This window comes from Taudactylus pleione, unplaced genomic scaffold (assembly GCF_031769625.1).
Source record: "Taudactylus pleione unplaced genomic scaffold, aTauple2 ptg000016l, whole genome shotgun sequence".
Classification (NCBI taxonomy): domain Eukaryota; kingdom Metazoa; phylum Chordata; class Amphibia; order Anura; family Myobatrachidae; genus Taudactylus; species Taudactylus pleione.
The window spans coordinates 44,547,218-44,759,045 of NW_028284418.1; the positions used below are offsets into that span (position 1 = coordinate 44,547,218).

At 43.6% G+C, this 211,828-nt stretch overlaps 1 protein-coding gene and 1 pseudogene across 1 annotated transcript; one reads left to right on the top strand and one right to left on the bottom strand.

Annotated features, from left to right (window-relative positions):
• Positions 1 to 52,003: 52,003 nt before the first annotated feature.
• LOC148541994 (uncharacterized) lies at positions 52,004 to 193,857 on the top strand. Its single transcript, XM_088476742.1, has 19 exons — positions 52,004 to 52,042; positions 52,682 to 52,739; positions 102,446 to 102,925; positions 103,914 to 103,955; positions 104,208 to 104,282; positions 108,383 to 108,957; positions 111,222 to 111,360; positions 127,000 to 127,818; positions 130,138 to 130,316; positions 131,480 to 131,627; positions 136,181 to 136,251; positions 137,788 to 137,806; positions 140,595 to 140,665; positions 153,797 to 153,916; positions 154,064 to 154,240; positions 155,670 to 155,770; positions 173,830 to 173,980; positions 191,691 to 191,854; positions 192,160 to 193,857. Exons 1-19 carry the CDS (start codon positions 52,004 to 52,006, stop codon positions 192,392 to 192,394), a joined length of 3,663 nt encoding a protein of 1,220 aa, XP_088332868.1. The 3' UTR covers positions 192,395 to 193,857.
• On the bottom strand, positions 152,997 to 153,150 carry LOC148541995 (5.8S ribosomal RNA; annotated as a pseudogene).
• Positions 193,858 to 211,828: the final 17,971 nt, after the last annotated feature.

Consider the following 211,828-nt stretch of genomic DNA (forward strand, 5'->3'; position numbering starts at 1 on the left):
AATGAACGATGAACTACAAATTACAAACTACAAACGGGAGCGTGCTTGAACGATTTTTCATTCATCATTATAACTCAGAAACTGAACGATTTTTTGAATGATTGAACGATAACGATGTCGTTAACGACAAATCGTTCAAAAAATCGTTACGTGTGTATGCACCTTAAAGCTTTACTGAAAGAAAGAGACCTGCATCTTATCAGGCTAGAAAATGGGCCAGACCCAATTGCGTACAGGCCATACAGGGAACTTGGTAGATAACATATATATAAAACAATATAAAGTGAAAGGTATATATATAACAGGACGCACTACCCAAAGGTGTCAGCTGAATACCAATAAGAAGGATTGGGGCAAATCCCAAACGAAAATGTGAAAATAGTAAAAAATACAGCGACCGGCGTCACTAAAAAGTGCACAGTGCAATAAATATATAAAATAAAAACAATTTAATCAAAATTCATAAGGACATACTAACATAAATACATGTAATAGAACGCACAGAATAATATATATGACCTTATAGTTGAAAAATGTCAAGCTGATAGCTACAAGGTAAAGGACTAAAGATGATAATAATATATAATACTTGCTGAATTAAAACTGCATATCAATAAATCTCAACACCATAGTGTTGGAATAAAGTGCAAATGGACAATAGTATATATTGCACAGGCCCAATAATATATACTAAAAGCAATTAAACTGAGAATATGGTTCTAAAAACAGCAGTGAGTTAAAAGGTGCTTATCGTAATAGCTCAAAGGCAAGAGTGCAGCTTCACTCTGCACTCTTGCACTCTGTATATATATATATACAGTCAGGTGCATAAATATTGGGACATTGACAGAATTTTCATATTTTGGCCTCTATTCACCACCACAATGGCTTTGAAATGAAACAGACAAGACGTGCTTTAACTGCAGACTTTCAGATTTAATTTGAGGGTAATTACATCCAAATCAGGTGAACGGTGTAGGAATTACAACGGTTTCTATATGTGCCTCCCACTTTTTAAGGGGCCAAAAGTAATGGGACTATCAACTCAAAAGCTATTTCATGGACAGGTGTGGACTATTCCCTCATTATTTCATTATCAATTAAGCAGGAAAAAGGTCTGGAGTTGATTCTAGGTGTGACATTTGCATTTGGAATCAGTTGCTGTCGACTCTCAATATGAGATCCAAAGAGCTGTCACTATCAGTGAAGCAAGCCATCATTAGGCTGAAAAATCAAAACAAACCCATCAGAGAGATAGCAAAAACATTAGGTGTGGCCAAATCAACTGTTTGGAACATTCTTAAAAAGAAAGAACGCATCGGAGAGCTCAGCAACACCAAAAGACCCGGAAGACCACGGAAAACTACTGTGGTGGATGACAGAAAAATTATGTCCCTGGTGAAGAAAAACCCCTTCACAACAGTTTGCCAAATCAAGAACACTCTCCAGGAGGTAGGTGTATATGTGTTAAAGTCAACAATCAAGAGAAGACTTCACAAGAGTGAATATAGAGGGTTCACCACAAGGTGAGCTTCAAAAACAGGAAGACCAGATTAGAGTTTGCCAAACAACATCTAAAAAAGCCATTACAGTTCTGGAACAACATCCTATGGACGGATGAGACAAAGATCAACTTGTACCAGAGTGATGGGAAGAGAAGAGTATGGAGAAGGAAAGGAACTGTTCATGATCCAAAACATACCACCTCATCAGTGAAGCATGGTGGTGGCAGTGTCATGGTGTGGGCATGTATGGCTGCCAATGGAACTGGTTCCCTTGTATTTATTGATGATGTGACTGCTGACAAAAGCAGCAGAATGAATTCTGAAGTGTTTCGGGCAATATTATATGCTCATATTCAGTCAAATACTTCAGAACTCATTGGACGGCACTTCACAGTGCAGATGGACAATGACCCGAAGCATACTGCAAAAGTAACCAAAGAGTTTTTTAAGGCTAAAAAGTGGAATGTTATGCAATGGCCAAGTCAATCCCCTGACCTGAATCCGATTGAGCATGCATTTCACTTGATGAAGACAAAACTGAAGGGAAAATGCCCCAAGAACAAGCAGGAACTGAAGACATTTGCAGTAGAGGCCTGGCAGAGCATCACCAGGGATGAAACCCAACGTCTGGTGATGTCTATGCGTTCCAGACTTCAGGCTGTAATTGCCTGCAAAGGATTTGCAACAAAGTATTAAAAAGTGAAAGTTTGATTTAGGATTGTTTAGTTTGTCCCATTACTTTTGACCCCTTAAAAAGTGGGAGGCACATATAGAAACCGTTGTAATTCCTACACCGTTCACCTGATTTGGATGTAATTACCCTCAGATTAAATCTGAAAGTCTGCAGTTAAAGCACATCTTGTTTGTTTCATTTCAAAGCCATTGTGGTGGTGAATAGAGGCCAAAATATGAAATTCTGTCAATGTCCCAATGTTTATGCACCTGACTGTATATACATATATATATATACATATACCCCCTGCCATGTATACAGTATTGTGCAAAAGTTTTATGCACGTGTGGAAAAAATGCTGCAAAGTAAGAATGCTTTAAAAAATAGAAGTGCTAATAGTTTATTTTTATCAATTAACAAAATGCAAAGTGAATGAACAGAAGAGAAATCTAAATCAAATCAGTATTTGGTGTGCCCATCATTTTCCTTCAAAACAACATCAATTCTTCTAGGTACAATTGCACAACGTCAGGGATTTTGTAGGATTATAGTCAGGTGTATGATTAATCAATCATACCAAACAGGTGATAATGATCATCATTTTCATATGTAGGTTGAAACACAGTCATTAACTGAAACAGAAACAGCTATGTAGGAGACTTAAAACTGGGTGAGGAACAGCCAAACTCTGTTACAAAGGTGAGTTTGTGTGACGCCATGACAAGGGATGCCACAACAAAGGACAATGGCCCTGATTCAGAGCCGGACGCTCTGACCAGAGCGCTCGCTCTGAATCAGGGCCCACCTCCATAAATATGGAGCGTCCTCCTGGACGCTCGTATAGCTGTGGGTCACCACCCACAGCATATAAGAGCGTGCAGGATGATGGTCGCGATGGTCTTGACCATCGCGACCATCGCCAGTGCGAGCAGAAGCCTGCGGTTGAGTTTCTCAACCGCAAGGACAGGAGTGATTTTGGATCTATCAGAGCCAAAATCACTCCCACTGACATCACTAGTGATGTCAGTGGGGCCGGCTTCTGACGGTAGGCGTTCCCTTGGGAACGCCTCCGTCTGGCAGGCACGCCCCCGGCACGCCCACCAAAGGGGGCGTGCTGTCAATCAACATCGACAGCACGCCCACTTTGATCAGACACAACGAGCGAAGGAAAGTCCTTCGCTCGTCGCGTCTCGCGCATGCGCACGACGGAGCTCCCTCTGTCGTGCGCATGCGCAGTGCACACCATCGACCCACTTGCGAGCGGACAGCCGCTCACGAGTGGGTCTGAATCAGGCCCAATGTCACCAGGACCAGATAGAAGCTGAGTGCCAGCAGCATCCTAAGCATGTGCCAGGACATCACGATGAGGGGGCAGGGCTGTTAGGACTAGGAAGAAGCTGAGCACCCGGAGTGTCCTGAGGTCATACTGGGCAGCACTATGTCACCTGTCCAGGACAGGTGACATAGTCAAAGGTGTTGTTCCAGGTACCCTGCATGTGAAATACAGATGCCACCAGGACAACGACGGTGGCAATCACTAGGCCCAGTGCCCTGGGCTTTAGCATCGCTCAATATTTATGGACCTGCTTTCAACATTGAGCTGGGATAGAAGGCCACATTTCCAACAAGTCAGTTCATCAACTTTTTGTTCTGCTTGAATACCTTTATCAACTGTATGTGCTATTATTGTGAAGTGAAAATGTTGGGAGTAACAAAACTTCAGCTGTGAAGAAGCAAGTTACATAAGCTCACAGTACGAGACCGCCAAGTGATGAAGCATGGAAGCAATATTAGAACAGAAACTGTTCATTGAGAGATCATAGTAGGGTTTCCATGGCCAAGCAGCTACACACAAGCTTTAGATCACCATGCACAATGACAGATGTCACCTGAAATGGTGTAATGCACACCATTATTGGACTCTGGAGTAAATGTGTTCCCTGGAGTTGTTGACATGTAGTTAAATGGTTAAATGATACAAGCTGACTCTTAAATGCATGCATGACTCATTTGTCTGAATAAACATCACATGTCTGAGTGAAAGTTATTTACCAAACTTGAAGGTCAGGCTAATTAGCATGCAGGCACAAGACTTGTTTACTTGGCACTATAAAAGGGTATGCATGTGCCAAAGCCTGTCACTTTGTTACTGGAGCATCATAGTGCTGTATGGCTGTACAGTACTTTGATACCTTATTGACTGCTGTTTGTCTTCTATCAAGTGTATCCTGTTACATTTAATAAAACCTGCTCTGGTTCGCAACCAACATATGGTCTAACCTCCTTGTTCACATCTGTTATACACCTACCAACTTGTAAGCATCTTCCAATAGGTTATGGGCCCAGCACTACGGTTGTGGAGGACATGTTCAGTGGAATTACAAGTTCGAATTGAAGGTGAAAAAGTATTCTCCAAGCACAAGTATGAGCTTCATAAAACTGAAAAGCTCAGAAAACTACTCTACTTAGAAATTAACCATAGAAATGCAGTTAAAGTGTGAGAAGCTGTGGAAAGTCATGATTGATCCAGGAGACAAACCAAATCCCAAATAGGTGGATAGAGTCATTGGCTTAGCTGTAGAACAGCAAGTATATTCCATCATCCATGGGAAGGTGTCGCAAATGACGTGGGTAGCCCTGCAAACAGTTTCTAAGTCTTAGGAGGAGAATAAACATCCGACGCATTTTTTATGGATTAAACTAAATGAGTGTAAGGACATGAATGAATATATTGATATGATGTTGTCCATCACCCAACAATTGGTGTCCGTTGTAGTCAAGGTAGACAAAGAGGTCGCTACGCTATGACTGTGTTGCAGAATCTGACCCCAGACTTTTATTTTCTAGTAGCGGAATTGAAATCAAATACCACTGCATTAACAACTTATATCGTAAGGGCAAAGCTGCTACAATTCCAAGAACAGATATATGTAGACAATATTGCTGGAACATCTGCCTTATAACATCTGCCACTAAATGTAAAAAAAACAAAGTACAAATACTTTATATGCCACAAAGTAGGGCACAAGCCTTCAGACTGCAAACTAATATGTCACGAATCTGACAATCTCAGACACTCATTCATTGCTGAATTCAGGCCTATGCAGAAACATTCCATTTCAATTACCTGATGCACCTGAGCAGCTCAGCTGTGTGCTCACCTGGTCAGCTAGACCAACGGCTATTTACCATCTCCTATTTATTCACCACCTCCTATTTAAATCGGTTCCTGTGAGCCACCCATTGCATGAACAACGTGTTCCTTCCCAGGATAGTTCTAGGCTCCAGGCTTACTCTTGTATCCTGTGTTTGTGTCCTCTCTGACTCTATCTGCTACTACGTGGATTCTCACTATTTATCATCTGTCGCTGAGTATCATCACCTGCAGGTGCCGCAGCTTCCACGCTGCATACAGACCTGCTTTCCATCTGCCACTGTGTTCCATTACCTGTCAGCGCCACAGCTTTTAAGCTGTATACAGGCCTGCTTTCCATCTGCCGCTATGTTCCGTTACCTGTCAGTATCTCAGCTCCCATGCTGCAGACAGACCTGCTAAAACCACTTTGTCTCAGCCAGCAAGTATACTACCTTCCATCTGCTGCTATGTATAATCACCTATCAGCGACGCAGCTTCCATGATGCATACCAAGTTCTCAGTACAGAGCTGGCGAGTAAAGTCGTGGTCTTCATTTCATCATACAGCTGGGACAGTGCATGCAAATTACCTATTCTGTTTTACTCTGTGCTTGTCCAAGTTATTTGGGTTATACTATTATGCTGACCTTGTATTGGTTTCCCTGTGCTGTGTGTGCTATTGTCTTGGGCTGTTCAGAGAAGGGTGCTGGTTCCAGGGCTGCGGTTCAGTGTGCAGTATACGATCTGTCCAGTAAGCTGTATTACTTGTCCTGACTCTCAGTTCCGAATTCCTCACTGGTTCCAGTTCCAAGTCTTGCGTCAGAGCAGTACCAGAGTTATAGTTTCAGCAACTTGTAATCTGACTACATAAGACTCCAATCCTGGCTTGAGTTCTGAGTTCCTATCTACCAGTACTATATTGTTCCGAGTCCTGGAGTTCACCCTTGTTTCTGGAGTGTATCCCTGGTCTTGCTGGCCTTCACAGGTCACTAGATGAGGGGTCGCCCAGTGGACCTGGTCTGTTCACTCCAATTCCAGTTCAGTTTCCATGCATATCACAAATCTGTGGTTCCTACACCGTCACTAGTGTACTTCTGTTATACCCATGAGCAAGAGTTTAATTACTGCATTGACTAACATCTACCGAAAGTGAGTGACGCCCACAATTGGTTTTATACCTATTAACCTGGACATATCATTTCTACCCATCCTTATACAATTATGCCAGCCAGACCCCTCCCCTTATTTATATCATTGTACACTTGTTTGTTTGTTTCCCATATCCCAGCTCCCCTCCCCACATATCCTTGATACATTCCCCCCCTATATGTAACTAGAGTATAACAATCCCAGAGCACTGTGACTCGCAATAAAGGATTTTTATACACATTTATCATATTTCTTCATTTCGTTTTACAACCCACTACCACCATACCACTTCACATACCAAGCTCAGCCCTAAATCTAAATTTTGAAGAGTTACATTAAGCCTCCTTGTATCATCTGCACCTCCTTTCAGTTCAAGGGTCCCGAGTCGGATCTACAGAATACTCAGACTGTGACATAATAGATCAAAGTGGTGCGCAGAAAAAGAGTTATAACAAAAGCGACTCAGCTTTGAACATAGCAGACAGTGATAGGAGAGACTGCTGGTATATGTACTCAGGGGCACTAGGCATTTTATTTGCAATTAAAAATGGTTCAGCTCATTGAGTGAATGTGAACCCATTGCAGTCAGAGGAATCGGGGACAAAGGGCCTGATTCAGACCCGGACGCTAAGCCACGATCGCTTGCTATGGGCGATTGTCACCCATCTGAGCATGCATCGCAGTGCGCGTACACGAACCAGTAATTGTGATCAGGAATTGTGCACTCTTAACACAAAGACTGAGCACTACTTTGAGTGACACATAGTGCAGTTTGTGGGTGGTAACAGGGGAAAGTGCTTGTGAACGGGGGATTGGTGCTGTGAACGTAGGCGTGTCTGGAAGTCAAAATGGAGATTTATGGATGTTTATAATTATCATGGAAGCGTCACTGTACACGTCACTTGGTTGTATTTCAGCCTGCAGTGATCGCAGTGCTTGCGGAGGAGTAGGGTCTACCTCAAGCGCTGCGTGCAGCTCCGATGGCTCTCGATGGTTCAGATTACTCATCCACTTCCTGGAGATGACGTGTGCCAGTCAGAAAGGTGGGCATCTTTATACCAGCGTGTGCTCACTCTGCCATCGCTCTCTAAGACATAGAGGGCGTCCTTACTCCAGACAGTGCGATCGCAGAATTTGCATACCTGGCCCCTTTTGGATGCGAGCAATCGCAGCTTAGCGTCCGGGTCTGAATTGACCCCAAAGTCCTCACATCATATAAAATTGGGACAATTACAGTGAGCTTAAAAATCAAAGACAAAACTGTATAATATTTTAATTGTACCAGAACAGTGTTATGCAATGGCTGGTGACTTTAAGGGGTAAATTTCGAGTTTGGTCGAGTTAGCATTCTCTGGAGAGTTTAGGCATTTTTTCCCACTCTCAAATTTACTAATGTCAAACTCGGGAGAGAAATCTACTTTGCTACAGTAAAAAGTCTGGAGAGTTAGCAAACTCTCATTAATTCACCATCGGCCAATCGGGAAATTACCAAGATGAGAGTTTCAAAACTCTCATGAGAACGGACAAAACTCATGTACAAATTCGTGAAATGAATTCACCTGCCTGTGAGCTGCGAGATCTGCAGAGACATACACAGATCACTGTGATCCATGTATGCTTCTGCCTGTAAATAGCCCAAAAGAGTTAAATGTTGAAAAAAAAAAAGACGTAGGGTCCCCCCCAAAAAGTATAACCAGCCCCGGGCTGCTCAACGAGTCACGGTTCCTAAAAATATACACATATACCAATCACATATACCAATATTTCGCGAATGACAGGAGAGGCCGCTTTACATATAGTGGCCGCTCATTGGCTGGTTACACATGGGTCACAGCCAATGAGCGGCTGCTATATGTCTCCTGTCAGTCGCAAAGTATTGGTATATGTGACAACACATATACCAATACTTGTCCGGCATGGATCGGGTCACTCGTTTTTTTTTTGCCAAGTCCGGGGATTCTATGGAGTCTAGCGCAAGTACAGAGGTGAATATAGAATCTTTTTTTCAGGTACTGTACCCCCATTGGATTCTACTTGGAGAAGTGGACAGAACAGGCAGCAGGTAAGTATGTATGAATGAGGTAGGTGTATGTAATAAAGTTATACTTTCTACGGTGTGTGTGTTGTGGTTTTTTAACTATTTTTTTACAGCGCGGGTATGAGTGCCAGCCACCTGCTGGCACTTGTAGTTCCATAGTAAAAAACAATAGTTTTACACTATTTACAATACTATTACCCATGTACCCAACGCTCCAGGGGTGTGAGGAAGAGCCCCAGGCTTCAGACTAAGCCTGGGGTGCTCAGGAGAGGGTGGATCCTTTTATTGTTGGGGTGCGAATGCTTTGGCTGGGGAGACCCGGTGATAGGGTCCCCTGGCTGTGGCATTACACCCCAGCCGGATTTGAGTCCGATGCTGGTTTTAAATATAGGGGGACTCATACGCAATTTTTTCCCCCTTATTTTTAAAACCAGGAATGGCTCAGCAGTCAGGTGCTGGTTCCTAAAATACGGGAGGGACCCTATTCATTATTTTACAGGTAGACCACACAAGCAGCCTTCACATATCTCACTGATATGTGCAGGCTGCTTGTTCGGGAGAGTTTGGCAGAGAGAAGACACTGCAATCTCGAGTGGGTAATCTCTTTCTAAACTTTCTACATGGGGGAGAAATCTCGATCTGCTTCACCATCGGCCAGCTCGCTCTCAGCTAAACTCACTTCTTTGTAAATTTGCGAGTTTCAGAAGCATCAAATCACCCTTAGTTTCAGTGATGCAAATCGAGTTGAAGAAAATTACCCCTATGAAGGGATGGTAACAAGAATGACTATAAGCAATCCTGATCATCCAGAGTGTGACGTTTGCATCAAAGGTAAGCAAACCTGATACCCCTTCCTGAAATCAGCAGCTAGAGCTGAGGCAGCACTATCATTGGTGCACACAGATGTATGTGGTCCTATGGAACATGAATCGTTTAGTGGATTCAGGTATTTCATGACATAAATAGATGATTTTACAATGATGACCCATGGGGGGAGGGTTAGGATACTTACCAGCATGTGTCGGTATCCTAACCCTTTTGGGATACCGGTATCGGGGTTTTTACCGCCAGGATCATGAGTGCCGGCATCCTGTACCCAACCCGGTTACATATAATTACATGGTTAAACACGACAAGCTGTCTCTTAACTGTTTGCATGATTCATCTGACTGAATAACATCACATGTCTGAGTGAATGTTATTTGCCAAACTTAAAGGTCAGACTAATTAGTACTGTACTTTACTTGGCTCTATAAAAGGGTCTGTATATGATTTACTGTATTACTGTACAGTACTTAGCCCAGGAGAGATTGATACTTTATCGTCTTGATTGCTGTCTGTCTTCTATTAAGTGTTACATTCAATAAAACCTACTCTGGTTTGGAGCCAATGTGTGGACTAACCTCCTTGCTCACATCTGCTATTAACCTACCAACTTGTAGGCTTCTACCAATAGGAGTGATAAATTTGGCAGTCTAGGTTTGAAGGATTCCAGGAGGTATGGGGCTGTTTTTCAAAGTTTGGCTTGGGCTCGTTAGTTCCAATAAAAGCTTACTGTTATTACAGTATACTGTATATAATGACATTCTAGAGGATTTTGTATTTCTAACCTTGTGGTAACTGTTTGCATTAGGCCCTTTCCTGTTTCACAATGAAAGTCAGGTAAATCAAAAAATGGTTTGCCAAGTTTAGTGTGGAATACAGTAACTTGATGGACTGGTATAGAGCAAAGAAAGCTGTCCAGGGTAAGCACCAGTTCCTTCCTATCTCCAACTAAAGCTAGGTACACACAGATTCAGCCCAAAGTAGACCAATTCAGACCAACCAAAATTATTCTGATGTACAGTGTACACACTACCCAATAATAGTTTAGTTCTAAACAGTCCCTTTGATTCCAAATTGTTCCACCGATATTGTCTCCATACACTATACATTAGACATTGGCCGAGTTCCATACACACTGTATTTTTTGAACAATCCCAAAACGATTGTGAATGTCATAGCGTGTGCAGCACATGCTATATCAGGAGCCGATTCTATGCAATTTGAAGCGACTGCCAGGCCCTGGTGCAGCATAGAGTACACAATTATCGGGCCAATGACCCAATATCTGTCAGGTCGTCTCTGAGGTTGTAAAGTTTCTACCTAGCTATAGTATTTATAAAATCATAATGTAAATTATTCATTCCAAGATGGAACTTTTTTTTTTCTTTTTTCTGAAAACTCTTGGGTGTGAAAAGAAAGTTTGTCCCTCAGCACAGAACCAGATAGAAAATGAAACCAAAGTAGAAAAGAAAAAAACATAAAAAAGTATAATACATATCACAGATGGTTATGAGGAATATTTTCATTTATCTGCTCATCTGATTTTGGTGGTATACAAGCATTGTAGGATAGCCCTGCCTGCTGGATCTTTGTTAGGTGTGGTATATGATACTCAGTGGATCTTTTTGTAATCATCCAAAAGACAGAATAAAAAAACATGATTGAATCATAAAATTAATACATTTTATTAATTGAAAATAGTAATCAGAGTGATGTTACAAAAGTCCCATCACAAATATTGTAACATTTGAAAGAAATGCCATATGGCCGCACTCACAATTTTAAGCTTGGAACAAAGTAACTGAGAGGCAGTGCTGTAACTGAGTTTTATGCACCCTATGCTGGCCCTACCCCCTAAAACTGTGATGTCATGATACCTCACCCAAGGACACTCCGGGCAGCTCTATTGGCTGCAGGGTGTTTGCCCTGAGCATCCCTTGGACGCTCCGGGTGGCTCTGCAGTAAGAAAGATATATACTGCGCTCATCTTAAATGATGTACATACAATAATGTAGTATCATAAATCTTTACTAGGTAAATCAAGCTGAAACAATAAATGAATATGAATGCATACATAAAACATGGGTATAACAAATCTGTATAAAAAGGAAGAAATGTTGATCATATTGATCCAACAATAAATATATATATGGATGTAACACATCAACTGTATAGCTACTGTATATCAGAACTGTAGTGACCAATGGTGAAAGTCATGTATAAGTCCACAACTAGGGAACTGGTATTGGGAATATATGTCTCAATCACCTCCTGGTCCAGTTAGTGGTGTACTTCTATTTCCCAATGCGTTTCAGCCTTAAATCCTTCTTCTGGGAGTTTTGGGATCTGCAGTAGTGCTAGTGGCTGCAGAGTGCTGTTCCAGGCACCCAGTAAGCCACATTCAGGTGCCATCGAGCAGCGATGGTGCTGCCCACAAGGCCCTGCTCTCTGTGTGGTGACTCTGCTCTAATAGCTCTAGTTACATCCCTGGTGATAGGTATATTAAAACAAAGTTTCTGCACTGCAGCTTCAGAAATAAAACACTTTCCTGATCTAGCAATGTTTCTGGACTGTCCGGATAACCATAAAAACCACACTGCCATTCCACAACCACATCAAAAACCTTTAAAATAAATTGGACTGCCAAATGTGAGCTTGTTGCTGAATATATTGAAATCCACATAGTCACGCTTTAAAGTCTATTCGAAAGTCTTCCCAGAAGAGTGTAGGCTGTTATGACAGCAAAGGGTGGCCAATTTCATATTAATGCCCTTTGTTCTGGAATGAGGTGTTCAACAAGCATATGTGGGTGTGATGTTCGGTTGCCCACGTACGCTTGGCTATGTAGTATATTTGTAATTGTGACACAAGTTATGACGTATCTTTGAGTGTTTGGGATGTCAACATTCAGGATTTAATATGTTGATTAGGGATGTGCGCCTACCCTCGGGTTTTGGTTTTGGATCTGTATCTCTTTCCAACCTGGATTTGGTTTAGGCAAAACCGCCCTTGCGTGTTTTGGTTTTAGTTTTGGATCTATATTTCTTCTAAAAGATCATAAAAACAGGATGCAATCGGGAAAGCGGCTGCCTTAATACCGACAGCTGGCTTCCCGACTGTCATATCCGGCGAGGGTGAAATGCCGGGCGTCTAGATGTAGACACCTGACATTTTCCCAATGCCGGGAGACAGGCGCCCGGCATCCCGAACGAAGGGATGCCTGGCGCTGTGAGCGCACAGCCGCGGGGGGGAGGGTTAGGTTTAGGGCACCTGGGGGGGACTTAGGGTTAGGCACCCCCCCAGGAGGGTTAGGGTTAGGCTAGGGGGAGGGAGGGTTAGGGTTAGGCACCCCCGGGGGGGACTTATGGTTAGGCCCCCCCCAGGGGACTTAGGTTTAGGCAGCGGGGAAGGGGGGGTTAGGGTTAGGCACTTGGGGGGGAGGTTAGGTTAGGCACCCCTAAGGAGGGTTAGGGGGTTGGGTTAGGTTAGTTTATACTTACCTTATGGATAATCGGGATTTCCAGCACTGTCGGGCTTCCGCTGCCGGGAACTCTGGTACTGTCGGCCTGCTGATGCCGGGAATTGAGCCATGAGGCCGGCGGTATTTAATACCGATTTCCATAAAAACAGCTAAAATCACATAGTTTGGGCCTGTTTTTATTCCTACAGTATTATTAACCTCAATAACATTTATTTCCACTAGTTTCCAGTCAATTTTGAAAACCTCACAGCTCACAATATTGATTTCATCCAGTTTAGGCCAAAAGGTTGATCCAACTAGCTGGCTGAGCGACAGCAGTGGGCGGCACTAACATGTGGCAGTTCATCTTCCAACATGGCACTGCAGTGGTAGACAGGATGGCAGTTTAATAAACTATACAACCCCATAGGAAGTTTAAGATCAAGAATATTTTCATTAATCAAGAACTAGGTCAGAGGCCTGAGGAAGTTGGAATACGTGTATGGACTGAAGACAGGCAAAGGATGGAAAGATTGATTAGTTTTTAATTTATTTATTTTAATGTTTTGATTGTTAAAAAAAATTATGAGGGAATATCAATGTAGGATCATGTTCTTCAGTCCATGAAAGACATCTTTGATCTGGAGGTTTTTTAAACATCTAATAGAAAAATGTGGTGGCCTTGTTTGTGAAGGTGCTGCTAGTACACACTGTAAATAGACATTTACTTTGTGCTCAAGGAGGATGTTAGGGATAATGGGACAAAGACTTGCTGTTTACATCAGTTGGAAGTAGGATCAAGTTATTCAGTTCATGAAAGACATCTTTGATCTGGAGGAGGTTTGTTTTATACATCTAATAGAAATGCAGTGGCCTTGCTTGTGGAGGTGCTGCTAGTACACACTGTAAACAGACATTTACTTTGTGCAGAGGGAGGTTGTTATGGATAATGGGACCAAGACTTACTGTTTACATCAGAGGAAAGTAGGACAGTGGCGTCCCTCCCCCCTGTCACACCCGTTACGGGGCGGGATGCTGTGCGCGTGATGAAGCCACGTGCTGCCAAAAGGGGTGGGATCTCGTGGGAAGGGGTGTGGCCACACGGAAGGGGGTGTGGTCATGCAGAAGGGGGTGTGGCCTCACAGCCAAACCCCCATGGTCCTCCCTCAAAGTGTCAGAAGCTGGCTCCTCTTACTGAGGGGGAGTCTGCACCTTGGTGTCACCCCTCTGCGTATGACACCCGGGTGCGGCCTGCACCCCCCTTGTGACTGTCCTTGCTGTGAGTAATTTGGCATTTAATTTGTACCTTTAATTTGTGCATTCCAGCTACAGATAAAGCTGGCCAGGATGTAGTCACCATCCAGATGCAGACAATGCCAGCGGACAGAATCCCAGTACCGGAACCCCGACAGCAGTCAGAATCCTGGCTCCAGAATCCTAATTGCTACGAACCCGATAGTATTAGACACCTGAGGAAGGGTTAGGGTTAGGCTGTGAGAGGGCATGGTTAGGATTAGGCTGCCAGGGTTGGACAGTTAGGGTTAGGGGAAGAGTTAGAATACTTATCTACATGCATCAGGATTTCCACCATCAGGATTATGCTGCCGGGGTTCGGATCATCTGTATTATTAACACCGGGATCGCGTACCGAATCCTGCTGGCAATAGACGATAAGATTAAATTCAAAGTCAGACAGAACGACAGACAGAACAATTATCTAACGTTGCCATACACTGTCGGATAATTGGTCTGATGGTGAGTATATCCACTGTCAGACCTGAGCAGCCATTATCGCATCAGTCAGGCAGGCTGAGCGATAATTAGTGTTCAGTCGCGGTCATACACTGTACAATTATCAGCCGATAAAGGCACAACCAATGGCCACCTTAAGAGTGATATGTGTAACTTAGTGATTGTATGAACCACTTTAAAAGTTAAATCAACAGTGGGAGGCTGTTAATCAACAATCCGGCTCTGAGGCAGGACTGATCTCTGACCGCCTGATAAGGCGAGTCTTTATCACAGCAGGAAACACTTCAGGCAATACTGTATATTGGTTTATTTTATTAATGAAAGTGATAAGGTCATTTGCTTGTCACCACATATAGTTGTATAAACTCTGTCTGTCATGAGTCATAGACTGTGCTGGTAAATAACACGGACATCATTATTAGGGCATAGATGCATTATTATGTCAGATCTCTGCTTGTATCTGGCTTATGGGTGTATCAGGAAATGTATTTTGTTTCTACAATGGCAATGACACATTTTATTTTTATTCATTCAACATTTCTTTTGCAACAAAATCATAATACCAATATCAGTAACACTGTATAAAATGTGTGATTTCTGCAGACATTGATACTAATTAATCACTGAAATAATATAATATACTGTACTACTTCTAGCCATAGTGGAAGAACAATTAAGTAGCAATTGATTAATAACAGGAAAACACTCTTGCCTAGTGAGCTAATAAAAACTTAAGATATACAGAGCCACAATACTTTAGTCAGTGATATTGGCAGACAGCCTGATTGTTCCGTGAGAGTGAGTATAAATGTGGGAGGTTGCTAAAGGGTGTCCAAAGTCCACCATTCATTTTTATGCTGGCCATACACTGTGAGATCAAACTCTCCATCAGACAGACAGACCAGTTATCTGACATTGCCATACACAGTCAGGTAATTGGTCTGTCTGTCTTAAGGTGCCTATCCATTAGGCGAGCTGAAAGTCTGAACGTCTAGCGTTCAGACCTTCAGGTCGCGGAGGTGCGGTGCCCGCACTGAACCACGTTCACTGAACGTCATTCAGTGAAGGAGCCCGACCTCCTATCTCTGAACATGCCGAACCTGACGAGCATCGTCAGGTTGACAGTCATGTTCAGTAGACAGTCAGGGACGGCAAGGACCCAGCGTGCACGCGCATCGCTGGTCCTTGCCGACTATCCATTACCCGACTTTGTGAACAATGCGACCCAAACCTCCTGGATTTGGTCTGATTGCTCACAATGTTGGGTAATGGATAGGCCCCTTTATGGTGAGTATATCCACTGTCAGATCCAAGCACAAATTATCATATCTGTCGGGCACGCCTGACTGAGCGATAATTGCTGCTTGGTCGCGGCCATACACTGTGCAATTATCGGCTCGACCAGCCGAAAAACAGCTGATTTCGCTGCACAGTATAGAACTTGTGAATGATAGGACTCATATTATACTAACAGCTAGTCAGCAATATTATTAGAGTGATATTCAGTGACAGTGAGATCAGTTGAGATTGATCACCAAGGGACTGACATTTATATTATAAGAGCTATATAATTCTATATTCTTGCTGTCCATAAACAGGGGTTTAAACACCATTTACATTGCAACATCAATGATATCTTCCATACACGGGGTCTATTTACTAAGCCTTGGATGGAGATAAAGTGAACTGAGATAAAAGTCTCAACCAATCAGCTTCTAACTGTTATTTTTCAAACAGCCTGTGACACGGCAGTTAGGAGCTGATTGGCTGGTACTTTATCTCCATTCACTTTATCTCCATCCAAGGCTTAGTAAATAGACCCCATAGCTACATAGGCGTCATGGAGTATCTGAATATGAGATACATCTCTTGTATAGAAATTGCTAAATAATGACTAGGACTTAAGATTTTTGTTCAACTGATATTGTACTTAAATATATTGTAATGTCCTCAGGACCATACAATAATATTTGCTGCAATAAATAAATCTTTCAACACTAAAACATTTATAGATAGATAACTGACCATAAGAGATTATAGGGGCATATCTACTAATTATCCTGGTTGGCAAGAGGCCATCATGCCAATGGCCTACCAGGTAACTTCCCGGTGAGCCATATGGCCAATCCACCCCTGTTTGTTTTGCACACATATTAAACTATGTTTTTTTTAGAGATAAGGGGTCAGATTTATCATAAAACACATCATGAAATTGCTTGTCCCTCCAAATATTATGTATCATCTGGATGTAGCTATGGGAGACTGCAGCAGATATCTGGGATATATGCTCCAGTCCTCCATTTTTGATTACAAAAGCTGCCCCCATAGGTTTCTATGGGGGCTGCTACAATGCTGAATTTACCAAGCTCCAGAATGTGAAGCATTTCAGAGCTTGGCCCCTTTAGCTGATGCCATCTTCAGATGGAGTTAGCAGTTGTAGTCTATAGGCTACATATAGCAATATTTTCTGAGAGAGGGATCCATAGGAATGCGCAATAGAGAGGCCAGGTCCTGAACCTGAAAGCAAAGTGATGACATTAGTGAACTCTTTATATTTTTACACATTCAGTGCTATTTTTCTGCAGGAACAAGTAGAAACGCAATCGGTATGATTCACCGCCGGCCGCATTGGCCGGCAGTTCAAATCCCGGCAACGGCAGCCCGGCAGAGGAGGAAATCCTGATCGTCCTAAAGGTAAGTATAAACTAATCTAATTCTACCCCCTAACCCTAACCCTCCTTTAAGGTGCCTAACCCTAACCTATCCCCTCTGTGCCTAACCCTAATCCCCCCTGTAAGTGCCTAAACCTATCCCCCCATTCCCTGCCGCCTATACCTAAGTCCCTCGGGGAGTGCCTAACCCTGACCTCCCCCCGGGGGTGCCTAACCCTAACCCTCCCTCCCCCTAGCCTAACCCTAACCTCAACGGGGGGTGTCTAACCCTAAGTCCCCCCCGGGAGCCCCTAACCTAACCGTCCCCTTCCCCCGCGGCTGTCCGCGCCCGGCATCCCTTCGATTGGGATGCCGGGTGCCAGTCTCCCGGCGTTGGTAAAAATAACAGGTGCCTGTCATTTAACCCTTGCCAGGATTAAGTAGTTGGGAAGCCGGCTCTCGGCATTGCTACGGCTGGCTACCTGAACGTATGCTGTAGGAACTCAGGGCTCGATTCAGACCCGCTTGTTAGGCTGCGATCGCTCATAGCCAGATGATTGTTGCAAACTGCCCATGCGTATAAGCCACAGTGCACGAGCGCGAACCAGTCACTGCGATCGGTAGACGATTGCTCTCTGCATATTGCCAGAGCGCTAGTTTGAGTGACAGAACGGGATGTCTGTGGGTGGTGCCTGGGGTAAGTCTGTTTACGTGGGGTGTGCTTGCACTAGCACAGGCGTGGCTGAGCGTTTTTATACCAACTTAAGGGTGTGAATAATTAACATGTAGCATCACCATACGCGTCATACGAGAGAAATAAAGGCAGCAGTGATCGCAGTGCTTGCGGCAGCCAAGAGTCTACCTTAAGCACTGCGTGGTGGTTCAATGTCGCCCAATGGTACCAATGTTTTCATACACTTCCTGGAGATGTCGTCTGAAAGTGGGCGTCTTTACTCCTGGCTGCTGGACGTCTAACTTCGCGATCGCACGTTCAGACATAGGAGGTGTCCTCAAACCTTAGTGTGCGATCGCATCATTTGCACATTTTCTTTCCTTATGGCAGTGAAAGAGCGCAGCCTAACGAGCGGGTCTGAATGAGCTCCTCAGTTTCTGAACCTCTCATTAACTATGACGTAATGCCCAGGGCCAAAATGTATTTTCCATAAGATAAGTTTTATTTTAAAGGTTATTTTTTGAGTGCCTACTTTTCTAAATAGTATTATGTATATATATATATATATATATATATATAAATGATATATATGTAATTGTTTTTTCTATAGCTTCAACTACAGTAACTCCACCCACAGTTCCTGAGCTTATTTTTCCAGCAAAATAGCCCTGTACACATCACAGGGACACACAGGGAGACATATCTTGTTATTGTTGTGATATTACTTATGTATTTTTGCCTCAGCTTTATTTCATCAGAGGAATAACACATTGGGCTTGATTCAGAGATGCAATGCCGATGGGCTGCAGTGTTTGTGGTTGGTTAGACTTATGGTGCATACACATGGTCAGATTTTTCTTCAGATCTGAACGATAACGATTTAAAAAATCGTTCAATCGTTCATATCTGAAGAAAAATCTGACATATCTGACATGCCTGAACGATAAACGATGCGCGTTCCCAATGGTCAGATAATGATATCTGACATCTGATGTGTTTGCAGTCAGACTTGGACGATTCCATTCATTTTAATGCAGTCAAAAATCGTTCAATCGTTCAATTCGTTCAATCGTGTGTATGCTCCATTACAATACATGCTGCATGACTGGCCAGTGTGTGCCGATAGTACCTATGTTTACACTGTTGTACATCGTTGGATGGATATGAGAAAGCAGCAGTGGGCATCCCCATGCTCGACTATGTTTTGTAGTTAGCATATTTTGGGCCTGATTCAGCAAGGAACACAGTTGCTAATATATCGGTCAACTAATTCGCACTGCGTATGCATCACAGCGCACGCGTGGGAGCCGGATGCTGCAGTCAGAACTCTTTACAGAGTGATTGACAGGAAGTGCTGTTTGTGGGTGGTGACCGGGGGTGGTCAGGTGAATGCAGGCGTGCATTTCAATGCCGTTGCAGGGGCGTACATAAATTAGCCACTGCGATACCAGACGCCTCCTGAGGTCTCATTGCATGCGCTGAAGTCAGCAATTCCTGAGTGAGGTCTGACCTGCCTTAACTGTGCGTATGGGTCCGATGTTACCGATTGTTTTCGCTATGTTGCCCAAGTATACGGTTGTGAGTAAGGGGAGGTGGGCGTCCTTATGTCAGGCTGCAATCGCAATGCGAATGCAAACATTTACATATCACTGCTGATATTAGCAACGCAGTTGCGTGCTTATGCGCAGAATAGCAATCCTTACTGAATCAGGCCCTTTAGCAACAGCGATCCATGAAAGAATGCAGTTGCGATTACATTCGCCTAAATCTCTGAGTCAGGCCCACTGTTTGATACATCGGTTGACAACTACTATAAAGTTACAAAAAAACTTTTTCCCTTTTAGGTTGTCAGAATTCCGAAGAGCGGCATAAAGGTGTGTCTATTCCTAGTGTTTACAGTAAGAAATATATCATCCTTAAGAGAAACACATTTTATTATTAATGTATAATTTATTTGTGTATATTTGTATGTATGTTTGATTACTCGTGTTATATTTTAACAAAATAATTAAAAGTTATGTGTTAATACTTAAACATACCATATGATAAATGTGCCCCCAAAATGTTTTTTTTTTCTTTTTCTATCTCTTGCACACAGGATTTTTTTTTTTAACATTTCCTGTACAAATAGGCCCTGGGGAGCACCACCAACACTAGAATATCCATGTGTGGCATAATATGAATAAGGGGTACTACTGTGTGGCATAATGTGAATAAGGGGTGCTACTGTGTAACATAATGTGAATAAGGAGTACAACTGTGTGGCATAATGTGAATAAGGAGTACAACTATGTGGCATAATGTGAATAAGGAGTACTACTGTGTTGCATAATGTGAATAAGGGGTACTACTGTGTGGCATAATATGAATAAGGAGTACTACTGTGTAACATAATGTGAATAAGGAGTACTACTGTGTAACATAATGTGAATAAGGAGTACTACTGTGTGGCATAATATGAATAAGGAGTACTGCTGTGTGGCATAATGTGAATAATGGGTACTGCTGTGTGGTGTAACGTGTATGAGGGATACTAATGTGTGGCGTAACTTGAAAAGGCACTGTGTGGCCACGCCCCTTACTGGCAAAGCTGCGCACACTGTCCATATATCAAATTGGAACTGGGGGGCACCAATGCACTTTCTGGCACAGGGCACCAAAATGTCTAGTTACGGCTCTTAATGTATCCACAATCTATAATACAGTGTACACAATTATGTGTATGAAGCATTTTACTTGCCTACTGTATCTGACATGGCACAGTGTTATTTATAAAAAACAAAATATATTACTATGTAATATAAATATTTTAATGTCAAAAACAGCAAGGCAATGACTTAATGTAATATGAAATTGGGTTGTAAAGTTAAGTTATGTATTCAATTTTTTTTAAATACAAAAATCAAAGTGTGTGAGTTACACATTTGACCTTAAGTACTGTAAGTAGTTCTGACCTTGATAGTAATGTTTTGCGTAGATTTATTTACTATTGGATCCTTTCCACCATGTCCCAGCTATCTATTAACATGCAAATTCATTCAATTAGTCACCCGAAAAAACAAACACAACGACTTTTGTGTACTCATGATAAATGAAATTGCTTAAAACTTTCTAGCAGGAATTCAGTTTGATCTTGAAAACACTTTCACATCGGTGTTGTATGATATGTTGACATTCAGAATGTCGACATGGATGATTTGTCGACAAAGAAATTTCAACATGGTCATAATGTTGACATATTAATATTGTGCAGGTCAGCAGTCAAAATGTCGAAACAGCAATTTTCACTATTTTAGCCTAACCCTAACCCCAAATCTAACCCTAACCGTAAACCTAATCCTAACCTTGGGCCTGATTCATTACGGATCGCTATTACGAGTACGCATGCAGACGTCCGATTGTTGCGTACTGCCCATGTGTATGCATTGCATGAAGGCTCCACTGCGACGGCACTTAGATCGAAGAGACCACGCAGACCCATCGCAGAGTGATTGACAGGAAGTGTAGGTTTGGGGGTGGTGACGGGGCAGTGGTAGGAGGAGCGCAGGTGTGCCTGACCGTTTGAACGCCATTACAGGGGCATGCATAATTTAGCCATTGTGATGGCATACGCAGCTTGAGCTCCCACTGTGTGCGATGGGGTTAGCAAATTCTGAGTAAAGTCTGACCTTGTGTAATTGTGCTTGAGGCTCCGATGTTACTTGTTGGTACCAATGTTTTTGCAGACTTGCAAAGTATTATGAATGAGAGTAAGGGGAAGTGGGCGTCTTTATTGTTGTGCTACAACGGTATTGCGATTGCAAACATTAGCATATTTTCGCAGTGGGTCTGCGTGCGTAATCGCAGCTGCGGCCGCAATAGCGATCCGTAATGAATCAGGCCCCTTAAACCTAAAGTTAGCATTCTTCCCTTGAAGGCCTTTGTTATGTGTATGTTGCATTTCCTGAATTCAGATATCAATGACAATGTGCCACAGTACTTTGCTAGCGGTTTATGGAAAATTAATGTAATATAATGGAAAAAAATATAATTTGCATACATTAATGTCTGGGAAATGTATGAGTTATGCAATACATCCAACTTAAAGTATATTGTAGAGACTGGTTTCTTCTATATTTGTTTCCAAAATGTTTATTAGACAACTGTCATTGCAATGTGCTAATTACCCCACATGTTTCCACAGATATTAACCCTGGAAACATGACGTGTTATGGTACTTGAGGACAGGCGTTGAGAACCATTGCAATATACAGTTTATTAAGAATTTCCTATGCTTATGTGACTAGGGGCTCTATTTACTACAATCCAAATTTGTAATGCAGATTGTAGTGTGATATTACTGACTGAGGGCCTAATTCAGACCCGCTCGCGAGCGCTGAGCGCTCGCAAGCGGATCGATGGTGCCCTAATGCGCATGCGCACGACGGAGGGAGCTCCGTCGTGAGCATGCGCGAGACCCGCATAGCGACAGCCAAGCTGTCGCTATGGGTCTCGCACCAAAGGGGGCGTGCTGTCGATGGTGAGTGACAGCACGCCCCCTTTGGTGGGCGTGCCAGGGGCGTTGCTGCCCAAACGGAGGCGTTCCCATGGGAACACCTACCGTCTGGGTCCGGCCCCACTGACATCACTAGTGATGTCAGTGGGAGTGCTTTTGGCTCTGATAGAGCCAAAAGCACTCCGGGGCTTGCGGCAGCGAGACCCTACCGCAGGGTCTCGTCGCAAGCCCGATGGTCGCGATGGTCTTGACCATCGCGACCATCTTTTTGGCCGCTCGCATAAGCTGTGGGTGGTCACCCACAGCTATGCGAGTGGCCAGGAGGCCGCTCCATTTTTAGGTAGGAGGGCCGTGATTCAGAGCGAGCGCTCTGTTCAGAGCGTCCGGCTCTGAATCAGGCCCTCAAATTCGCATTGCGAATTCAGGCAATATCACAGGGATTTACTACAAATCCCTTGCAGGGACAGAGCTTGCGATAAAGCTCTGTCCCTGCGAATCCCCTCTGCACACTAGTCACAGTATTTTCGCAAAAGATACCGTGACAAAGTGCCCGCGCATGCGCCGACCGGCCGCCGCTGCTACCCCCCGGCGCAAAGCCCTGCCCCCGTCGTTAAGCCCCGACCCCTGCAACCCCCCCGGAACCCCCCCTCCCTTATGAGAACTTACCTGCAGTCATTGGTGCTCCGGCGATGTCTTCCATGCCTCCGGTCAACTGATATCCCATACTGCACTGGGACCCAATAACCTGATGACCGGGCCGCAGTGCACCATGGGAGACCAGCTGACCGGAGGGAGAACATCACCAGAGCCCCGAACACCGGTCCATGGAGTCAGGTAAGTAAATTTTTTTTTTACTCTTTTTTTTTTTAGCAGAGATCAGCTTGCGGTCTGTTTAGACCACACAGCTGATCACTGTGACCGGCTCCGGGCTCTGCTCTGCCTTTTAGAGCAGAGTAGGAGCCTGGTAACTGGGGAGACCCTGGATAACGCCACCTATTATCACAGGGCTTTCCCTGGTATTTTTTCACATTTTATTTTTAGTAACTCTGGTCGGATCACATTTCCCATTACAATTATGGGAAATGCGATCTGCTTACTAAAAATAAGTGATACTTAGGGGTTGGAGTAGAATTTTTACAAATTCTACTCCAATTGTCCTGTAATAACTATAGGTGATACTAAAATAATGTGAAATGGGTGTGAAAACACCCTTTTTCACTTTATTTTAGTAAAAATAATGTTAATAAATAGAGCCCTTAGGGAGATATGTACTAAGCTCTGGAAAGTGATATATTGGAGAGTGATAAACTACCAGCCACTCAGCTCTTAACTGTCATGTTACAGGCTGTGTTTTGAAAAATGACAGGAGCTGATTGGTTGGTAGTTTATCACTCTCCAATTTATCACTTTCCAGAGCTTAGTACATCTGCCATTCTGAAAAAATAAAGAAAAATGTTGTAATTTATGTAAAATATAAATATGTTAATTTCTAATGAAATTTTATTACCAAGTACAGTTTATAAACAATTATAATAACCAAAAACTTGATCTATAACCATCCCTGGCTACATGACTCACGGAGCTACTCAGGAGGGTGTTTTTCAGTTTATTATTGGCAAAAACCCCTTGGAAAATCTGGCAAGTGAGTCACTCATGTTCCCACAATATGGCCACAGACCATGGATTTCCAAACATCCTGGGAGCATGCCTACATCGAGGAGGCCATCTTCCCAAAAGGTCAGAGCTTGTGCAAGTGTGCGTGAGGCTGCGATTGTACTCAATGTTACCGATGTTTTTGCAGTCTTGCTAAGTAACAGTACATTATCATTTGCATCTATAGGGGCTCAGCTTGCATTACCTCCTGGAAACGGGCCATTTTGCTTCAGAGTCCATGGCCAAATATATCAACACGTCAAATCCAGGCTCGCAACTTCCAGCCAATTAGCAACGGGTTTGCGCCTCAAAAGCAACACCTCTTTTCTGTGCTTTCCACAAGAGCTGCCAGCAGCCGGTGATTGGTGGGAGGCTGGGAGACAGTGAGACAGAGTAACAGTACATTATCATCTCTAGTTAAAACCTATAATATTTTTAATTAAAATACTACCGACAGCATTTAATTTTTAATAACATCCATCGCAAATGAGGTTATCTGGAAACTGGGCCGCCATCAGGGGAGACTGCTGGGCCCATAGTCCCGGGCCCGGAGAGAGCGGGGCTCGGGTTGCTGAGAAGCCGCTCCTGATTGGCTGCCGGTCTGCGAGCTCTGATTGGCTCGCGACCAGCACCATATATCTGAAGTGCCGTCGGCATCGCTGTTTATTTCTCCATGGTTGCAGGTGCATACTGCAGGAGCAGAGACAGGCAGGAGCTTAGGTCCCGGAAAAAGAGGGTATTCCACTTGAAGCTCAACGACCCCTATAGGACGGGCCAGATGGTGAGGAGGGGACCACACTAGGTGTGTAACACTGAGGAGGGGGGCATCACACTTAGGGGGGTGGAGGGTAGAGGGGGAGAGGAGACAGTAATGTGATGAGGGGGTCCCTGCCTATTTTCTCTGTTCTGGGCCCCACAATTTCTGGTGGCAGCCCTGTCTGGAAATAATATTAACTAAAAATATTTCTAATCGCTAATTTAAATTTTCTTCTAATTGTTTATAAGGTCCAATTTGACCTTAAAAAAATGTCAATTACCTAAATTCTCATTGATAGGGGAAATAAATATCATTATTTTACACAAAAACCTTTATTAATGCTACCTGTACATATTCCAGCAACATTTTTTAAAGTGTTACAAATCTCGTATAGAGACTTTACCTAGGGGTGGGAACCAAGAATTAAGCATAATATATTGTACCATGAGTGCATTATAAATCCTTCAGTTTATGCTTATTGATATTTCAGTTATTTTTATCATATACATATACTGTAGCTGAGTGAACGCCTTTAAGGAAGAAAAAACAGTGGATCAATATTGAGGAATTTTATCTCCCTGTCCCACCTCATATCACTCCTTGGAGGCCTAAGATTCTTCAACTTCATTATTTAACAATTGAGGCCACACTCATATGTTTTTGAAAATGATAACACTTAAAACGAAAACTGGGTATTGTTCCGATCAGCATCGGAACAATATATTGTATGATATATTGTGTAGTGTGTACCCAGCTTAAGTTGATATCTTTCTTTTAGAGGGCTATTTACTAAGCCTTGGACAGAGATAAAATGCACAGAGATAAAGTACCAGCCAGTCAGTTCCTAACTGCCATGTTACAGGCTGTGTTTGAAAAATAACAGTTAGGAACTGGTTGGTTGGTACTTTATCTCCATGCAAGGCTTAGTAAATAGACCCCTTAACCTCCCTAACTCACAACCCAGAATTCCCACTGGCTCTTTCCCCTACAAATGTAGAAATAATTGTTGCTGAAGCATTTGCTGAATGCAGCTTAGACAGTCATTTCCATTATATGGAAATCCCTAAAATCCCCCTACGCTTTTGGTCCAAGATGAATAAATTCTAAATGATGATGGAGAACATACTGTAGCATCCTCAGTGGCTGATAGACACCAACAATTCACTGCCAACCTGTTCTGTTGGTTAGAATTTAAAGAATCAGTTTGTAATATTTGTTTAACAAATCCAGAATCTTAAAACACCTTTTTGATAGGTAACTCAACTTGCCAGTACAGATCAGCCCTCTACGCTGCAGAACCTAATTACTTCCTTTACCATACCTTAAACAATCCAGACTAGAGAAACTATATTGATCCACAATTTTGACTCCTACATAGATATTATGCACCTAGTCTGAAAGACTATTTACTTTACAGATGCATATAAAAGATACTATGTTGAGATGATTGATATATGAGGAAAATGCTGTCCTAAATTGTGATCTGAATATTCATTTGTTTGCTTTCTTCCTCCTCAGAATATTATAGATTAATAACTGTTAATCATCTGCTATTAATTCATATTTGGTTGGATTGTGCTTGTCTTACAGATATTGGGATATTTTTCCCTTGTATAAAATATATATACAAACTTCAAACTTCACCTTGGCTACAGCTGCATCAGAACCAATTACGGGTGGTTTCCCTTACATTTTGTATTGTGGTATTGGTACCTTGGATTATTAAATCTATTTACATAAATCTTGACCACTCTCTGATGTGCTGTTTGATATGATACCAGTGTTTGCTTTTTTATTACAACATTGTGACATGACAAAACATTAAAAGTTAAGTTTTACTATCCAAGGTAGATTCTTGTGCTCCAAAAAATAGAGTAAAGATCCCCTTTTCTATATGTTGTTCTTACTTTAATGGGTGCACCTCCATAAGGATAAAATATCCCTGATACTACTATCTGCATTTGCATTTTTATTAATTTAAAGTAATTCTACCTTTATCTGAATTTATTTGGCACCAGTGCTCAGAGTCTACTCCTTTTCCCTTCCCTAATATTACAAACATTGTTTGTACTATGTCTGTGTATTCTTTGATAACTCAATATGGATAATGATCATTTGATAGAAGAGCAGAAGCAGCAACCAAATACTAGCACTGCAGCTGCTGCCACCAGTCATCATGACAAATCTGATACTATTCCTTCAACGTCATCTAATAAAGTGCCAGTAGAACAAAATGTGTTCAGAAATGTCACAAATGCCCGAGGAGAGTCTGTGTGTCTGCGAGTGTTATGTGTAAGTCTGACCTTTCTAAACTCGTAGAGAAACCTCCTTCCTCCATTTCTGCACCCACTGCTAATGTGGGGATGAGCAGTACAAGTCAAGAAGTTGCTTACCTATACATTGAGGATGCTACAGTAGAAGTGCCACAGGATGAAGGGATATTTATGTAGCTGATGCAGGTGCTAATGAGGATGCTGATGATGAGGATATTCTTTGTATAAGTGAGGCACCAGTGGAAGCAGTTCTTGCTCATAATAAGAAAAAGGCCATTGTCATGCCTGGGCATCAGATGAATCCACCTCTTATGTATGGATTTATATTTACCCAAATTCGGAAAACAATTGTCTTGCCATCTATAGCGTTTGTAAAGCCACATTTCCATCTAGGAACCTTCTCCCTGGTGTACATTTGCAGCGACTGCATGAAAAGCTGCTGCTGCTGGGGGTGGATCTTCATCTCAGAAAAGGACCAAGAAGACTACTATTAGTAGTTTGAAAAAAATTGACTGTAAAACATTCCTTTGATAGAGGAAGCAAGTATGACAGCTGTCACTAAGTTGCACAGCAGATCACTGATGCCATGATGGATATACTAGTATTAGATAGTGAAAAAATAGAAATTGAGGATGATAGTGTGGAGGTAGTGCAACAGGAGGATGAGGGGGATATTTGTGCACTATCTGACACTAATGAGGATGTTGTTTGTGTAAATCAGCCACCAGCGGCAGCAGTTCTTATTCATGATAAAACTAAAGCCATTGTCATGCCTGGGCATAAGACCAGAAAAGCCACCTCTTGGGTGTGGAATTATTTTAACCCAATCCTGACAACATTTGTGAAGGTACCTGTACCATTTGTGAAGCCAACATTAATAGAGGTAGGGACGTTAACTTCCTCCCTGTTACGTCATTTACAGCAAATTCATGCAATTAATTTGACAAAATTATAATAATTTGTAAAATAATAACAAGCAGTCCAGTATTAGCTACCAGCAGTTTGGACCAGCACATGCAATCTCCACCACCAACACCCTCATCATCATCAACACCTTTATGAATGGAGGTAGTCCTTCCAAAATATTGTTTTGTTTGGGCCCAAACAAACCAATGACTTCAGCTACAGCTGCTGCTCTGTCGCTTACTTTAGCCAGCCAGCTCACTGCAGCCTTTGGCCTATATTAGTGAAAAGTAGTGAAGATAATATTGTGAGCTGAGAGGCTGTCAAAATTGACTAGAAAAGACTGGAAATGAATATTATTAAGGTTAATAATACTGTAGGAACAAAACTAAGCCAAAATTATGAGATTTTAGCTGGTTTTATAATTTAAAAAAAAAAGTTATACATATATATATATATATATATATATATATGTATAGCACTGGGAAAGGGGGTGCTGTGAGCTCCTCAGCCTGGTGCAAATCCGGATGGGGGCATGATTAGTGTGATTGCCTGTGGGGGGAAGCTGAGGAGAGGAGACTGCTGCTGCTGCATGTGCTGGGCTGCTTACATGTAAGAGAGAGGGGCGGCTGTGTTGGACCCGGGCCGCCCGCCGGGTCCCTCTAAACAAGCCCGGGCATTTAGTACATATATATAGATAATGTAAAGATCCAAACGCCCGGCACTCCTTCAATTATAGTTCCAAATGCTCTGGTGCCATCCGAGGTTGTGAGCACAGCCTATGTACAAATATCCAGTGTAGGAGGCACTCTAGAGACTTTTCATCACAGTAAGTTAAAACGGTCCTTTATTTCGTAAGGGAACTTACTGTGATGAAAAGTCTGGTTCCTCCTACCCTGGATATTTATATATTTATAGAGATATATAGAGGTATATTTATCAAAGTTCGATTTTGCATTTGATTTTATGTTTGATTTAATTCACCTGAAATCGAATCAAATCAAATGTAAATATCACTGTCAAAATCCCACATTTACAAAAATGTAATTTTGTAAGCCTTTTCTAAATCGAATTCGATGTGGATTGATTTTGACTAGTGATTTCTTGTTCGATTTTAGATGCCCTGTCCAAATCAAACACCAATACAGGTCCCCCGTATTTTCCAAAACCAGCACCTGACTCTTTCTAGCGGGGGTGTAGTGCCGCAGCCGGGGTAAATATAACCTAGAGATGTTGAAGAGCTGAAAGACCCAAAGCAGGCTATCCCTTGCTTTTACATCAATAATTTAATATAATAATATGGAAAAATTAATTCAATCTAGAATATCAGTACTAGTTCCATCACCTTAAGAAATATATAAATGCCAAGAAAGCCATATAATTTTAGCAGAGATAGACTTCATAGAATATGGAGCTTAAAAAGTTTCCAGTTCTAAATTGTGTTGAATTCTAGCAATGACTTTAGCTAAGGTTGGAATAGTTAGGGATTTCCATAATTGAGCCAATGAGGTTCTAGCTGCTAGGACAATTTGTTCTGATAGTGTTCTGATTTAGGGATGGATGGGGGACATCAATACAAGACAGCGAAAGCCAGGTCAAGGCTAATGACAACCTCAATTACTTTTGACAATAGATAAACTTCTACCCAAAATTTTGAGCATGTTGACCTCATTTTATGAAGTTTAACTGATGTAAGGTAGAGCTGATGGAGCAATTTAAAATGTATCTTAATATGATCTAATTCCCATTGCTGATTTATCAGCAGGAAAAATCTGCGTCTGCTGGTACCAAAAGTATATATCACCATGAGATGAACAAGTGTTCAATCTACTTAAAAACAGATTTGGTGGCAAAGAAAGAACTTTGGGAAGTTTAGACATTGCCCTCACCCAATGCACGATTTGAAAATACTAGAGTAGTGAGGGGGAATCCGTATTTTGACTGAAGATGGGAAAAGATTAATAAAACATTTCCCTGAAGAAGATCCTGAAGGATAGTCAAACCTTTTGATATCCAACTATTCAGATGCATGTGGGGTATTAGGTGACCTAGTGCCAGGTCCCGTGTGGTCAGGGGTAGTCTCTCAAACCCATCTGCAATGGCTATCCACTCTTCCGTGCTTGTAGGGAACTGTGAAAGAATAGAAAACAAAATTAATATATGACAGTATACAGCAAGCTGTCACCACCCAGTCAATCTTCTCCACCCTCAGATTTATCGGGTTATGCAAAATCTGGAATCGGTTGCTCAAGATCCCAAAAGCGTTTTCCACAATACGCCTTGCACGAATTAGGCAGTAATTAAACACCCGCTTCTCATGAGTCAAGGCCCTCTGTGAGAATGGCTACATGACATGCTTATGAAGGGCGAATGCCTCGTCAGCCACAAACATGTAAATTAGGCCATGTTTGGTAGCCTCTCTGGACAGCAAATGCAGGGTGTTAGTGGTGAGCCGGACGTAGAATGCCGTGTTCTTAAACGATCCACCATCGGAAGAACGGCTGTTCTTCCCCACATCTATGAAGAGGAACTCGTAGTTGGCATTCACCACCGCCATCAGAACAATACTGAAGTACACCTTGTAGTTGTAGTAGTAGGACCCACTGTTGGCCGGTGGGGTAATCCTAATATGTTTCCCATCGATAGCTCCCCAGCAGTTAGGGAACTGCCAATGGCTCTCAAACCCGTCTGCAATGGCTATCCACTCTTCCATGCTTGTAGGGAACTGTGAAAGAATAGAAAACAAAATTAATATATGACATTTGTTTTAATTTTTTCTGTTAACAGACTTCTGGCATCCCCAGCACGCCGGACCTTTTCGCAAGTGGGGATGAAAGTGTGAAGACAACAACCCCAACAGTGCCAGTTTCCAAAAAGCAACGCTGGACAACAAAAAATACCCAGGAGGAAGATGACCCACTATTATGAAAAGCCAGAGAAGCCTTTATTAAAGCCCCCTGATGAATATGACCACTTTGCTGCATATGTAATTGCAGCACTCAGAGCAATGGTCCAAGACCAATGAATCCATTTTGAGAGACTGACCTCAGAACTTATATTCAAAGCTTGGCAGTCTCTACTATCAGTGGACACTAGCATTCTAACCCCGCCAGCAGTTCCTGCCACCCCTACACTCACCACACTGCCAGCCACCTACTATTGTTCTCAACAGTACCCACCCTACCATCTTGATCCCTCCTCCCCCACCCACCTGCTCCTACCAACCTCCTCACCTTCCCACCTCCTCCTACCAACCTCATCACCCGCCCACCTCCTCTTACCAACCTCCTCACCCGCCCACCTCTTCCTACCAACCTCCTCCCCAAACCACCTGCCCCTACCAATCTCCTCCCCCACCCACATCCTCCTACCAACCTCCTCACCCGTCCACTTCCTCCTACCAACCTCCTACCCCATCCACCTCCTCCTACCAACCTCCTCCCCCACCCACCTCCTCCTGCCAATCTGAGGGTGCATAAGATTGACTGGGTAGTGATGACTTCCTGTGCAAGAAAGCCACCCAGCAAAGGTTATTGGGCACAGCTACAGTGGAAAACCTTGAAAATCCAGAAGAGGTTGCTCCGTTCCCCTCAATGGAGATCCCCACGGTCATGGAAACCGGGAGTGCTCTGGCCAAGAAGGTCAGAGACAAATATATGGCGTACTTTAACGGGGATGGTGCGGTGCCGTGGCAGGAGGAGTACATCTAAAAATTTGCATGGTAGGACTCAAAATTTATAACTGCTGACATTCCACATTGCTGGGTCTCTACTTACCAAAGATATCTCTCCGGATTCCCCCACATCCTCCTGCTGCAGGCTTCACTCCTCGGTCTCTGCCATCACCTGAACCGAAGGACGTAACGGATCCTGCTGCACCATGAATTTGTAGAGGTATTAATACCACAGCTTTGGATCTTGGTGTGCACCCAGTTTATGGAGGCATCATCGTGGTATGGCTTACTGAATTCTGCCAGCACAGTATACACTTGGTTTCTTTTCTGTTTGTTGCTGTACATTTTGGATTTTTGGGGCCAAAGACATTCATGCTGCCTGCCCAGCTCGAGAAAGCATGTGATAAATTCAGGCTCCCAATCCAGGGACATGCTTGAAAAAATAAAAATAAAAACATTTAAAATTAAATGGACTCATTCTGGTCACCCCCAATAGTGGAGGTGGCCATTGAACTGCATAATTAAAAAGGCCCCCAAATAACAGGAGCCTTAATGATGACATTTTATTAATAAAGTTTAAATGTTTACACAAGTGTATATTATTTTATACATATATAAATACCTATGTATATATAGTATGCATATACAAAACATTGGTGGCCAATGTGCATTGCTGGGCAAACAAAGGTGGGACAGAGGTGGGCATTGCTGGTTAAGCATAGGTGTGGCAGTGTGGACAGGCCCCTAAATAAATGCCAGTATGCGCATATAGTAAACATGGCCACTGCAGGGGAAAAATTGGTGGCCAGTGGGCATTGCTGGGCAGAAAAACAATATATATCTGCTGTTGTTTACGGCAAGAATCTTCACCTTCTGGCTGATGCTGCTGCTCTCCTCCACTCACTGTTTGCAGTGGGCGTTGGCAGGAAACTGTCAATCATATGACGCTGCTCGCATGTTCAGACGCACGATGCATCACATGCTGATATAAACGGCATACGAACACGACGGATAAGATGGACTGCACATCTGATCACACAATATGTTTTAACAGCTGCGGGAGTCCACATCGCATCATATCCTACCTAAAAAACCACACGATTTCCACACGTTTCATCGTACGCGCGTAGAAAATCGGGTAATCGGCCCGAAATCGCGTAGGTGTATGGCCAGCTTAGAAATTACGGAGAGTCTGTGTCTGTGCTACTAATGCATGGCTATAGCCATTACATGCAACCCAACATAGCTCTCTAATAATAAATAGTGACTTACTGTACCTTTCTACAACAGACAGTGTCATGGAAATAATTTCTAAAATAGTGTTTGCTTTAGGTGGTGGAAATATGAAGATCTATATGGGTAAATAGACTGATATGCTGGAAAGGTGCATGTAAAAAAAAGGGGGTGGGGCACAAACCAGTACCTTGATTATGGCACCGCGGATTTCTAATTAGGCTCTGCATAGTGGTGTTTCAGTGTCCAAAATGGTGTTATTTTCCGTTGTTTCTGGTGTTGTGTCACAATGTAGTTTGTATAATTGAATATGGTCTAAACGAGCTACAAGGAAATTACATGTAAAGCAGAAGAAAAAGGGAATTACCAGAAGATTTATGGTATCAAAAACACACACAAGAGAGATTTACGTTTCTTATCTATGGTATCTGGCAGAAGCATACTGTATCAATGTGTGGGTGTGGCAGTGAGAGTACATGGAGGAAAACATATTTATTTGCCGAATGAATCATGATAATTACAATGTAAACACTCACATTTACATGTATTAAAGGTTAACCAAACACTTTACAAATGCAGTAATCTTAAATGCAGTCTGGACTGTATCAAATACTTTAGTGTGCATTTACAATAATGTAGTCTGCTATTGAGAAGAATACTTATATGCCCATTATTTTTTTTTAGAAGTATATATTCCCCTTGACAGTATCTAATCAATTCCTATCTATCTGCCAACTTTACATCTATGGTGCTGGGCTTTAATCCCAACTGACATAACCTTGGATGGTAATTGTAGCTGTGTGCTCCAGCACGTGGCTCTGTATATGGAATCTGGTTATTTAGGATTTAGGGCATGATGCTGAGTTGTTCTTACAATGAGCAGAACATCAGCTGAAAAATGCATCCAACAGTGCAAAAATATTGTATACATCTATATGTAGAGCTCAAAAGATTTACAGCATACATTCCAGAGGAATGCAATGGTTTGGGCCCTCTGAAGGGCAGCAGAACACCACTGAAAGGACATGGTCAGTCATCTAATGGTGTGTGACCAGGAGCCAGAGTTAAGGAAGGACAGAATAACTGCCCTGTTCTCCTCACCTGGGCGATTATTCTTTCCTTCTGGCACAGTGCTAGTGGCCTGGGCATCATTTTGATCAGTGTGAGGCTTCAAGCCAACCCATTTGCATTCACTGCAAATATATGAGCAGTGCTGGGTGCAGACAGCTCACCTTTCACAAGCAGAGTAGTGTTAGACTGGTTGGGGCTGTAACCCAAAATTGGGGCTGCCACACCAGAATTAGGACCAATGGCAGACTGTTCCTCTCTCTCTTCTACCTGTTCTTGCAGTTTTACACAACCTGCCACTTGTCTGGATATTTGAAAGTTGGGGTCCTGTTTGGAAAAGGGTATAGGTACATGAAATATGGAAATAAGTGAATACTATTAAATGAAAAAGTTTCCACCATCAAGTAAACTGCCCCCATCACCTAGTAATATATTTCTCATAGTGTTAAATGACTAGCTCTCGCACGCATTATTAAATTAATAGTCCACAAACCCCCAGTTATAAAACATTAAAAGTCAGCCCTACAATCACCTTCTCCACTACACTCTGTAATCAACTGACTGACTGCCCTGCTGATTCTCCCCACCAAGTAATACCCTACCCTACCCTACCTTACCCCTGGTTCTCTTCACGGACGACAGTAACAAAATGTGTACAATTTGTAAAGAACAAATTAAATTAATTACAATGGAAAAGCAGAAAATCCAGTATATGGCACCATAAAGAAGGATATAATTACATATGATGCAACTGGACAAAACAGTCATTCATTCATTCTATACAAGGCCTGTCCAAATCACTCACAGGGGCAGGGCCGAAACTAGGATTTTTGTCACCCGGGGCAAGGCCACAATTTGGTGCCCCTCCCCCCCCAAAAAAAAAACAATATTCAACATAGAGGACAAAAAGGAGTGTGGTTTTGTGACACAGTAATGCCCCTTATAACACATTATACCACACATTAATGACCCTTATAACACATTATGCCACACAGTAATATCCATTATAACACATTATGCTACAGTAAAGTCCCTTACAACATATTATGCAACACAGTAATGCCCCTTATAACACATTATGCAACAGTAATGCCCCTTATACATTAAGCCACAGTAATGCCCCTTATACATTAAGCCACAGCAATGCCCTTATACATTATGCTACAGTAATGCCCCATGTACATTATGCCACAGTAAGGTCCCTTACACATTATGCCACAGTAAGGCCTCTTTTACATTAAGCCATCTCCCTTCTCTTACCTGCCAGGGCCGTGCGGTGGGTGAGCTCGGGGTGGTGCGGGACGGGACGGGGATTGTAATGTTGGGCTGCTCGTGAACCAATTGGAGCTCACGGACCTGCAGCCTCTGCTGATTAGCTGCCAGTCCGCGGGCACTGATTGGCTTGCGATCGGCACCACATTAGACTGATGTGTCTCTGTGCCTCTCAAGGCCGAGATGTGGCTTCAAACCTACAAGAGCAGCAACCTAGCCTCTTGGCTGCCTCTCCCCGGCACTCCCTCAAGTCCGGCACCCCCCCAAGTCCGGAACCCGGGTCACGTGCCTCCTTAGCCCTCCCTAGTTGCGGCCCTGACAGGGGAGGTAGCTTGGGTCTTTCCTCAAGTTTAGGGAAGTATTACTGTACATCATCCATGTCCAATACACGATTGTTTCACCCTTTTGAATGTTAAGATGCTGTCTGCTGGTAATTTGTGTATGGTCAGCACCAGTGGCCAATTATGATTAATCTTGATCTGAAAGTTCTCACCTACTATTGTATATGTTTGTTAATATGAGGATAAGAATACATGAAGATTATAATCAAAATAATATGTGCACCAACATTTGCAGATAGTTTAAATCCACAGGACCCCTGCTTTTTCAATAACTTCTATACTGTTACATAACCTATTTTAAGGAATAGTCACAGTATAAGTAACCCTTCTTTTTATTAACTTTCAACACTGGATATCCACACTGCTCCAACCATTCCAGGCAGTCTGCTCGACCATCGGTTTTGATAGTGACCCGGGGCTGCAACCTCGCTTGCAGCGCTAGGATCGTAAATGCAACAAGGAGGTGTCAGACACCTCCTGCTGCAATTGCAAAGCCACTTGTGTGAGGCTTTGCAATTCCATCCTCTGCTTAATCAGACCCATTGGGCAAAATTTGCTAAGCGGCAGGTTCTAAACCCCGGTGGGTTGGTGGCGGTTTGACGGTGGGTTCTAAACCCGGGGGGTTTGGTGGCGGTTTTGCAGCAGTTTCTAAATTACAGCCCTGTTATATTCTATTCCAAAATGTGTTTTGACTGTGGTTTTGGCCTTAGTAAATCTGCGGATAGCAAAACCACCGCCAAACTGCCACCAAACCGCCGGGGTTTAGAATCCGCCGCTTAGTAAATTTTGCCCATTGTCTTTTTAATAGGGGTGTGCACCGGCCACTTTTCGTGTTTTGTGTTTTGGTTTTGGATCTGGATCTTTCTTCGTGTTTTGGATCTGGATTGGTTTTGCCAAAACCACCCTTCCGTGTTTTGGGTTCTGGGTTTTGTGTTTTGGATCTGTATTTTTTTGAAAAAAAGCATAAAAACAGCTAAAATCACAGAATTTGTAGGTTTTTCTGCTCCTATGCTATTATTAACCTCAATAACCTTAATTTCCACTCATTTCCAGTCTATTCTGAACACCTCACACCTCACAATAGTGTTTTTATGTCCAAAAGGTTGCACCGAGGTAGCTGGATGACTATGCTAAGCGACACGAGTGGGCGGCACAAACACGTGACCCATCTAGGAGTGACACTGCAGTGGCAGACAGGATGGCAGTTAGAAAAACTAGGCCCCAAACTGTACATAATGCAAAGAAAAAAAGAGGTGCAAGATGGAATTGTCCTTGGGCCCTCCCACCCACCCTTATGTTGTATAAACAGGACATGCACACTTTAACAAATCAATCATTTCAGCGCCAGGGTCTGCCACACAACTGTGGCTGAAATGATTGGTTCGTTTGGGCCCCCACAAAACAAGCTGGCAATTAATGTGTCCCTGCACAAACTGGCTCTACGGAGGCAAGATGTCATCCTCATCCTCCTCATCCACCGATTCCTCACCCTCTTCAGTGTGTACATCCTCATCCTCACAAAGTATTAACTCGTCCCCACTTGAATCCACCACCACAGGTCCCTCTGTACCTTCTGGAGGCTGGTCTCCCTGGAAGAGCTGATAATTCATTTTGATGAACATCATCTTCTCCACATTCTGTGGAAGCAACCTCCTACGCCTTTCGCTGACAAGGTTCCCGGCTGCACTAAACACTCTTTCGGAGTACACACTGGAGGGGGGGCAACTCAGGTAAAATAGAGCCAGTTTGTACAGGGGCCTCCAAATTGCCTCTTTTTCCTGCCAGTACAGGTATGGACTGTCTGACATGCCTACTTGGATGCTGTCACCGATGTAATCCTCCACCATTCTGTCAATGGTGACAGTATCATATGCAGTGACAGTAGACATGTCAGAAATTGTTGCCAGGTCCTTCAGTCCGGACCAGATGTCCAAACTTGGTCCTGCCTGCCCTGCATCACCGCCAGCGGGTTGCTTAGGATACCTAAGTTTTTTCCTGGCAGCCCCAGTTGCGGGAGAAAATGAAGAAGGAGCCGTTGACGTGTCACGTTCCGCTTCAGCTGACAGTGTGTTCACCAGCAGGTCTTTGCACCTCTGCAGGCTTGTGTCGGCCGGAAAGAGAGACACCACATAGGCTTTAAACCTAGGATCGAGCACGGTGGCCAAAATGTAGTGGTCTGATTTCAACAGATTGACCACCCTGGAATCCTGGCAAAGCGAATGAAGGGCTTCATCCACAAGTCCCACATGCCGAGCGGAATCGCTCCGTCTTAGCTCCTCCTTCACTTTCTCCAGCTGCTTCTGCAAAAGCCTGATGAGGGGAATGACCTGACTCAAGCTGGCAGTGTCTGAACTGACTTCACGTGTGGCAAGTTCGAAGGGCTGAAGAACCTTGCACAACACGGAAATCATTCTCCACTGCGCTTGAGTCAGGTGCATACCCCCTCCTTTGCCTATGTCATAGGTGGATGTATAGGCTTGTATGGCCTTTTGCTGCTCCTCCATCCTCTGAAGCATATAGAGGGTTGAGTTCCACCGCGTCACAACCTCTTGCTTCAGGTGATGGCGGGGCAGGTTCAAGAGTGTTTGCTGGTGCTCCAGTCTTCGGCACGCAGTCGCTGAATGGCGAAAGTGGCCAGAAATTTTTCGGGCCACCCAAAGCGTCTCCTGCACGCCCCTGTCGCTTTTCAGAAAATTCTGCACCACCAAGTTTATTGTGTGAGCAAAACATGGGACGTGCTGGAATTTGCCCAGATGTAATGCCCGCACAATATTGGTGGCGTTGTCAGATATCACAAATCCCCAGGAGAGTCTAAGTGGGGTAAGCCACTGGGCGATGATTTCCCTCAGTTTCTCTAAGAGGTTGTTGGCGGTGTGCCTCTTACTGAAACCGGTGATACACAGCGTAGCCTGCCTTGTAACGAGCTGGCGTTTCTGAGATGCTGCTACTGGTGACGCTGCTGCTGTTGCTGCGTAAGGTGATACATCTACCCAGTGGGCTGTCACAGTCATATAGTCCTTAGTCTGCCCTGTTCCACTTGTCCACATGTCCGTGGTTAAGTGGACATTGTGTACAACGGCATTTTTCAGGACACTGAGGACACTTTTTCTGACGTTTCTGTACAGTCTCGGTATCGCCTGCCTAGTGAAGTGGAATCTAGACGGGATTTGGAACCGGGGACACACTACCTCCATCAATTGTCTAAATCCCACTGCACTAATGGCGGATACCGGACGCACGTCTAACACCAACATAGCAGTCAAGGCCTCAGTTATACGTTTTGCTTCAGGATGACTGCTGTCGTACTTCATCCTCCTCGCTAAGGACTGTTGGAGGGTCAATTGTTTAGTAAAAGTAGTGGTGTTCCTACTTCCTCTCTGGGATGATGAACGACTCCCAGCAGCAGCAGCAACAGCAGCAGCGGCAGCAGTAGGCGTAGCAATGCAGGATCCTCCGGAGGAATCCCGGATAGGAGAGTCAGTCATGCCAGTGATATGGCCTGCAGGACTACTTCCGATCCTGACTAAGGAGGAAATTGACGAGGAGGGAGTTGACGGTGTGGTTTGCAGGCGCTTGGATACAACAGGACAACGGGATTTAGGTGTCCCTGGACTGCTTACGGTCTGAGCCAAAGTTTCTGAACTTGACAGTAACTTTTTATGAACGCGCTGCAGGTGCCGTATAAGGGAGGATGTTCCTAGGTGGTTGACGTCCCTACCCCTACTTATTTCACCTTTACATATGGTACATATGGCAAGACAGTTGTTGTCCGGATTTGGATAGAAATATTGCCAGACCAAAGAGGTGGAATGTTTGGTCTTCTGCCCAGGCATGACCGTGATGGGCTTTTTCATCCCACGGACAACAACTGTCTCCCCCGGAGCCTGATTTAAACAAACCACATCACCATCAGAATCCTCCTCGCCAACTTCCTCCTCAGCGCCAGCTACACCAGTATCCTCATCCTGTTGTACTTCAACAGTGACATCTTCAATTTGCATATCAGCAAGTGGACTGTGGGTGCTCCTTTCAGCACTTGCAGGGGGCGTGCAAATGGTGGAAAGAGCCACCTCTTCCCGTCCAGTGCTGGGAAGGTCAGGCATCGCAACCACCACCACACTTGGACTCTCCTTGGGGATTTGTGATATCTTCTTAGAAAGCACAGTTCTTCGCTGTGCTTTTGCCAGCTTAACTCTTTTGATTTTTTTAGTGGGAGGAGTGCTTCCATCGTCATGTGAAGCTGAACCACTAGTCATGAACATACTAGGGATCGACCTTAGCCGTTCCTTGCCACTCCGTGTCGTAAATGGCATATTGGCAAGTTTACGTTTCTCTTCAGCTGATTTAAATGTCTTTTTCAAGGTCATTTTCCTGAACTTTGCCATTTGGGATTGTATGTGCCCTCTACTATGACATTGGGCATCGGCCTTGGCAGACGACGTTGATGGCATGTTATCGTCTATGTCATGACTAGTGGCAGCAGCTTCAGCACTAGGAGGAAGTGGTTCTTGATCTTTCTCTATTTTATTTTTATCGGAGAAAGTTTGGTCCTCCATTTATGTTATATCGATTTGATATATACGTGCGGCTAAACACAGAAAATAATTTTTTTTTTGGTTTGGACTGGAGTGTACTTTGTGGGTAACAGCACCCTTTAACGGTCAAGCCAGCCGGCCCTTTACTTATGACACAGGCGCACTCTTGGCACTACTTTGTTGATGCACGTGCGGCTACTGCGCACACAATTCACAAACACAGAAAATAATTTTTTTTTGGTTTGGACTGGAGTGTACTTTGGGGGTTACAGCACCCTTTAACGGTCAAGCCAGCCGGCCCTTTACTTATGACACAGGCGCACGCTTGGCACTACTTTGTTGATGCACGTGCGGCTACTGCGCACACAATTCACAAACACAGAAAATAATTTTTTTTTGGTTTGGACTGGAGTGTACTTTCGGGGGTTACAGCACCCTTTAACGGTCAAGCCAGCCGGCCCTTTACTTATGACACAGGCGCACGCTTGGCACTACTTTGTTGATGCACGTGCGGCTACTGCGCACACAATTCACAAACACAGAAAATAATTATTTTTTTGGTTTGGACTGGAGTGTACTTTCGGGGGTTACAGCACCCTTAACGGTCAAGCCAGCCGGCCCTTTACTTATGACACAGGCGCACGCTTGGCACTACTTTGTTGATGCACGTGCGGCTACTGCGCACACAATTCACAAACACAGAAAATAATTTTTTTTTAGGTTTGAACTGGAGTGTACTTTCGGGGGTTACAGCACCCTTAACGGTCAAGCCAGCCGGCCCTTTACTTATGACACAGGCGCACGCTTGGCACTACTTTGTTGATGCACGTGCGGCTACTGCGCACACAATTCACAAACACAGAAAATAATTTTTTTTTTGGTTTGGACTGGAGTGTACTTTCGGGGGTTACAGCACCCTTAACGGTCAAGCCAGCCGGCCCTTTACTTATGACACAGGCGCACGCTTGGCACTACTTTGTTGATGCACGTGCGGCTACTGCGCACACAATTCACAAACACAGAAAATAATTTTTTTTTAGGTTTGGACTGGAGTGTACTTTCGGGGGTTACAGCACCCTTAACGGTCAATCCAGCCGGCCCTTTACTTATGACACAGGCGCACGCTTGGCACTACTTTGTTGATGCACATGCGGCTACTGCGCACACAATTCACAAACACAGAAAATAATTTTTTTTTTGGTTTGGACTGGAGTGTACTTTCGGGGGTTACAGCACCCTTAACGGTCAAGCCAGCCGGCCCTTTACTTATGACACAGGCGCACGCTTGGCACTACTTTGTTGATGCACGTGCGGCTACTGCGCACACAATTCACAAACACAGAAAATAATTTTTTTTTTGGTTTGGACTGGAGTGTACTTTCGGGGGTTACAGCACCCTTAACGGTCAAGCCAGCCGGCCCTTTACTTATGACACAGGCGCACGCTTGGCACTACTTTGTTGATGCACGTGCGGCTACTGCGCACACAATTCACAAACACAGAAAATAATTTTTTTTTGGTTTGGACTGGAGTGTACTTTCGGGGGTTACAGCACCCTTTAACGGTCAAGCCAGCCGGCCCTTTACTTATGACACAGGCGCACGCTTGGCACTACTTTGTTGATGCACGTGCGGCTACTGCGCACACAATTCACAAACACAGAAAATAATTTTTTTTTAGGTTTGGACTGGAGTGTACTTTCGGGGGTTACAGCTCCCTTAACGGTCAAGCCAGCCGGCCCTTTACTTATGACACAGGCGCACGCTTGGCACTACTTTGTTGATGCACGTGCGGCTACTGCGCACACAATTCACAAACACAGAAAATAATTTTTTTTTTGGTTTGGACTGGAGTGTACTTTCGGGGGTTACAGCACCCTTAACGGTCAAGCCAGCCGGCCCTTTACTTATGACACAGGCGCACGCTTGGCACTACTTTGTTGATGCACGTGCGGCTACTGCGCACACAATTCACAAACACAGAAAATAATTTTTTTTTTGGTTTGGACTGGAGTGTACTTTCGGGGGTTACAGCACCCTTAACGGTCAAGCCAGCCGGCCCTTTACTTATGACACAGGCGCACGTTTGGCACTACTTTGTTGATGCACGTGCGGCTACTGCGCACACAATTCACAAACACAGAAAATAATTTTTTTTTGGTTTGGACTGGAGTGTACTTTCGGGGGTTACAGCACCCTTAACGGTCAAGCCAGCCGGCCCTTTACTTATGACACAGGCGCACGCTTGGCACTACTTTGTTGATGCACGTGCGGCTACTGCGCACACAATTCACAAACACAGAAAATAATTTTTTTTTTGGTTTGGACTGGAGTGTACTTTCGGGGGTTACAGCACCCTTAACGGTCAAGCCAGCCGGCCCTTTACTTATGACACAGGCGCACGCTTGGCACTACTTTGTTGATGCACGTGCGGCTACTGCGCACACAATTCACAAACACAGAAAATAATTTTTTTTTGGTTTGGACTGGAGTGTACTTTCGGGGGTTACAGCACCCTTTAACGGTCAAGCCAGCCGGCCCTTTACTTATGACACAGGCGCACGCTTGGCACTACTTTGTTGATGCACGTGCGGCTACTGCGCACACAATTCACAAACACAGAAAATATATTATTTTTTTAGCACTTGGGGGGAGCACCCCTGATGGACAGAGCACCCCCTGGACAACACTACAGCACCCCTTTAGGACTGGGACACTGCACAGGACTTTGGAGTGGACACAGCCCCTATGGAGAACTGACTGCACAACACAGTCCAGCCAGCCCCTATGGACTTTGAAGTAGTGGACACAGCCCCTATTAACAACAGCAGCACAGCACAACACAGCCAGCCCCTATGGACTTTGAAGTAGTGGACAACAGCAGCACTACACTACACTACACAGCACTAACTCCCACCCTCCCTCTTCACTGTCCACAGCCGAGTGAGAAAATGGCGCCGACGCGGGTACCTTATATAGGATCCAAAACCCGCGAGACTCGGAAGGCGGGATGATGACGTTTTGCCTCGATGTCAGATCCGAGTCAGGCGGGAAAAGTCGAGCCTGACTCGGATCGGACTCGGATCGGGGGGGCTCGGGGGGGTTCGGATTTCAGAAATCCGAACCCGCTCACCCCTACTTTTTAACTGCCCCATATACAACACGCGAGAGATCCAGTTTTTAATCCGAATTCCGAATAGTGAGAAGATTCAAGTCAAGACTCTGTTCTACTCAGAACCACAAAGTGATTTCGAACTGGGACTCTGTACCCCAAAGTTCTGCTTTGTTCGGTTTTCTGAAACACCAAAGCACTCATCTCTAATAGTAACTGCCAGATTTTTTCGAAGAGCAACTGTTAGTTACATTATTTACCCTTTCAGTCCAAGTACAGCTTTCCTCACAACCATTTTTTCCACCCCACCCCCCAAATGGACATACATTTCTCTGAGCATTCCATTACTCTGAGTAGTCCTTTTTGTGTATCAATATGTTTATCAAGTGGTGTAAGTTGTTAGGGATGTTTTTCCAGTTGCTATGCTGAAAACACCCATCTCATACTTTGCTCTGTTGCAGGAGAAAGTGAACACCATTAATTTAACTGCTATATTGTATGACACTCCCAAGGTACTTTTCTTTTATGGCCCTTTCAGTACAACTAATGACTTAGCTATTTCATATGAACGGAGGAATTCTGGGAGGCTAATTGTGAATCTTTAGCTGATTGGTTGCTTTTGGCAACTTCACCACTTCTTACAAAGTTTGATACATCTCCTCTAAGGGGTAAGTGTAATCAACCTGGTTTTGCCTTTTAAATTACTGCTACTTTCAAACATCAGGCAGTCTTGCACAGGACTCATCGATGCCTGCAGATAGCAGGCTTTTACATTTACCCCTAACTCTTCTACAGACCATGTGATGCATAAAATCACTCAAAGCCCCAGTCCTGTATTAGCTATACTGATTTACCTTTATTTTATTGTTAGTCACTTTAGCATTAGACCAGGGCCGGATTAAGGCTAGCGGGGGCCCCTACCAATTACATTTCCACGACCCCCCACAGCCACTTCTATGCCCCTTACCTAGGGAGAGAGAGGGAAAGAGTGGAAGAGAGGGGGGGGGGTAAGGGGGAAAGGGTAAAAGAGAGGAGAGAGAGACAAAAGGAGGGAGACAGAGAGGGAGACTGCGAGCACACACAGTCACACACACTACCAGCTGCTTGGCTTGCTTTGCTTAATGTTCCTGACAGGGGCAGGCATGTCACAGCATTAGGCCCCGAAAGTGTGGGGGCCCTTGGACGACCGCCCCATCCGCCCTGTCTATAATTCGGCTCTGCATTAGACCATTCCTTAGTATCTTTGCTGCCAAAGGTGATGGCAAGCTATGCAAGGTTTCAGATTCAGGGCCTGATTCAGCAAAAATAGCAACTGCGATTATGCAAGCAATCTGCCAATTGTTGCGTTCTGCACATGCATCGCAGTGCACAACTGCATGTGCACAAACACTCCACTGCAATCGGGACTGAGATCGCAGTGACTACACAGACCGACTAGTGCATGCAGGGGGTGTTTCTGAGTACCCAGAACCCCCCACACCCTGACATACTGGAGAGCAGGCACCATCTTCTTAAGCCCTGCCCCCTCACAGCAAAATGCTACAATTCGCGGGTCAATCGGGAGGAGGTGGAGCCAATATGACGTGATTCCATTAGATTCGCATTATTTGGCTCCACCCCCTCCTAGTTGACCAGTGAATCACGCCATTTTGTTGCTAGGGGAAGGGCCTAATGACATGGTGCAAGCCTGCTAGGTCCCATCCTCACCGCTAAAGAAGGCCACCGTGAGCCAATCACGGCTCGCGATATATTCGCCCTGCCACCTCGGCTGGCTCATATAAGCCAGTGCGAGGTAACGGTATGGCAGTCCGACAGCGGGGAGGCAGCAGAGAACAGCTGCCGAAGAAAGAAGATGCCGGGGAAGTCCTGGATGGGTGGCGTCCTACAGGTAAAGATGCTGTGGAAGTCCTGGGGGAGGCGTCAGTCATGTAAAAGAGCTTAAAGGCTGACGTCCCCCAGGTGAAGGTGCAGGAAAATAAACTATTAAAACAATCTGTGTTCTTGTTTTACTTTAATATTTCTTAGATACTATAGGTACCAGCAGGCCCTTAATCCCCCCCCCCCTTCGCTTACTGGTACTTGTGGTCTCCAAGTACCAGCATGCGGGGAAGGCTTGCCGGGACCTTTAGCCCTACTGCAAAAGACAATATTTTAACTTTCATATACATCACACTACACTATCAATCTGGCACCCACTGGCCAGGGGTGCCGGGGATAGCACCGGGCTATCAGTCCAGGCCTGGGGTGCCCTGAAGAGGGGGACCCCTTTATGGGGGTAATCCCCAACTCCCCAGGGATCCCCATCCTGGTCTGACTAGCAGTCAGGGGCGATGCTTCGGCTGAGGGACCCAGCGAAAGGGCTGCTCTGGATGTGGCATTATCCCCCCACTAGAAAGTCTGGTGCTGGTTCTAGATAATACAGGGGTTCCTACACATTTGTATTTTGGCAACCAGGACTGGTCCTGAAAAGCCTGGTGCTGGTTGTGCTCCATACGGGGGACCCCTGTGTTGTTTGTCCCCTGTATTTAGTACAACCAGTATTGGGTCTCCAGAGCCCGGGGCTGGTTGTTCCTTTGGGAGGAGGGGCAACATATTATATATATATATATATATATATATATATATATAAACTTTTATTCATTTTTTAAACAGATGCATGGCAGATCTCACTGATCCGTCCCTGCATCTGTGTCTTATTGATTTTTTCTTTCAGATGCAAGCCGCACGGATTGCACTGATCTGTGCGTGCATCTTTGAATTATTTATTTTACACAGATGCCTGCATCACAAATCTCACAGATCCGTATATGCAGTCAGTTATCTTTAGATCTTGCACAATAGTTCTTAAGTCAAAATGTGCCAATGAGCAAACAATTCTGTGAATTAGCAGCTCCACCATTTTGTGAGTGACAGCAATCTCACTCTGTGAGAGTTCTGAATCTGCAGTTAATCACAGGGTGTGATGGCATACCATATCTGTAATGCGCAAGGAACACATCCATTAAGATGTTAGCCTTAATTATCAGAATTTCATTGCTTTTTTAAGTTTGAGTGGCAGAAATGAAGTAGGTTTTGTGAAATTTCAGATCATATCTAAGCAGCCTTAATGGGACATGTGAAACCGTAAGGTTTTTTGTCTATGGAATATATATATATATATATACAGTATATATATATACAGTATATTGTATATGTGTGTGTGGAAACCCCCCTTGTAAAAATCCTGCGTTTGCCCCTGCAGACCCAGAGTGATTGATAGGATGTAACTTTTGAGGGTGGAGACGGGAGTGGTCAGCGAAAAGCAGGCGTGCCAGGGCATGTGAATGCCATTGCAGGGGCGTGCATAAATGAGCCATACGTGCACTGCAATGCCATACGCAGCCTGAGCTCTTACTGCATACCGGAAGGTTAGCAATTTCTGAGTAAGGCCAAGTGTGTGAGAGGTTCTGATTGTACTCGATGTTACTGATAGTTTCGCAGTCTTGCTAAGTATTACGGATGTGTATAAGGTAAAGTGGGCATCCTTATGTTGTGCTCCGACGGCATAGCAATCGCAGAGGCTTAGCATATCTTCGCAGTGAGCCTGGGGAGCTCATTCAGACCCACTAGCTAAGCTGCGTTTGTTTGCTGCCTTAAGGAAAGAAAATATGCAAATTATGCGATTGCACACTAAGGTATGAGGACGCCTCCTATGTCTGAACATGCGATCGCCGGGTGTAATAGACACCCAGCAGCCTGGATTAAAGACGCCCACTTTCAGACGTCATCTCCAGGAAGTGTATGAAAACATTGGTACCATCGGGCGAGATCAAACCACCACGCAGTGTTTAAGGTAGACTCTAGGCTACCGCAAGCACCGCGAACACCGCTGGCTTTATTTCTCTCGTATGTCGTGTATGCCGACGCTCCGTGTTAATTACTGTATTCACACTCTTAAGTTGGTGTAAAAACGCCCAGCCATGCCTGTGCTAGTGCAAACACACCCCGTTTACACAGACCTGCCCCAGTCACCACCCACAAATGCCCCATTCCGTCACTCAAACTAGCGTTGTGGCAATATGCAGAGAGCAATCGTCTTCCGATCGCAGTGACTTTTGCGCACGGGCACTGCGGCTTATACGCATGCGCAGTTTGCAACAATCGCCTGGCTGAGACCGAACGCAGCCTAGTGAATGGGTCTGAATCAGGCCCTGAGTGAGTAATCGCTATTGCAATCGCAGTTGCGATCCGTAATGAATCAGGCCCTCAGTTATCTTTCTATAATCTATTAAGTGTTTGTACCTTTTTTAAATTATATTTAAAAAAATCTGCAAAAGGGCAACAAAATTTTTTTGTCTTATTTATTTCTTTCATAGATGAAGAAAGTGTTACAAGAAATAAAGTGGAGATACTGTACAACATATTTCTTTTCTTTTTGTTTCCGTGTTTCTGTACATATGTGTTCCCGGATTAGGTACTTGCATTATAACTTTAGTCAATGTTTCAGGTATTCTCATCCCAAGCCCTGCCAAAAGAAGCCTTAGAGTCAATTGGTTTCGCACCCGCGATAAAGTTTCGCATGCAGACTTTCCACCGACATCGCGTGTTTTGGACGTGGAAACTTATCGTGTGCGCCCTCGCTATTCACCCTATTCAATTCCAAACCACGCGAAAACGGGACCCGGAGAATGTGAAACAGGAGGAAAGTGCTGTCAGAAGTGGGGAAATCAGCCTGTACCCCCAAAAAGATGCACTAACATTGGGGATCAATATATTGTAGATGAGTACTAATAGCCTTAATAAAGCTATTTTGGGTGCTTAAATTTTGCCAATTGCTTGCTATTAGCGTCTTTATAAAAGTGGTGAAGAATGGCATTAAGCAGAATTTTTGGTGAAAATAAGTAGTCCTGTCAAATTTGGGGTACTTGAAAATGGGTGCTAGCATGTTTTAAAGTGAATTTAAAAAAAATTAGAAAAACACACCTGCTACATGCACCTGCAATGAAAAAAACACCTGACCCATCCTTGCAGACCCCCAAAAAGTCTTATTCGCTAGTTTTTATGCTTGTCCCCCCACTTTTTACTTTTTCCGGGATTTTTTGACACAGTTGTCCTTACTGGGGCTGTCCCAAGGGCTCTGAGTGGTTTCCCTATCTTTGCACCCCAAAATAAAAATGTTGCAGTTCTTTTCTCCTGCTATTCAGAGGCGAATCTTTTTCACCTATTACATTGCATTGAGTTTCCGCGTACGCGAAAAGCGGCTGGAATGGAATACAGAGACAAGTTTTCTCCACGCGAAAAGCCGAGATCAGCAATACTTTTCCGCGGATCTCGGCTTTTCCCGTCTAATTGAATACAGGCCTTCGTTTTAAAGCAGAGTGTTAAATGCCATTTCTGTGCATGTGGTTAAATGTGAACAAAATATGTTACATTGCTGTAAGTGCTGTGCCTTATTAAATCAGTGTATAAGTTGTATGTACTTTTCAAAAGTAAGTGAGGGGGGGATAAGCAGGGTTGCTATTTGTTTTCCTTCTTTACCATAAATACAACTTTCCAAAAAGGGGGTGGCCATAGAGCTTACCGAGAGCTATTACATAGCATTGATTTGTCTCTTTTTATTGGTGTTGGAGGTTGTGCTGGTGGTTAAACACTGCTATCACATATTGGCCCTCATTCAGAGGCGGTCGCAAGAAGCGAGCGCTCGTTCTGAATGAGGGCGGCCGCTTGACTTTTCAAATGCGGCCTCCTGGTCGCTAGCTAAGCTGTGGGTTACCACCCACAGCTTTAGCGACCGACCAGGTTGACCATCGTGGCTTGCGACGAGACCCTAAGGTTGGGTCTCGGCAACCGCAAGCCCCAAGGAGCTTCCTGCTCTGATCGAGCAGGAAGCTCCCCACTGACATTACTGCTGATGTCAGTGCGGCCGCCCACAAAACGGCAGGCGTTCCTTAAGGAACGCCTCCGTTTGTGTAGCCACCCCCCCACCCACAAAACAGGGCGAGCTGTCAATCAACATCGACAGCCGCCCCTTTTGTAGCGAGCTCCGGAGCGAGATAATTTCTCTCTCGCTCCGGGGCTTGCGCACGAGCAGTGCGGCTGCTGCGCGTGCGCAGGGCCTAAACATCGACCCAGTTGTGAGCGCTCAGCGCTTGCGACCTGGTCTGAATGAGTTCCATTGTGCTAACCTGGGTGGATTAAAAATAAAAAATTACCTTGGAAAAAATTCTAAACGTGGCCATCCGCGGCAACCACTTAGGTAAGAGAGAGGGAGGACAGAGGGTAGGGGACAGGGGGGGCACTAGAACAATTTTATGTCCCCCCAACATAAAATTGCTCTGACGCTCCTGTGTGTGCGGATACCTGACCTGGTGCATGCGAAGGAATCAATTTCTTTCTTTGGCGGATGTGCAGTATGCTGAAATCAGCGAGAATCATGCGCATTGCGACTTGCATGCGATAGATTCAACCCCATTATCTTTAAAAGAAAAAGAAGATCTGAGTATTGTGGGCAGAATGTACTAACCTGCAAACACTGTAGTTTTCTGAGGTGTATCCGCATTTCCCTTATGTACAAAGCTCCGGAAAGTGAAACTTTCTGGCATTTGTACCTGCTTAATAGAAGCCTATAGGCTGTATTTCTTGCCCCATGACAGATCCAACAGGATCCTGCCCAGGGTCCCCCGCAGCTTGTGCATGCGCTGGCTGATAGTTGCACTTGTGCAGAAGGACCCCCGGTCATAAACCCAGAAGTTCTCATACCGCAAAGGTCAGCTGTTATCGGAAAAGCTGTCCTTTGCGGTTGTAAATATACGCCCTTACACATGCTGTAAGTGGCGGGATGTATCACATTCAAAATACAATGCTTGATATATCCCTCCCTATGTGAGCTAAAATATTTGAAAATAAGTAGGTTTACAGTTGCAAACGCACATCTGGTAGCAACAACAACAACAACAAAAACCTATTGTAATCACAAGAATAATATATTTGCTACAGGTAGTAATGCTGCCACGTTTTACTAGGAAATTACCAAATTTCAGAGAAAAAATAACACAATGTGTTTACAGCACACATAAGTCTAGCCAACCGTAACTGCAATGTCATTTGCTAAACACCAAGGTTTTTGGCATGTGCTAATCAGTGTAAACAAAATGGCTAGAGTGATATTGAGGGTTGAGGTTGAGAATCACTGTTTAATTTGATTATTAATACCAAGTAACTTTACACATCATATAAGGGATACAAGTACTTTGGGGGTCATTCAGACCCGCTCGTGAGCGTCAGGACGCTCGCAAGCGGGTCGATGTTCCCCACTGCGCATGCGCACGACGGAGGGAGCTCCATCGTGCGCATGCGCGAGACCCGGGGAGCGACGGGCTTTCCATCGCTCCGGGTCTCGCACCAAAGGGGGCGTGCTGTCGATGTTGATTGGTGGGCGTGCCGGGGGCGTGCCTGTCAGACGGAGGCGTTCCCATGGGAACGCCTACCGTCTGAAGCCGGCCCCACTGACATCACTAGTGATGTCAGTGGGAGTGATTTTGGCTCTGATAGAGCCAAAATCACTCCAGGGCTTGTGGCAGGGAGACCCTACCGCAGGGTCTCCATCGCAAGTCCGATGGTCGCGATGGTCAAGACCATCGCGACCATCTTTTTGGCCACTCGCATATGCTGTGGGTGGTCACCCACAGCTATACGAGCGGCCAGGAGGCCGCTCCATTTTCATGGAGGAGGGCCCTGATTCAGAGCGAGCGCCCTGGTCAGAGCGTTCAGCTCTGAATCAGGCCCTTTGTGCATACAAAATTGCTAAATTAATATACAGTATTTATAAAATAACAATGTAGTAAACGTAATTCTGAGCATCCTATTGTTTTTAAGAATTGTAACATTGCAATGTGTATTACACACTAGTACAGAAGAACAGTCAGTGTGATGGATACATGCTATAGGTGCGTACACACGTAACAATTTTTTTAACAATTTAACTATAACGACGTCGTTATTGTTCAATCGTTCAAAAAATCGTTCAGTTTCTGAGTTATAACGATGAACGATAATCGTTCATGTGCGTTCCCGTTTGTAGTTTGTAGTTCATCGTCCATTTCTGACTGACCAACTTAACGATTTTTATTAAGGAAAGGAGCATTTTTCGTTCATCGTTGAAAATATCGTTAAAAGAATCGTTCATTACACTTCAAAAAATAGTTCACTTTTTCAAAGCAAAAACTGAATGAAAATCATTAACGAAAATCGTTCACTAACAAAATCGTTACGTGTGTATGCAGCTTTACACAGAATGTCTGTACTGTATGTGAAACGTGTTCATTCTGTGAATACAGTAACTAGGAGTGTTAATTGGCTTACAGTATGTCTTAATTTTTAAGTTTGTTTCCTCAAGCCAGTAAAAAAGATATTTAGGGGAAAAGGTTAAACATTACATGCAGTTTCGTACAAATGGGGTTTACCTGCAATAAGGAAGTAAAATGAGAAAAAGAAAAGCTGCACATCTTTCGTAAGCTACAGTAGTTGTCAAGTGCAGTCGTAAACAACTTGACAGAGATGACAGACATGATGTAGCTCTGTTCTAACTCTGCAAATGTAAGTATCTATTTTAACAAATGCCTGTAGACTATTAAAGAACATGTTTAACCTTTTAGAAAATAAATAATATAACTCATAGATAGATAGATAGATAGATAGATAGATAGATAGATAGATAGATACTTAATGCAGATGTCTAGCGTGTACCGACTTTGTTAGCGATGCGTCCCGGAGGGGTGCCGGCATTGGCAAATGCATACTCACTTGCCGATGCCAGGAGCGACAGCATCGGCATGCAGGTCCGACGGGCAATGTCGCTGATGATGTGTGGGAGCACAGTGACATTGAGGGTACGTACTAGATTATGTGCCCGATATGTCGTCACATCCGGCCGGGTCGGACGACATATTGTCTAGGGTGTATCTGCATTATACGCAAGTTTCATTGCTCTGCCATAGTCACAAAATATGTATATACTGTAGTAAACTTGCGAGCAGAGTCCTCTTACCTCTCTGTCTGCTTGCTCTATTTAAATAATTGTCAACACTAATTATTAATAATTTTTAATGATAAAATATGAACATTTGATTAAAGGCATAATAGAAGAGGAAGATTACTATATTCATGGAGTATAAATTATATTGCATAGAATACAATATTTTTCTGCATTTTGTCTGCCATGGTAATTGATAATATCACCGACTGCAGCAGAATAATACACCCAGTGGCAATACTAACAGAAATTGTATTTTTTCTGTACTTTTCTAATTTTTAATATTTGACAATAACCCATTTAAATGACAGACTTTATGTTCGTGATAAATAAATGTACAGTAGTTTGCTATTTTGCTATTATACTGGAGTTTCTGATTTAAGCTTTAATTTGACCCACAGAGATAAAAAAATAAAAATTCAAAATCTGATGTTATGTTTAAAGAAAGTGTTATAATGTAGTATAATACTTTTAAATTTTACTTGTTTAAATATAGACAAATATGAATTCTACCAACGCAGAGACTTGTCTTGATTGTGGAGAAAGAGCTGTTGGTGAGTGTCTTTTCAGTATACTGTATGGTGACTTTAATAAATTCAAAAGCAAAAGGAAGGAAACAAGGTAAGTGCAAAGATAAAATTGTGAAAAGGAGAAAAAAGTTAAAGTGAGCTGACACATAACAGAAATAGGACAAAATACTAATAAAATTATTCCAAATGGAGTTTTTCAAGCATGTAAGGAAAAAGAAGAAGGCACAATATGGTGTAATATTGTCACAAATGTAAACAAATGTATTCTCTAATTACTGTAGGTCCACACTTGGCCAGCATATATAAACAAAGATACATATATAATATATAGCAAATATATAGCAGATGGCACATATAGCCAGTAACATTGGGGTAACCATAGGCTTGCGTACCAGAATCAAGATGTTTATAGGTGTTGTATGTGCACCGCTGATAATCCGGATTATATCAGATGGTGTCTAACAATCCAAAGCTTCTGGTCCACAGGTCCTTAGGTCCCCTTTGGTAGTGAAGATAGGGCCTGATTCAGACCCACTCGCGAGCGGCTGTCCGCTCGCAAGTGGGTCGATGGTGTGCACTGCGCATGCGCGCGACGGAGGGAGCTCCGTCGTGCGCATGCGCGAGACGCGACGAGCGAAGGACTTTCCTTCGCTCGTAGTGTCTGATCAAAGGGGGCGTGCTGTCGATGTTGACTGACAGCACGCCCCCTTTGGTGGCCGTGCCGGGGGCGTGCCTGCCAGACGTAGGCGTTCCCAAGGGAACGCCTACCGTCAGAAGCCGCCCCCACTGACATCACTAGTGATGTCAGTGGGAGTGATTTTGGCTCTGATAGAGCCAAAATCACTCCTGGCCTTGCGGTTGAGAAACTCAACCGCAGGCTTCTGCTTGCACTGGCGATGGTCGCGATGGTCAAGACCATCGCGACCATCATCCTGCACGCTCGTATAGGCTGTGGGTGGTGACCCACAGCTATACGAGTGTCCAGGAGGACGCTCCATAATTATGGAGGTGGGCACTGATTCAGAGCGAGCGCTCTGGTCAGAGCGTCCGGCTCTGAATCAGGGCCATAGTCTGCAGTTCTTAAAGCATTTCAGAAGGATGCAGACTGAAAAAAACATGTGGCTTTAAATACCCCTGGACTCAGGGCGTATTTATAATGGGTGCAGGGTGTGCGGTGAACACGGGCCCCTGGGTCCAGAGGGGGCCCGCACCGCACACTCTGCACTCATAAAACTTACCTCTCTGGAGTCCCACGTCGACTCCGGTGTCTGCGCCTGTAAAAACGGCTGGAAAATGGCCGCTGCGGCTATTTTCCCAGTGACCTGTGAATGCGCTATAGATTCTGGGCACACTCTAGTCCCCAGAGTCTATAAGTGCAGTGCTGGCCGCACATCGCTCAGTGCGCAGCCGGCCACCAGATGGAGAGGAGGGGGCCCGTTTCGCTGCAGCGATGTGTGTGTTTCAGCAGCCAATGACAGTCAGACAAACTCTCATTGGCTGCTGCGCCCACTACCAGAGCCGGGCTGGAGATCACTCATGAGCTCCGCCTTCTTGTTCCTGCAGTGGGTGATGGGAGAGATGTCATGACAGCTCTCCCATAGTACCGAGCAGGAGGAGCAGACAGCGGTGGGTGCGGCAGGAGCGGTAATTCAGGTAAGTCAGTGTTTTCTGTTTTGTGTGTGTATGTCTGTGTGTGTTATGTTTTGGGCACTACTGGCACCGTATCACTACTGGGGGAACTGAATGGGCAGGACCACTACAGGGGCAGTGCCGTAACTAGACTTTTTGGTGCCCTGTGCCAGAAAGAGCATTGGCGCCCCCCTCATTTTTCAAAGGAACATAATGCACCCAAAAAAGGGCCATGGCCTCATGGGGAAGGGCCAGGGAAGATATAGGAGAGGCCAGGAGATGCTGGGGATGAAATAAGAGGAAGCTACAAGCAAGAATGATAATAAACAGAAATTTGACAGGCCCAAACAGCGCCCCCTGACCTGTGGTGCCCTGTGCAATGGCACCTGCCGCACTACCCTAGCTACTGCCCTGTACAGGGCCACTGCATAGGGGGGAATCACTACTGGGGACCTGTATAAGGGGCACTACTGCGGACCTGCATAAGGTTGACCACTAGTGGGAGCACTGTATAAGGGGCACTACTGGGGGCCTGCATAAGGGGGACCACTGCATAGGGGGCACTGCATAGGGGCACTGTATAGAAGGCACTGCATTAAGGTGCATATGGAGAGAAATGTTCCGAGAGTGACGAGAGAGGGGGGGTGTCATGTTGACAGACCCCATTTTTCAGTAATTTAAAACAAAGCGAATGGGGGAAGGGAGGACTTGTCGCACAGGCAAAGATAATTATATGGTAATTTAATTAACGGTATAACAATACCTATATGTACATGTATCTGTACATGTTCAGATATACCACTGATCTCACCCAATTGTGCTGCAAATGATGCAGATCAAGTAAAGGAGGAGTGGCGGTGCTCGCTAGAGTCATATAATAGTCAGATAGAGAAGAAACAGAAAAAGGAACTCTGCTATGCGAGCACTCTTATACTTTATTGTCAAAGACAGGACACAGAGGTGTGTCCTTAAAAATTTACCTTTATTACAAATGTCTAAAAAAAACATATGAAATGTCCAATAAATAACCAAAGAAGAATATACACATACACAATACAATGTACATAAGACAATACACATAATATTAAATACAATTAAGATAGATCACACCCTGAGACTGGCGAAATATTAAGCAATATATAATATGGTTATAATATGGTTAGATTCTAGTGAATATACATATAATCTTGTAGCAGTAGTACCTATAAATGCTTCTTTCAAAATAAGGGTTGGGTATGAGAGTATTTAGAAAAGTCCAGGCATAGGGTTGTCTCTCCTCATTCTACTGCTCCTCACCTATGCTATGAGCTATCTATGAGGAGTGAGAGATTACCGGAGGACAAATTGCCTGTGGAAACAACAGACTAACAGGGACGTTGCTCATATTTCATTTCTGCTTTCGAGTGTCATACATAAAGCAGCGGACACACAATGAGAGAATTACTTTGATGAGATAGCCCGCAGTTAATAGAAATTTCAGAAAAGACAGACAGTGTGGACAAGATGTCACATTAATTCAAATGGTTGACACTTATAATAAACGTATAATAATATTGGTCATAACCACCTATCGCACAGATGACAAATTATTCATATATTTCTGAGAAGACCTTCCCTATTAGCTGTATACTTAATCCACAGACCTACTGAATATTTAAAATATCATAGACAAAAAGATGGATAGTGATAAAGAAAGCAATTGTGATGTAGATAATTCAAACATGGAAATCACAGGTGCTGTATTTTGGTACTCACAATGTGTGACATTCAATTGATTACCACTGTTGATTTCAAAGGAAAAAATACTGACATCTGAAATTTTAAACGTATAACATTGGATAAGGGTATCCCATTAGACGTCTACAATCTATACTCCTTCATATGATGGCAAATACAGTAAATATATACATTAAAATCGCTATGAGTCGTCTATGTCAACAGGAGGTAGTCTTAATTGGATAATTGGATATAGATATCCTATTAGGCGTATAATGCCTGCACTCTTTTGTGTAACAGCAGACACAGTAAATAAATACATTCATATCACTATATATTGTCTATAATAATAGGAGATATTTCTCCAAGATCATATACTTGACAAGTAAAATTATAACAGGAGTATCCAAAATGATAGATATGGCTACCACATATTTTTTTACATGTCATATGTAACATAACCCCCTTTGATGTGAAGGGGTAATATTAGTAGGTGTGTATGAGTTCAGTAATGTCCATGGTAGGATTAAATACGGCTTATGAAAATAACAGATGCCATTGGCAATACAATACTCTATGAACCAGATAATATACCCGTTCGCGATCCACTAACTCTAATAGTTGTGCCCATGCAGTTCTGCCTCCTACTCACACTCCACACAAATTGGAAATAAGTGAGAGGAGCAACATAAAAGAAATACAATGAAGCGTACTGGTGTCCCTGGGAACAGAGATGCAAACAGTCACCAACTGTAAGAATATCTATCTAGACGATATAAGCTGCAATGCGCTTGATGCGCGGGCTCAAGAGTAGTGGAGTAGCTGAATAAATAAATAAATCCCACTGGGTTCAAACTTACTAGGAGGATGCCGCGTGCTGCGCAGCCACGAGCATCCGTCTCTCCCAACGCGCGTTTCACCGGTAGCTTGGTCACGGGGGTCATAGCATAGGTGAGGAGCAGTAGAATGAGGAGAGACAACCCTATACCTGGACTTTTCTAAATACTTTCATACCCACTACTTATTTTGAAAGAAGCATTTATAGGTACTACTGCTACAAGATTATATGTATATTCACTAGAATCTAACCATATTATATATTGCTTAATATTTCGCCAGTCTCAGGGTGTGATCTATCTTAATTGTATTTAATATTATGTGTATTGTCTTATGTACCTTGTATTGTGTATGTGTATATTCTTCTTTGGTTATTTATTGGACATTTCATATGTTTTTTTAGACATTTGTAATAAAGGTTAATTTTTAAGGACACACCTCTGTGTCCTTTTGACAATAAAGTATAAGAGTGCTCGCATAGCAGAGTTCCTTTTTCTGTTTCTTCTCTATCTGCCCATTTTTCAGTAACCACGCCCCTTGTGGCATGTGACCATGCACATTTTTTGGTGCACACATATAGGGGGAAGCTCCATTTTTCAAAGTGCCCTGGGCTCCATATAGTTACGCCACTGCTTTAGAGACACCAAAATATACTAGTACCCATTTACAAGTACCCAAATTTAACTACAGTACTTATTTTTCTAAAAAAAACATTGCTTTATATAATTTTTCCACACTTCTGCAAATATGCATATGGCTCAATATAAGATCACTAAATACTTTTATTAGGGCTATTAATACTCTTCTATATTGATTCTGTTATGGGTTGGATGGTTAATCAGGTAAGAGTTGTAAGAGGACTGCTGCCAGTTGACTAGTTGGGGCTAAGTATAGAATATGAGATGCCGCCTGTGGGCAGTAGGAGCAGCCTTGAGGGCTGGTTGTGGCCTTTATCGTCGTGGCCAAGGGACTGGTGATGTGAAGCAGCCTTGAGGGCTGGTTGTGGCCTTTATCGTCGTGGCCAAGGGACTAGTGATGTGAAGCAGCCTTGAGGGCTGGTTGTGGCCTTTATAGTCGTGGCCAAGGGACTGGTGATGCGAAGCAGCCTTGGGGCTGTTGGAGCAGGCTTTGTGGCTGCTACCAGTGCCGCCGGGATGACACTGGCGACGGTGTGCTTAATAGCGCACCTGGAACGCAGAGCTGCTACCAGTCTGCCGGGATGACGCTGGCGACGGTGTGCTAGGCTGCGCACCTGGAACGCAGAGTTGCTACCAGCGCCGCAGGGATGACGCTGGCGACGGTGTGTTAGGTTGCGCACCTGGAACGCAGAGCTGTTACCAGCGCCGCCGGGATGACACTGGCGACGGCGTGCTGGATTGCGCACCTGGAACGCAGAGCTGCTACCAGCGCCGCCGAGATGACACTGGCGACGGTGTGCTAAGTTGTGCACCTGGAACGCAGAGCTGCTACCAGTCTGCTGGGATGATGCTGGCGACGGTGTGCTAGGCTGCGCACCTGGAATGCAGAGTTGCTATCAGCGCCTAAGGGATGACGCTGGCGACGGTGTGCTAGGTTGCGCACCTGGAACGCAGAGCTGTTACCAGCACCGCCGGGATGACGCTGGCGACGGCGTGCTGGATTGCGCACCTGGAACGCAGAGCTGCTACCAGCGCCGCCGAGATGACACTGGCGACGGTGTGCTAAGTTGTGTACCTGGAACGCAGAGCTGCTACCAGTCTGCCGGGATGACGCTGGCGACGGTGTGCTAGGCTGCGCACCTGGAACGCAGAGTTGCTACCAGCACCGCAGGGATGACGCTGGCGATGGTGTGCTAGGTTGCGCACCTGGAACGCAGAGCTGTTACCAGCGCCACCGGGATGACACTGGCGACGGTGTGCTGGATTGCGCACCTGGAATGCAGAGCTGCTACCAGCGCTGCCGAGATGACACTGGCGACGGTGTGCTAAGTTGTGCACCTGGAACGCAGAGCTGTTACCAGCGCCGCCGGGATGACACTGGCGACATTGTGCTGGATTGTGCACCTGGAACGCAGAGCTGCTACCAGCGCCGCCGGGTGACACTGGTGACAGGGTGCTAGGTTGCGCACCTGGAACGCAGAGTAACTACCAGTGCCGCCGGGATGACACTGGCGATGGTGTGCTGAATTGCGCACCTGGAAGGCTAAACTGCGACTGGTGCTGCTGAGCTGACAATTCACCGGATGATGACAGATGCTTCTGGGGTAGGAAGCGCTCCGTGCTGCCCAGATGGTACAAGCAGTACGTATGGACGAGTTGCAGGTGGAGCCGCCTGGATGGAATAAACGGCTCACATGAAACACAGCTAGACTGACACAGGTACTCTCGACTGACATGCAGGAGACAGGAACCGGAAGTACGAACAAACTACTATCACCGGCATGGATTGCAGGGCTGGGTGGAATTTTACAGAGACAGAATCCAATCCAAGCAACTTTCCTTAATGACAGATTACTGTGCCCCTGGGCTGTGTCCAGAGAGGAGAATCAATTAGTGGACCTGACACTGCACAGGGGCAGCAATTAGTGCAGTGCCTCAGTAGCAACAAAGGCTGGAGGTCCAAGCAATAGGATCTGCTAACTGCAGATCCTAACAGATTCCCAGGGTCAGTTAGGCTTTTTATGGGGTACAGACTGATTTTCCCAAAAATATGCTGTCCTTTTCACAACTTTCGCTATTCACTACATTCGCCTATCCGCGTTTTTGCCTGTGTTGGAATTGAATAGGGTGAAAAGCGGGGACAAGCATGGAGAAAACAATGCGTCCAAACAGGCGAATGAGGGGAAACATTGCGCTTTTTGCCGACCTCGGCTTTTTCGCAGCTATTTGAAATTCGTCCCAAAGTATGTGTGTGGGGAGGAGGGGGTAAAGGCACACATGAAAACACACATAAAAAACAAACTTACCCCTAACTTATGGAGAGAAACACCTGCTGTTCACTGTTACTTTGTACTTTGCAACAGTATTACGTTGCAGATCAGTCAAGATGCAGCAAGTACTTAATGAATAACCACTGAATGCAGTGACCAAGTAACTACGTCCAGCAGAAAGATGCACTACAGTAAAAGTGCCCGAACCAGGCAGTACTAGGAATGGGGGCTGCACTGTTCAATCTAACTATGGACCTGATTCAGAGTTGTACACTATGCTGATGTTTTCGCAGTTGAGCGATTATTGGCTGCCCGCGCATGCATCTGAGTGGCACGGCGTATGTGTGAGGGTACATTACTGTAGTCGCTTACATCGAGCATTTTCTCGCAGTGTGATTGACAGTCAGGGAGTGTTTAGTGGAGGTAACGGGGAGTGTCGGCTAAAAACGCAGGGGTATTTTGACCGTTTTGGGTGCATGTCACATCCTGCGTCTGTGACCCCATACGTAAGAAATAAGGTTCCGGCATCTCAGTACCTCTAGCCATACCTTGCGACCATAAAGTTACTCAGGACTGCGAACATCTAATATGCATTCTTAATGCATCATTTGCATATTTGTACACAGCGGACGAGTTAGGGATCACAGTTGGGGTGGTAATAGCATATGACTGAATCAGGCCCAATTTGGCCTACGCACCCTGCTCTATGTAGTGAAAACCTGCAGTACATCTTGTTAAACTCTGTACCTCCATACTCAGCAGCTTTAAACCAGCACTGCTCTGCCAGATCCATTACAATCTTTTGGATCACTGATAAAGAATAACACTGGGCTATGCACTGTTTCACCTAATTAACAAACGAACTTGTCTGTAAGGCAAAAGCAGAACCAATGCTGTGTTCAGAGGAATGGTGACGAACAGAAAGGGTTTTCAACAGATTCCTGTTTTAAGATTTCTAGACTGACTGGTTCATATTTCAGGTATCATACTTCTGCTCTCTCCTCAGGCCATCTGTACTAAAGCTTAAAGGAATGCCAGTCACAATGACTAGTTTATTATAGGACTTATAATGCTACTGCCTTACAGTAGACAGACATACTTTTTCCAGCAGCAACTACAAATGTTATTCCATTACCTTATGTATCACTTGTTCCAACCATATGAAAGTTCATTTATGCAAGGCTATCTTTACGTTCATATCACTGTATGTCCTTGTGTGTGTCATATGACAGTGCTTTGTAAATAAAACAAAATGTATTAAATGAAACTTACATTATTGAATAATTGCCTTTAGTAAAGCTAATGTCTCTGTGTTATGTTAATATCTTACATGTGTATGCAAAACTCAAATACTGCATATGAGCTCTTATACTATCTAGCAAATATAAAAGACTTATGGTAAGTGTATCCAGTTACAGTTTATTTGATGGTTTTGAAACCCGCCACCAGGGCCGTCAAGAGCAGTGACGGGTCCAGGTACTGGGGAGTAGGAGAGGCCAAATTGAAGAGGTGTTTTTAAAAGTACAATGCGCTGGGAAGGGGGGCAAATTTGTCCACCTTGGCCAGGGGGCAGTTCCAAGGGGTAGATGGGGATCAGTGTGATTACCCACTCCCTATAAAACTTGCAGAGAGAGGATTGGACCCTCTGCAGCCCAGCACACAACAGCCTGTTGCTTTGCTCTCGAGAGATTGCTGCTGCTGAGCAGCCATCTTCTCTCTCTCCCTGCCGATGTGCTACTGACCCGGGCCTGTCCTGCCAGCCTGGGCAAGTAGGACCTCTCCCCTCCCCTCTTGGAGCCTCTGCCAGCCACACATTGCAGTAGATTTACAGCTCACAGCTGGATGTATTATCCAGCAGGTTGAAATATCCAATATTAAATCGCGTTCGATATTTCGGTTTCAAAATCTCTAAATTGCATAAGGTTTCGGGGAAATTGCCATTATTGTTTAAAATAATTACCTCACTTTCATTAACAAGGTATGCTACTTAGCATTGGTCCTGATCCTCTGGGGTAGGCCCAGCAGCTGCAGACATCCAGCCCTATTATTATCCTTTATTTTTAAGGTGCCACAAAGTTTCTGCAAAAAAACGGCATACTGGGTGTTACCTAGCGAAACGCATTAGTTGTGGAGCCTCCTACTCTGTGGGGAACTATTGGAATACCCATCTTTGCATTGTGGATATTGTGACCTGAACCAGACTCCTGGACTCCTGGACATCTTTTGCCATCCCACTTGGAAGTGGATAACAGTTGGACTACAAGTACCTAAGCCTCCAGGGATCAATTCTCATACATCACTCCAAGGGACCTACCAAAGCGAGATTAATGTTCCACTTATTTACAAGGAGGACCCTCAATATTGTGAGTTGTTACGAGACTGTATATTCCCAATGGGCATAACATCAAGTCATTACCATCTGTTGTCCACCATTAAGGAGTCATATAGGAACAGGACATTTCCAGTGTTCATCCCGGTATATCACACAAAATTACCCGTCACAGAGCTAAGGTGCTCAATGTCATATGATTGCTATATTGGTTTATATGTTCAGATTGTGTTAAGTCAAAATTTGTATTTTAATTGCAATCAATTTCAATTCATTTAATAAATTGTATATATATATATTGTGATAGGATCACTGGTAAAGTGGTCTGTGGCAGGTACATTTGTCCCAGATTCCTGTCGTATGTGTTTTAAACCCCCAGGAGAAAGTCGGCAGTGTAGCAGGCTTGAGTCTCGGCTTTTTGAAAAGCCGGTTTGGGACCTGGGGGTTGTGGGTGAGAGGAGAGGGAGGGCTCCACCCACGGCCACTCCAGGTTTTGGATCTTGCAGCCTGGTAACAGGCTTGTTAATGTTTCCACCTGAGAGTGGCCAATATAAGCCTAGTTTGGATAAGGATGAGTGTCTGACCTGGGAGAGCAGGCAGGGAGTTTGCTCAGAGACACTTGAAAACCTATTTGTAAGTGCTGTGCTGTGCCTATGTTGCTGGCGAGGGCATTAGGCCCTGCCAGGTTCTTGTAGTGAGGGAAGTCACTTGTGAAGTTAGTGCCCTGACAGGGCTAGGATTTATGTTTGTTTTCTTTATGTTATTTCTGACGTTGTACAATAAAGACTGGTGCCGACCAGCTTGTACTCGAATCCAGTCTGGCGTACTGTTTCCCAGCTGCTGTGTGTGAAAGGAAGGAGTCCTCTACCCAGGAGAGGGACCCCCTAACCTGACTGTGTCACAATTTGGTGGAGAATGCGTGCACCCACACACACTGAAGTTGCAGCGAGAGGAAAACTTTCCGTTTAAAAATTAAAGGGACAGACACCCAATTTGTGAGTGTGGAAATAATGCTGTGTCCTTGGAGTCCCATAGAGGAGGCGTCAGCCCATGCTCAGAGAGGCAAGGTTCAGCTTCCAACCTACACCCCAGGACAAAATTGAGGACATTATTAAAGCCTTGCTCCAAGCTACAGCAGCTCAGCAGGAATCTACCAGAGCTCAGCAGGAATCTACCAGGGCTCTGCAGGAATCCACCAGGGTGCAACTGTTGGCCTTGGAGACAGCCCAGGGGCAACAACAGGTTGCCATCGAGGAAACCCGCCAGGCCTTAGCAGAAAACAGCCAGGCCATAAAAGAGGTGGTAGAGCACCTGATCGCCCGGCCCAGAGATGGTAATACTGGTCCTCCCACCACCACTCACTCCGTACGAGCCAGTCACTTCCTCCAAAAGATGACTTCGGGCAATGATGTGGAGGCCTATCTCACCGCATTTGAAAGAACGGCCGAAAGGGAGAGTTGGCCCAAGGAGCAGTGGGCAAGTCTGGTGGCACCTTTTTTGTCTGGGGAGCCACAAAAGGCCTATTTCGACTTATGCCTGGCTGATGCCAAGGACTATAAAAAACTAAAACAGGAGATCCTAACTCGCTTGGGAGTCACCACCTTTGTTCGTGCCCAACGGGTCCACCGCTGGGAGTTCCATATGGACAAGCCTCCACGTTCACAGATGCATGACCTTGTCCATCTTTCCTCAAAATGGCTACAGCCTGAGACGCTGACGGGACCACAGATCGTGGAAAGGGTCATGATGGACCGGTACCTGCGATCGTTACCTGCGACTCTGCGCAAGTGGGTGAGCCATGCAGACCCTAAGTCCGCGGACCAGTTGGTCGAGCTGGTGGAGAGGTACATGGCGGCTGAGGAGCTGATGAGTATGCCCCACCAAGCCCCGATGGCGCACCGGCGAACTCCCACAGACACTGGTAAGACTGTTCCAGGGGAGAAGGGTGCTGGGTGGTGGAATGTACCTAAGACTGAGGGTGTAGAACCTGGAGACAGGCCTGCCAGGCCAGGAAGGTTCTTGCCCCGTAAACGACTAGACATTAATATGACTCAGTGTTTCCGATGTGGTGGCTTCGGCCATGTTGCCACTAATTGTTCACTTACAACTGAACCTATGCAATGTGATACTGCTCATGTCTACCGCAGGGGGTCTTTCTTTGCACAGACAGCCTGTACAGCTGACCGGCAGGCTGAGACTGATAAGCATATGTGTGTACTCACTGTAGATGGCAACCGAGTAGAGGCACTGTTAGACTCTGGTAGCTTGGTGACACTGATGAAAGCTAAGCTGGTGAACCCCTTGAGGCATAAAGGGAAAACTGTTGGTGTGACCTGCATACATGGGGATACTCGATATTATGTTACTGCCGAGGTGAACATCGAGACACCATGTGGCTCTGCCATAGTTTCTGTGGGTTTGGTGCATGGTCTGATGTACGATGCAATATTGGGGAGAGACTTTGCTCACTTCTGGAAGTTGTGGGAAAGCCATTTTGTTCCAGAAGTGAACAACCCCGATCCATTTGAGAAGGTTGTCGATGTAGTGGAGGAGGGAGTTTCTTCTGAGTCAGAGTTATTCCCTTTTTCTACTATGATTGGCGAACTAGAGAATGCAGAGTGTGACGGTGGCCCGCCAACTGATGTGCCTCCCATTGAGGTGGGAAGTGTTGTTGGGCCAGTTGATCATCTGCCTCATTTGGAGGTCAGAAGAGAGGTCTTTGCCGTGGAGCAGTTGAATGACCCTACTTTGGTAAAAGCCAGGGAGAATGTAAAAGTAGTTGATGGTAAACCCGTAGACCCTGATAGTCCTTTGTCCTATCCCCACATGGCAATGTGTCAGGATTTGTTATATCAGGTGACTAAGAAGGGGGAAGATATTGTGGAACAACTAATAGTTCCCAAAGCCTACAGAAGAACAGTGTTGGATCTGGCCCATGGTCATATAACGGCAGGCCATCTAGGGGTAGAGAAAACCACTGAGCGAATAATGCAGAGGTTTTTCTGGCCCGGGCTTCATAAAGAGGTATCTGACTTTTGCGCATCCTGCCCTGAGTGTCAGTATCATGCTCCCAGGCCACATTTTAAGGGTCCACTAGTTCCATTGCCTATTATAGAGGTGCCGTTTGAAAGAATAGCGATGGATTTGGTTGGACCCTTAATGAAGTCTGCCAGGGGACACCAGTATATTCTGGTCATAATGGATTACGCTACCAGGTACCCGGAAGCGATCCCGTTGCGCAATACGTCAACCAAGACCATAGCCAGAGAGCTAGTTCATGTCTTTAGCAGGCTGGGTATACCCAAGGAGATACTAACTGACCAGGGTACACCGTTCCGTTTATGTCAAAAGTAATGAAAGAGTTATGCTGCCTGTTCAAAATTGAACAGCTAAGAACTTCGGTTTATCACCCCCAAACCGATGGGCTGGTCGAGAGGTTTAACAAGACGTTAAAACACATGCTCAGGAAAGTGGTCGACAAGGATGGTAGGAATTGGGATTACTTATTGCCGTATTTATTGTTGGCCATAAGAGAGGTTCCCCAGTCCTCCACCGGGTTTTCACCCTTCGACTTGTTGTATGGGAGACACCCAAGGGGGTTACTAGACATTGCCAAAGAGACATGGGAGGGGCAGTCTAGTCCTTACAAAACGGTGATTGAGCATGTTTCTCAAATGCAGGAGAGAATTGCTGCGGTAGTGCCGATTGTGAGAGAGCACCTGGAACAGGCTCAACAGGCACAGCAGAGGGTATACAACCGCAATGCTCGGTTACGCAGCTTTGCTCCTGGGGACAGAGTGTTAGTGTTGATTCCCACTGTGGAAAATAAACTTTTGGCTAAATGGCAAGGGCCCTTTGAAATCTTAGAAAGAGTGGGACAGGTCAATTACAAAGTTTACCAGCCGGGGAAAAGAAAGCTGGAACAGATATACCATATAAATCTGTTAAAGCCCTGGAAAGATAGAACGGTACTGTCGGCCGTCCGAGCCCCTCCAGTAAATCAAGGGCCCTTAGTTCCCGAAGTGACAGTGGCAAAAACCCTGTCGGCAATTCAACAACAAGAGGTCAAGGAGTTTCTGATCAGAAATAGGGTGCTGTTCTCTGACGTACCTGGGAAAACCTCGGTCATTACACACGACATAATCACTGACCAGGGGTTAAAGTTAATCTAAAGCCCTATAGGTTACCAGAAGCACAAGGAGAATCGCTGTCGAAAGAAATTAAAAATATGCTAGAGTTAGGGGTTATTGAAGAATCACATAGTGAATGGTCAAGTCCCATTGTGTTGATTCCAAAGCCCGACGGGAGTGTGCGTTTCTGCAATGACTTCCGAAAGTTGATCAGTGTTTCAAAATTCGATGCCTACCCGATGCCAAGAGTGGACGAACTGATTGAGAGACTAGGGACGGCAAGGTATTTAACCACTCTTGACCTAACCAAAGGGTATTGGCAAGTATCGTTAACCGAGAGCGCCAAACAAAAGACAGCTTTTTCAGCGCCAGAGGGCTTGTTTCAGTACAAGATGTTGCCCTTCGGGCTACATGGGGCACCTGCTACCTTCCAAAGAATGATGGACAGGATTCTAAGGCCCCATAGACGGTATGTGGCTGCTTATCTGGATGACGTGGTCATTCATAGTCCTGATTGGCAGTCTCACTTACCCAGGGTACAAGCAGTGTTGGACTCCATCTATAAGGCAGGTTTGACAGCCAACCCAAAAAAGTGTTGTCTAGGCATGGAGGAAGTAAAATATCTGGGATACACCATTGACAGAGGCCTGATAAAGCCTCAGCTCAATAAGGTTGATGCCATACAAAACTGGCCACGGCCTCTGAATAAGAAGCAGGTGAGAGCCTTCTTGGGAATTACGGGGTACTACAGGAGGTTTATACCCAACTTTGCCACCATGGCAGTCCCACTGACTGACCTGACGAAAAGCAAACAAAAAGTCATGGTAGAATGGAGTCCTGAGGCAGAGAAAGCTTTTCAGGAGTTGAAAGTAGCATTGTGTTCCCAACCAGTCCTGATGACTCCTAATTTTGACAGGGAATTCATAGTACAAACCGATGCATCAGAAGTAGGTATAGGAGCGGTCCTGTCCCAGAACAAGGAGGGTGAGGAACACCCTATTTTCTATCTAAGCAGAAAGTTGAATATACATGAGGGAAACTATTCCACAGTGGAGAAGGAGGCGTTGGCCATAAAGTGGGCGTTAGAGGCTCTCAGGCACTACTTGGTTAGAAGAAAGATCAAATTGATCACTGACCATGCCCCTTTGAAGTGGATGTCCGAAAATAAGGACAGTAATGCGAGAATTACGAGATGGTTCTTGGTGTTACAAACTTTTAAATTTTCAGTGGAACACAGGCCAGGAAGGCAGCTGGCCAATGCAGACGCGTTGTCACGCTTTCATTGTTTGGGGGCTTCAGTTGTTCCGCCCCACAGGTCGAAACAAAGGGAGGGGGATATGTGATAGGATCACTGGTAAAGTGGTCTGTGGCAGGTACATTTGTCCCAGATTCCTGTCGTATGTGTTTTAAACCCCCAGGAGAAAGTCTACATTGTAGCAGGCTTGAGTCTCTGATTTTTGAAAAGCCGGTTTGGGACCTGGGGGTTGTGGGTGAGAGGAGAGGGAGGGCTCCACCCACGGCCACTCCAGGTTTTGGATCTTGCAGCCTGGTAACAGGCTTGTTAGGGTTTCCACCTGAGAGTGGCCAATATAAGCCTAGTTTGGATAAGGCTGAGTGTCTCACCTGGGAGAGCAGGCAGGGAGTTTGCTCAGAGACACTTGAAAACCTATTTGTAAGTGCTGTGCTGTGCCTATGTTGCTGGCGAGGGCATTAGGCCCTGCCAGGTTCTTGTAGTGAGGGAAGTCACTTGTGAAGTTAGTGCCCCGACAGGGCTAGGATTTATGTTTGTTTCCTTTATGTTATTTCTGACGTTGTACAATAAAGACTGGCGCCGACCAGCTTGTACTCGAATCCAGTCTGGCGTACTGTTTCCCAGCTGCTGTGTGTGAAAAGAAGGAGTCCTCTACCCAGGAGAGGGACCCCCTAACTTGACTGTGTCACAATTTATATATATATAAATATATATATATATATATATATATATATATATATGTCACACTTTATCTGGTTGTGATTTTACCCTCGCAAATAGCGCTGTATACTTTTTATACTGATTTGACAAAATGCTGGAACTTCCAGGATTAGGTGGCAGATAGGGAGGAAGAGATTTGCAGTCATCATGTCTACAATGACAGTCATAATACCAGAATTGTTAAAATATTGACATTCAACATGTTGACATCTGCAAAATGTTAACACACTTAAAATGTTGACATATGACAAGTCTACTTTATCAAAATGTTAACAATAGAAATGTTAAGGTTAGGGTTGGTGTTAGGGTTAGAATGTAGACATTTTGAACATGTTGATAATTTTTTAGTGTTGTCATGTTCCAAGTCGATATGGTGCATGTCAACATTATGAAAGTGTCAACATGTACTCTGTCAACATGGAGTTGCTGTTGATATCATCTAGTTTAGAGAATGAGTGTGAACATTTACACCATTGACAAACATATTGAATCCCGGTAAGAGACCCAAGTGAAGACTGAGCGAGAGAGGTCAGTGGAGGATATGTAAATATGAATATCATCAGCATACAGGTGGTATTGGAGGCTGAAGAAGATGATGATGAGTTTTCCAAGGGAGTTGGTTTAAAGGGAGAAGAGAAGGGTCTCAAGGACACAACCTTGTAATTTGGGTAATTTGTATCACACCACCCAGACCTCCGTGTCTGCTCTCCATACTTAGTATAGTGCATTACTTTTTACATGATTTGGAGATATTTCTCATTCAAACTCTATATCAAATAGACATAGTAAGACAGCCATCTGATACTTGTGTAACTTACACACGTTTTTGATTCTCATTTATTTATTTATATATCTTGTGCAGCAGTGATCTAGCAGACGCACTTATGGATATGGTGTCTTATTGCAGAAGTAAATACTAAAATAACAATAGATACCATATGTGATAGATGACTGTCTTTTCCATCCAATTCGTCTTTGTGTAGCAGAGTGGACCTCAAAAGAGGATGGGATGGATTAGGACACCAAAGGTGTAGTTAGGTAACAGAAGTTGCAGTTAGCAACTATTGTTACCACTGGCCAGTGGGCACCAGGGAAATAAAATACAGAATAGTGCTCCCGAATGTGTTAAAATAAAGATCAGTGCCCCTGTATACAGTATGTCAAAATAAAGATAACTATCCCATGTTGTTTCTATTTAATAATAGTGCCCCCATATATAGTTTAGCAACAATTAGTGCATCTGTATTATGTTTAATTATTAATTATTAACACAATACAGATTAACTAATTGTTGTTAAACTAAACTACGTTTTAATGTTAAATAATAGTGCCCCCTTAGTTTAAGTAATAATATATTTGTCACTAGTATGTCTTATAATATATTTGGGGCCCTAATACCTACAATCTTCTTCTTTTCTTGATCGCCATAATTGATATGGAGAAAAACAATAACCCAATGCAAAATTAGTAAATATCCAGTAAACTGGGTTACTTAAAAGAAAACAAGAGACAGCTTGACTTCCGCACTGGGTTAGTATTCAAATAGTATAATTAAAGTTAGGACCATATGAGTGATGCTAATAGGGTCATGATGTGACATTTTTGCACCAGTTAGCTGGGAACAAGCCTTGAGTGAAACATGTGTCAGAAGGGGGTCACACAGTCCCACTCTGTGCACAGAATGGGACTATAGAGCTCGGGAGAACTAATAGACTGCATGCTGCCCTGACATAATACTAACTACTGTACACATACAGGTAACACATCTGCGCTCTCACATCACTGTTCACTGCATTGCACAGAAAGAGGCAGCAGAAGTAGCACAGCTGCTACACCCTATCTATTCTGACTCTATAACCAGGCTGTAAGTGTAAGGCCCCTACGATAATTCCCCTGTTTATCTGTACTGAACCAGTACTTGCACCAAGAGACTTTGTCAGACAGTGTAAACTCAACTAGTAAGGCATGTATGAAGAATCCAGATGAGGGTTTATTTCAAGCTGATATTCTTGTAATTATGCATAACATAGTAGGTGAAAAGATGATAGTTTACCAGAGCTCAACAGGAGCAACTGCAAGCTAAAATGGCAGACACACACACTAAGCTACAGACAGGAAGAAATGAGGGCTAATGACATCAGATCCTAGCTACAGAAAACCAGGAAGGACAAATTTAACAAGATGCAAAGCCTTGCAATGGTAACATGACAATAACTAACAGCATATGAAACATATGTATATATCGTGGGACATGACACTCCCCGTCTGAAATATTTAGATTTCACAATAAATAAAACATATAATAATGTCCTTAGATGAAGTCCAGAATTAGTCTTGGGACCTGTAATCTATAACAGAAAGGAATGTTAGATCAAGTTCCAAGTAATAACCCATCTTCGGATTGGGGAAGTCGCAACTTGCAAACACTTCCACCAACCCACAGTTTAATCCAAATATTAAAGTGTCGATGGTATATCTTAGCTGGAAGTTTGTGGTAGAATACTCTAATGTTGAGCTGAATCTGGTAGCCAAGTCCTTCTTTATGTGATATCTTCTTTTGGAAGAAGAAGCACTAGATCAGTGATTGGATGGAGGAAAACTCGGTCACTTTGGCCTCCACCTTATGATCCTTTCCATCATCACTAGGAGTAACCTTGGTGATAAGACCCATTGGCCATTCATTGTGATGGGCCTCCTTATCCTTCAAAAGAACAAGGTCACCGATCTGGAGGTTGGGTTTTGACATCTGCCATTTGTGACGACTTTGAAGCATATGTCTTCCAGCGATGCCAGAACACATTAGACAGGTATTGAACCTGTTTCCACTGATGCCTGTAAATGTCACTGTGGTCTAAGATTTCAGGAGGAATAGAAGTAGCTCCAATCTTCTGGGTAAGAATAGTGGCTGGAGTAAGAAAGGTTGGAGAATCAGGGTCTGAGGATACCAGGACAAGTGTTCTTGCATTGATTATGGCAAATACCACTGCAAGGAAGGAAACTAAAACTTCATGGGTGAGAGATAACTTGTGGTCCAGCAACATCTTGCATGGATGGTGGCTGGTGCTACAAACCCCATAGGATCATAGATACTGTTTATGACAGATAGAATTCCTTGTTTGGTGAAAGGTTTGACATAAGCTGATACTTGGAATGTAAATATGTCCTGTTTGATGTCCCAGAGTAACCCTAGGCTGCGTTGTATGGAACATCAGAACCAAGATTAAGATCCTTCAAGTTGGTGGCATGATCATCAGAGGGAAATGCTTCCATTACCCTTTGGCTGTTGGAGATAATCTTGTGGAGCCTGAGGTTCGCTACAGAAAGCATTTCTTGTGTTCTGGTGAGAAGATCAATTGCCTCTTCACTTGTGGGTAAGGATTTTAGTCCATCATCAACGTAGAAGTTCTTTTCAACAAAATGATAAGCGTTAGATCCATAGTCCTTCTCACTTTCCTTGGCTGTTCTCCTGAGTCCATAGATTGCTATCGCAGGAGAGGGGCTGTTGCCAAATACATGCACCTTCATCCGATAATCTATGACTTCATTGTTGACATTGTTGTCCTTGTGCCATAAGAACCTCAGGTAGTTCCTGTCATTGCTTACATACACTTGAGACTCCTGGGAAGAGTCAGGCTTACTAGGTAGTATGAACTGAGGTGGATTTAGGAATGGGCCTTTTCATGAAATATCACTAGCATGAAATAATAGTAAATAGAATTTATTCAAGAACAAAAACTGTATGGCAAAGTTCCACATTAAGGGCTTCATTCAGAGGTGGCTGTGCGGTCTACGACCGCCTCAATGTTTGTCCAGTGCGCATGCGCACGAGGGAGCCGGTTACGACCGACAGCACCGGTCATAGCGGGTCTCTTTCCAAAGGGGGCAAGCTGTCGATGTTGATTGACAGCGCGTCCCATTTGGAAGGCGGGCCAGGGGGGTGGCAGCCCAAATGGAGGCGTTCCCATGGGAATGCCTGCCGTTTGGGGGAGGCCCCACTGACATCACTAGTGATGTCAGTGGAGAGCTTCCGGCTCTGACAGAGCCAGAAGCTCTCCGGGGCTTACGACAAGTGAGACCCTACCCTAGGGTCTCGTCGTAAAGCCCCAATGGTCGCGATGGTCTATGACCATCGCAACCATCACCCTAGCGGTCGTTAGAGCTGTGGGTGTAAACCCACAGCCTAACGACCGAAACAGAGGTGGCCGGTCAGGATGCAAGCGGCCGCCCAGTTTCTGAGCGACCACTTGCATCCTCCGACCGCCTCTGAATGAGGGCCTAAATCTCAATAGCACAAAGTTCATGACATGCACTAACAGGTGCAGGAGTATGCCCCTGTGAGAATCAAGGTTCGAAGTACACACTGAACTGGTGTGGGTTTAAACCCTGAGTCCGACACGAGGCTAGGGCTTCAGGATAGAATGGAGGTCAATAACGGGGTTGAGCCCTGTATCGTGACAGAGGTCTGGAACAGTGTTGAGCCCTGAGATGTAACAAGATCCAGAACGAGGTTACGCCCTGAGACGTAATGAAGATCCAGAACAGGGTTGAGACCTGAGACGTGATGAGTGTCCAGAACAGGGTTCAGCCCTGAGACGTGATGAGGGTCCGGAATTTGGTTGAGCCTTGAGACGTGATGAGGGTCTGGAACAGGGTTGAGCCCTACAATTTGATGAAGGTCCGGAGCAGGGTTGAGCCCTGAGGTGTAATGAAGGTCTGGAGCAGGGTTGAGCCCTGTGGCATGATGATAGTCCAGAGCAGGGTTGAGCCCTGTGGCAGGATGAAGGTCCAGAGCATGGTTGAGCCCTGCAGCGTAATGAAAGTCCGGAGCAGGGTTGAGCCGCAGCGTAATGAAGGTCCGAAGTAGGGTTGAGCCCTGTGGCAAAATGAAGGTCTGGAGCAGGGTTGAGCCCTGCGGTAGGATGAAGGTTCAGAGCAGGGTTGAGCCCTGCGATGTGATGGGGTTCTGATGAAGATAGACTGTAACGGTGCAGTTGACAACTGTAGAAGAAGTAACCCCAGTGTCTGTATGAGTCAATAATAACAAGTAAACCAAATAGTGTAACGTAGAATGGAAAAGCAATAATAGAGCAGGATAACAACGAAAAGACAAGGGCAATGCTGAGCTCTGTAGGGCAGCTTATAACCTTTATCAGAACTTGAACCGGAACACGAGCAGGAATGTAGCGAGGTCCACAGTATACACCAGGCACAGCGGGGATCTGGCAGGAGTCCAAGGAAGACCTGAAAGTAATGTTGCACAGACAATGAGGCATAGTTAGTAACAGGCTTTATACTAGAGGTCTGTGATCCATAGGCAGTTCAGAACATGTGACCCAAATAGAATCAGGTTTGGAGTAATAAGCAATCAAGGAATCCAACAACCTGATGACACCTAAGAAACAGATGAGCACTTTAACTCTCTGCACACTGCATGTGATGAACGCCAGCAACCAGGATAGATCCTCCAACAACCATAATGGAACTTCGGCAAGTGTAATTTATCTTTATGTACTGAAATAGTCAAAGTCCTCACAGTAGCGATTTTCTTCCCTGACTATGAAGCAATGGAACATTTGCTGGATGTCAGCTACTACTGCAACAGGTTCATGTCGAAAACTAATTAGCACTCCTATGAGGCTATTGTTTAGGTTTGGCCCAGTAAGGAGCAGGTTGTTGAGGGAGACAGCTTCATACTGAGCGCTGGATTAAAAAAAATCTCTAATTTGGTTGGGTTTCCATGGGTGATACACTCCAAAGGATGAAAGGTACCAGAAATCTTCTTCTTCCTTTACTGGTGGTGCAGGTTCTGCGTGATCTCTGTCAAATATGTATGGCATGAAATCCACAAAATGTTTTTCCATCTCTGGTTTCTTCTTTAGGGTTCGTTTTAAAGAAGAAAATCTAGCAACTGCTTGCTGTAGATAGTTTGGTAGTTTCACTTTTGGAGAGCGAAAGGGTAAAGGTGCTACCCAGCTGTTGGAATCATCCTGGGTGAAATTATTGTTGTCCTCACTCATTGAATTGAACAGTCGATCCAAGACTTTCATCCCAAGACAGGACCATGTTCATGTTATCTTGATGGTCCTGCTGCAATTTACTGCTGTGTAGCTTTTATTTCACCCAGTAATGATGTGGGCATGGCTAAAAATGAGTGCTGTGATCATTAGGCAAGATGTTTGTCTTAAATGAGGATATTCTGGTAGGCTTCTTCATCTTGTCTATACAGACATTGCCTATGATGACCCAGCCTAGATCAAGACGTTGGGCAAACGGATCATGATTTGGTCCATTGATCTGCTGGCATACTTTATGTATCCTGAGGATGTCTCTGCCAAGCAGAAGTAAGATCTCTGCATTTTTGTAAAGGGCTGGTATTTCATTGGATATAGGCCTTAGGTGAGTCTGATGAAGAGCGGCCTCTGGTGTAGGAATCTCCTCTTTGTTGGATGGTATCTGGTTACACTCAACAAGTGTGGGTAAGGGTATCTCAAGATTGTCCTTGATAGAAGCTACAACCAGTCCACTGGCTCTTCTTCCAGAGACCTCTGTAATTTCACTACAGGTACCCAAGGTGTAAGGGTAAGCATCTCTCTTTAAGTTAAACAGATCAAAGAGTTCTGGTCTTGCGAGTGATCAGTTGCTCTGGTCGTCCAAGATGGTGTACACCTTTAGTATCCTTTCTGGCTGTCCCTTGGGGTATACAGTACATTGACTAGACATATCTTTGCACAAGACTTGTCACAAAGATCTTCCCCATAGACTTTAGTGCATGAAGAAGATATAATAGTAGGACTTGCTTTTTGATCTGCATTCTCCCCGCCATGCCTTGGTGCAGAAGGAAAATGTGCAGGTGGTGTAGGATTGGATTGAGATGGGTGAAGTGCCTGCACGTGGTCCTCACAGCCGCACTCTATGCACTTAATAGTGGTTTTACAGTCCATAGCAAAATGTTCAGTAGAGGCACAACATCTGAAACATACCCCACATTTGCTTAGAAGTTTCCTGCGTTCCAGGAGAGGTTTCTTTCTGAAACCAATGCATTTCTTGAGGGGATGAGGCTTCTTATGAATGGGACACAGGTGATTGGAGTTTTCAATCCTTACACCTTGGCTGCTCTTGTCAGGAGCTGATGTTGGAGTGTGAAGGATTTCAGTCTTTTTTACTGACACTGGACCTCTGGTTCTTGTAGTTAGAGCATGGACTGTCATACTTGGGACTAGGAGAACCAGGATGACTTGACTCACTGTAGGAGAAGCTTGGGTCATTCATAGATTCTGCAATGTTCCTGACAAACTCACAGAAATAGGAAAAGGCAGGAAAGGAGACTAGGTTTTCCCTTTTGTATCTTGAACCAAGTGTAGTCCACTTTTCTTGAATACCGTATGGCAGCTTGGAAACTATTGGGTTTACCCCATGAGCTGTGTCCAGGTTACTGAGGCCAGGTAAGTGAGTATCCCTTTAGGCCAGCTGGAGCTCAAAGAGTAGGTCACTGAGCTCTTGGAATTTCTCATTGTCCTTGCCAGATATTTTTGGAAAATCTCGCAGCCATTTGAACAGAGCATTCTCTATGGCTTCAGGACTTCCAAAGCTTTGTTCTAACCTTTCCCAAGCAGCAGTAAGGCTTGCCATAGGATTATCAATATGAACAGATCTGAGTCTCTTGACACATTCTGTAGACTGTGGGATGAGCCATGTGATCAGCAGATTTAGTTCTTCAGCAGCAGTAATGCCAAGATCACTAATTGCTGTTCTGAAGGCACATTTCCAACCTCTGTAGTTCTCAGGCTGGTCGTCAAACCTAGTGAGGCCGGTCTTAGTAAGTTCACGGTGAACCATGTATCTTGCAAAGCCTGACATGTCTGTTTTCTCTGACTTTGGACAAGGAATTGCTGGCTGAGTAGAGCTGTTCATATTATTTGTGGTGTTCTCGGTAAGAGACATAGGGAGGTATGGGGCTGCATAGGCATTCAGCCTAAGCGCTGGTTTAAAGTCCATAGGTCTCACTGCATGTGGGATTGTGTGGTTGCCAGGGACCTGGTGACTTATTGACATATTGGTTTTCGACCAGGTGTTTGTATATTGGGCTTGTTGAGGTGTTGGGCCTTGGTGCACTGTGGTGTGTGAAAATGGGTCAGGATGACGAAGAGGTTGTGCATTGTACTGACCTTGGATGTGGTGTGTTGCATAGGGATCTGAGTCCTTTTGCTCTGGAAAAATGTCTGCACTGTTAGGAATGTCTGCAGCAACCAGGGGTTGACTGCTTTGGCTTAGGACGTAGTCTCTTGTGCGCTCAAGAGAATCCTCCACATCCACTTCACTTTGATGCTGTCCCTTTCACATCCACTGGCAGCTTGTTCAAAAACCTTTAACCGTACCATTGCTGTGGCGTGATCACATTGTTTCTCTAAAGCTTCTATTTCCTCTGCTCTAGCTTCCATTTCTGCATTTTCGCACGCTGTGCTGGCTTCCATTTCTGCCATTTTGCACGCTGCTCTGGCTTCCAATTCTGCCTTTTCGCGAGCTGCTCTGGCTTCCAATTCAGCCTTTTTTTGTGCAAAGTCGGCTTGTATTTTGGTAATCTCTACATCTGCACGCACCTTTATAAGTTGCTCGCTGAGCATGGAATATTTGAACATCGAGACTTAGATGATCATTTTGAATACCTGGTAGACACAGTGATGATGTTTGCAATAATTGTGCGATGCTTGCCGCTGTCCTGGATTTAACTTCACGTAATAAACTGTCTCGATCCAAATTAAGATCATTAAAGCTTTGCAATTCTTCTAAAGAATCCTGAGTATTGAGTTTCCTTAAATGCTTACATATTCCTGGCTTTTCAGTGTATACAGCTCATATACTGAACAAGCTGTCCTAGGGCTCCCTCTAGTGATGACACATCAGAAACAGGTTGAGAGAGGGTGGACATATGATTTAGCAACTTTTGCCATAAGTTAAGGACATCGGAAGAAAGTTCATGCTTCCTACCTTCAAGATTCTCTTTAACCTTCCACATAGGCTTAGCAGGCCATTTAGACTGCAGGTTGGGATCCAGTACTTCTCCTTGTTCTGATTGCAGATCCAGTTCATCTTGAACAGGCTATGCAGTGTTCCCTTCAGCCATGATATCACACAGGTAGAATGGATTTGAATAATACTGGAGTGAGGCCCTGATTCAGAGCCGGATGCTCTGACAGAGTGCTCGCTCTGAATCAAGGCCGTCCCTCTTAGTTTTTAGAGTGGCCTCCTGGCCACTCATATAGCTGTGGGTGACCAGTTATAGTGAGCAGCCAAAAAGATGGTCGCGATGGTCAAGACCATCACGACCATCGGGCTTGCGACGAGACCCTTGTGGTAGTGTCTCGTTGCCACAAGCCCTGGAGTGCTTTCGGCTCTATCAGAGCCAAGAGCACTCCCACTGACATCACTTGTGACATCAGTGGGGCCGACCCCAGATGGTAGGCGTTCCCATGGGAACACCTCCATCTGGGCAGCCACGCCCCCAGCACGCCCACCAAAGGGGGCCTGCTGTCACTCACCATCAACAGCATGCCCCCTTTGTAGCGAGACCCATAGCGACGGCTATCCGGGTCTCACACATGCGCATGACGGAGCCGGCTCCCTCGTGCGCATGCGCACTGGGCCAACATCGACCCACTTGCGAGCACTCAGCGCTTGCGAGCGTGTCTGAATTAGTCCCTGAGTTTATAGCTTGCTAGAAGAATCTATGCTGTAGTGTGTAGCTGCGCACACTGATGATTTCTTCTTACACTGTATGCAAGCTTGTTATTGTCTTTGTATCTGCAGAAGCTGGAAATGGCTTACTGGTGTATATAACAGATTTTATCAACCATCTTTTCACTATTCTGACTCAATAACCAGGCTGTAAGTGTAAGGCCCCTGAGATAATTCCTATGCGTTTATCTGTATTGAACCACTACTTACACCAAGAGACTTTTTCAGACAGTGTCAACTCAACTAAGGCATGTATGAAGAATCCAGATGAGGGTTTATTTCAAGCTGATATTCTTGTAATTATGCATAACATAGCAGGTGAAAAGATGATAGTTTACCAGAGCTCAACAGGAGCAACTGCAAGCTAAAATGGTAGACACACACACTGAGCTATAGATAGGAAGAAATGAGGGCTGATGACATCAGATCCTAGCTACAGAAAATCAGGAAGGACAAATTTAACAAGATGCAAAGCCTTGCAATGGTAACATGACAATAACTAACAGCATATGAAACATATATATATATCGTGGGACCTGACACTATCCCTCTGTGTATACACTCAGTACAACAATCTACTGTATCATACAAAATGGTTCAATATACAGTATATGTACTAGTTAAGTGTCATGCACGCTGTTTAAGTGAGATAAGATTATCATGCTGTATGGAAACTGAAACACATCTGTAATTCATGATATAATTATCATCAATTATGTAATTCTTGATAGAGGATCATATGTGTTAGTATTTTTTGTATAACTACTGATGTGAGTTTGCTGTCTAGGTACAATCTATGTTGCATATGCCTGTATGTTGCTAAATCCTAACTCATAATTAAGGATGAAGCATATACCAATGTCTGGACAATTATTGTAGATCATATAGATCCTAAGTGATATTGGGTCAGATTGGTATTTATCCAGAGGTGATAATCAGGTTTTCTGTGATAGGATTTAGAAGTGCTGTTTCTTGACTCCAAAAATTGTGCAAGTACACCACCTAGTGACCATATTAGCATTACTCATATAATATGCAATTTAGCATGTTAATTCTCTTTTTCATATTGTCACAAACCGCTGCACTGCTAATGTTGTGCAAAGCGAACACCGGACCAGCATTCACTGAAACTCCGCCTACCTCCTGTCCATCATTCTGGGGTTGGCCTGGATTGGCTCCTATGTCCATTTCCTTCTGCTGTGAACACTGCTCCAATGCCGGTGATAGCGTTTCACGTGTTTCCGGTTCTGGCATTGTCTCCTGTATCCAGTCGAGTATTCAGTCCTCCTGCTTATCTTGTATACCTGCCGTTTGTGTCATCTGGGCGGCATGGTTTGCTGACTATCTACCTGCCATTTGAGTCATCCAGGCAACATGAGCCGCACTCCAGCAGCCCGAAGGCCTCTCCACATCCTACAGGCTCATAGGCTTCAGCCACTGTAATCTTATCAGCTGTTTAAGCTGCTACACGGTCACATCAAGCCAAGGCAAAAGCAGCCCTCAAGGCGGTTGCGGGACTATACCCTACTAAGTCATAGCAGAGGTTTAACATTATCATCGGCCACACACATACATTTTCAGGGTATTAATGTGATCCTCTATCATGGAGCCCGGTCAGAATCCAGCTCAGATTCTGGCTGTCCAGATCCAGGTACTGACACAAAAGGTGCAGGAACTTTTCCTCAGAGTTGAGGAGACTCGTGGTGCTTCTACCACCACTGTAGTGGAACCAAAATTAAATCTGCCTGATGGGTTCTCCGGAAACCGTAAGGATTTTTTAAATTTTAGAGATAGCTGTAAGCTCTACTTTAGACTCCGGCCCAGGTCCTCGGGTTCTGAAACCCAACAAGTAGGGATAATAATCTCTTTATTATAGGGCGATCCACAAACCTGGGTCTTTGATATTCCCTCAACCAGTCTGGCCTTACAGACAGTCGAGTCCTTTTTTGCTGCATAAGGATTGCTCTACGATGACCCAGATAAAGCAGTCACGGCGAAGGCAAGTCTTAAGTCACTGAAGCATAAGAACAGAGCTGTAGAAGACTATTGTATGGAGTTCCGTAAATGGGCTGTTGACGCAGGCTGGAACGATCTGCCCTTGCGAAGACAGTTTTGTTGGGGTTTATCGGACAAAATCAAGGATATCCTGGTCCAGTATCCTGCTACGAGTTCCCTGGACGACCTCATGAACTTGGAAATTCATGTTAACCGACGGCTCCGGGAACACCAAGTAGAAAAGAAGTTGCCTACTCAACTCCCTCGATCTCCATTATGGATGGCTCCATCTGAGTCTGAGGAACCTATGCAGCTGGGAGCGTGAGGAGATGCTCATTGGGTTTATGTCTTTACTGCAGTGGTAGAAGTCATGTTGCCCAGCTTTGTCCTCTAAAGTCTGGAAAAGGCAAGGTCTAGGTGAACTAGCAGAGGGACATCTAGGCCTTGCATCCATCTCCCCAGAAAATTCTGTCCTTATAACCGCAGTTATTCATCTATCCAACACGCAAGTCTCCATTCTTGCATTTGTCTATAGTGGTGCAGTGGATAATTTCATGGACATGTCCTTCTTCAAATCTTTGTGTCTAACCCCGCTGCAATTATCCACTCCTGTGTCGGCGATTGGACTGGACGGTACCAGTCTTTCTGAGGCCCCAGTGCTCTTCCGGACTCCTCCTTTGCAGATGTCGATTGGTGTCCTACATCAAGATGAATTGTCATTTCTTCTCCTGCAGTGTCCTTTGGCCCCAGTGGTTTTGGGATTACCCTGGCTGAAGAATCATAATCCCATGACCCAGTGGCAGACTGGTGAAATTCAAGAATGAGGTTCATCTTGTTTCTCTCATTGTCTGCCCTGACATGTTCATCTAGCTGCTGCTGTCGCCTCATCTGTTCCGGCTCCATATCATGACCTAGCCGAGGTTTTCTCTAAGAAAAACACTGGTGTCCTGCAGCCTCACTGCACCTTTCGACTGTGCTATCGATTTGTTACCCCATGCTAGGCTTCCCAAGGGAAGATTATATGCTCTGTCCATTCCGGAGGAAAAAGCCATGCAGGACTACATTCAGGAGGCTCTGGATAAAGGGTTTATTCTTCTGTCCAAATCCTTAGTGGGAGCAGGATTCTTCTTTGTCCAGAAGAAGGACGGATCCCTCCGAACCTGCATTGACTTCCTTGGACTGAATAAAATCACAGTCAAGAATGCATATCCCTTGCCGCTCATCTCTGTGCTCTTTGACCAACTGCGGGAGGCATCCATCTTCTCAAAGATTGATCTCAGAGGTGCATATAACCTCATTCGCATCAAAGAAGGGGATGAGTGGAAGATGGCCTTTAACACCCATTCAGGACATTTCTAATACCTAGTTATGTGTTTGGCAGTTCCAAAGCTCCAGCCATGTTTCAAGATGTTAAAGGATTTCTTGGGAGTCTTTGCAGTGGTTTATTTAGATTACATCCTCATATATTCTAAGGGGTAAATTTGCTATGAATCGGGATTGACCTGATTTGCAAAGTGATTCATCTCGGTATAAATCGCTGGAACTTGGATGATTTTTTTCACTTTTTTTTTTCAAATTTACCAACAGGCGATTGAGGCTAAACGAGTTTGCTGATGGTGATCTAGGCCGAGATTCTTGCGTGATTTGTAAGCAAGCTTGAGTGATTTCTCTCTGCAGAATTCTCCCTAGCGTGCAGCCTGCACATATCAGTGAGATTATTATTACATTTTATTTATAGGGCACCACAAGAGGTCCGCAGCACCGTACATACAGTAAAGGGTACACAGAACATTACAATACAGTAACCAACTTATAAATAGAGCACAAGTAACAATTAGTAACACAATTCTCAATACACAATACAGCTGGTAAGGTGAAGTGCTAGAGAAGAAGGCTGTGAGACAGTGGAGAGGAGGACCCTGCTCCTAGGAGCTTACAATCTAGGAGAGAGGGGAGATGGACAGATGACATGAGGCATGAGTGTGTAGAGGGGGATCTGAGTGCAGGAAGTAGGTGAGGTAGAGATAGCTGAGGCAGGAAGGACAGAGACTTGGTCACGGTTATGTGGTGCAAGGGTATGCTTTGATGAACAGGTGGGTTTTCAGTGCACGTTTGAAGCTCTGCAAGGTCGGGTAGAGCCTAATCGAGTGAGGGGGCTCATTCCAGTGAAGGGGGGCTGCACGAGCAAAATCTTGGATACGTGCATGATGAAGTAACCAGGGTGGAGGAGAGGTAACAGTCATTGGCAGACCAGAGTGAGCGAGAGGGAGTATGTAAGGAGATGAGGTTGGAGATGTAGGGAGCAGTAGAGTTAGAGAGGGCCTTGTATGTGAAGGTGAGGAGTTTGAAGAGGATTCTGTAGGGGAATGGGAGCCAGTGCAGGTTTTGGCAGAGGCGAGCAGCAGAAGTGGAACAGCGGGAGAGGAAGATAAGTCTAGCTGCCGCATTGAGAACAGACTGGAGGGGAGCAAGATGGCAGCGTGGGAGGCCAGTAAGGAGAAGGTTGCAGTAGTCAAGCCGAGAAATGATTAGTGAATGAATAATCAGTTTGGTAGCATTCTGGGAGAGGAAAGGCCTAATACGAGCGATGTTGCATAGCTGGAGCCGAAAGGATTGAGCCAGAGATTGAATGTGGGTTGTGAAGGAGAGGGTGGAGTCAAGGGTGAGATACGTGTAATCTGCTTGTATTCAATTTGGAGTGAAAAGGCGTTTTCAGGGAAACGTTTTCGCCGATGACGATATTTTCCCCTATTACATTTATCCCCATAATCAATATAATTGAGGTTAACCTTGTGGTTACAGCAGTAGATACAATGTTGCGGTTCCCATAGACTTCAATGGAGATTTCTCCCCATTGAAGTCTATGGGGAGACATGCTGACCGCACACAGCCAATCAGTGAGCTGCTCCAACGGAGATGCCCGCTGATTGGCTGGCAGCTCCTTCAATGATGGAGCACACTTGTGCCCCAGTCATTCATGCGGAATAAAGCTATGTGGAAACACATAGCTTTGCTCAGTCCGGCTTGCATTCGGTAGCACCCATTTTTTTGTTTTAACCCCCTGGATGCCTTCTTGGAGAAGAGGACGTGAACTACATAAAGGAGAGGTGAGTATGGATTTTTTTTATAGGTACCCCTATGGATTACTATGGATACTAGGTGAGTACGTGTAAGAGTGAGTGTGATAGTGAGTGTGCATGTTTGTTATAATAAAATGTTACTTTCACGGTGTATGTTGTGTTTTTTTGTATTGCTTTGGCTGTGGAACTACAAGTGCCAGCAGGCCCGTAATGCCCTGCATGCTGGTATTTGTGGTTCTCCAAATACCAGCATACGGGGGCGGCTTGCTGGTACATATAGTTCTACAACTAAAGACAATATTTAACCATTTATTTTACACTATACACTAACACTATCAACCCGGCACCCAACACCCCAGGGTGCCGGGGATAGCCCCGGGCTATCAGCCTATTCCAAGGGTGCCCTGGAGAGGGGTACCCCTTTATTGGAGGGTCCCCAACTCCCCAGGTATCCCTGGCCTGGACTGACTAGCAGTCAGGGCTGATGCAGTGGCTGGGGTGCCCAGTGAAAGTGCACCTCTGACTGTGGCATTAGTCCCCCACTAGAAAGGGTCTGGAGCTGGTTTTAAAAATAGGGGTAACCTCACACCAATTTTTTATCCCTATAATTAAAACCAGCTTTGTCCCTGCTGCCTGGTGCTGGTTCTTAAATTACAGTGGAAACCTACACATTTTTTTCCCTGTAATTTTAAGAACCAGGACTGACTGGCAAGTCCGGGGCTGGTTAATATTTTGGGGGGGAACTTCACATCATTTTTTAAAGAAAATTAACCCTATTTTAACTATTTACAGAAATAAACATACACAAATTACAATGATTTGTGTATGTTTCTGACCATCTGGCAGCTCAGGGGGTTGAGAGATTGAAAAGTGATTTTGACAGAGAGTTTGCTCCTATCTCACCCGAGCTTGTCACCCCGAATCTTGGTAAATTTGAGAGATTAATAGTAGGCAGGGAAGATTCCGCACAGAACCATAGCTAGAATTATTATGACCAACCATCTATATCCATAAATAATTTATACATCCAAATATATGTTGGTGGTGCTCCCACAGCCTAAGTTTAACAGATTGATTAACAAAAGAAAAAGTAAGGCTATTCTTGGGGCACACTTATGTATGAATTCTTAAAAATGAAGTAAAATATAACTTTTAATAATTATGATAAAATACATATCAGGTACATATAAGATCATCGGCGAAAATATTGAAGACAATTTCTGCAAAGTACCCCACACATACAATTATGGGTAACAATAAATGTGCTTGAGTATAAAATAGTGCAACAGATACCATAGATATTGGTATATAGGCTACACAGTGTGCAGTCCTATGATCCCCATTAAACAGTTACAATACACTTTCAACTCTCTCCTTTGCCCACCCCCTCCTTGTCTTCACTCTTGGCCTTTGACTACACCACTCACTTCACAACTAAGATTGAAACAATATATCAGGACATCACACCCTACCAAACACTTAGCACCCCATCCCTTTTTTACCCACCCTGCCTCTCCCTCCTCCTCCCATCCACTTTACCAACATTGACTTCTTTCTCTTTCTTTTTGAGAGATGTACTGTATGTTTTAGGTAAAAAGTACTTCCGATTTGGCCCGTTGGTATTTTCATTCGAGGTTGCTATCTCACCTGAGTTTTACGAGTGAGATGAGAGAAATCTCTTTCTAACTCGCCCGACTTTTGCCTTTAGTTAATTTGCAAGCAGGAAAAAAAATTACTAAAATCACCCGAGATAGTCATCTCGACCTATCTCGATTCTTAGTAAATTTACCCCTAAGTCCGTGGAAGAACATCGGAGACATGTCAGGCAGATCTTGCAAAGATTACTGGATAACAACCTGTATGCCAAACTAGAGAAGTGCAAGTTTGATGTTAAGGCGGTGTTATTCTTGGGCTACAGTACTTCTATGCAAGGATTCTCTATGGATCCTTGCATGGTGAAGGCCATCCTGGACTGGGAGCAACCCACTACGTTGAAGGCCATTCAACGGTTTCTAGGTTTTGCAAATTATTATCACAGGTTCATCAAGTCCTTTTCCGCCATAGTCTCCGCCATCATGGAGCTTACCAAAAAAGGAGCTGAGGTCACGAATTGGTCACCTTTGGGCCATTCAAGCCTTTGACACTTTGAATGTGGTTTTTCTGTCTGCTCCTGTCCTCCGACATCCAAATCAAGAGCTCCCATTTATCATTGAGGTCAACGCATCTGAGATTGGAGTGGGCGCTATCCTTTCTGAGAACGATTTCAAGGATGGTAAGCTACACCCATATGCTTTCTTCTCCAGGAAATTCGGTTCGGCGGAGAAGTATGATGTTTGTAACCGAGAGCTATTGGCTATTAAGTGGGGCTTTGAGGAATGGAGGCATTGGTTAGAGGGAGCTAACCATGTAGTGACAGTTCTCACTGATCACAAAAATCTGGCCTACATCAAGACAGCGAAAAAGGTTGAACACAAGGCAGGCATGATGGGCCCTTTTCTTTGCCCACTTTAATTATGTGATTTTGTTTCAACCTGGTCCAAGAATATTAAAGTTGATGCCCTGTATCAAACCTTCTCCATCAGTCAACCTCCCAGGGCTTTGGACGAAACCATCATTCCAGCTTTCTAGGATCCATTCTGCGGTCACCCTGGTAGATTCCCTCAGTGCTTGTCAAACCCTCTTGGTAAGCCACCAGGTGTGCTTTTTGTCCCTGAGAGACTTCATAAAGCTGTTTTGAAGAGCTTTCATTCCTCTAAGGCAGGGGGTCATCCTGTCATTTCTAGAATTTTTTAACTATCTCGATCTGTGTGGTTGCAGTCCATGTCTAGAGACACTCGTGAGTTCGTCCTGGCCTGTGATGTATGTTCCAGAAATAAGACCCTCAGGACTACTCTGCAAGGTCTGTTGTGTCCTCTTCTAATGCCCTCTAAACCATGGACCCATATTGCAATGGACTTTTTCGTTGACCTTCCTGTGTCTTCTCATTGTATGGTCATTTGGACCATCGTAGACCGTTTTTCCAAAATGGTGCATTGCATTCCTCTTATCAAATTACCATCTGCCAAGGAGTTGTCTGCACTCTTCTTACAGCATGTCTTTAGGCTCCATGGGCTACCGGTAGATATCATCTCAGATCGGGGGACACAATTTTTTGCTCGGTGTTGGAGATGCATTTGTGCTGATCTGGGCATCAATGTCAGCCTGTCATCAGGGTACCACCCACAGTCCAAAGGGAGCAGGCCAATCAGTCCCTGGAACAGTACCTCCACTGTTTCATCTCAAAGTGCCAAGACAACTGGGCTTCACTGTTGCCCTTTGCAGAACTTGCTTATAACAACTCCTGCCATTCTGCTTCCTCCGTCTCTCCCTTCTGCTGCAACTCTGGGACACATCCTAGGAGCAATTCTTTTGAGCCCTCAACAATCAGAACTCCTTCTTCTCCATCTGTTTCTAGGCTATGGTCAGTTTGGAGGAAGGTGCATCAGTCTCTCCTTCAGGGATCTGGTCGGACCAAAGTGTGGGCATTGGAGGCCCTGTAATTTCAAAATTGGAGTCTTGGTCTGGCTGTCAAATAAAAACATTAATCTACGCCAGAGGTCACAACAGTTGGGGCCCAAGTTCATTAGCCAATTTCATATTATTGCCCAAGTGAATCCTGTGGCCTTTCGACTAATATTACCGAGGACCCTTAAGATTAATAATACCTTTCATTGCTCCCTCCTGAAGCCGGTGTTTCTTTCCTCCAAGTTTTCTCTTAGACGTTCGTTCAGACCTCCTCCGGTGCTCGTCCAAGGGCGCCAGGAGTTTGTCGTGCAGAAAAGCCTAGACTCCAGAGTTTCCTGTGGATGCCTTCAGTTTCTGGTCTTGTCAAGTGGGGGGTACTGTCACAAGCCGCCACACTGCTAATGTTGTGCAAAGCGAATGCCGGGCCAGCATTCGCTGAAACTCCGCCTACCTCCTGTCCATCATTCTGGGGTCGGCCTGGATTGACTCCTGCGTCCATGTCCTTCTGCTGTGAACACTGCTCCGATGCCGATGATAGCGTTTCACGTGTTTCTGGTTCTGGCATTGTCTCCTGTATCCAGTCGAGTATCCAGTCCTCCTGCTTATCTTGTATACCTGCCATTTGTATCGTCTGGGCGGCACGGTTCGCTGACTATCTACCTGCTATTTGTGTCATCCAGGCAGCATGGGCCGCACTCCAGTGTCCTCAGTACGCAAGCCAGCGTACTCACACCTGTCTCAACCCAGCGACACAGGCCGCACTCCAGCATCCTCAGTACTCAAACCAGTGTACTCATGCTTGTGTCAACCCGGCAGCACAGGCCGCACTCCAGCGTGCTCAGTACGCAAGTCAGTGTACTCATGCTTGTGTCAACCCGGCGGCACAGGCCATACTCCAGTGTCCTCTGTACACTAACCAGTGTACTGTGCTAATGTCAACCCAGTGGCATTGGCCATACTCCAACATCCTCAGTACACAAACCAGTATACTCGCACTTATGTCAACTCGGCAGCACAGGTTGCACCTCAGCACCGGCGGCTTGTGTCAACTCGGTGGCACAAGTCGCAATCCAGTATCCTTTATATGCAGGCCAGCATACTTCCTGCAGTCTTCTGTTACAGCAGCCAGCCAAGTCACTTCCAGCCCTCAAGGCGGCTACCGGCCCAAAGGCAGCATCTTATCTTCAAGCTCACAGGCCACAGCCAGCCAAGGCACTTCTAGCCCTCAAGGCTGCTGCACGGCCCGAGGCCTCACCACATCCTACAGGCTTACAGGCTTCAGCCACTCTAATCTTATCAGCTGTTTAAGCTGCTACCTGGCCGCATTTAACCAAGGTAATACCAGCCCTCAAGGCGGTTGCAGCACTGTACCCTACTAAGTCATACCAGAGGCTTAACACTTATGATGCAATTTTATATTTTTGCTTAAGAAATATATTTTATATTTCACATAATGTATATGTGTATGACCATTATTCCTTTAAAAAAGTGTCAATTATCCAACCCGATACATATTGAGGAACACAAGGCAGCACAGGCGGTGTAATGGTTAGCATTAGGGGTGAGCGGGTTCGGATTTCTGAAATCCGAACCCCCCCGAGCCCCCCCGATCCGAGTCCGATCCGAGTCAGGCTCGACTTTTCCCGCCTGACTCGGATCTGAAATCGAGGCAAAACGTCATCTTCCCGCCTTCCGAGTCTCGCGGGTTTTGGATCCTATATAAGGTACACACGTCGGCGCCATTTTCTCACTCGGCTGTGGACAGTGAAGAGGGAGGGTGGGAGTTAGGGCTGTGTAGTGTAGTGTAGTGTAGTGCTGCTGTTGTCCACTACTTCAAAGTCCATAGGGGCTGGCTGTGTTGTGCTGTGCTGCTGTTGTTAATAGGGGCTGTGTCCACTACTTCAAAGTCCATAGGGGCTGGCTGGACTGTGTTGTGCAGTCAGTTCTCCATAGGGGCTGTGTCCACTCCAAAGTCCTGTGCAGTGTCCCAGTCCTAAAGGAGTGCTGTAGTGTTGTCCAGGGGGTGCTCTGTCCATCAGGGGTGCTCCCCCCAAGTGCTAAAAAAATAATATATTTTCTGTGTTTGTGAATTGTGTGCGCAGTAGCCGCACGTGCATCAACAAAGTAGTGCCAAGCGTGCGCCTGTGTCATAAGTAAAGGGCCGGCTGGCTTGACCGTTAAGGGTGCTGTAACCCCCGAAAGTACACTCCAGTCCAAACCAAAAAAAAATTATTTTCTGTGTTTGTGAATTGTGTGCGCAGTAGCCGCACGTGCATCAACAAAGTAGTGCCAAGCGTGCGCCTGTGTCATAAGTAAAGGGCCGGCTGGCTTGACCGTTAAGGGTGCTGTAACCCCCGAAAGTACACTCCAGTCCAAACCAAAAAAAAAATTATTTTCTGTGTTTGTGAATTGTGTGCGCAGTAGCCGCACGTGCATCAACAAAGTAGTGCCAAGCGTGCGCCTGTGTCATAAGTAAAGGGCCGGCTGGCTTGACCGTTAAGGGTGCTGTAACCCCCGAAAGTACACTCCAGTCCAAACCAAAAAAAATATTATTTTCTGTGTTTGTGAATTGTGTGCGCAGTAGTCGCACGTGCATCAACAAAGTAGTGCCAAGCGTGCGCCTGTGTCATAAGTAAAGGGCCGGCTGGCTTGACCGTTAAAGGGTGCTGTAACCCCCAAAGTACACTCCAGTCCAAACCAAAAAAAAAATTATTTTCTGTGTTTGTGAATTGTGTGCGCAGTAGCCGCACGTGCATCAACAAAGTAGTGCCAAGCGTGCGCCTGTGTCATAAGTAAAGGGCCGGCTGGCTTGACCGTTAAGGGTGCTGTAACCCCCGAAAGTACACTCCAGTCCAAACCAAAAAAAAAATTATTTTCTGTGTTTGTGAATTGTGTGCGCAGTAGCCGCACGTGCATCAACAAAGTAGTGCCAAGCGTGCGCCTGTGTCATAAGTAAAGGGCCGGCTGGCTTGACCGTTAAGGGTGCTGTAACCCCCGAAAGTACACTCCAGTCCAAACCAAAAAAAATATTATTTTCTGTGTTTGTGAATTGTGTGCGCAGTAGTCGCACGTGCATCAACAAAGTAGTGCCAAGCGTGCGCCTGTGTCATAAGTAAAGGGCCGGCTGGCTTGACCGTTAAAGGGTGCTGTAACCCCCAAAGTACACTCCAGTCCAAACCAAAAAAAAAATTATTTTCTGTGTTTGTGAATTGTGTGCGCAGTAGCCGCACGTGCATCAACAAAGTAGTGCCAAGCGTGCGCCTGTGTCATAAGTAAAGGGCCGGCTGGCTTGACCGTTAAGGGTGCTGTAACCCCCGAAAGTACACTCCAGTCCAAACCAAAAAAAAAATTATTTTCTGTGTTTGTGAATTGTGTGCGCAGTAGCCGCACGTGCATCAACAAAGTAGTGCCAAGCGTGCGCCTGTGTCATAAGTAAAGGGCCGGCTGGCTTGACCGTTAAAGGGTGCTGTAACCCCCGAAAGTACACTCCAGTCCTAACCAAAAAAAAATTATTTTCTGTGTTTGTGAATTGTGTGCGCAGTAGCCGCACGTGCATCAACAAAGTAGTGCCAAGAGTGCGCCTGTGTCATAAGTAAAGGGCCGGCTGGCTTGACCGTTAAGGGTGCTGTAACCCCCGAAAGTACACTCCAGTCCAAACCAAAAAAAAAATTATTTTCTGTGTTTGTGAATTGTGTGCGCAGTAGCCGCACGTGCATCAACAAAGTAGTGCCAAGCGTGCGCCTGTGTCATAAGTAAAGGGCCGGCTGGCTTGACCGTTAAGGGTGCTGTAACCCCCGAAAGTACACTCCAGTCCAAACCTAAAAAAAAATTATTTTCTGTGTTTGTGAATTGTGTGCGCAGTAGCCGCACGTGCATCAACAAAGTAGTGCCAAGCGTGCGCCTGTGTCATAAGTAAAGGGCCGGCTGGCTTGACCGTTAAAGGGTGCTGTAACCCCCGAAAGTACACTCCAGTCCAAACCAAAAAAAAATTATTTTCTGTGTTTGTGAATTGTGTGCGCAGTAGCCGCACGTGCATCAACAAAGTAGTGCCAAGAGTGCGCCTGTGTCATAAGTAAAGGGCCGGCTGGCTTGACCGTTAAAGGGTGCTGTAACCCCCGAAAGTACACTCCAGTCCAAAGCCAAACCAAAAAAAAATTATTTTCTGTGTTTGTGAATTGTGTGCGCAGTAGCCGCACGTGCATCAACAAAGTAGTGCCAAGAGTGCGCCTGTGTCATAAGTAAAGGGCCGGCTGGCTTGACCGTTAAAGGGTGCTGTAACCCACAAAGTACACTCCAGTCCGAACCAAAAAAAAATTTATTTTCTGTGTTTAGCCGCACGTATATATCAAATCGATATAACATAAATGGAGGACCAAACTTTCTCCGATAAAAATAAAATAGAGAAAGATCAAGAACCACTTCCTCCTAGTGCTGAAGCTGCTGCCACTAGTCATGACATAGACGATAACATGCCATCAACGTCGTCTGCCAAGGCCGATGCCCAATGTCATAGTAGAGGGCACATACAATCCCAAATGGCAAAGTTCAGGAAAATGACCTTGAAAAAGACATTTAAATCAGCTGAAGAGAAACGTAAACTTGCCAATATGCCATTTACGACACGGAGTGGCAAGGAACGGCTAAGGTCGATCCCTAGTATGTTCATGACTAGTGGTTCAGCTTCACATGACGATGGAAGCCCTCCTCCCACTAAAAAAATCAAAAGAGTTAAGCTGGCAAAAGCACAGCGAAGAACTGTGCTTTCTAAGAAGATATCACAAATCCCCAAAGAGAGTCCAAGTGTGGTGGTGGTTGCGATGCCTGACCTTCCCAGCACTGGACGGGAAGAGGTGGCTCTTTCCACCATTTGCACGCCCCCTGCAAGTGCTGAAAGGAGCACCCACAGTCCACTTGCTGATATGCAAATTGAAGATGTCACTGTTGAAGTACAACAGGATGAGGATACTGGTGTAGCTGGCGCTGAGGAGGAAGTTGGCGAGGAGGATTCTGATGGTGATGTGGTTTGTTTAAATCAGGCTCCGGGGGAGACAGTTGTTGTCCGTGGGATGAAAAAGCCCATCACGGTCATGCCTGGGCAGAAGACCAAACATTCCACCTCTTTGGTCTGGCAATATTTCTATCCAAATCCGGACAACAACTGTCTTGCCATATGTACCATATGTAAAGGTGAAATAAGTAGGGGTAGGGACGTCAACCACCTAGGAACATCCTCCCTTATACGGCACCTGCAGCGCGTTCATAAAAAGTTACTGTCAAGTTCAGAAACTTTGGCTCAGACCGTAAGCAGTCCAGGGACACCTAAATCCCGTTGTCCTGTTGTATCCAAGCGCCTGCAAACCACACCGTCAACTCCCTCCTCGTCAATTTCCTCCTTAGTCAGGATCGGAAGTAGTCCTGCAGGCCATATCACTGGCATGACTGACTCTCCTATCCGGGATTCCTCCGGAGGATCCTGCATTGCTACGCCTACTGCTGCCGCTGCTGCTGTTGCTGCTGCTGCTGGGAGTCGTTCATCATCCCAGAGAGGAAGTAGGAACACCACTACTTTTACTAAACAATTGACCCTCCAACAGTCCTTAGCGAGGAGGATGAAGTACGACAGCAGTCATCCTGAAGCAAAACGTATAACTGAGGCCTTGACTGCTATGTTGGTGTTAGACGTGCGTCCGGTATCCGCCATTAGTGCAGTGGGATTTAGACAATTGATGGAGGTAGTGTGTCCCCGGTTCCAAATCCCGTCTAGATTCCACTTCACTAGGCAGGCGATACCGAGACTGTACAGAAACGTCAGAAAAAGTGTCCTCAGTGTCCTGAAAAATGCCGTTGTACACAATGTCCACTTAACCACGGACATGTGGACAAGTGGAACAGGGCAGACTAAGGACTATATGACTGTGACAGCCCACTGGGTAGATGTATCACCTTACGCAGCAACAGCAGCAGCGTCACCAGTAGCAGCATCTCAGAAACGCCAGCTCGTTACAAGGCAGGCTACGCTGTGTATCACCGGTTTCAGTAAGAGGCACACCGCCGACAACCTCTTAGAGAAACTGAGGGAAATCATCGCCCAGTGGCTTACCCCACTTAGACTCTCCTGGGGATTTGTGATATCTGACAACGCCACCAATATTGTGCGGGCATTACATCTGGGCAAATTCCAGCACGTCCCATGTTTTGCTCACACAATAAACTTGGTGGTGCAGAATTTTCTGAAAAGCGACAGGGGCGTGCAGGAGACGCTTTGGGTGGCCCGAAAAATTTCTGGCCACTTTCGCCATTCAGCGACTGCGTGCCGAAGACTGGAGCGCCAGCAAACACTCTTGAACCTGCCCCGCCATCACCTGAAGCAAGAGGTTGTGACGCGGTGGAACTCAACCCTCTATATGCTTCAGAGGATGGAGGAGCAGCAAAAGGCCATACAAGCCTATACATCCACCTATGACATAGGCAAAGGAGGGGGTATGCACCTGACTCAAGCGCAGTGGAGAATGATTTCCGTGTTGTGCAAGGTTCTTCAGCCCTTCGAACTTGCCACACGTGAAGTCAGTTCAGACACTGCCAGCTTGAGTCAGGTCATTCCCCTCATCAGGCTTTTGCAGAAGCAGCTGGAGAAAGTGAAGGAGGAGCTAAGACGGAGCGATTCCGCTCGGCATGTGGGACTTGTGGATGAAGCCCTTCATTCGCTTTGCCAGGATTCCAGGGTGGTCAATCTGTTGAAATCAGACCACTACATTTTGGCCACCGTGCTCGATCCTAGGTTTAAAGCCTATGTGGTGTCTCTCTTTCCGGCCGACACAAGCCTGCAGAGGTGCAAAGACCTGCTGGTGAACACACTGTCAGCTGAAGCGGAACGTGACACGTCAACGGCTCCTTCTTCATTTTCTCCCGCAACTGGGGCTGCCAGGAAAAAACTTAGGTATCCTAAGCAACCCGCTGGCGGTGATGCAGGGCAGGCAGGACCAAGTTTGGACATCTGGTCCGGACTGAAGGACCTGGCAACAATTTCTGACATGTCTACTGTCACTGCATATGATACTGTCACCATTGACAGAATGGTGGAGGATTACATCGGTGACAGCATCCAAGTAGGCATGTCAGACAGTCCATACCTGTACTGGCAGGAAAAAGAGGCAATTTGGAGGCCCCTGTACAAACTGGCTCTATTTTACCTGAGTTGCCCCCCCTCCAGTGTGTACTCCGAAAGAGTGTTTAGTGCAGCCGGGAACCTTGTCAGCGAAAGGCGTAGGAGGTTGCTTCCACAGAATGTGGAGAAGATGATGTTCATCAAAATGAATTATCAGCTCTTCCAGGGAGACCAGCCTCCAGAAGGTACAGAGGGACCTGTGGTGGTGGATTCAAGTGGGGACGAGTTAATACTTTGTGAGGATGAGGATGTACACACTGAAGAGGGTGAGGAATCGGTGGATGAGGAGGATGAGGATGACATCTTGCCTCCGTAGAGCCAGTTTGTGCAGGGACACATTAATTGCCAGCTTGTTTTGTGGGGGCCCAAACGAACCAATCATTTCAGCCACAGTTGTGTGGCAGACCCTGGCGCTGAAATGATTGATTTGTTAAAGTGTGCATGTCCTGTTTATACAACATAAGGGTGGGTGGGAGGGCCCAAGGACAATTCCATCTTGCACCTCTTTTTTTCTTTGCATTATGTACAGTTTGGGGCCTAGTTTTTCTAACTGCCATCCTGCCTGCCACTGCAGTGTCACTCCTAGATGGGTCACGTGTTTGTGCCGCCCACTCGTGTCGCTTAGCATAGTCATCCAGCTACCTCGGTGCAACCTTTTGGACATAAAAACACTATTGTGAGGTGTGAGGTGTTCAGAATAGACTGGAAATGAGTGGAAATTAAGGTTATTGAGGTTAATAATAGCATAGGAGCAGAAAAACCTACAAATTCTGTGATTTTAGCTGTTTTTATGCTTTTTTTCAAAAAAATACAGATCCAAAACACAAAACCCAGAACCCAAAACACGGAAGGGTGGTTTTGGCAAAACCAATCCAGATCCAAAACACGAAGAAAGATCCAGATCCAAAACCAAAACACAAAACACGAAAAGTGGCCGGTGCACACCCCTAGTTAGCATTACTGCCTCACATCACTGAGTTTGTGGGTTCAATTCCCACTATGGCCCTAACTGTGTGACATTTGTATATTCTCAGTGTGCTTGCGTGGGTTTCCACCGTTGTCCTCCCATACTCCAAAAATATACTGGTAGGTTAATTGACCCCCAGCAAATTTAACCCTACTGTGTATGTGTGAGTGCATGTGGTAGGAAATCCAAATTGTAAGCTTCACTGGGGCAGGGACTAATGTGAAGGGCTAGATATTCTCTGTAAGCGCTGCAGAATATGTGTGCGCTATATAAATAACTGGTAATAAATAAACAAGACAAACACACTCTGATCATGATATACATATTTAATGGTGATGAATCACTATAACAAGGCCATAATGTTTATCCTCCCGGATCGACTCACTTCTTTCCTCCGTGGTCTCTCTCCTGCTATGACCAAGTGGTTTCCCTATACAATGTCTCTCTTACTTCTGCTCTCAACTCTGTTGCTCCAGCGGTCAGTACTCACCCTGGCAGAACCAAACCTCAACCTTGGTAATCCAAATGCACCAGATATCTGCAAAAGTGGTCACGTACCGCAGACCGTCAGTGGAGGAAATCACGCTCCAATGCCGACTTCCTCCATTTCAAATTTATGCTTCCAACCTACAGTACTTCTTTCCCTTTCTAAACTGCATTATTTCAAGACCCTTATCTCTTCCCAGTTCTCCAATCCCAGTCGTCCCTTCCACACTTTCAACTCTCTCCTTTGCCCACCCCCTCCTTGTCTTCACTCTTGGCCTTTGACTACGCCACTCACTTCACAACTAAGATTGAAACAATATATCAGAACATCACACCCTACCAAACCCTTAGCACCCCATCCCTTTTTTACCCACCCTGCCTCTCCCTCCTCCTCCCATCCACTTTACCAACATTGACTTCTTTCTCCCCAGTATCTGGAAATTAACTCAAGGCCCTAATCTTACTAACCCTTCATCCACCTCCCCCCTTGACCTTAACCCATGTCACCTCCTTCACTCCCTCTCTCCTGCTGCCTTTTCCCATCTTGCCAATATCTCTCTCTCATCAAGCACTGTCCACTCCGCATTTAAGCATGCCCTTGTGCCCCCCATTCTTAAAAAATGCAACCTTGTTCCTGACACACTCGCTAGCTACCACCCCTTCTAACTCCTCCCCTTTGCCTCCAAACTCCTTGAGCATATTGTCTACAACCACCTCACTGCCTTTCTTTTCTCTCACTCCCTCCTTAACCCATTTCAGTCTGGCTTTCATCTTCTCCACTCCACTGAAACTGCCCTGACCTAAGTCCCCCCCAGGAACGCCTCACCTAACCTAACCCTCCCCCCACAGCTGTCCACTATCGCCACCTGGGTTACCTTCATTTGGTATGCTGGGCATCGGTCTTGCAGCATAGGGCTAATGATAGGCATCGGGATTTCAATGCCTATCATTAGTACCTTGCCGGGATATGACAGTCGGGAAGCCGGCGGTTGGCATTTCGACCGTCAGCTTCCTGGCTACATACTCTCCCCTGACCTTTCCCCCCCTCACTCGTCTCTCCAACTGTCCCTCTGCTATTTCGTTTTGGATGTTCCAGTGTTTTCTTGAACTTATCATGTCCAAGACTGCAATGATAATATTCCTATCCTCTTGAATATCCTCCATTCCCACAATTTCTTTATCTATTAACACCACCATCATCTCCTCTAGCCTGTAAGTTCGCTGTTGTGAGCCATTCTTAACTCTGCCCTCTCCTTCAAAGCACACATCCAGCACCTCTCACAGTCTTGCCGTTCCCAACTCAAAAATATTGTCAAGATTAGAGCCTTTCTCACCCTGGAGGAAACTAAGACCCTCATCCACTCATCTCTTGGACTACAACCACCTCCTCTTAACTGGCCTCCTTGACTCACACCTGTCTCTGCTACAATCTGCATTTAATGCAGCTGTTTGGCTCATCTTCCTCTGTAAACACACTACATATTCCTCCCCTCTCCTACAAACCCTTCACTGGCTCCCCTTCCCTTCAGAACTCATTTCAAACTTCTCGCACTAACTTACAAAGCCCTCACCCAATCCTCTCCTATTTACATTGCAGACCTCATATCCCTTCACACTACCACTCGCCCACTTTGCTCCACTCATAAATGCTGCCTCTCCTCCCAGATGATTATTTCCTCTAGCATTCGTCTCCTAATTTTTGCCTGTGCTGCTCCTCACCTCTGGAACTCTCTCCATCTTCCAATCAGACTCTCCACCTCACTACAACATTTCAAGTGGGTCTCAAGACCCACTTCTTCATCAAAGCCTTCCAGCTCTCATCCTAATTCAAGACCCCATGATCCTTGCTTACTATCTCTCCACTCTGTCACCCCATGTCTGTCTGTCCCCTCCTTTAGACTGTAAGCTCTCATCAGCAGGGCCCTTTTCCCTCATAAGCTTTTCCTTCTCTTGCTTCTACTACTCTATCTTCCCCACTGTCTACAATGGAACCCAATCTTTGGGTTTTGCCATATTGCTGCCTATGTGAGTTTTATTACTGCTGATGCAACAATGTTTATAAACAATGTCCATGTTCTGCATGTTCTGTAGTGTATGTCACTCTTGTTCCTGTATTTTTTGTTCATACTGTTTCTGTACTTTGTAAGGCATTACGGACCCCTTATAAATAATGATGATGATAATAATAATAATAATAATCCTTGTGATAATATTAAAGTAACAAAACTAGCCAGCGTATTTGTTGTCAGATATAGAAATGATAATATTATAATAATAGATTAAATACTAAGGGGTCAATCAAATTGATTGCGAAGGGTGCGATTTGCCAATGCCACAACTTTAAAACGACAGCAACGGCACCGCACCTCACGATGCCTGCTCCAAGCCTGAATTTGCATAATTTTGCTCGGAGCCTTATTGGGCTGCAAGTACTTTTATACAAATTTGGGCTGCTGTAAAGTGCGGCTAGTGCCATGATGACTTGTACCCACAAGATCATTGTGGCTAATTGGATTGAGCCCTAAATGGGTACTTAAACTATAAAATCCCTTTTTCATTAAGGGGTCTGTTTACTAAGCAGTGTCAGCTACTAACTGTCATTTTTCAAACACAGCCTGTGAGATGACAGTTGGGAGCTAATTGGCTGGCACCTTATCACTTTTCACTCTGTCTCCTAACACTGCTTAGTAAATAGACCCCCTAGTCTCTAATTTTTCACCCAATTGAAATACTTTTTGTTTGTTTGTTTAAATGTATCCTACCTATTTTAATATACAAAATAAAATTTAAATTTTAGCTTATAATTCATCACAATTACGACCGTGCCCCATAAAGAGTCTTCTGTCTCTTTTTTCACACATGCTTCTTAAAAGGCAGCCAGCCAGTCAAAAGTGGTCTCTCACTGGCTGACCATCTGTTATGAAAGTCCATTTCTGATTAGTAGCACTGTTTTTGTTGTTTGAACAGTACAATATAATTAAAGTGAAAATTATAATTGCGTTTTCAGTTTTTTTTACTGTAAATTCCATATTATTTGTTTCACATAATAGGACATAATTGACCCATATTTAAACTTACATTATATTTGACTATTATTATAGTATTGATAATCACTGTGTGTAGGTTGGTTTCAACTGCTGCTGTTTTATATATCTATTATCTATAGTACTTATAAATTAGAATGTCGGTTTGTTTGTCTGATTGTGATAAATTCCGCAACCACTGAACCTATTGTGATGTGGTTTTCACCATTGTGTAGGTAATTTTCACTGGGCAGGTTTTAGGCTAAGGATCATCACGATCAGTCATCAGGGGGCTGTGGACAGGGCTCCACGGAAAGGGGTCTCCTGCACTGTTCCATTCACGTCTAAATTATTTTCAGCCCTATTCTCCGAAGAGGAACTTTTGCTGTGAGCAGTGAGAGGTGTACAGAGCCTGCAGTAAAGAGGGCAGCTGCCCAGGCCCAGCAACAGGGGGGACTAACGGTGCACCCGTACTGGGCCCCCGGGTCCAGAGGGGCCCCAAGGACCGGATGGGCACAAAAACGGGGTCGCACACTCATTGTTGAAGCCAGCGGGCTCAATCCCTTATAGCTTGGCCCGGGCAGCACTAGGCTCTTCCCGGTGGTTCAGCTGCAGCCCGGGCCTGCTGACTGCTGTGTTGTTTGACCTTATGAGCAATGCGGCGGCGTGACGTCATAGGTCACGTTGCCGCACATCTCTGCCCGTCAGGCATGCTGCATTTTGGAGGGGATAGGGGATGTTAGAGGCACAGGGAGAGTGGAAAGGAAAGCAGGATGGGTGCTGGGGAAGGGGGCTGGGGACAGAGAAAGGAGCTGGTTGCATAAGGAGGTGCTGGGGGCAGAGGGTGACAAGCTGGGGGCAGAGGAAGGTGATGGAGGCTGGGGACAGAGGAAGGGGCTGGGGGCAGAAGAAGGTGCTGGGGGCAGAATATGACACAGGCTGGGGGCAGAGGAAGGTGATGGGAGCTGGGGGCAGAAGGTCACACAGGCTGGGGGTAGAGGAAGGTGATGGGAGCTGGGGGCAGAAGGTCACACAGGCTGGGGGCAGAGGAAGGTGATGGGGGCTGGGGATGGAAGAAGGTGGAGGGTATCTGGGCTAAGGACTGAGAATGGCTGGCTGCTGACACCATTCCTCCTACCCCTGAGGTATCCACAGCACTGTCATAAGGAAGACCTTGCAAGAGACGGCAGACAAGAACTACAGCCTGTATAGTTAGTAACAGAGAGACAGTGTGGTACTGTAAGTCATACTGTATTTTTACTTTATGTAAAGACTGGTATATCTTTCAGTTAACATTCTCATGCTTCACATATCACACATGCAGGGGAGGGATGTGCGGGATCGGGGTGATGGTGAGAAGATGGGGCCCCAAGAGACATCAGTGTACTGGGCCCCGAGATTTCTGTTGCTGGCCCTGCAGCTGCCACCTGAGGTGACTTGTTACAAAGGTGCTGGTGTACCTGCTGTTCAGGGACCCGTTATATGTGCTGATCGGTGGAGCACCCTGTCATCTCAGGAGGTTGCAGCACTGTCCTCAGTGACATGAATAATGAGCAGTCACTGGTATCCAAGTGGCAGAGATCACCAGAGTGCAGCTCACTAAGGGCTCTATTTACTACAATCCGCATATTGAATGCGGATTGTAGTGTGATATTACCGAGTGAATTCGCATTGCGAATTCAGGCAATATCACAGGGATTTACTATAAATACCTTGCAGGGACAGAGCTTGTGATAAAGCTCTGTCCCTGCGGATCCCATCCGCACTCTAGTCGCTGTATTTTCGGAAAAAATACTGCGACTAAGAGCCCGCGCATGCGCCGACCCACCGTCGCTGCTACCCCCCACCGACGCTAAGCTTAGTAAAAATAATGTTAATAAATAGATCCCTAAGGGAGGGAGCCGTCTGTCTAGTGAGAGACAGATTACCGACTTCCACCAGAGCAGAGCCAGGTACTGCAGCTAGTGATATGATAAATTGGTCGATTTAAGACTTCCGTTGCAGTACTATGACCTATAACCATTCATGATTACCTTTTGAATTACTAAACATTTTGTTTATAACAGTTGAGTATTACCAGTTGTTAGCTATTACAACTAGTTTATAATTATATCAGACTGTAGCGGTCATTTTAAAAAACATTCTATCTTTATATTGTACTTTTTGATCCAATCTGATATTCTTTCTAAATACATGTTACTATCTATCATACTAGATTGTTATTGTAAGCAAATGTCCTCTTCACTCACATAACATTATTTAAATGAGAGAAGTAAAGTGATCACCTACTAATCTCAAACTGTTATAAGAGACAATAAATGGTTACAAAAATAACTACACATGAGGGCTACATCACACAAGCAAATGTCCTTTCCTTGTGCTAGTAAGTACAGAATTCTGCTGGGTTCATTGTGTTACCAGTCCTATGATGGGAATATATTTATAGATGCACAAAAACACAAAACTGGCTGTTGCCACAAAAAACAGTTTTTTTGAGTGTTGGTCTAACCAGGGGTGGCCAACCAGTCATATGCGAAGAGCCAACAAATATAGGTAGTCAAGTTAAAGACCCGATATCATGCACACACCAAAGGCCCTTATGCAATGCCCCCTGTAGTAGTGCCCATTATGCAGTGCCCCCTGTAATTGTGCCCCTTATGCAGTGCCCTCAGTATTTACCTGGCTTCACGCCGGGCACCGCTCCTGCTGTCACTCCCACTGCCGCTGACTGTTGAATGTAACTGGATCCAGCAGACGCGCAGGCTCCTCACATAGTAGGTGAACCACGCACTGCATTACTGGGAACACTGGTCTCTGAAGTCATCAGAGGCTTCTTTAGCCACTGATTGCTTCAGAGGCCAGCGTTCACAGTTGCAGTGGCGTAGCAATGACTCCCAAGCTACTGCGGGGTCTGCGGGGGCCATTGTTACGAGCCGCAGCACAACAAAGAGCTGCATGTGACTTTAAACTTTTGTTATTATGAGAGGTGAAATTGCAAACTACATACAGTACAATGGAATGAAGTAAGAGCTGTACCTGGAGGGAGGGTGGGGTTTGTGTGGGGAGAATTAGTAGTGAATTTGTATGTAGAATATGTATATATCATGTGAAAATTAGGAAATGAATTGTACAATGGGGTGTAAGGTATCACTAGTATGTGATGTGCATATGAGGTTGGTAGGTGATAAAAAGGATTGTGATAGCAATGGGCAGGAGTATAAGCGAAAGTGGAACAGATGGGAAATATGTATGCAGAGGAGTTACAAAAATAGTTAGGAAGTGGATGGAGGAATAAATGTAACTGGATAACAATAACAAGCTAAGTACTGTACATTTCTTTTACTAGTTATACTTGGAGGAGAACTAGAAAATGTGTAGAGAACACCACACTTCTTTAAATTGAGAGCATAGATAAATCCCAACTGTAGATGTGTGAAAAAGTTGCAGGCCAATAATCTTCCAAAGGATATAAGGAAAAAAATGTCCCCCACCAGCTGACACTTTAATATAATATTTGCTTATATTGCTGATAAATTCAGATTACTTCTAAAATTATTATTATTACAGTTAAAGGTTGAGTCGCACATATCCAAAATGCTTGGGACCAGAAATATTTTGGATATCGGATTTTTCTGTGTTTTGGAATATTTTCATACCATAATGAGATATCTTGGGAATGGGACCCAAATCTAAACACAGAATGCTTTTTTGTTTCATATACTGTACACCTTATATGCACAGCCTGAATATAATTGTATACAATATGTTTATTAATTTTGTGCATCAAACAAAGTGTGTTTACATTGAACCATCAAAAAGTAAAGTTGTCACTATCTCAGTCACGCTCAAAATATTCCATATTTTGGAATATTTGGATATGGGAGACTCAACCTATCTCTATATAGCACGCACAGATTCCACAGTGCTTTACAGAGAATATTTGGCCATTCACAATCGTCCCTGTCCCAATGGCGCTTACAGTCTATGTTCCCTACCATATACACTATGGTTAATTTTTTGTAAGTAGCCAATCAACCTACCAGAATATTTTTGGAGTGTGGGAGGAAACCGGAGCACCCGAAGGAAACCCACACAAGCACAGGGAGAATATACAAACTCTACACATAGAGTGCCATGTTAGGAATTGAACCCATGACCTCCCTCATTGCTGTGAGGTAGTGATGCTAGCCATTACACCATCTTTCATTTATATCACAGTGGTACATAAAAAAATAATGTATTTTTATTTTTCCACAGCTGGTTTAATATTCCATGAACTATTCTGCTACGATGTCTATGTAGTCTCAGCACCAGCCCCACAAAATACAAAGCAAAGGCAGATTGATGAATACATGACTGAAAGCATTGTGAACCAACTTGAGCAACATGGATTTAAGTGTTACCATGGCTCCAGAGACATTTCTGGTGGAGAATTTGTCATGCAGAGCTTAAGTAAGCCAATCACCATTATGCCAACAACCGTTGTGCCAGTCTACAGGGATAAGAATTTCGAAGCATATCGGAACTTTCTTCTAAGACCGGATTATTTGAATAGAATTGTGTTTCTCTCCTTCGATTTAACAAAAATTGAACCTCCTGCTGTTGCAAAAAACAGTTTTTCAATTTCAGTCAATGATAAGTACCTATTACCGAAGCTGATCCATACAATTGAAGAAAAGAGCAAACAGAATCCGCTACATCTCAGGAAAAGAAAATTTGAAATGGGGAATGACCCTGGTAAGTATCAAGATTCTAAACACACATTTCAGAGGATTTTAATTGTGTATGAGCATAATAATGAGTCAATGATCTCTGTGGTCACCTACTGCCTCTGTCAGTAATTAGTTCCTAAGCTCTGTAGCACACATTAATTCACATATTTATGCAAGACTAGGCTTACACATAGTTTATTTTATTTTTTATTTATTAACAGTTATTTATATAGCACACACATTTTCCGCAGCGCTTTACAGAGAGAATATTTGGCCATTCACATCAGTCCCTACTCAGACCATACTCCAGTGCATTACCATATTAGCAAGGACAGAATTGCAAAGCTGATTGTGAGCAACTTTGCAATTTTGTCCTCTCTTGAATCAGGTCCAAAAATTACAAGGGCTAATCTCAAACCATAATTTAGTAATAACATGGACATAGACAGACATTTGTTATGGATAAATATTGGTGAGCTGTTTTGAGAATGTGCATTTGTTTATGGATTAGAAGAGTCCACCTCTTTGCCTTTTTGAGAATAGAACAAGGAGGGGAGCGCATCAACCCAGCGAGTCATGCCACTAATGGCAAATGTTATGTACATTGATTAATTATCTGTATAGTTATTGTAATGATAACATGTTGAGCACTATATTTTTGTCAAATTGTATTAGTAAATAGAATGGGTCTACTATCTGAGATCACAAGTACACTGTTTTCAATTGAACTTGTTTCAATAAAAAGCGCATTTCCCTTATTTTAGTGACATTCTAAATTGACCAAGAAAGCATATTTCCCACAATCAAAGCTCATACTGAACATATTCTTAGGAGACATAATTTCTTGTTCTGTAATTGTCAATAAAAATATAAAATTATTTATATTTCATTGAAAAGTATTTATTATATAAAATGTGTTTTTTCCATGAAGTGTACTTTAAGTATTTATTTACTATATTTATATTGCCTGTAGGAAAAAAAATGACTTAATTAACTTGTGTGCTTTGTTTCAGAATCTACCATATCTTCAACTGCATCTACTTTTGATCGAAACAGTAAGTGCATTCAATAAAATACTATTGTTTCTTTAGGGGAGATGTATCAGCCTTGGAGAGAGATACAGTGGAGATAGATAACGTACCAACCAATCAGCTTCTGTCATATTACCGGCTGTACTAAAAAATGACAGAACCTGATTGGTTGGTAATTTATCTCTCTTCACGTTATCGCTCTCTACGGCTTGATACGTATTCCCCTTTATCTCAAATCTATGCAAGTAACTGATTTCATTAATCTTTATTTTGCAGATCCATTCAGGAGATCAAATACATCGAGGATATCCTTTAGAATCAAGCCACCATTTTTATCAATTTTCTCTGAAGGTACTTTTGTCCTTCCTATTTAATGCCAGTAACTTGACGGTCATTGGCACCTGGGGCTAGCAGTGTCCAAGCTCTCAACAAAGGCACTCCAGAGTTTGCACTTAAAGTTAGTGCCGCTTTATATTTTCACCTCCAACTCACCGATTACAAAGCTGCTGCTTCGTAAATATAGACTACCATCTTCTGCCCACCATTTTAAAACAACACTACCAATCAACAAGTGGTTAAAAACAGATATTACAAAAAGAAACATTCCAAAGACATTAATGCAGTGTTTTCTAGTTTCAGAATAGGTTTACAATTATCATCACCTAGACCTGGCATAGAGGAGGAGCAGGAGGCCTCTAACTAGAAAATAAGAAACAACTGTATACTGTACAAGCTATTCCACATTTATATATATATATATATATATATATATATATATATTGTGCAGTGAGGAGAGCCAATTAAAAAAAAAAAAATGTTGCACCCTTTTTCTGTTGTTGTAATTTGCCGTCAAGTCTATGTCGACCAAATGGGTAGCTGCCATGAGCAAATGTCAATCTTCCGTCAAGTGGGTCAGTGTTGATAGTTGTATCAAGCCATCTCGCTGCTGGCCTTCCCTTTTTTTTTTGGTGACCTTCAACTTTTCCGAGCATAACGTCTTTCTCTAGGGATCCTGTTCTTCGCATGATGTGTCCAAAGTAGGAAAGGCGCAGTCTTGTCATTTGTGCTTCTAGGGAGAGTTTAGTTTTTATCTTGTCTAATACAGATTGATTTGTTTTTTGGGTGGTCCATGTTAGATATGCCATCCGAAACCCTCACTGTAAGGAGCTCATCAAAAAAGGAGCAAACAATGAACAATTTTCTCCTGTAACAAACTATGGCCCTCATTCAGAGCCGTACGCTCTGAGCAGAGCGCACGCTCTGAATGAGGGCCGGGCTCCATTTTCATGGAGCGTCCTCCTGGACGCTCGTATAGCTGTGGGTCACCACCCACAGGCTATACGAGCGTGCATTTTGATGGCCGCGATGGTCGTGACCATCGCGACCATCGAAATTGCGAGCCGGAGCCTGCGGTTGAGGTTTTCAACCGCAAGCTCCGGAGTGATTTTGGCTCTATCAGAGCCAAAATCACTCCCACTGACATCACTAGTGATGTCAGTGGGCCGGCTTCTGACGGGAGGCGTTCCCGTGGGAACGCCCCCGTCAGGGAGGCACGCCCCCGGCACGCCCACCAAAGGGGGCGTGCTGTCAATCAACATTGACAGCACGCCCCCTTTGATCGGACACAACGAGCGAAGGAAAGTCCTTCGCTCGTCGTGTCTGGCGCATGCGCACGACGGAGCTCCCTCCGTCGTGCGCATGCTCAGTGCAGACCATCGACCCACTTGCGAGCGGACAGCCGCTCGCGAGTGGGTCTGAATCAGGCCCTATATTACAAAGCAAGGCATTTAAGTTCTTTTGCATGCAGGGAAAATACTGGCTGCTTTTGCATGTAACAAACAAACACTGGGCAGCAAGGGTGTAATTGCCATAGGTGCTGGGGGTGCAGCTTCTATGGTTCTATGGGGCCCAGAGCTGAGGGAGGCCCATCTACCCTGTCAAAGTTACATGTGTTATATACATTTTGCACAAATGGATGGTACATAGGGGCCATTATAAACCTTTGCCATGGGGCCTAGTTATGCCGCTTCGTATTTACACTGACATTTTAAATTAAGCAGAGACACACCTCTTCCCGACTATATCCGCCCCACATGCAGTACAACGTGGTTTGGCCAATCTGCTCATAACCCTGCCTAAGCCCCTGTATTGTTAAAGGGATTGTATCATCAAAATGTGGCTGGATATTATTGGGGTGATTCAGTGGGGTCTATTTACTAAGCCTTGGATGGAGATTAAGTGAACGGATATAAGGTACCTGCCAATCAGCTCCCAAATGTTACAGGCTGGGTTTGAAAAATGACAGTTAGGAGCTGGTTGGCTGGCACTTTATCTCCATCTAAGGCTTAGTAAATAGACCCCTGAGTCACTGCAGTTGCGGGCAACTTTATACTAATATGAATATCCCTTCAACAAATTTGGTGGATCGTGCATGTGCAAGCGGAAACCAGTGCCGCCCACTGATCTGCAAAGGCTGCTGCAGCCGTCTTCATTACCAGCCCAATGCTAGGTGCAAGATATCTGTCAGAAACAGGCGTCCCATGTCTGTACTCATCATGACCCACATCAATGACACTCCCACAAGTCAGGGTGGTTATGTGTGATCGCTTTGCCACCTCCCAGTTACCACTCCAATACGTCCTATTTAACAGATCTTTAATTTCGACCAAGTTGCGTTTGACTCAGAATAGGACAGACATATGCAAAAATGCATGAAGTCACGTGTCCGCGAAAACAGAACCATGCAACTCAGAATCAGACCCTTTCATGTCAATTAAAGTATAAGTGAATATTGCAGTTGTTAAATAATAGTAATTATTAGTTATAATGAATCTTATTTTTAAATATAGATACACCGGAGAATCATTATATACTGTACTAGCAGTTATCTCCAGGTGTTGCCTACTTTGCTTTTTCTCTCCCCCCTTCCCCCTATTTCCTTCTCACTCATGCTTCCCCTCTCTCCTAATATTTCTTTATCCTCTCTGTCTCCCCCTTCCTCCCCTCCCACCTCTCTTATTATAATACTAGCCCTGACGATACCTTTCCACATCCAGGTCAGGGTCTGTCTGACAAATCATTTACAGAAAAGTTTACATACAGTTTTCCAAGGTTTTTTTTAATGTTCCACAAAGTTCTGTGTCGGGCATGTGCTGTGCACCTTAGGTCCAATGTGCATGCGCTCTCTTAGGTTATGAAGTCAGAGAAATATTGTAAATACTGTCCACATAAGGAAGGGCTTATCTGTGCAACCAGATCTTTTCTCAGCGGGGCCACACAAGTAGGGAGCAGCAAGAGTGATCTTCCAGTGATAACACACTTGAAGGGAACCCTTTCCCTTAAACTGGGATACACATTTTCCCCAGTCCCAAAAGCCAGTGGAACACAAAAAAAACTACCAGCACTTTTCAGTGAGAGTCCGGAAGCCTCTTATAGTGTTTCTAACATCTCCCCCGTAGAGACACCAGTCCAGCGGCTTAGAATGTAAGGAAAGCCCTGGTTTATACACCAGGGCCCAAAATATCTCCCAGAGGTCCTCTCTCGGGGTCCTATGTATCTGTAGTTTCTGCCCAATTTTATGAAATATGTACTAATTCCACAATGCAGGAGATGTCACAGAACTCCCAGGCAAAGTGCTTAGTAGCACTGCAGATCGTAGTCCCCACTGTTATCAATAGGGACTATGATCTGACCCCTGCAGCATGTAACAAACTCCAAAAAGCTAAACTTTTCGGAGTTTTGTCCAGGTAGTTTACACCATCTCCAGGTTATGTAAACTGCTTTAAGCCTATAGGGGCTTACGAGCAGGAGAGAGATCTTTCAATCTCTCTCCCGCAGCTTCCAGCCAGTGGCAGGTGCTGACACCTTGTACATGTGCAGTGTCAGCTTCCATTGGAGGGGTCTTTCACAGGAGACTTCAACAATATGCTGGGAATATAATTTGCAGGGACACCGGTAATCTTAACTGCTGTCCCTGTGAGTTCCCTTTTGTACATTAAAAATAAAAATATCCGCCGCGATATGAAACCTTAATAATCGGGACAGCTCCACACTTATTTATACATAGGACTCTTGGTCTCTCTGTTATTATGAAAATCAGTCAGGTTGCATAGCACTGTGGCCAGTTTAGGATTTTGGGAAGAGTGAAACGCTACCTGTTTCTTTTATTTATTTATATATTTACACTGTATCTAACATACAGTAGGAACTGTTTTCTCTCATTGCAAGCAAAAATATTAGACTGGTAGCTCTAAGATGGTGCAGCGTTCAAATCTCTTTCCTTGCAGAATTGGAATGGCTGGCCATGGCAAGGGAAGCCCTGAAAACACGCTCTCTTTAGTCCTTACAGTAATCTTGCTCTGCAAAATGGAATGTATTGCAAAGTGAGTTAAAAAAGTTTAAAGAGATCATTACAAATGTATTACAAATAGTTTTTTTTCCCATTTCTACAGATGCCTCTGCCTCGCATGAAAGTAAATTAACATTGTCTTGTGACCTTCTCAGTCGTTGCCATAGCTGCAATCAAACAATTAGACACAGAGCAGCAAACAACTTGGCAAAATTAATCCAAAAAGACATAATGCACTTCATTGAGAATGACGATTTACGCTGCTTTGAAAATCAAATTAGATACTTGGTGGAAAAACAGAATTCTGTAAACTTTGAAAAATTATATTTCTGGATAACAGCTGCTATATTCTTTAGAATATACAAATACAGTGACTTGAATTTGAAGATGTACATGAAGAACGTAACTGTAACAAAGAGTAAAACCAGATACAAATCCTATGAGCAACTTTGTCTAGGATCCTACCGCAATTGTACAGTTTCTCTGCATGCTAAAATAAAGACATGGCCAAGTAAACTGGATACTAATTCTACCTATATCAAGAAATTTGAAGAGAGCATTTCAATGATAGATCCTAAATCATCTGATAAAATAACACCACCACAAGCTCTGATCAAGAATATAACCAACCTACCTTGGGACATAAGGCATATCTTTATAGTTGCCATTGCCGAAAAGGTATGTTGCAGATTTACTATAAAAGTCAACTATCTTTCTTTCAGATAAATATTTAAAACATATATATGCACTCACCAGTCTTGAAAGTAATGTACATTTATTAAGGCATCAAAACAAGCATATATAATATTCAATAAGACTGCTAAGTGCAATACCTATTTGATATCCTCTCACTTCTCCCTATTCTTTAAAACAGCATCAATTCTTCTAGGTACATTTGCCCAAAGTCAGGTATATTGTAGGATTGTAGTCAGGTGTATGATTAACCAATCATACCAAACAGGTGAAAATGATCATCATTTTCATATGGAGGTTGAAACATATCATCATTAACTGAAACAGAAACAGCTGTGTAGGAAGCTTAAAACTGGGTGAGGAACAGCCAAACTCTGCTACAAAGGTGAAGTTATGGAAGACCGTTTCATGTCACAGGTCATACACCATGTCGAGACTGAGCACACCAACAAGACACATAGGTACTGCAGTTATACTGCATCAGCAAGATCTCTCCCATGCAAAGATTTCAAAGCAGACTTGGATTTCAAGCTCTTTTGTAGAAGCACAAATAAATGAGCAAAGTTGAGGACTGTAGACACAGTGGTTTGGAAAGGAAACTTAGTACATCAGATGAAAGACACATCATGCTTACTTCCCTTCGAAATCGGATGATGTCCACTAGTGCCATCATAAATAAAGCACAGGGAAAGACACGTAACGTGGCTGGAGTTCCCCTAAGTGGAAACTGTTTTTCTCATGGACAACTTTATATGGCCCTTTTGCATGTCACGTCAAAACTAAATCTTTTCGTGTTGACGTCAGGAGGAAAAACGACTAATGTTGTCTACAAGGAAAGACCTCGGCTAAAAAAATGACTATTGCCGTAAATTAAAAATTGCTCCCATGGGAAGCCATGGTGGGTTGCTCCAGATAACTTAATCAGCTTTAGGGTGCCTTCCTAGAATAATTCATACACAGCTCCAAAGTCCTTAGATAAAGAACAAGGCGGCACACCAAGTAACAATATAGAAAAAAGTGATTGTATTCCAAGCATAATGGTGATTACACGGACATCATTGACGTTTCAAAGTCTCTTGACTTTTTCTTCAGGATGTATCCCATAAAGCATATCAATGTTTAGTTATGTTTGATATGCTTTACATCCTGAAGAAAAATAGACATTGAAACATCGATGATGTCTTTGTAATCACCATTATGCTTTGAAAATAATCACTTTTTTCTATATTGCTACTTGGAATGCCGCCTTGTTCTTTATCTAAGGACTTTGGCGCTGTATATTATATATATATATACACACACATATATATATATATATATATATATATACACACATACTCAGTATATACAGAAAATTAATAATTAAATGTATATACATCATATACTTGCCAACTCTCCCTGAAATAGTAGCAGTCTCATTGACTCTCTGGAGAGTAACAATCTCTCAGATTGCACCTTATCCCTACTATATAGCCGTTATATATGTAAAAAAAAACAGATCTGTATATTTAAAAGGGATCCTTGGTTTTAAGGCACAATGACCGCTACGGCTACATGCAATATGTGAAAAGTATCAGTGCGTTTTCATCAACATGTAGATCTTACTAACTGCTTTGGGGCTCATTTACATTTGGATGTAAAGCAATTTTATGACCCGCCTCTCTAATGTAGCAGTACACTTAAATATTACATTTAAATATTGTGACAGTATGATTAGATATATCTGAACCCAATAAGAAGTACCAAAAAGTTCATAAACATGCTCACGTGCATACATATTATGACTCAATTAAACTCTTAAAAGCAAAATAATATAATGTCAAAATATAGCCAAAAACTTTCCAATAGCTTCATGGCTACTACAGTGGAATGTATTGTACTTCTACTTTCAGAACCCATTATACATCTAATATAATTATTATATATAGAGCATCTCCCTAATTTGAACAATCCCCAAAAAATCTGCAATGGTTGCACAAAGAGCCGGCACATATAGCCGATAAATCTTCCCCTTAATCCCATTAACTAAATATTGTGCTCTTACAAAATGAAGCTTCATTTACCTTCAGTAATTGCCCTTACCCTACTGAAATTGCAGATATATATTTTATGATAATATAAAAAACATATAATGCAAAACCATTCCATTTTTATAAGTTTTTTGAATACATATTTAAAGATATTTAAAAAAAAACATGTATCTGATTTCGTTCAGGTTTTATATTAATTTCCATTTTATTTTTTTCCAGTTATTTCAGAAGAAGTATACAGCATCAAATGTGTCTTTTTTCTTGCACATCTGTGCTAGAGTTGGGAATAAGCACACTGAAGTTTTTCTTGATGTGTTTGAAAGAATAACAGAGTATATACTGGAAAACTACACAGAAGGTAATTATTCTTTGATTGCTCCCATGCTGTAGATCTGGGGTGGTAACAGCTATGTAAAACATACAGCATTTATGCAGCTCACCAAGAACCTACCATGCTGGGTCCTGATGCACACACCAATCTGGTAGTCCTGAGTTCATCTTGCATCATGTTATGGCTACTCACAACATAATTGAAAAGCACCGTTACATCACCATATCGATTCAAGGCAATGATCTGTGCCTGCATGTAATATAGCAAGGAGCTAGGTGGTCAATGACTGTGATGTCACGTGGTTTTTGTAGATCTGGATGTCCAGGGAGGGGCTTTAAAAGAATTTCCCAAGGGTATCTTGAGATCCTGATGGTGAGTTAATGTAGGATTAATTATAGTCCCATCTGTGTCGCCCCTGTCTGTCTGCCCTTCCCCTTTAGAATGCAAGCTCTCACGAGCAGGGCCCTCGTCCCTCATGTGCTTCTCCTCCCCCTACTTATAGTATCATTTACTCCTAACTCCCCACAACGGCACCTAACACCTGGTTGCTCATGTCCTGCTGCTTGTGTTATGCAGCTATGTTTATAAACCTTGTCCTTGTCCTGCATTGTTTTATATTACTATTAACTATTTTTCTTGTGTGCTCATTTATGTACTGTGTAAGGCACTGCGGAACCTTTGTGGTGCCATATAAATAAAGGATAATAATAATAATAATAATAATAATAATAATATAATAAGTATATCAAATACATTTATTTAATAAATGTTAAATAAGAATAACCGCTTCACACTACCCTGTAATGGACTGATAAAGCATGATAGAAGACATAGGAATTCAATTTCTGATGAATTTCATTGTTTTCAGGGAGGGGGTACGTTCTGCGCTAATTCAGAGCTTGTGACCAGACGGCTTCAGCCCGACTCTCGATCACAGATTGGGGTTTTGTTCCCCACTGGGTCTTGGGGTATCAGGGATTCACGATTACCGTCAGTGACTGTCTGTCATTGACTCCACCCACTTCGCAGAGGGCGGGTATATAGCTGCCACCACCAAACTCCCACCATCTTGGAACCGCTTCTTACGTACTCAGACTACTACCTCCGGCACCTGGAGCCGCTTCTGCTGCGTATGCGTCGACTAGCTGCGGCCACACCTCTTGATTGGTGTTGGCTGTTTCCACCTAATCCCTCGCAATGGACCAGGTTCTGCACGGTAGCTAGCAGAGGGCTTGAGTTTTGGAGATACTTGGCTCAATCCAGAATGACAGGAATAGTGTTCTACGCAATTCTGTTGGTCACAGGATGCAGATGCAGTCGTAAGGCAAAGCTGTTAATTGCTCACAGTCTTGAAAAAGACTCTTCCCTCAGTAGTCTTGATCTTCAAAAGATATTCAAGGATGTACACATGCAGGGCTCACATACACTCTTTTTAATCATTCCTACACACATCACAGGGGGGCAATCTGCCTTGTGTTCCCTTCAACCAATCATGCCTTCTCACAAAATATATTTAACCACATCTTATCTTACATTTCAAAAGAAGTTACCCAATCTCATCCTTTCTAATCTACCACCTAAAAGCAGTTGCTTCCTAACACACTGATTTAGCATACAGTATAACTGTCTCCTAAAATGTAGATATACCATTTCACAGATCATTGTAAATGCATACTTACCGACATTCCTGGGCAGCTTAAGGGGACCTGCTGCTATCCTCTTCAGGGGGCGGGACCAGACGATAGACTGCATTAGGCCCCACCTCCTTTACAGGAAACCGCTGCGATTCGCGGGTCCGTGAGGAGGGGCGGGGCTAAATAACACATTTTGCGCCCCTTCCCTACGGACCCGAAAATTCCAGGTAAAATCTCCCCATCCTGCCCACTTCACTAGGAAGTGTGCAGGATGCGTGAGATATGCCTACTCTTCTGGGGGGTTACCCAAAAAATCGTGAGCCTCCCGCGATTCCCAGGAGAGTAAGCATGTATGGGTGAATGAAAATCATTCTTCCAAATACAAGTATCAATGAGTTTGCCATTCCCAGCCTTAACACCTACAGCTTTCAGAAAGTGCCACAAAATAGGAGAGTCTGAAAAACAACAACTGTCTTCTCTACATGCCTGCTGGGACATTTTACACCAAGGCACAAATGGACAATCCTTACTTTGCACTTCAAAGAAAAGGCTTGTCCAGTTTACCATATCACTTCCTAAGTGAGGATGTCTAAATAGCAATTTGTCAACCTTTTAAAACAAAATAACTTACATCTTCCTCATAAATGCATAGTCTGTACATTCAAACAAGTCATAGACTATTAAGTATACTCTGCTATATACACCAGTGCATTGCAGATCAGATGCAGTGCTCTACCGCAATATATATGTACATAAATACAGTTTATTATAAACCATGTGCAGTGTGTGTGCTTTTATACTGTGTCCACGCTGGGACTTTAACTCTCTCAGTGCTGGTGATACTGGAAGCTGCTCAAATATGGTCCCACAGCACGGGAGTTAACCATTTTAGTGTCGCAGCGAATATTTTACCCACGTGTGGCTGGTCTAAGGCCACAGAGCTGTTAGCAGCAGTGCTCTGATCACTGATTACCAAGATGCCCATATACATGAATGTCACTTGGACATTTTGGGTGGGAGTGGAGGCATCAATCCAACTGGTGGTAACTAATAAAGGGAGAGGTCAGTGGATTCGGCCTGTCCCCTCTGCTGCAGAGTCCCTATACTCCATCCATTAGAGATGGAGGTGCACTGACATAACAGCAACCTCCGACCCAATGCGCTACTATGCATGCATCCCTTGTTTACTCTTCTACTTCCTCCGTGAGACGGTCTACAGACATATAAAAAGATTGCATATACCGCTGTGTCACCACTGCTTGGCAGCACATACATTCCACTGCCACCACTGAGTGTATACAGTACAGGAGTCTGCTCCACATAACGCACAACACCTCTCTTAACCCATTTCTGGCTGGACCGGTTACATTTTTATTCTTGCATTTGTTTACCTGCTGCATTAACCCTATGTTAACTTATATCCTGTATTCTACCTGGTTAATAAACCAATCCCTGGCTAAGCTATTTATCATGTATACTGACCTTCATCACACACTGCTTACACCTATATTGACATCTGACAATAGATCCTCTCTATGACTACAGGAGGAGCAAAAGGGCAAACAGAAGTATGTGTGGGGTGGGGAGGGTGACTGCTCCCCCTGCGAAAAATTAGTGTATTTCTGGTCCCAGCCAGTGCGCTCACTGTCTATTTTTTTTCTTGCATACTTGTACCTGATCCCAAATCTGTGCACTGGTCAGGGAGTGTCTCTGATTGGCTGTGCTGAGAGTTGCCTATACTATTGTGAGAGTTTCTGATTGGCTATGCTGTGCACCACCATAAGAAGGAGTTCAGAGGAGACCGGACTGGTTTTCACCATCAGTGTGCCACAGATAGTGTGAGTCAGAGGCTGATGAATCTAGGTTAACACACACACACGTGGTCCCCCCTTTAGGTATACTTTCTGTGCAGACATCTATACCTAAAAAATGCTTGTATACAGATGCAAATACAATAGGAGTAGTTACAAACCTATACTATAGTACAACACATACATTTGATTTCTAGATCAAACTGCCCCCCTCACAGCCCCCTTTACACTGCCCCCAATCATAGCTATGACTGTCCCCCCTTACAGCCCATACTGCTCCCTCTCACAATGCCTCAATTTACATCTAACTGATCCCCCCCACACCACTCATACTGCCCCCCCTCGAGATCACACTGCTGAAACACTCCTAACTCCCCATCCCCTGCTCTCCTTATATCTCCATCACAGTAACCTGCACACTTTGGTGCTGTCTCCTCTCCTGCCGGCATCCTCGCATTGGACCGCTGGCCTCCACCGTCTGCACCGTGTTGGACTGACCACTGCACCAACTGGAAAGTGAAGATGACAGCTGGTGCCCATGCTTGACCCTCCTCCTGGTCCTGTGACTCAGTCAGTCCTGTCTGCAGTACTTGTTGGTAGTGGCTCCCCTACGTCCCAACAGCTAGCGTGGTCAATGTTAGACACTGAGCCTGTGCTGGCTATAATGCAGATGAGGCACTGGGACCCCCCTTGCCCTGAGAGAATAGGGGGCAGGACACATCTGGGCCGGCACAACGGGAACTTGCCTGATGTCCTGGCAGCGGCCCAATCTGCCCCTGTCCCTTTTTGTCCCTCTGAAAATGGCTGGGTGCAGGGGAGGTCAGGTGGTCTTAAGCGGGCTGGAGATAAAAAGTCCTGTGGGCTGCACCACATAAAAGAAGATTTTTTTTGTATAGACGGCTCAGTGGCGCCCTCCAGGGACCGGCGCTCTAGGCAACTGCCTAATGGTAGCGCCGGCCATGGATGTTTGATTAGTAAGTGTAGCAAGGCATATGGTGCCCAAAAACATCACAGGTACCCATATTACATCAATAGATACATAAATTAAGCAGAGTACAGAGTTTCATACTGATATTGATATTATATATATATATATATATACACATACCCACATACATATATATGTCATTTGATCAGGGTAGGAGCTCCCTCTCCTGGGATAGATGGACACCTCCAAACACACAGCAGCCAGGAAACAGCACACTGGTCCAGGGTTTTCGTGCAAGCTAGCCTCAGTTAGTTTTGTTGTGCAGTAAATCAGAAAACATAAAAATAAATCCTAGCCTGCTGGGCACTAACTAAACAAAATATTCCTTCTCTCAAAGAGCCTACTGCCCACAAAACAATCATAGGCATATTCACAGAACTTACAAGTAGTACATTACATGTCTCTGAACAAGCCTGTCTGCTCTCCCAAGGTATGAGAAACTCAGCCAAACTCTGACACAACCTTTATTAGCCTCTCACAGCTGCAGGCACTAATTAGCCTGCTCTCAGACTGAAGTCCTCAACACTTGAAACGGTCTTGTAGATGGAGCTCTCCCTTCTCTCACACATCCAAACCCCTAGGACCCATTATCCGGCTTTTACTCAAAGCCCAAACTGTAATCAAGCAGACAGACATTTCTTGGGGGTTTAGAACACATAGGTCAGAAAAGGTGGACAAATATATATGCTATTTAGTACTTTACCAGTGCTTCTATCCAGGGCCGGCGCTAGGCTGTGCTGCGCCCAGCGCCGTCCTATGTTGCCGCCCCTTCCCTCCTCCGCTCCCTCCCCGTGAGCTTAAATATGACCTATAGTGCTGGGAGGGAGGTGGGCATTTCATGCGCCCTCCGGAAACAGTAGCGCTCCGGGCGACGGACCTGCTTGCCCGTGCCTGGAGCCGCTACTGCTTCTATCACATATCCCCCCCTTTGTTTCAACCTGTGGGGCGGATCAACTGCAGCCCCCAAACAAAATATATATACGAGACAAAGTGTCTGTATTGGCCATTTGGCTTCCTGGCCTGTGCTCTACAGAAAATTAAAGTTTTGCAGTGCCAAGAACCATTGCTCTCCATATTTTTAGACATCCATTTTAAAGGGGCATGATCAACGATCAACCTGAACTTCCTTCCCAGCAAGTACATTTAACTTTCTGCTCAAGTAAATAAAAGGTTGTTCTTCACCTTCTTTATTCTGGGACAGGACCGCTCCTATCCCTACTTCTGATGCATCAGTTTTCACAACAAATTCCCTGTTAAAGTCAGGTGTCAACAAAACTGGTTGGGTACACAATGCTACCTTTAACTCCTGAAAAGCCTTTTCTGCTTCTGGACTCCATTTGACCATATCTTTCTGTTTGCCTTTGGAAAGGTCTGTCAGTGAGACTGTAATGGTGGCAAAATTGGGTATAAATCTCCTATAATACCCTGTGATTCCTAGGAATGCTCTCACCTGCTTCTTGTTTAGGGGTCGTGGCCAATTTTGTATTGCATCAATTTTATTAAGTTGGGGCTTTATTAAACCTCTGCCAATGGAGTATCCAAGATACTTTACTTTTCCATCCCTAGACAACATTTTTGGGGGGTTGGCTGTCAATCCTGCTTTACAGATGGAGTCCAACACTACTTGTACTCTGGGTAAGTGAGACTGCCAATCAGGACTATAGATGATTACATCATTGAGATAAGCAGCAGCAGCATACTGTCTATGGGGCCTTAGAATTGTATCCATCATCCTTTGAAAGGTAGCAGGTGCCCTATGTAATACAAATGGCAACATCTTGTATTGGAACAACCCTTCTGGTGCAGAAAAAGTTGTCTTTTCTTTGGCATTCTCAGTTAACGGCACTTGTTAATACCCTTTGGTTAAGTCTAGAGTGGTTAAATACCTTGCTGTTCCTAATTTTTCAAAAAGTTCATCCATCCTAGGCATTGGATAGGCATCGAACTTTGACACATTATTCAACTTACGGAAAACATTGCAGAAGCGCAAACTCCTGTCAGGCTTTGGAATAAGCACAATGGGATGTGTCCACTCACTATGTGATTCTTCAATTATACTAACTCCAACATTTTTTACATTTCTTTGAACACTGATTCCCATTGGGTTTCTGGTAATCAATAAGGCTTTAAGTTACCCTTGGGTCAGTGATTATGTCATGTTTAATTACTGTGGTTTTACCCAGTATGTCTGAAAACAAAACCCTATTTCTTATAAAAAAATTCATTAGCCGTCTGCTGTTGAACAGTTGATAGGGTTTTAGCTATTGTTACTTCGGGAACCAAAGGTCCTGGGTTTACTGAAGGGGCTGGGATGGCTGACATAGCTGCTCTATCCTTCCAAGGTTTTATAAGATTTACATGGTAGATCTGTTCTGGCTCTCTTTTCCCAAGCTGGTAAACTTTATAGTTAACCTCTCCCACTTTTTCTAGGATTTCAAAGGCTGCTTGCCATTTAGCTAAAAGTTTACTGTGGGAACCAAAACAAACACTCTGTCCCAAGAGAAAGGACGTGTAACTGGGCATTGCGAACGTACACCCACTGCTATGCCTTTTGGGCCTGTTCCAAGTGCTCTCTCACCATTGGCACCACTGCAGCAGTTCTTTCCTGCATTTGAGAAACATGTGCAATAACAGTTTTATATGGACCAGATTGCCCCTCCCATGTCTCTTTGGCAATGTCCAGTAATCCCCTTGGGTGTATCCTGTACAACAAAGCAAAGGTGAAAACCCTGTGGAGGATTGGGGAACCTCTCTTATGGTCTGCAATAAAGAAGGAAATAAATAATCCCAATCTCTTCCATCTTTATCCACCACTTTATTTAACATGTTTTTTTAAAGTTTTGTTAAACGTCTCCACTAACCCATCAGTCTGGGGGTGATACACAGAGGTTCTTAACTGTTATTTTAAACAGGTCGCCTAACTCTTTCATGACTTTTTACATAAATGGGGTACCCTGTTCAGTAAGGATTTCTTTAGGTATTCCCAACCTGCTAAAGACATGGATTAATTATCTAGCTTTGGTCTTTGTTGATGTATTGCGCAATGGTTCACTTCCAGGTACCTGGTAGCAGAATCAATTATCACCAAAATATATTGATGGCCCCGGGCAGATTTTATTAGAGATCCAATCAAATTCAGAGCTATTCTTTCAAACAGAACCTCAATAATGGGTAGTGGGATAAGTGGACTTTTAAAACGTGGCTTTGGAGCATGATACTGACATTCAGAGCAGGATGCACAAAAATCAAATACCTCTTTATGGACCCCTGTTATAAAAACCTCTGTAAAATGTGCTCAGTGTTTTTTTCTACCCCTAGGTGACCTGCAGTTATGTGACCATGAGCCAGGTCTGACACCATTCTTCTATATGCCTTGGGAACTACCAATTGTTCCACAATTTCTTCCGCTTTCTAAGTCACTTGATACAAAAAATCCTGGTGTACTGCGATGTGAGGATAGGTTAGATAGATGGATTTAGAACCCCAATGTCAAAAATGATAAATATACATATTTGTACAAGTCTGGGGAGTACTGCCAAGGACAAGGTTAGTCTAAAAGAAAAAAAGAGAAATCGGAAAAGAAATGTCCTTTTTGCTGGTGCACTAACAAGAAAATTGTTAAAAATTAACTTTTATTAATTAATATTAAGAAATTGTTATATTCTCTCCAGTGAAATATTATTAAATATAAAAGAAGCGTCTTTGTGTGCTTATTGTGTGATATTTTGTCTGATTCTCGCACCCGCGCGTGCAAATGGCAAACTAAGGATAGGTATTAGTATATTGGAAGTCTGATCTATCATGAGCAGGTCACAATGTGTGTAGGTCCAAAATAGCAAGTCAGTAATGCATTTAATTGGGACCAATTATATGTGGAGTAGTGCTAATGTAATATCCCTATCAATTATGGGGTAATATTCTGCACTATCCACTACATACCAAAACTGCCACGACATGCACATGAATTGTGGTAGTAGTGTGTCCGTATACCTAGGTAGCCAACTGAGACTAAAATAAACGTGAGATGTCAGGTTGGTAAATTAAAGCATTGATTCACTTGTTCTCACAGAAACCCTAATAGGTTAGGAGAGTGAAATCATATGCTGCTAGGTTATCCCGCATAACTCTCTAACTATGATGTTGGAGCGATCATCCAATGTTCATTTAGCTGCCAATACACATGCAGACAAGTCTGACAGCAGGGGTTGTGTGTGTATTGAATCAGTTCAGTTCAGTGAATAATTGAATATAACGCCATGAAGTGTGTGGATATTGCATCAGCCCAATAATAAATAATTAAATCTGGTAATAATGAGCTATGTAGGTATTATATCAGCTCAAGCAGTATAAATTATAAGAGCATCACATTAACTCTACTGCTGTAAAAATCGATGTTCGTATTTAAAGGTATCTGGGCAAAAAGCCATATCCTTAATAATACAATGTTGCAAAGTCACACCAACTCATTATGATGTTAACAGCACGTGTCGTTGTGCAAAAATAATAACATAATCTTTGCTGTTCATTGAACTTCAGGTGAACACTGAACTGAAGTTAGCAGTAAAAGTTTGTAATGATAAGAGCCTTACGTCAGCTCAATTAGTAGTGTGGTTCAATCACACAGCATGGGTTATCCGAGCCTTACATCAGCTCCTTAATATTAATAGGGTTGAATCCAAAAGCTTAAATTATATAGATATTACTTTAGCTCTGATAGTATATAATGTATGAGCATTACAATAGCTCTATAGGAATAAGTGTCTCAGATGCACTGCACATATAATGAGTAAGTTGTGAGAGCATTACATTAGCTCTGCTGCTAAGAGAACCAGTGTTCATGGTCAGAGGTATCTGGGCAGGGAGCCAGATCTTTAGAAATACAGTGTTGCAATATCACAGCAACTCGTTATGAAGTTAGCAGCACGTATAACTGTGTGAAAGCCATAACAATCTTTTGCTGTTCATTCAGCTCTAGATGGACACTGACTTGAATTTAGCAATAAAGGTTAGCACTAGAAAGAGCCCTAAGTCAGCACACTTAGTAGTATGGTTCAGTCACACAGCGTGGATTATCTGAGCCTTACATTAGCTCACTAATAACAATAAGGTTAAATCCAATAGCATAATTTATATAAATATTATTTTAACTCTAATAGTGTGCAGTATATGAGGATTACATCAGCTCAATAGAAATAGGTGTCTCAGATGTACGTTTCACATCTGAGAGTTTTCTCAAGGCCTTGAGAAAAGTCTCATGTGAAACGTACGTCGGTGGCAGCAGTGATTATCCTGCTGCAATGAGCAGATATATCACTGCTTAAATGTCTGAAATGCTGTGATGTGAAAATATTTTAATAATCACCCATTATATGCGCTGTGTATCTGAAACACCTATTTCTATTGAGCAGATGTAATGCTCATATACTGCACACTATCAGAGTTAAAATAATATTTATATAAATTATGCTATTGGATTTAACCTTATTGTTATTAGTGAGCTAATGTAAGGCTCAGATAATCCATGCTGTGTGACTGAACCATACTACTAAGTGAGCTGACTTAAGACTCTTTCTAGTACTAACCTTTATTGCTAAATTCAAGTCAGTGTCCATCTAGAGCTGAATGAACAGCAAAAGATTATGTTATGGCTTTCACACAGTTATACGTGCTGCTAACTTCATAACGAGTTGCTGTGATATTGCAACACTGTATTTCTAAGGATCTGGCTCCCTGCCCAGATACCTCTGAACACGAGCACTGGTTCTCTTAGCAGCAGAGCTAATGTAATGCTCTCACAACTTACTCGTTATATGTGCAGTGCATCTGAGACACTTAGGGGCCCATTTATTAATGATCACATTTTGCAATGCGATCAGGGCATGCAGAACCGCCCCTGATCGCATTGCAAAATGCGATCCTATCTGCCGGATGTATTATCCGGGACATGCAGGGAGAAGGGCTCCGAAAAGAGCCTTTCCTTGCGATGTCTCCAGAGGGCAGTTCTGCGCTAGCGCAGTCCCGCGGACTGCACATGAGCGGTGCCCATTGCCGGCAGAGGGATCTGGCAGATCCCTCCGCCGGCTGATATGCGGTAAGTCCCCATAGACTACAGCGGCTAACGCTATCTTTAGATAGTGTTAGCTGCTGGGGCCAATATCTGGAATGCTTCGCATTCCCGATATTGATACATTTTGCAGCATCGCATCCCCCATAGAAACCTATGGGGGAAGCAGCTGCCGGCGGCAATGGAGGGATCGCAGCAGGTATCGGAGATAGCTGCTGCGGTCCCTCCTTCATACATCCGGGGGATAATTAGTATTTGAGGTAAACCCCCAAAAACAGGTGTTTTGGGGGAATTTACCTCAAATTCACTTTGATAAATGGGCCCCATATTCCTATAGAGCTATTGTAATGCTCATACATTATATACTATCAGAGCTAAAGTAATATCTATATAATTTAAGCTATTGGATTCAACCCTATTAATATTAAGGAGCTGATGTAAGGCTCGGATAACCCATGCTGTGTGATTGAACTACACTACTAATTGAGCTGACGTAAGGCTCTTATCATTACAAACTTTTACTGCTAACTTCAGTTCAGTGTTCACCTGAAGTTCAATGAACAGCAAAGATTATGTTATTATTTTTGCACAACTACACGTGCTGTTAACATAATATCGAGTTGCTGTGACATTGCAACATTGTATTTTTAAGGATATGGCTTTTTGCCCAGATACCTTTAAATACGAACATCGATTTTTACAGCAGTAGAGTTAATGTGATGCTTTTATAATTTATACTGCTTGAGCTGATGTAATACCTACATAGCTCATTATTACCAGATTTAATTATTTATTATTGGGCTGATGCAATATCCACACACTTCATGGTGTTATTTTCAATTATTCACTTTCACTGAACTGATTCAATACACACACAACCCCTGCTGTCAGATTTGTCTGCATGGGTATTGGCAGCTAAATGAACATCGAATGATCGCTCCAACATCATAGTTAGAGAGTTATGCGGGGATAACCTAGCAGCATATGATTTCACCCTCCTAACCTATTAGGGTTTCTGTGAGAACAAGTGAATTAATGCTTTCATTTACCAACCTGACATCTCACGTTTATTTTAGTCTCAGTTGGCTACCTAGGTATACGGACACACTACTACCACAATTCATGTGCATGTCCTGGCAGTTTTGGTATGCAGTGGATAGTGCAGAATATTACCCCATAATTGATAGGGATATTACATTAGCACTATTCCACATATAATTGGTCCCAATTAAATGCATTACTGACTTGCTATTTTGGACCTACACACATTGTGACCTGCTCATGATAGATCAGATTTCCAATATATTAATACCTATCCTTAGTTTGCCATTTGCACGCGCGGGTGCGAGAATCAGACAAAATATCACACAATAAGCACACAAAGATGCTTCTTTAATATTTAATAATATTTCACTGGAGAGAATATAACAATTTCTTAATATTAATTAATAAAAGTTAATTTTTAACAATTTTTCTTGTTAGTGCACCCGCAAAAAGGACATTTCTGTTCTCTATCTCTTTTTTCTGATGTGAGGATAGGAAAATGGACTATCAGAGTCTACGAGTTTACCATCAATTACTTTTGCATTCTCCCTAGCTTTTACCAGAGTAGAATCATTTAACTGCTTTATGGCAAATATCTCTTTTCCTACTTCAAGATCAGGCAGACAATCAACTGGTTCAATAACATTTCTTATTTCAGTGGAGGGTACATCATTTGGTGCCCCACTACTGCTCTCAGCATTTTCTGGTTCCCCAATCACGCTAGAAAAAGGGAACATTTCAGACTCTGAAGACACTCCCAGTGCTACTGTATCAGTACCTTCTCAAATGGTTCTGGGTTATTTGCTTCTGTAACAAATTGGCTTTCCCACTACTTCCAGAAGTGGGCAATGTCTCTCCCCAATATTGCATTATACATTAAGCCAGGAACCAAATCCAGAGAGACTACAGTGGAACCACAATGCGTTTCTATGTTCATTTCCGCAGTAACATAATCCAGAGTATCCCCATGTACTGTATGCAAGGGGTTCATCAGTTCGGCTTTCATAAGAGTAACCAGGCTACCAGAATTTAACAGAGCCTCTACCAGATTGCCTTCTATAGTGACTATACACATTTGCTTATCTATCTCAGCCTGTCGGTCGGCAGTGTAGGCTGGCTGAGCAAAGAAAGACATTCTGTGGTTGACATAAGCAGTATCACATCGCATAGGTTCAGAGGTAAGTGAACAATTAGCAGCAACCTGGCCCAACCACTACATCAAAAACATTGTATCATATTATTATCTGGTCTTTTATGGGGTAGGAACCTTCCTGGCCCCGATGGCTTACTTCCAGATTTCAAACCCACAGGCTTAGGTTCATTCCACCACCCAGCACCCTTCTCCCCTGGAACAGTTTTACCGGTGGTCACGGGAGATTGCCATTGTGAAGCTATAGCCTGGTGGGGTTCACTTAATAGTTCCTCAGCTGCCACATTCCTCTCCACCATTTCAACCATTTGGTTTGCTGTTTTAGGGACCGCATGGCTCACCCATTTGCACAGAGTTGTAGTAAAGACCATAGGTACTGATCCATAATGAACCTTTCTACGATCTGTGGTCTGGTTAGAGATTCTGGCTGTAGCCATTTTGTGGGAAGAAGAATGAGGTCATACATTTGAGAGCGTGGAGACTTTTTGGTTTGGCATTACCAGCGGTGGACTCATTGGGCGCGAACAAACACTGTGACTCCCAATCGAGTTAGGATTTCCTGTTTTAATTTATCAGTCTTTGGCATCAGTCAAGCACAAGTCAAAATATGCTTTTTGCAGTTCTCCAGGCAGGAAGGGTGCCACAAGATTTGCCCACTGATCTTTAGGCTGATTCTCTCAGCTGTTGTTTCAAATGTAGTAAGATACGCTTCAAAATCATCAATCTGGGTCATCTTTTGCAGGAAGTGACTGGCACATATGGAGCGAGTGTTAGTTGAAACATCAATGGAAGCATCTCCAAAACGGGCTACTAGCTGCTGTTCCACCTCTCTTAAAGCCTGGCAGTTTTCCTCTATAGCCACTTGTTGAATTTCCTGCTGAGCCCTGATTAATTCTTGCTGAATTTTTTTAATTACCTGCTGAACTCTGGTAGCTTCCTGCTGATCTAATGTAGCCTGGAGCTAGGACTTAACAGTGTCCTCCATGTTCTCTTTGGGTGTAGGCTTGAAGCAGAATCTGGCTTCCTTAAGCATCTGCCAACGCCACCACCGTGGATTTCACAGAATACGAGTTGATGTCCAAAACAACAGATTAGTTTCTGTCACTTTAAACTTCAAATGTAAAACTTTTCTTATTGCTGCAATTTCAGTGTGTTGCCCGCATTCTCCACCACTTGTAATATGATCAGGGTAGGAGGTCCCTCTCCTGGGGTAGATGGACACCTCCAAACACACAGCAGCCAGGAAAGAGCACACTGGTCCAGGGTTTTTGTGCAAGCTAGCCTCAGCTAGTTTGTATTGTGCAGTAAATCAGAAAACATAAAAATAAATCCAGGCCCATCTGGGTACTAACTAAGCAAAAGATTCCCTCTCTCAAATTGGTAGGGCCCTCACCACAAACATAGGCATATGTACAGTACTTACAAGTAGTACATCAAAATATCTCTAAACAAGCCTGACTGACTGCCTGTTCTCCCCAGGTATGAGACACTGAGCCAAACCCTGATACAGCCTTTATTAGCCTCTCACAGATGCAGGCACTAATTAGCCTGCTCTCAGGCTGAAGGCCTCAACACCTGAAATGGCTTAGTGGATGGAGCACTCCCTTCCTTCTCACATCCACACCCTCAGGACCCATTATCCGGCTGTCACTCAAAGCCCAAACTGTAATCAAGCAGACAGGCATGTCTTGGGAGTTTAGAACACATAGGTCAGAAATCGTGGGCAAATATATATGCAATTTAGCACTTTACCAGCGCTTCTATCACAATATATAAATATACCCATATATATATATATATATATATATACACACACACACACATGCACACACATACAGGGCTATTTTTCTTGACAAATAGGTTCAGGAACATTGGATGGAGTTACTGAGGGTGCAGCTATAGAAAAAAATATATATATATTACATATACTTATATGTAGCATATATATATATATATATATATATATACACACACACACACATATATAACTTAGAAAAAAAATATATGTGTATCATAATAAAACTTATCTTATGGAACACATATATATATATATATATATATATATATATATATATTTAATTGTTTTTCTATTAAAAGCTGGTCTTGCCTTTAAAATAATTGCTGCTTTAAAAATATGGGAAGACTCACAGGAATTCCCACAGCAGCAGCAGCTCGCAACCTATTACATAAGTACCATCATATCATTTACTGTGTTAATTATTGTGTTGGGATTGGGGAACACCTGCAACTCTGCTGTGGTGAGCAAAACCAGAGGCAACAGAACAGTGACAGAGTCCACACTAAAGATCCCTAATCACACTTGGGTATTACATCTGCACAAACTGGTAATGATAATAAAACTGTAGCGTTCAGGGTGATTTTACATTTTGTAATCATATGTAGCATCATTTCTATGCTAGCAATATTAGGTCTTAACTTGGTGGTTGATAGGGTCTTATATCAATTCAAGTTCAATTTAAAAGGTGCCCACACACATAGCGATCTGCACACGATCCCACGATGTGTGCGATTTCCCCTGAACTCTCCTCCGGCAGCTCCCCGGCAGTCCTACACACGATTTGGAGTAAAAAAATGTCCACTCTGACTTAAGATCTATCGTGCATCCAGTGCATTGTGTCCCAGATTGGCAAATCTGCCGTACAGCACAGCAGATCTGAAGATGCGATGTACGAGGAGCGGGGACACATATTGGCATTGTGGTCATGAGTGGACACTCACGATTTGGCCATATTTTACACGATTTATCGACACGATTCGTCGAAATTGGCCAAATCAGGTAAAATATTGTTATGTGTGTGGGCAGCTTTAGTGATATTGTGCTAAACCATAATATTATGTGTTGCTGTGTATTATTTATCTTTTTTTTTCATCAAATGTACATTCTGGTTTTTTATTTGAGTATATGAATTCTAATATTTGGCTGTAATAAATACATTTATTTGTCATTATATAAGATGCATTGATGGCCTCTTTGAAACTTCTTGAAACCGGTTGGATGTTGCGAAGGAACAGAAGAAAATATGATAAACTGAACATCATTCTCAAGAACTCCTTTAGCAAACTTGTCTATCATCCTGTAGGCAAAGTGAGATATTGGGTCACTCCACTGTTATTTTTTGAAGATTTTAATTCAAACATTGTTTCCCAATTGGGTGACAATTTTTTTGAAGTGAATGAAGACCTGGTAGATACGTGCATCCGAGAGCACCTACTTCATAACCACCCGGATATAACACTTTGTGGCCAAATAGAAACAACAGCTCCACATTCTGTGATCTTTGAAGCCAAAACACCACAGGGAGATGCGCAAGTGTATGTGTTTAAACAAACAACTTTAAATGATGTTTTGCAAACAAACTCTACAGATGATCCTTATGAAAGCTTCCAGAGAATGTCAATGATGGTAAAAACATGTCAAAGACATGACAATATTGTAGCATTGAGGAACGAGCCTACAAGAGGTGTCTTGCCATATTACGTAGTTGAAAATGATACACCTCTGTTACTCTTCTTGCATGCAAAGGAAAATCAGCTCACCTTCCTGCAAATGATTGAAATGCTCATTGGTATCACTAAAGCAGTTCATCACTGCCACAGCAAGAACATTATACTTTGTGACATCACACCAGCTAGCTTTATAATTGTCCCCAAAGACAATGGAACTTTCCAAATTAAGTTGGCCAGTTTCATGCATGCAAAATGCCCAGTATATGAAGAATCCAACAATGCAGCACTGGGATATGTTGAAGAGTTAAATCATCCTAGTTTCCAAGGTAAAATAATGATGTAACAGTTAATGATAAAACTGTGATCCCAAACACCTTATAGTAGTAGTTACCATGGAGGGGTTCCCTTCAATGTAGCATTTCTCATGTGGTGCCATTGCACCCACCTTTGTGCCTGGTACACATTTTGGATGGTACACATTTCTACAGATATTTTTGTTTGATCATTTGCATTTTCTGTACTATTACTGCTATTAGCATAATGTGCAAATAGGCGAAGCCATGTAAAATATACACAAATTAAATTGAACTTTTATGTATCTTCTTTAATGATGTGATCATTTTTAAACTCAAACTCAGGACCTGATTAATCAGAGGACACAGGGACACAGATTTCAGATGTTCGGGAATCTGCACATGCGCTGGACCCGTACTGTGTATGTGCAGTACAGATCTGCAATGTTGCTCGCACTTCAGTATCAGATTGTCAGTGATTGACAGTCTGCTGCCATTTCGGGTGGGGAGGAGGTGGCAACTGCGGTCTCCGTTTCTCAAAACAAGGCCAGGACCTCCATCAGCTGACAGAGATTTCCTGGCATCTTTTTAGCACCTGTGGCGGCTGGCTTGCGTGACCCCATGGTCACATAGATGTTTCGACCATATTAGAGCTATCACAGCTGCTACCATGTCAGCTGTTTCGATAGCTAGTATGTCCTCTGCTGAATCAGGACCTAAGAGCAGTAATGAAACATTCAGACATTTAATTTCAAGAACGTATGGAGTTTGTTATATTGCATAAATTAGTTTACTTTAAAAAAAAAAATGTATAAACAAAAGTCACCCTTATAGGTACATTACACATACAGCAGTACTCAACAAGTACATTAATGAGTGGCCACATTCCAATTTGTCTCTGAAAACCAAAGTTGGATCCCAAACAGTTGGGTCACTCCTTAGTGTTCTTTATTGAAATTATAATCTTGTGCTCCTAAAATTACACCACATAGAAATTGGTGATTAATAGGAGCAGTGGGCTGGCCGTAACTAGAAGATAGTGTACTGTGTAAAGCTCTGTCCTGGCATCCATTATACATACCTCACAAAATCGTAGTTCGGCATCTCTGGAGTGTGGTCACATCGCAGAGGGGCATGGGCATATCGCAGAGGGGTATGGGCACATCGCAGAGGGTGTACCTTATCACTGAAGGGGTTTGGCCACATGCCCCTTATCTCTAGTGCTGGTCTCCTTCCTCAAAACTTTTGCTAGTGCTCCACAGTAAGAAGTCTGTTTAATTCATTCACGGCTGCTCTACTATGCCTAGTGGCAGTGGATGTAGATATCCTGCCAACTGCCTGGCGATTGTGACCATGCAGTCCCAGTCATGTCAGTGGTCCAGATCTCTGAAATAGGGGCAGTTTTGGAGGTATGATTGTATATTACATCTTTAAGTGTTAAATAAAATATTTCAGTATAAATCAGTTTGCAGAGGGATCTTAATTGTTTTAGCACTGCACATGCTCTGGAGCTGAGCGTAGGCAGCGATGGGCAATGCTGAGCCATGTAAAACTCAGTTCCACCTTTCTTCAGCTTGCAGCTGAAGGGGCATAACTAGGTGGTCATGGACAGTGCCAGAGCAGGGTGATTTTCCCCCTTGTGCCATCCCCGTCCCCAAACATGTGACATCATAACGTCACACTAAGAGGCCCAAGAATCAGGAGCATATTTAGGACACTCAGAGCCGCACTATAGACTGCAGGGTATATGCTAAGAGCATCCTTTGGATACTCCGGTGGCTCTGCAACAGCTCTACTGGCTGCAGGATGTAGTTCGAAGCCCAATGCAGGTGCCATGGGGCAGAAACAGTGCCACTCCCAGGTCCATATGCCTTGGGCGGTGGCACCGCTCACACACCCCTAGTTACGACCCTGGTAATGGGACTTTCTCATATAGACAATATTTCAGGTGAGTGTATTGACGGAATTACAGGTTATGCTGACTTTACATGTAATTACACCTATTTTCAGACAGACTTTTTGCACCAGGGTTAGTGGACCAAGCTAAGTGCAGTGGCATAAACCGCTTTGATTCCCATACAGCAACATGCACCTTGCAAAATAGACTCTAAATACTATAATACATTCCGCACAAATTTTAGCTAGCAGAAACACACCTACTGTACATAATACAGATACTGTGCCTTTTACAATTTGACAATTTGTCGAGGAATAATTTGTTCATTTGAAAGTATTACTTATTGGATTTTGCTTGTCAGGAACCATCATTATAAAATTAACATTACAAATCAATGTACCATTTATATCAGTATCCAAATCACTGTATAACTATTGATTTCTCTCCTATATAAGGTGACAATAAAGAGGATGTTGCAGCTTACTTTAGCGCTCCTGAAACTCTCACCAACAAAATCTTTTCCAAGTATTCGGAGGCATGGATGCTAGCTGCAACCTTTTATTCAGTACTGCTGTATGGCAGACGCCCATTCCAAGAGCTGGCTCATTTCAATGTGTTTGATTTTGTGAAGGAGGTACAGTTTTTAAGTCAAATAATTAATATATATTATCAGAACAGTGTGAAAAATGTCCACGTCTATGTACTAACGTATAGGTTTTTAGAAATGTAGTTGTTGACCCTAGCAATTAATTATCTTCTAGAAGGTTCTAGATAAATAAGTAGAATCTGATTGGTTGCTAGGGGCAACATCTCCACTTCTAAAAATCCGCACTGTAGTAAAAATATACCCCAAAATGTCTTTGATATCGACATGCAAGTTGTGGTTTGCCAGCTGTCAAGTTCTGTAGAAGAACGCTTCATTTAAGAGATTTAAGTTGATGTTCTCATGCAGAGGCAAGCAACAGAGAGCAGCTATTAAGTGAACTAATGTTGAGACGCTGACAACAGCTTTATACAGAACAATGAAGTCATCCAATACTGTACTGGGTGGTTGAGTGAGCCCGATTCCGAGGTGGACGCTATACCGATGTTTCAGGAACTTTTTTTGTATTGCACATGCGTATGAGTTGCACTGCGCATGCGCCAAGTTTGATTACAGACGACGGTCCCAGGCTGTGTTTGAAAAATGACAGTTGGGAGCTGATTGGCTGGCACCTTATCACTTTCTTATCACTTTTCACTCTGTCTCCTAACACTGCTTAGCAAATAGACCCCTCAGACTTGTATGCAAACCCGAAGGAGGGAAAACTGCGCATGCACATGTGCAGAAGAGGTCCTGCGAGACCCCTGGCAGTGTCCCTTAAGCTGCAGCATGATTGACATGCTGCAGCCATTTGGGGGTGGGAGCGGCAATGCTGATTGTTTTAAACAATGGGAGCGTGACGCAGAGGTTATTACCTGGCCGTGGGTGAGCAGTACCGGTGGTCATTCTTAGGCTTACTCAGATGCCAAATGGATGTGACCGATAGTCGCGATGGTGATACGATGCTGCGTCTTCAGATGCAGCACTCGGATCTGCAGGTGGGTAGAAGGCGTCTTATGTCCTCAGACACCTCCAGATGCAATAACATATTTTCACATTGCTACTGCATCCAAAGACACAGCGGTGATACTTATGGCGTACAACTGAGGCCCTGTGTGCTTCTAGATGTAATTCTCAGCACAGTAAGGGTGGAGTATTCTGCCTGCCAATGTTCTGCTCTAATAAAGTTTGTATTTGGTCTTTTATTGTGACAGATAAAGGAAAACCACACTGCTAGCATTCCAAGTACGCTCCCACCTGATCTATGGAAAATCTTACAGACTAATTTGGATTTCGCAGTGGAAAATCGCATGCTGACTGACACATTACTACATCAACTGGAGACATACAAGAATAATTTGGGTGCGTAAAATATTTTATACGTGGTTGATTGAAGATTACAAAACACTTTAGAATACAGTTCTGTTACAGTACATACACTTGAGCAAAATATTTATCCACTTAACTGGTTAATATTTTTTCTAAAAATCGCTCAGAAATTGTCATTTATGTTTGAACATCTACTTATCCAACACAATTTCAAACACATAACATCAATATAGATTTTAAATATTGTTAATAGAAATATTGGACCATCAATGGTCGCGACTTTACATTTCCCCATCGGCTGCTCCTCTGAGCACCCGCCCAGTATTCACTAGGGGGCTGAGGGCTGGTTCATTTACAATTCTCCGGCAGTTGCCTATCTCTGCAACCGTTGGTTGGGAGGTACTGCCAGGCTGCCCAATCAGCAGTGAACAGCAGATCAGCAGACACTGATGCAGAGGGGCTGGGAGATTAACTTCTTGCAGCCGCCCAGTTGACGTTTCTGACTGCTCGCATTGTTTGTGACCATGTCAGGTAACAACAGCCTGGAGTGGTCACAAACAATGCAACCACCCCAGTCAAGTGGCTAAAGGGGAAGCAGGCCTTCAGAGATTTCAAATGACCATACAGATTTGTCTATTTTCATTATCCTTGAAATTAGACAAATCATTAACACAGATCTTTATCTACACAGCAGATATGTTGCATCTAATGGCAATGAAAAGAAACAAATCTGCCTGGACAATAGAACATGTGAATGTGGATTTCCCGCTAACAAAAAATCTAGAAAATTATGATCTAAGGAGGTCTTTTTACTAAGCAGTGTTAGGAGACAGAGTGAAAAGTGATAAGGTGCCAGCCAATCAGCTCCTAACTGCCTCTCACAGGCTGTGTTTGAAAAATGATAGTTGGGAGCTGATTGGCTGGCACCTTATCACTTTTCACTCTGTCTCCTAACACTGCTTAGTAAATAGACCCCATAGTCCCTAAATGTCCAGAATACTTGTGACCCACAATATACAAGCATATTAAACAATCCCAATTATCCACCATTTCACATTGTTCCTGCTTGTCCACCATATTATTTAGCCTTCACCTAACCAGCATTTTATATACAGTAGCTACAATTTTCTAGCATACTATAGTAAATGAGTCCAAAATCCATCATTACTCACTACCTCCTAGTTCTGGAGCTGCCACTCAAGTCAGTGAGATCAGACTCACATAGTTAGCACAGAAAGCAACCGATGCAATTATTAAATAAATTACACAAGATTAGAATGAGTTATATAGATATATTTTTCACTCATACAATTTCTGAAAAAATTAAATTGACAATAAAACTATAGTCCACATAAGCTTTATTTCACAGAGATTCATTTAGTTATAAGGGTCCTACTGTGATGCATGGGGCTAGAGATCCCTAGGGGTAAATTTACTAAGAATCGTGTTTTGGCGAGATTGCATTTTGGTGCGTGTTTTGCCTGTTTTTCTGACTTGCAAATTTACTAATGACATATTCGGGTTAACAAGCACAAAAAGAACAGGCAAACACGTGCAAATACAAAAATAAAACAAAATACACCATTGAACCAACTCGCAAATACTTTCCATAGGATACAATAGAACTTGCGAATTTACCAAGAAACGTGTTTTCAAATTCCCATGTAATAATTGTCAAACTCACGCAAAAACACACTTTTCAAATAGACTATCTCCTAAGCTGCATGTTTGCAGAAGCACTGCACAGATCAGTGAGATCCATGCAGTGCTTCTGTGTGCGTTAGTGTAAAAAAAGTCATAAAAATAGAAAGGAAAAAAAAAGAAAGGTGTAGGGTCCCCTCCTAAACATAGCCAGCACCCGGCTTTTTGAGCTGTTGCAAGTTAAGAAAATAAGGGGTAAAAACTACGTGGGGATCCCCCATATTTCCTTCAACCAGCACCAGGCTCTTGAGCAGGTCCTGGTTGTAAAAATACATGGGGAAAAGATGTAGGAATCCCCTGTATTTTACAAAACCAGCACCAGGCTCTTTCTAGCAGGGGTATAATGCTGCAGCCAGGGGACACATTTTACAGGGACCCCTGGCAAAAGCATTCTCACCTCACACTAGTCAGCCCAGGCTGGGGATCCCCGACAGAGGTGGGAACCCCCAAATAAAGGTATCCTGCCTCTCCTGGTTACCACAGGCATGGGCTGAAGTCAGCGATATCCCCCACATCCCTGGGTGCTGGATGCAGGGATGATAGTGTTCATTTATTGCATAAAAGTAATATTGTCTTTTATAGGGGAACTAAAGATCCCAGCAAGCCTCCCCCACATGACAGAACTTGTGGAACTACACACCATTATTCCCTGTATTTCCAGCTCAAAAATCCTGGTGTTGGTTATGTTTAATGGTGGGGCACGTAATTTTTATTCTTTTTAAGACTTTTTTAAACTAATACACACAGAAGCACTGCATGGATCTTACTGATCTGTGCAGGTTTTATGTTCTTGCGTGTTTTGTCTTGCCAATGTTTTTGAACAAAACTTGCACAAAAAACACAAATGCATACACCATCGGAGAACACGATTGAGTGAAACACTATTCTTGGTAAATTTTCGGGCTTGCTCTGGACAAACCCCCTAGGATCCAGCTTTCCCTATGTGTCTAATCATCACCTGAATGTTGTGTCCCTCTATTACAGAAAATGTTTCAAGTAACCCTAAATGGCACAACAAGTACCCACACACATACTGTACACCTCTGTCAGACACCCCAAAGCAGGCCCTCCCTCCCAGCTCTCTTCTCTCCCCAGACGGACTGATTTATTTTTTTAATCAGAGATGGAGACAGCATTGTCTTCATAACTACACAGCCCGTGATTGGAGCCCCACCCCTTCATGTCATATTCCTGAGATTTACGGGTCTATAGGGAGAGGCGGTGCCAATATGATCAGATGTGATTCTGTGAGAATTGCACCATTTTTGCATTGCCTCTCTACATTTCCACAGGGAGCAATGTATCAAGCCTTATCTAGAGCGGAGAAGTGGACAAGTTGGGAAGTTGTCTATAGCAACCAGTAAGCTTCTAATTATCATTTTATGAAATGTGTTAGGTGTGAAAAGTCACATTTTGGCGAAAAACGCTCACAGACGCAAACTTTTCGCACATAAGTGCATATCGCGCTATCCAATTCCTGAAGTGTTCACATGTGCGAAAACTCCATAGACAGAAAACGGCTAAAAGTTTTCACCATCTCAGAGCAGGTGAAAAATTGTGCAAAATCTGTATTTTTGTCAAAAAATGTGGGGACTCAGGGCCTGATTCTGACCCGCTCGCGAGCGCTGAGCGCTCATAAGCGTGGCGATGTTGGGCCAGTGCGCATGTGCACGACGGACCCGGCTCCGTTGTGCGCATGCGCGAGACCCGGATAGCAACGGGCAAGCCGTCGCTATGGGTCTCGCTACAAAGGGGGCGTGCTGTCGATGGTGAGTGACAGCACGCCCCCTTTGGTGGGCGTGCCAGGGGCATGGCTGGCCAGACGGAGGCGTTCCCATGGGAACGCCTACCGTCTGGGGCCTGCCCCACTGACATCACAAGTGATGTCAGTGGGAGAGCTTTCGGCTCTGATAGAGCCAAAAGCACTCCAGGGCTTGCGGCAGATGAGACCCTACCACAAGGGTCTCGTCGCAAGCGTGATGGTCGCGTTTATCTTGACCATCGCGACCATCTTTTTGGCTGCTCGCTATAGCTGTGGGTGGTCACCCACAGCTATGCGAGTGGCCAGGAGGCCGCTCTAAAATCAGGAAGGACAGCCCTGATTCAGAGCGAGCACTCTGTCAGAGCGTCCGGCTTTGAATCAGGGCCTCAGTTCAGAACCCTTTGGACACTTCCCCTAATGACTAATTAGGAAAAAAAATATATTTAACTTAATTTCCCCTAATAAGGACATGTAATTTTTGGGGAGAAAATGTAAAACGTGTTGGAAAATGGGTTTAAAAGTACTGGGTCAGGTATTTTGGGGGGCTGTATAGATGGGACAGGTGATTTAAACATTGCAGGTGGCTGCAGCAGGTGTGTTTAAAATTTTTTAAAAGTGCCCTTTAAAGACACAAAAATATACCAGCACCTGCGTCTTTGTACACAGTTGCTTGGATTTGCAAAAGCTGCCAGTCAATACATATCCCGGCGGCTGTAACATCTGCATATTCTCCCACAGTTGCTGCGTACAAAGAGGCAGCTGTCACGGCAATATTGTATAGCACTGAGGGTACATCTCTAAATCAGGCCTTCAGTCCTTTCATAACTTTTAGGTTGGATCTTGTCCCATTTAGAACAAGAATTGATAAAAAATGAAGTAATAAAGGGGCTAGAAAATCCCTAACGAAAGCCCCAGGCCTAGATGGTTATACAAATGATTTGCCATACGCACAGGGATTTTCTCTTTTGGAAACACAGCTCAAAAAATGTATTACGCAGCACAAACACCAGCTCCCACCCACCCTCTTAGCAGAAATTAACATTCTTAAGATTAAACTAAAATGTCATAATATACTTTGTTGAGATGTACAAAGATTAATTTGTTTAACTTTTTGTGCTTATAGGAACAAGGGAGAATTCATTGTATACAGTAAGAACAATGTATTGTTACATAAATCCAGAAGATATACTGAGGGTACAGTATTCATTTTGATTTACCCTATTGTGTCATTTCTGCATTATAGAGCCAGTTTATAAATGTGAACGCATAGGACATTACCGTATCACGATGATGGGAAATGTGGTGGTGCAAATATGAAAATATAAAATAACGAGTATAAGTACTTAAATACTATTGATTAAAATATACAATTGTAACATATGCAATAAAGACTTCCTTAATGCCAAATTACTCTCGTGACTTACATAAGACATATATGAGGTTAAAGCAGGCGGTATTTTAGAAGAAATTTGGGACTTAATTAAGAGGGTTGTCAGAACGGAATGGGTATGAAATACAGGCTGTCAGGATGCTACTGGTCAGAATACTGACAGCGGCATCCCGACAGTCAGAATCCCAACACCCATAAGGAGTGAAGGTAAGTGGAACCCTAACCCCTATCCTAACCATCCCTGGTGCCTAAACTTAACCCCCCCCCCCTATAGTGCCTAAACCCAACCTCCCCCTCCCCGCACCCTAATCCTAACCGTCCCTCCCTCCCCGGTGCCTAACGCTAACCCTCCTCCCTAATGCCTAACCCTGTTACCTAACCCTAACCGCCCCCTAACACCCCGTTACTCACCTATGTGATGCTGGCGGTCGGGATACTGGTGCTGGGATCCCGACCTGTCAGAAATTCGGTGCCGATATTAAGACCATCGGGATCCCTCACGCCGGGATGCCGACTACATCACATCAGAACTGATAGTGGACAAGTATAAAAATATATGTTGCAAAGGTGTATAATTACAGCTTCATTAATGACACTTAGGAGTTCTATTTACAAACTGCATTTTAGTGCTTTTATTTGCCGGATTTAAAGGGGCAATGGGCCTGATTCAGAGTTGTACGCTATGAGCATCGCTGCTGTGATTCTAAGTTATGCTAATGCCGACTCAGGAGCGGTCTGAGGACAAAAGACGATGCTGATGGCATCACAGATCAGAGTGCTGCATCGGAATACGCAGCATCAGACCATAGGTCGCAGCATTGCCAATCTGAGTGAGCCTAAGGGCCAATAGTAGTAAATACAAAATATGCCTGGTTATGTAATTAACCATTATTGCCCTTTTAAATCCAGGCACATGGGTGTTGAAAAGTGCAGCTTAGTAAATTTACTCCTTAAACTCAGTTATACTCATTGTACTATTATTGTTATTTTTAAATATATTAAAGTGTAAATATTTAATTTTAACATAGTAGTCATTCACTTCATAATGTTACTTGTAATATTATTACTACTTATTTAATTGCCATAATTTTCATTGGACAGTAAGAATGAATTACTTCTAATGTACAATACCCATGAATCATCAAAGCATTTTCTGTACCCCAAACCAAAATATGGGCTTCCATCCATAATTATTAATTAATTAATGTATTTATTTATTTGCTTGTTCTTTTTTTAACATTTTATTTTAATCTCATTTAATCTCATTTTTATTATTATAACAGTTAAGATAGTACGCTGTATTTTTATCCTTTAGTAACCTAATATTTTATCATTTACAGGGGTATGTGGCTGATAATGGTATGTACTTTTATTTTGTCTTTAATCAGTAAACTTTTCGTTGCAAATTAAAATTATGCATATTAGTTAACATAGAGTAAACACGAGCAGATAGGTTTGAAATGTTTGACCGTTTATAGGATTTTTGCTGAAACTGTAGTTGCAACTTATGGCAAGTTTGCATGTACAAATAAGCATTATATTACTGCTTAAGGATTTCCTATTTAAAATTATAGTGTTGAGAAAATAAAACAGATCAGGTCTGAAGCTGAGGGGTATATTTTCTGATTTAAAATCGATTGAAATCAATAAAAAAATCGACTGTGTAATGCACTGCCAAAATCTCTCATTTACTAACATTTAATTTTGAAATCGATTATAAAATTGAGGGCCTAATTCAGACCCGCTCGCGAGCGTAGGACGCTCGCAAGCGGGTCGATGGTGTCCTAATGCGCATGCGCACGACGAAGGGAGCTCCGTTGTGCGCATGCACGAGACCCGCATAGCGACAGCCAAGCTGTCGCTATGGGTCTCGCACCAAAGGGGGCGTGCTGTCGATGGTGACTAACAGCACGCCCCCTTTGGTGGGTGTTCCAGGGGCGTTGCTGCCAGACGGAGGCGTTCCCATGGGAACGCCTACCGTCTGGGTCCTGCCCCACTGACATCACTAGTGATGTCAGTGGGAGTGATTTTGGCTCTGATAGAGCCAAAATCACTCCTGGGCTTGCGGCCACGAGACCCTACCGCAGGGTCTCGTCGCAAGCCAGATGGTCGCGATGGTCTTGACCATCGCGACCATCATCATGGACGCTCGCTATAGCTGTGGGTGGTAACCCACAGCTATGCGAGCATCCAAGAGGCCACTCCAAGTTGAGGTAGGAGGGCCCTGATTCAGAGCGAGCGCTCTGGTCAGAGCGTCCGGCTCTGAATCAGGCCCTGAATGCGATGTGAGTTTCAGTTGACTGGTGTAAATACATTCGGTTTTGAACTTTGAATACATAAAAAAGAAGCATATCACTATGACCTGTGCATGCTTCTTAGGCTTAAAAGAGCCTAATAAGTTTTAAAAAATGGTGTGGGGTCTCTCCCTAATTCTATAACCAGCCCTGGACTTTTTATCCTTGTCTGGCCATAGAAACTCAAGGGAAAAACCGGTGTGCAAGGCAGTGGCGTAACTACGATCTTTGGCACCCAGGGCAAGATGAAAAATGGTGCCCAAGCTGCTGACAGTTGCTGGCTGGGCGGTAGAGGCGTAGCATCGGGGTGGGGACGTGGGTGCCTGATGACTCTGCACCTGCTGTGGCACAGAGAATTCTGAAGATTGCCAGTGCCACGGATCTTAGGCAGAGGCTCTGATACTGGGGATTGGAGGCTTAGAGCCCTGACCTGGTCAGTGGCACTCCCCTCTGCCAAGCCTGTTACAGCACCCAGGGCATGTGCCCCGCTTGACCCCCCACATTATGCCACTGGTGTGGGGTTTCTCTTATTTTCCATAAACAAGCACCAGGCTGAACTAGCTGGGGTGATAATGCCACAGCAGCAGAACACACAGTGCTCTCAGCCAATCAGCGCTCTCAGGTACAAAAGAGTTACAAGAGAGACTGTGCACCAGGTAAGGACTGCTTAGGGAGCCAATGTTGCGACTGATGGTGGAGAAATCGGATCCACTAGCACTGTTGAGCATTGCTCAGTCCATCGCTTGGAAGCACACAAGAGGGATGCTCAAGCTGATATTTGTATATTTTTGTGCATGAACTATGTGCACCTCTCAATCAGGCCCTATGACCAGCTGAGTTGGTGACACTATAATAAGGCAGGGCCAAAACTAGAATTTGTCACCCATGGCAAGGGTAATTCGGCACCCGCCCCCACCATAACTATAGGCTCTCTGCAGCAGCCTGTGTCTCTCTCCCTATATCTCTGCAGTAGCCTGTGTCTCTCCCCCTTATATTTCTGTAGAAGCCTATGTCTCTCCCCCCTATATCTCTGCAGAAACCTGTGTCTCTCCCCCCTATATCTCTGCAGAAGCCTGTGTCTCTCCCACCTATATCTCTGCAGAAGTCTGTGTCTCTCCTCCCTATATCTCTGCAGCAGCAGCAGCCTGCGTGTGTTACCCCTCCCCCACCACCACTTATCCAACAGTGTAAACAGGCATGTTAAAAAAAAAATTACACTGCCTCCCAGTGAAAAACAGACTAGTTATAATGTATTGCCATTGGGTATTGGAGTAATAAAGTGTTAATATTTAATATCTGGCAGCCATAAACTGCTTAAGTATGCTGGAGCTTGTAGAACTACAAGACTCAGAAAATCCATGGCTGCCAGAGCATGCTGGCACTACAAACACAAGCATGTTCCGGCACTCATGACCCACCAGGACTTGTAGGGTATCTGCAAAAAGAAAAAAACCTGTTAAAAGACTCACTATGAAACAATAAGTTATTTGAAAAATATTAACAGTCCCCAAGAAACCCTTGATTACCAATTTTCAAATTAATTCTCACCTAAATCCTCTTTCGCTTTTCCAAAAATTTTTTTTTTTTGTGGGTAAGGATACAGAATTTTTTTTTATTTTATTTTTTTTCTTCTATAATCTTGTAAAATGGAAGATAACATGTAAATCTTGTGTGTGGGTGACTTTAATTTGTCTGGTATATGTCTATTTAAAAAAGAGAAGGTGATGTAAATGTTGGCAACTATAGTTACTATAATAGATTTATCATTGTATTATATACAGCACTACATGCATGAAGCCATAGATAGCGATCATCCCTAAACTACTACTTTTAACTGTTTTTCTTTTTCACAGGAAACTTTATACTGAAGACAAATGAACCATTAGAAGAAACTTATGCTGATATTTCACCATTGGGAAAACAGGTATTTTTGTAATTTTTTGCTTGAAATGATGTGTATGCAGGTATTGATATTGCAAAGTTATGTAGGCACACACCAGCTGGTGATTTAAACTATGAACAGCCAAGTTATTTAACCAGTGGTGTTGGTTTATTGATAGACAAAAAGGTGCATCTGTACTCACTGTTACATGTACACTGGAAATGGAGCAGAGCTAGACCGGAGGAGAATTCTATACAGCTCACTAGCACATACAGCAGTGTATGCTGCAAAGGGCTAGTGGTGCAGGGATCTGGAACAGCATTATATGAAGGTATTAACCAGGTCTCTCATAGGAGCTAAGTAGGAGACTCCGGTCTCTCAAAATGTCACTCTACACAGTAAAGACAAGATGGCCCATGCACATGGCTTGGTGGCCATCTTGGGACAGGGTGTGAAGCCTCGCTGGATGGACAGGCAGCCTGGAGTCTGCACAGTAACTCACTCCTCCTTCAACATTTTCCTCATATATACAGATGTGTCCTCTTGCGCTTTTGAGGCAAATCGCATCACTCATGGCGCAAGTCGCATACCCGCGAGTGGGTACGTGCACTGCGTTCGCACCCGTGACTCCATAGGATTGGTTGGAGCGAACGCAGCATGCGGCATGGAGTAGCGTAGCGCTCGCGGCTGCTCAAATGGCGTGATGCATGCACACATTTGTAGCGTGATCGCCAAAGATGCAAGATGGCGACAGCACTCGGCAATAAATACATTCAAAGAAGGGTCAGAGACCAATTCATTTTATACATATTATATATATATAAAATACATACAATTGAGCAGCGCCACAGTCTCATGTAGTTCCAATCAAATAAATTCTGGTTGTTCCAGCAAGTAATGGGATGTTGTGCCGCTCCTCCTTATATGTGTCAACCACAGGCACAGGTTATTATAAAAGAAAGAGAAGAGAGACGAGGGCGCACAGTTGAGTATAATGGGAAAAGATTTTTACTAAAACAGTGTAGCTCACTTACATCACAAAAAACAGCAAACAGCGTAGTATTTCACAGCAGCACCGGGCAATGGGTGGGTATTGGTACCTCCGGAAATAACAATCTTCTCCCAACTCCATGATATAGCCAAATCCATTTTTCAAACACCGGACTTTGTCTTGGGTGCAGGTACAACCAGCAGCTCACATCACTACATGCACATTATTTAGGCCACGCCCAACATGTTTCATCATCACAGGACTTTGTCAGGGGGTGTGGTACAACCATCAAAATCAGAGCTTTTATAGTCCCAATCTCATTTGCATACAGTATGTGCTCAAACAAGGCTAGCATAAAGGAATGTAAGTGTCAGGGTTCAGCCTAGGATCGGCTGACTCTCACCTCTGCGCCGGCCTCCCCTGACTTCTCATTCGGTCAGACGTCTGGTGCAGTGATGGGGAGGTGCTGAGCATTCTGCCTTAGCTGCTTGCAGACTTCCATGGTCGGCTGTGTGTGTCAGGGATCGGAGTTCCCAGCATGGGCGCCGCCATAACAGTTCCTATCATGTGACAGCCTCCCAATCAATGGTAGCATGAGCTCGGTCAGCTGATGCTGTGCTCCAATCATCTGCTACCCCTGGGTATATATCCGGCCCCAGGACTCCAGGAAGTGGCCTGATCAACAATTGTCACTCCCAGTGTGCTAGTAGAGTCTTGTTCCAGGTTCTCTTGGTTCTCTCATACATTTCCAGAGTCTCCAGCGTTCCCTTTGAGCAACAGTGCTATTACATCCCTGCCTGTGTATTATTACCAGTGTCTCTCGGGGCAGCAGTGCTAATTACATCTTTGCCTGAGTGCTTTACTTCCAGTGTTTACAAGCTACAAGGTTTTCCTCATAGTTGCCTACCTTTGCTGTCTCTTCCCAGGGAAAAGCCCTGGGAGGAGAGGCAGCTGGTGTGGTGATGGGGTGGGGCCTGAGGAATTGTGTCATTAAGCCCCACCCCCATGTAAAATGCCTGCGATTGGCTTAAATTTAAATAGGGGCCCCGCCCCCTGTGTTTACAAGCTACAAGTTTTTCCTGTGTGTCTCAAAGCTGCACCACTGTGCATGCTGTTCCTGTGATCACAAGTTTATCCTGTGTATCGCACAGCGGCACCACTGTGCATGCTGATCCTGTGTTTACAAGCTACAAGGTTTTCCTGTGTGTCTCAAAGCTGCACCACTGTGCATGCTGTTCCTGTGGTTACAAACTACAAAGTTTCTCCTGTGTGCCTCTAAGTCATGCCACTCAGGGTCTTCCTCAAGTGCCACCCCGTGGTGCAAAAGTGCATCCACACGTCACTACCTGTGATTTCTCAAGTATATCTCAAGTGCCAACTCTAGTGTACCTCTCTGGTGTTAATTCTAGTGCGTATCTCTCTAGTGCCAATTCTAGTGTACTTCAAATGCCAATTCCAAGCACCTCACAAGTATCATCTCCTGGTGTATCTCCCTGTGTAATAGTGCCTTTGTAAGGCACTTCCCTTGGGCCACTGATATTGGAGTCTCTATTCCCACAGGGCTTGGATACCTGGTCAAAGGACTGCGACCTGCCTGCAGGGTGCAGGTAAGCCCATATCCCACTTGGAGGGGTCACTGGTGAACACCTCACTGCAGGTTAGACTCTGCACCTTTGACCAGGTCTCGTCAACTTCCAAGACCTGTGGATGAGGAGCTCTGATATCCAGGCCTCTCCCCCCTGACTTCTTTCCTAACTCAAGGCCACCACATTCAGTACGATTTACCGCCGGCCGAATGGCCGCAGTTCAAATCCCGGCAGCGGCATCCCGACAGAGGAGGAAATCCCGATCGTCCTAAAGGTAAGTATAAACTAACCTAATTCTACCCCCTAACCCTAACCTTCCTTTAGGGTGCCTAACCCTAACCTCCCTCCCTGTGCCTAACCCTAATCCCCCCTCTAATGCCTAAACCTAACCCCCCCTCCCCCGCTGCCTAAACCTAAGTCCCCCAGGGGGGTGCCTAACCCTACTCTCCCCCCGGGAGTGCCTAACCCTAACCCCCACTTCCCCTACCCTGACCCTAACCTCCCGGGGGGGGTGCCTAACCCCAAGTCCCCTCGGGGAGCCCTAAACTTAACCCTCCCACCACGCGGCTGTCTGCGCTCAGCATCCCTTCGATCGGAATGCTGGGCGCCGGTCTCCCGGCATCGGTAAAATGACAGGCATCTAGATTTAGACACCTGTCATTTAACCCTCGCCGGGACTAAGCAGTCGGGAAGCCGACGGTTGGCATTGAGTCCGCCGGCTTCCTGAACATATACCAAGGCCACCAACGGCAAATCTGACAGTAAGTCTTCTCACCAATTCCTGTAACAATGTCTCCTCATATCATGTAACAGGTTTATTCATTACATAAAATTCACAATAAAACAAATTTAATTCAAATATAAAACTGACTGGAAATATAGTTCATAAAGCTCCAACTATTATCTACCGATCATAAACGTTTCATAAATATATATACATAATTTTTTTTTAATCACATTAAAAACAATTCATTAATAATTATAACTGCTCACATGACGGGTTTTGACTTCAGTCCTAAGCACCATACCGGGATCGTTGATCCAACTACAGTGCCGTGTCCGACCCGACAGCCCACCCACCATTTAAGCAGCGGATAACATCTCGTTAGAACAATTAGTGCGACAATTCCCATATATATGACCTTACTACTTTAATTTACTTTAAAAACAAAACAATTTCATAATTCTCATTTAAACCTAACGGAACTAATGTGTTTAGGGTATATATCCAGAAAGTCTTCCTTTGGACTAATTTCTTAGAAAGATCCCCACCTCTTTCATCAAGGGATATATGTTCTATAGCTTTAAAGGAGAAGTGATTTAGGTCTGATCTACAACATGCTGAAAAGTGCCGGGGTACACTATGATTTTTTACATTATTTAAAGTATTTCTTGTATGTTCCAGTACCAATAATTTAAGTTGACGTTTTGTTTTTCCTACATAACGTTTTCCACATTTACACTCCAATAGGTAAATTACAGACATGGTTTGACAAGTAATAAAACTCCTTATCTCCCAGCATATTTTGTTTGTTGTATCCCAAAATCTAGTTCTTTCCTTACTGGAATATTTACAGATTTTAGACTTGTTGCATGGAAAAAAAACCTTTGCTTCTATTAACCAGCTGGTTTCTTTATTCAATAGAAAATAACTAGGAGCCAACATATTTTTCAAGGTTTTCGCTCTTTTGAAAACTATTTTGGGATTGTTTGGGAGTATATATATTTTAAAATTGGGTCTAATAACAAGACATCCCAATGTTTTTCCAATACTTTTTTTTATCTCTTTACTTTTTGTGCAGAAGGTGGTAACAAAAGGGACCATTTGACTACTATTCTCCTCCACAACATGTTCTTTATATGTTAACAAGTCAGATCTCTGTAAACTTTTGGCTTTGTTCCTACGCTTTAGAATTAACCCCATTGGATAGTTTCTCTCTAGGAAGCGTTTACTGTAAATATCAGCCTGTTCCTCAAATTTTTAATCAGCCTGACAATTCCTTCTTACACTTAGAAACTGGGAATAGGGTAAATTCGTAACACATTTTTTCAGATGCAGCTATTAAAGTTGATATAGCTACTACTATCCACTTTTTTATGTGGGTATAAGATTCAATTTTATTTTCCTTTATCCAGTTGCTAGTATCTAGTATGAGATCTAGGAACTCAGGGCCTAATTCAGACCCGCTCGCGAGCGTAGGACGCTCGCAAGCGGGTCGATGGTGCCCTAATGCGCATGCGCACGACGGAGGGAGCTCCGTCGTGCGCATGCGCGAGACCCGCATAGCGACAGCCAAGCTGTCGCTCTGGGTCTCGCACCAAAGGGGGCGTGCTGTCGGTGGTGACTGACAGCACGCCCCCTTTGGTGGGCGTGCCAGGGGCATGGCTTCCAGTCGGAGGCGTTCCCATGGGAACGCCTACCGTCTGGGTCCGGCCCCACTGGCATCACTAGTGATGTCAGTGGGAGTGATTTTGGCTCTGATAGAGCCAAAATCACTTCAGGGCTTGCGACCACGAGACCCTACCGCAGGGTCTCGTCGCAAGCCCGATGGTCGCGATGGTCTGGACCATCGTGACCATCATCATGGACGCTCGCATAAGCTGTGGGTGGTAACCCACAGCTATGCGAGCGTCCAAGAGGCCGCTCCATTTTTAGGTAGGAGGGCCCTGATTCAGAGCGAGCGCTCTGGTCAGAGCGTCCGGCTCTGAATCAGGCCCTCAATTTTAGCTTTTTGAAAATTAGATGTAAACTTTAGGTTTAACGTATTACAGTTAATTTAAGTCATGAATTCATTAAACTTCTCCTGTCCTCCTTCCCAAATAATGAGGATGTCATCTATGTAACGTTTCAAATTTTTTATATGTTTAGCATATATATTGTCATTCTGGATTATTTTCAATTCCCATACCCCCAAACACAAATTTGCTAAACTTGGTGCATACAGCGTATCCATCGCCGTCCCACACCACTGGTTACAAAATTGTCCATAAAATTGAAAATAATTATTCTTTAAAAATTAAAATATAATTGATACAGATTAAAATAAACTCTTAAATCTTGATTCAAGGTGTCATCATTATCCAAATAATATTTACCGCCTCCAACCATATTTCATGAGAAATACTCACATATAATGCTTCCACATCGATAGTGCACCAATACAAATCATCACTCCATTCAAAGGTTTCTAAAAGTTGCAAAACATGAGTAGAATCTTTAATAAATGACTCCAAGGATACTATGTATTTCTTTAAGCACATGTCCGCAATCTTAGAGATATTCGAAGTCACAGAATTTAACCCCGAGACAATAGGACGTCCTGGGGGCTTCTCCAAACGTTTGTGGATTTTTGGCAAACTATAAAAAATAGCCACACTTGGGTATAAAATTAACATATAAGTATATTCGTCTTTACTGATGCAATTCTTTTGTAAACCTTTGCTCGGGAGTTCTTTTACTTCCTCTACTATATGGGTACTTTGGGCCTGATTCAGAGCTGAACGCTCTGATCAGAGCGCTCACTCTGAATCAGGGCCCTCCTCCCTGAAAATAGAGCGGCCTCTTGGACGCTCGCATAGCTGTGAGACCCGGAGCGATGGAGAGCCCGTCGCTTGCCGGGTCTCGCGCATGCGCACGATGGAGCTCCTTCCGTCATGTGCATGCGCAGTGGGGGAACATCGACCCGCTTGCGAGCGTACTGCCGCTCACGAGCGGGTCTGAATGGCCTCCTTTGATCACTATCCAGTTTCTCATACGTCATAACATCATCCAAAAGTCGATATACCTCATCCAAATAATCTTTTCTATTTTGTATCACAACTCCACCGCCTTTGTCTGCCATCTTTATAATTATTTCTTTATTCTTTTCAAGTCTTCTGATGGCATATCTCTCTCCTCTATCTAAATTATCTCTCTTAGTATCATTCTTCTCACATAGAGCGTCAAAATCCTTCTGTATTCAATTTGAAAAGGCATCTATAAAACTCCCCCTCAATTCGACGGGGTAGTAGGAGGATTTTGCCTTTACACCAGTGCGGTTGTTTTCCTTATTTGGTGATGTATTATCTTGTTTAATACCATTTTTTACAAAGTGTCTTTTAAGGGTTAATAATGTGATGAACCTATTGGAATCTATAAGTAGTTCCAACCCATTGGGACATTTATTGGGAGAGAATGACAAACCTTTTATTAATAACTTAATCTCATTTGTACTCAATTGGTGATCCGAGAAATTAAAAAGTCCAGTTATTCCTGATGGTATTTTTCCTTATTTTGTTTTCCCTTTCCTCTACCTCTTTTTCCTCTCCTCTTATTCCCGGTTTTCTTTTCACACCTAAGTTCGGACTGTGTGTCCAAACTCCCTCTCTTTGTTTCTTCCTGTCTCTCCAATCCAAAGCTTTCTGAAAATCCCCCTGTTTCTCTATATTGTTTGGTGTTGTTAAAATCTAAAACTATTTGTTACAAGAATATCTCTGTTTTTCACAGTCCTAATTTTAAATTTCCTAAGGGGTACTTTATGCCAGGACTTTTCTTTGGTCTCAAATCTACCTCTTTCAGCAAATCCCTGTTCGGTATTAACCTTATTATAGGTACTTTCAACCTCTCTCTGTTTTCTTCTATTAATAGGCCAGTTCCGTACGTTACCATTTTTATAGTCCATCAATCTCTTTGGAATTTAATTACCTTAATTGAAATAACCTCATCCTCAAGTTTCTTGATTTTATTCTCACTCTGAAGTTTGAGTTCTTTAAATTCATTCAGTTCTTTAAACGGATCTAGTTTTTCAAATGTCGCTAATTCAGTCTAACTCTCCTAATTCCAATTTTCGTTCTCTTATAATCAATTTCATTAGCTCCAATGAACAGCTGTCTAGAGTTTGATATCATGCATCAAGAAATTCCTTTCTTTCATTTACAAAGGTAGGATTCTTAGAAATCCTCAAACCTCTCGGAAATCTATTTGCATCTACATAGTTCTCTAGTGTTGTTATTTCCCAACTTAATTTTATTCCCTTTATATGTAATTTTTCCAATTGCAGGCATAAAGAATCAAGGTCATGATCAATTGAAACCACATTATCTTTTCTATGTAGCCTTACAACCATATATTCATTGAAACGTTTATGACATTCCTCAAACCTCCTAATCCTATCTATCATCATTTCTGTTACTCATTTTGCCACAAATAATCGTCTTAACAATCAGTATGAATTACAAAAGTTATATACTACTTTTAAAATAAAACGTCAACTTAAATTACAAGTACTGGAACATACAAGAAATATTTTAAATAATGTAATAAAATCAGTGTATCAGACCTAAATCACTTCTCCTTTAAAGCTATAGAACATACTGTATATCCCTTGATGAAAGAGGTGGGGATCTTTCTAAGAAATTAGCCCAAAGGGAGACTTCCTGGATATATACCCTAAGCACATTAGTTCCATTAGGTTTAAACGAGAATTATGACATTGTTCCGTTTTTAAAGTAAATTATAGTATTAAGGTCATATATATGGGAATTATTGCACTAATTGTTCTAACGAGATGTTATCCGCTGCTTAAATGGTGGGTGGGCTGTCGGTCCGGACACGACACTGTAGTTGGATCAACGATCCCGGTGTGGTGCTTAGGACTGAAGCCAAAATCCATCATGTGAGCAGTTATAATTATTAATGAATTGTTTTTAACTTTATTAAAAATAAATATTATGTATATGTATTTATGAAACATTTATGATCGGTAGATAATGAGTTGGAGTTTTATGAACAAGGGCCTGATTCAGAGCCGGACGCTCTGACCAGAGCGCTCGCACTGAATCGGGGCCCTCCTCCATGAAAATGGAGCGGCCTCCTGGCCGCTCGCATAGCTGTGGGTGACCACCCACAGCATATGCGAGCGGCCAAAAAGATGGTCACGATGGTCTTGACCATCGTGACCATCGGACTTGCGACAGAGACCCTGCGGTAGGGTCTCGCTGCCGCAAGCCCAGGAGTGACTTTGGCTCTATCAGAGCCAAAATCACTCCCACTGACATCACTAGTGATGTCAGTGGGGCGGCTTCAGACGGTAGGCGTTCCCATGGGAATGCCTCCATCTGGCAGGCACGCCCCCGGCACGCCCACCAAAGGGGGCGTGCTGTCAATCAACATCAACAGCACACCCCCTTTGGTGCGAGACCCAGAGCGATGGGAAGCCCGTCGCTCGCCGGGTCTCTCGCATGCGCACGACGGAGCTCCCTCCGTCGTGCGCATGCGCAGTGGGGAACATCGACCCGCTTGCGAGTGTAGTGCCGCTCGCGAGTGGGTCTGAATGACCCCCTATGTTTCCAGTCAGTTTTATAGTTGAAGTAAATTTGTGTTATTGTGAATTTAATGTAACGAATAAACCTGTTACATGATATGAGGAGACATTGTTACAGGAATTGGTGAGAAGACTTACATTCCTTTATGCTAGCCTTGTTTGAGCACATACTGTATGCAAATGAGATTGGGACTATAAATGCTCTGATTTTGATGGTTGTACCACACTCCCTGACAAAGTCCTGTGATGACGAAACATGTTGGGCGTGGCCTAAAGAACATGCATGTAGTAACGTGAGTTGCCAGTTGTACCTGCACCCAAGACAAAGTCTGGTGTTTGAAAAAAGGATTTGGCTATATTGTGTGGTTTGGAGGAGATTGTTATTTCCGGAGGTACCAATACCCACCCGTTGCCCGGTGCTGCTGTTAAATACTACGCTGTTTGCTGTTTTTTGTGATGTAAGTGAGCTACACTTTTAGTAAAAATCTTTTGTCATTATACTCAACTGTGCGCCCTCGTCTCTCTTCTCTGTAATATATATATATATATATATATATATACACACAGAAAAGTATGATACACCACTCTGTGGGCCTGATTCACTATGGATCACAATTGCGATCATGGCTGCGATTATGCATGCAAACTGGCTGCGATGATATGCTAATCCATTGCGATCGCTATGCCATCGCAGCACTACATAGACATGCCCACCTTACCTTACACACATACATAATGTATAGCAAGACTGTGAAACATCGGGTACAATTGAAGCCTTATCACACTTGCACAAGCTCTGACCTTACCCAGAAATTGCTAACTTCATCGCACGTTGTGAGTACTCAAGCTGCCTATGACATCGCAGTGGATAATTATGCTCGCCCCTGTAACAGCATTCGAACCGGCCAACCCCCATCACCTCCCACAAATGGCACTTCTTGTCAATCACTCTGCGATGGGTCTGCATAGTCACTGCGATCGCAGTCCCGATCATAGTGGACAGTTCGCGCATGCGCACTGCAATGCATACTCATGCGCAGAAGGCAACAATCTGCCAATTGCATGCGCAGTTGCGTTCGGTAGTGAATCAGGCCCTGTGTTATAAAATAAGTGAGTGAATTACACAGCTCACCACACCAGACAAATATAAAAGTTCTTACACTGCAGTTCACTTTTATAGAAGGACCGCTGCGTCCCTTCTGTACTAAAAGTCCTGGACCCCTCAGGACATGTAGGTTATAGAGAAAAAAAAACAGATGGGGGCGCTCCATAGTTCATAAAAGTATGTTTATTTAAACATGGCATTAAAACATACTTGCCTACCCTCCCAATTCGGCCGGGAGCCTCCCGAAAATCGGGTGCCGCTCCCTTCCCCCCGGAAAGGCAGGCTGGCCCCATAGACCCCTCTGCCTTGCAGCAGGGGGGAAGAGCAGCATGCCGGGACTAACACGGATTGCAGAAGCCGAGTGCAACGCTGGATGTTACAGAGCTGCATCACTAGGCCACGTACTAATGAGTTTCATCAAAAGTGTTTGTCAGAGGTGACATATGTGGCTAGTGGTAAGATAATGAGCAGCCAAGTGGCATGCGGAATAGGCGGGTATACACATGTAAAAAAATACGCCCCCATCAGCGCCGATCAGCATTGGAAAATCATGTAAGTAACATAATTGTCATACATAAAATAATCTGAACAAAATATATAAAATATATAAGAAACAAGAGGGTAAATTTACTAAAGTGTGAGTTTTTAGAAGTGCAGATGTTGCCCATAGCAACCAATCAGATTATAGCTATTATCTTGTAGAAGGCGCTAGTTAACTGTTAAGTAGAATGTACAGAGACAAATGGTAAGCATGTTCATATATATATATAACATACAAACAAACAATCAGTGCGCTAATCACTCAATCAACAATGAAACAGGTGACTCACAGTCCTTCCATCCACTTGATAAATGGATTTGTAAGAAATGACATCTGTATCCTTAGGACACCAGAAACATGCACAGGCAGTGAACCAAACAGCCGGCGTCTTCCCTTTCTATGCACCCAGATCCATATTGGGTGGTAATTAACTGGAATATGAAACAAAGAAAAAGGGGCACCACATGGTGCATTAAACGTAAAAACTTTTATTCCAAATAGCCGACACACAGCTCTTCAATCAGAATGCGTACTATAAGAAGCGGTCAAATACCACCGCAAGTATAAACAGTGGAAATGAAGTAATAAGCCAGGGTATCACCTGAACGTCTCTGGGATCTCCATTGGCCACTCGATCAATCTCAGGTAAGGACGCCAAACCACGCGTCCTTACCTGAGATTGATCGAGTGGCCGACGGAGATCCCAGAGACGTTCAGGTGATACCCTGGCTTATTACTTCATTTCCACTGTTTATACTTGCGGTGGTATTTGACCGCTTCTTATAGTACGCATTCTGATTGAAGAGCTGTGTGTCGGCTATTTGGAATAAAAGTTTTTACGTTTAATGCACCATGTGGTGCCCCTTCTTCTTTGTTTCATATTCCAATATATACGTATATATATTTATATTAAGAGGGTTGTACTAATTGAGCACTCTTAGGGCCACACTGACCAATGTGAAGATTCACCAGAGTTAGACACCCCTAATTAGGATGAAAAATAAGTCCTTGAAATCTAAATAAGCAATCTTATTGTCAGGACTTCAGATATTCTACTGCCAAAAACACATAAAAAAGCTGTTCAACCTTCTGAAAAAATGTCTATATACTAAGAATAATGTGTTTTCCAGTGCTGAATAGATAGAGATATATAAATGGGCTTCAGTCTGTTTCTTATTTTAAAACATGTAAGTTCTTTTGTAAAATCCTGCAGCCACTTTTAAAGTGGTAACCACCTTAAAACAAAAAGCAAGAAGTGAGGATAAAAAATATGCAAATTTACTAACAAACAGTCTTGATCCACACAAGAAAAAAACAAATATATAATTTCTTATAAAAACTGTCCCAATCTTGTTCGGAGAGAGAAAGCAGCTTGGAGTGCAACAATATTAACCAGTCTCAATCCTCATTAGGAAACAAATGTAACAATATTTTCTCTCCTAAAAACGTCAAAGTCACATCCAGAGAAAAAAAAAGGCAATTTTGTATGCAGCAGTAATAATCTCACAGTCGGTGTTGTTTAGTCGATGGGATGTTAAAAAATATTGCATACACCTCCACCTATGTTGCAGCAATGTACACAGCGATATCAGTGGATAATGAGATGTAAGTTTGATCACCGGACCTTTGGAATCTGGGGATCCGGGCAGCAAAGAGAATGCCGGTTGATGTTGAAATCCAGGGTCTCTCGACGGTCAGCAGCCCCTAACCTTTCCCCTCCTGTCCACTTGTCCGACACTGATCTGTAATAAGGATCAAGGACCCACACTTGAATGAATAATGAATGCTATGTCTATCTGTGTTTGTCAACGCGTTTCTACCCGATTGGGTCTTTGTCAAAGTACCTAGCGACCTTCAGACAGGAGTAGTCCCGGGAGGAACCCGAGGCCGCTAGTTGCGTTCGAAGTGTCAATGATCAATGTGTCCTGCAATTCCCACTAATTCTCGCAGCTAGTTGCGTTCTTCATCGACGCACAAGCTGAGTGAGTCGGTGCCTTGACAAAGACCCAATCAAGTAGATACGCGATGGAAGACACAGGTGGAAGTGGCCTTCATTATTTATTCCAGCATGGGTCCTTGATCCTTATTACAAATCAGTGTCAGACAAGCAGACAGGAGGGGTACGGTTAAAGGCTGTTGACCGATGTTTAAATCCCTAGTTTGGAGTACTGTTAAGTAGTTAATTTACTGGACACCATGGGGTATATTTACTAAAGTGTTAGTTCTTAGAAGTGGAGATGTTGCCTATAGCAACCAATCAGATTCTAGCTATTATCTTCTGGAAGGTGCTAGTTAAATGTCAAGTAGAATCTGATTGGTTGCTATGGGCAACATCTCCACTTCTAAAAACTCTCACGATAATAAATATACCCCCATGTGTGTTCTTGAACCAATATTTAGAACTAAAAAATGAGCAATGGTAAATACATTGGTACTACCGATGTTTTTTCAGTGTCCCTATTCGCTAGTGTCTAGGGAAGGGGCAATATGATCCTATTCTTATAATCATGTATTTTTGGCTCCGCTTCCTCACCATATACATAACATATGTTGTAAAACTCCCCCCACCCCTGCAAATTCCACATTTGCCCATGACACCAAATCTAAATGGAAAAAAAAATGACTGGATGTTGTTTTACAATGGACAGATCATAGACTCTGCACCTGTGAGAATGAGTCTGAATACAAGAAGAAAACTATTGCAATTAAACCATGACAACATCCTGAAAGTAGAAGAAATAATAACTGATTGCTACAAAACAACATTGGTAAGTTATTCAGTAGTTTTAAAATAACCTGATGTAATATACAGTTCATTTAATATTTTTGAGCCTTAAATTGCTTAAGTTAACTATTTTAAGTAGCAACTTTTGTTTAATTACTAATGTATTACTGTTCTTCATTATTTTATACAGATATCGAATATGTTTGATGGACACATTTATACTTTGAATGGGATTGCTCCAGACATAGAAAAAGACAAATTATTTTCCTACATGGACCAGATGGCGCGTGCTCTGCAAAATCTACACCAACACAACATTGTGCACTGTGACATGAGATGTAGCTCCATGTATGTCAATCCAGGAAAGGTAACTGCAATTTGTCACTTTATCACACTAAAGGCCCGATTTAGATGTCAACGCAGGGGGGGTTGGTGCTGCGCTTATGGGAGCAGAGACATTATGGTAATGCTGAAAGTAATAAGACGCCCTCCTCCGGCTTCTCTGATCCGCTGTCTGCACCTGAAGATGCAGCATAGGATCACCATTGGCAATATCTGGGCACGCATCCGACATCTGAGCAACCAATACTACCCAGATATACGCAATGTTTATAGCTAGTCCATGATTGATATTATGTATGTCTGTTATTTGTGAGTCCATTTATATTAAAAGTTAAGTTTTTGATATTTATTTCAAGAGTGCCGCAGACAAAAGAGTTGTTTCTCCTTCCTGTTGCGAACCCATAGTTTGCAGAGAATGTAGACCGCAAATAAGTTGCGGAGGGTAGTGAATCTGCACGGTTGCTGGTTTCAGCACGCCTTTAAAACGCCTGCATTTTAGCTGCTCCTCCCAGTTGCTGCCCCCAAATGGTTGCAGCTTGAAAGTCAGGCTGCGGCTTCCCCCACACTGTGACCATAACCGCAGTAGCATGAGTTAAAGAAATAATTATAGTCCTTGGCAGTGATGTCAATATTGTTCATCCAGCACACCAGGAATTTTAAAGGAAGATCGTTCAGCGATACTGGTATCGCTGATGATCGTTCTGTGTGTACTCAGCATTAGAATTTCAAATTGATCTCTCAAAATGTCTGAAAATATTGTGTAATATTGAAATTTGATTAAATAGAATACAGCAGAGTATTAGAAAATACTGTAAATGCCAATCACTTATTTTGAAAGTTACTGGCTGGGAAAAGATTGAAGGAAACATTCATTGATAGAAAGGGTAGCTTCTGATTGGGTGTGAGTGGCTCAAACCAAGGAGATGGCATCTTCCCCTCCACAGGATGCCCACATCTCCCACTTCACCTTCAGTCTTCTCTCGATAGATCATTGTCAAATGCAGCAATTGGCATTTATTAGCGAGTGTACAATTCAGTTAGAAATTAATTTTTCAGCAAGGTTCTTTGGTAACCACATGCACTAATACTGTGCAGGAAAACTTACAATTCATAGTGGTGCAAGCAAAAATTTATTTTCCTACCACAATTATCCGCTTTGTGGGCATTTGCCCATTAATTGAATATGCCCCTAAATATTGATTTTATACTAACAAATGATTGCACTGTCCCATGTGACGACTACTTTTAATACTTTTGACCTTTACGGTCACAGGAAGTTTGTTTTATGTTTAGTTTGTCGGGGTTTTTTTTGTTATTTTGCTTGGACAGGTCCACATTTCTTCCATTGCAGATTTTTTGGAAAAAAAAACCCATATATGTCATATTTGTTGGATATTTGCTAAAATTGTAACAATAAAATTATCCTGTGCTTCTTTTGTCTGTGTATATTTCAGGGCACTTTGAAACTTGGACATTTTGGAAGAGCTGTTTCCTTGGAAGGTAGACAGACATTCCCAGATGTTATCAAAATGATGCCCGCTGATGCAGAGAGATGGTACAGTATTTATTTATAGTGCTAATGGTGCATACACACGGTCAGATCAGAAAACGATAACGATATCGTGGTTTGAACAATATCGATCATCTAGCACACCACCAACCCCCAAACGACTATAATGACCTGCGATCAACAATCGCGGTTCCCTATAGTAACCTGGTCGATATCACCAGGTTGGACTGCATGCAGGGACGATGGTCGTTATTGTTCTGCCCCTCACTATATGTCTGACAATTTGGAGCAGACAGCATAACCAATACTCTATCTTCCAATAATCCAGTCAGATGTGGTCTAAAAACGGAATTTATTATTCAATAGAGGAACTTGTATGAATGTACACAGGTAAGTGCGTATAAGCGAGTGTGGTAAAACTGTAACTGTAAACAATAAAAGACAATTATAATATGCACATGGAAATGCAAGGCTAACATATACATAACATTGAATATGCAAACAGCACAAAGTTATACAGTATGCAAAGTATAGGCTGCAGTGTGACATAGTACAGCTAACATACATAACTGGCTAAGCAGATCTATGATGGCACAGTTGAAGCTTAGAAACTCACCATCGGATGCTATACCAGGTTGAGCATATGAGGTGATATCTGCCTGGGACCATGTGAGAATGGGAAATGGCTGCTTACAGCTCCTTTAGCCCAGAATGCATTGCTAGACTGCTAAGGCATCTTAGGAAGGACAAAATAGATCAGATTTAAGATGCTACTGTCCTGACCACTAGGTGGGGCTGCTAATATGAATTAGTGTAACAGAAGTGAGATGGATTAACAAACCCTATGCTGAAGGCATGACACTCTCCGTCTGGTATCGCTGATACCACAAATTTAAACTCTAAGTAGGTAACAGTAAGAACAGTTCAGACACTGGTCTGAGAAACAATTTAGTCTCTCCTTGATTACAGATCTTGACTTCGACCTTACGAACTTTCCCATCCTTGCTTGGGAATGTCTTGGTGACAAGACTTAAAGGCCACTCGTTACATTGTGACTGACAATCTCTGACAAGCACAATGTCACCAGGTTTTAGGTCGAGCTTGGCAACTTGCCACTTAGTCCTTGACTGCAGTGTAGAGATATATTGTCTTTTCCATCTGTCCCAAAAGGTGTTTGCTAGACTTTGAACTTGTCTCCATTGTCGTTTGAATAAGTCCTTGTTACTGAACTCTCTGGAAGGAGCATAGATACTCCCGGTCTTCTGAGTAAGAAGAGTAGCAGGAGTAAGCAGAAGCAGATCTTCTGGGTCATTAGAAACTGAAGTCAAAGGTCTGGCATTCACGATAGCTGAGACTTCAGCCAAGAAAGTTGTTAAACCCTCGTGAGTAAGTCTTGCAGCACCTACTTGTAGGAATATGGAATCAAGGATTCTCCGTATTATGCCAATCATCCTTTCACAAGTACCTCCCATATGAGAAGAATAAGGTGGGTTGAAAGTCCATGTACAACTTTGCATACTGAGGTATCTCTCAACACCTTTGGTGTTGATGTTCAAGCAAATTTGTAGTTCTTTGGCTGCTCCAACGAAGTTAGTACCTCTGTCAGAGCGGATGTGTTTTACCGGGGCACGGATAGCAATGAAGCGTCTAAGGGCATTGATGAAACTCGAAGTGTCCATCGATTCTATAACCTCAATGTGATCAGCTCTGATGCCCATACAGGTGAAAACAACTGCCCAGTGCTTGCTGTTTGCACTTGCTCCTCTAGTGTGTCGTGTGACGACAGTCCAGGGGCCAAATACGTCAAGACCAACGTTAGAAAAAGGAGGGTCTGTACTAAGTCTGTCTGCTGGAAGATTAGCCATCTTCTGAGTTTGCGACAGGTAATACATTTGAAGATTGTGTTACTTACACACCTTTTCGCTCCAATAATCCAGAACCCAGCATAATCGTAGAGCTCCTTCAGTAAACAATTGTCCCTGGTGTCTGACTTCATTGTGATAGTGCTGCACAATCAAAGAAGTAACGTGGTGACTTCCAGGCATGATTAACGGATTTTTCTGATTTGATGTTAAATTTGCTTCTTGAAGACGACCTCCTACTCTCAATAAATCATTTTCATCGAGAAATGGGTCTAGCCTTTTTAAGACGCTGTCTCTGTGAATAGGATTTTTATTGCTAATGCAGTCGATCTCTCTTGCATAGGTTTGGTGCTGCACAACACGGATAATGAGGCTCTTGGATTGTTGTGTTTCTTCTGCTGTATAAATATTTTGACAGTGATGCCAACATTTACATTCAGTCACTCTTAGAGATGTGGCACATTTAAATGAACGGGCTATATGAGTTAGGCAGGTAATTGCTCTCAGAAGTGATTTCCAAGTAGAGAATCTTTGGAATCTGTGTGGCTCAAGTTGACAATGTGAGATCATGGTATGGATCGTAGTCACTTGTGCACGGATTTCCACATCTGTATCTGCATCTACTAGCTCAAACGTGTCACCTACAGGATTGTTCCCATCTGTTTCGCACAAGAACTCCGGTCCTCTGAGCCATGCAGTGTCTTTAAGAAGACTGACTGAGACGGCTCTTGTAGCATGATCTGCAGTATTGTGAGCAGTAGACACATAGTGCCACTGTTTTGGATTGGTGGACCTCCTGATCCATAGCATGCAGTTGCTACATAAACATGGAATCGCCTTGTATCATTGCAGATGTTTCCTAACACTACTTTACTGTCTGTGTAGAATTCTGCTCCCGAGAGTTCAATTGGTGGCAACTCAGATGAAATGAGCTCAGCTAATTCTACAGCTAGCACTGCAGCACAAAGTTCTAGCCTGGGTATGGTATGCTCTGGAAGTGGTGCTAACTTTGCTTTGTCCATGACAAACCCAATATGACACTGACCTCTAATATCCACAGTTTTAAGATATGCAACAGCGGCAATTGCTTGGATTGAAGCATCAGAAAATACACATAGTCTTTGGTTTTGTACTTCTGTAGAAGGCACAGGAGCATATGAACGTGTAATATAAAGGTTGGTTAAGGTGGACAGAGAACTTTTCCACTCCTCCCACAAATCTCTTTTCTGGGGAGACAGTGGCGCGTCCCAGTCGGATGACTCGCAGGTTAGGTCTCTGAGCAAGGCTTTACCTTGGATAGTGACCGGAGCAGCAAATCCTAAGGGGTCATACAAGCTGTTTATAACAGACAAGACACCTCTGCGGGTGTAGGGTCTTTCCTCACTGTTCACTTGGAAGGTAAAGGAGTCGGATTTTAAGTCCCATAAGAGTCCAAGGCTATGTTGAGCTGGTGGAGAATCAGTTCCTAAATCTAAATCCCTTAAGTCACTGGTATGATCTTGAGAAGGGAAGGCTTCCATCACTCTTTTGCTGTGGGAAGCTATTTTGTGAAGCCTGAGATTAGAGCAGGCAAGCATTTCCTGTTCTCTTGAGGAGGCTGATTGCTGTCTCATCCATTGGCATAGATTTTAAACAGTCATCTACATAGAAATCTTTTTCTACAAGTTGTCGAACATCAGAACCATACTCTAGCTCGCCCTCTTGAGCTGAACGTCTGAGTCCGTAGATGGCAACTGCAGGGGAAGGGCTGTTACCAAAGATGTGTAGCCTCATGCGGTAGTCTGCATTATCTTTAGAGAGGTCGTTGTCTCTGAACCAAAGGAATCTTAGGAAATTTCTGTCACTTTCCCTCATGAGGAAGCAATGAAACATATGTTGAATGTCAGCTGTGAAGGCAATAGAGTCCTTCCGGAAACATATGAGTACTGCAAGGAGTTTGTTGTTAAGGTCTGGTCCTGTCAGGAGAACATCATTTAAGGAGATCCTTCGAACTTGGCACTGGAATCAAACATGACTCTGATCTGACCTGGTTTCTTTGGGTAGTATACTCCAAACATTGGTAAGTACCAGCATTCGTCTGTGTCTTTAAGAATGGGAGCTATCTCAGCATGACCATTCTCAAATATTTTGTCCATGAAAGAGAAGAAATGATTTTTAATTTCTGGTTTCCTGTGAAAGTTGCGTTTTAGTGAAGAGAAGAGTTTAAGTATTTGTTCTCTGTTGTTAGGTAGGCGCCGTCTGTGTGTTTTAAAGGGTAGAGGTGCAACCCAGCTGCTGGCATCATCTTTGACTAGTCCCTTTTTCATTATTTTCAGGAATAGATTGTTCTCTATGGATATTGCCACTTGGTCACCCCTTTTTGTTCTTTGAAAGACTGTGCACCTCAAATGTTCTTGGTAGCTGCCACAGATGTGGTTGTCACTAGGAGAGTCTATGACAGTGCAGTGTGGTAGCTCCTTTATGAGGAAGTGGTTGTGACATGGTTGAAATAGAGAAGGGTGCCCATTTTCTAAAGTACAGGTAAGCATGCTGTTGACTCTAGCTGGTTTATGCACATTTCCAAGAAATACTTCTCCTATTATGACCCATCCTAGGTCTAATCTTTGAGCATAAGGAGCATTGTGTGGACGTTAATCTGACTTCTGGCTTTGTGAACTCGTAAGATATCTCTCCCAATGAGTAGAATTATCTGGGCTTGTGGGTCCAGTTCTGGTATCAGATGTGCTATACGTTTCAAATGTGCATAATGGATAGCTGCGTCTGGTGTAGGGATTTCAGACCTATTATCAGGGATCTCATTGCATTCAGTGATAGTGGGTAAGGGAAGGCATGTCTTTCTGTCTATGGACTCGACTTGGTAGCCGATTGCTCTCCTCCCCATTGTCTCAAAACTCCCTGCACAAGTCCTTAGGGAGTATGGAGTGCTGGGTGCTTTGATGTTAAAGGTCTCAAAGAAGGTTGATATGGCTAGAGACTTGTTACTTTGATCATCTAAAATTGCATAAAGTTGGACAGCTTTCTCTGGTTGGGCGTTGGGGTAGACTCTGACTAAACAGATTTTGGAGCAAGATCTGCCACTAATAGTGTCTTTGCAGACTTCAGTTCATTGTGAAGTTATCTCTGGTATGAATGCAGTAGTGTCTCTTTGCTCCACACTGAGCTCCCCGCCATGCTCTGTGTTACCATAATTGTGTTGTAAAGTAAATGGGGAAGGTCCAGGGTGTAGAGCTGTATTGTGTTCTGTGCTGTGACATTCTATGCAATTAGCACTAACCTTACAATCCTTGGCAAGGTGGGTTGTAGAAGAGCAGCACTTGTAGCAGATGCCGTTTTCTCTTAGGAATGCTTTGCAGTTCTCCAGGGACTTTTCTCTGAAGGCTCTGCATTTCAGGAGAGTGTGGTTTGTTATGCAGAGGACACTGCTTGGCAGGATCTTTATCTCTATTCTCTTGGTGAGTAGAATGCGTAGCCTGTGGGAGGAATCTGTATAATGCACATTAGGCTTGTGAACTGCGACTGACATTTTGCGGGGGTTAGGTAAAATAGGGGTTGAGCTCGTCAGGGTAAAGGCAAAACTAGGATCATTCCTGGTCTTAGCTTGTTAGTGCATGAAACAGAGAAAAACAGAGAATGGTGGAAATGGCACGTTGTGCCGCTGCTTATATTTGGAACCATTGCCCCTGCACATTGTAAGTTAGCTTTTGCACTATAGGGTTAATGCCTCTGGCTGTGTCGAGGAAGGCAAATCCTGGTAAGTCTCCCTCACACTTGGCTACTTGAAGCTCCATTAGTAGGTCACTTAATTCTCTCAGTCTCTGATAGCTTTTGTTAGGTAACCTAGGGAAATCATCAATTCTTTTGAATAGTGCATTTTCTATTATCTCTGGTGAGCCATAGCACTCATTTATTCTATCCCAGATCATTTTAAGGCCATTCTCAGGATGGTTAAGATTGATCACTCTTAACCTTCTAGCATCTGCAGCGGATTAATGTCCAAGCCATTTAATTAAAAGGTTTATCTCTTCTCTATGTGAAAGGCCTAACCCTCTGATGACATTTTGGAAATAGGATTGCCAGGCTCTGAAGCTCTCAGGGCGATCATTGAACTTTGAGAGTCCTTTTGTGACCAGCTCATGGTGAGCAAGAAACTTGGCAAAGTCTAATGTGTCTAGGAGATGCTGTTTGTGCATTAACATGGTGGGTAAATGGTGCATGGTCATACCTGTTAGGATTGTATGGTTCCTGTTGGCTTGTGTCATACCACTTTTGTGTATGGGTAGTTGTGCCTTTGCTGTAGTTGGCAGATTCAGACACCTGGTGTGGGGGAGAGATGTCCCTCATGGGTTCCCTGTGTCTAGAATTGTCTTGTTTGCAAGTTTGCAGTTCACTGTTCACGCTGCATATTGTGTTTGGCTTATTTCACTGACGAAGTCCGAATGCATGCTTTGTACTGAATGAGGTTTGCTACCCATTTTGGATGCTTGATTGACATATTCTGATGTGCGTTGCAATGAATTCTGCGATCTAAGCTCTGCGTCAAGCACATTGATCCTCCTTATATCAGGGAGTTCTACAGATTCTAAGAACTCTGCTTCAGCTATGGCAGCTGCTGCTTCCTTCTCTGCAGTGAGCTTCTCACTAATTGCTTCTATGTGGTTTTTCTCCATATCTCTTTCTGCATCCAGATGTGATCTTTCCATATCTCTGTCTGCATCCAGACGTGATCTTTCTGCTTCCAGACTTGATCTTTCTGCTTCCAGACCTGATCTTTCTGCTTCCAGACGTGATCTCTCTATTCCTTTCTCTGCTTCTAAATGTGATTTCTCTATTCCTTTCTTTGCTTCTAAATGTGATTTTTCTATTTTCAATTGCATCTCTTGTTCAGCAAAGGTGGCCTGCACTTTTGCAGCTTCCACTTTTCCACGTGCCATTATGGCTGCATTGCTGACAGATAAAGATTTGGAGGAACAAGAGACTTGGGGCCTGATTGAGAGCTGAACGCTCTGACCAGAGCGCTCGCTCTGAATCAGGGCCCTCCTACCTGAAAATGGAGCGGCCTCCTGGCCGCTCACATAGCTGTGGGTGACCACCCACAGCATATGTGAGCGGCCAAAAAGATGGTTGCGATGGTCTTTGACTATCGCGACCATCGGGCTTGTGACGAGACCCTGCGGTAGGGTCTCGCTGCCGCAAGCCCAGGAGTGATTTTGGCTCTATCAGAGCCAAAATCACTCCCACTGACATCACTAGTGATGTCAGTGGGGCCGGCTTCAGACGGTAGGCGTTCCCATGGGAATGCCTCCGTCTGGCAGCCATGCCCCCAGCACGCCCACCAAAGGGGGCGTGCTGTCAATCAACATCGACAGCATGCCCCCTTTGGTGCGAGACCCAGTGCGACGGAGAGCCCGTCGCTATCCGGGTCTCGCGCATGCGCACGACGGAGCTCCCTCCGTCATGCGCATGCGCAGTGGGGCAACATCGACCCGCTTGCGAGCATCCTTTGCTCGCGAGCGGGTCTGAATGACCCCCTTGGTACCTTGTTTTGTATGAAGATGTCGTTTTCTGTGACATGATGATGGAATGGAAATGCTTGACTGTGTAGAGGCTGCTGTATGGCAATGTGCAGGTAACTGAGCTGACACTGTAGCAGGTCTCTGAGTAGTCAGGGTCTTGGGACTGTTGTTAGGCTGTTTGACTGTGCAGAGACTGTTGTCTTGCCATATGCAGATGGCTGTACTGACAATGTGAAATTCCTGTGTAGTCAATGGCGGTACTCCTATTGCTGAGCTGTCACGGTTAGACTGTATATAAACTCTTGTGCTGTCATATGCAGATAGCTCTGGCTGGCAGTGTAACAGATCTGTGGGTCAGTATGTGTCCCACTTGCTGACAAACAATGCTGCTGACGAAGTCAGATATATGCATCACACACTGACAGCCCAATGTTTTACTGGTCTGCCCCTCACTATGTGTCTGACAAATTTGGAGCAGACAGCATAACCAATACTCTATCTTTCAATAATCCAGTCAGATGTGGTCTGAAGAACGGTATTTATTATTCAATAGAGGAACTTGTATGAACTATGAATATACACAGGTACATGCGATTGAACGAGTGTGAGGTAAAACTATAAATGTAAACAAAAAAAAGCAATTACAACATGCACATGGAAATGCAAGGCAAACATATACATAACATTGAATATGCAAACAGCATGAAGTTATACAGTATGCAAAGTATAGGCTGCAGTGTGACATAGTACAGCTGTCACGGCTAGGGTATTTCAGCATTGCGCTAGGCGGGTGTTACCTGTGAGGTCATTGTGGCGCGGGCTGTCTGGTGGCGGAGCTGGTGTCTGGCGGGGGGCTTTGGCTGCGCGCGTTGTTGTGCGGGCCTGTTGTCACTCTGCGCTGGTGAGGCCTGGCGGCGTCTCCGTTCCGTTTGGCATGGGCGCCGCCATCTTGCCTTCTGGCCATGTGATGCAGCTGGCCAATCCTGGTGATTCACATGTTCCCTCCGGCCAGTAACAGCACGGCATGGGGTATTTAGGAAGGGTCAGTGCCTTCCTTCTTTGCCAGTGCAACGTGCATCTCAGCCTAGCTGAGAGGGAGTTCTCTGTGCTTATCCTGTTCCTGTGAACTCGCTGTCTGCCAGTCTGCCTGTCAGCTCATAGCTTCCACTGGACTACCCTGCTTCCTCCACCACCCTTGCCCATACCTGAGTGCCTGAGCCTGCTGACATCCTGCTCATTGCCTTAGTTCACCTGCAAACCTGGCTATTATTTTCCTGCATCACTACCTGCATACCTGGTGGATTTTTCCAGTCTCACTACCTGCACACCTGGACAGTTCTAATTGTTTCTACTTGGACATTAACCCATTACTCCCACCACAGAACTTTAGTGCACGTTTATATATACCTTGATTTTTATTTACTGCCATACTTTATGTCTTCTCAAGCACTTATTAAAAAACCTAGTTTTATTTTTAAACCCGCTTCTGTGATCGCTCCTGCTACCACCCTGGGTCCACAAACAACCCAGAACATAACAGTTTGCACTGGCCCCATGGAGCCGGCCACGGATCAGGAGTCAGGAGTGGATTTATTCCGGTGCATTTCTGGTCGTTTAGAAAATCTGGAAAACATGCAGCATCAGATGGATCAATTTTTGCAAGAGATGTCTAAGCGACAGGATAGTTTAGAAACTTCCTTTTCTACCCCTGGAGTACCAGCAACCACATCCGCATCAGCGTCTGGGAATACAGGAGGCAGATCATCTCCCCGCTTACATCTTCCTTTACCAAGTAAATTTGACGGCAACCCTAAACTCTGCCGAGGATTCCTAAATCAGTGTGACATACATTTTACCCTGCAGCCTGACAACTTTCTAACTGCAAAAACTAAAGTGGCTTATATAGTCTTTCTGTTATCCGGCCAGGCCTTGGAATGGGCTTCACCACTCTGGGAGCACTCAGATCCGCTGCTGGAAAATTACGCAGGCTTTGTGTCATCCTTCAGGAGGATTTTCGATGAACCTGGGCGTACTGTATCAGCATCATCAAACATCATGACACTGAGACAAGGGGTCCGTCCTGTCAGTCAATATGGCGTGCAATTTAAAATTTTAGCATCAGAGTTAAAATGGAATGAGGAAGCCCGCACCTCGGCCTTCTGGCATGGGTTGTCGGACCGACTAAAGGATGATCTAGTCACTCGAGAGCTTCCTACTAATCTGAATGACATGATTTCGTTGTGTATCAAAGTTGACCTACGCTTCAGGGAACGTCAGGCTGGAAAACACAGAACTGACCGGCAAAGGTTATTTGCTCTCTCCATTTCTACCCGTCCCATTCCTTCTCCTACTGAAGAGGAGCCTATGCAGGTGAATCATACACACCTCTCCAAAGAAGAACGTCAGAGAAGAATTCAAAAGAACATCTGTCTGTACTGCGGAGAGTCAGGTCACCTGCTGATCTCCTGTCCCCGTAAACCGGGAAATGCCCAAATCCTAACTGACCCGGGAGACATCAAGTTAGGAGTTATGTGCCTGTCTCCAAAAATTAAAGACTTCACGATTACCCTAGCTTTCTATATTAAACCAAAACCTGACTTTGCTACTGCTCTACTTGACTCGGGAGCAGCCGGGAATTTCATAGCGTCTAGTTTCATAGATAAATTTCAGACTCCTTGTTTGTCTCTCAACCATGCCATCTCTCTGACCTCTATAGACGGACGCCCTCTAACTAACGGGATAGTCACCAAGGAGACTCAACCAGTATTGGTCCGAATTGGGGCACTTCATTCTGAGTCAGTAAAATTCCTGGTGATATCAGAGGCCTCTCAAGAAATTGTTCTTGGTCTACCCTGGTTGCGTCAACATAATCCAAGGATAGATTGGAGTTCTATGCAGATTCTGTCATGGGGTATGGACTGTCAGAAATCCTGTCTTCCTAAAATTCGACCTGTAAGAAAGACAGTTCCATTAGTTTCTTCTGCCATTCCCAAGGAATATCAGATGTTCGCTGATGTGTTCTCTGAGCAGCAAGCAAATATCTTACCTCCTCATAGGGAATGGGACTGTCCAATTGATTTGATATCTGATAAGATACCACCTCATGGTCGTACCTATCCGCTGTCCTTGCCTGAGACTCAAGCCATGACCGAGTATATCTGGGACAACCTGGCAAAGGGGTTCATTCGCCCCTCTACTTCACCTGCCGGAGCTGGATTTTTCTTCGTTGGCAAGAAGGATGGTGGTTTAAGACCATGTATCGATTATCGAGGCCTTAATGACTTTACTGTAAAGAATCGATACCCTCTTCCCCTGATTACTGAGTTGTTTGATAGGGTCAAGGGCTCTGTCATTTTTTCTAAATTAGATCTGAGAGGGTCTTACAATCTTATCCGTATTCGAGCTGGCGATGAATGGAAGACCGCTTTTAATACCAGAGATTGACATTTCGAATATTTAGTAATGCCTTTTGGATTGTGCAACGTCCCTGCTGTCTTTCAAAGTTTCGTTAATGAGATTTTCCGGGATCTGTTATATGTTTCAGTTGTTGTCTATTTGGACGATATACTGATTTCTTCATCGTTTGTAGCTAAACATCATGAACATGTTAAAGAAGTTTTGACCCGTTTGAGAGAGAACCACCTTTACTGCAAGCTGGAGAAGTGTGTCTTTGGAGGGCCCAGTGTACCTTTCCTCGGCTATGTTATTTCTGGCTCCAATTTGGAAATGGACCCCAAGAAGGTACAAGCAATTCTGGATTGGCCCCGACCTCAGACACTGAAGGCCATCCAGAGATTGTTGGGCTTCACCAATTATTATAGGCGTTTCATTCAGGGATTCTCTACACTGCTGGCTCCCATTACAGCCTTGACCCGCAGAGGTGCTAATCCTGCCCAATGGTCACCAGAGGCAGAGTCTGCCTTTCATCTCCTAAAACAGGCCTTTATCTCAGCACCAGTTCTTCGACAACCAGATCTGGACAGGCCTTTTTTGTTGGAAGTAGACGCATTATCTGAAGCTGTGGGAGCAGTCCTGTCTCAACGTTATGAGGACAATCGAGTCCATCCTTGTGGGTTCTTTTCTAAAAAATTCTATCAATCAACATCGACAGCACGCCCCCTTTGGTGCGAGACCCGGAGTGATGGTGAGCCCGTCGCTCACCGGGTCTCGCGCATGCGCACGACGGAGCTCCCTCCGTTGTGCGCATGCGCAGTGGGGAACATCGACCCGCTTGCGCGCGTCCTGCCGCTCGCGAGCAGGTCTGAATGACCCCCTTAGTCAGATGATTAACATTTGTGAAGTTGAGGGTAATTATTGTCTGACTGCACATATGTTCTCCATTTGCGACACAAAGGAGTCAATTCAATTAGCTGTGAGTGGGGAAATGCCAGCAATAGCACATCAACTTATCCTTTCTCACAGATTTTTTTATTCCAGCCCAATGGGGCTACCAACAAAAAATCGGAGAATTCCATATAAAAAGTGCTGCAGCTAATTTAATCTACTCCATAAAGGCAGAGTCACACTGGAAACATAAAGTGGCCCTGGAAAAAAATTCTGAAAGTGGCACCATGTAGTTGGGACCAAATCAACTGTAGGTGGGGCCAATGCAAACATAGACAGGGTTAGCAAAATGTTAACCCTAGCCAAACTACAACATAGAGTATACTCTTGTACAAAGGATCTTAGAAACTGCCATACAATACATAGAGCATTTCAGTGACCAAAATACAATACAGAGGCCATCCCTGTGACTGAAATCAACAAAGTCCATGAATACACGGCAGAATGGTAACTGGCAAACAAATGAGTTCCTTACAGATACTGTGGTTCAAATGCATAGAACTGGAAATGGAGCCTGATACTCAGCATTATCACTGGCTATCAAACACCCAGAATATAGAAACCAGTCACCTACCACTAGTGTCTTACTAGATGGACCAGTTACTTGGGGCACTTGATATAAGTGGAGCACTTGCTGAGATACAGACCCTTTGGAGAATGCAGAGTTCTTGTTGAGAAACAGACACTTTGGAGAATGCAAAGCTGTTGCTGAGAAACAGGCACTTTGGAGAATTAAATAGGCACTAAGTGTAAATTAAGCACTTGCTGAGAAACAGAAACTTAGTGTAAACAGAGCACTTGCTGAGAACACAGGAACAGAGCTGGAATCAACTAAAGCTCGGAAACAGGGAACTATCCTCAAGCGAAGGAAGAGAGTTGTTCTGGCACTGAACTAGATTCCAGAGCTTGTTTAAATAGAGTGCTTCCAGTGACTTGGATAAACAGATTATGTGAGCGCTGATTCTGGGATCCACTTGGACTGGAAAAAATCACATGACAGAATTCCATATGGCCGCATCCATGCAGCTGGACTGATTGTTTACAATGAAGATGCAGTGCTCAGGAAAGCGACAGGCGGCCAGTGACCACCACACAAACTTAGAGCATCCCAGTGACCCCCATATGAAATATAGAGCTTTCTAGTTACCCCATATAATAGATACAGCTTCCAAGTGACTGCCATATACTACAGAGAGCATATCAGTAACCAACATACAATATATAGAGAATCCCACTGACTACCATACATCATAGAGTATTATAGAGAGTATATTAGTACCACCATTCAATACAGAGAGCATATCAGTGACCACCATCCAATAACACATAACATAACTATGTTTACCTAAATACTGTACATATGTAGATAAAACAAAGGAAAGATGGCCCTGCTTGCTAGAGCTTACAATTTGGGGTGTTATTGGAGAAAGTTGTAGTAACTAGCATAATAATTTAAATGAAGCTAAATTATTTTTTATTTGAATTTCAAGTCAAGAATCTTGCATTCAGAGAATGCTTGGTGAAGAATAAATATGATTATGTATAAAATTAAATACATCAAAATAGCATATTAAAATTACAAACAATTATTTAATTATTTAATCAGCTAATGTATCTGTCAAACAGTGTTTCCCAGCTACAGTCCTCAACCTTAACAGTGCATGTTTTTTCAGGTTTCCTCACAGAATTACAAGTGAAGTAATTAGTACCACCTGTGGATCTTTAAAAATTTGTCAGTCAGTAATTAATGCACCTGTACTGAAGCATGGGTATGGAAAATATGCACTGGTAGGGTTCTCTGAGGACTGGAGTTGGGAAACAATGGTATAACACACAGGTTCCCAAACTTGGTCCTCAGGACCCCAAACAGCACATGTTTTCCAGGTCTCCTCACAGAATCACTAGTGTAATAATTAGATCCACCTGTGGATCTTTAAAAATGTGTCAGTGAGTAATGACTACACCTGTGCACCTGCTGGGTGACCTGGAAAATATGAACTGTGTGGGGTCCTGAGGACTGAGTTTGAGAACCACTGGTATAACACATCAAAATAGAAGATTTTCTTTTTTTAAATCAGCCTATGAAGAAGCTGTGAAATAAATCAAGTATAAATAGAAAGTACAAATAAATAAATAAAATAAATAAATAATGAATATATAATCAGGCATGTGAAAGAGCAAAACTAAAAATACACTTTAACCCTGCGCCTTTATCAAAACTTCAGCAGCTTGTAACCTCTAATAAGGCACACCCGTACCTCTTAAGGTGCATACACAAACGACGATTTTTTGAACGATTATCGTTACCGATATCGTTTATCGTTTAATCGTTGAAAAAATCGTACACTTTCTAAGTTAAAACAATGAACGACTATCGTTCATGCGCGTTCACATTTGTAGTTTGTAGTTCAGTCAGACTGACCAACTCAACGATTTTCATTAAGGGAATATGCAAAAATCGTTTGTAGTTCAAAAAAATCGTTCATTACATTTAGTAAATAAATGATTTTAGTAAACAATTTTCATTCATTTTTCCCTTGAAAAAATGAACGAAAATCGTTTACTAAAATCGTTCATTTACAAAATCGTTGTGTTTGTATGCAGCTTAAGACATAACATACATTTTATACATGTAAGTGGTAAGTAAGTGGTAACCAGCGCTAAGTTATAATCAATCAATAATTGTAAAAGTTTATAAAAGCCGAATCACTGTAGTATTGCAGATCGGCACTCCTATGTGTCACTGTTCTTCCTCCCGAGCAACCAGATCAACACTCACATTCAAATTCTGGCCCGTATGTACATAAAGGTATCTTTTAGCCTGTATATCACAACAGCGAACAGCTTTGGAAAGGCACTTACATTTAAAGGAAAAGAGAAAAAAAAGAAAACCATTAGCCATCCATGCAGCAAGTAAAAATCTATCAGTATATAAGATTTAAAAATTTAGAATTTATATAAACCACTTGGACTTGGGGGCAAATGTATCAAAGCTTAATGTGAGATAAAATTGTGAAATATATATCACCAACCAATCAGCTCCAAACTATCATTTCTTAAACACAGCCTACAAAATGTAAGTTAGAAGTTGATTGGTTGGTGATATATATCTCACAATTTTATCTCACATCAAGCTATGATAAATATGCCCCTTAATGTTGATTTTGAGTCCAAGTGGTCTTTTTTTTTCAATTTTTCTTTTCCCTTTTTTTCCTCTTCCCTCCCCCCAAATATGTGCTTTTTTATGCCGCAGATTTACGAGGAATGACTATATATTATCAGTTTTATACACTATAAAATATATGGTTGTATATGAAGTACATATTTTTATTGTCGATTTTTTTAGTACATTAAGTAGTATTTTAACATATTTTATTCTGTTATTGATAATTTATCACATACTGTATGTGTATTTATGTAATTAATTAATTCTCCGATCATCAGGCAAATATATATATAAGTATATAGGAGCTTGAGAGTATCAACAAATGCATTTATTAGGCTAAAGACTATGTAGCCGACTTTTAAGGACTTCTATTGGCAAAAAAGGATCACGGGACCAGTCGACGTAGAATGAAAAACCTGGTCCCATCAATAGTGTGGAAGATCTTGAAAAAGGAGAGAGGACACTCCGAGACACATAGAAGCCACACTATCACACATCCAGGAGGAAGATACCTGCCCGAGGGGATCTGCTTTCACAGCCGCCCTGGTCATCCGTAGTCTGCAGCACGGAGAGCAATTGCTCCCAAACACTGGAAAATGGACAAAAACTGTTGTTTGAACAAATTGTTTATATCAAACATTTAACAGACTTGTGTGACGGCCATTTTCATCTGTTCTCTGGCATTTAGGAGCAATTTGCTGATCATCATTTACTCCCATATATACGTTACCAGATTTTCATTCCAACCAGCCAACTAGTTGGATGGTTGGATGAAAGTTGGTCTAGTGTGTGGCCAGCTTAAGGCAGTGGTTCTCAAACTCGGTCCTCAGGATCCCACACAGGTCACGTTTTCCAGGTCACCCAGTAGGTGCACAGGTGTACTCATTACTCACTGACACATTTTAAAAGATCCACAGGTGGAGCTAATTTCACTTGTGATTCTGTCAGGAGACCTGTAAAACATGCACCGTTTGAGAACCTGTGTTCTAAGGGGAAAGTAAAAGAAACCTTGATGTGTATGCGTGACAGAAGTTAAATGTAAGTGCCTTTCCAAAGGAAAGAATATTCAAGTTGCTGTTCACTTTTGTGATCTACACTACAGGCTAAAAGATACCTTTATGAACATACGGGCTAGAATTTGAATGTGAGTGTTGATCTGGTTGCTCCGGAGGAGAACAGTGACATATAGGAGTGCCGATATGCAATACTAAAGTGATCCGGCTTTTATAAACTTTAACAATTATTAATTGATTATAAATTAGCGCTGGAACTCGCTTACATGTACAAAATGTATGTGAAAGTATTCTGCAACGTGTAGCAGATATGAAATTTCATTGTCTCTCAGTGACACTGTGTCCCCCTTTAATTTTATTTGCTAACAAGTCTCTCAGTGTCTGTTCCCTCTTAATTTAATTGCTACCAAATTAACTGTTTCTCTTTGTCTGTACAGTATCTTGAACCCCTTTCCCCAATGTGGGAAATAAATGTGTTGGCTATTACTTAACTGGTTGATTTTTTTTCAGTGTACTCACAGCATTGCAGACTTAGGGCCTGATTCAGAGCCGGACGCTCTGAACGAGCGCCCGCTCTGAGTCCGGGCGATTTTTTTTTTGGAGCGTCCTCCTGGATGCTCGCATAGCTGTGGGTTACCACCCACAGCTTATGCGAGCGTCCATGATGATGGTCGCGACCATCGGGCTTGCGACGAGACCCTGCGGTAGGGTCTCGGCGACCGCAAGCCCTGGAGTGATTTTGGCTCTATCAGAGCCAAAATCACTCCCACTGACATCACTAGTGATGTCAGTGGGGCCGGACCCAGACGGTAGGCGTTCCCATGAGAACGCCTCCGTCTGGCAGCCACGCCCCCAGCATGCCCACCAAAGTGGGCATGCTGTCACTCAACATCGACAGCACGCCCCCTTTGGTGCGAGACCCGGAGCGACAGCCTGGCGCACTAGGGCACCATCGACCCGCTTGCAAGCTTCACATTACCACTGCCTGCTGTCACCAGTCCATTGCTTCAGCATTTGCAGCTCAGTAACTGACTGCTGGCATGGGCACAGGCCCTGATTCAGAGCTGTTCGCTCTGACAGAGCGCTCGCTCTGAATCAGGGCCGGTCTTTTTTTTTTTTTTTAGAACTGCCTATAGCGAGTGGCCAGAAAGATGGTCACGATGGTCTTGACCATCGGACTTGCGACGAGATCCTTGTGGTAGGGTCTCGTTGCCGCAAGCCCCAGAGAGATTTCGGCTCTAACAGAGCCAGAATCTCTCCACTGACATCACTTGTGATGTCAGTGGGGCCGGCCCCAAACAGTCGACGTTCACATGGGAACACCTCCGTTTGGGCAGCCATTCCCCCCCGGCCCGCCCACCAAAGGGGGCATGCTGTCACGCAACATCAACAGCATGCCCCCTTTGGTGCGAGACCCGGAGCGACGCATTGCCCGTCGCTATCCGGGTCTCGCACATGCGCTCGACGGAGCCGACTCCATCGTGCGCATGTGCTCTGGGCCACCATCGACCCGGTTGCGAGCGCTCAGCGCTTGCGACTAGGTCTGAATCAAGCCCACAATTCACTGCTACACCGGAAACAGTCACATTGTCAGTGGCTGCAGATCACGTTGATGATCTAATTGGCCAGCAGCAGACAGCCCCATAAGAGAGGGGACCCAGGGCATAAACTTCCCTTTAATGCTAATGGCAGCATGATTTGAGCTATTCCGTGTATATGATGCTTGATGAGGCACCAGATAAAGGCCTTTCCCCACTTCTCCACCACATGAGAAATCAGTCTCCGGTGCCATCCCCATGCCAAAGCCTACCTGCTGCCCCTGACATACTGCAGGTCATCTGTTACTCCTGTTTCCAAATTCTCCCTGTAAAGTCACCAATGTGGGGATGGCTATTGACTTTTGATGGTTTAGGCATTGATGGCAGATATTCAATGCTTCTCCACCATCGATGGCTGAGTAGATGGTGATGGTTTTTATTTATTTTCCTGTTTTAAGCACAGGGGAATGACACTTAACTCAATACAGCCCCCTTCTGTGATTGGCCCACTGGTTAGCCTCACCACCAATCAGTCCTGCCCACTTCCCTAATTGACTCGTCGTGCACAGTAGAAATGCCCGTCGATGAGTGAATCCACATCATCATCAGGTTAAAATCCTCTGTTTATAAAAGGAAATGTTAAAGTACTCAATGTGTTTTATGCACAGGTCTGCACCAGAAGTGAGAGCCAATGGGATATATTCACCGGCATCTGACATTTTCAACTTGGCAGCAGTATTTTGGGAATTTATAATCACACAAGAAAAAGCATTTTACCAAATTGATCAACTGAGGCAATTTCGAGGCTGCAGGCATATGGTAATACCCAATAAATCAGACTACTTATGATATTCTTTTGAATACTGTACACCATTACAACAGCAAACTACTGTTACAGTTCCTTGTTCATTAGCATAACCTCTTTCAGCATGGTCATGAGTCTCAAAGCATTAAAATCAGCCATAGGCAGCCCAGTCCATTATGTCTACGGAATCCATTTAATTAATATTTGACTTTTTTCTGTTCATTTTTTTATTTGATGCAAATTAAATACATTATTTTTATTAATATGATGTAGTAGTTAAGTTATTAGTTAGTAGCATGCAGTGGTTTTTCAGACAACAAAGGATCATTTAAGCTCATCTAAATTTACAGGAACCCAGTGCCACCAGCAAAAATCTTGACACATTTGACAATTTGTCCTGTTGTTATCTTTTGAACTCCAGTAATCTAAATCTGATCCAAGGCATTTACCTACTGATTCCTTCTGTTCCATGTACAAGTAAAGGACATTTCATCTTGCCTTTCAATTTTAATCTTCATTTTACTTTAACCTATTCCCTGTGTTAACATAGTCTGTATTGATCCTATATTATTTTATGATATTTTGATATAGTACAATATATTGTACAGAGGGCCTGATTCAGAGCCGATAGTAAGCGGCCGCTCGTTCGCTCTGAGCGATGTTCGCACAACTGCGCATGCGTATGGTTCGCAATGCGCATGCGCAAACCAGTCATTGCGGTCGGAAATCGTGCGCTCGTAAAATAACGAGGGGCTGCTAATTTGATTGACAGAATGTACCGTTTGTGGGTGGTAACAGGGGAAGGTGCTTGAGAACGAGGAAGTGGAGATCCGAACGCAGACGTGCCTAACGGACAAAAGGGCGTTTAATGGGAGTGCATAATTAGTAAAGGAGCGTCATCGACCACGTCACTTGGTTGTCTTTTAGCCTGAACTGCTCACAGTGATAGCGGGAAGTAAATCGTACCACAAGCACAGCGAGCAGTTCAGATGCCTCCCCATCTCGATGTTCCCCATTTATCTAATAAATAACGGAGATGACGTGTGATGCAAACGGCAAAGGGGCGTCTTTACAAAATAGCGAGCGCATTTTTCGGACGCTCGCTCAGACATAGAGGCGTCAATACACCACAAAGTGCGAGCACTCAATTTAAATATCCGGCCCCTTTTTAAGAACGCAAATAGCGTCCGGGTCTGAATCAGGCCCAGAGAGCCTACAGTACTGTACATATACCATATATTACTTATTTTATTTACAGTTATATTTTTTAATATTTCAGTTGAAATCATTTTTCAATGTTGTCCTAATTTATGCCACAGTTCTATCATACATTATGGGGTCTATTTACTAAGCAGTGTTAGGAGAAGTGAAAACTGAAGAGTGAAAAGTGATAAGGTGCCAGCCAATCAGCTCCCAACTGTAACTTTTCAAACACAGCCTGTGGAATGGCAGTTAGGAGCTGATTGGCTGGCACCTTATCACTTTTCACTCTTCACTTTTCACTTCTCCTAACACTGCTTAGTAAATAGACCCCTATATTGCATAAAACAGTTCTTGTTTACATTAATCATCTGCTATTGAGGGGTTGGGCATGGGATACTGGCTTTTAGGATCCTGACGCCAGCATCCCGACTGGGTTAGAATACCGACACCTGCCGGTAAGTACCCTAACCCTATCTCTAAACCTGACCCTCCCTCCCCACAGCCTAAACCTAATTCTCCCCCCCCACAGCCTAACCTTCCCCCTAGTGCCTAACCCTAACCCTCCCCCTAACCCCAATACTAACCGTTGGGATGCCAGCGGTCTGGATGCTGGTGCCTGGGTTCTGACTGGTGTTGGGTTTCTGGTGCCAGCATTCTGAGTATCGGCATCCCGACCGCCGATGCCAACTACATCCCCTCAGAGGCCTCTGCTGCTGGCTCAATTAGGCTTTCAGTGTAGCTGAATTGACAGGTCAAATGGTATTCCATTGGGAATGCATCGGCCCCTGCACACATGCTCAGGAGAACAGAGAGGGGGCCCCTCAAGTGGAGAACAGATGTACATTTTCACCCTTTACCACCCTAGATAGGTGTTTTGCTATAGAGCTTGGCGACTGATAGATAGGCTTCTGAAACTTCTAGTTTAAGGGTCATGTCTGGGAAGTTTTTGATTCAATGGGCAGAGCACAGCAGTGGGACTGCTGCAGATTAAAATGAACACCTGTTTGCGGAGCACATGTGTTATGCTCTGGAACGGAGCACATACAAATAGGGGCAATACAGAGTTGTAGTCATATGACTCATATTAAATCAATTGCATCTACACACTTACAATTGAAGATGTGTAACCAGGGAATATTGAGCATGGAGCTGGTGGAGTTTATGCTCCAGGTGCCGATGGAGGGTGGAAGTCTATGTCCACACTGTCTGAGCAGACCACACAGAGGGGGTCATTCAGACCCGGTCGTTAGCGCCAATGCGCTCGGACCGGGTCGATGGCCCCCCACAGAGCATGCGCACGACAGCGCCGTCGTGCGCATGCGTGAGACCCACTACGACCGACAGCGGCAGTCGTAGCGGGTCTTGATCCAAAGGGGGCGAGCTGTCGATGTTGATTGACAGCTCGCCCCGTTTGGAAGGCAGGCCGGGGGGGGTGGCAGCCCAAACGGGGGCGTTCCCATGGGAACGCCTACCGTTTGGGGGCGGCCCCACTGACATCACTAGTGATGTCAGTGGAGAGCTTCCGGCTCAGACGGGGCTTACGACAAGGGAGACCCTACCCTAGGGTCTCGTCGTAAGCCCCGATGGTCGCGATGGTCTTGACCATCGCGACCATCACCTTTGGCGGTCGTAAGGCTGTGGGTGTTAACCCACAGCCTTACCACCGCAAAGGAGGACGTCTTGAAAATTCAAGATGTCCTCCCCTCATTCAGACCGACCGCACGCTCTGTGCGACTGGCTCTGAATGAGGTCCAGTGTGTGTCACTCAAAAGTCATGCTATTTGAACCACAGTGATTCCAGCTGGTGGAGCATAGTAGAAATACTCTGACGCCACCCATCGGGATCACAATGGCACATGTCACATGACTTTTGGATTCACCCAGACCGCTACTGCCTGCAGGTGCCTGTTTCTACAGCTTTTCACCAGCCGGGAGGAGACTATTTCTTCTTCCCCTGCTGTGGCATCCCTGCTGCCAGTGGGAGGTTGTCATGGTGAGGGCTCGGCTAGGACCCCAGCTGCTGCTCCCTGTCCTCTCTCCCTCTGTGTGTGAAGGGTCACCGGTTCCTTTTCTCTGTCACAGAGTCACCATCACTCTCTGCTGTTACTTGTTACTAGGTGACGTGAGACTGAGACCCCTGTCCTACTACCGCTCTCTACTGCTCCCAAGTACAACTACTACTACTGTGCTCCTTATCTGTCCAGTGTCCCAGTGGCGTTACCAGGTCTGGTGACACTTGGTGCGCACTCCATCTCCCCCTAGCGCCTACCAAAAAGGGGCGTGTCCTTACTGGAAATCCCTCTGGGGGCTAGAGCCTGCATTGTCAGCTCCTCCTCTGTGACAGAAGGCGAGTGCTGCTGGAGAATGTCACACTGCGGCACCCGGCTATTGTCCGAGGCTGACACCCATTGCGGCCGCACCTCCGTAGTGAGGCCACTGCAGTGTCCTGCTCTGCTACCAACTGCCTCTTCACTCACTGCCTGCAGCCCCTTCCAAGTTCCATTGTGTCTCTAGGGTATGCAGTCGGGAAACCGGTGGACCTAATCCCGACAGCCGGCTTCCCGACTGTCATATCCCGGCGAGGGTTAAATGACCGGCGTCTACATCTAGACGCCTGTCATTTTACCGATGCCGGGAGACCGGCGCCTGCCATCCCGATCACGGACAGCCGCGGGGGGGGAGGGTTAGGTTTAGGGCTCCTGGGGGGTACTTAGGGTTAGGCACCCCCCCGGGGGACTTTAGGTGGCGGGGAAGGGGGGGTTAGGTTTAGGCACTTAGAGGGGGAATTAGAGTTAGGCACTGGGGTGAAGGTTAGGATTAGGCACCCCTAAGGGAGGGTTAGGGGGGGATAGGTTAGTGAATACTTACATGGGGACGATCAGGATTTTCATCCTGTTCGGGCTGCCGCTGTCGGGATTTGAACCGCCGGCCAGGGGTCCAGCGGTAAATCATACTGATTCCGTCTCTAGTCCCTATGCTATGCTTCTTATATGTCCTGCTCTGCTGGTCCCAGCAGCCCCCTCCTCACTGCCTGCTCTATGCAATGTTCTGTAGCCCACTCCTCAGTGTCTTCTCTATGCAATGTTCTGTAGCCCCCACTTCACTATGCACTATGCACTGTTCTGCTTTCGTCTCTGAGCCCTCTCCTCAGTGCCTGCTCTATTCAATGTTCTGCAGGCAGAGGCGTAACTAGGATTTTGGCACCCAGGGCAAATTGAAAAACAGTGCCCCCCCCACCCCAAGAAAAAAAAATCTAGAAAAGCATGATAGAAATCTTATATAGATATATAAACTGGTTAATTGTTATAAAACCCAGATCGACACCAAATACATTGAAAAAGCCAGATCCATGTACAGTACTGTACTTTAATACAATGCCCCCAATTCACATTATGCCACACAGTGCCCAAATTCACATGCCACGTAAAATTGCCCCTATACACCTTTCACCACACAAAAAGTCCTCCCTATTTACATTTCACCACACAAAAATGTCACATATTCTATGCCACATAGTAGTAGTACTCCTTATAAACAATATGCCCCACAGTAGCAGTGCTCCTTATAAACAATATGCCACACAGTAGAGCCCCCTATAGCTAGCTATGCCAACTTTGTGACCTGGGCCTAATGCCCAGGGTCACTTATAGGAGCATGGGCATAATGCCCGCCTATCAGAGCCACCTAAGGCCTGATTACCCCCCCATGACAACCCAACAATCTGGTGGTCTAAGGAAGGGTTAATAAGGCCAGCTACCTAAACACTTGGAGAGACTGCAGTGGTGGAACTTCATTAGATCTATTACTTCCCACCACTGCAGCACTCTCCACCAGTCCTCAACTTCTTTCTTCTGCTGCCTCTTTATTTTTGCATCCAGTCAGACATCTTTTTGCTTGAGCATGACGTCTTCTGGCCTCTTCCACGGCTTCCGGAGCTTTTCTGGGAATGTCCTCTTCATCCTCCATACGCCGGGGAACTGTCTCCTTCCACCGCTCAGCGCCATCTGACATCAGACACCACAAGCTATCCCTGATTGGCTGCCGGTCCGCAAGCTGCTATTGGCTCGCGGGCAGTGCCAAATTCAAATGGCTGCTGGGCTGCGAGCTTAAATCAGCTCGCAACCCGGCACCATGTTTCACCCAAAGCTGCTTCTTGGTTGATGCTTCGAGCAGACACCTGCTCCTAGCGCTGGCTGCCACTATCTGCCGCCACTGGGTTCTGATCCCAGTGCTGGCATCTTTACTGTCATGGCCTCTCTGCCACCCACCATGGTGCCCAGAGCATGTGCCCTGCCCTAGAAACGCCTCTGTCTGCAGGACCCTCCTAACTCACTATATGCTCTATGCAATATTCTGCTTTCATCTCTGAGCCCTCTCCTCAGTGACTGCTCTATAAAATGTTCTGCTTTAATCTCTGAGCCCTCTCCTCAGTGCCTGCTCTATAAAATGTTCTGCAGCCCCTTCTCAGTGCCTTCTCTTTACAATGTTCTGCAGCCCCCTCTTCACTCACTGTATGCTCTATGCAATGTTCTGCTTTCATCTCTGAGCCCTCTCCTCAGTGCCTTCTCTATACAATGTTCTGCAGGACCCTCCTCACTCAGTACCTGCTCTATGCAATGTGCTGCAGTCCCTCTCTCTGTGTCCCTAGTCCCTATGCTGTGCTCCTTATCTGTCGTGGTCTGGTGGTCCCTGTGTAATGTACAGCCTATTGCTATAGAGACAGTATGCAGCACAAACATGCAAGACAATTTCCTGATCTCACCTCTGTGCTCATGTACCATGCTCCTCTCCCCACCCAATGCTCTCTTGCTGGGTGCCACCCAGGGAACACTGGGCGCCTGGAAACCTGGAAGTTCCCATGATGTAAACAGGACCTGGGTCGGATGACCGAGGCTACCCGTTTACACTGCAGGGTTGCTCAGGTCGTTCCCATGTTAAATCCTGCAAGCTACCCGGGTTGGATTGCCAAGTCACTTGACCCAGGAATCCAACCCTTGCCCCTTTTTACACCCAGCAGCAACCTGGGTTAACCCTGCAATAACTCAATAACAATAATTCAGCCACAAAAAATCCTTATTGATATAGAACCCTTAATATGCTATTTTTCTATAAGTATTTATCACAGCTGCGTTTTTTTTAAGAGATCACACATAGGGCCTGATTCAGACCCACTCGCGAGCGGCTGTCTGCTCGCAAGTGGGTCAATGTTATGGACTGAGCATGCGCACGACGGAGGGAGCTCCGTCGTGAGCATGCGCCAGACGCGACGAGCGAAGGAAAGTCCTTCGCTCGTTGTGTCCGATCAAAGGGGGCGTGTTGTCAATGTTGATTGACAGCACGCCCCCTTTGGTGGGCGTGCCGGGGGCGTGCCTCCCTGACGGGGGCGTTCCCACGGGAACGCCTCCCGTCAGAAGCCGGCCCACTGACATCACTAGTGATGTCAGTGGGAGTGATTTTGGCTCTGATAGAGCCAAAATCACTCCGGAGCTTGTGGTTGAAAACCTCAACCGCAGGCTCCGGCTCGCAATTTCGATGGTCGCGATGGTCACGACCATCGCGGCCATCACAATGCACGCTCGTATAGCCTGTGGGTGGTGACCCACAGCTATACGAGCGTCCAGGAGGACGCTCCATTTTCATGGGGCCCGGCCCTCATTCAGAGCGTGCGCTCTGCTCAGAGCGTACGGCTCTGAATGAGGGCCATAGTTCTCTGTATTTTGGGAAACCTGACTGCTTGTTGGGATATAAAACTGCTGCGGAAAGACATAACATTGTATCTCCTTTGACTCAAATGCCTAAAGACTGTGGGCCTGATTCAGAGCCGGACGCTCTTGAAGAGCGCTCGCTCTGAATCAGGGCGTTTTTTTTTTTTTTTTGGTTGCGGCCTCCTGGCCGCTTGCTAAGCTGTGAGTGACCACCCACAGCCTTTGCGAGCGGCCTGGTGATGGCCATCGGGGCTTGCGACGAGACCCTTGTGGTAGGGTCTCGTCCGTCGCAAGCCCCAGAGAGCTTCCTGCTCTAACAGGGCAGGAAGCTCTCCACTGACATCACTGGTGATGTCAGTGGTGCCTCCCACAAACGGCAGGTGTTCCTCCGTTTGTGTAGCCACCCCCCCTCCCCGCCTACAAAACGGGGCGAGCTGTCGATCAATATCAACAGCCGCCCCTTTTGTAATAAGTCCCGGAGCAAGAGAATTTCTCTCTCGCTCCGGGGCTTGCACATGCGCGCACCGCGTGCCGCACGTGGGCAGTACCCCAACATCGACCTGCTTGCGAGCACTATGCGCTCGCGAGTGGGTCTGAATCAGGCCATGTGCTTTAAATTGAATACGGAGAATGGTGCAGATAAAATCAGCAGAGAAATCCCATACTGTCAAAATAAGCTGTTCTATATATATATATATATATATATATATATATTGCTACTTGAATAACAGCAACAGTGAAATAAAGTCACAAATTGAATTTGTTGTTACTAAGTGTGATCTCTTAAAAAAATACAGCTGTTATAAATACTTATAGAAAAATAACATATTAAGGGTTCTCTATCAATAAGGATTTTTGTGGTTGAAATACTCAGGTATGAAGGTATAATATAAAACAGAAAACAATTTCAGGAGTAATCTTTCTGATTTGTTTTTATTAATGGTGAATTTATACTTGTTTGAAATATTTTGGCTAAGTAATGTTTGCTAAATAGCTGGTATCATTCTTTCATTTAAGAAAGTAATTAATATATGTCTTTTTTTCTATATATATATTATAAACACTATGTGTCAGAGCTTTCTATTATTTTCTTTTTTGTCGGCTCTCTACATCCCTGCCCAGAACAAGAATATTTATCGCACTCCTGCTGACCCTTTCTTCTCACAGTGGGCCGTATTCAATTAGATGAAGAAAAGCTGCTTTCGCCCATTTTTTTGCGATAATTTCGCCTGAAAATGTATCTCCGTATTGAATTCCAGTCCGTTTTTGCCTATGCGAAAGTCAATGCACTGAAATAGGTAAAACTTTTTCTCCACGGAATGACAGGAGAAAAAAGTGCAAAATCTATATTTTGGGGTGCAGATGTTGGGAAACCACCCAGAACCATTGGTACACCACCCCAAAGGACAATTCACCCAAAAAAAGGAAACAAAATTTCCGGAACACCTCAAAAAAATGCCTTGGAAATTTGGGGCAAAAATGGAAAAAGTGGGGGGGACAACTTCAAAAACTAGCAAAATAAACTTCTGGGGTGCTCTAAGAAGGGGCCAAGTGTTTTGGGGATTGCAGGTGCTTGTATGACAGAGGAATTTCACTTTTTCTAAAACTTCACTTTAGAGACATAAAAATATGCTAGAACCCATTTTTAAGCACCCCAAATTTGATGGGACTACTTATTTTCTCCAAAAAACACTGCTTTATGCCATTCTTCCCACTTTTACCTAGACGCTACGAGCAAACAATTACCACCACTTAAGTACCCTAACTAGTTCAATTAGGGCTAATACTAAACTACCATAATGCTTTCCGAAGTCAAACCGTCTTTTTCTGGGGTACAGAGTGATTCCCCCGGTTCATCCTGCACTTTTCGCCAGGTTCACATTCGCAGGGTCCCATTTCGCCTGTTTGGTATTTGAATGCGAAGTAAATCGGAAACGCGCACAAAAAGTTTTTGCCTCCAGAACAAAGGCAGTGAGTGTCTGCTAAGTCCTTACAAGCCTTACAGGTCTATTTATTGTGTTACTGCTTTTCCATCTTCTAAAGATTTTATAGACATTTGGATGCTAACAGAAACTGGACTTTTCTTCTGCTTTTAACCACTATAGGTCATCTCTTATACAGTCATGTAGGGGACCACAATGGATTTGATTGTTGCACCTCTATATGCAAATACATTAATTGTATAGTGCATAGGTTCCCAAACACGGTCCTCAAGGCTCCCCAACAGTTCAGGATTTAGAGATATCCATAGCTGAGCACAGGTGACTTACTTAGTACCTCAGTCAATTTAATTTAACCACCTGTATTTAACCAAGGATATCTCTACAACCTGCACTGTTGGGAAGCCTTGAGGACTGCTTTTGGGAACCTCTGGTATAGTGTATAAAGAAATTAATTTAGTCTTGTCAACTTTTATGTATATGTAAATCAGGGATGGGGAACCTCAGGCCCGGGGGTCGTATAAGGCCCCCGGAAACATTTGGTATGGCCCCCGGAGCTTTTTTCTGCTAGCCTCATTTGACTAGGAGGGTGCAGCAGCAGTGCTGCCTGGAGTGTCCTTAGGATGCGTCAGACAGTCACACCACTACCCTTACAGCTCCCTGGAACATCTTCAGGATGCTCCGGGCATTTCTGTAATCACCAGCGATTGTGGCCCCGCCCCTGTGTGATATCACTCGGAGGGGGCATGGCCAGCACCAGGCCCACAAATGATGTTACATATATCAAAATGGCCCGGCAGAAAAAAGGTTCCCCATCCCTGATGTAAATGTATTTATGATATAGTTTGAAGAGCAATTTATTTAGACTTGTCAACTTCTTTTTCCTGTAATCATGTATTTATATGATGATTCTACATTGATGTTACATACGGTAATAGAGAGTCATGAATTTCTTTCAGTGATTACATCAATTGTAAACTGTTTTTTTTTCACAATTATGGAGCTTTGGCCCTCATTCAGAGCCGCTCGTTAGCGGCAGTACGCTCTTTCCGAGCGATGTTTGCACATCTGCGCATGCGTACGCTTTTTAGTACGCATGCGCGAACCAGTCAGTGCGGCCGAAAATCGTTTGTACGCTATATAGCGAGTGCCTGCTATTTTGAGTGACAGAATGAGGCGTATGTGGGTGGTAACAGGGGAAGGTGCTTGAAAATGGGGAGTGGAGATCCGAACGCAGGCGTGCTTAAAGGTCAAAACGGGCGTTTTATGGGTGTGCATATTTAAAACAGCAGCGTCATGGACCACGTCACTGGGTTATTTTAGAGCCAGAACTGCTCGCAAATTTGTGGTAGCAAACACCAACCACAAGAATAGCGAGCAGTTCATACGCTGGTCGATGTACTCGATTAATCTAATAAATAGCGGACATGACGTAGGATGCGTGCGGCCAGGGGGCGTTTTTAACAAATAAACGAGCGTATGTTTTGCTCGTTCGTTCAGACTTAGAGGTGTGAACAGACTGCAATGTGCGTACGGATCATTTGAATAGCCACCCCTTGTTTTTAAACGAACGACCGCAAATAGCGAACGGCTCTGAATGAGGGCCTTTATTTGTTAACACCATGTTGGCTTGTGCATACCATGTAGTATATTGTGAGATACCAATAAATCATTTACCCTCACTTGAAACAAATAGTTGGACATTTTTAAAATCCTTCATTGGATGCCCTATAAGCTATGAGTAGTTCTACAGTACATTCTAAAAAAAAACCTCCTGTATTTAATAGTTAATTCCCATTTTTAATATTTAATTGAATAACTAATCAATACTTGAACATATAAATTCATATTTAAAATATAATTTACTCACATATATGTATTTCATATTTTTGCAGGGTTCATGCTATTATGTAAATAATACTTTTCACTTTTATATTAGCAAACTTTTGTATTGTACTGTACATGTGTTTAGTGTTACTAATATTTAACCAAGCATATGGATAGCGGCAGTGTAGTTGCCTAAATGCGTATAAGACAGCATAATAGTGAATATCCACAGTTACTGTAGTTCCATGCATGCAATGTAAGTGTACTGTACTTGCATCCTACTTGTGTACAACTTTGAATCGACCCCACAGTTTGCATTACAATAGGTTGATTTTTCTCATGTTACTATTTTCCCAAGTCTCTGAAATACCTAAAAAGAGGCAGCTATTACAAATACCAGCTATTCAGCTATGTTTCTTTAGATGTTCATACAATCGTTTGAGAGCCATGATCTTACTTCAATCTATCCCTACTGTATATATGGCCATCACTACCAGTAGCGCACGCAGGGGGGGTTTCTGTTTTTTAAAGTGAGACAGAGAGCTTTGTCTCTGTCTCATCAGGCTGGTGAGGTCTGTGTGAGCTCCGAATGGGCAGCTTCCGCGTAGCTATGGAGATGGCTGAGCGGTACAGGGGGCAGTACCCCAACATCGACCTGCTTGCGAGCACTATGCGCTCGCGAGTGGGTCTGAATCAGGCCATGTGCTTTAAATTGAATACGGAGAATGGTGCAGATAAAATCAGCAGAGAAATCCCATACTGTCAAAATAAGCTGTTCTATATATATATATATATATATATATATATATATATTGCTACTTGAATAACAGCAACAGTGAAATAAAGTCACAAATTGAATTTGTTGTTACTAAGTGTGATCTCTTAAAAAAATACAGCTGTTATAAATACTTATAGAAAAATAACATATTAAGGGTTCTCTATCAATAAGGATTTTTGTGGTTGAAATACTCAGGTATGAAGGTATAATATAAAACAGAAAACAATTTCAGGAGTAATCTTTCTGATTTGTTTTTATTAATGGTGAATTTATACTTGTTTGAAATATTTTGGCTAAGTAATGTTTGCTAAATAGCTGGTATCATTCTTTCATTTAAGAAAGTAATTAATATATGTCTTTTTTTCTATATATATATTATAAACACTATGTGTCAGAGCTTTCTATTATTTTCTTTTTTGTCGGCTCTCTACATCCCTGCCCAGAACAAGAATATTTATCGCACTCCTGCTGACCCTTTCTTCTCACAGTGGGCCGTATTCAATTAGATGAAGAAAAGCTGCTTTCGCCCATTTTTTTGCGATAATTTCGCCTGAAAATGTATCTCCGTATTGAATTCCAGTCCGTTTTTGCCTATGCGAAAGTCAATGCACTGAAATAGGTAAAACTTTTTCTCCACGGAATGACAGGAGAAAAAAGTGCAAAATCTATATTTTGGGGTGCAGATGTTGGGAAACCACCCAGAACCATTGGTACACCACCCCAAAGGACAATTCACCCAAAAAAAGGAAACAAAATTTCCGGAACACCTCAAAAAAATGCCTTGGAAATTTGGGGCAAAAATGGAAAAAGTGGGGGGGACAACTTCAAAAACTAGCAAAATAAACTTCTGGGGTGCTCTAAGAAGGGGCCAAGTGTTTTGGGGATTGCAGGTGCTTGTATGACAGAGGAATTTCACTTTTTCTAAAACTTCACTTTAGAGACATAAAAATATGCTAGAACCCATTTTTAAGCACCCCAAATTTGATGGGACTACTTATTTTCTCCAAAAAACACTGCTTTATGCCATTCTTCCCACTTTTACCTAGACGCTACGAGCAAACAATTACCACCACTTAAGTACCCTAACTAGTTCAATTAGGGCTAATACTAAACTACCATAATGCTTTCCGAAGTCAAACCGTCTTTTTCTGGGGTACAGAGTGATTCCCCCGGTTCATCCTGCACTTTTCGCCAGGTTCACATTCGCAGGGTCCCATTTCGCCTGTTTGGTATTTGAATGCGAAGTAAATCGGAAACGCGCACAAAAAGTTTTTGCCTCCAGAACAAAGGCAGTGAGTGTCTGCTAAGTCCTTACAAGCCTTACAGGTCTATTTATTGTGTTACTGCTTTTCCATCTTCTAAAGATTTTATAGACATTTGGATGCTAACAGAAACTGGACTTTTCTTCTGCTTTTAACCACTATAGGTCATCTCTTATACAGTCATGTAGGGGACCACAATGGATTTGATTGTTGCACCTCTATATGCAAATACATTAATTGTATAGTGCATAGGTTCCCAAACACGGTCCTCAAGGCTCCCCAACAGTTCAGGATTTAGAGATATCCATAGCTGAGCACAGGTGACTTACTTAGTACCTCAGTCAATTTAATTTAACCACCTGTATTTAACCAAGGATATCTCTACAACCTGCACTGTTGGGAAGCCTTGAGGACTGCTTTTGGGAACCTCTGGTATAGTGTATAAAGAAATTAATTTAGTCTTGTCAACTTTTATGTATATGTAAATCAGGGATGGGGAACCTCAGGCCCGGGGGTCGTATAAGGCCCCCGGAAACATTTGGTATGGCCCCCGGAGCTTTTTTCTGCTAGCCTCATTTGACTAGGAGGGTGCAGCAGCAGTGCTGCCTGGAGTGTCCTTAGGATGCGTCAGACAGTCACACCACTACCCTTACAGCTCCCTGGAACATCTTCAGGATGCTCCGGGCATTTCTGTAATCACCAGCGATTGTGGCCCCGCCCCTGTGTGATATCACTCGGAGGGGGCATGGCCAGCACCAGGCCCACAAATGATGTTACATATATCAAAATGGCCCGGCAGAAAAAAGGTTCCCCATCCCTGATGTAAATGTATTTATGATATAGTTTGAAGAGCAATTTATTTAGACTTGTCAACTTCTTTTTCCTGTAATCATGTATTTATATGATGATTCTACATTGATGTTACATACGGTAATAGAGAGTCATGAATTTCTTTCAGTGATTACATCAATTGTAAACTGTTTTTTTTTCACAATTATGGAGCTTTGGCCCTCATTCAGAGCCGCTCGTTAGCGGCAGTACGCTCTTTCCGAGCGATGTTTGCACATCTGCGCATGCGTACGCTTTTTAGTACGCATGCGCGAACCAGTCAGTGCGGCCGAAAATCGTTTGTACGCTATATAGCGAGTGCCTGCTATTTTGAGTGACAGAATGAGGCGTATGTGGGTGGTAACAGGGGAAGGTGCTTGAAAATGGGGAGTGGAGATCCGAACGCAGGCGTGCTTAAAGGTCAAAACGGGCGTTTTATGGGTGTGCATATTTAAAACAGCAGCGTCATGGACCACGTCACTGGGTTATTTTAGAGCCAGAACTGCTCGCAAATTTGTGGTAGCAAACACCAACCACAAGAATAGCGAGCAGTTCATACGCTGGTCGATGTACTCGATTAATCTAATAAATAGCGGACATGACGTAGGATGCGTGCGGCCAGGGGGCGTTTTTAACAAATAAACGAGCGTATGTTTTGCTCGTTCGTTCAGACTTAGAGGTGTGAACAGACTGCAATGTGCGTACGGATCATTTGAATAGCCACCCCTTGTTTTTAAACGAACGACCGCAAATAGCGAACGGCTCTGAATGAGGGCCTTTATTTGTTAACACCATGTTGGCTTGTGCATACCATGTAGTATATTGTGAGATACCAATAAATCATTTACCCTCACTTGAAACAAATAGTTGGACATTTTTAAAATCCTTCATTGGATGCCCTATAAGCTATGAGTAGTTCTACAGTACATTCTAAAAAAAAACCTCCTGTATTTAATAGTTAATTCCCATTTTTAATATTTAATTGAATAACTAATCAATACTTGAACATATAAATTCATATTTAAAATATAATTTACTCACATATATGTATTTCATATTTTTGCAGGGTTCATGCTATTATGTAAATAATACTTTTCACTTTTATATTAGCAAACTTTTGTATTGTACTGTACATGTGTTTAGTGTTACTAATATTTAACCAAGCATATGGATAGCGGCAGTGTAGTTGCCTAAATGCGTATAAGACAGCATAATAGTGAATATCCACAGTTACTGTAGTTCCATGCATGCAATGTAAGTGTACTGTACTTGCATCCTACTTGTGTACAACTTTGAATCGACCCCACAGTTTGCATTACAATAGGTTGATTTTTCTCATGTTACTATTTTCCCAAGTCTCTGAAATACCTAAAAAGAGGCAGCTATTACAAATACCAGCTATTCAGCTATGTTTCTTTAGATGTTCATACAATCGTTTGAGAGCCATGATCTTACTTCAATCTATCCCTTACTGTATATATGGCCATCACTACCAGTAGCGCACGCAGGGGGGGTTTCTGTTTTTTAAAGTGAGACAGAGAGCTTTGTCTCTGTCTCATCAGGCTGGTGAGGTCTGTGTGAGCTCCGAATGGGCAGCTTCCGCGTAGCTATGGAGATGGCTGAGCGGTACAGGGGAGCTGCTGCGGCTGCAGCTCCTCCCTGACAGCTCCCATGTGCCTTTGAGTGCCAGTGATGTCACTCACTGCACTCCTCCTCATCTGCTCAAGTCCAGACAGCATGTAATTCGCACAGCCACAAACAACATCACAGGTACCTGCCAGCTTTGATGGTCTGTAGTCCGAGTGTGTGTAATGTGCAGTGCAAGGTGTCTGTGTGTAATGTGCAGTGCAAATGTCTGTGTAATCTGCTCTGAATGTGTCTGTGTGTAATGGGCAGTGCAAGTGTCTGTGTAATCTGCTCTGAGTGTCTGTGTGTAATCTGCTCTGAACGTGTCTGTGTGTAATGGGCAGTGCAAGTGTCTATGTGTAATCGGCTCTAAATGTGTCTGTGTGTAATCTGCTCTGAATGTGTCTGTTTGTAATGGGCAGTGCAAGTGTCTGTGTTATCTGCTCTAAATGTGTCTGTGTGTAATGTGCAGTGTAAGTGTCTGTGGGGGCCATTCAAACCCGGTCGTTAGCGCCGATGCGCTCCGACCAGGTCGATGGCCCCCACAGAGCATGCGCACGCCGGCGCCGTCGTGCGCATGCGTGAGACCCGCTACGACCGACAGCGCCGGTCGTAGCGGGTCTCGATCCAAAGGGGGCCAGCTGTCGATGTTGATTGACAGCTCGCCCAGTTTGGATGGCGGGCCGGGGGGTGGTGGCAGCCCCAACGGAGGCGTTCCCATGGGAACGCCTACCGTTTGGGGGAGGCCCCACTAACATCACTAGTGATGTCAGTGGAGAGCTTCCGGCTCAGACAGAGCCAGAAGCTCTCCGGGGCTTACGACAAGGGAGACCCTACCCTAGGGTCTCGTCGTAAGCCCCGATGGTCGCGATAGTCTCTGACCATCGCGACCATCACCAGAGCGGTCGTTAGAGCTGTGGGTGTTAACCCACAGCTTAACGACTAACAGAGGCGGGCGGTCAGGATGCAAGCGGCCGCCCAGTTTCTGAGCGACCGCTTGCATCCTCCGACCGCCTCTGAATGAGGCCCAGTGTGTAATGTGCAGTGTAAGTGTCTGTGTGTAATGTGCAGTGCAAGTGTCTATGTGTAATCGGCTCTAAATGTGTCTGTGTGTAATGTGCAGTGCATTGTCTGTGTCGGCTCTAAATGTCTTTGTGTAATGTGCAATGCATTGTCTGTGTAATCTGCTCTGAGTGTGTCTGTGTGTAAAGTGCAGTGCAAGTGTCTGTGTGTAATCTGCTCTAAATGTGTCTGTGTGTAATGTGCAGTGTGTGTCTGTGTCACTCTCCCTCATTGTCAGGGAGACTCCCTGAAATAGCAGCAATCTTCCTGTCTCCCTGAAGAGTCTACCAATCTCCCTCATTTCACCTTACCCCCATTATGACACTGTTATATAAAAGAAAAAACAGATATATATATATACATTCAAATGGGATCATTAGTATAATTTTCATGCATTGGTTATAAGGTACAATGATCCCTACATGTATTTTCTGAGAAGTATCAGTGTTTGCATTAACAAGTAGATCTTACTAATTGCTTTGGGGCTCATTTACATGTGGATATAAATCAATTTTAGGACACGCCTCTCAGATGTAGCAGTACATGCCCACTTTACCGCCGTGCTTATAGGTGTTGCTTTCACAATCTCCCTGAAATGCTTTTTCAAAAGTAGGCAAGTATGGTCTGTGTGTGTAATGTGCAGTGTGTGTAATGTGCAGTGTAAGTGTCTGTAATCTGCTCTGAGTGTCTGTGTGTAGAAGGGGAGTAGTTCAAATTGGGAATACAACTATACTTACTCAATACATTGTAAAAATGTAACCATCCATGTGTGAGAGGCATGTGGGTGATATATATATATATATATATATATATATATATATATATAGTTGTATTTACATACATACATATGCAGAACCCCCCCCCTTACAAATCCTGCGTTTGCCCCTGACTACACACACCCAGTGTTGCTTACTACTAACTGTCTCATTTTAACAACTGGGCTACACAATATTACCTTGTCACAATGCCACAATTTTGGTTGGTAAAATTGAAAAGTACTCAAAGGGGCAAAACCATTTAAGTGCGACTCTACCTCGTGGGGAAAGCACCAGGTTTATCACCCAGACCTGTTTCATTATTTAGCCTTCTCCCAGTGTGAAACCTCTTCTAATGCCTGGTAACCCAATGATACCGTGTAGAATGTGGAATCCAATGGGTTTCCTTCCCACATGTTAATGACCAGAAGGTGCATTTTTACGCTGACTATTCCTTGCAGCTCCCGAGGCTGCCATGAAAAGTGCCCCCTCTGGTAATTAATGCTTGGGGTATCAACCGCTAATTAAATTGGTCAACGCGCGACAATTAGTGACAGGGTAATCTCCAAATGTAATTGGGTAAGCCCCTTAGTTTTCCTCTGAGAAAAAGAGGAAAAAAATTGTAATCTCAATGAAAAGTGTCAAATAAATATGGCATTTTACAAATGAAGTTATTTTGCAATGTATATGTCTATAACAATTTATATAAGAACATATGTGCTTTTATCATTTTATCAGGAAAAATATGCTTATTACGCCAATCTACAGACTTCAGATGATTACATTAATACATTACTGAGGTGTATGCAGAAGTGCTGGAACCCCAATCCCACTAAGAGACCTACACTGGAAGTGATCATAGATATCATTAAACAAATAAGGACAGAAAGTGGACAATACTGGTAACTTGATTTTTATTTAGGCTTTTCCATTCTTCTTTCCTTTCTTGTTTCATAGCGCTGCTAATGTAAACCTATCCCCCATTCAATTAATCTTCTACTAAAAATCAGAGGTGTTAGGGATTTATTGGGTGCAGCTACTGCACCTTTGGGTTGTTGGCTGTTTTTATCAACATACGTTTTACCTAAAGCTAGTGCTTCATCTGATCTATATGTAAGTCATCCTCCTATCTAAGGTAGAATTGTATGTGAAGTTAAACTGCGTAGGTGTAATAACACAAATCTGACACTGCTGTATACTTGTTTAGGTTGGTATCAGAAGATGACCCTGAAAGTGGAGAAGATGTCGTCTATGAAACAATCATTGAAAATTCCCCTGAAGATTTTTCTATCAATTATATATGGAGGAAAGTGGTTAAGGAACTTGAGGTTTCACAAGAAAGTGACCCCACCTCATTTATTGATGCCATAGACATGTCTACATATGAGAATGTTCATGTTCAATTAAAGAACAGAACAAGAAATCATGGTATTCTTTTATAGATGGTCTTAAATAGGCCGATATTGGTATTTATTATCTTGTTTCTATATTGAACTCAGGGCCTGTTTTCTCAGTTTTACATCAAAGTAGTCATGATCAATTTTCTACACAAACTCCACATTAGTATTATTTACAGTTTTATATGTTTTGACGTTTTCATTGTTATGGTAAAACTCATTTATTCTAGTCAACCAGGATGAGTCTGCTCATATTGTTTATTTATTAGTGACTTTTCACACTTGTAAAATGCTTGTACAGTACATGCAGGAAACGGAAAATGCAGGTGCACGCTCCGGGCCTGATTTGGAGTCGCATGCAGAAGCGCTGGCAATAGGGTCTATTGGTGGTCACCCATCTGTGACTTTATCCAAATGCCACTGTAAACTCCTTCCCTGGTGTACATCTGTGCAGCCGAATGTACAAGGACTGCCCACTGTCAGCATCTGTATATGGTGTAATACTGATTGGTGCATCCTTATACGCCACCATCAAAATTTGCAGGTGCAGTTTCACCATCTGACCATGGCCCCCTATGCCTGCGGCTATGCCCCTGTCAATGCATCTGTCAATGCATTTGAATGCCACTTGCATTGACACGCCACGTCACTCCCATAACAAGCCCATTGAACGGACCATTTTTGCGTTCATTTCTAGCCACCTACCAGGAATGCCCATCACTTTTCCTCAACATTTCTGACACTGCAACAGCGCCTTTGTGCATTCACCCTGTGTAACGCATGTGCCGTAAGACTTTTGAGAATCTACGTGAACATCAGCATTGCTTGAGAACTGCATGTGATTCAGAATCAGGCCCTCCAAGCACTAAGATTACTGGTAGTCAAAACAAGTATGATAAACTCTACAATTTACATGGAGTATAAATAAGGTTCTTAGTACATGTTTGGCCAAAAATGTATGCCCATCCACCAGGTCAAGGTGATCCCCAGATGGGTCCTTAACATCCCTACTACTAACACATTATGTAAATGTATGAAAGACTTACCATACTAGTGTCCATTCTAACATGCAGACAGCAATGCAGGAACCAGTGCTGATCAAAATCAGATATGGGCTGCTAGTTCCAAACAGTAGGGGTCTCTACCTTCAATCTCTAATTATGTTCCAAATTAGTGTGTGCAGTCCAAGACCCCCCCCTTTTTCAAAATGTATGTACAGTGAGCATTTGTCTGTGATCATTGCAAACCATACATATTATATTAAGAATAGTAAAGAAATGTGTGAAGAATAAATGTATAACCCCCCTTTACGCTCTAAAAGGGATACTGGGTTACTAACACCTTTGTTACTCCTAATGTACCCACCCTTAACCTCTCTCTAAGTGGTGCATCTTTCCTCTATAATTAATCCAGTGCCTCCACCCAAGTTTAAGTAAATAGATAATAGGCCTACTTGGGAAAACCCACCAAAATATATTGTAATGTGATGATAGTTGAAACCGAAAATGTTCTCATGTAAATAAACACTCCAAGTTATTAATTTGTAAACACCTTTCTTATTCTTAATTATTTTAAGAACAGTATTTAAGTTATAACCTTTACATTGCTATAATTTACAATGAATACACTGCTTTCCAAAGCTAGTGTCCTTATCTCTGGTGCTCTCTGGAACACTCACTCAAGTGATGTGTGACTGAATGCACTTCTAGGCATTATGGTAATTAAACCATTGCTTGCATTTGCTGCACATCTATGGGGTGCGAGGATAAATAAGCAATGTTCTTACCTGCACCAATGTTCTTACCTGTACTGAACCTCACACTAAATTGAATCTATGCCAATAACAAACAAATTGACCTTTTTTCCATGACCTCTTTATGTCGAACACCCTGGAGGAAGATTCAATTAAAAGTAAGCTGCCATTGGCACTTTATGTTGCACATTTTTCTACCCATTATGGTAGGCAGATTCTGCTTGCACCGCCATAGGCTGTGACCGCAATCAGCCTACTGGAATTAATGTTCACATTCTGGCAGCTTCTGCACTTAATTGAACCAGCTCCTTGATGTTCTACGGTTACTGAAACCTGGCTTTCCAAGTCTGACATTGCCTTCCCTGCTTTCTCTATTATGGCTGGGTTCAGTTAATCTACACACATAGATTTGATAGATGTGAAGAAAGCAGATTTGGCATCTTTTTACCATTATGTTGCACATCCCAAGTCAGGCTATCACCATCCTTCTGTGTTATCACCTTAAAGCTTGCTATGTTTGTGTTACGATCCTCTAGCAATTGCTAGGACTGAGATGGAGGTTTTGGAGATACGAGGCACATCGAAGAACAGTCACAATCAGAATATTAAAATCATGGCAGTTTACTTTATAAGTGATATGGTGCACCTGGAGGGCCAGTACAAACACAACATGTCAATGGTGCAGTAAGGAGCTGATACAATAGGACAGTCAATAGAATATACTGTAGACTTACAGCCCAAATTAAAGTTGTTGAATGGCCAGGAGGGCCTAGTTGACAGCGATGCTTGAAACGTGGTATAGAAGCAGGATTGCTGGATGGCCTAGTAGACAGCGATGCTTGAAACGTGAATTAGAAGCAGGAGTACTGTATGGCCTGGAGGGCCTAGTCGACAGCGATGCTTGAAACGTGGTATAGTAGCAGGATTGCTGGATGGTCTGGAGGGCTTACTAGACAGCGATGCTTGAAATGTGGTGAAGAAGCAGGACTGCTCTATGGCCTGGAGGGCCTAGTAGACAGCGATGCTTGAAATGTGATGTTGAAGCAAGTTTGATGTATGGCCTAGAGGGCCTAGTAGACAGTGATGCTTGAAACGTGGTATAGCAGCAGGATTGCTGTATGGCCTGGAGAGCCTAGTAGACAGCGAGGCTTGAAACGTGGTGTAGAAGCAGGATTGCTATATGGCCTGGAGGGCCTAGTAGACAGCGATGCTTGGAATGTGGTATAGCAGCAGGATTGCTGGAGGGCCTAGTAGACAGCGAGGCTTGAAACCGGGGTACTTGGGTCACTTAGTAGCTGGTGAACAGAGTACACGCAGCATGTACAGATTATAACTGGACGTATGGATGCACAGAAAGCAAGTTGCATAACCAAAAGTTCCACATGAAAACTCTATAGCCGACAGTCCAGGAAGTTCAAATAGGAACAGCTGCCAATCAGGCAAAACACTAGGAGGAAACATGTGAAATCCTCTGACGTCTGGGTCTCCTAGCAACTGGCAACATAGAAGCATGGTCAGGAGCAGGAGGAATACTGGCAGGAGACAAGTCCTGGACTGGACTTGTAACAGTTTGTTGAAATATGGAGTGTTCTACTGCGCTGCTTCCATTAATGCTCCTTACATGTAGCATTCTCCTTTACCAAGATGATAACCGTTTGTTCTTCTGCGCCATCTTGTCATTGTGTATGAACACCACAGTGGGACACGGTCATGTTCCACTTAGCTCCAGTGACCCTGTACAAATATCCTGCATATAGCCTGCATATGCTGCATATCCCCTGTGCACACCTGCACTTCTTGCTTCATACATCACTGGCTTGTACTCTGTATGTTCCGCTCAAGCTCTGCTCCATACAGATTACTAAGTGCATAACTGTGAGTATGGCTGTACAAGCAACTTCTATTAAACTTCAATAAACATCACATCTGGATAAGTACTTGAGCTGAACACAACAGGGAAAAGGGATGGGGATGACGTCGCACAGGCAAAAAGAATAATTCCAACCATATTCGAGCCACTATTCCCTTACTATAATACCTTAAGAGGGGAAATGAAAATGTACTGGGCAGTGGCAGTGCTCACAAGAGTTACAGTATATATAGTATTGAAAGAAAAGAAAAAAAGAACTCTGTCTGGTGAGCACTCTTTACAAGAAAAAGGGAAAAATATTAAAATGTAACTTTTATTAATTCTCTAAAACAATATATATGTCCTTATGACACCTGACAAAACAGTTCTACACATAGAATTATTACGCATATAGAATATTTACATGAAAAATACTAGAAAATATACGAGAAAAATACACCAGTCACTATAATTTCTCATTCTAATATCACAGAACTGTTTAGACTGGTCACGATTTACTAAATCGTGAGTCTGGAGATGCATCAATCTCCTCCTTTTAAGGCGAAATATTAGGTCACATTCACTTCCTATACAAGGCTTCAAATAGCAACATTATTATACATCAAATTTGTACCCATTATGTGTTCATAGAATATAGCTCTGTGGGTATAAAGAATCAGGAAGGTCAGGGTAAAGAACTGCTGGTCCTCACCTATGCCATTGCGGTCTATGAGGAGTGACCGGGATGTTGCTCAAATTTTGTTTCTGCTGTCGGGTGTCTTACTCAATGCATTGGACACCCGATGAGAGAACTACTAAATTGAGACCGTAGTTAATAGAGGTAAAGAATAGGTATTTATTTCAGATGTATTTTCACGCGTATAAAATCTTGTGTTAAGGTGCATACACATGGGACGACTGTCAGCGATAACAATATCGCTGAACGATCTCCCGGGTGTGCTGGATGATTGATATCGATCATCCAGCACACCACCAACCCACCAACGACGGCCCGCGACCCGCGATCAACGATCGTGGGTCCCTATAGTAACCTGGTCGATATTGACCAGGTTGGCCTGCATGCACAGTCGATATCTTTATCGTCCATACGTGCCCACGCATCACAGGTCGTTGGTGGGTTGGAGACGCCGAAAAATTAACCATAATGATATGATCGATATCGTTAATGTTCATATCTTGCATTTTTATCGTACCTTGTGTACGCACCATTAGTATACGTGTATTCAATATTGTTTCTGTAATCAACTATTAAGTGCAGGGGTGCAAGGAATATAAACATTAAACACACATAATTGCAGTTGCTTTAAATGCCAGCACATTAAAAAGGCACATCCTGTATACAATACCGTTTCTGTAATCAACTATTAAGGTCAGGGGTGCAAGAAATATAAACATTAAACACACATAAATAATTGCAGTTGCTTTAAATGCCAGCACATGGAAAAGGCAATTGTTTCAACAATACAGTTTCTGCAATCAACTCTAAAGTGCAAGGGTGCAAGAAATGTAAACATTAGACATACATAATTGCAGTTGCTCTAAATGCCAGCACATAGATAAAGCACATTGTTTCAATCAGTATATATTAGCACAGTGGTTCCCAAACTGTGTGCCACGGAACCATGGGGTGCCTCGAGGGACACTTGCAGGGGTTCCTCAGGTTGGTGGTCCAGCACCAAATCAAATTATTTAAAGTCAATGTAATGTAAATATGTAGACAAACAGAAGCGCCAACCTGTCACCCACTACATAACTGAACCTAAGGATGACAGGTAAGCACAATTTACTACACTTTACTACATTTTCACCTGAACTTCTAAATAACAACATTTTGGGTTAGGGGTGCTGTGAAAATGCTGATACTCTAGGGCGCCACGATCCAAAAAAGTTTGGGAACCACTGGATTAGCAGTTACAGTCTGTGTAAGCCAATGTATATAATGCTTTTGGGTTCTCTGCACCCAGTGTATGACACTCCAAGAAATACACAAAGCACTTTACATTCAGTCTGCTAACACTGTGAAATCATGAAATGATGGATTGCTATTTGATTTAAATTGGTAGTTTCACCCTGGAATGTATTTATCAGCAGTATGAGTGGAGGATTTGAGACACATGCAAAGTACAATATCTGCATCAATGCTGTGCTGGGATTTAGAGCAAGCCTGGCCGGGTCCTGGCAGCTTGCAAGGCCAGGAAGTCTGTGTGCAGCCACGAAGAGTCTGGCTTCGTCCCTCCCAGAAAACAGGGGTGACATGCCCCCATTTCCGTGAATGCTGCCAGGGAATGCCCCCGCTCTGCCTCCAAAACGCTGCAGCCTGTCAATCAGGCCGCGGCTGGGAGACACTGCGAGTGGATTTGCAGTCGGAAGGTCTGCACATGCGCTGTACACCTCCTGCGCATGCACAGTCCTCCCACCGTCGGTTTAGCGAACATCTCTGAATCAGGCTCACAGTCAAGTGATCTGTAGAAATTATCAGGACAAAACTGCTACAAGAACATGTGCCAGTTGAATTAAATGCTGAGAATACTGCATTGCACATGAAGAGTGAGAAGCCCAGAGAATCAAATATAAGTGTTATATCTGTCATAAAATAGGACGCATCTGAATGTAAACTGAAAAATGTGAATGATACACAGAGTAAGAAGTGCAGCAACAAATATTAGTCAGTTTTGAGAGTCACAGACAATCACAGAAAAGATTGTTGGTATATTAACTCAGTTGCCATGAGACATTCCAGTTGTAATAAAGAGTGGTTCACTACATTGAACATGTGTGATTCTATAATCAAAGGAATAAGAAATTAAGTGTTACAGCTACAGAGGTAGGGACAGTCACTACCCACTTGAAAATAGGGGCAAAAACCAAAGTCACAGAAATCCAATATGTGCTTTATGTACAGTACCAGATATGGGGGCACACATCATAGCCATAAGTATCCTAAAACAAGAGGCTACAGAGTCCAGTTCACAAAAGGAAAGTGCATTGTACAGAACAAAAGAGGGACTGTAATAGCAATAGGTACCCGGTGCCATCAGTTATATGTCTTAGATACACAACAGTGTTATGCAGTAATGACTTCTGACTCAGGGCCTGATTCTGTAAGGATCGTAATTGCAAAGCTGCACGCAGGCTATAGATATATGATGTATGCACGCAGGCAGCTTTGCAATTGTGATCCTTGCAGATATGGTAATGCAGCAGGAGGCATCACGGCTCCTGTGCATTACTTAACCAAGCTGCATTGTTCAACGCAACATCAGTTAATCTGCGTACCATCGGCCGGCTGCAGTGACCCTTAGGATCCCGCAGCTGACTGCCGCAGTTTACAGGAAGAGGCCAGGAAATCTCCGTCACGCAATGGAGATCCTGGCCTCTTCTCTCCCCCCCAATAGCGGTGACACATCTCCCTTTTCACGTGATGGAGGCTGTCGCCGCCCCCTCCCCACTCCCAAATGGTAGCAGACAGTCAATCACTGACAGTCTGATGCCAGTTTGCAAGCATATTCGCAGACACGTTCTGAACATGCGCCTGCGCAGGTTCCCAAACATCAAGAATCTGCGTTCAGCAGGGCACTGCTGAATCAGGCCTTCAGTGTCTATGGAACTCTGGCACAGAAGTTTAGGTCACCTTGTATATAGCAATGTCCAGAAACTTCTTGATGTGATGGTTACAGGAATATCAGTGACTGACACAGAAAAATCCATGTGTGAAAGCTATATAACAGATAGGCAAAGCCATTGTCCATTTGTTTTGTAATCCCCATTCTAATTCAGTTAACTTGCTTTCTGTTCCCGCTTTGTCTTTTTTTTTCAATGAATTCCTGATACTCCTCTCTTGTCCAATCACACTCTTCTTTACCTGTAGTGCAGTGGGGCAAGATCTGTCAGGTCTGTTCTTGAGGAGACCACCAGAGAAGTTATATGAGCTGTGCGCTGCAGAAATGGTCTGCACACCACATACATTTGAAAGGTGAGATGAGGGAGAGGGATTCAGAGGAACATCCACCTGGTTTTTTCTTTCAATTAACATATTTGCTCTGGCATCCTTGGTTAATCCTCCTATGAGTTTTTGCTAGATGAGAATTTAAGTTTAGGTGTGTTTCTGAGCAACTGGACAACCCCCTAAGTGCTCCACTGCATTCATCACATAGAGTTAAACTGTTACGTTGAAATACAACTTAAAATATTGCTCTAATACAGTGGAAACAACTTTTTGTTTTATTTCATGTATAAAAAAAAAAAAAAGGTTCTGCAACTGGTTTAGTGTCATAAACAATATTTTTTTATAATTTTTGTTAACCATCCAAATTTGGTCTACAATGTCCGTATAATATTGATATTTGGCTATTGATATTTTGAAGTGATAATATGGAATGTCATGTATTACAAAAAAAGGTTCTAAAAAAGGTTCTAAACTATGAACACAAATACAAACTGAAGACATATATACTTAAGCAAAGATGAAAGTTCCTATTAGCATTGAACCCATAGCCTTTACTCAACTCAATTTGTCAACAAAGTAGAAGCATCTTAAAACCTGTGTCAGTCAAATTACAAATAAGACCCTTCTTAAAAGGGAAAGAGAAGAGCAATGACATGTAGTCCAATTTATGATATGGACATAGCATGATGTACATACAGTATATATACATTAGACAAATAATTTAAACACATTTGCTCAAAATATTGTAATAAACCAGGCCGGGTAATATCAATCTGTTTGGAAATAACTGCCTATTACCATATCTGTTGATAAATCTAATTGCCCCACTATGCTTTAGACTCTGACCTTTTGGTTTATAGCGGTTACCTTACCTATGATCTACTTGAGTCCATACTTGGTCCAAGTAATTATTGCAGTATTTTTAGCAAGTGAGTTTAAATTATTTGCCTAATATTTTACATTTTTATGGTAAAAGTGTTTCTTGTTTTTTTATTTCTAATTTATGTTTTTTTAAAACATTTAATAGATATATATTTTTTTTAAATAGATATTTATTTTAATAACGAATGCTGAACTTCATATTGTCACATTTGCTGCATGATCCAGTAGTTCAAATGAAGGAGTCTTTTTTTATAATTTCACCAGAAAAAAAGAACTTTAGATACAAAGGAGAATGTACGGGATAACGAGAGATTAACAATCTATTTCATAAAGTTGCCAATATAAAAAAAATCAATGGAATTAGTCATATTTAATTCATTACCTGTTATCCTTATATTTGCACATTTGCTTTTGTTATCCTAGACTTAAAAAGTTTTAATTTTTTTAATAAATGTATTTATGATCTAGATATATTTTACCATTCTAAAAATGTAAGGGAGGATCGTGGTGCTTCTAATGCTAAATATAGTACATGTTTACATTATTTTAATACTGCAGCTATAGCAGAACATTTAAACCAAGTACTACCTTTAACCCTTCACATGTCAAGGGACCATATGTTGAAGCATTATATCAAGTAATCACAGTATGAAACATATACATTCTTTACATATTCCAAATAAGTTATAATTGTAGGCTGACAAAAGGGAGTGGGTTGCTATTTTAACTAGAGAAGCTTATGGTACAAATCCTTAATGACTTTTAAAAATGTATTAAAGGACTCTCTTGACTTTTAGGGATATACTTGATAAAGCTTTATTAAATTATACAGTATAAAAAACAGAATATGGTATATATATATATATATATATATATATATATATAAAACACTGCTCCACAGAACTCGCCATTCCTAGATTTGGGGTACAACATGGTATGTGACCACATTGTTTAAATAGAAACCACAAGGCCTCTGGACTCACCATAATAACTGACAATAAATAATAAACAGTGGGATTTTGGTTCATGAATTGATCAATGCTTTTAAGCCCCTGTGATTTCTATTTAAATGATGTGGTCACATACCATGTTGCACCCCAAATCTAGGAATGGTGAGTGCGTGGATTCATGCTTTTTGTTTGTTTGATTAATTTTTTAAATTATTCATTTTGTGATCACATTTTCTCATGCACCCCTTTTAACCTGTTTAATCTAACTTGTGTCAGCTGTTTTCCTTGGTGCCTTGCAACAATTGTGCTTAGTGACTGTCTCACATTTAAAAGAAAAGTTGCTGTGGGCTTTAAAACTTGATAGCTATCACATTAGTGTTAAACTCGGGGTATGCTATTTCCATGTTATAATTCTGAGCAATAGAGTAGGGACTTGCAGGAAACTGGGCTCCCGTGACGAGGGCTGCAAGCTTAAATGCATTGATGAATTCATGAACCAAAATCCCACTTTTTATTATTTATTGTTAGTTATTATGGTGAGTGCAGAGCCCCTGTGATTTATATTTTATATATATATATATATATATATATATATATATTTATATATATATATATATATATATATATATATATTAGTACACAAAGAAGTGTCGGCACCAACTTGGAGTTGGTTCAGAGGATTGATCAGGATATATAAAAATATACGTACTCCCTTAGTATAATAGGCTGTCAGCTAAGCCCAATGTGAAAGGACTTATGGAGTAGCCCTTAATAGTGAAATGTTATAAGTGTATTAGGTGATGAGCGACTGACGTATATATTATCAATAAATAAAAACAAGTAAAAAAATGGGATAGCTGCCATTGCCTGAAATTAACTATTACAGATAAGCATTGCATTTTCACTCAAACGTCATATTTTTTAAAAGAACAAGTTTGGAACTTTTTTAATGAGTTTTTTTTACTTGTTTTTATTTATTGATTCCTCTGTGATAGTTTTTTTTAAATATTTAAATATATGAATTCTACTCGCTTTTAATCGCTTTTAAACGGTTGAATTGTGTTTAGCATTTTTTAAATATTTATAAGCACTTTTTGCACATTGTGGATAATTAATTTATCAGAACACTTCGTGCTTACCTAAGCAGTATCTATTTAAATGTATGTTTTGTGTATTTATTTCATTATTGAATTGTGATTATATTTTTCATCTATATACACTTTGTGTATTATGTTTTGTTGGTTGAATTGCACACTTTATAAAATATTGCACTAATATACGTCAGTCGCTCATCACCTAATACACTTATAGCATATATATATATATATATATATATTGTGAAGTTGTGGGGCAATTAGCTGGGTAGATTAGGGTCAGTGGTGCTGTGATTAGGTGCAGAATTAGAGTCCACACATTGCGCTCCAGTAAAATAAAAATGAAAATGGTGCTTTACTGCCAGCATGGAAACCAGTACACAGAAATAGAAAATAATAAACAAACTAGCCCTCTCTTACGGCACTAGCTCACTTATTGAACTCTCTCTATAGAAGCAGCTAATCTGCATGAAAGTCTCTCACAGTCTCTGAGATTGGTGGTCCTTCCTGCCACATGCAGGACTGGACACTGGCCTCCTGGCCTGGTATAGCTTCCTTAGCTTGTTGGCTGCAGCCTATCACAAGGACAGTATCAGAGGTATAGGGATCTCCCTGCCTCCTTGCAGGTATGATCCTGACCACCTGGTCTGCTTCACTCACACTGCAGCCCCACCTGGACTGTCTGACTGTGTCCACCAGCAGCCTCACCGGGGCTCTGGTCCTATGGCAGCCATTACACATCTTCCTACAATGCTTTTGTACTCTGTGTGGGCGGATCTCTCCTGCCACACACAGAATCTGCTGCTCACCAGCACCATCTCTGGTGATACTGCCTATATATACATATATATATATATATATGTACACATACGATATATATATATTCTATCTCTTTCTCTCTCTCTCTCTATATATATATATATATATATATATATATATGTGACAGGAATCATATAGACCGGGTAAATCCATCAGTAGCTTTTATTGCTCACCACAAGCAGGTACACAGGATATGGCAGTTTCACAGGCAAGATGTCACACAAAATCTTTCAATACAGCAATATTTCTTCAGTGGACTCGCAGGTCCAGGACCCCTAACACTAGTCACCCCCGGGCCTAAAAGCTGGGCACCTATTTCACCATCAGAAAAATGAACACACAAAGAGACCTCTCCAGCGCTAATAAGCCAGAAAGATCTGTTACCAATGCAGCAGTGAGAAAGAGGTGATTGCCAACCTCACTAGTAATACCAAAAACAAAAGAACACTGCGCTCTAATAACTATGTTGGGACATAGACGATAACACATACATGTGTGTATAGGTCTGCACTGACCAATTTATTCAATCTTAATCAAGAATATACACATGAATAATACAATAAAAAACAATAATTAGATATAGGACCGGAATTGATCAGATTCCTAGTCCACAGAATATAAAAATATCAACACTCAACATGTAAAACGAGCTCTGATTATAAATAATGAAATCAGCAACAAATTGAGTACACTATTAAAATAATAACAGTTGTAAATTGCATAAGTTGTTACATATATCGCAAATGTAGGCAAGTAGATCCAAACACATAAATCGCAATAGTCCTGGGAAATCCCAAGTGAAATCCTTGCAGATATTTATGACTCCCGTTGGAGAACCAATTGTAGCTAAATGGCAATGGGGTCTAAAGAATGAAATAACGTATCCTAAAAGGTCACAGTACGGCTTAGGTAACTGCCGCAGGAAGAGACTCCTGTCTCTAATCAAACCAACGTGCCGGGAGTCATTTGGTTTCGTGCCACAAGCAGTCGGACATTTGACTGCACATATAGGCGGCTCCGTGAAACAGGAGAGATACAGTCAGAGGTATCTGACGGGGTAGCTGAAAATATACGTGGTTAGCGGTCAATAGTCCCGCATCGCTTACCAAGACACAGCCGGAGACCATACAGCGACCAGCAGCCAGCGGCACCTCACACACTGATCCGCCAATTATAAAGTAAGATCAGGTGGTGCTTGCTGGTGGTAATAGCCGCATAAGGTAAGTACCAAATCAGCGCTCCTCTCCATCACGGTCTTCGCTCTCTCTGTCAGAGTCTCATGGAATCTCACGCCAATAAATAGTAAATAGATCCAAGTATACAGCAGGGCAGGAAACCAGGAAATCCTTAGGAGAGGACAACAGCAGCAACGCGTTTCGGCTACACTGTAGCCTTTTTCAAGCCAGAAGGCTACGTTATTTCATTCTTTAGACCCCATTGCCATTTAGCTACAATTGGTTCTCCAACGGGAGTCATAAATATCTGCAAGGATTTCACTTGGGATTTCCCAGGACTATTGCGATTTATGTGTTTGGATCTACTTGCCTACATTTGCGATATATGTAACAACTTATGCAATTTACAACTGTTATTATTTTAATAGTGTACTCAATTTGTTGCTGATTTCATTATTTATAATCAGAGCTTGTTTTACATGTTGAGTGTTGATATTTTTATATCCTGTGGACTAGGAATCTGATCAATTCCGGTCCTATATCTAATTATTGTTTTTTATTGTATTATTCATGTGTATATTCTTGATTAAGATTGAATAAATTGGTCAGTGCAGACCTATACACACATGTATGTGTTATCGTCTATGTCCCAACATAGTTATTAGAGTGCTGTGTTCTTTTGTTTTTGGTATTTCACCATCAGGCTCAGTTTCCACAGTGTCTCTGCAGTTCTTAAACCAACTTTACACAGGTGTCTGTAATCAGCTGCCTTCCAGACTCTGATTGAGACAACACCTGAATTGGACATTACACATTCCTAATGCCTTTGCTTTGCCAAACCTGGGAGGTCCAGATATTCCATATTTACTTCATGTGGAATCATGCTGACCCTATCACAATGAAAATATATATATATATATATATATATATATATATATTATAAATATATACACACACACACACACACAGTAAAGAGACCAAGAATTGTATTTATTTAATAAGTACCTTAGAGTCACAAAATTCTTAGATAACCTCCAGGAAGACTCATTTGGGTATATTTACTAACGTGAGAGCTTTTAGAAGTGGAGATGTTACCCATAGAATGTTTTGGTGGTCGTCCATCTGCGACTTTATGCAAATGCAGCTACAAAACCCTCCCTGGTGTACATCCATGCGTCCAAATGTGCAAGCACTGAGACGTCCACTGTCAGTGTCTGTAGATGCTATAATACTGCCTGGTGAGTCATAAGATGCAACTATAGGTTGCCTCATTGAAACTTGCACTAGCCCTAAAGCAAGTGCAGATTTTCTATCTGAGTATTGCCTCCTATGTGATTGATTGAGCTGGTTACATTGGGGGGAGGGGGTAAAGGGGCACACACTTTTTTGTGACCCGACACCCCTGGGGAAACCAGCCCTGGCAGAAACTGGCCTGGGGTTGGTTGGAGGCATGGTGGGGACATCCCCACACTGCATGTACTTCCTCTATGACTCCACCAGCACAGGCTGGCAAAGCCCAATGCTTGTTACCTTTTAATCAGCGGGCACCCTACATTGGTTTTCACCGATTTTGGGGTAACTTCCACTGGGCTATAAGCGTCGAGCTGGTTAGGAAATGTGTGTGTGGGGGAGGGGTTCCACACATTTTTGTTTTGCAAACTATAGGTTCCAGATGGCCCTGGTGACATGGCAAGCTGGTCCTTGTGGTTCTGTAAGTGCCCGCTTGCCTTGGAAGCCAGACAATGCTTGTTTGAGTTTTGTTGAAAAAAATAAATACACATATAAAGTTTATTTTTTTATTTTTAAATTTATTTTAAGCATGTAGAAATAGGCAGGCACTGTGCATCTACTCCTGTGACATCACAAATTGGAGAGAAATTGGCTGGTCTGATGAAAATGTTGGTTAGGTGTATAAAGTCATAGGAAAGACAAGTTGACTCTGGACTGAATTTTCAATGTAATTGTGTGATAGAAATTTATGAAAGAAACCACCTATATGAATAATAGCAGCCCTAAGGATCAATTGTACCAGGTTGGTGGTGCACCCTAGAGTCAGTATATAATGAAATAGTACATAGAGGAAACAAAACAGAAAACTTTTGCGGGGCATGCTTATTTTAATTTACAGAATTAAGACATAACTTTTATTAGAAGATAAAATAAATAAGATAATTTCAGATGAACAAACAAACACATCTAGTAGAGGAAGATATATGTAAAAAAGTTGTTTTGTAACAAAATGTCTTTATGTATCGTAACATCCTCTTTGGTGTCAGTAAATGTACATGCTGTGGCTATGCAGTACCACTCAACTGATGTATAGTCCAGCGGTTCCCAAAGTGTGTGCCACGGCTCCCAGGGGTGCCGTGGCACTGATGCACGGGTGCCGCGGGTGGATGCTTTGCCCACCCCTACTTTAACAGCTAGTGAGCTGGTCGGGCCGCGCGCAGCAGCTCTATGCAGCCTGTGGCCATTTACACACACAGCCGGCCCCATGGTGTGCTGCTGCTTCTGCCAGCTCTCACTGACGGTCACAGTCAGAGCCCCGCCCCCTCCTACTCTTCCCGGACTCTAGTCTTTTCTTTCCTCCTGCAGGCTGCACCTCACAGCATGTCTCCTGGACTCTCCTCTGCATTGGTCAGTGATACTCAGGGTTAGTAGCTGCTCCCGGCACGGGCAAGCCGGTCCGTCGCCCAGAGCGCTACTGTTTCCGGAGGGCGCAGGAAATGCCCACATCCCTCACAGCGCTATAGGACATATTTAAGCTCAGAGGGAGGGAGCGTAGGAGGGAAGGGGCGGTAACACAGGACCGCACTGGGCGCAGCACAGCCTAGCGCCGGCCCTGTTCAGGGTGTGTTTGAAGTTTTAAGGGAGTGAAGATGTTATTTATTAAAATTTAATATATTTATTTTACCCCTACTGTATATTATATTACGCTTTTAATTGTTAAATAATCTTTATTTAGCACTGGTGTGGTGTGGGGTGGGTGTATTGCAGTCCTTGGTAAAGCTATTATTACATGGTTATAGATATTTTAAATAAAGATAAAGGGCCTGATTCAGACCCGGTCGCAAGCTCTGAGCACTCGCGACCGGGTCGATGGTGGCCCACAGTGCATGCGCACGACGGAGCCGGCTCCGTCGTGCACATGCGCGAGACCTGGCTAGCAACGGGCACTCCGTCGCTCCGGATCTCGCACCAAAGGGGGCGAGCTGTTGATGTTGAGTGACAGCTCGCCCCCTTTGGTGGGCGGGCTGGGGGGGGTGGCTGCCCAAACGGAGGCGTTCCCATGAGAACGCCTGCCGTTTGGGGGCGGCCCCACTGACATCACTTGTGATGTCAGTGGAGAACTTCCGGCTCTGTTAGAGCCGAATGCTCTCTGGGGCTTGCGATGAACGAGACCCTACCACAAGGGTCTCGTCGCAAGCCCGATGGTCACGATGACCATCGCAACCATCATCATGGCCGCTCGCTATAGCTGTGGGTAGTCACCCACAGCTATGCGAGCGGCCGAGAGGCCGGTCCAAAAATAAAAAAGCCCGGCCCTGATTCAGAGTGAGCGCTCTGTCAGAGCAAGCGGCTCTGAATCAGGCCCAAAGTACATGAGACTTACATACTTTTTTCTTATGCAATTTATCTTCAGTTAAAATATCTTTACAATAGTCCTCAATACTACCTTCCATCCCACACCAGTGCTAAATATAATCAGTAACAGTGGGGGAGAAGCAAGAAGAAGTGGTAAGTGCCAAATGCCCTATAACCAGCGCTATTTGACACTTAAACATCAGCATATATGAAAGCAGACAATGTAGAGAAAAATTACTTTTCTCTATGTTATCTGCAAACATCGAATGATTTTGACATCGCCATACCATAGTATGCAACAGAAAATCATTCAGATGTTATTAAAAAAAACAATAAGCGTGCTTTTGTGCCTTATCTTTTTCAAATATCGGCACAATTACCTCTTGCTTTTTGGTTTTCAATTTATTTATTTATGTCATTCTTTATAATGGCTACTTAGTCGCTACCATACAAAGTTAGTCTTTTTTTCTTTTGGCCTAGGGGTGCCGCGAAAAACCAATGAGACACTAAGGGGCATATTCAATTAGTTGTCGCGCTGGACAGGAATCAATTAGCGGGGATTCCGCGCGCGGGTGTCCCTGAGACCCCACGCGCGAGTCCCCGCTGTTTGATTTTACCTCGCACCTACGTGAGGCCGCCGTATTTGGCCTCGCGCGAGAGGTTAATACTAGGGATGTGCGCCGGACCATTTTTGCCGGATTTGGATTTGGTTCTAATTCGTCATCCGGCTTTGGATTTGGATTTGGATTTGCCAAACTGCGGTGACTGGCTTTGGATTTGGATTTGGATTTGGATTTTTTGCCAAAATTGGCAAAAAAAGCTAAAATTACATAAATTGGGCTTTTTTTTCTTCCTAGAGTGTTATTTACCTCAATAACATTAATTTCCAGTCATTTACAGTCAATTTAGACCACCTCACAGCTTAAATTATTGGTTTCACCATTATTGGCCAAAGGTTGCAGTGAGCTGACTGGTGACCAAGCGTCAGAGCAGCGGCGCAGTGGCACAGACACCACAGTTTAAAGCACATCTATGAAACTATGCCACACAGCAGTGGCAGAAATGAAAGGTAGTGCTAGATGGAATTGTCCTTGGGCCCTCCCACCCACCCTTTATGTTGGATCTTAAAAAGGACATGCACACTTTAACAAACAAAGCATTTCAGCGACAGGTACTGCCACTTTGTGGCTGAAGTGCTTGGTTTGTTTGGGCCCCCACAAAAAAATCTTCCAATCTACTAAAGGCAACAGGTCTACAGTGGCATGATGTCACCATCATTGCCATCCTCACCCTCATCAGTGTGTACATCATCCGATTCCTCACACAATATCAGTTCATCCCCGCTGGAATCTACCATTACAGAAGTATCTGTACTGTGACGTGATTGGTGGGAAAGGTTTTCCTCGTGAAATTTCCAGTTCATTTTAATGAACATCATTTTTTCTACATTTTGTGGAAGTAGCCTCCTTCGTCGTTCACTCACAAGGTTCCCGGCTGTACTGAAAACTCTCTCCGAGTACACACTGGAGGGTGGGCAGCTTAAATAATGCAAAGCCAGTTTATACAAGGGTCTCCAAATTGCCTTTTTTTTCTTCCAATATTCGAAGGGACTCTGTGACATGTCTACGTGTATGGTGTCCTGAAAATAATCCTCCACCATTCTTTGGATGGTAATCGTATTAGATGGAGTTGCGGTAGAGGTGTCACTGGTGTTGGGCAAATCTTTTAGACCCGACCAGATGTCAAAATGTTGACTTGACTTATCTGCATCACCACTGGGTCTTTTGGAAAAGGTGCATTTTTTTCTGGCTGCTGCTGCAGAAACCGAAGGAGGAGACGTCATCGTAGTGCCATGTGTCACTTCAGCTGCCAACTTGCTCACCAGGAGCGCTTTGGTTCTTTTAAGATCTGGGTCAGTTGTAAAGAAAGACACAGCATATGACTTGAACCTAGGATCAAGAATGGTTGCTAAAATATAATGATCAGATTTCAAGATCTTGGCCACCCGTGGATCCTGGCGAAGCGAACAAAGGACTTGATCTATCAGTCCAGCATACTTTGCGGAATCACTTTGTTTAATATCATCCTTCAATTTCTCCAGCTGCTTTTCCAAAAGCGAAATCAGGGGAATCACCTTACTCAAGCTAGCAGTGTCAGCACTCACTTCACAAGTGGCAACTTCAAATGGTTTGAGCACCTTGCACAAGACAGAAAGTACTCTCCACTGTGCTGGGGTAAGGTACATTCCCCCTCCTCTCCCAATGTCATGGCTTGTCGTATAGCTATGGATGGCTTTTTGCTGCTCCTCCATCCGCTGAAGCATATACAGGGTTGAGTTCCACCTCGTTACCACTTCTTGCTTCAGTTGATGGCAGGGCAAATTAAACTGCTCTTGCAGGTGCTGCAATCTCCTGCACGCTGTTGCTGAATGCCGAAAATGTCCCGAAATTTTTCGGGCCACAGACAGCATCTCCTGAACGCCCCTGTCGTTTTTTAAAAAACCCTGCACCACTAAGTTTATTGTGTGAGCAAAACAGGGGATGTGTTGGAATTCACCCAGCTGTAATGCTTTCACTATATTTGTAGCATTGTCAGAAATCACAAATCCTGAGGAGAGTCCAAGTGGGGTAAGCCATGTTTCTATGACATCTCTTAGTTTTTCTAAGAGGTTGTCAGCGGTATGCCTCTTATTGAATCCGGTGATGCACAGAGTTGCCTGCCTCTGAATGAGCTGGTGTTGTTTGTTAGATACTGCTGCTGCTGAAGGCGATTCACCCACCCAGTGGGCTGTCACAGTCATGTAATCTTTAGTTTGTCCACTACCGCTTGTCCACATATCTGTGGTTAAGTGGACAGTGGGTACAATAGCATTTTGCAGACCAATAATTAGGTTCTGTTTAACGTCCTGGTACAGCCGAGGAATGGCTTTTCGGGTAAAATGAAACCGAGATGGAATTTGGTACCGGGGACACATGACCTCAACTAGCTGTGTAAATCCCACTGCATTAATTGAGGATATTGGACGCAGATCTAATATTAGCATAGCTGTCATGGCGTCAGTGATCCGCTGTGCGACAGGGTGAGAGCTGTCATACTTGCTTCCCCTTGCAAGAGATTCTTTAACAGTCAATTGTTTTTTTGGTATACTACTAGTAGTCTTCTTTGTCCACTTCTGGGATGAAGATCCACCAGCAGCAGCAGCAGCAGCAGCAGGCCTAGCGCTCAAAGATTCAGTTTCTTCTGAGGTGTCCTGGAAATTGGAGGAGTCACCGTGACTTAGCACTAATAAATTGGATGTTGTACTACCACTGATCATTCCTGAGGATATTGAGGAGGAAGGTGTTGTCGGCGGAGATTGCAGGTGCTGGGATTTAGTAGAGAGAAGGCATCTAGCTAATGCTGGAC

Coding starts and splice junctions, on each gene's coding strand:
- LOC148541994 (XM_088476742.1), top strand. CDS start 52,004: ATGTCGCTGATGATGTGTGGGAGCACAGTGACATTGAGG. Junction 52,043..52,681: donor GGAGCACAGTGACATTGAGG/GTACGTACTAGA, acceptor GTTTAAATATAG/ACAAATATGAATTCTACCAA. Junction 103,956..104,207: donor ATCTACTTTTGATCGAAACA/GTAAGTGCATTC, acceptor TTTATTTTGCAG/ATCCATTCAGGAGATCAAAT.